This window comes from Bactrocera tryoni, chromosome 1, assembly GCF_016617805.1.
Source record: "Bactrocera tryoni isolate S06 chromosome 1, CSIRO_BtryS06_freeze2, whole genome shotgun sequence".
NCBI lineage: Eukaryota > Metazoa > Arthropoda > Insecta > Diptera > Tephritidae > Bactrocera > Bactrocera tryoni.
The window spans coordinates 45,751,078-46,025,131 of record NC_052499.1 but is presented as its reverse complement, the minus strand read 5'-3'; the positions used below and the strand labels follow the sequence as shown (position 1 = coordinate 46,025,131).

Sequence of the window (274,054 nt, the reverse complement as noted above, 5' to 3'; positions counted from 1 at the left end):
AAAGTTAAAGCATTTACAATTCTAAAAAGAGATGGATATATATTAATAGATATAAGTAAATAATTTTTGTAAAGTGTTGAGAAGGAGTGTTGGAAATATATATACGTGGCAACACTTCCCATCACTATTTTCCATTATCCTCATCTCTTTGCATACTAGTTTGTAATTCTTTCTCATACTCACTTAATTTTTAGTCTATCACAATAAATCAAACAAACAGTATCCCGAATAGGGCTCTTAAAATTGCAATCAGCTATGATCCAAAACCATTTTCGGCTTTGTATACACATTGCCTTCGTGAAGGAGTGTTTTCAAAAATTTGGAAAGTACAACGGTTAGTACTCCTACAGAAGCCAAACAAGCCGACAGGAGACCCAAGCTCCTATCGACTGCTCTGTTTGATTGATACGATGGGCAAATTGCTGGAGCGGATAGTCTGTACCCGTCTAGGTAATCATCTGGAAGGAGATGGTGGTCTCTCCGATAACCAATATGGCTTTTGTAGAAAGCGTTCAACTCTTGATGCAATCAAGAAAGTAACAGGTATAGCAGAAAATGCTATTGAAGGAGACAGGTGAATATATGGAAAAAAATAATATTGTGCGGTCGTCACATTTGATGTGAGAAACGCGTTTAACTCGGCTCATTGGCCCCATATAATGCGTGCATTAGTGCTAGGCCCACTCCTTTGGAATACATACAATGCAATATTGCGCCTCCCTCTACCGAAAGAAGTGCAATATATATATATATATAAAGAATTGGATACGCAGATGATATTGCGGTGACAATAGTAGCTAAAGAGCTCCATCAAATACAAAGTATCAGTATATGCAGTGATACTGTACTAAAGATAAAGCAGTGGCTAACGAGTTCAAAACTCGAACTTGCCGGTCACAAAACGGAAGCAGTTCTTATAACTAGCAGAAAAAAATGGAAATCATTTCACTTAACATAGACAGGCACAACATTACAACTCAATCTGCTGTGAAATACCTTGGTGTAATGATTGATGCGAGACTCAACTACAAAATGCATGTTCAAAAAGCGAGTGAAAAGCGGCGCGTCTAAACATGGCGTTATCAAGAATAATGGCAAACATAGGAGGGCCGAAACAGAGCAGGAGAGCTCTTCCGGCCAAGTCAGCCAGGCAATTGTAATGTATGCGGCGGCTGTATGGGACCAGCATTAATACATAAACCATGTGCTGGAGTGGCACAATCGTTGTTCCGGTTGAGCGTTATCAGAATAGCCAGTGCATTTCGCACGGTTTCTAATGAAGCTGTTGGGGTTCTAGCAGGAATTATGCCTCCAGACATAATGGCTCTTGAGCTGAAGCGAATATATGATAAAAGTAAAAGCGCAAGCCGAAAACTAAAGGCGGCAGAGCGTATATTGTAATTAGTACTTGCATAATTAAGGCCGCCGAGGGAGTAGTTTGCTCTTTCTGTGGAAGCAATAACGAAGTATCCGACCGATTAACACAGGGCTTCAGTAAAGCTACAGGAGACGGAGTTAGAGTTTAGTAAGTAGGCGTACCGTTTCGCAATTCCAGAACAGTAGGTAATACTGACTGAGCGTGGTTCCGAATGAGGGGCACCTATAGCGGGCAGTACGAATCGTGCATATTGCTACAGCAAAGTAGCAGTAACTATGTAAGATTCCCCCTTCTCCTAAAAAAAACGACATGTGTGCACACCTATCGTAAAAAATCAAACATTTTTGCGGACATGGATTGGTATGCACACAAGCCCATACACGAGTAAATCGCAATCGCACACATACCGATCGAACGCACATGTGTGTCTTGTATGGCCACCTTATGTCTTCTATACAAAATAAGCTAATAAGTCAAATAAAACACGACTGTAATAATGTATAATTTCATACGTGAATATGTTTGTATGTATGCTATATATGTATGTATATAAGATACTATCATAATACCCTAAAAACTTAATATGTATATCACAACAATATTATATGTAAATCACATTTTATGATTTAAATTTTCATACATACGTATCTACCAGCAAATAAGTGTATACATATGTAAATACAGTTTAAATTCAAATTAAGATATTATCAGTAATATAATGCGTGAGTTAACAAACGGTTGGCTTGTTTTAAGTAAAAGATAATATATATGATTTTTTTGGGCAGTGCACTTACTTTCGTGTTGCCTGTTTCATTAATATTTTATTTATGACTATTTTTCACAACCTTACAGCTATTTAAACTTATGAGAATGATTGCTTACTTGCTAAACTAATGTAGTTTTGTTACACTTATCTATCTCTTATCGTATTTTGTCTGCTGCACTTTGGGTTCGGGAATTTTCATGTTTGTTTAGCTTAAGTGCGATATTTATTTAGGCTATTTTTGGCGTCGCTAACTCGCGCATTGCTCTATCCATATGTATGTGTGTATGACATTGCCGAAAAAATAATGAATACACAAACCTACATCCACATATGCTCGTTTTATTAATAAAAACAAACACCATTACATCTCCTCAAGCATGCCTTTGCCTACAAGTTTCTTTTCGCGACGATTGCAAAAGCTAAAATTCATAATTTGAACAATTTCTGATATTCTTCTAGAAGGGAAAAATGTCAACCCCGCAAGCACAGAAAGTTCAGAAAAATGTGACAAAATTGGGAAAATAGATCTTGCCGATTTAAAACATTTTTCAATTCTAAAATATTTTCCGCGGCTAACAAAAGTCTGCATCGATATGTATGCGAGCTTATACATAAACATAAATATTTACGCTGATTTGTTGGCAAAGCTTTAAAGCGATGACAATCGGTGATCGTTCGTTTATGGCACAGCTCGGATTTTCTACCAACAGTATAATGTTGCGACGCTTTGTCGTCGCGTCAGTCTTTCGACACATTAGGGGTATTCGCTTGCAACCCTTGCGCGGTGCAAGAATTGCATATATTTCCTCTTGGTGCACCAGTACAACAACAAACACACGCAGAAAATTATTTGCAATGACTGGAAAATATGTCAGACCAAAACATTTTGCGTGCAATGTCACGCAAAAATATAATTGCAACCCTGTTTTAGCAGCCATTTTACATAAAGACATATTACGTCGTTAAATTTGAGGAAGATAAGTTTTACATGGATTTTATAATTTCTATTTAAATTATAAAGATTTGTTACAGTTCTTTTTTGTTAAAAATTTATGCAAAAGGTGCGTCAATTCACAATAGCCATGCATAATAGCCTTAACAATAAATTGACCGAATCAGCCGTTCATATATCACTAGATTCTGCAATGGGTGCTCTCGTGCTCTTGTATATTTCGGTAAAGTATTTTTGCAATCTGCAATCTTGCAAGAGCAAGAGAATACCCTTAATCTTTCTCATTTCTCTGGTTCTTCAAACAGTGAATATGTGTGACAAGCAAGCGGAGAATTGTTCGTCCGTGATCTTTCCCATTTCCTATGAAATTTTGTGTGTACACAGAGCCATACACGACATACATGTGTGCACACCGATCGTAAATTCGCCAACATGGGATTGGTATGCGCACAAGCCCAAACACGAGTAAATTGCAATCGAACACATATCGATCGAAAGCACATGTATGACTTGACAAGCCAACCTTGCTGCAGTTATGCGATCGAAGGTGAGCATGTCGATGTCGCCTCTTCAAGAATTTTTTTGATATGAAAAGTACTCTGTCAAACAACCAAAATGACAGTACATTGCTAGGAATGAAAGAAATGTAATATACAGGCATGTTCCAGAAATCGATTTAGCATGAAAATGATAATGAAATCGTGGGACGATGTTCTGAATACCACTTTGCGACTACGAATTTACATTTTTCGAACATGAAATCGGTGCGATATGGCATGTTCTAGAAATCGATTTCGCAAATTTTTGACGTTTTGATGTCGGTTAAAAAGAAGTGCGCGAAATGTTGAATTTGCTTTAATGTTAAAATGTAAGCATTTGAGACAGGTATTTGGATTTCTTCTCAAAAATTAATACTTTCCTTTTCTTATTTTAGGGGAAAACATAAAAGCCAAAGTCAAGAAGACAGTTTTTTAAATTTTATGGGCAAAAATCCAGACTTGGCGAAAAATTTCGTTAAAGGGGATCGCGTTGCTGCGGAGGCTTTGTGGGCAGACCTCGCTAAAATGCTTAATACCGAAGGTCCACCTCAAAAAGATGTTAATGGCTGGAAAGGCTGCATCCGGAAGAAAATCGCACACAACAAATGCGAAAACAGAGCTACTGGAGGAGGGCAATTCAACAAATTTTCCCTAAACCCCAGTGAGGAAGAAGTAGCTCAAATTTGTGGAATATGTGTGGCGACACCCACATTAAACATATCTTTAAAATATTTAATGCATGCAGTGATAGGTTAATACTAAGTTCATTTATATTAGTACAACTAAAGGTTAAGTTATCCTCCATTCTACTTTACATTGTTATCCTATGAGTTACAGTACTTCTTTCTCTCTTACATACATTAATTAAGCTATCATAATAATGCATTACATATTGACAGCAGCACCACCTGATGCTTGTCGATCAATGTTACCTAAATAAGCATATAAGAAATTAAACTCTAAGCTAAGTTGGATTTTGGTTATCACGTCGCCCCGACGTATCCTAATAAACCAGTACTCCACAATTGGTGACCCCGACGTAGACTTTAGCGATCATCGTGGATCAACGGTGGAATTTTACAGCAGCGGCCCGTTACCAATAGCGGACCATCCCACTAAAGGTGACACAAGGCTAAAGTCACACCACTCAACCATAATTTGGCAGCGTTGTGCGCAACATTTCGTAACTAGTATTTTATATTTTCTATATTTATTAATTAAATATTATCTGAAATGCCTGCCGAGGATGACATGACACGCCTACCGAAGCCTTCCATGTTCTTGGGAAACAATTCCAGCCCTGCGACAATACGTGTTCCAAGCTTCAACCAAGACAGACCAGCCCTCTGGTTCGCGCAATTCACACTTCCGCAATCACAACGTCACGAGCGAGGTGGACAAATTCCACCACACGATTTCGTTGATAGACACGCGCATAGCTACCGACGCTGAGGACATCATTTTAAATCCACCAGTCGACAAGCCCTATCAACGTTTAAAGACCACACTAATTGCTTGCTATGCTAAATCGAGAGAAGCGAAAATTCTACAACTTCTGGACGGTGAGAGATTGGGCGACAGAAATGTCTTCAGAAGCTTCTGGACACCCATCAAACTACTGGACGAAAACGTTTTCGTTCACAACGCATCAACAGAAGCAGATCGGTTTCTCCTGCCATGTCCACCAGTAACACCTTCTGGTATCACAAAAAGTTTGGCAGCCTAGCTCAAAAATGCACACCGGATTGCCAACAAGCGGGAAACGAACCAGAGAGACGTTAGCGGCGGAAAGCGCCTCTCTCCCACCATCGTACCGCCTCTTTATCACGGAACGCCACTTACACACACAGAATTTCTAGTGGACACAGGCTCCAAATTTTCAGTCTACCCTCACAAACGAGCAACTAACACGAAGATGGCGACCGGCTACCACCTCATCGCAGTTAACGGAACACCCGTTAATACTTACGGTGTCGTAACAATCGTCTTAAACATCGGCCTTCGCAGAGCGCTAACATGGCGTTTCATACTGGCAGATGTGTCCAATCCAATTATTGGCGCCGATTTGCTTTCACACTACGGCATCCTCGTAGATCTTAAAAACCAACGACTCATCGACGAAACCACACTACTGTGCACCTCAGGTACAACGAAAAGCGTGACTGTACAGTCGATCAAACTCCAAAGCCGAATCAATCATTAGGATTTTGGCAACTGCTTGCCGAATATCCTAAGATTACACTCCCGATGGTGAACCCAAACAAACTTCACATACAACGCAATATCACATCAAGACAACATCTGGCGTTCCAGTCAGCAGTCGTGCTCGGCGATTAGCTCCCGAACGACTAAAAATCGCGAAAGCTGAATTTCAAAAGATGATCAACCCGGTTAATGCATGACCATCAGATAGCCCTTGGTCATCACCACTACATTTGGCGCCCAAAAAGAGTGGCGAATGGCGCCCATGCGGCGATTACCGCCGTCTCAACGAACGTACCATACCAGATCGATACCCAGTTCGATGCTTAGAAGACTTCACCGCAAATTTACACGGTACATCTTACTATTCAACCATCGACCTAATTCGTGCCTTCAATCAAATTCCAGTAGCTGAGTAGGTCATGTTGTCCGGATGGATGAAAACACTCCAGCTCTGAAAGTATTCGACGCAGTACCCGCCGGGGGAAGCAGAGGAAGAGGAAGACCTCGACTCCGTTGGAAGGACCAAGTGGAGAAGGACCTGGCTTCGCTTCCAATTGGCGCCACGTAGCGAAAAAAAGAAACGACTGGCGCGCTGTCGTTAACTCGGCTATAATCGCGTAAGCGGTGTCAACGAAGCAGAGCATAAACAACATTTGCGTATAGTTTTTCAGCGCCTTGAACACTATGGCTTAGTCATCAATACAACAAAAATATGTCTAGGTCTCAAACAAATCGAGTTCCTAGGTCATACAATTTACGCCCATGGAATAAAACCACTTCCGGAACGAGTCAAAGTCATCATCCACAATCCTCGCCCTTCAACAATCACCAAACTACGCAACTTCATTGGTACAATCGACTTTTACCGCAAATTTATTAAGAACGCAGCAAACTTACTCGCACCACTCAACACCCTACTAGAAGGTCCTAAAACTATAATAAATTGGACAGCATCGCTTGAAAACGCATTTACAAACTTCAAGAAAGCTCTAGCTAATGCAACACTCTTGGCACATGCGGACAACAACTCCGAGTGGGCCATCTTTTCAGACGCATCTGAATTCGGAATTGGTGCCGCACTTCAGCAACGTATTGGCGAACATTGGTAACCGCTTGCATTCTTTAGTCGCAAACTTGCACCATCTATTCAAAAACGATCGACCTACGATCGTGAGCTCAACGCAGTCTACGAAGCAGTGAAATATTTTCGTCATTTTTTTGAAGGACGACACATCGCAATCTACACTGATCACAAACCTTTAATGCACGCATTCAAACAGAAGCCCGAACGCGCTTCACCATGGCAATTTCGACGACTTGATTATATCGGTCAGTTTACCACCGATATACGGCACATATCCGGTTCCAGCAATATCGTTGCGGACGCTTTATCTTGAGTCGATGCCATTCACATAGCAGTTACATCCGAAGAACTTGCATGCGCTCAAACCAACGATGCCGAACTTCAACAACTACTCAACAGCTCGAATACATCATTAGAGCTACGCAATAGACTTGGTGACACTACCGCTTTCAAAAGGACACACCAAATGTTTCACAATAATCGACCGATTCACACGCTATCCAGCAGCCGCACCACTAATAGCACATGCACTTATGCAAACTTGGATTTCCTACTTTGGAATCCCATTTCGAATAACAACCGACCTTGGAGGACAATTCGAGTCAGACCTTTTCAGGAAGCTCGCTGATCTTCTCGGTTTCAAACATCAACGAACAACGAGTTATCACCCACTATCAAACGGACTTATCGAACGCTTTCACCGACAACTCAAATCATCTCTTCTTTGCCACAACGATAGTTGGTACGATACACTCCCTGCAGTCCTCTTAGGACTAGGAGCTGCATTCAAAGAATACGTCCAAGCCACACCAGCAGAAATTGTTTTTGGTGAGCCAGTCCGACTCCCGGGTGAGTTTTTAACACCATCAAATAAAACAACAGCGTTTCAAAATCTAACGCCTACGTCTGCTTCTCGTCATAACCGAGAGAAAATCTTCATTTCAAAGGATCTCGCAAATTCAACGCACGTTTTTATTCGAAACGACAAAGTAAAATGGACCATTCCCAGTTATGGACAGATATGAAAAATACTACAAAGTGCTACTGTATGGAAAACCTGCACACATATCCATCGATCGCCTAAAACCAGCTTATCTTTGTAGTGACGATATCGAGCACATACAATCCAATCCGTCTGGATATAACCTATGCAACACAACTACCAGCGACACAAATCCTGATCTTTCTACAACAATACATAGAAGTTAAAAAAGAGTGCGCTTCAAAATGTCTTCATAATTCAAAAAATTTCTTGCTAATTTTCTTTTTTCCCGCAGGGGAGATATGTGGCAACACCCACATTAAACATATCTTTAAAATATTTAATTCATACATTGATAGGTTAATACTAAGTTCATTTATATAAGTACAACCAAAGGTTAAGTTATCCTACATTCTACTTTACATTGTTATCCTATGAGTTACAGTACTTCTTTCTATCTTACATACGTTAATTAAGCTATCATAATAATGCATTACATATTGACAGCAGCATCACCTGATGCTTGTCGATCACCGTTACCTAAATAAGCATATAAGAAATTAAACTCTAAGCTTAGCATGTCAGTTGGATTTTGGTTATCACGTCGCCCCGACGTATCCTAATAAACCAGTACTCCACATACATACATATGTATATACGGCCGTGGAAGGCATCGCAAATCGAAGAAATTCGAGTGCAAAGGGATATTTATTTCAAACCAAATACTAAAAATATCGAATAATTCATTTTACTAAACTTTACTTTTATTATTAAATGATCTCAAAAAATAGTCAAAAAGTTTAACTTAAATGTGATGTTTTTATTGAATAAAAAAATATGAAAATTACTATACGCGTTAAGTTATTTGCGATTTCATCTCGAATGGATACAGCGTTAGTTTGTAGATGGCTGCTATAATCAGTAACTTCTTCGTCCAGAAAATCGTCCACTGCATCTAAAGCACTTCCAGGTTATAATGGCGACAAATGTTGTGCAAAGCACTGCATAAATGTATAATTTTTACAACTTTCTCTGGGACATATGGCATAGTTGTTTGAAGACATTAAATTTTGGTGGGGCTTCGTAATTTTTATGTGTGTCCCGTCTACATAGCCGATTATTCCGGGAATACTAAAATTGTTGAAAAAATGTGCTTTCGACATTTTAATTTCTTCTTCGCTCATTTGTAGTTGAATCCATTTTGGACAGAGTGCTTTTTCCAAAGCATTTAGCATCTCCTGTAAGATTTTGCACACGGTACTTCTTGCAAGGCGACATATCCCTTCCCCCTCCCTCTGCAAGGTATCTCAAAGTAGTAGCAAGCTTTATTTCCACCATAATAGATGACGGTTTTATTAGTGGTTGGACATCGCGAACAATTCACTGAAACGCTTCTTTACTTATCCTGTAATAGGCAACAAAACTTTATTGGGACAAAATGCATCTCTTGTGTTCCAAACTTTGTTTTATATATACTTACACGGAATCTGGGATATCCAAAGGATTGGAATGATTCCTGAAAATTCGCCGCCGAATCTTTTCATTTCTTTCCCATTCATTTTTGGTCAATAAATACGCAGCAATTGAAAATAAACTCATTTTGTAAAATTATTTGAAACAAATTTTATTTGTCAATACTCAATCAGCTGTTTCGTAGTTGATTTCGAATTTAAGCCAATTCTCGCGAATTGTGGAACAAACCAAATTACCAAATTCACGCGATTTGCAAATTCGGTGCCGAATTTAAATCGTGCGATTTCCAGAACATGCCTGATACAGTCCTATTCGGCGGACCCACACCGATTTGCGAGGAAAAATTTGTGAGGTTTATTGTGAAGATTATTTTGTAAGGTTAAGGTTAAAATAAAATATATGAGGTGAAAACCATTTTGCTTTAAACCAGCTGTTTTACAAAAACAAACAAAACAAAATAGAGAAATGGGCAACCAAGAAAAGTAGTGTATGAAACCTAGCTTTGGCTCGGAACGGCAATCCTTGGGCATGCTTTCGTCCGACCATATTTATCAAAGGAGCTGAGACATGCCCCTTCTCAGTTCTTCGCCGTCGTGTTTAAATCCATCGGCCACCGCCGCCTTGTTTTTCTTAGAACTTTTTCATAGTCGGGCAATGAAACGTTTGCTATATCGTTGTCGATTGGGGAGTGAGATTCGCCTTCTCCTTGTGTTATGCTTTTACTGCCATTCATCAGACTGAAGAAGTGTTCCCTTTTTTGCTTGGCTGCAACAAGATAGTGGTCCGAGTCGATGTTAGGTCTTCGGAGCGTACGCACGTCTAAACTACTGGAGATGTGATTTCCGTCTATCACAACACGATTGATCTGGTTGGTGGCTTTTCGATTTGGAGACAGCCTGGTAGCTTGATGAATTAACTTATGCTGGAATCTACTACTACAGATATTCATATTCAGACCCCAAAGTCAAAGTCGATCAGCCTCAACCCATTTGGGAATGTTCCTCGTGGAAGCTAAATTTACCTACTGTTGTGCTTCTTTTCCCACCGTGACGTTAAAGACGCCAAGCACGATTTTGACATCGTGGCGGGTGCAACTCCCATAGGTGCGCTCCAAGCGCTCATAGAAGGAATCTTTGGTCACATTGTCCTTCTCTTCCGTCGGGGCGATATATTGAAGAACGTCGCTTTATTGCGGATTGTGGCTAGCGTTCATCCACTGGGGTAAGTAAATAAATAAATATTAAAAAATCCCACACCGAATGAGCGCTCCTTTATATGGCCACTATAGTAAATGCCACAAGGACGAGTGTCTCAGTCTTTGTCCCGTCCATCGCATTTCTTGGTCGGCGATATCAGCCTTTAATTTGAGGTAAATATAAAAAAAAATCGTTTCTGAATGGCAATCACTGGACTTTCCTCACTTGGGCGAACTACTACACATGACTCCATCTGCCTGTTATAGCCTCGGGGAAAAAAGTAACTATGTATTTCTCCTCTTTCACTACACATCGATGTTGCTTATTGATTTTTCACAAATGCTACATATATTTTCTTGTTCTAATGTGCGAACTATTTTGGAAAACGGGGGATGTTCGAGCAAGCAAATAACTGCGACGATATTGCAACCCTGATGTTTTTTTGCAGATACTCAGCTGATACTTAAACAAATATTTTGCGCAGCGTGCAGGTGCATTGAAGAAGCGAAGTTTAAGAAGTCTTAAAAATGAATTTTTTAATCAATTTAACAGTGGATAACTTGGTGAATACTGAGTGTAGTTTGTATCTTAATTACAAAAAAGCAAGGAAACAAAGTTTTGCGTAATAAAGTGGCTTATGACCGAAATTTTAAAGAAGAGGGCAATAGAAAAATCGCAAAACTTTAAAACAATTCGATTTTATCCTCCAGATATATATTTATCACTTTTCGCTTGCCTCAAAGTGTAAACACAATGGCTACGACAGACTGCAGCGGCACGACAGTGAACTGAAAACGTCGTTGTTTATCTTACTACATGTACATTTTGAGAAGCAACAACAACACAATGGCCGGCATGTACACAAAACAACGCAGTTGTCCATTTTGTATGTACACAATTTCGTTGTGGCCATACTAATACCTTTAACTTCAATGAAATTTTAATATTTTGTTCAAAGTGAAATTTTTTATGCAAAAAATAAGTAAATAGGTAAATATTTTTGTTTTAAATTATCACTTGTTATTACAAATGATATAATAGAGCTATAATATAGCTATTTTATGCTTTTATTTGTAAAATAGCATCAAGTTTGTTAGAGCTGTGAATAATTTTACATTTTACATATTAGTGGCATCACCACTCTACCTCCTCTTTCTATCTTCCATTCTACTGTCAACTCTACTGTCGTCGTACTGTCGTTGGCAAAAATAGGAGGATATTGAAGTTAGCGAGAACGACAACTGTCGGCCTGCAGTCGTGTAGTCGTGCAGCTGTCAAAATAACACTGCCCATAAGAACGTGTGTATTTTAATATTTGACAGATGTAGTTTGCAGTCTGTCGTAGCCATTGTGTTTACACTTTCATTTTTTCCATCATAAATTTTGTTGATGCCGATTTTGTCACTTTTGCGCGCAAGAAATGTCAAAATATGAGTTGCTCGAACGTTTGACATTTGCAAAAGTTGCTAAATTTTTGCGTCGAACATGATGCTTTGCAATATTGCCGCAGTGATTAAGACTCGAACAACCCCACGATCTTTTATTCTTCGGTTAACAGCGTCCATTTCATAGGCTGTTTCTTTGGTTAGACATCTTTTATTGAAAATAGTTTGTTTCGTTATTGTAATGGTCACCAAAGGGTTAAAGAAAACTAGTCGATAAGTTATGATTTTTGTTGTCTCTAAAATTGGGATTTTAAATTAGAGAATTTTTGTGACTTTGCGATTTTGCAATTCAGTAAGTGACTGTCACAAATATCTCTCAATTGAACACGAACAGCTCTAATTAGCTCTTATATTTCATTATTTAGAGATGTATTAACACTTGAATGAAAATAAATATGTCGATAACAAATATTAAATTTTCTATAACATAGCCAAAAGACATAATACTTCATTTTCTTTATTGGCTTAGACACTGCTTACGCGATTATAGCCGAGTTGACAACAGCGCGCCAGTCGTTTCTTCTTTTTGATACGTGGCGCAAATTGGTTATTCGAAGTGAAGTCAGGCCCTTCTCCACTTGGTCTTTCCAACGGAATGGAGGTCTTCGTCTTCCTCTGCTCCCCCCGGCGAGTACTGAGTCGAATAATTTTAGAGCTGGAGTGTTTTCGTCCATTCGGACAACATGACCTAGCCAGCGTAGCCGCTGTCTTTTAATTCGCTGAACTATGTCAATGTCGTCGTATGTCTCCTACAGCTTATCGTTCCATCGAATGCGATATCCGCCGTGGCCAACACGCGAAAACTCGCAACGTCGACTCACCTGTTGTTGTCATCGTCCATGCCTCTGCACCATACAGCAGGACGGGAATAATGAGTGACTTATAGAGTTTGGTTTTTGTTCGTCTAGAGAGGACTTTGCTTCTCGATTCCCTACTCAGTCCAAAGTAGAACCTGTTGGCAAGAGATATCCTGCGTTGGATTTCTAGGCTGACATTGCTGGTGGTGTTTATACTGGTTCCTAAATAGACGAAATTATCTACAACTTCAAAGTTATGATTGTCAATAGTGACTTTCCCTGCGGGTACGGGGACCTCTTGGGTTCGGGGGGGAAACCAAATATACCCGTGGCAAGGCATGCCTGTCGTAAGAGGCGACTAATATCCTTGCTGACAGTCCAGAGCCGTATGGTAGCTCAACTGGTAGTAGCTTTGGCTACGAGGTCTGACCGGAAACTTAATTCTGGTACCACGGGGAGCTTGTAGCCCTTCGTGAAATTCGTGGAGATTGTGGTTAAAACCCAAATGCGGGAAGAAATGACCTTGTCAGTTGAATGTGGAGTTGCATTGTCAATAGTGACGTGAGAGCCAAGTCACGAGTGCGACGACTGTCTGTTTGATGACAGGAGATATTTCGTTTTGCTCTCGTTCACTGCCAGACCTATTTGCTTTGCTTCCTTGTCCAATCTGGAAAAAGCAAAACTAACGGCGCGGGTGTTGAGGTATTGGTATCAATACCATCGGCATGCGCCAACAGCAGAAGTCGCACGATAGGGAGTCGTCTTGTCTTAAACCTCGTTTGGTATCGAACGACTCGGAGAGGTCTTTCCCGATCCTGACCGAGCTTTTGGTGTTGCTCAACGTCAGTTTACACAGCCAAATTAGTTTTGCCGACGAAGAGGTGGTGTGTGTCGATTCTTCTTTTACGGGTCTTTTCCAAGATTTGGCGCTTGGTGAATATCTGGTCAGTTGTTGATTTGCCAGGTCTAAAGCCACACTGGTCCAATCGGTTTGCTGACGGTGGGCTTTAATCTTTCACACAATACGCTTGATAGATCCTTATACGCGATGTTGAGGAAGCTTATCTCACGGTAGTTGGCGCAGATTGGGCATGTTTTAGTCCGATCATATTTTAAAAAGAAGCTGATGCATGCTCCTTATCAGTTCTTCGCCGCCGTGTTTGAATAGTTCGGCCGGTAATCCATCGGCTTCCGCCGCTTTTTAGTTGATCAGACGGGTAATCGGTATTCGAACTTCTCCATGGTCGGGCAATGGAACGTCTGCTCCATTGCAATCGATTGGAGAATCGGGTTCGCCTTCTCCTGGCGTTGTACATTCACTGCCATTTAGCAGACTGGAGAAGTGTTCCCTCCATAATTTTAGTGTGCACTAGGCATCGGTCACTAGATCAACTTTGGGGGTTCTACAAGAGTGTGCTCCGGTCATGAAACCTTTTGTAAGCCTCCGCATTTTTACGTAGACGTTTACGTTTTTTTCACTTTGCTTAGTTTTGGCTTTAAATCTCGCATTTTAAGCACAAGACAAACACAGCAATGAAAATAATTCGCAATAATTATAAATGGAGCGATACTAAAATTAATTGTTTTAATAAGAATTTGATAAAAACAAAATTTAAGGCATTTTTACTTTTTATATAAAAATGATACAATAGTAGTTTGCATACCATATTTGTGAATTCATATTATTTCTAACACAATTGATTATAAGAACGTCTACTTTAAAAATGCTTAATAAGTTTTAAGGATGGAACTACTTTGTTACGAGCCAATAATGAATTATTCAAAATATTTCGAAGCTCTTCAGGTAGATATACCGTCCCATTTTCAATCTGTAAATTAAATTTATTATAATTGTTTTTCCAAAACATAATCCATAAAAGGCATCACCTTATTTGACTCAATCAGAGCAATAAGCAGTCTTGGTATCGCAGCCGCTGTTCCATTTACAGTGTGAGTATATTTCAGTATTCCGTCTTTCGTCTTATACTTTATATTAAGACGTTTCGCTTGATAGTCTGTACAGTTACTGCAGCTTGATATTTCTCCCCACATTTGTCGACCGGGCAACCACGCCTCAATATCGTATTTTTGGAATGCTGAAGCTCCCAATTCGTTTGGTGGCATATCAAGTACTCGGAATTTTAAATTTAACTGTGTATATAAACACATTTCCGTATCCTTAAAACTTTCCAATACCATTTCTGACTGCTTTTCCGAACATACTGCAAACATTTCAACTTTAGTGAATTGATGTACCCTTGAAGAAAGTAAAAAATATAATCAGGGGTGTTGTGGAATCTGATAGTTGACCGAATCCGAATTGAAACCGATCAAAAAAAGTAGGTGTCATGAATGCAGATATTATTGGTTTGATATTCGTATTTGGTATCACGGAAACCAATTTTATCGGTTTTGCTATCAGAAACAAAGCAAGAAGATAGTTGAAATTTAAGTTAAGAAATCAAGTTATTTTATTATTTCGAATAAATTTAGCATTATTTCTATATTTTATCGGTTTTGCTATCAGAAACAAAGCAAGAAGATAGTTGAAATTTAAGTTAAGAAATCAAGTTATTTTATTATTTCGAATAAATTTAGCATTATTTCTATATTTTATCGGTTTTGCTATCAGAAACAAAGCAAGAAGATAGTTGAAATTTAAGTTAAGAAATCAAGTTATTTTATTATTTCGAATAAATTTAGCATTATTTCTATAGGTGAAAACATAAGTATAAAACACGAAATGTCTTCATTATTGAGTTTTTGGGGAAAAAATCGGATATTTAAAGATATTAGATTTACAAAACGTAATAAAAGTAATTTAACACCCTAATGTGTATTTATTCATTCGATAAATGTTATCTCTTAAAATCTTTCTTTAATTCGGAACTCATTAAAAACTTTTGCTTCCAAATGTATTAATTTGCAAGTTTTGTCACATTAGTAAACCGCTTTTTCGGATATTGGTTTTGCGTATGTTCTAAAAGACGAAAGTCCAAACAGATTCTGTGACACCATTGAAAATCAGAATTGGTTTGCAATTCTGACAGCTAAGCAATTCTGACTTAGATTCCACTGTATGCCGTACAAATATTTGGGCGTAACGGTGCCAACTCCCGTTAAATATTAGCTGATATATTCTTACAATTTATGTGCGTATTTAATTATTAACATTTAAAAATTTGTTTTTATATCTACATACATACTGCCACATTTAACTATGGTTTAAGTCCAAACAAATGTGTGTTTGTTTAAGGATTACTCAAAAGCTTTTCTATAACACTTGTAAACAAGAATGTAGTAATTTTTGAGAATATTACTTTAATTTTATTCTTTTATTACACTATTTCCAGAACAAGACGCTTTTTTATCCTAATCAATAACAAATAACCAGTTTTATAAGTAAAGCATTTGGCTCGATTAGCTGAAATCACTACGCTGAGGAGACCAGAACCTAATACTTGATATTACTAGAGAAATTTCATAAAGGCCACTAGAAATTGAAAAAGTTGCTTAGAATATGGTCCTTTAAAAGCATAACACTTAAAGAAAGTTAAATCCTCGCACTCGCAAACACGAACAGGACGCACACTCTTTACTCACAACACACATCGGATAATTGGTTTGTGAGATATAACATTTTTAAAGAAAAAAATTAAAACAAATTAAAAACAATTAGAATTCACATGACAATAGACTTTTCAAATCAAAGGATGTTTTCATTATATCCATTTAAGGAAAATTTTAAATCAAGTTGACTTTTAGGGTAAATTTTAGAATAGCATCCCCGGATTTCGGAGAAAAATGGGTATCAATGGAAAGGCTGCGCCGCGCTTCAAAAAAAAAATAACCCTGGCAACCCTTTTTTTATTGTGCAAATGCATAGAATTTAACTAAAAAAAATAGTTAAAATAAAGCTTTATTTACAACAAATATTAAAAAAATTAATATACAGAAACGTTATAGTGAAGTGTTACTAAGTGAAAAGTGCATAATATAAGTGAAAAAGCCATTCAGGCATGATTCCGATTACTTTGGCGGAGGGGTAAAAATACCGAATTTCCGTATAAATGGGGTAAGTGCGGATAGGGGAGCTTCTCCAGAGCAGAAATATCCAAAACTAATATAAAAATTACTTTTATTTTTTAAAATATTCACGATTAAAAGTTCAAAAAATTACCCTAATTACACATGGTATTTCTCTATGTTTCACTAAAATTTTTCACGTTTTTCACTCTGTATATTTGAATATACACTCTAAACATTGAAATAAGTTCACATTTCAATTTTATTTTGCTATATTTTACCTAAATTTGTTAATTTAAAAATCACTTAGCACACTCATCGTTGAAAAGGTTAGATTGTTTACAATTGAGGAAAACGAGCCTTGCCACATCTTAAACAGCAAATATGTAGATTTTTAACAATTTTTCTTTGTTTGCTTTTTCGCGTGATTCTTTTTTCTATATTAACTATAAAAAGAAATTTCTACATATGTACATGTGATTTATGTAACTGAAGTACGTTCGGGTAGTACTATTTTCTGCGTTGGCGGCCTTCGGTCGCGCTTTAAAAAAGTACTTTCGCATAGTACTCCTTTCTGCGTTAAAATAAAAAAAATATATTGAGTTTCGTTATAAAGTGGCTATATTTTTTGGTTATCTTGCACTGATATTAAAACAAAATTTGAGTTTTCGTTATAAAATGGTTAAATGTTGGTTATTATATCTGTCAGTGCTTTCCATTTATTTTTAATACGTTGTTTTGTATATTAGGTGACAAAAATAATATTAATAATATAATATAATATTACTTATTTGTTTATTAAATTAAATAAAGAACATATCCATATGAATGGATAGAGGAATTTTTTGGGGAAAAAGGAATTTCAGCGAATTTCCTTATTATCACATGGCAGCGCTCTACTTCGTCGTAATTTTTAGTACACACATGATGTTCACTACGAGAGCAAAATGTAATTTTTAAAATAAAGATTTCTTTGGTAAAAAAGAAACTGTTAAAAGTGTAAAATTTGGATTTATTTAAAAGTTTATAGTTTAATTTAATTAATTTGAAGTGAAAAATACATATTTTTTAATAAAGAGGACTTCCTCTTTCCAACGGTACCTTCAAATCGCGGCGCCAAAGAAATCGGAATTGTGCCGTCATTCACAATATACAAATTACCAAGTTAAAAGTTGTGATTTTTTTAACTTTAAAAGCAAATATCTTAAAAACTATAAGTCAGCGGCAACTATATATAATTATTTTCGTTATCTGGAGAACGTCACCTTTCCATTGATACCCATTTATCCCCGAAATCCGGGGATGCTATTCAAAATCGCAGCCGACTTTTATAACAAAATACGATATTGTAATGTTTTCTTTTAATAAATTTTAGTCGGTATGAGTTTTTTAATGTCAAAAACAAGTATTTTCGAAATATCTATCGGCAATGAGAAGAGTGTAAGCTAATCACTTCAAATTTTTATCGGAAAATGGTAGGAGTGTAGTGCTTCCATTTTTTTTATTAAACATTAGACGTCATTATACCTTAACTGATTCGAAACTATGAATATTTCAGAAATAATTTAGACCCAATTGGAAAATAACGTAAATATAGAAAAATAAATCAAACTGGAAGAATCTACTGTTCAATTATGCTTATAAAAGGCATAAATTAAGAATTCCAATTCCACACCGCTAAAACTAACAAATTTAAATAACTATATTAAAAATATTGTGGCAATGATGAGACAATTCTGAAAATAAATCCCAAAATGAATTAGAATATGCTTAAACGTCAATTTGTATACCTGTAAATTCCTTTTTCTTCATTCAATCCTGATGTTTCTGCACGGTAACATCTACTTACAGCAGCAATTTTTAGTGGTAAGCATTGTTCTTCAATAACTTGATCAGTAAAAAAACCTGCTAGTGCCATTTCGGATGTACCAGACAAACATTCTTCAGAGTCAATTTTATAAACTTGATTTCGGTTCCCTTCTGTTTGCATGCCGCACCCATTTATAATATTACTTGGTAAGATATCGGGGACTGATATAAGCTTGAATTCATTCTTCCTTAGATATGACATTGTGTACCGTACTAAAGACTGTTCTAAACTCGCTAGATCTCCCATCAAATAGTAGCTTTTATGGCCGGCGAAATGCCCTAAATGCTCCATTCTTAATACATTCAAATACTTACATACGTCAGAAAATTGTTCGCCTATGCCGGGCGCTAAGTTATTGTTATATACTTCATGCCCTTTTTCTCCATAATTAACCACTCGAGAATGTGTACTATTGGGAAGTTTTCCAAGCTCAATCTCAATCTGACGTTGTATCTCTTCATCATTGGGACATTTTCGCAGTTTTTGAAGCAGAGTTTTAATAACTGGTACATTATTTGTATGCTTCCTTAGTAAAATGTTCTTTTCAATATCACGCAGAAAAATTTCGTTCACATTATGGGTGGAGAATAATTTTATATGATTGTTTATGATCCACATAGCCTTATAGTTTCTAAATATCTCGGAAACTAAAGGCGGTGATAATTTATTTATACATATTTTCGTTCCCGCCATCAATAAACCAATCGCAATAAAAGTATATGAAAATCAAAATGAAATCACATAACATTCATAATAATACTAGCTACGATAAGTTTGCGATTACATGGGGCAACTTTAGTTGCTAATTCTCGGGCGATTCTCTTTTGCTGTCGCCCATTAGCTTCACACGAGCAACTTGTGTTGCGCAACTCTGCTCGAGTTTTTTTCTCATTCTCTTTCACTTTACTTTAACCCATTGTCCTCTCTTTACTTTAACCCATTGTCTCTTCTTTTTCCTTATAGGTATTTGGGCCACTCTATCACATATATTAATCAGCTCTGTCAATTAAGAAATACATTTTATTTATTAAAACAAAGATATATCACCCTTTTTACTATCGTCTGAATCAATTTGTATGGCTTCCTCCATACATTTCACAATATCTTTAATTAATTCGATTTTTCGTCATACTCCATTTTCTAAAATATTTATATTATATTATGTATATTTGTATACATATTTGCAAATTACTTACCAAAAGATTAAATTAAATTTTTTAAATATATTCAAAATATTAATTTCAAAAAAATATACGCAAATGCAACTATGTAATACGAAAGAAAGAACACGAATGCCGGAAAACGTCGCAGCGAACTGTTACGAATAAGAACACAAAGCGAGTTCAGAGATAAAGAGATCTTTAACTCCTCTCTCACTGGAAGTGAGAGAGCAACTGCTAAACGTCAAAACCTACTGAACTTTGACAGCTAATCGAGTTCAGTAGGTTTTGACGTTTAGCAATTGGAAACGAGCGATGGCCAGATTGAAATCTTACCAAAAAAATATGTAAACGAAGGGATTAGTTGCATCGTTCAAGACCACTTATAAAAAATGTAAAACAATGAAAATTAAATAAATTTGTGAAATCTAAAGATATTTGATGAAACGTTTTGTAATTTGAAGCATCATAGTTTTATTTTCAATGGAAAATTATTAAAAACATTTAATGATTAAGACCTAACAAGCTTAAATCCTATTATTGGGTATTGAAAGGACAAAAGTCAGTTGTTATAATATTCTTTAAAAAGATTTAAATAGTTTCTCCATATAATAAATAACCGCTATATAGTAATTTTTATTCATACTAAATGTTGGGTGTTTGAATTTAAATGCCCAAAAATTGTAATTTTGTTCAATCTGGCCATAATGGAAAATGTTATAAAAAACGCTAATTTTGAGGCGCTCTCACACTGGAATAAGTTTAACAACCCTTTATTCCTGGCGAGTTGCTGAACACTGGAAACTCGACGCGATTCTCCTCTCCTCGTCGGCCACTCGCCTATAAACTAAGAGTTGCCGAAACAAAAGTTGCCGTGTGTAATAAGGCTCTAAGCAACATCAGTTTTCCGATAAACACGCTAGTGGCAAGATAACTAATGGTTAATTCACATACATCTTTTGCTTCAGATTTTTCCTATGGCAAATAATTACAGAAAATACTGGGCAATTGTGATCTTTTTAAACCTTGCCAAAAAACAATCGAGAGAATCACGTTGAGCAAAGTAAGTTTTTGAGGTAAATTTTAAAATAGCATCCCCCCATTTCGGGGTTAACATGGGTATGTACGGATAGAGGAGGTCCAGATCAAGAAAATATCTGTATATAGTTGCCGATGGTTTTTGAAATTTTTTCATTTAAAGTTCAAAAATTCAAATATTTAAAACGCGTATTTCTTCGATTTAAAATGAATTTTACACTTAAATTTTTTACTTTTATATCCACTAACACTTCTCTAATTCGTTTGTAACTGTTTATTTTATATTAAATAGTGTAAAAATATCTTTAATTCCATATTAAACTTTACAGCCCAATTCTTAAAAAACCTCTCAACTGAGTTGAGAGGAAAAATTTGAGAGATTTCTTGTGAGGCATATTTTGTGAGGCTATTCTTGCTCACACCTCATAAAAAAAAGCGTAAAAAAGTCACCACGCGAGGTAAAAAGCTTTTTGCTGTTAAACAGCTGTTTTAATAAAAATAAACAAACAAATGAGGCTATTCGTGCTCAAACCTCATAAGAAAAAAGCTTAAAAAAGTCACCACGTGAGGTAAAAAGCTTTTTGCTGTCAAACAACTGTTTTAATAAAAATAAACAGACAAAAACACAAATGGATAATACAGATATGTATGCGTCTGTGCTTGAAAGTGAAACAATCCCAATATGGGTACAATCGATTGCGCCGATTGTGCCCTTGATCCCAAATTTCGTGTAAAATCTTTAAGAGAAAATTTATTTATTTATTTATATTTATTTTTATTTATTTATCTTTCCCCTTATTTGTATCTGAAACATCCTGCGCGCTTGAAGGAAAATTTAAATTTCACTGCCCTTAACATCCATAATTAATTTCGAAATAAAGAGCAGAGCTCTAGACACAGAGGACTGGCTCATAGAGGGCATATAACTATTACCAACGCATTTTTGGTAAGTGCCATGCCCGTAAAAATACAAACACGCAAGGAAACGCAGATCAAAAGATATACTCGATTTCTGCACATCATGCGGCACCAATTCACCTATAAGTACTTTACATGGCGATTTTGGGAATCGAAATGTATTCATAAATGTCGTGTCTTGCATAGTAAAAGGATCGCTTTTGCATCGTAAACCCTTCAAAATGTTCCTCCTACCCCCCGATTCCTCCTCCTCAACAATTGCTGCATACACAAGAACAGTTCCTCCATGCTAGGTATAACTTCTTCTTCTTAATTGGCGTAGAAACCGCTTACGCGATTATAGCCGAGTTAACAACAGCGCGCCAATCGTTTCTTCTTTTCGCTACGTGGCGCCAATTGGATATTCCAACCGAAGCCAGGTCCTTCTCTACTTGGTCCTTTCAACGGAGTGGAGGTCTTCCTCTTCCTCTGCTTCCTCCGGCGGATACTGCGTCGAATACTTTCAGAGCTGGAGTGTTTTCATCCATCCGGACGACATGACCTAGCCAGCGTAGCCGCTGTCTTTTAATTCGCTGAACTATGTCAATGTCGTTGTATATCTCGTACAGCTCATCGTTCCATCGAATGCGATATTGGCCGTGGCCAATGCGCAAAGGACCATAAATCTTTCGCAGAATTTTTCTCTCGAAAACTCGTAACGTCGACTCATCGGTTGCTGTCATCGCCCAAGCCTCTGCACCATATAGCAGGACGGGAATTATGAGCGACTTATAGAGTTTAGCTTTTGTTCGTCGAGAGAGGACTTAACTTTTCAATTACCTACTCAGTCTGAAGTAGCACCTGTTGGCAAGAGCAACCCTGCGTTGGATTTCCAGGCTGACATTGTTGGTGGTGTTAATGCTGGTTTCTAAATAGACGAAATTATCTACAACTTCAAAGTAATGACTGTCAACAGTGACGTGAGAGCCAAGTCGCGAGTGCGACGACTGTTTGTTTGAAGACAGGAAATACTTCGTTTTGCCCTCGTTCACTGCCAGACCCATTTTCTGTGCTTCCTTGTCCAGCTTGGAGAAAGCAGAACTAACGGCGCGGTTGTTGAGGCCGATGATATCAATATCACCGGCATACGCCAGCAGCTGTACACTCTTGTAGAAGATGGTACCTTCTATATTTAGTTCTGCAGCTCGAACTATTTTCTCCAGAAGCAGGTTGAAGAAGTCGCACGATAGGGAGTCGCCTTGTCTGAAACCTCGTTTGGTATCGAAAGGCTCGGAGAGGTCCTTCCCGATCCTGGCGGAGCTTTTCGTGTTGCTCAACGTCAGTTTACACAGCCGTATTAGTTTTGCGGGGATACCAAATTCAGACATCGCGGCATAAAGGCAGCTCCTTTTCGTGCTGTCGAAAGCAGCTTTGAAATCGACGAAGAGGTGGTGCGTGTCCATTCTCCTTTCACGGGTCTTTTCCACGATTTGGCGCATGGTGATTATCTGGTCGGTTGTTGATTTTCCAGGTCTGAAGCCACACTGATAAGGTCCAATCAGTTTGTTGATGGTGGGCTTTAATCTTTCACACAATACGCTCGATAGAACCTTATATGCGATGTGGAGGAGGCTAATCCCACGGTAGTTGGCGTCTCCTTTTTATGGATTGGGCATAGCACACTTAAATTCCAATCGTTGGGCATGCTTTCGCTCGACCATATTTTAAAAAGAAGCTGATGCATGCTACTTATCAGTCCTTCGCCGCAGTGTTTGAATAGCTCGGCCGGCAATCCATCGGCCCCCGCCGCTTTGCTGTTCTTCAGGCGTGTAATTGCTATTCGAACTTCTTCATGGTCGGGCAATGGAACGTCTGCTCCATCGTCATCGATTGGGGAATCGGGTTCTCCTTCTCCTGGCGTTGTGCGCATTTTTTCGTAGAATTTTCGAGCATTACCCCTTTCGGCCAGCTTATCAAGCTCTTCGTACTCACGCATTTCAGCTTCTTTCTTTTTCTGTCTACAAATGCATCTCACTTCCATTTTCAACTCTCGGTATCTATCCCATCCCTCACGTGTTGTGGTCGATCGTAACGTTGCGAGGTAGGCAGTCTGTTTTCTCTCCGTCGTACCAGCTGTTCTTTTGCACTTTCCGAAAACCAATGGTTTCGGTTGCAGCTGTACGTAAGGAATTTGAAATGCCGTCCCACAGTTCCCTTATACCGGGTTGTTGACGAGTGCACTCAGAGAGCAGGAGTGCAAGTCGAGTAGAAAATCGTTCGGCTGTCTGTTGTGATTGCAGCTTCTCGACGTCGAACCTTCCTTGTGTTTGTTGGCGTGTGTTTTTTGCTGCACAGAGGCGGGTGCGAATCTTGACTGCAACTAGATAGTGATCCGAGTCGATGTTAGGATCTCGGAGCGCACTCACATCTAAAACACTGGAGCTGTGTCTTCCGTCTATCACAACATGATCGATCTGGTTGGTAGTTTTTCGATCCGTAGACAGCCAGGTAGCTTGATGAATCTTCTTATACTGGAATCTAGAACTATAGATAACCATATTTCGGGCCCCGGCGAAGTTAATCCGTCCGACCGTCGTGCCAAAGATACCTTCTTTGCCCACCCTGGCGTTAAAGTCGCCAAGCACAATTTTGACATCGTGGCGGGGGCAGCTCTCATAAGCGCGCTCCAAGCGCTCATAGAAGGCATCTTTGGTCACATCGTCCTTCTGTTCCGTCGGCGCGTGGGCGCAAATCAGCGATATGTTGAAGAACCTCGCTTTGATGCGGATTGTGGCTAGACGTTCACTCACCGGAGTGAATGATAGTACTCGGCGACGGAGTCTCTCTCCCACCACGAATCCAACACCAAACTTGCGCTCCTTTATATGGCCACTGTAGTAAATGTCACAAGGACCTACTCGTCTCTGTCCTTGTCCCGTCCATCGCATTTCTTGGACGGCGGTGATGTCAGCCTTTATTTTTGCGAGGACATCAATCAGCTGGGCAGCGGCACCTTCCCAATTAAGGGTCCGGACTTTCCAGGTGCATGCCCTCAAATCGTTGTCCTTATTTCGTTTGCCATGGTCGTCTTCAAAAGGGGGGTCTCTTATCCGAGGCTGTGTTTTCTTTGTCATTGGTACTGATTTTTACGAGGCGGGTCCCAAACACAGCGCACAACCCTATGTAGGGGATGTTTCGCCTTCTCACATTAGCTCGCCTTCGAACGGATGTTCTTAGGCTACCCAGAGGATACTTGGTCAAAGACCGGAAGTAGTGAGCTCAGATAACTTTCCTCACTTGCGTGAACTTCTACACATGACTCCATCCTCCTAGTTATAACACTCAAATATTTTTTTAAAAAATGTCAAATATTGATGTAAAACAAAACAAACACAGATGTTTTGTATTATGATGGCTGCTTTCACACGTCACAGATATTTGTGATAATAGTGAGCATTTGAGCTTTTGAATTTTCGCCAGTGTGAGAAACATCACTGTAGTGAGGTTGGTGACATTTGTGAGGGTATGAGAATAGGGCTGTTAGTTGAAATCCATTTCATGGATAATATGATACGAGACTCTTTGATTCGAGAGAGAGCTGTCAAAACTCGCATTTTTTATAACATTTGTTAATGATGCCACTGCTGAAAAACATTATATTGAGTATGTAATAAATTATACAAAACACTAATAAAACACTTTGAAAATGCATACATATATAAAAGCTAAAATGCAAATTCATTAATAAATTTTCATAAACATTTATTTTGCCAAAATATGTTCGCACAGTTCAATGAAATTTCATTTCACACTAATATCGTCAAGTAATTATAGCGCTTTACTTCTGGCATCCCGCCTTTTCTGAAATCAGCTGTCAAAAATTCCCTGATCTCCTTGGCTGTCAAATAATCAGGGAACGCGTTTGAGGGAAAAATGAGAGCCAATACGAGAGTCTCGTATCATATTATCCATGTCCATTTATTCATACAATAAGAATATGGTTGCAAACAAGCAAAAAATTCGTGTTACCAGGCAGCCGAATAAAAACTTTTTCGGAAAAATGTTTTCGCTCATTATCATTATTTATTATGTACATATGCATTCATATATGCATATTACTTACAAAAAAGCAGGGAGCGTGTAGTTTTGACGCGGAAGAAGTGAAACTTTATGAAGTCTAATTATACGCATGAATGTATTGAAATCAATGTTATTGTAATGCAATATTTTTGGCAAACACAACCAATTCGATAATACCAGAGCTAACCCTACTTGTAACTAGTGCCTGGCCATCGACAAGCAAGGATGTTTCGGGGAGACTACGATACAAACTAATTCCTTGTACCAGAAGCAGATAAAGGCAGCTTGTTGGATTTTAAACAGCTCAATGCAGACTGCGGTGTCATCTACACAGATTAGGGTATTGTTCGATGGGTCAATGTTGCTTTTGTGACCATCTGAATAGCACCGCAATCGCTAGAAGAAGGAGTCAGGCAATCAGGAATAAAGGGTTGTTAAACTTATTCCAGTGTGAGAGCGCTTCAAAATTAGGGTTTTTTATAACATTTTCCATTATGGCCAGATTGAACAAAATTACAATTTTTGGGCATTTAAATTAAAACACCCAACATTTAGTATGAATAAAAATTACTATATAGCGGTTATTTATTATATGGAGAAACTATTTAAATCTTTTTAAAGAATATTATAACAACTGACTTGTCCTTTCAATACCCAATAATAGGATTTAAGCTTGTTAGCTCTCAATCATTAAATGTTTTTAATCATTTTCCATTGAAAATAAAACTATGATGCTTCAAATTACAAAACGTTTCATCAAATATCTTTAAATTTCACAAATTTATTTAATTTTCATTGTTTTACATTTTTTATAAGTGGTCTTGAACGATGCAACAAATCTCTCCGTTTACATTTTTTTTGGTAAGATTTCAATCTGGCCATCGCTCGTTTCCAATTGCTAAACGTCAAAACCTCCTGAACTCGATCAACTGTCAAAGTTTAGGTGGTTTTGACGTTTAGCAATTGCTCTCTCACTTCCAATGAGAGAGGAGTTAAACATCTCTTTATCTCTGCAGGCAATCGTGCAATTAAGTCCGGTGAAAAAACACACTAAAACCAAGAATGATAGAAACAAGATTGCGCAATGAGGTGTTCAAATTTTGTTCGTTCTGCGCATTCACGTCACGGTTGACCAACGTACAATCAGCTGATTTTCTGTTGCTTGTTTTTCTTTGCAATAAGAATCAATTTTGTATTGTAGGCATACAAAAACATGAATATCATTAAAAGTTGACATCAATATAAGTGAATATTAATAAAAGATATCAATATAAGTGAATATTTAATAGTGAACATTTACCTACATATTCATTTAATTGTGTTTTCATTGTATTATTTAAGTTTGTCTCTTTGCTGTGTTTGTTTCAACCATATATGTACATTTATGCAAATAAAAAGATTGAATATTTTGTGACCGAGTATCAATTTATTGTCTTATTTAATTTTCTTTTTTTGCTATACATGTGTTCGATAAAGTTTTTATTTAAGGAACGAATCCTAAAATACATTCTTGCTCTGAAAAACAATTATTTTTTTACTTTCGAGCTACAATTTACAAAATTACTTAAATCTAAGTGTTTCTGGTGGTAATTTGTACATATATGCAAATCAGTACCATTTACATCGTCAAATACTGCTTGCAAGGCTCTCATATGCTCCATCAACATATCTGTTGGTTTTGAGAGTCCTCCTTCAGAAAGGTGATCCACCCAGGTATAAGACGAACAATTTTCTGAATTGGCACAAATTTCGGGGTTGTCTTTACTAAGTTTGTGGCAGATGTACCCTGCCAAATTTTCAAGCCCGTCGTTGTTGAGAATCTTCAAGTCATCATTTTTTTCAATTGGGTCAGTGGAATTTAGATCAACTGACACACGTTGAAAATATCATTGCCTGCAAAAATATAATAAACATACATACATGCTTATAAATAAAGGGAATAAATTGTTAGTTAAGATTATTATTACAATTAGGATAAGAAACAGTGGTTTAAACGAGACTCCATCCTTTTCTGCCGTTCATTAGCCTCTGCAGGAGTTAATCTGGTTAACGTGAGAACAGCGCTAGGTAGCAACTTTGTTAGACTCCGCGAACTTAAACCTGTAAGAGTGTTTGGTTATAAAAGTAAAATTATTGTAATCAAAATCCTATAATTACCCATTTCAAACTGCAAATTTCTTTTCACATTCAAAGGCGCGCGCGAATAATAAGTCAACCGTGAAGGTCACCAAGAACAGCTGACTGAAAGCAAACATGCGCATTGCGCAATCTTATTTCTATCATTCTTGCACTAAAACCACTAACCTCGGATATTTAATATGCCTCTTTTAAATAACTGGGTTAACCCTTATGTGAGCATCCAGCTTTAGCCACGTTAATGAGCACCCAGGGTACCCGGGTACCCATCACTATAATAAAACACTTTCTAAGTTTGGAAGCGAACGAAATTATAAAAAAAAAAACAGTTTAATAATTCTTTTAAGAGAATATAACAAGTAATTTACCTGAGTTTGACTCTTGTCGCACATTTTATTTTTCTGGAAGAGAAATCGTGATAGCGAAATCTCGCGCTCTACGGGTGGGACATGGTCAGTTTTCACCTTTACACGTCGACAGTGACAGGGAGAAGTGAATAGTTGATGAGGAATGTCGTGTAAAGCACGGAAAGTCGACTGCGTCGATGTGCATAGAGCGGCTTTGCGTTAGAATCGACATTATTAACTATTAATCGAATAATTTCGAATACTTTCTGGACTCAATCGAGCATTTATGAGAGATAATAATTGGCAGTTCGTAATGGAAGATCATATATCACCTCATCAATTGAGATGGTGAGCAAAACTTTGTCCAATGATATTGCGACTTTCACCGTACGGGGAACATGATCAGTGAGTCAGAAGAGAGTGAAGCAAAAGGCACAGGCGCAGGCGCACTAGAGGGGAAGAAGCAGATATAGAAATTAGCGATGAACACATTGCAAAAAACCGAACTGCGTGGTGTAAGAAACCGCCTGAAATTTGACAAACTGCTTCTCACAATATTTTGCGACAGAAAAGTGGCCCTGCTAGATCTACAGAAACATTGCTAGGAGATAAATTTAGGACTATAATCTCAGTTGAAATAATTGATTTTATTGTTCGCTATACTAACCAGAAAGCTCTAATCGTCTATAAAGATCCTAACGCGCAAAATCCTAATTCGAATAGAGGGAGGCGTTCGGTTACTGTGTAAGAAATGTATCTGTTCATTGGGATTCTCATTTTCTCTGGCGCCAATAATACTATATGAGGAAGAGTAACTCGTATCCTCTTTATCTTTATCCAACACATGCCAAGCATGTACAGAAAATGATAAAGATAGTCCTATACGTGATTTATGGACAATGTTCAATGCAAATTTGGGTAAAGTTAAGTACGAAAAATTATACTTATTGTAGGCACACAAAATTCACCCAGTACATTCCTTCGAAACTCGCAAAATATGGCATGAAAATTTGGTGGATTTGCGATACTGAAAACGCTACCAATGTTCGAGAAAAAAAATTAGGGAAAGATAGTAATAAAAGAACTTGCAGCTCCGTTCAAAGGAAGTTTCCGAAATATAATAATGGAAACTTATTTTACGACTTTGCCTCTTGCTAAACACTTACTCCCATGGAAATTGACAAGCACTGGTACATTGAAGAAAAATAAACCTTATACGTGTATATCGAAAGTAATATGTCCTGATTGTGCTGAATAATTAATGAAGATTTTAATAAATTTATGTTACGAATTCATGTTATTAGTTATTTATTATCCCAAGTTATATAGTTAAAACATTTATCTATATTAATCTCATTTACAGATGATTGCATTGTTTTTCATATAGTGGGTACCCGGGTGCTCCCCACGAGTTACCTAATTTCATACATAATTTTCAACTTCATACAATTTTTTTTTCCATTTTGAATACTGAAATAGCTTTGTTGGAAGTTAAATCGCAAGGATCCGGAAGCTCAGTTCGATAAAAAATTATTTCACCGAATTGCTAGCAGAAAAGTGTGGTGGTGGGCACCCGGGTACCCGGGTGCTCATATAAGGGTTAAACGAAGTGTTGTAATATCAGGAGAGGGCATAATAGACCACGGCACAATTCCGATTTCTTTGGCGCCGCGATTGGAAGGTACCGTTGGAAAGAAAGAAAGTAGTCCTCCTGATTAAAAAATATATAAGGTTATAGGTACCGCAAACGCTTAGTTTGCGAGATATTCGACCTTAAAGATCAAAAATTCCCAAAATTCGAACATTTCAACAAGCTATTTTACCACATTAAACACACTTTACTCACATTTTTCTTTTCAAATTAAATAAATTAAACTATAAACTTTTAAATAAATCCAAATTTTACACTTTTAAAAGTCTTTTTACCGAAGAAATCCTTATTTTAAAAATTACATTGTACACTCGTAGTGTGTGCTAAAAATTACGACGAAATGGAGCGCTGCCATGTGATAATAAGGAAATTCGCAGAAATTCCTTTTTTCCCAAAAATTCCTCTATCCATTCATGTGGATATGTTCTTTATGTATTTAATTTAATAAAGTTAAAGTAAGTAATATTATATAATAATATTATATATATTGTCACCTAATATACAAAAAACGTATTATCAAAAATAAATGGATTTTTATAACGAAAACTCAAATTTTGTTTTAATATCAGTGCAAGATAACCAAAAAATATAACCACTTTATAACGAAACTCAATATATTTTTTTTATTTTAACGCAGAAAAGGAGTACGTGATCACCTTGGAGAAAGTAAAGCAACGGTTTTATTGGGTTGGTTGCAAGAATGATAGAAATAAGATTGCGCAATGCGCATGTTTGCTTTCAGTCAGCTGTTCTTGGTGACGTCACGGTTGACTTATTATTCGCGCGCGCCTTTGAATGTGAAAGAAATTTGCAGTTTGAAATGGGTAATTATAGGATTTTGATTACAATAATTTTACTTTTAAACCAAACACTCTTACAGGTTTAAGTTCGCGGAGTCTAACAAAGTTGCTACCTAGCGCTTTTCTCACGTTAACCAGATTAACTCCTGCAGAGGCTAATGAACGGCAGAAAAGAATGGAGTCTCGTTTAAACCACTGTTTCTTATCCTAATTGTAATAATAATCTTAACTAACAATTTATTCCCTTTATTTATAAGCATGTATGTATGTTTATTATATTTTTGCAGGCAATATTTTTCAACGTGTGTCAGTTGATCTAAATTCCACTGACCCAATTGAAAAAATGATGACTTGAAGATTCTCAACAACGACGGGCTTGAAAATTTGGCAGGGTACATCTCGCCACAAACTTAGTAAAGACAACCCCGAAATTTGTGCCAATTCAGAAAATTGTTCGTCTTATACCTGGGTGGATCACCTTTCTGAAGGAGGACTCCTCAAAACCAACAGATATGTTGATGGAGCATATGAGAGCCTTTGCAAGCAGTATTTGACGATGTAAATGGTACTGATTTGCATATATGTACAAATTACCACCAGAAACACTTAGATTTAAGTAATTTTGTAAATTGTAGCTCTGAAAGTAAAAAATAATTGTTTTTCAGAGCAAGAATGTATTTTGGATTCGTTCCTTAAATAAAAACTTTATCGAACACATGTATAGCAAAAAAAGAAAATTAAATAAGACAATAAATTGATACTCGGTCACAAAATATTCAATCTTTTTATTTGCATAATGTACATATATGGTTGAAACAAACACAGCAAAGAGACAAACTTAAATAATACAATGAAAACACAATTAAATGAATATGTAGGTAAATGTTCACTATTAAATATTCACTTATATTGATATCTTTTATTAATATTCACTTATATTGATGTTAAATTTGATGATATTCATGATTTTGTATGCCTGCAATACAAAATTGATTCTTATTGCAAAGAAAAACAAAGCAACAGAAAATCAGCTGATTGTAGGCCGTTGGTCAACCGTGACGTAGATGCGCAGAACGAACAAAATTTGAACACCTTCATTGCGCAATCTTGTTTCTATCATTCTTGGGTTGGTTGCAAGAATGATAGAATACAAGATTACGACACTAGTTTACAGTTAGTTTTTTTCGGTTTAGCTCTTGACAATTCTTACAAAAACAAATACATTGTTCAACAATTTCGTGACGTAACAGTTTTGCGTTGAGAAGAACAAGCATAGAAAAGCATACAAATTGTAAACCGAAAAGTAAACACTTTTTGAAATTCCCAAAATAATATTAATTCATTCGTCTTTGCAGGAAAAATTTCAGTGGAATGTTTAGAATATTGTTGCGAGAAAATATGTATATAATTAGTTTTAGGCACATCCACAATAAATAGAGTAGCATGAGTGCAAATTGTTCAAATGAAGAAAACCAGTGTAAGTGTACTGTTGTATTTATTTAAATTTCTAAGCATAAATATATTAATTTTTTAAAATGAAATGTGCAGTGGCTTGTTGTAATAATTATTATGCAATTAAAGGATTGAAAACGAGTTTTTTCAGTTTTCCGGCCGATTTAAAAGTTGCCAAAAAATGAGTGTTATTTTGCAAAAGAAATGATATATTTAATACTAAATTAATAATTTCACAATTCTTTTATCATATTTTCATACATCTGATACATCTGAACTTATAATATATGTATATATTTAAATACAACACAAGAAACGTCTTCTCCATTTGAATCACAACTTAATAGACAATTTTATTACCGGTAGGCCGATATATTTCTTTAGAAATGATTCAAATCTTTTCACTCAACAATATTCAATCGCTTCACTAAAACTTTTCATTAAAATCGAAAGAATTAATAATATTTTGCGAATTTACAAAAGTGTTTACTTTTCTGTTCACAATTTGCAAGTCATTTGACAGTTTTTCGCTCTTGTTCTTCTCAACACGGAACTATGACGTTTCGTAATGGCGGTCGTCGTAATCTTGTATTCTATCATTCTTGGTTGGTTGTCGTCAATTCATGACCGAGTAAATTGTCATGGGTGCTTAGCGTATTGGAACTAAATAACAGGAGTCATGATCAGATTAAGTGTACAATTTGGGCACACCATTTGAGTGAACTGACAGTTGTTGTTGTAGCTATCTAATTCCCGCTTTTGTGGTAAGGTTGAGGTTGGTTGTCATCAAAGTCATCTAACGGTATATCCAGGAAACGTGACTTTACGACGGGGTCGAATTGGATTGGACGCAGATTACATATTTGGTATATCGGAGCCAATACCGCATAAGTTAGAGTTTAACCTGCTATAGGATCCAGAACGAGCGCCACTCTAGATTCTCGTAGCAACTCAAGTTCTTTGTCCGTTACAGGTGGTACATTATTCACTGGGAAGAAGTCGATGAAGGCTTTAATAGCTCTACCGTGAATGTCGTTCGGTGCGTGCCTGAAGTTTCTTGCGCCCATTGATTGATTGATTGAATATGAGGAATGCACCGCGACCTTTGGTCTATTGTGCCCTCTCCTAACTCACATAGACTCACCTAGCCCCAGCGCATTGATGAAGTTCAATAGACTTCCGGGCGCTAATGAGGCTATGCGATCCCTATCATTGCTCCGAGGGCTTTAGTCCTGCGTCTACAGACTGCTGTGCAGTCGATCAGCAGGTGCTCCGGGGTTTCAGGCTCCAAGTCGCAGAACCGGCAGTTAACGCAAGAAGATAGGCCTATGTTGTACAGATGCCTATTCAACTTGCAGTGGCCGGTATACCATGCGACCAGTAGCCTGAGTTTGTTCCTGGGGAGGTTTATTACAATCTTGAATCTATTCAAGTTGTATCCTTCAATTAGCAACTTGGCATGTCTCATACCGCGCGTTTGCCGCCAATGCTTATCCCTGCCCACTGCTTCCTTGCTTGTAGCTTCTTTATGGTATGTGGACCTACCCCAATAAAGGGTTCTGGTCCCACCATCTTGGTGGAGGCTGCGGAGCGGGCTAGCTCGTCCGCCAGTTCATTACCGGCTATACCTCTGTGACCAGGCACCCAGATTAGGTGTACCTGGTTACGTTCTGCAAGGCTGTTCAGCCTTTTAGTTGCGATGGAGGTTTATTTCTATACACCGACTTATGGCAAAAACTTCTGCCTGGAAAATGCTTGAGAACTCTCACATGGGTATGTAGAGTTTAGTACATGGGCCGGCGATCTCTGCACCGATTCCCTCCGACATTTTCGAGCCATCGGTGTACCACCTCAGCGTACTATTCCTCAGCATCAGTTCGAGATTGGAATCATTCCACTCGTCTTTGCTGCCGAGGGTGATCTTAAACTTTTTCTTGAAGTTAACTGTTTTGGTAGTGCTGTCCCTCGGGAGGAGGGCTGATGGTACATCGCCACTTATCTTTTCCATCCTCTGGGACGAGATTACCCTACCTTTGCCCCACCCCTCTGCCGTTATTTGCAGAATTGTGTGCTTGGCTACCTGACCAATAACCAAATGAAGCGGAGTAAGTTCCAGTAGAACCTCGAGTGCTGCCGTTGGACAAGTGCGCATTGCGCCCGTCATGCAGACACAAGCTAGCCGCTGCAGTTTTGATAGTTTGGTCTTAACCGAAGTCTGCGACGCTATTGAGGCCCAGGCCACCGCCCCGTATGTGATTTTTGGTCGCACTATCATGGTGTACAACCACTTAGCGATCCTTTTCTTACAGCCCCAGGACTTGCCCGCCAGCCGATTGCACACCATTAAAGCGTTTGTTGCTTTGGCCAACAAGGTCAGGTTTATATGCTGCTTCCACCGCAGAGTAGAATCTAGCATTAAACCTAGGTATTTGACACAGCTGGTCATCCCTATCTCTCTGTCCCCAAGTGTGAGATTCCTGAGACCGGGTAAGGACCTGCGTCTTGTAGACGGGACTACGGTCGTCTTGGAGTGATTGATAATCAATTCAACCTCCCTACACCACATCTTCGCCAGGTTTGGACATTTTTGTATTAGGTCACAGAGAGTGTCTTCGTATTTACCTTTTCCTATAATTACAATGTCGTCCGCATACCCCTGGCAGTGGATCCCATTGTTCGTTAGCAATACCAAAAGGTCGTCTACGACCAGACTCCATAGCAGGGGTGATAACACACCTCCCTGTGGGCAGCCTCTTGTTGTGCCGAGATGAATCCTCTTATCACCTACTGTGGTCTCAGCAACTCTGGTGCGCAGTACGGCTTCAATCCATCTGCGCACCGGTGCTTCCACATTCCTTTTCTCCAGTGCCTTGGCTACACTTTTATGAGACGTGTTATCAAAGGCACCTTCGATGTCCAAGAACGCGCAAAGCATCACCTCTCCATGCTCCAGTGAACTCTCTATTGCAGAGGTATAGAGCAGTACTACTGTCGAAAATACCATCCACTCCCGGAGACTTGAATCTCTCAAACTAGGCCATTGCCCACCGGATCGAGTCCTCCATAAATAGCTGTTTGGAGATACTCCAATCCTCGCGGGATGGCCTGTGTTCGATCACGGGTAGACATTGGTCGTCCCTAACCGTCTCCGGGAAGTGCGCCCGAAGAAGCTGCGTCGCTCTGTCCTCTACGCTGGTCGTATATGTCCCATCTCCTCCTTTGATTGCTACTACTGCGTCGTTTGTACCTCTGGCCAGAGCTTTATGCAGCCCTGGTGTTGAGGTGGCATTCTCGCAAAATCTCCTGAAGCTAGCCTGCTTTGCAGACCTAATATCCTTACTGTATAAAGTGAGATAGCTCCTATATTCTTCCCAAACCCCCGTACGTTTCGCTTTGTTGAATAGGCTGTGTACTTTTTTCCGGAGGTCTGCTAGTTTCCTTGACCACTAGGGACAGTTTCGTCTGTCTGTGGTCACTTGTAGGGGGCAGCATGATAAGCGTTAATGACAGACTCGTTTTAGTTTTATTATCAGCCTTTGACAGCATCCGCATATCTACGCCGCCCCTCCTCCAACCGGTGGGGTGCCGATTAGGAAGGTTGGCCTCCGGCCGCCCTAGTGTTGCTGCCCCTAAGCCTTTTGGGGGCTCCTGCGGCGTGATTTGGCCACTATTTTGCTTTGCAGCTTGAGCATACGTGTCCGAGGGCGCTGCCCTTCCACCGCCACGCCTTGCGGACAATGTAGCACTGACCGGGGCACGGTTGCTGGCTCCGCCGCCTTGCGCGCGAGCTGACACCGTCCTGCCACGCACCTTATCTGGAGATGCGTTGCTCCCTTTGCTCCTGCTTCTGGCCATAGCCGCCGCTGCCTCGGGAGTCTTTCCTTCTCGGAGGTAGCGCAGGTAACACTTCATACTGGCACCACTCATACCTTTCCTGTGCGGGTCGTCACATCCGCCGGGTTTACCAGCTTCTGGGAGAGGGCGTTGCCCACCTTTTCTGCGCCTCCTCCTCCGTCCACTACGAGCGCCGTCGGGCTCTGCCCGATGTGACTCACTCGTGTCCGACTCGCTCCGCCTTCTGGCAGGTGTCTTGGCGGCGCTCGTTGCTGCTTCCGCGGCGTCAGGTCCTTCGCCGGGCGAGCGGCGCTGCATGAGGGCATGTCGTCATCATCCTCCCTGGCATGCTCCTCAAACAGCGCCCGCTCCTCTGGCGAGAGAGCGTCGAGGAAGCTAAACTTCCGCCTAGCTCCTTGACCTCCTTTGCTCGCTGCTGCACCGGTTTCCTTATCGTTGTCCGAGTCCGTTTTCCGTGTTTGTTGCCTTGTTTCCGGGTAGGTTTGCTTTGGATTATTTGTGCTTATCTTTTCCTTACGACCCTTGGCTCAACAAGGTGAGCTGTCGGGTCTATTATTTTGATGGGGAACTAGAAGATCCGCAACGCCAGAGCCTCTTGACGAGGTAAGGCCACAGTTACTCCCCAATTTGGCCCGGTGTTGGGGAGGCTCCGTTATAATACAGCCGAATTTAGCTCCTGGCTGCAAATCATCCAATGAGCACGGGAGTCGTATAACACCTTGGATTAGGAGGTGGTAGCTCTTGGTTGGCGCACGCATGCGGCACCCGACATCCTGCATCCACACCGGTTGGGAGATGCCGAGTATACCTTGCGCCTAAGCCCCTGCACCGCAGCAAGGTGCCTACCATTCGCAGAGGTTCTTGCGCCCATAGCATAATCGGCGTATTGTTCGATGTCGTCAACGTAATCAAGGTATGATGTCTTAATGCTCACAGGAGCCGACTCCATTTCAAATATCCGACTGCAGGGATGGTTTCCTTCTGTATCTACTTAGAGAAAGCGAACCTGGTTGTCTCCATGAAAGCATAGTTCTTTGCAGATCAAATCTTTTTGAAAAGTTTGCGACAGTTTCAACCAATGTTAGTTATTTTGATTTTGCTTACCCTAAAAATTGGTAACGATATTTTAACAAATTGCATTCGTCTATTCGAACAGTTTTAGAAAATGCTTTTGTTATATTAAAACGGTAGTATTATTCCTTGATTTCAATTTTATTTTCGTAATATCGTTCTTTTTACAGCACTGGTTGATGGTGCCAGAGAAGAAATCAGAAGAGGTACAAAACGGAAAGTGTTTATAATGTTACTAACGATTTATTGTTTCGTTCAAACAATTTGGTCTATGTGGGCTCCGTTATGCTTTTTTTAAACAGTCACTCAGGGTTTGGTATCTGATTGATAACAAGTGTGCTATGTCGGGATGGTGAAAGAGCTTGGCATTCCTAGAGGGAATGGAAAACTGTTTCCTTTAATTTTGTAGCTGACCACATGTTTTCCAAATGCTCCAGGACCCGTTATAGCACCTGTAAGTTTATACATCTTTTTGGATCTATTTAATGAGTCCTTAGTTTTTGCATTGTCATACTTACTCCATATCTGTTTCGTTATCTTAGATTTGCTTATAGATTTCCATCTGATCTGAGTTATATATTCAAATTGTTTATTGAGCTCCATCTTCATCGTTCTTGGCGGAAATTTGAATAAATCTTTGGTGAAGACCTCCACTCCGTTGAAAGGACCAGGTGGACAAGGACCTGGCTTCGCTTGGAATAGCCAATTGACGCCAAGTAGCAAAAAGGAGAAACGACTGGTGTGCTGTTGTTAACTCAGGTATAAACGCGTAAACAGTGTCTACGCCAATAAAGAAGAAAAAGACGGTAAGGCTAGCAATGCGGCCGGCTATCTTTGTATATATAATCTTTCTGAATACTCCCGTACTTTTCAATAGAACTCCACAGACTATGCCTAGTGATTCCGCTTGAAAAAGAGTAGAAGTTCCGTTCACATCTAGAGGGTGTCCTCATCTGGAAGTAGCTACTGAATTTAAACCTTAGGTTGTCCTTGTTGTTGTTTTCACCTGGTAGTTTTTGCTAAAAGTACGCCGCACAAAGATAGCGAGCAGAGAAACGACCAAACGAAAACAATAGGGGATTCTCTTGCTCTTGCAAGATTGCACGATAACACAAAAGGCAAACATCCTATACCGAAATATGCAAGGCCATGAGAGCACCCATTGCGGAATAGTGATATATGAACAGCTGATTCGATCAATTTATTATGAATGACTATTGCGCAAGACTATTGTGAATTTGCACACCTTCTTCCTTCTTTCTTGACAAAAAACTGTAAATAATCTTTTTATTTAAGTGGAAGTTATAAAATCTATGTGAAACATACCAACAATTTCCTCAACAACCTCAACAATTTAAAGCTTAGTATCCAGCTCTCAAGAAATGTAAAAAATTCATGTAAAAAACGCTTAAGAAACGGTCAAGAAACTTTCCTGCGATAAATTTACTTGTGCTAGTATGCAGCTCTAAAGTAATCTAGTACTAATTTTTAATACATTTTTTCAATAAAATGCAAATATGGCAAACCTGGTTTTGCGAAGAAACATGAAATCAATAATTGTTTCTTGAAGGAAGTTCAAAGTAATCGTTAAATTCATCCTAATAGCCCTGACAGATGGCAGCGTTAAACCGGATTAACTGCTTTTTTCCACACCACAGCTAACTCCGTTGCTGAATCCAAACATAACTCTCATAATTTTAGGGAGTTTGTGGGATTTTCGTAGGCAACATTGTTAATAATTGACAGCTGTATTCTGTTGTGAATGAAAAATAAGAACAGTGACAGCCGTTTTACGTTTAAATGTAAACAAAGTTATTTTGAAAAGCGACCATTAAAGATAAAAAGTAAGTAATTTTACTATTTTGCATTGCCTTCTAAACGAAAATTATTATCTTTGTTTTAATTTCAGATAGCTGGCAGAAAAAAGCGTTCAGGGTGGACTTTAAAGAATGAGTTGGAGCTGCTGGAAAAGTGGGAGGCACGTTCCCACGACCTCCGGCGTACAAAGCGAAATACTCATATACATATACAATGAGATTTCACAGGAAATGGCACAAAAATACACCGCCGAGGAAATTCACTGCAAAGTGAAAAACATGACAAAGAAATACAGGTGAGTTTTTTCAATAATTACATTTCTTCTTTTAACACATTAATAACTCTTCTTTGAGAGAGGAGAAAACCAAAATTGGCCCTTCTGGTGGTAGTCCCTCGTTTTTTCGTGAATACATATCGTTATTTGTTGTTTACCGAGTTCTTCAGAAAATAACATCATCCGCAAAAATGTCAAAATTTAATATTTATTTTATTTCATTTTTTAGAGAGGTATTAGCACTTCAATGAAAATACGTACATCGACACATCTTGTTTGCTATTTTGAATATACTAAATAGATATCAATCAATTGCCGTTTTTTTAGGTTCGTATCCAGCTCTCAAGTAATTGCTCAAGAAAAAAATACATTAGGGGTATTCTCTTGCTCTTGCAAGATTGCAGATTGCAAAAATACTATACCGAAATATACAAATTCTTCAAGTAATTTAGACAGCTGGTCACGCATTGTGAATGATCCACATTAGAAGAGCAAGAGAGAATAAACAAAGAAAATAAACTTTGTGTCTAATATGTATGTATGTATGTGTATAGTAACATAAATATTTTCATTGCGGTTTTAGGAATGTTGTTGATTGGTTAGTTTTATACAACATTTCAAAATGAAATATACTTCATAATAATGATTTTAACTAATTTAGGATGAACTTAACGATTACTTTGGATTTCCTTCAAGAAACAATTGTTGATTTCATGTTTCTTCGCAAACCCAGGTTTGCCATATTCGCATTTTATTAAAAAAATATATTAAAAATTAGTACTAGATTTCTTTAGAGTTGCATACTACCACAAGTAAATTTATCGCTGGAAAGTTTCTTGGCCGTTTCTTAAGCGTTTTTTTTATATGAAGCTTTTACATTTCTTAGAGTTGGATACTAAGCTTAACCTATAACTACTAATACTTAGCTATTTAAAGGTGGGTTTCCAGCTCTCAAGAAAAGCAAAAACTTCCTACAAAAAAACGCTTAAAAAATGATCAAGAAGTTTTCTAGTGTTAAATTTTCTTGTAGCAACATCCAGCTCTCAAGAAATTAAGTAAGTATATTTACTACTTTTATTGTATAATTTCTATATATTTCTGACGCAAATTGAGTGGGAAGAAGAAGTAAGTTGGGGGTTTTATTTGAATTTTGTATGTTATTTCGTTTAATCCTTGGAAATGGAAGACATAATATCTGTAGCAAAGCGGCAAAAGAGGATAAAAAATTTCACAGCGTTTGAAACACGACAACTAATTAAAGAAGTGGAGGAGTGGCTCCGAATATGGGACATAACAAACGTTATGCACTCGAATAAAAATGCTTTGGAGCAGGCTTCGGTCCACATAAGCAATTCGATGGATTAGCTTACGGGAGAGCTTACGGGAGAGCCCCCATAAATTGAGCGAATGTGGAGGTGTTAAGTGTTCCGCAATATGATTATGTAAGTGTATATAATGTGCATGTAAATGGATGTATATATTTAATGTGCATGTTTTATTTTTTCTTTGTGTATTTTGCAGAATCCAACACCCACCACAAGTATTCGGACGTTTAGCGGAAGCCAAAATGACGAGGCATGGAATCGGTTCAACAACATTTTAAAGAAGCAAGAAGATTTGGTAGCAGCTAAGAACAACTCACCATATGCACAAGTCCTTGCTAGTTTTGATTGGTTGTTGAATAAGTTTCCACGGTCAGTTGGTGATGATATGTGTACGGAATTTTACAAAAAGCAAAAAATTAAAATAAATATCTTTTTATACTCACTTATCTTCTGATTAGTTATGAAATAAATAAACACAAAATTTGGAAACATCAAACTTATTTTTATACAAAACATATATACATGGTATACATAAAATAAATAGTAATTATTGTTTTTATAAATAAACATAAATATTGAAAAATTCAAAGAAATGTTGCATTATTTTGCCATGGAACAGATCCAGATGTAGAATTTACATAATCTTTTAAGACATTGCGTACATATTTTCCATAATCTGATGCTCTTCCCGGTTAGGTACCTGAAAGTTTCGAATTCACATGAATTCAGTGATAGCAAATTATGCGTATTCGTAGCGGACATTGTATATAGTTTCCCATTCTCCTGATTCCCAAAATCCGTCGATGCCCTCGAATCCAGAGAAGATAGAGGGATTATAAGCTTGTCCACATTTATTGATGAGGAAGTTATGTAGCAGGCAGCATGCTGAAATAATCGATCGTGCCCGATCCGGGTGATACCTTTTTTAAGACAAAGCCATTTTGCACTCAAAATTCCAAACGAGTTTTCAATACACCGTTTTGCTCTACTTAAACGGTAATTGAAAATTTGTTCCTCTTTGGAAAGGTTTTTGCTGTTGTAAGGCTTTATAATACGTTTACACAGTGGAAATGCGTCGTCTCCTACAATGAAGTATGGTACTTTTTGGCCATCAAAAAAGGCGTCAAAAGACATAATTTTTCATTTTCTTTATTGGCTTAGACACTGCTTACGCAATTACGGCCGAGTTAACAACAACGCGCCAGTCGTTTCTTCTTTTCGCTACGTGGCGCCAATTGGATATTCTAAGCGTAGCCAGGTCCTTCTCCACCTGGTCGTTCCAACGGAGTGGAGGTCCTCCTCTGCTTCCCCCGGCGGGTACAGCGTCGAATACTGTCAGAGCTGGAGTGTTTTCGTCCATCCGGGCAACATGACCTAGCCAGCGTAGCCGCTGTCTTTTTATTCGCTGAACTATGTCAATGTCGTCGTATATCTCCTACAGCTCATCGTTCCATCGAGTTCGATATTCGCCGTGACAAACGCGCGAAAACTCGCAACGTCGACTCACCAGTTGTTGTCATCGTCCATGCCTCTGCACCATATAGCAGGACGGGAATAATGATAGAGTTTGGTTTTTGTTTGTCGAGAGAGGACTTTGCTTCTCAATTGCCTCCTCAGTCCGAAGTAGGAACTGTTGGCAAGAGTTATCCTGCGTTAGATTTCTAGGCTGACATTGTCGGTTGTTGATTTTTCAGGTCTAAAGCCACACTGATAAGGTCCAATCAGTTTGTTGACGGTGGGCTTTAATCTTTCACACAGTACGCTCAATAGAACCTTATTTATATATATTCGATGTTGAGGGCTTATCCCACGGAAGGTGGCACAGATTGTGGGGTCTCCCTTCTTGTGGATTGGGCAGAGCACACTTAAATTCCAATCGTTGGGCATGCTTTCGTCCGACCACATTTTGCAAAGAAGTTGATGCATGTTCCTTATCAGTTCTTCGTCGCCGTGTTTGAAAGCTCGGCCGGTAATCCATCGGCCCCCGCTGCTTTGTTGTTCTTCAAACGGGTGATTGCTATTCGAACTTCTTCATGGTCGGGCAATGGAACGTCTGCTCCATCGTCATCGATTGGGGAATCGGGTTCGCCTTCTCCTGGTGTTGTACGTTCACTGCCATTCAGCAGGCTGGAGAAGTATTCCCTTCATAATTTAGGTATGCTCTGGGCATCGGTGACTAGATCACCTTTGGGGGTTCTACAAGAGTATGCTCTGGCCTTGAAACCTTCAGTTAGCCGCCGCATCTTTTCAGCCTCTTTCTTTTTCTGTCTGAAAATCCGTCTCGCTTCCCTCTTCAACTCTCGGTATCTATCCCATTCCGCACGTGTTGTGATCGATCATAAGGTTACGAGGTAGGCAGTCTGTTTTCTCTCCGCTGCAACACGGCACTCCTCGTCGTACCAGCTGTTCTTTTGCATTTTCCGAAAGTCAATGGTTTCGGTTGCAGCTGTACGTGAGGAGCTTGAAATGCTGTCCCACAGTTCCCTTATACCGAGTTGTTGACGAGTGCTCTCAGAGAGCAAGAGTGCAAGTCGAGCAGAAAATCGTTCTGCCATCAGTTGTGATTGCAGCTTCACGACGTCGAACCTTCCTTGTGTTTGTTGGCGTGCGTTTTTTGCTGCACAGAGGCGGGTGCGAATCTTGGCTGCAACAAGATAGTGGTCCGAGTCGATGTTAGGACCTCGGAGCGCACGCACATCTAAAACACTGGAGACGTGTCTTCCGTCTATCACAACATGATCAATCTGGTTGGTGGTTTTTCGATCCGGAGACAGCCAGGTGGCTTGAATAATCCTCTTATGCTGGAATCTAGTACTACACATAACCATATTTCGGGCCCCAGCGAAGTCGATCAGCCTCAACCCATTTGGAGATGTTTCTTCATGGAGGCTGAATTTACCGACCATCGTGGCAAAGTACTTTCTTTGCCCATCCTAGCGTTAAAGTCGGCAATCACGATTTTGACATCGTGGCGGGATCAGTTCTAGTAGGTGCGCTCAGAGAAGGCATCTTTGGTCACATCGTCCTTTTCTTCCGTCTGGGCGTGGGCGCAAATCAGCGATATGATGAAGAACCTCGTTTTGATGCGGATTGTGGCTAGATGTTCATTCACCGGAGTGAATGATAGTACTCGGCGACGGAGTCTCTCTTCCACCACGAATTCCACACAAAACTTGCGCTCCTTTACATGGCCACTATAGTAAATGACACAAGAACCTACTCGTCTCAGTCCTTGTCCCGTCCATCGCATTTCTTGGACGGCGGTGATGTCAGCCTTCACTCTAACGAGGACATCAAGCAGCTGGGCAGCGGCACCTTCCCAATTAAGAGACCGGACCTGGCATTGGTCGCCATCAAAAGGGGGGTCACTCATCCGGGGTTTGTTGTATCCTTTCATTGGGGGTATTTTTATGTGGCGGGTCCCAAACCCAGCGCACAACTCTATGTAGGGGATGTTTCGTCTTCTCACTTTAGCTCGCCTTCAAACGGATGTTCTTAGGCTACCCAGAGGATACTTGGTCAAAGACTGGAAGTCGTGAGCTGCTTGAGCCTTATGTAAAAGAATCGTTTCTGGCCACTCCCAAGTGAAAGGCGATCAGAGAACTTTCCTCATTGCGTGAACTTCTACACATGATCCCATCATCCTTAACAAACAGAAATAAGTAAAACTATATGATAACATTATAGAATTTATATCATAACGAGGTGACTGAAGCACTTTCGCGTAGTACTCCTGTTTGCGTTGGCGGCCTTCGGTCGCGCTTTAATAAAATATCCCTCGTCGAGACAATACCCAGGGTGACTGAAGTACTTTTGCGTAGAATTCCTTTCTGTGTTGGCGGCTTTCGGGCGCGTTTTCAAAAAATAACCCTGGTCGAGCCAATACCCAGAGTGACTGAAGTACTTTGGCGTAGTATTCTTTTCTGCGTTGGCGGCCTAAAGCCTAAGTATTTTATTACGTTATATTATTATTTAATATTACTTATTTGTTTCTTATATTTAAATAAAAAAATATTCATATGAATGTTTAAAATAAGATCGATTATACTCATTTTAATTTGAAATATGACTTATAGACACTTGTTTTTATACTCTCGCAACAAAGTTGCAAAGGAGAGTATTATAGTTTTGTTCACATAAAGGTTGTTTGTAAGTCCTAAAACTAAAAGAGTCAGATATAGGGTTATATATAACAAAGTGATTAGGGTGACGAGTAGAGTTGAAATCCGGATGTCTGTCTGTCCGTCTGTCCGTCCGTCCGTGCAAGCTGTAACTTGAGTAAAAATTGAGATATCATGATGAAACTTGGTACACGTATTTCTTGGCTCCATAAGAAGGTTAAGTTCGAAGATGGGCAAAATCGGCCCACGCCTACAAAATGGCGAAAACCGAAAACATATAAAGTGTCATAACTAAGCCATAAATAAAGATATTAAAGTGAAATTTAGCACAAAGGATCGCATTAGGGAGGGGCATATTTGGACGTAATCTTTTTGGAAAAGTGGGCGTGGGCCCGCCCCCTACTAAGTTTTTTGTACATATCTCGGAAACTACTATAGCTATGTCAACCAAACTCTAAAGAGTCGTTTCCTTCAGGCATTTCCATATACAGTTCAAAAATGGAAGAAATCGGATAATAACCACGCCCACCTCCCATACAAAGGTTATGTTGAAAATCACTAAAAGTGCGTTAACCGACTAACAAAAAACGTCAGAAACACTAAATTTTACGGAAGAAATTGCAGAAGGAAGCTGCACCCAGGCTTTTTTTAAAAATTGAAAATGGGCGTGGCGTCGCCCACTTATGGACCAAAAACTATAATCTCAGGAACTACTATACCGATTTCAATGAAATTCGGCATATAATATTTTCTTAACACCCTGATGACGTGTATGAAATATAGGTGAAATCGGTTCACAACCACGGCTTCTTCCAATATAACGCTATTTTGAATTCCATCTGATGCCTTCTTTGTATAATATATACATTAGGAACCAATGATGATAGCGGAATAAAACTTTACACAAATACGGTATTTGAAAGATATGTAAATGACGGATAATGAAATCTCGATTATCACTTTATGATGCGAGAGTATAAAATGTTCGGTGACACCCGAACTTAGCCCTTCCTTACTTGTTATAAAACTGAGATTGCTAAAAAAAGAAAGAGAATTTGTAGCGAAAAAAAATTTCAGAGAATTGCTCATATTTGCTCATTATCATATAGCAGTGCTCCATTTCCTCATAATTGTTAGCACATTAATGATGATCACTCTGAGTGTAAAAAGTAATTTTTAAAATATAGATTTCTTGCTTATAAAACCTGCAAAAAGGTAAATTGTGAATTTGTTTAAATGTTTACAGTTTAGTTAAATGAATTTGAGATGAAAATTGTGTTAAATGTCGTGAAAAGCTTGTTGGAATGTTCGAATTTTGGGATTTTTTGAACTTTAAAGTCGAATATCTCGTAAACTAAGCGTTTTGCGGTACCTATAAACCTTTGTGCCGATCCGCGATTTTTAATAGCGCTATTAACTCCAACTTTAAGATTTTTCTTAGTGAACTAGCCTGTGAATCTGTTAGTGTTGGTAACAGATTTGTGTTAAGTTATCTGAAGGCCAGCCTGATGGAACCAGTTGTAGAAGGCAATTTCGCAATTATACAAACACTGCCAGTGAAAGTATTAGATTTACCGAGGAAATATGTATGTATGGCTGAATGAAATTTCAATAATATATTTAATGCTTTGACTTCCAATTATTACATCTTTCTTGTCCTGAAAAGATTATAATTAAATAAATATTATCAAAATAGTAGAAACTTAAATACGTTCTTCAAATTTTTCTTCGAATGTCAATTTTTAACAGATTCATTGTTAATATGTGCGTCTCATTTTTACATATTCAAAAATTATGTATGATGAATGTTACTACTCTTACAACTGAATTTACCATTTCAAAACAGAAATTAAGATATATGTAGATATGTAGTAGGATAAGAGGTCAAACTTACAAATGAAGTTGTGAATTGGTTATCGTATTCTTGTAGGGAAACAAACTGTTTTCATTAACAGATGGCTAACAAAACAAATAGCCAATGAAACAGACGCTCTTAGCCAAAGAGTTACAGATAGTTTTCCAAAATAGTTCCCAAATTAGAGGAAGAAAATATATGTAGCATTTGCGCAAAATCGATGAGAGAGAGTGAGTAAGCTAATCACGCCGACGCGTAGTGAAAGAAAATAAATAGTTACTATTTCCCCGAGGTTAAAAAAGAAGTAATCTATCGCATAACAAATGCATTATATCTGATAATCTCTCGGTGACCAGTTACCTTTCCCCGTCATGCAGGAATTTTTACTAATTATTAATATACTATTCTTTTGTTTGGAGGATGGAGTCGTGTGTAGAAGTTCACGCAAGTGAGGAAAGTTCTCTGATCGCCATTCACTTGGGAGTGGCCAGAAACGATTCTTTTACACATGGCTCAAGCAGCTCACAACTTCCGGTCTTTGACCAAGTATCCTCTGGGTAGCCTAAGAACATCCGTTCGAAGGCGAGCTAATGTGAGAAGGCGAAACATCCCCTGCTTAGGGTTGTGCGCTGGGTTTGGGACCCGCCACGTAAAAAACACCCCCAATGAAAAGAAAGCGACAGCCTCGGAAGAGAAACCCCCCTTTTGATGACGACCATGGCAACATCCCCTGCTTAGGGTTGTGCGCTGGGTTTGGGACCCGCCACGTAAAAAACACCCCCAATGAAAAGAAAGCGACAGCCTCGGAAGAGAAACCCCCCTTTTGATGACGACCATGGCAAACGAAATAAGGACTACGAGATAAGGGCATGCACCTGGAATGTCCGGACCCTTAATTGGGAAGGTGCCGCTGCCCAGCTGGTTGATGTCCTCGCGAAAATAAAGGCTGACATCACCGCCGTCCAAGAAATGCGATGGACGGGACAAGGACAGAGAAGAGTAGGTCCTTGTGACATTTACTACACTGGCCATATAAAGGAGCGCAGGTTTGGTGTTGGATTCGTGGTGGGAGAGAGACTCCGTCGCCGAGTACTATCATTCACTCCGGTGAATGAACGTCTAGCCACAATCCGCATCAAAACGAGATTCTTCAACATATCGCTGATTTGCGCCCACGCCCCGACGGAAGAGAAGGACGATGTGACCAAAGATGCCTTCTATGAGCGCTTGGAGCGCGCTTATGAGAGCTGCCCCGCCACGATGTCAAAATCGTGCTTGGCGACTTTAACGCCAGGGTGGGCAAAGAAGGTATATTTGGCACTACGGTCGGTAAATTCAGCCTCCACGACGAAACATCCCCAAATGGGCTGAGGCTGATCGACTTCGCCGGGGCCCGAAATATGGTTATCTGTGGTACTAGATTCCAGCACAAGAAGATACATCAAGCTACCTGGCAGTCTCCGGATCGAAAAGCCACCAACCAGATCGATCATGTTGTGATAGACGGAAGACACGTCTCCAGTGTTCTAGACGTGCGTGCGCTCCGAGGTCCTAACATCGACTCGGATCACTATCTTGTTGCAGCCAAGATACGCACCCGCCTCTGTGCAGCAAAAAACGCACGTCAACAAACACAAGGAAGGTTCGACGTCGAGAAGCTGCAATCACAACAGACAGCCGAACGATTTTCTACTCGGCTTGCACTCCTGCTCTCTGAGAGCACTCGTCAACAACTCGGTATAAGGGAACTGTGGGACGGCATTTCAAATTCCTTACGTACAGCTGCAACCGAAACCATTGGTTTTCGGAAAGAGCAAAAGAACAGCTGGTACGACGAGGAGTGCCGTGTCGCAGCGGAGAGAAAATAGGCTGCCTACCTCGCAACGTTACGATCGACCACTACACGTGCGGGATGGGATAGATACCGAGAGTTGAAGAGGGAAGCGAGACGCATTTGCAGACAGAAGAAGAAAGAGGCCGAAATGCGTGAGTACGAAGAGCTTGATAAGCTGGCCGACAGGGGTAATGCTCGAAAATTCTACGAAAAAATGCGGCGGTTTACAGAAGGTTTCAAGACCGGAGCATACTCTTGTAGAACCCCCAAAGGTGATCTAGTCACTGATGCCCAGAGCATACTTAAATTATGGAGGGAACACTTCTCCAGCCTGCTGAATGGCAGTGAACGCACAACACCAGGAGAAGAAGAACCCGATTCCCCAATCGATGACGATGGAGCAGACGTTCCATTACCCGACCATGGAGAAGTTCGAATAGCAATTGCCCGCCTCAAAAACAACAAAGCGGCAGGGGCCGACGGACTGCCGGCCGAGCTATTCAAACACGGCGGCGAAGAACTAATAGGGTGCATGCATCAGCTTCTTTGTAAAATATGGTCGGACGAAAGCATGCCCAACGATTGGAATTTAAGTGTGCTATGCCCAATCCATAAAAATGAGACCCCACAATCTGCGCCAACTACCGTGGGATTAGCCTCCTGAACATCGCATATAAGGTTCTATCGAGCGTATTGTGTGAAAGATTAAAGCCCACCGTCAACAAACTGATTGGACCTTATCAGTGTGGCTTCAGACCTGGAAAATCAACAACCGACCAGATATTCACCATGCGCCAAATCTTGGAAAAGACCCGTGAAAGGAGAATCGACACACACCACCTCTTTGTCGATTTCAAAGGTGCTTTCGACAGCACGAAAAGGAGCTGCCTTTATGCCGCGATGTCTGAATTTGGTATCTCCGCAAAACTAATACGGCTGTGTAAGTTGACGCTGAGCAACACGAAAAGCTCCGTCAGGATCGGGAAGGACCTCTGCGAGCCGTTCGATACCAAACGAGGTTTCAGACAAGGCGACTCCCTATCGTGTGACTTCTTCAACCTGCTTCTGGAAAAAATAGTTCGAGCTGCAGAACTAAACAGAGAAGGTACCATCTTCTATAAGAGTGTACAGCCAGCTGGCGTATGCCGACGATATTGATATCATCGGCTCAACACCCGCGCCGTTAGTTCTGCTTTCTCCAGGCTGGACAAGGAAGCACAGAAAATGGGTCTGGCAGTGAACGAGGGCAAAACGAAATATCTCCTGTCATCAAACAAACAGTCGTCGCACTCGCGACTTGGCTCTCACGTCACTGTTGACAGTCATAACTTTGAAGTTGTAGATAATTTCGTCTACTTAGGAACCAGTATTAACACCACGAACAATGTCAGCCTGGAAATCCAACGCAGGATTGCTCTTTGCCAACAGGTGCTACTTCGGACTGAGTAGGCAATTGAAAAGTAAAGTCCTCTCGACGAACAAAAACTAAACTCTATAAGTCCCTCATAATTCCCGTCCTGCTATATGGTGCAGAGGCTTGGGCGATGACAGCAACCGATGAGTCGACGTTACGAGTTTTCGAGAGAAAAATTCTGCGAAAGATTTATGGTCCTTTGCGCATTGGCCACGGCGAATATCGCATTCGATGGAACGATGAGCTGGACGAGATATACGACGACATTGACATAGTTCAGCGAATTAAAAGACAGCGGCTACGCTGGCTAGGTCATGTTGTCCGAATGGACAAAAACACTCGAGCTCTGAAAGTATTCGACGCAGTACCCGCCGGGGTAGCAGAGGAAGAGGAAGACCTCCACTCCGTTGGAAAGACCAAGTGGAGAAGGACTTGGCTTCGCTTGGAATATCCAATGGCGCCTCGTAGCGAAAAGAAGAAACGACTGGAGCGCTACTGTTAACTCGGCTATAATCGCGTAAGCGGTGTCTACGCCAGTAAAGAAGAAGAAGAGGTAATTTTTAGGGCTTCAAAGCAAGGTGTTATAGAAAAATGCTACATGAGATTACGTAGAAAAATCATTTTTAAATTTTTTCTTGTTAGGCCGCTTTCCTAACATTAAATTTTGTGAGTGATAGGTCTTAAACCGACATGGGGTATGCCTTTAATCTAAAATATCTTAACCTCTAACATATACATATTTTGAGTTAGAAAGGGTTAGAAAGTTATTCTCCACAACTTTTATTATCCATTAGTAATAAGAAACTCCGAGATAAACTTTAAGTTTAAATTTTTGTCTTACCCTCTGCACTTCGCGCATGCCCATAACCATATCCATAGCCACTCCAGTGGCCAGCACCCAACATGCCAGCGGCAAATATTAATATTTTTAGAAGAATTATGATAAGTAGGTTCGTTAGATTCAAGCTGAGTACCTACATTGGAAAAATAAATAAATGTGAATGAGAAGAAGTTTATATGACATATAAATTAGATGATGCACAGGCATATATACTCGTTGTATAATAAATTATCCTCCATTCTAAGCAGAATTAAAAGCCAATTCCATTAAAACTTGTTGCTATAGACTGTGATTTCGTCTTTCAGCAAGGGCTACTAGGTAAGTACAACTTGAATATACAATACTATGCAAACACAAGTTCACAAAATACTTGAGATGTTATTAAAGGGTGATCCATTTCCTCTACTTTTTTAAAGAAAAAATACTAAAACTTCAAATTTAATGGGGAATGTTCATTATCATTCGGCATTTGTTTTTTGAAGATTATCTCTTTAAAATCTTGGCCGCGGCTTCGTCTCAGATGGTTCATCCGTTGATTCCAAATTTCGATAACTCGTTCGAGCATTTCGGTTGGTAACTGGCGAATGACACGCATGATGTTTTGCTTCAGAAGACGTCGGATCTTCTTAGAACCTTTCAAGAGCCCATAGCTCTAGATTTAAAATATGCATTAAAAATTCGTAATCTGGGCAAAGTTATTGCCAACATATCCAGGCTATACTTTTTTTCTATTGCTTGACTTTGTAATGTTGATTCCAATGAGTTAAAAAATTTCTATCTAAGGTCGTCCTTGGTAATTAGACTACAAGAATTAAAACGAATAAGGAAGGACTAAGTTCGGGTGCAACCGAACATTTTACACACTTGGAACTTGCAATAGTCAAAGCCAGGGAAATACTTTAAGGGTAAAACGAATCATATAGAGTAAAGTCAGCCGGATGTTCGAAAATTTTTATATTAAGTATATGGAGGCTAAGGAAAATATTGGTCCGATTTAACCCATTTTTAACATAAACATATACCATTATAAGGGTATTGTCCCTTAATTTTAGTTATATATATATCACATTCACTGACATTTTCTATCAAAAGTCAACTATGGGTATCGGGGTCTAAATATACGCTACCGAAGGGCTTGAAAAGTTTTTATTGGATTTAAACAATTTTTGGTCATAAGGTGACACACACTAAAGACATTATTCGTGCAAAGTTTTATCCCGTTATATTAATTGCTTATATGGGAAGTAGGCGTGGTTATTGTCTGACTTCGAACATTTTCACAACGTGACATAGAAATATAAAAATAATGCCATCTACTCAATTTTGTCGAAATCGGTTGGTACCAAGATATTTCACCAAAAGTGGGCGGTGCTACGCCCGTCGTCCAATTTTCACACTGGCTCCCATAAAACTTTCTCTTACGATCTCGATTGTAAAATGAAATGTCTCTGGCATATTTAGTTATTGATTTATCCCGTTTTTAGTAGTTTTCAACAGTACCGTTATATGAAGAGTGAGCGGGGCTACCCTCCGATTTGATGGGCGTGGGCGTGGCAGTGGTCCGATTACGACCATCTACTAACTCGAAATGTTTTTTTTTTACTAAGGGAGAGATATCTCAATTTTTACACAAGGTACAGCTTGCACGGACGGACGGACTGACAGACAGTCAAGCTAATTTCAACTTTTCTCGTCATCCTGATTATTTATATATACAAGTATATAACCCTAAATCTATCTCGATTAATTTTAGATGATACATAAAACGTTAGGTGAACAGAACTATAATACTCTGTATCAACGGGTTGTTAGAGTATAAATATTTTCTGTACAAGAAAACCCTACCATTTCAATTACATATTCATTCAATATCCCATATCTTTGCTCTTTCTATGTTTGGTGAGTAGGGTTAATGCGTAAGAGTATTAAGGGTTTACATGGGTTGCCTTTCCAAAAAATCATTGGTTTTATTGTCTTGTTAAATTGTACATCAACTCTAGAATATTGTCCTAAATTTTCAAGTTGATCCGAGAAATAGTTAGATACAGCCTTGAGAACTCGTTTTTCTCGAAAATGTGTTTTTGAATTCGGTTGGCAAGATTTCTCGAGAACTACTCAACCGATCTTCATGAAATTTTACAAAGGTCTTTGAATACAATTCTTAGACTTCGACAAAGGAGGTTTTTTGATTACAACTATTTGAAAAAAAAAATGTCGCGAAATATTCACTGAATTTTAATTTTTTTGTAAAAATGTTTGCCAAAAATCCAGTTTTCAGTTTTTTCCTTCATACAAGTTCTAAGTTAAGGTTGTATCTAAAACACGTACTTTTATACCCTGAACAGGGTATATTAAGTTTGTCATGATGTTAGTAACACCCAGAAAGAAGCGTCGGAGACCATATAAAGCATATATATATATATAAATGATCAGTATGTTGAGCTGAGTTGAGCCATGTCCGTCTGTCTGTCTCTCTGTCCGTCTGTATATATACGAACTAGTCCCTCAGTTTTTAAGATATCGTTTTGAAATTTTGCAAACGTCATTTTCTTTTCAAGAAGCTGCTCATTTGTCGGAACTGATCGGACCATTATAACATATAGCTGCCATACAAACTAAACGATTGGAATCAAGTTCTTGTATGGAAAGCTTTCATATTTGACAATGTATCTTCACCAAATTTGGTATAGATTATTTTCTAAGGCAACAATGTAATCTCCGAAAAAATTGTTCAGATCGGATTACTATAGCATATAGCTGTCATACAAACTGAACACATAGTTACTAAAAGAAATGCACCTGTGAAGGGTATATTAGCTTCGGTGCAGCCGAAGTTAACGTTTTTTCTTGTTTCAGCTTAGGTGATCCTGTAAGGAGTTATCCTGCTAACGCGGACGCATTTTTTCCGAGGGGTCACCGGAAAAGACGTCGCAATGGGCGAGTTTGAATTTTTTTTCCCAAAAATTTCAGATTTTTTTGTTTATAGGTAATTCTAAAAAGGCTGGTAATCCGGTTTAAATATTTAAATCGAGAAGTTTACCAGTTCTCCGGTAATATTTCGAGAGTTTGGAAACACGTATAAGTACTATTGAAACGATGTTGAAAGTGGTCCTTCGCTATGTCCAGTAATTCTGTAATTTATTCATTATTAATTTTATAATTCGAATTGCCATGTTTTGGAGCCAATGGTGCCTATGTGAGAAAGTTCAGGATTATATCCTCTCTGGTCAACACCGACAACAACAGACCAGGCTCCACGATAATTAGTCTAAATAGACGCATTGAGTCAGTAACATCGTTCTATTGGTCTCCGACAGGTATTTTCGGCAACTACTTGCCAAGAGAGCAAAGTGTACCGGTAACTTTGGGAAACTGACCTCCGTTCGGAATTTAGAAGATTAATTTAAAAATTATTCACTCTCACTTAAAGTTCTTGTACGAAAACATTCATTATTATGCAAGATAATGTTTATACCAAAGAAGGTTGCTAGAAATAACTGCATATAATTGCCATATGAAATACCCATGTGAAGGATATTATACTTTTATTCGACCTTTTTAAAACACGGTTAGAAAAGCACATACAATCCGTCTAAGGTATTTGAACACATCAAATCAACATGTTCTTAACTATAAGTAGTAATCTTTGCAAAATTTTCACACAAACTCTAGTATCAGGGTTCAGTCCCATTAATCGTTTACAATTGCTTTCAGACTCGTTTTCACATCTTAGTTTTTATGCACCACTTTTCTCCTTCACATACTTGACTATTGCCTGTGGAGCGATTGATCAGCTCCTTGGCCACCTGCGTCACCACATGCCCCGCTGGACTGGCGATCATATCCTGTGCCGCCTGCAGCCAACCTGTCGGACGCTCGATCACTTCATTGAAATTATTCGTGCTCGTATTACGATCCACATCGTAAGCGAAGATTGCACAACGAATTTGTGGTAGCGCCACAAGCGCGCAATATAAAAGAAGGTGCCAACTTTTCACTGACATTGCCAAAGAAAAATTAATTTTATAACCAAATCTAATGAAAACGCGCAACGCAACTTGCTTCCGAATTGCGTGTGTGTCGCTCGGCAACGAAACGTGACTAAAATTTGGCGTCACTGCACGCCTGGTTTTATCAAGGTATTTTCAAGAGCAAAGCCAAAGAAGCGCGAAATGCTTTGGTAGTTTCCGCATTTAATAGCGTCGCTGGCAAGTGCAGTGACGAAGACACTGCTACAGGTATTTGCACAGGTGCAAAATGTGCGCTGTCGCCGTACCTGCGCATGCGCGCCGATAATTTGTGCTGATTTAGCAGGCATCGCTGCGCACGAAAGTGAGTTTTCCCAACAAATTTTGAAGCAAGTAAGCAAGTAAATAAATGTAATCTGATAATGAAACATTGAAGCCGCAAGTCAGTAATGAAGAAGAAAGATGTTGAGTTTATAGTTTTAGCCCAACAGTTGTACCGACCGCATACATATTTGTGAATGCGTCAATACAGCAACAGGTAGTTAGGTAATTTGGCGTAAAGACATAAATACCCAAAACTGCAAGTGCACTTGCTCTAGCGCATGTCATTAGCCCAGTCGGCGCCGTTTGTTTACAGGCGTTTGCTTGCTAGCGAAGCGTCGCTCCGATGTGTAATAAATAACGTAATAACTAAATTATGTTTACAAGATTATCGAGAACACCCACATAACATATGTATGTATGTGGTTGTTTACATACCTTATATACGGTGGTTGCGGCAGTCATCAATGCGATAGACATATCAGTTTCGACTGAAGCTGAGCAATTGCTAGTTGTTTTAACGACTGCCCAGATTTTTGTAAGCGAATTAAAATCGGCCGGAAACCACCATACCTCAAAATACCGGGAATATTTCATGCCGTTAGAACAGCATAAACACAAATGTTCGAGAAGAGCTAAGTTCCAGTGAACCGAAAATTTGGTACTCTCGAACAATGTCTCCTTTAATTTGCAAGCACCAGAGGTGAGGAAATATTTTTGGGTGTTCAGAAATATTGCAAGTGTTAACAGAAGAAGTGCGAATCGATATCCATAAATGTACTAAAGAAAGGGTCTAATTGGTTCACACGTAGTACGGCTAAATATTTTGCAGGACGCTCTTTGCGGAAGGCGAGCTAGAATATCTTTTTCCCTTTCTCCTCTATTGTCCAGCTTTTGCCAGACTGAGATTGAAATGTCTCGGTAGATACGCCCACAAAGAACCTAGCGAAGTAGCTTGGATTGATATTAAGCGCCTAAATAAACTTGTAGTAAGCTCAAAACGTTTCGCCGATCTATAAGGATATGGTGATATACTTATAGGAGTTTTTGGGTAACACAAAGGACGAGCATCTGTCCAAGTGAGATCAAGCAATTAAGGTCTTCCCTACGACCTAACCTAACCCTAACCTAACTACGCAATGAGTCATTTTCTATTGAGACTTTTCATATGTGACTTGGTCTACGAAAAGGGAGCTAACGTGCGAAAACTAGTTTTCTGGGAAAAGCTGTTAAAAATAATCGTCAGTTTCTCGTTATCTCATTAATTGTTCTCCTTTTTTTTGACACCTAAGCCCCCTTTTTGTAGACCAGGTCACACATATACATACATATATGACCATAAAGTCAAGCGAAGTTGCGAAAATCATTTATCAGGGGATATGAAGCCCAATAAACTAAACTAACAACAAACAATCATTATAATATTCCACGTGTTGGCATATGTCATCACATATTAAACCAAGGATTTAAGGTCAACTGTAAAGTGGTAAATTGTGCCTAGGTCAAGCTCTGAGCTAGTTGTAAAGGGTATTTTTTATGTTCTTTACATTGACATTAAACTAAAGTAGATTCAAGAACAGATTCCTATGAAATTTTTTTACGAAAACTTAAACTTCATTCATACATTCGGCGTAAATACGTGGATCGATTTCAGCCATTTTCACCGCCAAATTATATATATACTCCTATAAGCAAAAATGGTAAGACTTTGTTCATAATTTTAAAATACTTAATTTATTCTTCATAATCTATGTCGTCTCCCTCAAAGTAGTCCCTCTTGGCCCAAATACCCTTGTGCATACGTTTGTTTTCAATCCTCGGAACAGTTGTTAAAGGCAGTTTCCGGAATAGCCTTCAATGTGCGTAGCGGTTCATGTTTAATGTTTTCAATTGACTCAAAATAGTTTTCCCAAAGCGGTCGTTTGAGTTTTCTGAATAGCCCGAAGTCACACGGAGCTTAATCAGGTGAAAACGGTGGTTTCGGCACGAAATTAGTTGAAAATTTATCGAAAAACGCATAAAGAAACAACACGACGTATGCTACGGTGTACATATTATGCAAAAACCCCAAAAGTCGTCGGGGGCAGTAAGAACTCTGACGTTAAACGTCGATTCTCATGCACCGATTCCTATATTCCCATTGACGTGTTGATCATCAATTGATTTTGATGGCCGTCCTGGACGTTGTTCGTCATTAACGAAATTATATTAACTAGGCACATATAGAGAACTCCATAAGTATCGAGAACTCCATAAGTATAAGATCATATCCGGTAACGTAAGGTCACATTATTATCAGGAAATGAATATCAGAATTCTCTTTGAATTTCTTTAATATATCTTACAGAGTGAGCGATATTTTGGGCACCGAGGTATACATATTTGACATCGCTGGCATGAAGAAATGTTCGACCAATTTAAGATACAAAAAAGCAAACTTTGGAAACGCAATATCCCAAATTAGTTGTTCCAATATCTTCAGGCGGGCTTGATTGAGTATTTTATTATGAGTTTGTTTGTAGTTTCTAGGTTTTATTACTCACATGTATTTCAAAATTAAGAATAAAATAATTGTGATTATTTTGAAAAAAAATTTTGTAATGATTAAAAATTATTAAAATATAGATTAATTGTATACCAAGTATTTTTAATAATTTAGTGGTCTATAGGAATACGAGTAATAAACAAAATGTTAAATTGGTTCGACTACAGTGTCCACACATCCTAGAAGGCCAAATGTCAGTGAATTTAGCATAAGTCCTTCTGTGAATCTTCATTTTCGGAACCATAACTATCCGAAAATATTCTGATTTACAGTGAGAACTAAGAACTTCCTTGAAAACAGAGACATCTAGCGGTCCAATTTTGGAAAATAATATGCGTTCCAGTTTCAAAACAAAACGTACTATTCAAATATGATTTTGAGAAATGCAATACAGAACTGCGCCACCTACTGGTTATATAATCGAAGATATAAAATTCGAGATGAACAAGTATTTGCTAAGCAACTAACTTAGATTTGCATTCAATATATGTAGTACCAAAATATTTTAAAAGTTAATAAAATCAGTTTTTCCAATTAGAGTTTCTTGCAGAACTGGTGCCACGAAAGAATAACATTTGCAGGGGTGATTTTTGAAACATGTTTACCCATACATATATATGTTCTTGTACTAGTTTTGTTCTTGTCGAAAAACGTTTGACCACGTTGTTTCGCATTGTGAATAAGCAGCAGAGTGGCGCAGTGGAAGCGTGCTGGGCCCATAACCCAGAGGTCCGAGGATCGAAACCTTGTTCTGCTATTAACTGATTCAACAGTCTGTGATTTCGTTTTTTTTATTATGAAACATAACTCAAGCAATTATATTATTTATTTATATCTATGTGTAACTCAGTAAAAATAAGTTATTAAAGAATAAATTGAGCATACAAACACCAAATAAAAATTATTTGAAGAAGTTTTTAATTATAATACAAATTTAATTGAATAAGCCAAACTCACTTAATGGTGTACTTATTTAGCATAATTTAGGTTTTCGTTCCGGTAGAAGCACTTTCAAATAATAATGCTGGTAACAAATAAAGATGTGCCAAGTGCGGAAACTATATACATTTAGTATTGAGTATTTGAGAGAAGGAGAACAAATCGAGAGAGTCCCTGACCTATGTATAGATCAGCAAGAACGTCAAAATCAGTAAATTAGACTATTTTATCGGTTTTTAAAACTAATTCACATATGGATTTCATTACGGACACGGAATCTATGGTTATAATCGAAATTAAGAGACTTGATTAGGTATCATACTTTTAAAAGGTGAAAAAACGCATAGTAGTTTGAAACGCATCGGAAATGGAAGATAAAATAACAAAAAGTTCCCCCCAAAAGTTAAAAGTTATACTTTATTTCCAACATAAGTGGCACTCCGCGAAGAAAAGGACTTTGAGTTGCAAGAACAAAACTATATATAATAGTTCTCCTCCCAAAACTCTACTCTGGATCTGCCCCTGATTGACAGATCACGTGTGAGTTGTGTCAAGCTGTCATGCTTTTTTGTTCAGTATTGTCTGGCGAAGTTTTCCAGGCAAATTTTAATCAGCGATGAGGCCAATTTCTGGCTCAAGGGGTATGTAAACAAGCAATATTCCCGCATTTAGGACAAAGAGCAGCCTGAAGAGATTCAAGAGCTGCCATTTCATCCAGAAAAAAACAACGGCTTGGTATGGCTTGCGGGCCGGTGAAATCATCGGTCAATATTTCTTTAAAAATAATGCCGGTGACAACGTAACTGTCAATGCGACCGTTATCGCGCCATGATAACCGATGTCTGAAATTGAAGCTCATGATCTCGGCTGCATTTAGTTTCAACAAGAGAAAGCCATTTCCCACACATCGCATCATAAAATTGATTTATTGAGAGAACACTTCGGTGAGCAGATAATTTTGGGCCGGTCGAATGGCCACCAAAATCGAGTGATATCACAAGTTTAGACGATTCAGGCCTTCGGACAAAAGATCAAGCGTATCATTCGCCAGTTACCAGACGAAATGTTCGAACGAGTCATCGAAAATTAGACAACAGAAGCCGCGTCCAACACTTGGAAAGGATAATCTTCAAAAAGGAAATGCCAAGGATGTTTTTTCGAATAATAATAAACATTCCTCATTAAATTTGGAGTTTCTGTGTTTTTTTATTTAAAAAACTAGGGATCCTCGAAATATATCACCTTAAATAATGTCCTGTTTATCCTGTTGTTTTTTATTAATATTACAAATTATTGTCTTAGCTGCTAGCATATAATATTTTGAAATAATTTAAAGGATATATAAGTCATTATCGGAAACTTACTTTTAATTTATCAAGCTTGTTAGCTGGAAGCTAAATAGCCAATCAACATCTACATTCCATATGTTATCATTATATCGAATTAAATTATAATTTTTAAACTGCATTTCACAAAATTGTTTTAATTGTGAAAATTGTTTGCATGAACCCTTGCGTTTTGAACCTTAACGCATTATGTCAATCAACTTAGCTCTTAGCATTTGATGTCAATATTTGAAATTTTTGCAATTTCATAAATGTCAGCGATCTGTGAATTGGTATGGCATATACATATACATATACCATACATGCTTATGGATATTCATGTAATGTAATGTATGTACCTATGTATATGAAGTGATACGTTCCAGCTGTTGGTCTTTATTGGAAGTTAAGTGCGGCAATCTCACAATCAAAGACATGTTGCACGCTTTCTGAACTAAAATACATAATTTGATTTGAATAAAATTGCATTTCACAAATTAATTCCGGGGTTAAGGACACATTTTTTTAAATGAAAAAAAGACAACAAAAATAAGAAAGCATAATATATAGTAAGTAACCCAAATTATGTAAAATAAATCCATATAAGGTTTTCCTTTTTGTCGCTATGGAGTTTTTACAGTTGATCAAATCGTACTTTATACGGAACTACATGTCTTAAAACATGATAAGGAGCATGCATCAGCTTTTTTGTAAAATATGGTTGGACGACTGCATCCCCAACGATTGGAATTTAAGTGTGCTTTGCCCAATACACAAAATGGGAGACCCCACAATCTGCGGCAACTACCGTGGGAAAAGCCTCCTCAACATCGCGTATAAGGTTCTATCGAGCGTATTGTGTGAAAGATTAAAGCCCATCGTCAACAAACTCATTAGACCTTATTAGTGCGGCTTTAGGCCTAGGAAATCAACAACTGACCAGATATTCACCATGCGCCAAATCCTGGAAAAGACCCGTGGAAAGAAAATTGACATACACCACTCTTCGTCGATTTCAAAGCTGCTTTCAACAGCATGAAAAGTAGCTGTCTTTATGCCACGATATCTGAATTTGGTATCCCCGCAAAACTAATACGGCTGTGTAAGCTGACGTTGAACAATACCAAAAGCTTCATCAGGATCGGGAAGGACCTCTCCGAGCCGTTCGATACCAAATGAGGTTTCAGACAAGGGGACTCTCTTTCTCTTTCTTGCGATTTCTTCAATCTGCTCTTGGAGAAAATAATTCCAGCTGCAGACCTTAATCGAGAGGGTACAATCTTCTATAAGAGTATACAGTTGCTGTTGTATGCCGATGATATTGCTTTCATTGGCCTCAACACCCGCGCCGTTAATTCTGCTTTCTCCAAACTGGATAAGGAATCGAAGCTGATGGGTGTGGCAGTGAACGAGAGCAAGACGAAATACCTCCTGTCATCAAATAAAGAGTCGTCGCACTCGCGACTAGCCTCCCACGTCACTATTGAGAGTCATAACTTCGAAGTTGTAGATAATTTCGTCTATCTTAGAACCAGCATTAACAGCAAAAACAACAATGTCAGCCTAGATATACAACGCAGAATAAGTCTTGGACTGGGTAGACAATTGAGAAGTAAAGTCCTTTGTCGACGAACAAAAACCAAACTCTATAAGTCACCCATTATTCCAGTCCTGCTATACGGTGCAGAGGCATAGACGATGACAGCATCTGGTGAGTCGGACTTTTTGAGAGAAAAGTTCTGCGAAAGATTTATGGTCCTTGAATTTGACATAGTTCAACGAATCAAGAGTATTCGACGCAGTACCCGCCGGGGGAATCAGAGGAAGAGGAAAATCTCCGCTCCGTTCGAAAGACCAGGTGGAGCAGGACCTGACTTTGCTTGGCATTTCCAATTGGCGCCACGTTGTGAAAAGAAGAATGACTGGCATGCTGTTGTTAACACGGCCATAAACGCGTAAGCGTATTTTTTATGTGAGTTCCGTTCTATATTAATATTTAATCAATCTGTAATCAAGACAATTTGAAATAAATAAATAAAATTTCATTTTGTTCAAACTTAAAAAAGTTATACAAAGGCATAGGGGACTAAAGGGATAATAAGTAGATTTTCGCACTGAATATTGCCTATTACTTTATGGTCACAAAAGTTTTTGCAGTTTGAATGGGATGTGCTACCGCACTCAACATATACCCCAGACATGGCACCATCTAACTATTACTTGTTCTGGTCCATGTAGATTTTTTGGGTGGAATAACCTTCAAATCAATCAGTCAAGATGGCAGAAGCCATTCGGACCAGTTCAAAAGTTTTATGAGCGTGGAATCAATATCTTTCTCGGCAGTTGGCAACGTATTGGATCAAAAAATAAAAGAAAAATTAAATTGCTTAGCGAACTGCCCAATAGGCCTTTCATGCCGAATTTAATGTTAAAACGATGCTATTTTGAGATTTCAATTTTCTTAGGTCATATGATCATTCAAAATGTTTTTCTCTGATCCTTCCGATATTCCAACGATACCAGTAAGATCTTTGACTGTTAATTGTGGATTCGCAAGCACCAATTCCTCCATTTTATTGACGTATTGACCATAAGTTGATGTTGATGGCCGTATTGATCCTATTTGAATAATTTTTACCAATAAAAAACACTTGCTCGCGACAAAAAATTATCGTCGAAAGCCTTTTCCAATATTCTGAACATTTAAGCACCAGAAAGTTGGTTCCGCCTACAAAATGCAAAGGAACTTCTTCGTTGAATAATTTCTAATCTTGAAAGTCCGCGAATGCCCTTTGTGTACTTCAGAAAAACAACAGTATTCTAAAATTAATGATTATTTTGATGTGATATTTGGTACAGATGTCAATGTAGTCATACCTACCTAAAAAAAAAAATATTTCAACGAATGGTTTGAAATAAAAAGGTTTTAACATATATACCAAATTGATCAGGATGACGAGATGATCTGATGCCTGTCAGTCTATTCATTAAGCGATACTTGAGCAATAATTAAGATATCGCAATAAAACTACACTTGCGCCTAGGCATCCCCAGCTATTCATTTTTTATCGTGTGTTAAATGTAAATTTCGTTAAGGGATTCCATACGAAAATATGTTTCTACAAGAAAAAGACTATGTTGAATATATTACTCTCTCTCTTTTTGTTCGAAAAATTTCCAACAGTGCCTTAATTTTATTTTTACTGTTTCCCCATTTGTAGCTTACCTTGAGATTTTTCTCTACAAGCTCAACAAGTTGTTTGCGTTTATAAGTGTTTGTACAAAATAATTGATTAAAATAGTTTAAAGTTATAAATAAAATATTTTTTTATAACCCATTTTCTAATAATACTTTTCGTAAATAATCGCAGCAATGGCAGCAGTTGTAGTTTTTTGATATTCTGGTAAATCCCACTGGCACGGGGTTGAAGATCGTAACACCACAAAAAATTTGAAGTTTGTCAATACATCAACTGATTTTGTTTTTGATGGATTGAGTGTATGGTGTGTATTAGCAACACCAGTGTTGCACTCTCATAATTTTATCATAGACATGTCGTCGCCACTTTGCCTCTGGAACAACGCCGTGCAGTAAATGTTGAGAATAGTACGAGGGCTGCTATATATATTCTGGCCTAGGGCAACACTAAGTGTTGCCAGGTGCAATCTGACATTTCCATTGGAAAGTTTGACATTTTTATACTCTTGCAACAAAGTTGCTAAGGAGAGTATTATAGTTTTGTTCACATAACGGTTGTTTGTAAGTCCTAAAACTAAAAGAGTCAGATATAGGGTTATATATACCAAAGTGATCAGGGTGACGAGTAGAGTTGAAATCCGGATGTCTGTCTGTCCGTCTGTCCATCTGTCCATCTGTCCGTCCATCGGTCCGTCCGTGCAAGCTGTAACTTGAGTAAAAATTGAGATATCATGATGAAACTTGGTACACGTATTTCTTGGCTCCATAACAAGGTTTAGTTCGAAGATGGGCAAAATCGGCCCACTGCCACGCCCACAAAATGGCGGAAACCGAAAACCTATAAAGTGTCATAACTAAGCCATAAATTAAGATATTAAAGTGAAATTTGACACAAAGGATCGCATTAGGGAGAGGCATATTTGGACGTAATTTTTTTGGAAAAGTGGGCGTGGCCCCGCCCCCTACTAAGTTTTGTACATATCTCGGAAACTACTATAGCTATGTCAACCAAACTTTACCGAGTCGTTTCCTTCAGGCATTTCCATATACAGTTCAAAACTGGAAGAAATTGGATAATAACCACGCCCACCTCCCATACAAAGGTTATGTTGCAAATCACTAAAATTGCGACTAAAAAAAAACGTTAGAAACACTAAATTTTGTCGGAACAAACTACAGAAGGAAGCTGCACCCAGACTTTTTTAAAAATAGAAAATGGGCGTGGCGTCGCCCACTTATGGACCAAAAACCATATCTCAGGAACTACTCAACCGATTTCAATGAAATTCGGTATATAATATTTTTTTAACACTCTGATGACATGTACGAAATATGGGTGAAATCGGTTCACAACCACGCCTTCTCCCAATATAAAGCTATTTTGAATTCCATCTGATGCCTTCTCTATATAATATATACATTAGGAAATGAGAATACAATTCAATACTCAAAGTACACAAATTGATCTAATCTAATTCATTTTAGAGCAAAATAAAAAAATATGTAAATGTCGGATAATGAAATCTCGATTATCACTTTATCATGCGAGAGTATAAAATGTTCGGTGACACCCGAACTTAGCCCTTCCTTACTTGTTTAGCATAACATCATTCAGAACGTTTCGTCATTTAATCGTGAATTGTTTTATTTAAAGGGAATTAAAAAAATCATCTCGGCCAAAAAATGGAATTAACTCGTGAACATTTTCGTGCGATCATTTTTCACAACTTTCGACGTGGATTATCACGACAAGAGTGCATCGATGAACTAAAATCTTTGTATGGCTATGAAGCACCATCCTATAGCACTGTGAAAAACTGATACAACGAATTCAATCGTGGCCGACGCTCGCTCGAAGACGAATTCCGTGAAGGTCGTCCAAAAACAGCCGTTGTGCCAGAAAACATCGATGCCGTACGTGAACAGATAATGCAAGACCGTCATGTAACATACCTTCAGATAGAAGCATGCCTATACATTTCTCCCACCAGCATACATTCGATATTGCATGAACACCTGGCCGTAAAAAAGGTTTGATCTCGTTGGATCCCGCACAATTTGACAATCGCTCAAAAAACGGCTCGTGTGGATTGGTGTAAAGAAATGCTGAAAAAATTCGATCGCGGTGCTTCAAAAGACGTTTAAAAGATCGTCACAGGTGACGAATCATGGATCTATGCGTATGAGCCCAACAAAACAGCAATCGACAAAAAAATTTAAAAAAAAAAACATTTTCGTTTATAAATATGCCTAATTACATTATTAGGCCAGAAATATATATAGCAACCTACGTATAAACATTTCTTTGACAGTTTCAAGAAATCAGCGAAACCAACCGCCGGAGACGAATCACTCTTTACCACGACAATGCAAACTCTCTGTCGACGAATATTCAGTTGTCAATATTTGAACACTCAAAACATCAATTTGATGAGTCATCCACCATAAAGTCTTAACTTGGCACCGAATGACTTCTTTTTATGTTCAAATTTTAGTGGGCTCGGTCCAAGATTTTTTGTAGGAGGAGATTACAATGCTAAGCATCCCTGGTGGGGCTCACGTATTCTAAACCCAAAGGGTAGAGAGCTTTACAAATGCATTATTAAGAATATTTTAAGAACTCTGTCAAGTGGTGAGCCAACCTATTGGCCAAGTGATCCATTGAAAATTCCTGACCTCTTAGATTTTGCCGTTTATAAAGGTATCCCAACTCAGCTTTTAGATGCGGTTAGCTCAGAAGAATTAAGCTCTGATCACTCGCCAATTATTGTCAGCTACAACACATTAATCAATGTTAAACCACGAAAATATTCTGCTTTAAGCAACAAAAGTAATATTTGCATATTTTAAAACTGGTTAACTCAAAATATAGTACTTAACACCTCTATTAAAACTTCAGCTGAACTGGATGATACAGTTGAAGATTTTACAAACTTTATTCATGAAGCTGCTTTTGCTGCTACTCCCCAAAAGAGGAATGAATTCTCGCCTCACAACTCATTTCATGTGTCTACAGAAATTAGAGCATTAATACAGAATAAAAGACGTTTACGAAAAAAATAGCAAAGCAGCAGAAATCCAACTGACAAAACTATTCTAAACAAAGCCACAAAGGAGCTGAAAGAAAAATTAGCTGATTTCAAAAATAAATCGATATCCGAATATATTGCGAGTTTAAATTATAGAAATAATGAAGACCATAGGATATGGAATGCTACAAAATACATAAAACGGCCTAAAAAAATAAATGTACCTATCAAAGACAGTAACAACGTTTGGTGTAGAACAGATAAAAGTAAAGCAAATGCATTTAGTAAATAACTTGAAACAACTTTCTCTCCTTTTGATAACAGTGGCAGGAACAATGATGCTGAAATATTAAAATTCCTTGACATAGCATGTCAAATGTCTTTACCACTAAAGCATATTACACCCGCTGAAATACGTATTGAAATAGAGAAATTGTCTAACAAGAAAGCTCCAGGATATGACAAAATTGATGCCAAAGTAGCTAAATGCTTACCTAAAAAAGGAATTATGTTGCTAACACTTATATTTAATTCTATTTTAAGGCTTAACCATTTCCCTACCCAGTGGAAATGTGCTGAAATTGTGATGGTGCCTAAACCAGCTAAATCTGAGAACGAAATCACTTCATATAGACCAATCAGTTTGTTGTCTTTATTCTCCAAAATATTTGAAAAAATATTTTTGCGCAGATTATTGCCAATACTAAAAGAGAATAAGGTGATACCTGAACACCAATTTGGGTTTCGTCGATATCATGGTACTCCCGAACAATGCCATCGTGTAATTAATCACATTATTGATGCTTTAGAACGTAAAGAATATTGTTCAGCTGCGTTTTTAGACATACAAGAAGCATTTGATAAAGTTTGGCATCATGGTCTACTATACAAATTAAAAAAAAGTATTTTCCTCTCAAGTATATCTAATTCTCAAGTCCTATTTAACAAGCAAGTCGTTTTATGTAAAGATAAATGACGATACGTCTGACATAAAATACATTCATGCAGGAGTACCACAGGGAAGCGTTCTTGGCCCTGTACTATACACCATCTTTACATCTGACATTCCAGAAACTGAAAATGTATTAATTGCTACTTATGCTGATGACACTGCTCCTATTGTCGTCAAGCCAGTCGCCAATTGAAGCAACTAATTTAGTGCAAAGAGAATTGAACAAGATTCAGACTTGGTTAGATTGCTGGAAAATGAAAGCAAACGTGAGTAAATCCGTACACGTTTTATTTACATTAAGGCGAAGCGACTGCCCTCCTTTGCTTTTAAATGGTAATACTATTCCTAAAAGTGATTGCGTTAAATACCTCGGCATGCACATGGACAAACGATTAACTTGGAAACAGCACATACAAGCCAAAAATAAACAATTAAAAATAAAAACCAAACAACTTTATTGGCTACTTGGGCATACATTGCAGTTATATCTTGAAAATAAATTACTATTATATAAATCTATACTAAAACCTATATGGACATACGGTGTGCAACTTTGGGGCACTGCTTGTAATTCAAATATTGAAATTCTACAAAGATACCAATCGAAAACTCTAAGATTAATTAAGGATAAGTTATCATGACAATCCTTTGGCAGTCATGTTATTAGATGATAGTAATGAAACTATTAGACTTAAAAGACAACATGTTCTAGATCTCCCATTTAGGAATTAAGTAAATGTTTAATTATATATGTTACTACGAAATTAAATGTATAATTAAAATTCTTTATATAAACATTTGTATTTAGAACATATTGTTATATTGTATATTATTTTTGATCTCATGGGAGACCAAAAATATAAGTCAAATTATGGTTTTGTTATCAAATTTGCTTATTATTTACTAAAATAGATTGCAAATAAAATGTATTTAACAAAAAAAAAAATAAGAATTTGAGTAAAAAAATGGTATGTGTGGATTTTGTTCTACATGAATCAAATGAAGACCAATAAAGTGAACAACATCTTGCCGGAACCACCGTATTCGCGAGATTTACCTCCGTGTGACTTCTATTCAACAAACTCAAACGACCGCTTCGGGGAAACCGTTTTGAGTCAATTAAAGACATTAAGAGTGAATCGCTAAGTCTGTTCCGGAAATTGACCGTAACAACTGTTTCGAGGATTGGAAAAAACATTGGTACAAGTGTATTGGGGCAGAGGGGGATTACTTTGAGGAAGACGATATAAAGTCTTACTACTTTTTGCTCACAGTAGTACACAAAATGATCGATTCTTTGAAATGGCCAAATAAAGCGAGCTCCTTAAACAGTTTCGTCTGTCGGCAGCAAATAAAAAGACACATATTTTTGTTTTTCATTTTAAAAATGTAATATTTTTATTTATCAACTCATTATTGTATCCATTATATCCCATTATGCTCATAGTCAATCATCATATTTAATAATTGTAATAATCATATTCATAGTTGTATGTATGTATGTATGTATAATGCTTTTCATTTTTGTATTTATATTTGTATTTGTAATTTGTGTCAAGTATACATGCATTTTGTATAATATTTATTTATGTAGTCACATCCAACACATACATGTTTAATAGTACATAATAGTATATATAATTTTTTCATAAATAATTTTTTTTTTTTTGTTTTGCGGTTTTTCTTAACTTGCTTTTATAGTAAATATTTGCTTTTGGGAACAACTGCTCGGGAGTGTCGCATGATTTTGTGAAATTGTATGAGTTTTTCTTGCAAACTGCGAGTTTTTCTTCAGGAAATGTATGATAAGGGGAGTGGTTGTGTGGGTGTCCTACAGGAGTATGTATGGCTGTGTTATATCTTTCGAATAATATATGAGCAAATATTTGTATATATGTATGTATGTTTGTTTCTTCTGATATATGCACGTCGGTGTAATAGGATGTTATATATGTATGTATATGTACGCTTGTATATGCATGTATATATGATTACATAACGGTAAATGCAGCTTTTTTTCGGGTCAACTTCTTTAATTATGTCTCTTGTGGGCTTCTTATTTTTATTTAGTGCATTTGTTTTTGTATTTGCGTTAGCTTGTTGGTGCGTTTTTGTCACAATTGCCTATAAACTTTCATATTGATTAACTACAGTTAATTATTTAATGCTAAATATTTTAAGTTTCTTTTTATTTCGTAAATAAGTGTAATTGTGCTAATAACTTTGCTTGCTTGTTGTTGTTTTTGTTCCAATATCTAAATTTATATGTTTGTTTGTTTGTATGTATATTTAAGTTAATGATGTGTTGTTGTATGATAATGCTTTGTTGCCTAACGTTTCGTGGAGTATACAAGAACAACATGAATATGTCTGATGAATGTACGTAAGTAAGTATGTATCCTATACAGCGGTGTGCATTAATATGCGGTTAGTTTTTTCTGGAATTTTCAGCGACTGGATAGCGTGCAAACACATTTGAAAATTTTTTATATTTTCCTGGCTTGTACTAGATAATATAATATATTTGTTTAATATTAATAAAAAATTTTTCATAAACATTTCCATCAAAACATGTCACATTTAAAGGGAAAAAGTGGGGTTAGAGTCGATTTGAGGAAGAAAACATTTAATTAGGGTATTTTGAATTTTTTCTATAACTGGATTGTAAGTTAAATGGTTAAATTTGTAACAACACAATTTTTTTTTTGCTATTTTTATATTATGCTTAAGCTATATTAAGAACTATCCATGTATTTTTGGCTAACTGTACTTAGGGTTCTTATATGTAAATATTTATTTAATAAAATTTCTGCTATTAGCTTTAAACACAACCAAATAATATATGTATGTGTGTATTTGTGTGAGTGCTTGCATAACAAACATTGCATAACATTAAACACATTTAGTTCCTAATTTATTAATTATAATATACTTATTGTATTTTTTTTATTTTTTTGTATTTTTGAGAAAAAACTCTTACAGTAAAAATTTAAAAAAAAATAATAGAAAATCGAAAAGCTTATGAAAGCACAAACAAGAAGACGACGTGAAGACCTAAAGTTTTGAAATATTGTGAAAGCATTAGGTTGTGTTCTTTTTATTAGTAAGACTCTCTTATATGTCGCCTTACCATAATCATTGATTAATTTTTGAATTCTTTAGAGCTTACATTCTTTAAGTACCTGGCTAGTAAAGCTTCCATTTTCGCTCCAAACCTATTTAAAATATTTCATGTTCATAATTTTTAACCTAAAAACGCTTTCTCATAATAAAACGAAGGTCTTGACTTTCACTAAAGCAGGCGAAAGCTTTATTTTCAAAAAAAAAAAAAAAAAATTATTTTAAAGCACAACGTATATACGTAAGCACGTACGTATATACTTATATTTCACCTTACTACAATTACCAATTAACTTTTGAATTCTTTAGAGCTTTCACACTTTAAATACTTTTTGAAAGCTTGCTAGTAAAGCTTCCATTCTCGCTCCAAAATGTATTCAAAATATTTTGTATGCATTAATTTTTCTTTCTTATCATATTACCAAGACCATGACTTTCACTAAAGCAGGCGAAAGCTTTATCTTCAAAAAATAAAATAAATAAATTATTTGAGAGCACAAAGTGCAGACGTGAAATTTTTCCGGTTGAGTTCTTTCTATGAGTAATAATACACTTAAAAAATTTCCTTACACCAACCATCGATTAATTTTTGAATTCTGTAGAGCTTTCATTCTTTAAGTAGTTTGTAAAAGCTTACTAAAGCTTCCACTTTCGCTCCGATATGTGTTTAAAAGCTGTTTTGAGCATCAATTTTCTACTTATAAAAGCTTTCTCTTCATAATACGAAAGCCTTAAGGGATCGTCTCAGTGTGAAATTTTCGAGAGATCGATTTTTTTTTTGTTACATTATCGGATAGTATACACTTTAATAAACATTCTCTCTAATTCTGAAATCGAAATTCAAATCCGCTAAAGCGTTTCTTGTAGCAAAAGAACAGAGCGGGGAACAGTGCAACTCCACTTATAAACGCGTTTTTCTCAGAATGGTGTTTTTCAAACGGTTTCCACTCTCAAAGGAAGAGTTTTGAAGATACATATCTAGTTCCAATTTAGAAGCTTTTATTTTTTTTTTGTTTGAAGTCTTCCCATTTTTTTCTACGGAAACAAACCGCCGCCATTTTGTCAAATTAGCATTTTTATTCAAGAATTTTTGGAAGTAAGTGCACTAAGCCGTTATAAATGACTTGCATTCTCAGAGCGTTCGCTTACTAATAATGCTTTTCGACATAGTGAGTAAACTATTTCGGGAACTTTTAAAAAAGTTTATTTAAAACGCTTGTACATTATTTTAAGAGCTTTTATGAAAATTGTTCAAAATCGTTCGTAAACTATTTTAGAAGCTTTTATGAAAGCTTATATATAATGTGTTAGAGTGCTTACATATAATTCCAAAATCTGGATTAAGCCATTTCAGGAGATTTTATACTTTATGCAAGCTTACTTATTTGATTACGTATGATTTACGAAATCAACCATTTTGGGAGCTTTTATGTTAGCTTACTTATAATGCTTTCCAAACTCATTTGAAAACTGCTTTGGAGCTTTTATAAAAGCTTTAAAATCATGCAAACAAAGAAAAATAAAATTCTTTGTGCCTCCACTTTTCAAACAATGATTTTCAGTAAAAAATAGCTGTATAAGCTTTTCAAGTTCAGTATTTTTTTCCAACTTTGTTTAGTATGGATTTTTTATTATGCTTTTAAATGTTTTTCAAGTTCGTTGTGGCTTATTGCGGTTTTTATTTTTTCATTTTATTGTTTGAATCTTTTGAAAAAAAAGAGTGTCTGCATGCAAAGCAATGTTCTACGAATTTTACTTGTATATCTGTATATGTAAGTGCGGTGTTCACAGAATTAATGATATCAAACACATTTTTTATATACTTTATACGGCATTTCGTCAACTCATATTTTTATGTGCTTATATATATTATATTTTAATTTTTTGCTTTACTTCACATCAAATAGTTTCTGTATCATTGAGTATTAGAGTTAACAGTAATTTATAATGTATTTTTCAATAGGAAATAAATTTATATAATTTACTACCCCTTTTATAATGAGTGTTTGTTTTTTTGATATTTTTAATTTTAATTTTTTTTTTGTTTTTCTTTCATAATTATTTTTTGCATATATATTGTCTTGTGTACTTATACAAATAATCAGCGTCATTTGTGTTGTTGTTGTTTAGTGTCTCATGTTGGAATAACAAATTTTTATTTTTTATATTATATGTTTGTTTATCTTTTATAATGTTTTTTTTTTACCTTTTATAGTGTTTTTTTGAGTTTCGGTTAGCTTGTTTGTTCCATAGTATGTAAGTTAGTTCTTTATTATGAGTGTTAATAATTTTTCAGCATTAAATAGATTTCAATGATCTTCAGCGAATTGCCGCTTAACATCTCATAGTTGCATAATTTTCTCAATTTTTAATATTTTCTCAGTTTTTTGTTTTATGTTCTCATATTAGGTTTCCTTAGTATATATGTATATATATATATATGTATATGTTAAGTAGTAATGCAATACAATATTTTTCCAAAAATTACAATACCAACACATACGCCTCACATTTGTATAATTTATAAATTGCTTTACTTTGAATTAATGTTTCTTGCAGATTTCGGCTAGTTTAACCTCACTTTATGCTTTCTGCGTTAATTTTTTTTCTTTAGCAACACTTTAGCTTTCATTTCTTTCACATACACCTAATAATGTGTTTGTATTTGTATATAGTACTTGTATAGTGATTTGTATGTATTTTTGTTTTTGTTGTTTTAAGTATTTATGTTGAGTAGATAGGTGGTAGTTGTACGTGTTATTTAAGTAACTACTTTTGAAATATGATTTTCGAAATTTATGTTTAGATGAAGTATGCTACTTTTAATGGCTGTTAATGAAGCAATTAAATATTAGAGATAAATAGTTTGTAAGTAAAAGTATTTGAACGTTAAATATTTTCAATATTTTTCTAATATAATTTGGTTTAGTAGACGAGTTGGTTTTTGAGTCAAGGCGTCACTACGAAAATCGTCACTAATGTCTGTAAATGTTTAAAACTAAAATATAAGTTATCAACAAAATAATTTCTAAATTTATATCAAAAATTTTAAGAATGATGCTTTGATTGCAATAAAATTGTTTTTTGTAAGTTTTTATGCTTGGAAAATTTAAATATTTGTAAAATAAAAAAATAGTATTTATTCATGGTTAGAGCAACAAGCTTTATATATTTATGTGTGTGTTGCATTGTTATAAAAAATTCGTTAACAGAAATGATATACATACATATGTACTTATAAAAAAGTAATAACATAATAATCTCAAACCAAACGACAATCTGCGATAAAACATACTGGACTTGATAACGGTTGATCAAAGTTCGAGGGGAAAGTTTGAGGGTGAGTACTCTGCCGGGAGTCCTCAATTAACTGCTGTTTCAATGCATCTACTTCGAAAACAAAACTGCAATACAAGCCTTGAGCTAGCTAACAGTAAGCCGAAAGCTAGTCAAGGAGTGCATGACGTCACCAGCAGTAAAATGCCGAGGTGGCTGACCACAACGGAATCGTCAGAAATTGTACAGTCGATGCGTTTGCAAGAAAAGACAGCCCCATAGAAAATCCGTCGGGATGGGAATGAGAAGGAGTTCGCTTGCTTTTGTGCACGCGGGCGTTGGTTCCATGGACTTCGAGCGAGCTCAGCAAGCGTTGATCAGTAACCAGCGGTTCCGTAAACCTGCTGGCCCAGAGTGGAACTTAGCAGGTCCATTGAAGTATTAGCTCATAGCTGGGCTCACATCACCGTACTGATGAGTGTCCTAACTGGACACTATCCAGTATTGGCATTCACGCGGTGAGCCTAACGCTTTTGTGGGACGCAGCCTGTTAAAGTTGCAATGAAGAAGATGAGGTGGCAGTATCTACACACTTTCTACTATACTGTTCAGCTTTCGCCAGACTAAGATTGAAGCATCTAGATTGTCATACTTTTTATGAACCCGGCGAATGGGCTGGAATTGATATTAGCCATTTTCATTAAATTTCTGCCCGACTATAGGCGTTTTGTCGATATGCAAAGGTCATTTTGATTCAGGAGTAGTTCTGAGCATTACAACGGACAAACGCCTCTAGCTGTCCTAGTAGGATTATTGATGGCCTCAAGAGAAATCAGTCTATTAACCTAATATAAACCGATTACTCTAACTAATGTATAATATACATATATCCGAACTCTTGAAGTTCCATCTTGAAAATTTTGGTTCCCCAAACTAAATAATGCTTCTTATTCCTCTTTGAAGGATGGGGCCGAGTATTCACGCAAGCGAGGAAAGTTAGCTAAGCGCCATTTACTTGGGAGTGACCACAAACAATTATTTTACATATGGCTCAAGCAGCTCACGACTTCCGGTTTTTGACCAAGTATCCTCTGGATAGCCAAACAACATCCCTTTGAAAGCGAGCTAAAGAGAGAAGGCGAATAATGTCTCTCCAAGATTGTACGCTGGGTTTAAGAGCCGCCACGTGAAAAAACACTTACAATGAAAAAAAAAACACAACAGCCTCGGTTGAGAGACCCCCTATTGACGAGAACTAGTTTGCTTACTTGGTAAAAATGTGGTGGAAAATTAAGAATGGCTTTTAAAAACGAATCTGTTTCAGAAATATGTGAAATTATTCCAAAAATTTTAAGCGCAAGTTTTGAGTCTCATTTGTTGGCCTTAAAGTGTCTACCTGTGGATTAAGGTTTTACTACTTCATTTGGTCCATGAAATCTCATTCTAGTCTCGTGAGAAACAAAGCATAACACGAAAGGCAGAAGCATATTTTGTTGTTGTAGAGTTACATAAAATACTTTTGTATTCGCGTAATTGTATCTGGAACCCAACGCCGAATGTAAGAATGGAAGTAAACTTGCTTACTTTTATTTTACAAAGCCTTATTAGGCTCTTTAAACTTTGAAGTTGTCTGTGCGTTTCAGACACCTCGTAAGCTTTTAATGTGTCTTGAGAGCTTTATAAAGCTCTGTAAGCCTTGCTGTACTCTGTAAGCTACCTACTTCTCTCAGCACAAACGCTTTCTCACGCTCGCATGCTCTAACACAAACTCTTTTCACTACCGCACAGATAAAGCTTTCAAATTTAATTCCACTATGTGCGTAGCCAAAGTTTATATTATTTTCCATAATTAGGCAATAATGTAATATGGTAAAAAATTTAAGACCTTTGACACAGATTGTGTGATTTGTTGGCATAATATTTCAATTCCCATATTAATATCAATTGTTGCCCTCCATCACAGCTTTTTTCCATAGGTTCGGTACTTTTTCGAAACATTTCCTGTTCATGCTACGAATAGGAGAGTTATTCACAAAATATTTGATGTTAATTTCATCTTATTTTATTCACTTTTAAGTTCCGTTGTTAGTTCATTTTCTAAAAAATAAATCTATTTTCTCCAAAAATTTTAGGAATACTTTAAACTGGTCCAGTATGTTTTGATGTAAAACTACTTTGACAAAAAAATTTAAACTAAGTAATAAAAAATTAAAGAAACCTAAAATGAAATTCAACTTTTCATCTACGCTTGCTTCTATGAAGAATTCTTTCCACTATGAAACCAGGAAACTTCAGAGGCGATAGATGCGCATGTGTATGTATTGTTTACTTTTCATATATATTTTTGCTCCATTTATTCACTTCTTCTGACTTTTCTAAGTTCAAATTTGTATTTTCAAATAACTGGCGTTCGTACATACCCATATACATATATATAATTTATATACCATATAAGTATATATACACCAGCCATTTAACGAACTTTAATTTTGCTGCGATTCATTACCCTGTCCTACTTCAAATCCAATTCGTCATCCTCTTCGACAGTCGGCTTATTCCAACGATTCGTATTGCCAAACGAGTTAATGCTGCTAACACTGCCCGTCTTCGGCGAGTCACTAAAATCGCTAAATGCCGCATTTTGTATACCCTCGTAGTTGCGGTACGCATTGTAGCTGTCATTGCCGTCGTTGCTGCGCTCGGATGTGACGCTCATGCTCTTGGAGGCGCCAAAGCGATCGGCCTTGTAATTGGTCGGTGGACCGCCGAAGATGAGTTCGGCATCGGAGAGTGAACCGCTGGCGCGTGTGTACTTGCCATTACCATGGCTGGACTTGGTGTTGTTGGTGTCGCCGAAGATTATGTCCAAGTCGGATTGTTTGTTGGAAGCTGTAAGTAGTGGATAACTTATTAAACTTTACTCATTATGTGATTATGAAATTTATATTATGATTACAAGTTCTTTATGCGGTGCGTTTACAAAAATACTGTTGCTGAATTTTACGAAAATTTCAAATTAGCAATACTTGAGCGCCAAATTGGAAAATCAATGCATAGACACTGAGTAATGTATGAGTGATGGGGATGAGTTATCAAAATATTGTGATGACTGTGCAATATTTTTTCAGCCAATAGCTTTGAATATGATCAATAATGAAATGTAAGTGATTTGAAACTTTGATAATGAAATGAAAGCAATGCTGATGAGTCCGACTCCTGCCATTTGTTCTAAAAGCGTTGAAATAAACTGTTTTTAACGGGTGCTAAAATAACGGTACTTTATCCTTGTACCAATTTGTAGGATATACAATTTAAATTCAGAGAGAATCTTTCCCAGAGTATAGTATGCTATAAATTGGTTGAATCGGTTCAATACTTCCCTTAGCCCACATATACCTAATATAAAGATTTTCGAACTTCCAGGTGACTTTATACCTCATATATCGACCAACATATAAGTTATCTTAAGGTGCTTTACAAAAATTGATTTTTTTTGCTTTTCGATTTTATATATTTTCAAAAATATCTTGTGAAACCGTAAAGGTCGTATCTTGTATAGTTTTTGAATGGTAGCGTTCTATAGAAAGACCGCTCGCAGGTATAAATCGGATTCTTGAAACTTTAAATGCGTTTTTCTCGAAACGGCATTTTTCAAAATTTCTGAGATCATAACTCAGCTAAAATTTTAACCGATCGACTTCAAATTTAAACTGAGTATTTTTATACTCTCGCAACAATGTTGCTAAGGAGAGTATTATAGTTTTGTTCACATAACGGTTGTTTGTAAGTCCTAAAACTAAAAGAGTCAGATATAGGGTTATATATACCAAAGTGATTAGGGTGACGAGTAGAGTCGAAATCCGTATGTCTGTCTGTCCGTCCGTCCGTCTGTCCGTCCGTCTGTCCGTCCGTCCGTGCAAGCTGTAACTTGAGTAAAAATTGAGATATCATGATGAAACTTGGTACACGTATTCCTTGGCTCCATAAGAAGGTTAAGTTCGAAGATGGGCAAAATCGGCCCACTGCCACGCCCACAAAATGGCGGAAAACGAAAACCTATAAAGTGTCATAACTTAGCCATAAATAAAGATATTAAAGTAAAATTTGGCACAAGGGATCGCATTAGGGAGGGGCATATTTGGACGCAATTGTTTTGGAAAAGTGGGCGTGGCCCTGCCCCCTACTAAGTTTTTTGTACATATCTCGGAAACTGCTATATGTAGCTATGTCAACCAAAGTCTACAAAGTCGTTTTCTTCAGGCATTTCCATATACAGTTCGAAAATGGAAGAAATCGGATAATAACCACGCCCACCTCCCAAAGGTTATGTTGAAAATCACTAAAAGTGCGTTAACCGACTAACAAAAAACGTCAGAAACACTAAATTTTGCGGAAGAAATTGCTGAAGGAAGCTGCACCCAAGCTTTTTTTTAAAAATTGAAAATGGGCGTGGCCTCGCCCACTTATGGACCAAAAACCATATCTCAGGAACTACTAGACCGATTTCAATGAAATTCGGTATATAATATTTTCTTAACACCCTGATGACATGTACGAAATATGGGTGAAATCAGTTCACAACAACGCCTACTTCCAATATAACGCTATTTTGAATTCCATCTGATGTCTTCTCTGTATAATATATACATTAGGAACCAATGATGATAGCGGAATAAAACTTTACAAAAATACGGTATTTGAAAAATATGTAAATGACGTATAATGAAATCTCGATTATCACTTTATCATGCGAGAGTATAAAATGTTCGGTGACACCCGAACTTAGCCCTTCCTTACTTGTTGAATATATTTACTATACAATGACCTGACCTACGATCGTTTTGAGTGATTAAAAATGGTCAATTTGGCATTAAAACAACGACCATTTATTACCTAAAAAAATAAATTTTTTCAGAACTACTTCATTTTGTTAATTTTTCATATTTTTCAAAAATCGTAGGTAATTGTATAGTAAATACTTTCAGCTTTAATAGCCCTTTTGAAGTTTTTTGTTTCAGTTACTCATTCGGCCGGAATCATATCAGCAGTTGGGGAATTTTTCGGTTTGGCACCTCCGAAGGCAACACAAAACTCTGTTACTTTTCAATATTTTTGTAAAAAATATTCTTCAAACATAAATGAAAATATACCGTATTATGTCAAAAGACAAAGAAGAAATTCACGAAAATAACCTAATTTTTCATGGGTTACACTAGTATAGCCCCTTAATACAGTTGAGAGCATGTGTTTTTCTTATAACGGTGCAAATTTGTGCTTGGAATGAATAAAATTGGGTGAAAACTCGCTATAGACCCCATATAACAAACAAGCCTTATGTAATTGAAGGTACTTCCCCGGCTTTAATCATTGCTTGTTGCAAGAGTATAAAATGTTCGCTTTTACCCGAACTTAGCTCCTCCTTACTTTTTCATTATTGTTTGTTCTCACAAACCACTTCTTCAGATTTAAATAATAAATTGAATTATAGTGGAAATATATGTATGTAGTATTACAAAAAATACTTAAAATTATCTTTCCGGTGAAAATCTCTATGAAATTTGCTATATAAATCATGGTCTCGAATTCTCTGTACTGATTGCATAATCAATTAGACGCAAACATATTTGCAGAGACTACTGATATGAGCACACTAAATTCGAATTAGAAATCAACCAGCTCCACACACATATGAACACCCTCTGAATATTGATATAATCAATATTGCTGGTTGATTACCAATACCATTTATTATCTCTATAGATTTAATTGAATTTAAGTGATTTCAGTGAAGGTCGTAAAGTAATCGAAATTTTGCCTTTTGCGTGTTTACTCCTATTAATGAATCGAACTGTCCAATAATTTAACGAATAATGCTCCAAAAATAAATCGTAACCGATCATAAATCAAGATGATGCTCTTAGTTTTCCTTGACTACTGTGGTGTAGTTCAGCATGAATTCGCTCGACTGATGTTAATAAGGAGTTCTGATATGATTGTTACTGACTTTTTAACCAAACATAAAAAAAGAGTGCGCGCGCAGCTCCCGCAAGACTGTTTTCTGTTTTCAAAACTGAAAAATTCTTTTCGAAGAACGTGCCATGAAGTCGTTGAAGCAATTATATTCCAGCCGAGGCTCTGGACAAGTAACGGGTAATCTAAACGGAGGTGCTTTTTCCATTAGCCTTGTACTAACAGATCACGCGTGAGTCGTGTCAAGCTGTCATGCCATTTTTATTTAGTATTGTTTGGTATTTCATTATAGAAAGACATGCGCTTGACCCACTCTTACAAATCCGTCAATTTTATAACGAAAATTCACGTTCTGTAAAGAATGAGTTTCGCGCGCTTCGCTTAATTTATGGTCAATATAATCGGCCTACTGAGCGTACTATTGGCAATACCATTATCCATCGTGAGGCCCAGCATTCGTTATTGGACAATATTTGACCGAATAGATCAAGTCCAGCACGTAGTGAAGAAAATATAGCAGCCGTCGCTGAGGGTGTACGCGAATACTCGTACCATGACGAGTTGATTCGGCGACGTCCGCGGACTGATGTAACGACTTGACGCATTTTACGTCGAGATCTTAAATTTAAAGCGTACAAAACACAGTTTGTGAAAGAACTGAAGCCGTTCGATCTTCCCAAGCGTCAACGTTTCGCTCTATGTTTCTTAAAAGGTTCCAAGAGTATCCCCAATGGGCCTTGGAGAAAAACATAACGGGTATCATACACTAGTTACTTGTCGAAATGATCGAACGAGTCAACGAAAATTGCACTCAACGGATGGACCATCTGCGACGTAACCGCGGCCAACATTTGAAAGGGATAGTCTTCAAAAAATAAATACCAAAGAATATTTTTTCGAATAAACGTACACATTCACCATTAAACTGAACTTTATGGGTTTTTTTCTTTAAAAAATTAGGGAACCTCGAAATAGATTATTTATTTGTAACACAGTGTTTTCGAAATGGTTTGCAGCCAAGTAATAGTTTATTACAGATTTTATTTTTTCCAACCGACTTGCTATAAGCTTGTAGTGTGTAAAAAAAAAGTTCTCTTTCTTTAATTACAAGTTTTGGAACTGAAGAGTGCGTAATTACTAAAAATATACAGAATTAATGACCTTATCAAGCATATACCCACTAGTTTGGACTAGATATAATGACGAATGCTATATATTTGGTTCCGGTATCCAATTTATTAATTTCTTAAATAATGCAGATTATTTCAAATAATCAGAAAGTGGAATCAGAGAGAAGGTGTTTAAGTGACCATTTATAATTTGCTAAATTAACTGAAAATTCTATAATCAACTTTACGAAATAATTAAAAAAATTGAAAAACATTTCATATTCTCTTTCCATACTCTACAAACTCACATAATGGATTGTTAGGTTGCTCCTTTAAATTTAATATTACTACTAAAATTTATCATATCCACTTTGATAACCCATCCGCGCCTATTCGAAAGCAAAAGATACCGTACAGTTCATACATAAAATACATTTTGTCAATTTTTTCTAATGCAAAGTTCGCCAATAACAGTTATGTAGAAATGAAAAATTGCATTAATAAATAGACAAAAAGACATACATAGAAGCCAGCAATTTGTGCCGTCGTGTTTCAAATTACGCTTACGAAGCCTTCTTTATATTTCATAAAGCAACTGAAGACAGAAGCACTCCTTACTTTTGCAGTACTTGTACATACATACATATATACTATATATTATGCAATGTGTGTGTAGTAGTTAAGTGGGTGAAAGTGCCGCGTGTAGAGTGCCCAAAGCCAAAGAAAACAATTATTGCGGTGTTTATGCATTAAGAAGTGTTGCTCTCATACTTGGAGTAATACGAAATCGAATAATTAAGAGTTCGAACTGCGAACTTAGACGAATTTACTTTACTTAAAGTGGTGGAGAATTTCACGGTTGCCTTTGAAATAGTAAAGTTTGTAATTAATTTGAAAAAAAGTATTTATATTTGAAATATTTTATATTTTCATTGCAAAGTTCCAACGTCAATTTTTAAGTTTACAGCTACTTTTACGGTTGAGGAATGCACCATTTCACTCAGCATACCGTGAAAAACCCTAGGCTAAGCACATAGGGCGTGAGGAGTAAACCATCACTTCTGAGAAAGACAAAAACACTATTTTTTGTTGCAATATTACAGCAAATACTTTTGTCTTCGCTTGCTTATGCCTTGTTCCCCACGCTGAGTTGCTCTTCACACCACTATGCGTTTAGCCTTAGCTCGTATTATTTTCGATTAATAATTAGACATTCAACGAATATAGTGGATGCAAGAATGTCGTTTACTTTTAAGAAAAATAAAAATATATAAAAATATAAAAAGATATCTTTGCATATTATATATTACTTTAGTGTTTGTCAAGTTGCAGGGTTGCATTTATTCAGACAATTATGAACTTACGAAACATTGGCTTTGTTGCTTTGCTGCGACATGCTTCAGTGCGGCATGACGATTGAATACAACAATAACAAACGTATAATATATTGTAGTGTGAATCGAGTTTAGTTCGTTAGAGAGGAGGACGGAAAAGCAGTTATGGGCGTGTTGGCGTAGGCGTTTAACGTTGATTAGCATAAAGTAGAGTATAGTAGAATAGAAATATTGTTGTTTTTGTCTAGATATAACTAAGTTGCCTATATGTATGTATGTAAGTATGTGTCGAGGAAGGATCTTGTGGGTGGCACATAATTTTAGAATTTTCTTTAGGGCTTGTTTCTTATAACTAAAAGTTCTTAGGACTATGAGTTAATGGGATATTAATGAGTAGGGCTGATTTTCTTGGTAAGCGGGCGCGTAGAAAAGTGGAAAAGTTTTGGCTATATTTGATGTTGTCTTAATTGTATGCACTCATATTTGTGGTATGTATCAGAAATAAGTTTACGTTTTGAGTATGTTTTTTAAACTGTTAATATGTTTATGAAAATATTTTTTTTTTTGCTCGTAGAAAATGTATATGGTTTTGGCTTACTCTTTAGCATTTCACTGCTCTAAAAATACATCTTAGTAGTGTAGGCTAGATTTAGGCGCTGAAGTAGTAACCTTTACTTATAGTCAATTGGTCATGGGTTCGCTTATAAGCACTTTCCCTAGTTTGTTCTCGCTTATGAAAATATTATTGTTAGTATGCCTTACTCTTTTCAATTCCTGCTCTTAATTTGAGGTGAAAAAATATTTTCTCTCCTAATTAGTTTTGCGCTTATTTGAGGTTATGTAATGATGCATATGTGAACTGAACTATGAGTATGAGTATAGTGATGTATTATGAGCTGATAGAAAATATACGTTATTTTTTCTTTGAATAATGGGTTAGTATGACTGATATGTTTTTTTAAGCAGTGACTGAGCCCTTGAGAATTATATTGGCACTGCAGCGCTGCACGATCGCCTCTATATATTATTTGCACTTTGCTTTTCCCTTAAGACTTTCGTAGTGTTAGACTAACGAGCAGTACGCCCACGGCCAGATAATTACCATTGCTCTCGGAGCGCGAATAAGATGGTCGTGTGTACGATGGCAGATCGGCTGTGGTGTTATAGGCGTTCGAAGCAGGGCTTGAGTTGGATGCATAGCCGGAGGTATCACCAGCTGCTGGCAAATTGGCGGGCGCGCTGTAGACGCTTGCCGAACGTATGCCCATCTTCGACTTCCAATCTGGGCCACCGCTCGTGGAGGAAGTAGCGCCACCAGCAACGCCTGTTGCATTGTTATCATCGGCAAGTGCACCGGCAACAGGGGCGGCATCACTGCTCGGGCCAGCTGTTGTCGTGTTTGTTGTGTTAGTATCCATGCGTGTAATGGTCTCAATGGAAGTTGAGCTGCCGTAATTGAAAGTACGGTTGTCTTTGCCGGCGCTTGGTGGCGTGGTCGAGGTTGAATTGCGGTAGCTGCTGCTAGCGATAGCGCCAGTTGGTGGTGGTGGTGGTGGTCCAGTCGGCGGTGGTGGCGATTTAATGCCCACATTACCGTTACGATTGATGCGCGATGAAATCGAAGAGGATGAGATCGATGAAGATGATGTGGTGGATACGGCGCTACCGATAGTTTGATTGGTTGCGGAAGTTTTTAGTGCGCCCTTATCGAAGGGATTAACGCGCTCTTGTGGCTCAAAATTGGTGACTGGCTTGTATTTGTTCTCCTCTTGGAATGTATCTAAAACGCTGGAAGATGGCTTGCTGCTGTAGCTAGCAGCTGAGCTGGCGCTAACGCTCATACTGCCCGCTGTCAATGTGGAGTTCGTTGAGGTGTCTGAGCGTGCATCGTATGGCTTCTCTGCGGTCAATTTGGGTGATGGCTGTGCTGAGATCACGTCTGAGGCGACGCTTGAAGTGCTGCCGCTCACCGACTTGCCACCGGCGCTTGCAAACGAGAATTGCTTGCCTAGAAATGAACCGGTACTGATGCCGCTTATGCCACTGCCGCCTGCACTGCCAGGTCCACCGCCACCGCTGCTTGTCTCGCTAGCTGTTCTTCCGCGTTTCTTGTTCGCTAATTCCTACATGTCACCAAATATCCCCGCAAAGGTCTTACGCAAATTCTTCATTGTATCCTCCGCATCTTCAACAACGGAACTCTGAGTTTGCGGAGGACGTGTCGAGACCCTCGAGGCCGACGATACGCTCGATGCCTGCGATGTTTGTGAATCACGACGGACCACACCGCCCGCACTGCCAGGCACACTGGTCGGAGCCGGTGCAGTTGGCTCCTCAGGTACCTCGGAAATGCTGCTGCGACTGCTGAGACGTCCTATTGAGCCGACTGCTGGTGAAGTGCGCTCGGGTATTGGTGGTGGACCGCCCATTGGAGCTGGGCGTGGACCGGCGGGTGCCGGTGGTGTTGGTGCCATATCCTCGGTAGGACTCTCACCGCGCGAGGAAATGGATGAACGTGATGGTTGACGTATACCATGTGGTGGTCCACCGGTCTGTGCCATGCTTGGCCGGCAGACGTTCTGAAATGATTGGAATGTTTGAGTTGTAATTCCAGCTCAGCTTTCCATTAATTTTCCATTAATATCATTGTAGTATACTCACTTGCATTCGTGCCGAGACTAAGTCGGCGATCTGGCGCCGATCTTCTTCCTGACTATCGCCAATTAGAGCGAATGTACAATCACAAGCACTTATTATGTGCTCGCGGCCGTCTTTGCCGACCACCACAGAAATGCCGCATACCTCCATGCCGCCAAAGAGCTCGGAAATCTGCAAATGTTTAAAAATTTAGTCAATCAAGTTGCTAATGCACTATGCTGTGGACAAACATGCGGTTGCTGTGGTATACATGTGTTTGCAATTTGCAATTCGACCGACTTCTGTTATGCATTAATCAATTCGGGATTGCGGGCACGACTGGCCTAAAGTCTCCCTCTAATAACAACTAATGATACTGTGTTTGCCCAAATCGCAACACATTACGATTTATCGTTAGTGAGCTTAGATTGTTTATTTGTAGCTTGTATACTCATATGTACATAAGTATTTAATCGAATGACTGCGGTTCGCATTACACTAACCTCACAGCTCTCCTGCTGACAAATAATACGTATGTACATCGCTGGCTAATTCATTATTCAAAATACGCAGTTGATCGTTGTTGATATGTGGCCACAACAAACACCCCTGTTGGGCAACGTATATACATATTTGAGCTCATCAATTCAGTAGTTCTAGCTAGAGATGTATGACGTATACAAAATTAGGATTGTTATTGGTTGAATGACTCACACTGATAACACTGTTCAACGAACCTGAAGCAAACATTTGGGACTGATGTGCCAAAAGGTGTCTTGCCTATGAATTTGAGTTCACTTTAGTAAATGGTGGCGGCATGACCACTACACACCTTGACTACAATAAAAACCTTACGTTTTAGGAAATGTTTGCAAAACTAGTAAGAAACAGCCTCTAACAGCACAGTCGCAAAATGATGGTAAACTAGTGCAATGGAACCATCCCAGAGATGATATACAGAGCTTTCCAATAAAATTGATACGATTTCTTAAAAAAAAAAAACACAACTATTATGTAACTGTTAAGGAAATTAAATTTTTTTCGATTTAATATGAAGTAAAATCGGTACAATTAAGTTCTGAATATAACATCATGCAAATTGCCTCCACGACTTCTTTAACAACAGCGAATTCGTTGAACCCAATTTTGTAACACTTTTTACCTTCAAGCTTGAAGTGAACCTGGTTTATTGCTAAAGACCAATGACTTCAAATGACTCCAGAATAAGTAATCTAATGAACTACTTGTAGGCCATTCAATGTAACAATTTCGTGAAATAATCGCAATAATTCGGTTGTTGCAAGTGCTGTGTGGCACGTAGCCCCGTCTTGTTGGAACCAGATGTTGTCAAAATAAACTTCATCCAATTGCGGCTATAAAAAGTGAGCTATCATCGATCTAAATGTACCGCTCTCTACTGACAGTAATGGTGTCACCAGCTTCATTTCCAAAGAAGTACGGACCTATGATACACCAGACCAAAAACACCACACCAAACTGTCAATTTAAGTGAATAAAATGGTTGTTCATGTATAATTTGTGGATTTGCTTCGCACCTGAAATGACAGTGTGCGCACCACTCAGATTGAAGGAAGCCCCACGGAAAAGAAATTTCTTTTTAAAATCAGCAAATTCACGACATTTACGATGGTCTAATGATTTCAGTTCTTGAGTCAGAACAATTTTATACAGATGCAAGCCGAAATCCTTTCTCCGCCAGGTTGTGGCTTGAAACAGTCCCAATTTTTGAGAAAGTCTTGGAATCGACAACTTGCCGTCTTCAGCAACACTTGCCTGAACGTCAGCAATATTTTCATTTATTCTAGCGGTTCTTTGCCTTATCGCCACTTGAACATTATGTAAAGAAAAGAATTACAGATCACGACATATTAAAAATGGCCGCAACGACACTTAAAAATAATATCATCCGTATTGTCAAACCAGTTATTTTTTACTAGAATATAGATTATGTATCATTATAATGTACTTAAAGCTCAAAAGAAATTATTCCAACTGAGCAAGAGCTTTAAAACGTCCAGAAAAAGAAATCTGAGCTTTGCTATTAGAACTAAATCGATATGATTTCTAGTAAGCCGTAGGCTTCAGAAGTTTGACTGCTGTCGGATCATTAGTATGGGAATGATATCATTTGGAGTGAAACAACTTTGTTAAGTTCCACAAAATAATTTTGGATGACCGTAAAGTGAAGTTGTTCGAGAGAGCAGGCACTTTAGAGATATAAAATGAATGTATATATCATATCATTCACGAATATTTGGGTATGAGAAAGTTCTGTGCAAATTGGATGCTGCGCGAGCTCACCTTTGGCCAAAAACAGCCACATGTTGATGATTCGGAGCAGAGTTTGGAGATCTTCGAGCGTAATAAGCCTGAGTTTTTGCATCGATATTTGACAATGGATGAAACATGGCTCCCCCATTACACTGCCAAATCCAATTAATAGTCACCTGAGTGAACTGCACACGATTGGTAAGATTTCTCGAAAACCACTTAACCAATCTTCATGAAATTTTGCACAGGTTTTTATACTCTCGCAACAAATTGCTAAGGAGAGTATTATAGTTTTGTTCACATAACGGTTGTTTGTAAGTCCTAAAACTAAAAGAGTCAGATATGGGGTTATATACATATACCAAAGTGATCAGGGTGACGAGTAGAGTTGAAATCCGGATGTCTGTCTGTCCGTCCATCCGTCCGTGCAAGCTGTAACTTGAGTAAAAATTGAGATATCATGATGAAACTTTGTACACGTATTTCTTGGCTCCATAAGAAGGAAAAGTGGGGGCGTAGCCCCACCCCCAACTAAGTTTTTTGTATATATCTCGGAAACTACTATAGTTATGTCAACCAAACTGTACAGAGTCGTTTCCTTTAAGCATTTCCATATACAGTTCAAAAATGGAGGAAATCGGATAATAACCACGCCCACCTCCCATACAAAGATTATGTTGAAAATCACTAAAAGTGCGTTAACCGACTAACAAAAAACGTCAGAAACACTAAATTTTACGGAAGAAGTGGCAGAAGAAAGTTGCATCCAGGCTTTTTTTAAAAATTGAAAATGGGCGTGGCGCCGCCCACTAATGGACCAAAAACCATATCTCAGGAACTACTCCACCGATTACAATGAAATTCGGTATATACTATTTTCTTAACACCCTGATAACATGTACGAAATATGGGTGAAATCGGTTTACAACCACGCCTTCTTCCAATATAACGCTATTTCAAATTCCATCTGATGCCTTCTCTGTATAATACGAGTATATACAGGAATAAAACTTTACACAAATACGGTATTTGAGCTGAGGTATCCCTTGTGGAAAAATTGTCGTGATCGGACTTTAACTTTTCAAGGTTCTTGTTATCGAACACGAAGAATTCAGTGCCTAACCTAACCCAATTTTTCACCGAAAATATCGGTAAATCTCTCAGATATTTTCATGTAATTCAGAGGGCATCATTTTTATATTCTCGCAATAAAGTTGCTAATAACGGTATCTCGATTATCACTTTATCATGCGAGAGTATGAAATGTTCGGTGACACCCGAACTTAGCCCTTCCTTACTTGTTTTAGTTACAATTCTTAAAGAATGCCGAGATATGTCATAGAGAATTAAACTACTAGTAAAGACGAATCAGTTATTTATGTTGTAGGCTTTCAGTTGTAAGACAACTTAACCTAAAATTTCAAAAAAGATTAAGTTGTTAAGGAGAAATCTAAATTGGTGACATTTCAACTGAAGTTGTGTTGGGTTGTAAAAAGTTCGATAATTTACAACACCACTCCTCGGAATATATCTCAATTCTTACGAAAGTTATCACTTGCATGCAGACACTGAGGGAAGAACGGATGATCGGAGAGGCAGACATTCCAAAATCCATGTTTTCATCAGGCTTGTCAATTTTACTATATAAAGGGGTACAAGTAGAGGTACTTTTTTCAATAGCATTTTTTTGACAAATCACGTGTGAGTCGTGGGTAGTGTCAAGTTGTCATGCTGTTTTTGTTCAGTAATGCTTAGCATTTCAAAGAATTTGCAAAGACTTATGCCAGAATAACGTTTACAAATCGTTCAACTTCGTTCTGTAAAGAATATTTTTCGTGCACTTCGTTCAACTTAGAGTTAACACAATCGGCCTTCTGAGCGTACTATTCGCAACACCATCGCTCATCTTGAGATCCAGCGTCCATTATTGGGAAATATTCGACCGAATAGACTACGTCCGGCAAGCACTGAAGAAAATATAGCAGCGTAACTGCTATTTTGTGCACACGAAAACCATGCAGAGTCGCTTCGGCGCCGTTTGCAGCAAATCGGGCTGACTATGGAACGACTTGGCGCATTTTCCAGTCCAGATCTTTTATTAAAAGCATACAAAATACAGTTTATGGAAAACTAAAGTCGGTCGACCTTCCCAAGCGACATCGCATTTCGACGTTTTCTAGCAAAATTTTATTCAGCGATGCGGCCAAATTCAGGTTCAATGGGTATATAAACAAGCAATACTGCCACATTTGGGATGAAGAGCTGCATCCAGGAAAAACAATGGTGTTTTGTGGTTCGTGGGCCGGTCGAATCATAGGTACATATTTCTTAAAAAATGATGACAGTGTGAATAATCGTCAATGGCGACCGTATCGCGTCATGAAAACCCACTATTTGATGCCTGAAATTGAAGCTTGTGATCTCGGCGGCATTCGGTTTCAACAAGACTTCCCACACACTCCATCAATTAATGAATTTATTGAAAGAATACTTCGGTGAGCAGATAATTTCACGTTCTGGGCCGGTTTATTGGCCAGCAAGATCGTGCAATATCACACCGTTAGCCTTTTTCCTGTGGGGATGTGTAAAATCCAAACTCTATTTGGGCAATCCCGCTTCAATTCCTTGCCTTGCCTTGCAGCAAAACATAACGCGGGTCATTCGTCAGTTACCAGTCGACATGCTTGAACGAGTCATCGAAAATTGTACTCAACGTAAAGACCATCTGAGACGTGACCGCGGTCAACATTTGAAAGAGATAATCTGCAAAACAGAAATGCCAAAGAATGTTATTTCGTATGATAACAAATATTGCCCATTAAATTTGAAGTTTCTGTGTTCATTTTTTAAAAAAGTAATAGCGAAATGGACCGCCCTTTATATGCCAAAGTGCTTACGCCAAAGACGAGGTTTATGTAATCTGTATCTAAAACTTTGAATTCTCAATGTGAATTATTAACATAAACCTATAAAATTTTCAGAGCTGAATCACGATTGTTATTTCGCAGTTATGTTTGATGCATATGCATAACAGAGCAGGTATTTACATTTACTGATGCTTGTTTCAATTTCTGTATAAATTGGCATTTACTTGTGTACGTATGGAATACATACATACATATGTATATATGCTGTTCGTGCATAATCCGGACAACATCGGCATTCATATTTAATGTATTTTACATGTAAATTAAGTAGTAAATACACAAATATACAAGAACATAGTTGCATGACGCAAGCAAGCCAAATCACTTTATGCCAAAGGTAAAACGAATCCTCACAGCGAAATGCCGATGCCAAGTAATGAAATGAGTCATTTGACAGACATTACATTTAGTGCAATATATTCTAAATATTATTAAACTATCAATAACACATACATACAAACAGACATTTTTATACATACATATTTATAGTATACATGTGAGCAGTGCAACTGGAATTGTTTTAGGCAAAGCGCCAAATCACGTGCTTTTACATGGTTTTATTAGGAAAATGTCAGTTTTGCCGCCTTTGAATTGAAGGCAATGAGATCCAGAGGCAGTGCAACGGCTATTAAGTGCAGTGGGTGTGGTGTAGATTACGTGCAAATGCCTTGTTTTTGGCAACAACTACATGGCATGTGGAAGTTTGTATGAGAAACTGTTGCACTTGACTGCAAACGAGCGATTTTAGTCGCAAATTTTCAGGTTTCCTAGGGTTTCTTTTGCCCGAACGCCTTGATATTAATAGAGTTAAAGCTATTTTAATGGGTGTTGTAAATTTATTATTATTAATTTTGTTAAGAACACTCACGCTTAAGTGCATTTTGATATATTGTGTGTGCGATTGGTTATGACAACCTTAAGTGGCACTTGAAAATGTTTTTCGGCAAGCAGTGGTTCGTGACATAAAGTGGCTGGCGCTTTACGCCTTTTCTTGTATTAGCTCAAATTAATAAATCCTTTTTTTTATTAGTTACTAGTTCAAGAAATTATGCTGATATAACTTTTCAAAATATTTTTAACGACGGATGTTTTCACGCAAATGCCTCAATACGGCCAAATAGAAATCCTTGTTGACAGTCTGTCCATTCTGAACAAATTCCTGATGTACGAAAAGAGAAATATTGAAAAAACAATGAGCATCTCCTTGATTTTGGAGCGGTTTTGGCGTGGTGTTTTAGACTTTGGCTCGTTTTTTCTCTCCATTCCGATGTTTGTAGACTTGTTTGCTTTTGAACCTCATAAGCCCATGTCACATTGGCATATGTTGCATGTTGCATATATTATATGATTGTCAAAAAAAAAAAAAACGTTACAATCTCCGTATAAATTGTTAAGATCTGTTCACTACCGGTGTCAAATTTGAACGATGGGCGTGGTACCGTCAGCATTTAGGTAAAAACTCATATCGCAGGATCTACTTCTTCGCTTTCAACCAAATTCGAAAAGTAATATTTTCCTATTCGTACTATTACTTCCCATATAAGATAATTATATCGTTTTCTGCTCATTTGTCGGAACGGCCGATATCGGACCACTATAACATATAGCTGCCATACATACTGAACGATCGGAATCAAATGCTTGTATGGAAAACTTTCACATTTGAAAAGATATATTCACGAAATTTGGTATATGTTATTTTTTAAGGCAACAAAGTAATCTCTAAAAAACTTGTTTAGAACGGATTACTATAGCATATAGCTCCCATACAAACTGAACACATAGTTACTAACAGAAATGCACCTGTGAAGGGTATTTAGCTTCGGTGCAACCGAAGTTAACGTTTCTTCTTGTTTTAAATTCAATTTGATTCTCTTCATTTCCAGTACATAAGTCATGAACAAATCAAAGTATCCGGATAAGACTTTCCAAGGATAGTACCGTAAAATTATTTTTCGTTCAAAAATTCTCGAAATCTGATTGTAACTTTTCAAGAACCCAGACGCCAAATATGTGGAACTCATTTGGCAAATTTTTTGCCGAAAATATCGGTCAATCTCTGAGATATATTATTGAATTTCGGAGAAAATGTTTCTTTCATACTAATATAGCCTTATGTCAAAAATAGGTTGACTTAGATCAATACTTCCCTTAGTCCATATGTACCTAATATAAAGATTTTCGAATTTTCAGTTGAATTTGTATCACATATGTAAGTTTTGCCAACATCGGAGGCAATATAAAGTATATGGCGATCAACGTACGTTGATTTACTTATGTCCATCTGCCTGTCCGTCCATCCGTCTGTCTGTATATACGCGAATTAGTGCCTCAGTTTTTTCTTTTACCTCCAAGAAGCTAGTCATTTTTGGAATCGCGGATGGTGGACCCCTATAGAATATATTTGACTTACATATAAATACTTTATAGGACCTCCGTCGTTTATACCCTGTTCACAATGTAATGAAAGAACTAAAATTCTCTAATAATTATTTCGGGTATATTAGCAAATCCTCGAAAGAATGATAATTTAATGTATCTTTTCGACATGTAAACGGCAGATTAACACATTCTTCAATTAAACAGGGTTTGTATGGAAAGTAATATGACTGAGTCGATTTTAAAAAAAATTGTGGAAATCGTTACAATTCTTTAAAAACTTTCAAAATAGGCTCCTTCTGCGTCGATGCAGCGCTGCAAGCGAGATTTCCAAGTCTGTCGTCTCAAAATTCTTGACTTTCATCAGCCTTTTCAGGCAAGGAAACAAAAAAAGTCCGGGGAGCCGCATCTGAGCTGTAGGGCAGCTGCGGACGCATGGGGATGCCGGCCTTGGTTAGGGAGCCGTTCACAAGAAATGCGGTGTGAGCCGGCGCGTTGACGTGGGGCAACTTCCAATTGGCTGTGATGTCTTGTCAGACCCGATTGACTCTTCGATTGAGTCTCTTGAGGACTTCCACGTAACACTTGGCGTTGACGGTTTGTCCAGGAGGAACAAATTCATGGTGGACATTACCTTTGATGTCAAAAAAGACTATAAGCATCATTTTCATTTTGGATTTGCTTATTCATCAGCGATTTCAGCTCGGTTTTCCAAAAAGACCTCGTGCCACCGAAACACATCACTTCTTGCTAAAGTAACGTCTGGGTAAACCAGATTGATCATACTCTTATCAAATGTCCCTGTCGCAAATTTACCGAGTTTCACACAGAATTTAGTAGCGTACCTCTGCTCTAACGAACCCAGCATTTTCGGCTTGCATCACTCACAGAAACATGTCGGACGAAAATGTTTGTCCTGACTCTCTAGGTGCTCGGACAACTGACCAGCCGAACAAATCCGTTAGCTGGGAAAGCCCTCTACCGGACAAACCCTGTAATTGCTTAAAATCTTCGCATATCTTACATTTATTCTAAATATTACAAAAATAAGTTAATTCTCGCTTGGTTTTTCGAATTTCTATAGTTAAGCCGATAAGCCCAGTGTTAACTAAGAGTAGACTTTAAAACTTAAAGTTATAAACAAACCTTAGAACTTTCGAAAAATTTGTTCATATGATTATAAAGTACACTCAAGATCAAAGCTGACTCAGACTGGTTTATATAAAATGTTTGGTTGGATTGGTACAACCTTCTTTAATTCGTGTGAAGATTGATCTTCAGATGTTTGTTTACGTCGTCAAAAGTTTGTCTGTTCATTTTTATATATTCGGTCAAGGTACTCATGGTGCGTTCCCTCTAGCAGATTTTTCAGTTTTGAAAAAAGTTACAGGTCAGAAAGGTTAGTGTCATTTCATTTTTGGTCAAAATGTCAATCACAATTTCGCTCTAATGTTGGACTGTTTCTAAGTCGTATACGTAAACGTACATTCATATGTGTCGTCACCATTAGTAATACGCTTGATGAATATAGGGTAATTAACTATGTTGTCAAGCCTCTACCACACAAATATTTTGCAAAAAGTTGAGTATAACCAAACTGAAGGCAGACATTATGGAGATGTTGATTCCGTCTGCTATCGCTCTGAAACCAACACGACGATTTTCAAGATGATCTTGAGTGTACATTAACTGTGACAGAAAATGCTTTTATCCAGTTTACACACTAATTGCGTCTCATATGTCACAATTCATTCCCAAAATAATATGTTATTTTTGCGTTTTTCGCTACTGGAAACGTAAGATCTTTGTTGCGAACCTAGAACCTACGAAGGGGTAGCTCGGCACGCACTGGATAACATCTAAACACATTATTATACGATATTTCGAAAAATTAGTATATACATAATTCATCCTGACATAATTTTGGCAATATAATACATACATACGTTTTTTTACAATAAGAGAACATTAAATTTGAGACTCACAGCCATAATATGCCGTTAACATTCACATTCTCGTAGTAATATTTGTAAACTTGTATTAGAATGTACGCGGCACTGTTTGTCGAATAAATCAATGGAACTATTAGCGCGCCGGCGGGGTATACAAGTCAAAACTGTAAATTACAGTAAATTTATGAGCATCGCCTAAGCGGTTGCGACTAAACGAGCTTTGATACGCGAAACAACGCTTGAGTGAGTGCACTCGAGCTATGCGACAGCGAGAGAGCGTGAAGCCGTCATCGAACCGGATTTGATTGATGCAGACAATTTGCAAATTGCAATTCGATGAGATGATAGCGACACAAAGCCATTCGTTGGCGGCTGCAATTCAACCGCACACCGCCGTGTCTGGGAAGTGTCTCACTTTTTCCGACAATTTTTGCTTAACAGTATATATTTTTTCTGTGTTGGTGCTTTTGTGGTTTATGCTACTCACCTCATCCACCCAGGACTTGTACTTCTCCGTTAACGTGATTTGCTCGAGCATCGCTGAGCCTTGATTAGTTTTCCAATGGCCTGAGATCGATTTGCGCCTGCAAAGGAGATAGAGAGTAAATCGGTGAGGGGAAAATCTCAAAATATGATTAACAACAAAAACAAAATAAATTCATTTAACAAAATTGTAGCATAAATCACGAAATAATAAGCGGCACTTTGTGCTGACTTAAATGCTTAAATGGTATTATTATTAAATTACGCGACTATCGAGTTATTGGCTGGTCGGGCGTACCGTTGCAGCAGTCGGCTTCGGTGGCGGCACTTGATTGGCGGCAAAAGAGGTCTTTGACTGCCGTAATTTCATAAGCGGCTTTTGTTTTCATTGCGCTCATAACGCCTTTGTTGTTATTGTGAATTTATGTTGTTGTTATTATTATTGTGGTGGCATATCAATGCGCACTAAATGCTGTAAATGCTATATAAGTGCCGAGTACAACTGCATAAACGACCTGCACGTTCGCGCGCTTTTTTAGGAACCTTTGTGGTGAAGTGATTTCTCAAGTGCTGCGTGCGCGCCCTCGCGTAATGAACTTCCATTCTTTCATCGCACTCCTATTTACTACACAAAATTCCCCGAGTGCTGGGCATCGATGCAAATGCAACACTACTTGCTGTTGATAAGTTATTTGTAACTTATGCGGCGAACGCGTTGCCAACGTGTACCTGTGCTGGTGTAACTTCTGCTGAACAGTGGTTCAGGTTGGGTAAAAATGTGGTTAAAAAAAAGGCAAGAAGAACTCATGCAAGAAAGCTTAGCTTCATGCATAGGGTGCTTCGGAAACGAGACTGACGAATATAAGACTGATGGATTTACTTACTTTCCTAGTGCTTATGGAATTCTAAGTAAATTAATAAAGCTATACATTTTTTATTGTGTATTTCTCTCATTGGTCGAGTAGTTATAATAAAGAAATATCAAAAAAGCCTCTGAACGCACACGGCCACAGTAAGTCAATTTCCGCTCTTCGACAATTCTTTGGATGTTATTATTAGATGTTCTTCTAATATTCAGGATATCAACCAATAGTCGAAGAAGATGAACTGAAGAGTACAGTTTATAGTGGCGTCAACGGCGTCACGGTACCTCTGGCAATAAAATACAATACCAACACAACCACTTTATAAAAAATTGTATTATGTCAGAAGAATATACGCAGAATTAAAGCTTACGTTAGGTAAATAGGCTGTTTTTCGTGAGACCACAAGTAATCCCACTTGAACAGCTGGATACACCTAAGTATGGATCAAAAAGACCGACGCATATCCATGAAGCGCTTAGAGCCTGCCACAAATTTATTGAGCTGGCCAATGGATGAATGAAGATATGTGTAGAAGTTCACCCAAGAAAGGAAAATTCTCTAAGCGCCATTCACTTGGGAGAAGTTAAAAACATTTTAGCTTTTTTACATACTGCTCAACCAGCTCACGACTTCCGTTCTTAGAACAAGTATAATCTGGATAGCCAAGAAACATCCATTTTAAGACGAGCTTAAGTGAAAAGGCGAATCATCGTCCGCAGGGTTGTGCGCTAGGTTTGGGATGCGCCACGTAAAAAAACAACAACAGATTGGGATGAAAGACCCCCTTTTGATGACCACCACTGCAAACGTATTAAGTATTAGGATTTAAGGACATGCATCGGGAATGTCCCGTCCCTTAGTTGGGAAGGTGCCGCTCCCCAGCTGGTTGATGCACTCATAAGAAGCCTCGAAATCCAACGCAAAATAATTCTTACCAACAGGTGCTACTTCGGACTGAGTAGGTAATTGAGAAGTAAAGTCTTCTTTCGACAAACAAAAGACCACATTTTACAAGTCGCTCATTATCCTCGTTCTGCTATGTCGTGCATAGGCGTGGACGATGACACCATCTGATGAGTCGGCATTTCGAGTTTGCGAGAAAAGGGTTTTGCCGAAGATTTATGGTTCTTTGCGTATTGGCAAAAGCCGAATACCGCGATGAGCTGAACGAGATATACGACAATATTAACATAGTTCAGCGAATTAAGAGACAGCGGTAACGCTGGCTAGGTCTTGTCGTCCGAATAGATGAAAGCACCCCAACTCTGGGAGTGTTCAAAGCAGTACGCGCCGTACCGGAAGCAGAGGAAGAGGAAGACCTCCACTCCTTTAGAAATACCAGGTGGAGAAAGACCTAGTTGAACTTGGAATCCTCAATTGGCGCCCAATGGTGAAAAGGAAGAACGACTGGCGCGTTGTCGTTAACTCATAAACAAGAATATCTACTCCGCCGGGTTCGTTGAAAGTGTAGCAACCAAGATACTTCAGCCTTTGTCTGGCGAAAGCTAGATAGCAAAGAAGAAAGTGCCTAGAAGTTTCCACCTTATCTTCCTCCAAGCAACAATAAAAAAATCATTGTTATGTGGTTCTAAAAAATTGAAGCCTTCTTCCTTTTGTTGTCGTCTGTTCCGTTGTTCAGAATTGTCAGATCTATCGGGATGTGTAAAAGTATACATCCTCCAGAGCTGAAACAGAAACTTTTACGGATTTTTATTTACTAAATAAATTTCCAAGTACTCGACTCTCATGGAACTACTATTTCTGTATAGGTGACCTTTATTGAGGAACAGGAGAATTAAAAAAGAAATTTGAGGCTGCTGGAGATCTATTTTAAACGAAGTTTTAGCCAACATTCCACTTTTTAAAAGTTTTATTGAAGGTTTTCATAAAAGAATTGGAACTGCATGACACTCAAAAGTTAGTTAGGCCTGACTTTACCCTGTCATTGCTGGCGAAATTTTAACTACGTAAGAGTGACTATTATCGAAAATGTTTGCTGAATATGAACCCAATTTTAATCACCCTGTTATAACGTTACCTAATATCATTAAAACAATGTTCGTGTGTGAAAATCTTTTTTATTTAAAAATATGTCATCTCGAAATTAGCCAAAATTATTGTCCAAAGCAATAGTACAATCTCCAAAGAATTTGCTCAGATCAAACCACCACAGCATTTAGCTGCCATACAAACTGCCCGCTCGAAGTCAAGCTGTTGTATGAAATTTTTTGTGTTTGGTGCACCCGAAGCTAACTGAGGCACATACTAAAGCATCAAATGTGAACCGCTATTCTTTTTATATATCTATTTGATTATTGTAAAATATTTGTGACTAAAAATTTTTAATCGTTTTAAGAATTCCGACATTTTCGCCACCGTACCATAAGCACCAACAACAAACACCACAAGCCGCCGCTCACCACTCTCTGCACAAACACTTACACCAACCAAAAAACCGTCTGATGGTGCGCATTTCAATTACTTTACACAATTGTATTGCAACGCCAGCGAGCGGCAGTTGATTTCATCTTGTGCCCTGTTGCTTTGCACTTTTTAACTAGCAGACCGACCGCTCAACCACTTAGGCAGCCGCTGATGAGTGGCACACAGAGTAAAATCAAGGTCAGCGAGTCAGCGGACAACTTAATCCATGTCTTTAACGGTGGCCATTGACAGTGTTGATGCAATGCATTCGTGATTCGTTAATAGCATAAAACGCTTGCGCTCCTACATACATTTACATACATACATACATACATATAGGCGAGTACGGCTAGTTACTATTTTGATTGAAGATTTCTCATTTCATCAAAAGCAAAATAAAAGGAAAGCGAGTAATCGATGCTTTGCATTAATTACGCGCCTGCACGAAGTAATGCCACACGAAATATGGATTATATACATATACATATGTATGTATATACGTCGATATTTTGCTTTCAAAGCGATCTTCATGTGTCTGGCTGACGTCTGCGTGCCTACAACTCAATACAGTTCTGATTGTCTGCGCCACGCTCTTGCATATAATATACATATATGCACTTAATATATATATACATATGTATATATGATATATATATGCTTATAATATTGATGTACATGCACACACATTTAGGCTTGCAATACTTACATGAAGGCCTTGTAATTATTTCCGATCTTCTGAATGTGCACATCGAACTTAGCATCGATGTACGGCTCAATGGTGCAGTAGCAGTGCGCATCGTTGCCCGAACCGGTGACAAGGCCGGCTGCATCTTGCAGAGCGCTCTGATTCTCCAGACGTGCGGTGGCCACACCACCGTGGCAATGACCTGCCTTCAAAACACACGGGAACTTGGTCCAACTGAACTGTAAGCAGAAAGCAAAAAGATTCGAAAAATAATTCACTATATTGATTGCATTCTCAAAAGTAAACCGCAAAATTAATATTTCAGGAAATACCAAATTGTAGTTATTGGATGTTACAAAACAAATGTGAAATATAAACTAAAAATAAAAAAATACAAAATTAAATAAATTTGTGGCTTTATTACCAATATGAGTACTTTAGTATGTTCTGCTTCTTCTTTTCATGTATTTTTTTATATATTCACATGTATGTAAAGTATATTCACAAACAAAAAAAAACTGTTCGGTTGCACTGAAGCTATAATACCCTTTACAGTTGCATTTCTTATAGCAAAAATGTATATAAAAAGATCTTAGTCTTAATTTTTATCTGTCAGGCTGTACGGTAGCTATATGCTATATATGTATGTATGTTCGAACTGAACAATTTGTTCAGATATTAGAACACTGCTTTGGATTATAAGCTTTGTCAAATTTCGTGAAGATATCTCGTCAAATGAGAACGTTTTGTATAGAAGAACTGAATTTTGTTCAGTAAGTTTATATGAGAGCTATATCCTATATACGTAGCGGTCCAATCTGAACAATATATTCGGAGATTGTTGCATTGGCATGGAAAATAAATCGTGCCATATTTCGCGAACTTATCATGACAAATAATCCGTTGTATAGTACGAGGGCTGATATATGTATATATTCTGGCCTAGGGCAACACTAAGTGTTGCCAGGTGCAATCTGACATTTCCATTGGAAAGTTTGACATTTTTTAGCATAACATCACTCAGAACGTTTTGTTATTTAATCGTGAATTGTTTTATTTACAGGGAATTAAGAAATTCATCTCTGCCAAAAAATGGAATTAACTCGTGAACATTTTCGTGCGATCATTTTTCACAACTTTCGACGTGGATTATCACGACAAGAGTGCATCGATGAACTAAAATCTTTATATGGCTATGAAGCACCATCTTATAGCACTGTGAAAAACTGGTACAACGAATTCAATCGTGGCCGACGCTCGCTCAAAGACGAATTCCGTGAAGGTCGTCCAAAAACAGCCGTTGTGCCAGAAAATATCGATGCCGTACGTGAACTGATAATGCAAGACCGTCATGAAACATACCTTCAGATATAGGCATGGCTATGCATTTCTCTCACCAGCATACATTCGATATTGCATGAACTCCTGGCCGTAAAAAAGGTTTGTTCTCGTTGGATCCCTCAAAAAAAGGCTCGTGTGGATTGGTGTAAAGAAATGCTGAAAAAATACGATCGCGATGCTTCAAAAGACGTTTATAAGATCGTCACAGGTGACGAATCATAGATCTATGCGTATCAGCCCGAAACAAAATAGCAATCGACAAAAAAAAAAAAAAATAAAAAAAAAACCATTTTCGTTGATAAATATGCCTATTTACATTATTAGGCCAGAAATATATATAGCAACCTACGTATAAGCTGCCATATGCTACAGTGGGCTGATCAAAAAAAGTCTTCGGAACTTGTATCTTTACTTTTCACAATAATCCATGTAAAATGTCGTTCAGATAAGTGTCAAATATGACACTGTTATATGCTATAGTTGTCCAGTATCGGCAATCCCGATAGATGAGTGCTCTTGAGAGGAGAGAAGGACGAGTATAAAATTTTAGATCGATATCTCAAAAGCTAAGGGACTAGTTCGCGTATACACGAGCAGGCGGTCATGGTTTCATCGATTCAACTCGTTTGGTTCATCATTTATATATATACCCTTTATATGATCTCGACGTTTCCTTCTGCGTGTTACAAACTTTGCAGTAAAATAAATATACCCTATCCAGGGTATAAAAAAAATGTTTGATTTAATGTAGTTTTATTTTCTGGCTTGCAGCCAGCAATGTAAGTGGTCAAAGGCGACGCGTAGCGAGTATCAGCGCATTATATTCCCACTGACGGTGAGTGCCTGCTCTTCATTTGTTTCACCAAATTTCCACGAATATATAATGGATTTTTTCATAAAATGCCAATTAGCCACTTATCCACACATTTCACATTTGGCGCCCGGTGTCTTTATGTACGAGGGTGGATTAAAATATTTGTGAACTTTAGAATTTACAAAAAAAAAAAAATTCAGTGTAAATGCAGCTCTGCTTTCGAAAATTTATAAATATTTCTGTATATAACACGCACATTGTAGCTTCAGATCAAAATTAATAAAATGTATTCTTACGCATTATATAATTACTTTTTGCTTAAAACTGGAATGATGTATATCTTGACGCCAGATGTGAAGACTGCAGCTAGAAGATTTCGAAAATCAAACAATAGGTAAACCAGCTATTCAAACACGGTGCCGAAAAACTGTCAAGGTGCATGCATCAGCTTCTTTTCAAGATATAGTCGGATGAAAGCATGCTCGACGATTGGACCTAATCCAGGTCGCTTTACATCTGGAAAATCTACTAATGAGCAGAGTTTTTGACCATGCGCTAAATATTGGAAAAGACTAGTGAAATGAAGATCGACACACACCACCTCTTCGTTGATTTTAAAGTCATCAGCAGCACTAAAAGAAACTGCTTTTTTGCTGCTATGTCTGAACTTGGTACTCCCGCAAAACTAATAAGGCTGTGTAAAGTGACGTTGAGCAATACCAAAAGCTTTGTAAAGATCGGTAAGCACCTCTCAAAGTTGTTCGTAGCAATCATGTGACTTCTTCAGTCTATTGCTGGGAAAAATAATATGAGCTGCAGAACTTCATCGAGCAGGTACAATCTTTTATAAGAGTGTACAGCTGCTGGCGTATGTCGATGATATTGTTATAATTGGCCTCAACCATCTTACTGTTAGTTCTGCATTCTCCAGACTCAATAAGAAAGCGAAGTAAATGGGTCTGGTAGTGAACGAGAGCAAGACGTAATATCTCCTGTCATCAAACAAACAGTCATCGCATTCCACGATGGGAATATCACTGTTGGCAGTCATAACTTTAAATTCGTAGATAACTTCGTCCATCTTGGAACCAGCATTAGCACTAACAACAATGTCAGCCTTGAAATTCTACGCAGAATCACTCATGACAATAGGTTCTACTTTGGACTTAGTAGGCAATTAACAAGTAAAGTTCTTTCTTGACGGACAGAGACAAAACTCTACGAGTCCTTCATCTTTCCCGCCCTGCTTTACGGTGCGGAAGCATGGACGCTGACAACATCTGATGAGTCGGCATTACGAGTTTTCGAGAGAAAGTTTTTGCGGAAGATTTACGGTCCTTTATAGATATATGACGACATTTACAAGTTACAGTTCAAGGGATTATGAAGCAGAAGCTGCGCTGGCTAGGTCATGTTATCCAGATGGAAGAGAACCTCCAGCTTTGAACATTTCCAACTCAGTACCCGCCTGAGAGGAGAGAAGACCTCTACTTTGTTGGAGAGATCAAGTCGAGTAGGTTTCAGCTACTCTTGGTATCTCGAATTGACGCCAAATAGCAAAAAGAAGAAAGGACTGGCGGGGTGTTGTTAACTCGGCTATAACCGCGTAAGCAGTATCTACGCCAGTAAAAAGGAAGAGGTATATATGAGGAACATCCAGGCATACATCAAAAAAACGTCAAAAGCTCCAATAACGATGTAAGATGTATAAATTATGCAGTTAAAACAAAGCTAAAAACTTTAAGGCTCGACTGATCATCACAACATTTTCTAAAATAATAAATAATCTAATCTAATAAAAAGGCACCTGCTTTTAAAAATTTTCGCTGAAACATATATATTTGTGAAACAACATAAGATCAATACAGATATAGGCCCAAATGGAACATGAAGTAAGCCACTTTTTCATTAGCTAATTTTCTTTCAGTTAATTTTCCCAGATTTATCGAACTGCCTCTCATGCGAAATTTCTTAATTTTACTTGTCCATGCCAGCTAGTTTCATAATTTCACTTATTTTCGTCATATACAAATTTTTCTTAAATAACCTTCACATTGAAAATGAGTTTGATCAATACAAGCATTAATTTCATTTAGAAATTGTGAGCGCACTTGCGAGTACTTTGTTTTAAAAATTCATAATTTTGTTTCTTTTATTTTCCACTTTTCTTCGCTAATAATAAACAAGTGTGTAATGAGCAATATTTTTAGTTCGGCCAGTACACCGGGAAAAGTGTGCAATTTCACTAGAATTTTTGATGCAAAACCAAAAATATTTCTTCCGCTTGTTATTGAAATATTATTTATAGCACATTTTATAATCGGTTCATAGGTTTCTTAGAACTGTGACTGGCAAATTATTGCCCATATTTAAATTATTCATCTTCTTCCGGTGGGATCGGATGTTATCTATAGTTTAAATTTATTTTCACAATGTGAATAGTTTGAAACTTAGTTTTCTTAGTAATCTATTATAGTAAAAACTGATTTGTCCGGAACCGAAAGCGAGTTTTTTGGCGAGCTAATTTGATGTGAATTTCGAAGTAATCACAAACTCAAAGTTTTGCATTAAAATTAGGTCTTGCTCACAATTTCTGTCGACCCAAAGCTCTTTATTCCCATTAATCTATATTTAGGTTAGGTGAATAAGCTGATTTCTTGTGAGACTAGGAATAATCACACTTAGATAGCTAGAGAAGCCTGTCTGCTGTTATACCCAGAACTCCTAGGTATCCATTTATATAAACAAGACATTATTTAGGAGACACCGCCAAATATTTTTGTAGTCAAGGTTCGTAATTGGGTCCTTCGGAGTAAAGACTAACTTTTTCTTAAGATAATTTCCTTACAGCCCTCAATGATAACATTATCGTCAACTGGTATTTACACAAATCTGGCAGCCATATAAAAAGCTCTTTGTATAATCCTATTGCCTAAGGTTAGGACTTTCTTCTGTATGACTTTTTTTTACGATATGCCGTCTTTATAGTTATGCATTGTTTATTTGAAGTGCGTTCCTAAGAAGAATTGATAGAGTTAAGTCCTTTCTTCTAGAGCCCGGCCATATAAATTATGATACATGTTTAATTTTTACGGCGATATTTACTCATAATAAATGAAGGAAGCAATCATTACACTACCGACAACAAGACATTTAAGTAATCCAATTGTAAAACAATAAAAATTAATTTGCTTAAAGCTCACACGGAAACTGATTCTCAATCTACTCCAATAAAACATTTAATGAACCACATAAATCTCCATTGCTGTAGCTATTCATTCATAGAGTAGATTTATACGATGCTTGTATCATTGATAAATCTATACGCTGAGTCATGCAGTCTTGCCAAAGATTACCGCCCGCCTTTGCTCACCAGCGCGCTCAGAAGAGACGAGCATAAATTAAAGCACTCAACAGTCTTTAAATGATATTTTGCCGATACATAATAAATCTTCACATGAAGTGTAATGCGAAGCACGTGTTCGCCGCGCTTACGAATCGGCGAAGGAATGACGCGATGACAGTATCAATTGCTGTCGCAATGAGATCGAGTTGGAAGAGGCGTTCTTATGACGAACTGGTGCAATTGAAGCGTTCTAAAATCTAAAACAAACAAACGTTTTTTAAGGCAGCCACGTCATGAGTAATTAGTGGAATTTCAGAGATGGGCACGGCTTAAATTGCAATGGGTTGTCGACAAGTTTTGATCGAGTTTGCTTTTGAAATATAGAAACACCCGATTGGAAAATTTTTACTTTATTACTTTTCTGAATATACAAGGTCTGTCGCAAAAGAAACTGGATTGGTAAAAAAACAACAACAAATTAATATTTTTCAAAAGTTATATTTTTTTATTCAAAGTAGTTTCCTTGTGCTTCGATACAGCGTTTAGCCCGGTCAATTAGCATTTCAAATGAGTGTTTAAGGTCTTTTTTCGGAATGCTCTTGAGAATATCGGTCGTCGCCTTTTGGATAGCTGAAATGTCCTGAAACCAGTGACCTTTCATGGGCAAATGAAGTTTTCCAAATAGGTAAAAATCACAGGGTGCCAGATCAGGTGAGTAGGGTGAGCAGGGTGAGTGAATAATGGTTAATATGGAGTTTTTTGTCAAAAAATCAGTGACAAACGTCGACCGATGACACGGCGCATTATCGTGCAACAGGCGCCAGGACCCTGCCTCACGGTATTGTGGTCGAGCACGACGAATGCGTGACAAAAGACGCTTCATAACACCAAGGTAAAACACAGCATTAATCGTTTGGCCAGGTAGGATGAACTCTCGGTGTACAAAACCCTCGGAATCGTAAAAACAAATCAGCATTGTCTTTATTTTTGACTTCTAAAGACAACCGACTTCTGATCGTCACAGAGGTCCTCTCGACCTTCTTGGAATCGCTTAAACCACTCATGCACATTACTACGGGAGAGGCACTGATCACCATAAGCTTTTTTCATCATTTGAAATGTTTCAGTAAATGTTTTTCCAAGTTTAAAACAAAATTTAATATTTGCTCTTTGTTCAAAATGCATTTTACGACCTTGGTTATCGGTCATCAAGCTGCTGTCACTTTTTGATCGATAACATCGATTGTAGTTATCCAATTGTGTTAAAATTTTTACGAAATGTCAACAAGAGATCAACTTTTTATTTCATATACCCACCAATAGGTGCGCCACCAGAAACAGTTATATTTAAAAAGTTCTGTTTCTTTTGCGACAGACCTTGGATGTATATGTATACACTTGTATATAGAGCTGTGGTTTGTGGGCTGGACTCAACGGATGGACCTTCTGAGAAGTAGCCGCGGCCAACATTTGAAAGAGTTAATCTCTCATTAAATTTTATGTTTCTGTATTTATTTTTTAAGTAGGGAACCTCGAAATGGATCATCTTTATAATGAATGATTCAGTGAGATCAAATCTGTATAAATTTCGACAGTTCATTTTTAGCGCTGCCACTCGGTTTGCATGATTAGAATAATGTGTTCGATACGCTACTCTCTAACGCTTGGTGAATAGAAGACAATTCATTTGCCAACTGGGTATCTTCACAAAACCAAACTGAGTGATGTCGGTGTAGACTTCGTATCACATATCAATTAATTACAAACAGCTGTGTGTTTGTGTGTATATCCATGTACATTTATTTGTCAGTTCGGTATGTAAGCGCAGACAAATGTACGTATGTACATATGTACTAAGTGTCTACCACGCGCTGCGTCAATTGGATATTTTAAGCGCGCTGAGATAATTCCGCGGCCGTAAAAAAAATGAAAATAATTTAAGGCGAGCGATAAAAGGAAATCAGTGTGGCGCGCTGCAAAATCTACTCATAAATTCTTCAATGTAAATGCTCAGCGTAATTCTGCGAACTGTGCGCCTGCTACGTGGCGCCCACCCGCACACACCGCGCACACCGTTCACCCGCTTAGCCCAGCTTGGAGCAGCTTACAACTCATCTGTGTGTATTTGCAGCGAGTTGCCGCTGTCGCATTATGCCAATTAGGGCAAATGTATTTGCTTTGGACACACTCATTCCTTTATCAATCACACTAATATTATAGTATGTAGACTCCTCCGCCCTCCTGTTGCCCGCCCGCTTGTCGGCCTGTCGTCTCTTACCATCTCTAGCACATTCTAGCGGCCAATTATAATTTGCATTCGCACTTGTCAGCTGCGTGGGCGTGCGAATAACTGCCCGCTGCCGCGATGGCAAGCGCGCTCGTTCGCACAGCTGCCACAAATAGCAGGCTGCAACTGCAACAATTGCACTTAGTTGTCCTCAATGCACGTCGTTTGTGGTGTTCGAGCTGTTGGTATGCTTGTTGTTTTTGTGACTTTCGTTCGCCGCGCTGTTGTCATTCGTAGATATTCCGTGTTATGTAAACGACTGAGGCTGTGACTGATATTGTTGTTGATGTTGTTGTTGTTGTGTTTGTTTATGCGTGGGCTCGCTGATAAGCTGGTGGTTTGCGGTTAGTAGTGTGACATTTTTGCTCATGACACCACATTGCGTCACCACTTTCGCGTCGTCTGTACAACAACAGTAATAATAACATATTGTAGTACTACGTTTATATATGTGTGGGTGTACATACTTATATATGCACATATGTATATAGTACTACAACCTTTTCTCAGAAATCAAAGAGTATAAAATTTTTATTGTGGGCGTTTTTGCGAAATTGTTGCTTTTTCCACCGATTTGTTAACCTTGAAGCTCTTATTACGATAATATTCATAAGTGAATAGTATGGTACATTTATATTTTTATTCATACGTAAAATTAAAGAATTTCGCATAACATACTTACATACATACTTCCATACTTTTAGTGACAAAATATTATTCATTTGCAAAAAATATAAAAGACCAAATATGTGAAAACTGCAGCGCTGCATACTACTGTGGGCAAAAAATAGTAAGACTTTTTAATGAAAATTTATTCGTCGAAATATTTTATTTCAAGTTTGGTATGACATCTGTGCCAAATCATCTTTCTGAAGTACATAAAGTGCATTCGACGATTTTGACGATGAGTGAAATTATTCAACAATGAAGTTCCATTAAATTTGCTGTACGGAATCAAGTTTCTGTTGCCGAAACATTCAAGATGTTAGAAAAGGCCTCCGTGATAACACTGGTAAACACTGTTTTTGTCACATGAACTTTGTAATGATTTTTATTTATGTTGGTGTACCCTCATTGAATAATTATATATAACAGTTTTGTTTCTATCACATCCAGTTTTCTTTGTTTACATAACTGCATTTAGTCGAAATCCTGGGTTCCACATAAATGGTGTGTAATGAGTGTGAGGCTCTTTTTAGGTTATGCTAAACAAGAACCTAGACATTTGTCATTTGCTATACCAATGATTTGGACGGAACCAAAGGATCATGTAAGTGATTGTTATTTTTGTTTAACTCAAACAAATCCAAACACACTATCCAGTATCCAAACTTGTCTTTGGCCAAGAGACCCATCCTACATAGTGCCGAACTGCCTGTGCCGATACCTCCAAATCGATCAGAAAGTGAGAATTCTAGTCCGATAGATGGAGATGGATTTTTATATCTAAAAGAGAAATTCCCTAAACTCAGCGAGGCGAAAATCAAAGAGGGAATATTTGTAGGCCCACAAATACGGCAATTGATGAAGGAAAAGAGCTTTGAAGAAAAACTGAATAATCAGGAAAAACTCGCCTGGAAATGTTTTGTGAATGTTGTTCAAAATTTTCTAGGTAACCATAAAGGGGAAAATTACAAAGATTTTATAAATGAACTTATGATAACATTTAAAGCTTTGAGGTGTGATACTCGTATGTCCTTGAATATAGATTTACTGGACTCTGGGTGCTGTGAGTGACGAGCAAGGTGAGAGGTTCCATCAAGACATTTCCTTAATGGAGAAGCGTTATCAAAGGAAATGTAGTCCAGGAATGCTAGCAGACTATTGTTGAAGACTTAAAAGGGACCTACCGGAAGCCAAATATTCAAGAAAATCATAAGTATCTATTAGATATTAGGAAATAATTCTGTAAGTGTGGCTGAATTTTGTACTTTTTACGAAAATTTATGTTTTGATGTCACAAGAAAACATTATTATTTGGTCGTCCAAGTATGTATATTCAAACTTTGATATAAATTTTCGAGTAAGTGTTTTTGATTGGTCGAAATTAATCAAAGAGGGTCGGAAACGTGTTGACGACGAACCACGTTCAGAACGGCCATCAATATACTTAACTGATGACACGTAAATAAAATAAAGAAATTGGTGCTTGGCGATTAATAATCAGAGATCTTACTTTCATCATTGGAATTTCAAAAGAATCAGTGAAACGCATTTTGAAATTTCATTTGTGATTAGTTCCCAAAGCATTAAATTTTTTTTAAACAGCGTCACGTTAACGTCTCTGAAACAATGCTTTTCGACTACCAGAATGTCATGAAATGTATTACTACTTGCGATGAGTCTTGAGTTTATGTTTACGACCCAGAAACAGACGATCAATCGGCCGAATATCGCTATGAAGGTAAAGCGAAGCCGAGAAAAATACGTCAAAGCAGGTCAAAAATCAAGATTATGTCGACAGTTTTATTCGGTGCACCCCAAATTCCTTCCAACCGGCTAAACAAAGAATACTATTAGAGGGTTAAGCGTCGTTTGCGCGAAGCTATTCGTTAAAAGCGGTCGGCATTATGGGCTGACAACTCTTGGTTGTTGCACCACGATAATGCACCATCGATGCATTGATTCTTCGTGAGTTTTTCGCCAAATTTTCAACCAATATCGCGCCGCAATCACCGTGTTTGCCTGATTTAGCTCCGTGTGACTTCTGGCTATTCAGTAAACTAAAGCGACCACTCCGGGGAAACCGTTTCAGTCACTCGCTTCAACTTGTTGAGTTGTTGTCGGTAGTGTTCCTTATCAATAGTATCTTCCGATGTTAGAAGCTCATAATACAACAGAACCCTTCCATACCAACAACTGCAGACAATTACCTTGGCGTCATGGATATTCGGGTCTGCCGTGGATTTGGCTGGTTCCACATTTAATTATTTACGTTTAGAGTTGCAATGAATCTTATTTTCATCACCGGTTATAATCTGATGCAAAAGCGAACCTTGGAAGCAGTATTTTTGAAAAGCAAAATCTTCTTTTAACGCATTCTGGCTCCAATTCATATGGCAACCAATTTATTTATATTTGAATGTATCCGACTGCTTTTAAATGGTGACTCATCTTCAAGCTCTTTTGGCCACCCAGAACGTTCTTCGTTTGCCAAGCCAAAATCAGTACTTTTAAACGCAAAGTATTATAGTAGTGAAATAGAACTGCGTCCAAAAGCACTTTCGCACTTATTTTTCTTATCAAAAACACTTTATTTCCTGATTCGGTTTAAGAGAAAAATTTGAAAGATAGTCCTCTACTACGTCCGTACATACTTAATTTCATCTCATGCGTTTAGTCTACAGCTGAATGTTCCTGAAGATTGAATATTGAAACATTCCGTCCAATACTCGGAGGTTGAGCAGTTCATGGACATGAGAACATTAACATTCTTAAAGAATGAATAACTAAAGAAGGATTCATTTAGGTTGCAACCGAATATTACATACTCTCGCAACTTGCCAGAATCAAATCCAAGGAAATACCGTCAGTTGCATAAGTTATTAGTTACAAGGGGTCTAGAGCATGTTTTCGCTTAATTTTATTCACAAGGGTGAATCACTATTCGAAAAACACGCTCTCTTAATTTTATTAAGATAAATCATAGATTTGCCGATATAAGTATACGATATAAAGTGAACCGAAAGTACGAAAATCTTTCAATTAGGTATATGGGGCCTAAAGAACTTACTGATCAGATATTACCCGTTGTCTACATACAGGCACACTATTCTTAACAAAAGATTCTCTCCGAACTTCTATAATACATATATCTCATAGATGGGCCAATATTTTCGATAAAAAGTAGGGAATTGGAACTTTGTTCTACATATTCTATATCTGGGCTTCAGTTTTGGCCCGGTTTGGAAAACTTTGGTCAATATTTACGCAAACTTTCATCCCGATACAATTTGCATTCTGGAAAGTCAAAGAATAAGATGAAATTTCAAAATGTGTTATATGGGAAGTAGGTGTGGTTTTAATCCGAGTTTTGAGATACAACTTTGCTTCCGTCGTTTTCCAATAGATGTCTCTATGGTCCAGCACTGGTCGATTAAATCGATTTAATCGTTTTATATCGATGTTGGTCATTTGTGTCAACATTAACCCAACAAAATATTTGTAGAGGTCTGTTTGCATCCCAAACTAATTCTCAACTGAAAATGTCACTTTTTGAGCCGAATTCTCGACATTTGCGGTAAATTTTGCTTTTCTTTTTTAATTCCAAGAAAAGTGCGGCTGAGGACCTGTCCACGCTTCACAGAGGCTGACACATACATAGATAATACTATTACTCTACTACTACCTTCTATGTATATGATTTCTATTAGGTATTAAAAAATATAGAATTTTTGTAAAGCAACTTCTGTTAATTTACAAAAAAAATAGATCATAAAGCATTTCGTGTGTTAATTAAGCATTGCGTTTTGAGGGAATAAGGGAAAACACGTTCGGACCGTTTTTATACAATAAAGCCTTAAATTTATAAAAAAAACGGCGGGAGCAAATTTGTAGACCTAATATTTAGATCACAAAACAAGATTATGGATTGCTTCTTGGATATCTGAGTTGTTTACGCTAGACGCCCTTAGAATATTGTCTCTATTGCCCTTAGGTAATATCAAAGAGCTCTGAAAGTTGTGCTATACAAGAGTGGAAGTAGAAATCAACGACAAAAACCGATCTATCTGCCAACAAGATCGTGTTACCGTTTTTTTTACAACATTGATATTGCAGTTTGGCGAAATCGAACAATCGGTGTCGGAAGTGTAATATATATCCATAATTTACATTAAAGCAGATAAATCATAACCCGTCCGAAAATTGTAAAAAAGTTTTCATATTATTTTACATCATTGAAAATATGCAATTATTTCAAATAAAAAATCAAAGGAACTATGGTATGCAATAGTAATTTTAAAAGCTTTTCTTTCGATCTCTCATTACCTGTTAATATTTAACAAAACCCTAACCACCAATAAATACGTGCGTACGTGTTAGTTTCTAAAGTTATTTCGATTGTTCATGTTGCCTAATCGCATAAAAATGTGAACTCCTATAAATAAGCGCCAGCAAGTGCAATTATCCATAAATGGATAAAAGATTACAACTTCATAAAGTAGACAAGATTAAATTGAATTGTTGATTTATAAGCGCAACAATAGCAAACGTATTAATCGATCACCGAATAAGGTAAAACAAATGTTCGAGTAATTATATAACAACGTGCATTCAATGAAATGTTGTGCCCCGCACACATCCATAGATCACTATGCGCTTAAAGTGGCGAGAAAAATATTAGTACTGTTTAATATAGCGTCAAATACTTAGTTGCTTAATAACCAAGTCTTTCATTCAATTTGTGATTTTTAAACAAATACAAATACTAGTATTCGGAGTATTTGGAGAATGGAGTCATGTATAGAAGTTCACGCAAGTGAGGAAAGTTCTCTGAGTGCCATTCACTTCGTACTGGCCAGAAACGACTATTTTACATATGGCTCAAGCCTCAAAAACATCAGAATAACGATACTGCCCAAAACTACCCGTCTGAAGAAATGGAGGTCGATGAGCTAACTATCTTGCAGGAGCCTATTTTGGAATGAAATATTCAAGGATTGTATTTATTCTCTTCCTTCTCGGGTATTTTCTTTAGGTCAGGTCTACTTCTAATAGGCTGTGAGACGGTGGTTTTCTCGTCTGGTTGGCGGAGCTAGAGGGGAGGACAAGATCAAGACCAGCACTATGTTCCAAGAGGACGGTAGAAACACCGCCAACTCATAAAATTACAAGTTTAAACATCTCCGCCTAGAGAGTTATTAACAGCATTGACGAAGATGCAAGTTTAAGGCTGAACATTGGCATTGACGATCAGTCTTTCAGTAAAATCCGCCAATAGGTATATCGAATATCGAATTTTAGGTTCAGTGCGTTTATAGTGAGACTCTGAAATAAAAAGGCGGATGAGGACAAAGATCGGATAGGTACGTAAAATGCTGTTGAAGTGATCACTTAATGGTAAGTCGTCTTGCTCAATGAGCGTTGCTACCATGGTAGCTGTGGAGCAGCCCGAAGATCCGCTGCCATCAATTCAAGTCTTCTTGGACGGACTATCCACGACTGATGGGACCTACGATGATGCAGGACCACTGTAACGAGTCCCCACATAACTCTAACCACCTATTTGCAAGCCTGGCTAACCCTACAGATCTGGCACCCCTCCACCTATGGTCCGACCAAGTCGAAACAGCACGTTGAATAACCTCGATGAGAACTGAACTTTACCACCTTAACGGGGGCTAGATAACCGTTATAACAACAACAAAAAGCCGGTTCTGTAACAGATACCCACATAGCTGTAGTCCAGATGAACCTACATAGAGCAATGCCAACCAGGCTGTTGTTTTAAAGAGGATCATTATGGGTAACCCAGTGAAGATGGTTCCAAAAGTGCTCACTGACGACCAGAAATTGCGGCTAGTGGAAGTGTGCCCCAGCTTTTGAATCACGTAATCACAGGTCTTTGAGTATGAAGATGAGAGGCAAGTAATTCGAGGCGACAGTGGGGATCCAAGCAGCATGCACGTCGGCTCTCAAGGCTATTTCGGAGAGTGCCTTCCGCTGTTAGCGCTGCATCGACGCAGAAGGAGTCTATTTTGAAAGTTGTTAAAGATTTGTAACGATTGGTTTAATAATTTTTTTAAATCGACTCAGTCCTTTTATTTATAGTTGAAAGTATTTTTGAAGATTATAAATTATTTTCAATCCTTAAACATTTCAGTATTTTTTCGAGTTGCATATTTCAAACTTTTTAATCGACAGTGTTCGAGATCAAGATGTATGAACCTACGCGCGCACTCTACAAATCCGCAGACGTCAAGCGCTCAGATGCACAAATCAAAATAGACACACCTGCATACACACACAAACAAATATCATATAACAAATCAACATTGTCAACGGCTCTATTGCAAAGCGCCAGCGCCAGCGTCAGCGTCCATAAGTAGTATTTATTTATGAGCGTCAATCGTTGAGGAGCGCGCTCCACGTCGCGTCTCCCCAACGCGTAAATAATTGTAATCGGAATTTATTACTCACGCGCAAATTAGAGCGCGCAGTAGTTTTTGGTGTTGCACAAATGTATATGTATGTAAATGTGTTTATTTTTATGAAACTATCGACTCGCTTTCGCGGCCAGCGCAGCTTCACCCACATTTAGTGCCTAAGCGGTTCGCGCGATTTATATTACTTAGTTGCTACAACAAATTGCTTAGCTTTTAGCTTTTCCTTTGATTTCCATTGTTAAAAAAGGTAGACACCTAGTTGGTGGCCAGCTGTCGGCTTGTCCCACCCACTAACTGCTCTATCGTGAAGATGCTGCCAGCGGCAATGCATTGTCGATCAACGCGCTGCGCTAACTCACCGCCAATGCGCGGCGTGCGCGACCACGATAATTTATGCACTTGCGGCGCGAATTTGCTCCAGTTAAGAGCGCTACAAAACGAAATCACAAAAACGAGCGCAAATTGGTGGCGCTGTTTGATTTTGAGTGTGAGTTGATTGTGCGAAGGCACATAATTTGGGCGCGATCGCTCGTCAGCGCTCACCAACAAAAGTACTCACACTCAGCAACTCATGCCTGCGCGCTCAATTGATAAAAGCGCTGAGAGCGTAAGTCTATCTGTAAACTCACTCAAATTTTACGATCTGTGATAACAACGCGCCGCGATCGCTTGTGTTATGCTCGGCATGTCGTCTATTTTTCTCAATTTTTTTTTTTGAAAAATTGAGCGCTTTTTCGCCGGTTACTCAACTCATATGCCTATTTTGATTGAGTGCGTTGAGCGCACACGGTGTTTACTGAGTTTTGTTTGTCGCTTTCTTGATTGGATTTTTAAGCAACGAAACGGTACGTTTTCGGTTTTAGTTCAAATTGGCAGACAAAACCCAAAGCAACGTTCCGATTTGGAAGCGCTCGAAGTTATAGTCAACCGAACATAGACAACTAGGCAGAAAGTGTGGCAAAATATTTGCCGTGTGATTTATTAGAGTAAAAATAAAAATCATAGCAACAACAACATAATTAGCGAAGTGCCGGAGAGAGTGTTTCTCATTGCGTTGTAACGAAAGTGTTGTTTCTGTGAAATATCGCAAATTTGCAATAAAGTGCAAGGTGTGCAAAACCAAGCCAAATAGTCGAAGTTAGCCCAGATTCGTCATTAACAGTAATCTATGAAATTTTCCGTCAGCGTAGACCGTGTTCGAGTAGTTTCAAAGTGTTGTGCAGTTTTTCATAAATAACTGTTGTTTTTCGTGCAACATTGTGCGTAATATTGACACTTTTGGCATTCAAAACAAAAAGTCCAAAACAGTGCGAGCAGTCTATAAGAGAAGGTGAGTAAGCCGTTTAAGTGTGTTTGTGCGTGTGTTTTCGTTTAAACGCGTTGAAAAGTTGATTTACTTATAATATTCAGTTTTTTTTTATGGTTTCGATGCGTCACTTTCAATGTTGGTTTAATGAGGCCTTAATTTGAAATATTTGATTTTTTCTTTTTTTGAATATTTTATTTTTTATCTTTTACTTTTTCTTTAATTTAAATTTTTCTTATTTTTTAAATTAATTTTTTTTACTTTCCTTTGGTTTTGTTACGTCTTTTTCAACGTTGCAATAATTTTGAATATTTTTTCCATTTTTTTATTTATCTTATTTTGTTTTCAGTAAATCTTTTCTTATTTTTTAATTCTTCTTATGTTTTAATTGATTTTAGTATAATTTTACTTATTTTTTTAATTAAATTTTTTTGAATTTTTCTTTTCTGTAAATTTTTTTTTTTTACTTTTTTTTTTGGTTACGATGCCTCACTTTTAACATTATTTTAATGAGGAAATAATTTTGAATATTATTTAGTTTTAATTTTTTTTATTTTAAATTATTTTGTTTTGTAATTTTTCTTATTTAAAAAAAATTTTTTTTAATTTTTTAGTTTTTTTTTAATTTTTTTTTGTAAAAGTTTTTCTTTATTTATTACTTAATTTAATGCGCGTCGCTTTTATTTCGGCCACCAAATAATTTTGTTGAACAATTTTGTTCCGGCATCGCCTCAGCCACCAGCCATACTAGTAGCAGCTCTACGCTATTTTTAGGCAACTTTTGCTTGCTTTTTGCTGGCAGTGTCCCTCTGTGGCCCAAACGGCGCGAGTTATGTGCGGTCACTTTTATTTTTTCGGTTTTTTCGAATTTATTTATTTACATTTTTTTTCTTAAATTTTAATTTTCTCTTTAAAGCCAACCACCGCCGTTTGCATTGCGGCCTACATAGTACATATTTACGTTTTTTTCTACATTTTATTATAAATTTTAATATTTTATTTTGATCGCTGTTTGCATACTTTTTATTTATGCTCGAGTTTTGTGCCGTGTTTGGCTAGTATTCACCGCAGGGAGTTCATATAAAATGGTTTATAGGCCTGTGTGCTTGTGTGTGTGCGCCTACATTTTAAAAGACAATTTGTCTTCGCATTTTATACAACTTTTTCATGTGCTCATATTATTTGTTTTTCCTCCTTTTCTGTGGTTTGCATTGTATTTCTTCAGTTGGTGTTGGCCTGCGGTTGCGTCACTGATTTTATTGTCCGCAATTTGTAAACAAAAGTCTTTTTGTTGTCTCCTTCGGTTTTCTCTTTCAAATTGTGGGCGGTTCAGCATTATGCTTTCATCGTGTCTGCAGATTTGTTTCAGCATTTGACTAATTCTTTTGTGTATTTGCTTATAGCTTTGGTGATTTGTGTGATTTTTTAGGGCCTAACACCAGTTGCTCTCTGCGCGTCGTTTTTTCGAGCTTTGCTGGTTGACTTTGGCGCTTGTTCTTGCTAGTAATAGATTATTACATTTAAAGTTTGTTTCACAAATATATCTATTTGAATTATTGAGCATTGACTCATATAAATATATGCACACGTATATACTCGTACAAGTAAATACAAACGTATGTACATGCCTGGCATTTTAATTCGAATTTCACTCCTTTTATTTACAACACATTTTCATTCACGGCAAACAACAAGTGTCGCGCTTGACTACGAGCTCATATACTACACACAAACATATATAAATAAGTACTCAAACAAATATACATATGTAAGCAAGTATAATACATATACCAGTACAATAAATATCTAAGCATGTGTGTACATATAAGCACTCTACATGTTGCTCATACGCTCCGGTCTGCCCGTTGGCTGATTTGTTGTTGCTGTACGTTGTATTTACACATAATAACCTTGAATGTGTCAATATTTGCATAGCAAATAGCTATTTGTTAGACGAGCTTGTATCAATTAAAAAATACCAAGTTGCAAGTGCAGGCATGCCAGGAAGGCTGGGGTGTGCAGGAGTGGCCGCGTATAGGCTCATGCACTTACCGCACAATTTACTGCATTTATAAAAATAAAAAATAAAAACAAAACAGTAATAAAAATAATGAAAAAATATTTGCATCAGTAAAAAATAATAATATTATTAAAATTATGGAAAAAATGCATTATAACAGGGTTTTATTTCTTTAGAGAAAAGTACAGCAATGAAGAAATTTCTGTAAGTAAACGAACCGTTTCTGCTGACGACGCTGCACGAGTTAAAGGTTTTTTGAGACTCTCCACATTTCTGTAGTGTGTTCAACAGGCCATAATCTTTATCTCTCGCTAGAAACTATATTCCAATGGATTCAAATCCGGATTTCCATACGGCCAATCATTTGCAGCTATGAAAACCGGAAACGACTGCTGGGTGGTTTTTACCTTGTTCTTGCTGGATGATACATTGCTTCCCATCGAAGAGGGTATTGCTTAATTGCTTTACCACGCTTTTTAAAATATGCTCCTAGTACAATTTTTCCCCAGTTTCCCTAGTGAAAAGGTGTGACGCTACTACAGGAGACTACCCACCAAACCATTTGCTGCAGCTGAATGGTGTCCACGTTTTGAAATAACATTGTTATACTTATTGAAAACTTCTGCAACAGAGAAAATATTTTCAACTGCAAAAAGGAGACTTTCATCGCCATTGACTGCATGCCACTGAATAAGCCACTTGTATTTGTTGGGCTTAATTGGCTTTAAAAACGTTGACCTGTTGATCGACGCGTCGGTAGTATGACTTCATCGCGAATGAATCTTGTAATTGGTCTGGTTGATATACATATACGCTACTACAGTAGACTACCCACCAAACCATTTGCCGCAGCTGAATAGTCAGAAGATGGCCAGTTGACCGACGGCAGGAAGTCATAAGGAGTTCATCTCGAATGAATCTTGAAATTAGTCTGGTCGATATATACATTTTCATACAAATTATTTTCTGTATTCGTTAACAGTTTTCATGGCTGAGTTCGTTAATATGTATAGCATATTGTTGCCTTACAAACTGAACAATCGAAATCAGGAGCTCGGGTAGAAAACGAGATACTCGTATCTTCACCAAATTTAGAATGGATTATTACTTAAGACAGTGGTGCAATTTTCTAAGAAATACAAGACAGAAAGTATAGATTGAATCACTAGAGCATATATCTGACAAACCAAGATCAAAATCAAGTTCTTGTAAGGAATACTTTGTATTTGTGAAAGGTATTTTAGGTGCGACCGAAGGTATCGTATTTTCTGATTTTTGTCTGTTTTTAATTGTGGATGTTACACTTTTTAGGATAGAAATAAATATGTCAAACACAATACTATGCTATGAGGTACGGTTATGCATATTGTGAAGTTCTCAACGCTTCTTATATTTAATTCTAATGCTCACGAAATTAAAAAATAAAAATAAATAAATTACAAAATATTCAGAAGTTTGACTGATAAAAGCACCAAATCCAGTGTCAAAGTTATAAGGTTATAAGAGTGATAGCAGAACATATAAAAACTTACAAAATTAAGAGTTTTGTATATTATATTTTTTTTTGAATCATACATAGGTATATATGCATGCTTATTGCATATTTTCAGAACTAAAAAGCCATGCTTTAAGTTTTGCGATTGGACAGCCTGGACTGAACAAACCCATTAAATTTGATTTATTTTCTTTATTTTTGATATCAATAAACACATACTGATATCTTCCATACTTTTCATGAAAAGTAAAGTTTTGAATTTAGAAAAAAATTATTTTTTATAACTTAACATAACTTAATATAATCGACACCCAAAACTTTAAACACGTCTCTCTCGAAATGCTGTTTTCAGAGTTGGTAAGGAAACATTCCCCGAAACGACTGTACTGTTTGACTTGATGTTTTCACACAATCTTCTTGGATTCATTTTTCAAGTAATGATCGAAGGCATAATGTTTTCGGATTAATTTCGATTTTTTAAGCAACTCAGAAATGTACAATTTTCCAAAAAAAAAATTTATTTTCATGCCAATGTAATTTTTTTCACAATTTTCTTTTGGGAAACCAATGAAAACTTTTTCATAAAACAAAAAAATTCTTTGGAAGCCAGCATTTTGTCAGAAATTCTAATTTCGATTAGCCTTTCGATCATTACCTGAATTCATTTACAGTAATAATAACATTGTTTTTTTTTTATTGTTTTTGAATTAGTGGCAATTTTAAGCTGAAAAATCTTCCTCGCCGCCAGACATCTCTTTTCAGAGCTCCTCCAGAAGAGTGTTTACGATAGAATCTTAAAATTTTAGAATTTTAGAATTACTCACTGATTATTAAAGTACATTAAATGCTTTAAATGCGTATTATTTTTATTATTTTCTTGAATAAAATGCCACTTCAAGAAAAAAAACGAAAATTACATTTTTTCTGACTTGCCATTGTATATAACCTTTAAAAAAATTCAAATCAAAGCATAATTTTCAAGCTTTGTATGAGATGTTTTTGGTCACAAATCGCAATATTTTTTTTAATAACTGAGTCATGTGTTTGTGCTTCGATCTTCAAACACCAACTCGTTCTCATTATCACAGAAGGTTAAATGTGTAAATTTAAATTTTAAATTTTTTTTGCTCCTAAATACGCTATGACACACGCTGATAAAGCTTGTAACTCAGTTGAGAATTGCACAGAAAAAGTGAGAAGTAAGCTTAAAATAATAAATTTAATCATAAATATATAAACTTGAAAAAAAAATTGATATAAATACTATTCACATTATTTAAAGCCATAAAAGTCAAATAACAATCAGTAATTAAGACTAACGTTCACTCATTGAAAAAAAAAGCTATTTCCTTTTTGTAATTGATGTCTTGACGAGAGTGTTTAGGCGTCATACCATAGAATGCAGATTGTTTGATGTTCTCTGGTCATACCTTCATAATAAACGCTCCGACAGCATTGAAAACATTAAAAATATTAGTAAATGAGTCACTTCTTGTGGGTAACATTTAAAATGTTTTGTTTACTTCTAGCATTTTAGCTGATTGATCCTCAACAGAAGTTATAGGTTTTTAATAAAGATTTTTTTCTGAAACCGCAGGTGGAATGGCGAATTACTACGAGTATTGGGGCTATTTTTATATGTCAGCAAGAAACTATTTTTTTGTTCTTAATTTCTGAGTTATATAGTATGTATATATCACCCAAATCACCACTTTTGCAATTTCATAAAATTTTATACCATATTTATTTGTGTAAATTTAAACAGTAATACAAAATTGATTTCCAACTAAAGTGAGTTTCTTAAGGCTTAAAACCAAAACTCATTGTTGAAGAGTACACTTAGTGAGATAAGTGAGAAATTGAAGTGTGTGCAACAAATTAAATCAGTTTATCAACAAATACTGTGTTTGTTTGTTTTACAGAAGGATTACGCTCTACTTGAGAAGCTTGGTATAATTGTATTTTTACCTAGAAAACACATTAAATCCGATTGCACTGTAGCTATAATAACCTTGAACTTCTTATAGCATAAAAGGATATAAAAAAATCGTGTTTTATTTTAATCGATCGATTTGTATCGAGCTGTGTGCTTTAGTAGACTGATATCAACATTTCATTTGTAGTTTATAGCACTACTTTGAAGAATGTTCTATGGCAAATTTCGTGAATATATCTTCACAAATAAAACAAAGTTGTCCGTACAAAAACATCATTTCGACTCGTCAGTTTGTATGACAGCTATATGATATAAGGACTCGCTCTGAACAATTTCTAGAAAGATTATATCAGGTACTTGGACAATAATCCATGGTAAATTTAGTGATGATATCTCGTCAAGTGAAAAAGCTGTCCACACAAGGACTTAAATTTGATTATTCAGTTTGAATGGCAGCTGTGTATATGTTATGGTGGTCTCAGGTCGGTGCCTACGCCAAAAGCACGTGGGCAAAACTTCTGATTGATATCTCAAAAACTCATCTACTAGTTTGCGTATATACAGATGAACAGACGGACAGACAAGGCTATAACGACACAGCTCGCCAAGCTGATCACCTAAATAGTATATACCATACATTTTATAGGGTCTCCGACGTTTCCTTTGAGATGTTATAAACTTCATAGCACACTTAATAATATATATGTATGTATGTACGCTGTTCAGAGTAAAAAAGATCAGCAGACCATGCAATCACATCATTTGGTATTTGGTTGCAATTAAAGAATAGATTTCCGAAGTTTTCCACATTTGTCAATGCTCTCTCTATCGAAACATAACAATCATTATTCATTACTTAATAAAAATTTTTGGACCAGTGAGTTTAATTCAAAAATTGTAGCAAAATTGGTGCATGTATCAAGAGAAATTTGACTTTGCCGGAAATCTCGCAACAGAATCACTTTTACTATCTTACTTATGAAGCGTTAAACTATAGCAGACCATACTAGATTAACAGCACGTGTGTAGCTAAGAGTTTTAGCGTAATCTGTTTTCATATAGTACATATGTATGTATGTTAGACAATTGGAATTTCATTACCATTCTTGACTCTCTCGTATGTACATATGTATATTCTCGGGAATTTTAGATTCTTTATCTCTATTATCTTTGCCAGCGCGAATTTTTCCACTTTTTATTCCGTATTTATTGTCTAAGATAGCGGACAAAAAACATTTATATACCTGTATATGTACATATGTATATATGCACATATTGTATAAATAGTGTCTTCTTCATTCTGTCTTATATACCTAAGTAATTTTGCATGTCTGTAGTAATATAGTTATAGTCTCTCTAATAGCCACCGCAGTTGAGTAAACAAACAGCACACAATTTACATTGGACATGTGTCTGATTATGTAAATATTAATGCAAGTGAGCAATAGTTTTTCTTTGGTGTGTTAGAACAGTTGTAGAGCTTCCGTACGAGTTAATTTCTAAGAAAAAGTTAAAGTGTTTATATGTGTGTATGTCATTTTACTAGTAATGATATCATAATTAAATGTATCCCATACATATCAATTTCATTTGTTTGCAAGTATGAAAGTACTTATGTATGTATGTATATTTATAAGAAATTTCGAGGTAAAAATATTATTCTTTAGTTGAGTAGAGTTGTTTATTGGGGGTACAAACGGAGACGGTTCCACCAGAAAGCTTTACGGGTATATACTACTGATGGTGTGTTATATAATAGGTTGTCAAAAAAGTCTTGCGGCATTTTCGCTAGTTGGCGCTGAAAGCGCGTAGCTCTAGTTTTATTCGTCGCATCGAGTCATGCTATACCTTTTTGGAAAGCTCATTTCACGCGCTAACATGTGTTTGATTGATTGTCGTTTCTTTTAAGTCGTTCGCAAACATGGAGCAAAATAAAGAGAAAATACGGCATATTTTACAGTACTACTACGATAAAGGCAAAAATGCATCTCAAGCCGCCAATAAAATTTGTGCAGTTTATGGACCCGATACAGTTTCCATTTCCACCGCACAACGATGGTTTCAACATTTTCGTTCTGGTGTAGAGGTGGTCGAAGATGCGCCACGCTCCGGAAGGCCTGTCGTCGAAAATTGCGATAAAATCGCTGAATTGGTCAAAAGAGACCGGCATTGTAGCAGCCGTAGCATTGGTCAAGAGCTGGACGTGAGTAATCAAAAATTCATTTCAATTTCAATAAAAAAAAAAAATTATATTAAAATACCGCAAGACTTTTTTGACAACCCATTATATGTATGTACTTACATTTATTTCCATTCGAATTTATTATTACTTCAAAATGCATTTTTTTTGCTGTTGAGTTTTTTGATAATCTAATATAATATATGTATGTAATATGCGCGTTTACCTATATTTCGCTATGGGCATTAGGGTGGGTCAAAATAATCGGTAGTACTCTGAAAAATTGGTTGGTAGACACCTGTAATATGCGCCCTCCAAGTATGAGCTCTTAGTTGTAAAGGGAAGATTCTCCATCTTACGATTTTCTAATTTGTTCTTTCAGCGGAAGCTGAAAATTTTTTCTTCTACATACGAGTACATACATACATATGTACATATGTACTTGTATGTGTAATATAATATAGTGAATCGTAAGCAATAACTCAATTTCAATTTTTTTGATGATACATACTTTGTTTGGCATTGTAGGTAACGACATAAGTAATGTAAATTGCTTTTCCATAAATCAAAAGAACTCCAATCCTATTTAATACATTAAGTATTTAATAAATCATGAATCTTAAAGCTATGTAAGAATAGTGAACAATATTGCTTTCTCTTTTCTATTTGTTTTTTTTTCTTTTTCTATTTCAATACGTTATATAGTAGTCTTCTTGCTGCTACTAGCATCCAAAAAGAATGTAAACATAAATTATTTAAAATTAAGTCACCTTAATTACAACAATAAACACATGAAGATATTTCCTTTGCATTGCCAGATTTCTGCTGTTACAAAATTACAAAAACATTAAAGCATTTCGAAAGTATTTCGGCAAAGATTTATTGCTGCCACTCACTTAAGCAATAAATCATTTGGATTTATAAATGAAATGCATAGAACAACAACCACTGGAAGGCTGTGACAACTACAAAATTATTTACTATTGAATATTTCCATTAATTAACACATTTAAAACATGCAAAATATGTTGTCACTTGTTGGTGTTGTTTGGAAATTTTCAACATTTACATAAAAAATATGTACATTGTGACACAAAAGCACACGGAAATTGTAATTGAAAATTGTCAGGCAAGCGCGCTCGACATCTCTCGAGAGTCCGTTCGAACAGTGGCGTAGCTACAACTTCCGGCGCCAAGGGCCAAGGATGTTCTGCCGCCCCCCTTTAGCTACCTACCTACAAGTTTCATGAGGTGGTTCGAACAAAAGTGAATTTTTACAAAATATTTTCGATATTAAGTAAGTATTGAAAATTTAGGAACTAGAAACCACGCATATTCTGAAGTTCAAAAATTCTCACAATACGGTTTTTTGAGGAAATTGATGGTAAATTTACAAGACATCTTATTAAAAGCCATAGAAAAAGCCCATTTTCGCCCTATATATTGTACACTTTTGACACAATTTGCAGAAATTTTTGCCCGAATTGGAGTTTTTAAATACAATTTTTGAAAATTTGGAGAAATAAAAGTATTTGTTACATTCAAAGCATAGGGTAACTGTGAGAGTGACACGTCGCTAGACGAAGCTAGAAAAGTGCATCTTTAAGTTCTATCACTGTTTTTAAGAAAGATATAAGCCAAAATATATAAAACAAATTCAAAGACTGAAGAGTATTCGAGTAAAAATTAATATTTTTCATTGTTATTCAGATTATTGCATTGTGAGTGTACAACTCTTTATCTTTTATAATAAATTTTGTAAAAAAATTTGTTGAAGTATTTTTTTGAATATTAAAAATTAGCGAAGATCATTTTGCCGCCCCCAAGACGATGCGCCCGTGGCGACGGCCCCCTTCGCCCCCCCCCCTAGCTACGCCACTGCGTTTGAATAATTTTGGTGGATATTTTGGGTATGAAAGCGTTCTTGCTCGACTCGTCCCGATTAAGCTGATTTTTTTTCAAAATGAATACCATAAACAGGTCTCTTTGGACATACTTGATCGTGCGAATTCTGATCCCATATTCATGTAAATTGTTGTATTTAAATAAAATTGTAAATATTTGACCAATGCGTTCGATTTTCGAATAACAAAACTTAACTGTCAATTCAAGCTTAAAAAATCGTTTTAGATTGCTTAGATCATTCAAAAGTTAAGAAAACAAGCAATATTTCAAATTTTTCGAAACATATCCACACCAAAGACATCTAGGAAATATTTAATTCTTCCACATCTCATTGTTTATAATATTAAATAATACATTTTTGAGTTTTTGGTTTCGTTATACGGTAGTTTCTTGTTTGACTTTTATACTTATGTAGTCATTTATTAGTAATTAGTTGTAGTAGTAATATCATCTAAGAAATGTATTTGTTAAAATTTTCCGTCCAAAACTGTCGACGATTATAAATATAATACTATTTCATCAATTGTCGAACGGATATTTCAGTTGATAAGCGACAGTTTTTATTGGCTTGAATAAGTGCCACTTCATTTAAAATAGTCACTTTTAAAGTACAACAATTTAAAGTTAAGCCCATTTGAAAAGTCTTCAATGACTTCATTGCAATGATTAATCAATAGGCGTTAATAACGGTATACACATAGATTTTACGATATCATTTCTTTATTGTTAATGATACTGAAGTATGCGAGTTGCTAGAAAACACTTTTCAGCACTTAACAAAGAACCCGATTTCCCGGACGACTATAACGAGGATTACATTCAATCTGACACATCAATGAAATCACTGAAGTCTTTCATAAAAATTTGTGAAAGAATACTTTGATCTCTTGGTGGATTAGCATCTTATTTCACGTTAAGACTGCAATGGGTATCAGGACATAGCGATATTTCTGGTCACTGTGAGGCATATGAGCTAGCCAGAGCAGGTACCATCTTACAATTGTCTTGTGAAAAAGAGTGAATTTTTGTGAATGCGGCTACGTGTAAATATGTATTTAATTGACAAAAATGTTGCAAATATAGTTGCGTCTCGGTGGAGCAACAAGCAGACAAACGTGGCATGAATGGAATACGAGTTGCTCATGCCATCTATTCAAATTCAAAGGGTATGATATAAGAACACTAGCAGGAGTGCTAACAGGTCACTGTCTAAACAGCAAACTGGGAACACCATATAATGATTATCTTAGAAAATGTCGGAAGGTAGAGAAAGAAGAGACTTGAAAACATCTTCTATGGGAATGTAAAGCTTTGTATATGAAAATAATCGTAACAATCGGTTGAGGGCTTTCAGATGATGCTTCGGAGGTTGCACACTTACAACTTTTTGTAGTGATGAACTTCATCAGAAGCATTGGGTTGTTTAGAGAAGACATAATAGAGTGAGGCGACTTTATTCACGGTAATTTCACAATGAGCCTCCTAAAAGCCTAGGTGTGTCGTCAGACAGCCACTCTACCTACCTACACCTTGATGAACATATAAATGTACAATTTAGGCATTATCAGAGAAATGGAGTAGAGCAGAGCGTTAGTAAAAAGTTCAATTTATTCATCTGTGTGCTTACTTTTTCGACAATAATTGAAAATAAAATAGACTTGGGGCACCAAATATGTATATTTTATCGAAGACAGTCACCTATTATACGATTTGAACTCGGATATAGCAAAAACTAATAATATTTTATGAGTACATAAAGTATAATTATTTCTACAATATTTTTTATTTATTCCGGCAACATCCACTTCGACCTAAGCAATAGAGCTCTGTTTATTATTTATAAACCGAGGTCATTCACTTCTCCTTTTCTTATCGAAAAAAACTCAAATCCGCCTTTTCTTTAAGTTTAATTAAAGGCAGCTTGCTTGTAGGGAATCTAACCATAATACGGTGAGGAGAAGAGAAAAAACTTATTAATTCTATACGCGCAACTTCTAATAAAAAGATCTAAAAAGTAATATGCACAGAAATTCCAAAACACTTATGACTCATCACCGCTAAATCCTGCACAGACCAAATTTCGCTCGCACTCGCCCCTGCCGCCGCGCTCAATGAATACTTCAACTTCAATTAAATTGCCAAGACTATCAAACTCCAGATGCTTTCACACTTGGGTATTCCCATTATTGTGCAATAACACGGTAGAATATCCGTGAACTCAGTGTAGAGCGAAGCGGTATGTCTGTCTGTCTATCTGTCTGTCTGTCTGTCTGTCTGTCTGTTTGGTGCTTGTGTGTAGTGGCCGCACAAAAGTACAATAGAAGAATTAAAGTGGAATTCAATAGAGGAGACGCTACAAATGCGTATGATTGCAGGTTAATGAATAAGCACTGAAATGCGAGCATATTGAATTACTTGTACACGGCGGTGAAGTGGGGAGGAGCGCGGGTATCGAAGCGGAAAATAAATGCAGATGTTTTACAAACACACATGTGTGCTTATGTGCATATAATGTAATATAAATCATGAATGTGCTATTGAGCGGGTATATACTTATGGATATATATACATATATGTAAGTATTGTAGTATGTATGTATGTGTGCCACTCTTTGATAAATTCTCACTTAAATATCGTACATATTTGCTTAATAATCATTATAGGAATAGAAGTATCAGTAATGAATACCAAATTCGAGCACATCAGTAGACATTCATAGCGTCTTCTAAAATTTCTTGAATGAGTAATACCCACACATACATACATACTTGTATATGGGTATGTTCCTCATATAATTATTATTTCTAAGCACGTTCTGATCGCTTTTGGACTTTTCTATTGCGTAAAAACAACTTGAAATGGGTTTTTTGTACTTTGGCCATAACCGTAGAATTTTGGCAAAACTGTATCACGGCGTTAAAAATAGTTAAGGTCAGTTTTGTTTATGTTCCAAAAATGCTAATTCCAGTGAAAAAGTATATGAAAATTGTAAAATCAAAAAAAAAAAACAAAGCAATTCAGTTTAATGTACATAAGTATGTACATACATATGTATGTATTGTGCCCGAAGGAGAGCTGACATTTCTGGTTGTTCATTGTCAGTCCAACTGTGATCAAGTCATTAAAAGCAAGTATGTAGGCCGTTTGCGGTTTTAGCTTTGTTTGTCTGTTTACTTTTTATTTTTAGCACCGTAAACTTTTGACATGAATTTCGTCACGACCGGCTGTTTGTGCCGTAGTTTTATACTTTTAAGTGATTGATTGGGATTCTAGGTTCGATTTTTTGCATATTTTGACTCTTCTGCTTCAAACTATTTTTTGTTTACATTTGTGCTAGCTAATAGCCTTGCCGCACATGCAAATTAATTTAGTACATTAAGAATATAATTGTGAAAACAGTTTTTGCCTTTCGCACAGCCAGCTACTCGATTAACATTCGGGTCGATTAGCGACCAGCTGTTAAGCTTGCTTGTTTTCTGCATTTTGAATTTTTTTTTGCTTATTAAAAGTCATCAGCTGATTGAACAACAATCGACAGAGTCAAACACAGACCAATTTACAGTTTTCAAAATAACCCGTAGAGTATCTTTTCAGTTTTAGCTCATTTCAATTCGATTAAGAATTAATGTAGTAAAATAACATTTTTATTTTGTTTGATGAATAAATCTAAAATTTCTATAGATGTCTAATATATGTACATATGCATGTATATATTGATTTGTGGCTAAAAACAATCCCCACTGATAAGAAGAAAACAGCCTCGGACCTCAGAGAGACCCACCTATTGATGAAAACCACTGCAAACGTGTTAAGGGCTACGATAAAAGGTCATGGACCAGGAATGTCCGGTCCCTTAATTAGGACGGTCCCGCTGCTCAGCTGGTTGATGTCCTCGTTAGCGTGAAAGCCGTCACCGCCGTCTAAAAAGAGCGATGAACGGGACAAGGACTGTTGTGAATATTTCCTTGTAACATTTACTACAGTGGCCATATAAAGGAGCACAAATTTGATGTGGGAGAGACTCCGTCGCCCAGTCCTGGCATTCACCCCGGTGGATTAACGTCTAACTACAATCCGCATCATCGAAGAAAAGGCCTATGTGACCAAAGATGTCGTCTTTGAGCATTAGGAGCCCACTTATGAGAACTGTCATAATGCCAAAATCGTGCTTGGCGACTTTAACGTCTGAGTAAGCAAAGAAAATATCTTTGCCACAACGATCGGTAAATTGAGCATCCATGATGAAATATCCCGAAATAGGTTGAGGCTCCGAGGTTCTAGCATTGACTCGAATCATAAGAATGAATGTCACGTACTAACTTCCATTTTCGTTTTCAAAAATTTTCAAATTTTGACCTCGACTCCAATAAATCTTAAATTCCTCACATTCCATCTCGCGGGTAAAATTCAATATTTCTAGCGTATTTAGTTACTGATTTTATGCGCTTCAAGTAGTAGAGTACCGTTATATGGGAAATGAGCGGGGTTATCTTAAATAAATCCGAAATATTAAAATAAATTTATACATCTGAGAAAATTTCTTCTATTTCAGAAATCCGTTCATATGGAAGAACCTATTGTATTTGTATTCGTATATACATTCATACATATATATGTATATTTAATATTGGAATAGTCTAACATTTCATTCAAAGTTATTTTTCAATTGCCAGAATGTACATACATACTATATATATATATACATAGGTAAATATGATGGTTTCGGCGGCAAAAACGTAAGCCACCCAAATTAAAAACTGACTAATCGCCTGTGAGACCAAACTACAAAACAAGCGACACATGTGTAATCACATACAAACACACATCTAGTGTATGCATCAAAGTTCTTGTAAGCACACATGTCCATATGTATGCACGTACGTTCTAAAAGTAAGTATATGTATATGTCCATATGTACTATACGCCTGTATGCCTTGAAAACGCAGACAGCCGTATAAATCATAATTGCCGTCGACATTCTTCGTATTTGTAGTTTTACTATACGCTCTCCAACATCTAAGCATCACAATATCATAAATGTTATTGATTTTCGCCTCTTTCCATTCATTTTTTCATGCTGCCGTTGAGTGTAGTGGTCGTAATGATGGTATAGCTTTTAATTAAATGACTAGGGCGGCAGCGCAGCTACTGACGGTAAACGGCGGCAGTGATTCAGTTTCCTTTTCCAATTAATTATTGGCTTTTCACAAACTACATATACAAACATACGCACATATAGAAAGATTTCTGCATATTTATACAGAGTAGAGGGTGCTAGAGGCGAGTCCACCGCTCCATTTCAATCAATAATTGGCGCGCTCCCCAATAATTCTCAACAATTTACAAGTATTAGTACGCCGCCTGCACCCCTCTGATCCGGTTGTCATCGTTTTAATGTTTTGAATTCTATTTTCGTGTGTGACAACGCTGACAGTTCGATGTTATTGATGTGTATTTACATTTTGTATTGCGTCGCATGCCCATATGCGTAAGCCAATGCCCACAACGAATCCAAATAAAATCAAAGTCTTTCAATTAAAGCAATGCCAATAACTCAGTATGTATTTATAGACAGCGGAATTTGTCTATTGTAAGCGCTTTTAATATGGATTCCCCGCGATGGTGGATTTCTATATACATGCATGTATGCATACACGCATACATATGTAGTCAACATTTTTCCTAAGTTATTAATAAAATGTTTGACTATGAAATGTCTTTTATTTATTTTTCGTGTTTGTATCTTTTTTATTAAATATTTATTGTTTGCACATCAATTTTTATTTTCTTTGTTATGCCTTTCGCATATTGCCGCCTTTTATGACCGCTAAGCCCATAATTAAAACCAAATGTTTTTAAAATTGGTTAATTTTATTTCAATTGAAGTTTACTATTTGGTTTTGAGTGCTTTTTAAATGTTGCGGCTATCTTTTGTACGCCCATTTGAGATTTGGAGATTTCGATTTCGATGCAAACATCTACGAGAGAATCTTTCGGGAAATAAGATTTAAATCTCATTTTGAGAGTTCCTCCTTTTTAAAGAAAAATCACAGAAACTTCAAATGTAATGGGGAATGTTTATTATCAATCGAAAGAACATTTTTGCGTTTAGCATTTGAAGATTATCTCTTTCTCTTTCTTTGGCGACGGCTACGTCTCAGATGCACTGTCCATTGAGTCCAATTTTCTATGACTTATTCGAGCATTTCGACTTTTAACTGGCGAAAGACAGTCGTGATGTTTTGCTCTAAGGCCTGTATCGAAGCGAGATTGTCGGCATAGACTTTAAACTTTACATATCCCCATAGGAAAAAGTCTAAGGCTGTGATCTCGCACGATCTTGGTGGCCAATCGATCGACCCAAAACATCTTATCACCGAAGTGTTCTCTCAATAAATGAAATGATTCCATCGGCCCTCAAACCACACCAAACCGTTGTTTTTTCTAAATGAAAAGGAGTTTTTTTAACTCTTCAGGTTGTTCTTTGTCCACAATGCTGCATTTTTGCTTATCCATTGATACAGAAATTAGCCTCATCGATGTACAAAATTTGGCTCGAAAACATCGGATCTTCTTGCAACATTTCAAGAACCCACAGTGCGAAACGATGTCGCTTGGGGAGATCGAGCGGCACAAGTCGTATTTTGCAAGCTTTCAATTTAAGATCTCGACGGAAAATGCGCCAAATCGTTGCACACGTTAGTCCGAGTTGCTGCGAACGGCGCCAAATCGACCCTACACGGTCTTCGTGTACATTCACCGCTACGGCTACTATATTTTCTTCACTGCGTGCTCGACATGGTCTATTCGGTCGAACATTATCCAATAATGAATGCTGGGTCTCAAGATAGGCGAATAGTACCCTCAGTTGGCCGATTATATTGACCATTAGTTGAGCGAAGCGCGCGAAATATATTCTTTACAGAACGTGAATTTTCGTAATAAAGTTGAACAATTTGTAAACATTCTTTAGGTGTAAGCCTTTCCACGATGAAATGCAATACTAAATATAAATAACATGACAGCTTGACGCGACTCATGAGTGATTTATCAAAAAAGGCTATTAAAAGGCTGGAAGAAGAAATAGCTGAAAGACCACTTATGACTTCTAAATAATCATTAGATAGTTTAAAATGTAAAAAGCAACAGGTTTTGCAAATTTTTGACTAGGACAAATGGAAGTTTAACGGTTAAAAAAAATCTACAAAGTTTAACGTCGTTTTTAAAATCAACATATTTAAAATCAAGGGGTTTCTGCCAGATTCCAAAATTAAAAAACAAGTCTCCGGTTTGAATAAGCTTGGCACTAACCAACACTTAAAAGGTCACACAGGATTGTTCTTGGCATCTCTCAAATACTATATATATATATGAAGCTACAACAGAAAAATATATGAGTTATTATATGAAGATTTCCATCGCTATTTTTATCATTAACTGTAAGTGTCGGACCGAATCCTAAAACTGGTTATAGCGTTCTCTCTTCTGACAGTTTCTTCAACTTGAATTTGATATAAGTATATAGTAATATGCTCGTCGACAAACTTGGCTAGCTACGCTCTCTTATCTCGTTTTTCTCTATGCAAAATTAGATAACTCAATAGCTGAGATTGGTTTAAGTGGAATAGGTTTTGCATTGCATTACATTGTGCGTATTTTAGTATAAGTGAAGCCTATAACTTGAGGGATTGCATCCACTTGCAAGTCCGAAAATACTTGTTGTTTTGAAGCTTTTTGTTTCGAAGAGCCATTATTTAAGAAATAAATAAAAATATACACAAACAAGATTTAACGAACTTTAATAATTGATGACTCATTTTTGGGAAGACTTCAGAAAAACGATATCTGACGGTGATAAAATTTTCCCTGTTTAAAATTATTGCAAATTCAAGAAACAAACAAATATAATAGGTTGTCAAAAAAGTTTTGCGGTATTTTCGCTAGTTGGCGCTGAAAGCGCGTAGTTCTAGTTTTATCGGGTCATGCTATACCTTTTTGGAAAGCTCATTTCACGCGCTAACATCTGGTTGATTGATTGTCGTTTCTTTTAAGTCGTTCGTGAGTTATAGCGTCGCAAACATGGAGCAAAATAAAGAGAAAATACGGCATATTTTACAGTATTACTACGATAAAGGCAATAATGCATCTCAAGCCGCCAATAAAATTTGTGCAGTTTATGGACCCGATACAGTTTCCATTTCCACCGCACAACGATGGTTTCAACGTTTTCGTTCTGGTGTAGAGGTGGTCGAAGATGCGCCACGCTCCGGAAGGCCTGTCGTCGAAAATCGCGATAAAATCGCTGAATTGGTCGAAAGAGACCGGCATAGTAGCAGCCGTAGCATCGGTGAAGAGCTGGGCAGGAGTCATCAAAAATTCATTTCAATTTCAAACAATAAAAAAAAATTCAATAAAAATACCGCAAGACTTTTTTGACAACCCATTATATTATTACAATAGGTACATATTTAATGATCGAAGGTCTAGTCAACAATTTCCAAAATTGTTAGCAAAAATAAAATTGTATAATATTGTAGGTAAAAATTTCAAGTCGACTGGTCTATCCGTTTCGGAGAAAAATTCCTATTCAAAAAAATTCGAAAATTCAGAAGTGAAGAAGAGAAGAGTATCTTATCTCTTTTCCGTTTCAGAAAAGTGGTACTTCTCTAGTCAAAATAATGAAGTATCGTATGAAATAGAAAGAGACGTAGTTTTTGTAAGCAGTCCTTCGTCAATCTTAGCTTTAGGCTGCCGAACCGCTTGCGTTTTCAGGCAGAAGCTGCTGCTATTAAGAAAGAAGGTCTGTCTTCACTAAAAATACCATTAAGCCACTTCATCAACAGACTCTTTTGGGTGCCTAGTCAGAGCGGAATCGCAGGCAACTGCAAAAAACAATGAAATTATAGTCAGATCTCTAAATTTTTACGCATTGAGCTGCTGGTTCCCACCAACTATCAATTTATCTATTTTTTGAATAGAAATAAGGTGATATTTCCAATTCTTAAGCTAAGCCTACAATTACCAAAAATATTTATTCTCTATTTTTACGCAATCCCTAAACATAAAGATTAAATTTCATTCAGATTTCATTTATCACTTTTTACATTTTCCTCTAAAGCATTTGGTTTATCACTTAAAGACCGCAAATATCAAATGAAGCCGCCATTTGTGCATGCCCACTGTTTGTTTGTTTTCCATTCACAAAAATCTTTCAATTATGGCATTTTTAAAAGTCACGCTCTAACTGGCAAACGCAACACTTTGTTAAAAATTGGTAATTAAAAAAAGTAACGATTTCCGCCTAACCTCCGCAGCCGCTGTCAAAACGCGTCATTTAAAATGCAAAATATTTTCAGTTTCGACAAATATGCCGGCAACGAAAACTTTTCGAGCCCTTAATTGCGGACTACAGAGCCAAAAACAAATTTAATACATTCCTATACAAACGCACAGACATACAAATACACCAAAAAAATTTTGGCATTTGTGTCTTCAAAGCATCAACAAACAGCAAACTTTGAGTGAGGATGCAAAAATTGCCATATTTGTCACGTCTGTGTGGCCTATTCGCGGACGCACACAGATCTGACATAAATAGTATATATATACATACATACATACATACAAATATTTCATATTGTTTGTGAATGGCACATTCAAGTGGCAGCATGAAATTATGACACCGAAAGAAGTGCAGCGCAGTGCGATTTATGAAAAGTGCAAACACAAACAAACACATACATACTTTTAAAACATACATATATACATACAAATATTCATAAATAATATGTTTGCATACAAAATTGCTGAGCAGTCGAGCTGTTGAAAGGATCATAAAACAGTTTCAATTAAAAATGCTAATTAAATTGCCTTACAAGCGAGCCACTCGGACAGTCGGCTAGTCGGCCAGTCGCACAGGCACGTTCGACGTCTCCAAAAATGACCTCCAACAATCATAATTGCCGGCATAAACTTTTATTGCCAATGAGACTCTGAAGGCGACAATACGAAGCAAACAGCTAGTAAAATCGAAAATATTCAAAATTTTTGTCAATAATTTAGCTTATGTCAATAAACACTGACACATACAAGCCGCTTTACAAAAACAATGAAATTTTTTATTTTGCGAAAATCGCAATGTAGCGCTTTGAAAAGCACTGTTCCCCAACTCTAGTGTTTTGTTATGAGCGAACGCGGCTTTCTGTTTCAGAATAATGCATACACATTTTTTGATTAATATTGCACATGAATATATTTAATAAAAGGCTTAATAATGAAATTCAATGTCATATGTACTTCTTACTGCCCACACAGTTTCAGCTTATCGAAAACGTGAAACACAGCCGGCACAAAAAAATCGGGCTTTTAGGCGATGCATTATGAACAAGCGAAATTGGAGTTATTTGTTTAATAACTTTTTTTGTTTTATACTTGTTCTTTGCTGACAGCCATCCCCAAATCCAACAGCATTGCTGTACACTTGAGTCATTTAAACCACTTGAGCAGGCAATAATTTGAATAATATTTTGCATTTTTAGCTCTCTGCAAGCACTTTCTGGATCAATCAAATACAAGTTCTGAGAAAAAATAAATAAAAATAATTTTCTTCAATTTGTTCATCAAATTTCATATTTTTATATATTTTTCATATTGCTAAAGCCGTTTTCGGAGCGCCAGTGCTCTGCTCTCTTAGCTTTTCGTCAAAAATTAACAACAAAGTTACTAAGTGGTATTAAATTCGAAAAAGTAAAGAAAGAGGAAGTGAAAGAGAGAATAAAATTAGAAAAGCAGCTTACTGTTCTAACTCTATTTCACACTGTTCCGCTTATATCAGTTGTTTGTTCGATTCGCCACAATACAAAACTAGCCAAAACTCAAAGAAAGCTTATATTGATATAATTTGTCTATGATATTCTGCTCAGAAAGTTTGTGTGGCCATACTTTTTTTATTAAGCGAAAACGAAAAAAAAGAAAATACTACGATTTGAATCCAATCAATTTCTTTCCACGAATAAGGAAAAAATATATAATTGAAAAGCTGGGGGAAATATTTGGGAAAAAGTTTTCAGAGTTGTCTACCAAACAATCTTTCTGAGCATAAAGTAAAAATATATCAATTTTTTTATGCACTCGTTGAGTTATAATTTGTCTCTAAGCGAATAATTTTTACTTCGATGATACTTATTGGTTTACGCCACCAAAAAATTTGTCAACTTTTGGATCCATTTTCAAGCTTCAGTTTCTCAAATAATGATATATGTATGCTTATCAGAAGAATTCTTTATTTTCAACAAAAACTAGCCGCTTTGATGAGTTTCGTACAGAACAAATATACCCAGGATATGGATCTTTTTACTATATACCTAGAGCTTGATTACCTATGTATGTTCATAAGTTCAAGAGCAACGATGAATATAAAATATATTGTCACACAATTATTGCAATTTATTGTACATATAGATCAAAATATTTTTTTTATAATGAACTAGCAGAAAGAAAAAAATGGAAAACCATGAAATCAATTTTTTATTTTCTTGAAAATTGCTATTTCGGTTTTATAATTCGTATAAGATTACAGAGTACTACAGACACCACTCTAAAAATGGTGCTAATATAACAAAACTTGAATTCAATATTTTTTAATCTGGAAGAGATCCCTTCATATTGGCTGACCTTTCATGATTTTGTGCTTCGATAAGCTAAATCGCAAACTACCATGTAGGCAAAACCTGCTATCTTTAATAAGTATGTATTAAAATAAAAGTTGTGAGTAAATAAAAGCACATGGAATAATTATTAAACTAATTTATTAATTAAATAGATATTTAACATGAATACAGAGACTATTTGGTTAATTAAATTGATGTTACTGAATCAATTGGCAGTTTGACTTTCCTAAAAGAGATATATATAAAATTACTCAATCTCTTTTTTAATCCACAATGACTTTTCATTTATTTCAATATCAGAATATTGGTTTATGTAACAGGTGATCCAAGTAGAAGTATTTTTTCTATAGATTTTTTTTGACATAACACGCGCGAGTCGTATGAAGGTGTCATGCAATTTTTATCCAGTATTGTTTGACATTTCATCATAGAAAGGCTTACGCCTGAACAACGCTTACCAACCGTTTAAGTTTATTTCGAAAATTCACGTTCTGTGAAGAATATGTTTCGCGCTTCGCTCAACTTATGGTTAACATAATTGGCATACTGAGCATACTATTCGCAACACCATCACTCATCTTGAGACCCAGCATTCATTATTGGATAGTATTCAACCGAACAGACCAGGTCTTCGAGATGTTAAAGAGAAATCGTACAAAATATAGCTTGTGCAAGAATTGAAGCCGCTCGACCTTCTCAAGCGACATCGCTTCGCTCTATATATTTTTTTTCAGCGATGAGACCCATTTCTGGCTCAATTGGTATGTAAACAAGCAAAATTGCCACATTTGGGACGACGAGCAACTTGAAGAGATTCAAGAGCTGCCATTTCATCCAGAAAAAACAAGAGTTTTGTGTGGTTTGTGGGCCGGTGAAATTATCGGTCCGTCGGTATCACTTGACTTAATGTATGGACGTATTTCTTTACAATTTTTAATAAGTCAGAGTACTAAAACCCTAAGAATTATTTTGAAGCAAACAAAATTTATTTTTCTTTTAGAGGCCACTGATTTTAATTTTTTTTTTTAAATAATTGGTCCTTGTACTGAATTCGAAAAGAGGAAAATAATAATTTCATATCTATTTTCAATTTGTTCATAATTCTTTTTAAAGATTCAAGACTTGTTGAGTTTGAGGTATATGCTATTGTTTTACGGTTGACATAAAATCGAATGGTTTTAACTTGTAGTTCTGTTAAAATTTTAGCTTTAGATGCTCGAAATACATATACTATGTCTCTATCGTAACTAAATTGATATTTAATTTCGAAGTCAAGGCGCTATGAATAATAATTCGGAAAAGGAGGCATGGCTATTATTTAAATCAAGTAAAGAAGGGCTAAGTTCGGGTGTCACCGAACATTTTATACTCTCGCACGATAAAGTGATAATCGAGATTTCATTATCCGTCATTTACATATTTTTCAAATACCGTATTTTTGTAAAGTTTTATTCCGCTATCATCATTGGTTCCTAATGTTTATAATCGTATTATACAGAGAAGGCATCAGATGGAATTCAAAATAGCTTTATATTGGAAGAAGGCGTGGTTGTCAACCGATTTCACCCATATTTCGTACATATTAAGAAAATATTATATAACGAATTTCATTGAAATCGGTCTAGTAGTTCCTGAGATATGGTTTTTGATCCATAAGTGGGCGACGTCACGCCCATTTTCAATTTTTAAAAAAAGCCTGAGTGCAGCTTCTTTCTGCCATTTTTTCTGTAAAATTTAGTGTTGCTGACGTTTTTTGTTAGTCGGTTAACGCACTTTTAGTGATTTTCAACATAACCTTTGTATGGGAGGTAGGCGTGGTTATTATCCGATTTCTTCCATTTTTGAACTGTATATGGAAATGCCTGAAGGAAACAACTCTATAGAGTTTGGCTGACATAGCTATAGTAGTTTCCGAGATATGTACAAAAAACTTAGTAGGGGGAGGGGCCACGCCCACTTTTCCAAAAAAATTACGTCCAAATATGCCCCTTCTTGTGCCAAATTTCACTTTAATATCTCTATTTGTGGCTTAGTTATGACACTTTATAAGTTTGCGGTTTTCGCCATTTTGTGGGCGTGGCAGTGGGCCGATTTTGCCCATCTTCGAACTTAACTTTCTTATGGAGCCAAGAAATACGTGTACCAAGTTTTATCATGATATCTTTTACTCAAGTTACAGCTTGCACGAACAGACGGACGGAAGGACATCCGGATTTCGACTCTACTCGTCACCCTGATCACTTTGGTATATATAACCCCATATCTAACTCTTTTAGTTTTAGGACTTACAAACAACCGTTATGTGAACAAAACTATAATACTCTCCTTAGCAACTTTGTTGCGAGAGTATAAAAAACTGAATGATATAGTGATTGAAAATCGTCAGGCAAGTCTGAGAGAGCCCGATATCTCTCGCGAGTCCATTCGTGATTTTGCTGGATATTTGGGATATGAAACGCGTTTTTGATCGACTCGTCCCGATAAAGTTGATTTTTTTTTTCAAAAAGACTACCGTAAACAGGTCTCTTTGGACATGCTGGATCGTGCGAATTGCGATTCCACATTTATGGAGAACATTATAGCTACCGATGAGACATGGGCTTATGAGTTTTACATGCAAACAAGTCAAAAATCACCGGATTGAAATCAGTTTAGAATCAGAAGAGGTATGCAAAAAATCGCTGGAGGCCATCCTAAATAGTGCTTACGAGAAATATTTTGAGGAAAAGTTTATAATCTTTTCAGCGCAGATTGTTTTCTCATATAACTTTTTCGGTAGCTTTGACCTTCAGTCCTTCATTATTCAGCTCTTTTTCTTTTTGTCTATTTCACTCTCTTTCCGACTTTAGCTGAATAAGCACAGTTATCAATCAGTTAGTGCTTTACAAAATATATTTAGTGACTTTTGAAAAAAAAAATGGTTAAGTGCTTAGTGCACATTTTTGTGTTTAATGGACTCATAGACATTTAATAATATTAAATAGTATTATTAAACGATAATAAATAAATAAATAAGGAAAACCATTTTTCTGGGATTGGTCAATAAAGGGTTAGTTCGAAATGTTAAAAGCCATGGCTTTAGTGTATTATTATAAAAAGCTGGACAATCAAATAATTTTGAAATGTTTGCTTAAATAATAATTATCTGTACTTGAAACGTATTAACACAATTGAAAAGTTATATCGATATCGATTTCTCGTGCCTGATTTAAACACTAAACACTAATTTTATTCAATGACATCATACCGAATTCTCTTCAGATGCGTACAAAGACTTAGTTGGTCCGAATCCTTTTGAAAATTGGCAAATTCTACCATTAGGACATAATCAACAATGTACAACTTTTTAGTTCGAATTAACTGTTAGATAATACAATATAAAAATGAAGCTGTTATCGATTTCAGCGTTCAAAACATTTTTTTTAAATTTAATTCTTTTAAATTTCAATTGCAACCAAAAAAATAATTTTATAAAAACAAAAATAAATTAATGTAATTTTCAACCAAATTTCATTGCAGTTTGACTGAACCAACTCTGAACTTTTTTGTGGAACTCCAAGTAAGTATATTATATAATTTTTTTATACTCTCGCAACAAAGTTGCTAAGGAGATTATTATAGCTTTGTTCACATAACGGTTGTTTGTAAGTCCTAAAACTAAAAGAGTCAGATAAAGGGTTATATATACCAAAGTGATCAGGGTGACGAGTAGAGTCGAAATCCGGATGTCTGTCTGTCCGTCCGTCTGTCCGTCCGTCCGTCCGTCCGTGCAAGCTGTAACTTGAGTAAAAATTGAGATATCATGATGAAACTTGGTACACGTATTTCTTGGCTCCATAAAAAGGTTAAGTTCGAAGATGGGCAAAATCGGCCCATTGTCACGCCCACAAAATGGCGGAAACCGAAAACATATAAAGTGTCATAACTAAGCCATAAATGAAGATATTAAAGTGAAATTTGGCACAAAGGATCGCATTAGAGAGGGGCATATTTGGACGCTATTTTTTTGGAAAAGTGGATCTCGGAAACTAATATAGCTATGTCAACCAAACTCTACAGAGTCGTTTTCTTCAGGCATTTCCATATACAGTTCAAAAATGGAAGAAATCGGATAATAACCACGCCCACCTCCCATACAAAGGTTATGTTGAAAATCACTAAAAGTGCGTTAACCGACTAACAAAAAACGTCAGAAACACTAAATTTTACGGAAGAAATGGCAGAAGGAATCTGCATCAGGCTTTTTTTAAAAATTGAAAATGGGCGTAGCGTCGCCTACTTATGGACCAAAAACATATCTCGGGAACTACTCCCCCGATTTCAATGAAATTCGGTATATAGTATTTTCTTAACACCTTGATGACATGTACGAAATATGGGTGAAATCGGTTCACAACCACGCCTTCTACCAATATAAAGCTATTTTGAATTCCATCTGATGCCTTCTCTGTATTATATATACATTAGGAACCAGTGATGATAGCGGAATAAAACTTTACACAAATACGGTATTTGAAAAATATGGAAATGACTGATAATGAAATCTCGATTATCACTTTATCGTGCGAGAGTATAAAATGTTCGGTGACACCCGAACTTAGCCCTTCCTTACTTGTTTGATATATATTTTCTTATTAATATACAAATAATATTTGAATCGAATATTTATTGATTTATTTTTCAAGAAATCCCTTAAATATTCAGCAAATTTATTATCTATGATTGTGTACTGCTGAAATACTTTCTTTCAGATGCTATTCGATTTTTTATATATAAAATAATAATGATTTTGTTACGGAAGTCAAACAAAAACTATATATTAAGACTATCTAAACACACCACACCGAACAAAAGCAGTTAAAATGAAGATTAAATCAGTTCATGTCATATAAAATCAAGAAATTTGTGTGTAATGAAAAAGCCAAAAGCCAGCGTCTTGTAAATGACTTAATCTGAAGTGAAAACACAGACTTGTGACCGGATGACTCGTGCGCACTAAGTAGTGTCAAATGTCAGTAGTGACATAAGTAACAATTAGACACTCAAACGCTTGCCGGCTGCCAAAGTGCGAATACACGAGCACACTCGAATGCACTTGCACCCACATAACTAGATTAAAACAAAAACAAAAAATTATTAATTTATGTTTAGAATATTTTGTTGTTGTTAGTATGTGCTGTAATGCAGGGTCCTGTTGTTAATGAGCGCACAAGTCTTTCCAATGGCTTGCGCTTTGAAAACCAGAAAAAATTATAGAAAAAACAAATTGCAAAAAAAGATAAATATACAAAATTAAATCACCCACAAATTAACAAATTTATACCTATTTTCATAAATCTTTGCATTGGCCATTTCATTAGCATGCAAAGCCGCGCTGTGGTCACCCGGTTATTCGTGCTACAACAACTAATAATTTGCATCTTGTTGCATGAAGAAACGTGATTTCGTTCGGCAGTCGGCCGCTACTAAGTTTTTCAAAGCGATTTGAATCAATTTGAAATTTATCGCGTACCAACGACGATCCATGACAATTAATTGACACCTAACATGGCGTTTGATTGTCATTTGCATACAACTGTCAGTTGACTAAATGCAGACCGTAGCCGCAGTCACGTTTAAATATTTAATAGCCTTTTATGGATACATATCAGAGCCTAATGGCTTGTATTATTTGTATAAAGTGTTTTTAAAATTTTGTGGCGTAATAATTTATATCTTTCAACTAACTAATTGGCGGCCGGCGCGAAAGAGCAAAATTTATTTTTCTATTTATACAAAATAATCGGCCACATGTGGCAATGCGAACTTATTAATACCTTCAATAAAGTAAATAAGTTTGCCACGAAGTATGTTACAGGCAGAAGGAAACGTCGTAGACGACATAAAGCAACGGTGTTTTCAATAGGCACGTTACAAAAGTAGATCGATAGGGACGGCAAACGACGCCATATTTTTCCCGATCTTTTGACATTTCTTTTCAGTAAGATTTGCCATTTAATCATGTAAAGATATACGATCCAAACCGTTGTTTGTTGTTGTCGAAATTATTAAAATTTACTACAGAAATTTGGAGGCAGTGGAATCAACTTTAAGAGCGCTACGTCCAATTTATGATTCAGATCAACAATTGAGCGTCTAGTGGAAAAATTTGTACTCACAGTGAGACAAAGAAGTGCCTGTAGTGTCGAAAGTATTGCTGCCGCTAGCGAATCAATTGGGGAAGACGGTTTAGTGCGGTTTATGGACCGTCGGCGTCCGTGATGATCAAGACCGACACGTTACTGTGAATGGGAAACGCGACCGCTCAATGATAGTCTCATATTTCTAACCTGAATTGGATGATATGGACTTGGACAATATGTGGTTCCACCAGGACGACGCCACAAGCCACACAGCGTATGTCACAATCGATTTACTGAAAACCAAGTTTGGTGAATGTGTTAACTCACGAAATGGCCCAGTCATTTGGCCGCCTCGGTCGTGCGATTTGACGCCGTTAGGCTATTTCCTGTCAAGTCTATTGTCTACGCCATCAAGCCAGCGACGATTTATGAACTTCGTACGAATTTCGAACGTGTAATTGCAGCAGTATCGCAGTGGTTTATACTTGAAAACCGTCGAAAATTGGGTTCAGGGTATGGACTTATACAAGCGTGCCCGTGGTGGCCATGCAAAAGAAAACGAGTTTCATACATAATGGCATCAAATGTACTTTCACAGGAATAAAGCGCTCTTATTGGAAAACCCATTAAATGATTTGCGTGATGAGCTGAGTCAATTTAGTCATGTCCGTCCGTATAATCCTAAAGTTTTTGAAATTTGTCGGAACCACCGTTATCAGACCACTGTATCATATAGCTCCCATACAAACCGAACGAAAAACACCCAGTCCTTGTAAGGAAAACTTTTTTATTTCACAAGATATCTACCCGAAATTAAATTTGGATTATTCTCCAAAGCAACGATATAACCACCGAAGAAATTGTTCAGATTGCGCCACTTTAGCAAATAGCTGCCATACAAACTTATCAATCAAATTCTACTCAATGTATGATAAGCTGTTTTATTTGACTTTATATTCCCGAAATTTGAAACGGCTCATATTCCAAACCAACGATATAAACTCTCTACATATTAGTCATATCGGACCACTATAACGTATATCTATCAAAAAAAAGTTCTTGTACAGAAGGCTTTTTATTTGTGAAGCGTATTCTAGCCTAGGTGAAACCGTAGTCAATTTTTTTTTTTGTTTTACATAAATTTGCTTTGTATGGCTTTTGGCGAGAATTTTTTAAAAGCCTTATTTCTTAAAATATATGTTTGCAATTCGCTAACATATGTATTTTTTCAACTCAAAAGCGTTGATATTTGCATTTAAGTAATTTGTGTGTGTTGGTTTTTTAACCGCAGTGTTATCTGCATACTTGTACTGTAAACTTTTTGTATTTTTGAACACTGATTCTTATGTAAAATTGAACGAGGAATCGAATGAAAAAGTCAATTTTGAAAAAAAAAAATTGGGAGAAAAGCACAAAAAACGGGATTTTTGGGGAAAAATGTTTTTTTTTGGATTTTGAAATTTTTTTGGGATTATGAAAATATTTTTATCAGAAAGCTGAGATTTTTTTACATAAAATTGGATAACTGCAAAATTTTTTCACTCAATTTTGAGGTCGCTAAAAAATAAAAGAAATAGTCTTTTTTTGTTTGATCTCAATTTGAATTGCGCGCCAAAAAACAATGGAGCAACTTTGATCACTTAAAAGTTTACAGATATTCTTATTTTGGTCTATATTATGATATTCTAAAGTTTCGTTAAAATCGGAGAACCACGGGTACAAAACCATGTCGCCAATTGATGGAATGGCCCATATATGACTTGAATAACTTGGATTATGTTTTCTGTGATATCATATTTTTGAAATTTGATACCGTTAGTATTTAAGTATTGCTGCTTTTACACATAATTGACTGCTTACCCAATTAGTAAAATATGAGAAGAACAACCGAATAATCACCTTTTTGACAATTATATGTGTTTGACACCTGAATTTTGTTTTTCCAGTTTTTCAACAGAGTATTTATTGACAAGTAAATGTAATTGATATATGTAAGTGTTAAAAGATCTTTAACCCACTTAAGCTGAGGTGCGTAGGTATTTTGACTGCCAATGAGAATTCGTGTATTTTGTTTTTCCATATTTAATCAGATTATTAAAGTTACAGTTTCTAGGGTGTTTCTAAAGATAAAATTAGAAAGCACGCCTGGAACAGGTTTATCAAAATAATGAAAATGTTTATCATTAGCTTAAGTGAAATTAAACTTTTCTAATTTAGAAAAAGAAAAATATATGACTGCAAACAAAAAATAGTAAGACTTTGCTCATAATTTCAAAATTCTTAATTTATTCTGCAAAAGCTATGTCGTCGTAGTAATACCTCGAAGTAATACCACTTGGCCCCATTACACTTATGCCAACGTTTTTTCCAATCCTCGAAACAGTTGTTAAAATCAGTTTCCAGAATAGCCTTCAATGCCTGTAGCGATTCACGGTTTCCTCAAAGCGGTTGCTTGAGTTTGCTGAATAGCCAGAAAACACATGGGGCTAAATCGGACGAGTACGGTGGCGAAAAACTCACGAAGAATCTATGAAGTATACGACGGTGCATTATTGTGGTGCAAAAATCAAGAATTGTCGGCCCATAAATTCGGGGCTAAACGGACAAATAGTATTCTTTGTTTACAGTTTGGAAGGTCGGAAAGTATTCGGAGTGCACCACATCTCAATAATCGAAGAAAACTCTTAACATAAGCTTGATATTTGACCTGATTTCACGTGGTTTTTTTGGCTTAGGCTCACCTTTGCCACGACATTTGTCTGTTTCCGCGTCGTAGGCATAGATCCAAGACAGTTCGCTAGTAATAACACGTTTCATGACATCCTGGTAGTCGAAAATCATTGTTTCACAGACGTTAACGCGACGTTGTTTTTCGAAAAATTTTAGTGATTTAGGATTAGGAATTAATCGTACTTTCACGTTTCTTGGCCCAAATGATCTTTCAAAATGATTTTAACTGATTCTTCTGATATTCCAATGATGCCAGTAGGAGCTCTGACTGTTAATCGTCGATTCTCAAGCACTAATTACTTTATTTTATTGACGTGTTGATCGTCAGTGGTTCATCGTCAACGCTTTCTCAAGCCTCTTTGAATAATTTGTACAAAACAAAAACACTTGCTCGCAACAAAAAATTATTCACAACATTCTGAACGTTTCGACACCAGAAATTTGATTCCGCACACAAAATTTAATGGAACTTTTTTGTTGAGTAATTTCACTCATCGTCAAAATCACCGAATGCAATTTATGTACTTCTGAAAGACAAGCGTAGTGATTATTTTGATGTGCCATTGGGCGCAGATGTCACTGACAGTCATATCAACAAAAAATACATTTCGACGAATGGGGTTTCATGTGAAATTGAAATTAGGAAATCTTACTACTTTTTTTCCACCGCATAAGAACATCTCCGTGCCTATCGTTGTGTTTATAACGAAAATATCGGTCAGCCTGAGAGATAACTTAGCAAATTAAGTAAAGGTATAATTTTCCGTATACTGAAGCTTAATAAATGTGTACCATAAACCAAATAATATATAATGATTTTCGCTATCTATTTAACTGTATACCTAATGCATTAGTCAATGTATGAATTATTTTACTAAAATTGGAAAAAAATATATTCTAAAGCACAAAGCATAGTATAATGCCAAAATGTACTCAAATCAGTCGAGATCTTCTCCTAAAATCAATATATTAATAATTATGAATTTCTTGCTTTCGGTTGACTTTATAAAGTATACCATATTTGTATCAACATGAAAGAATTTGAGCTTAATGAATTTAAGTGAATAAGTTATTTTGATCCGCCTTACTTTAGCGGCAGAAATTACGGATATAAGTTTTGCTCCATCAGTCATATGCTTAATATACTGATTTTCAGAATCAATGATATGATTGTTTGATTTATTTTTTCTTAATATACGTAACGTAAAAGGAACGAAATAAAAGATTTCCAATCAGTTATTAGCAGAACAAGGTTTCGATCCTCGGACCTCTTGGTTATGGGCCCAGCACGCTTCCACTGCGCCACTCTGCTGCTTAGCAACTATGTATGCATGTATGAGTAACATATTTCTAAAATCATCCCTGCAAATACACCCATTTTATTGCACTGGTTTTGCAAGTGATTGGTGACTTTGTCGTTGAAAGCCTCGATTTTTTTAACTTGATCTAGATTTTTTTTACAAAGTTGGAAAAATAAATCTAAAATATTTCTTCATATGTGACCTGGTCTGGACCGTGCGAAAACTAGTTTTCTGGGAAAAGCTGTTAAAAATAATCGTCAGTTTCTCGTTATCTCATTAATTGTTCTCCTTTTTTTTGACACCTAAGCCCCCTTTCCGTAGACCAGGTCACATATATGTATATATTTTGAAATTCCATTAGAGGTATGTATTACGAAATGAAGCAAATCTGGAAGAATGATTGCTGTTGTCTTAATGCTTGAAGTTGTCGCATCAAATTCAGTTAAAATTTCGAGAAGGTAGATGGCTTTATTAAACAAAACACTTACATTTTTTCAATTTACTTCAATTCATTCAAGGTTCAATTTCATATCTACCAGACTCCATCGTTGAGGATTCTGATTCTCAAATTAAGCAGTAGATGGCGCCGAAATATTTTTAAACATTTTATTTGAATAGTTGGCTTATGTTTTGAAACTTGGAGGCAAAAGATTTTCTAAAATTGTATCTATAGATATCGCCGTGTTTGAAGTACTTCTCAGTTTAAACTATGTATATAATAAAAAAAAATTATTTTCTTGATAATAATGTGGCCTGCTGTCAAAAATTAATAAACTCATGTCAATAATTCGCCTATGTCGACATAGATAGATATATAGTAGAATTGAGGCTTTGCACTGCGACCTATGGACTATTGTGCCCTACCTTATAACACATATGATCACAAAGGCCTAGCATCCTGAATAATTCTAATTTATTGAATATACCATAGTTTAATAGTGAAAAAGGGGCAATTGATCAATTACTAATAAAAAATTGTATTTCAATCATTTTTTTGTGTCCATTTGTTTATAGAACACTTTACATTATTTTGACATTATTTCATTTATTTGGATAATATTTAGGCTCCAATCAAATCAACTTCAATCAGCTTTAAACTCACAGAGTTAATATCAATTTACTGATTGCAAGCAATCTGTGCGTTACATACTCTACATATTTTCAAATCTGCCCCCTTACCCTCCACCGCTTCCTCCAACATTTTAGTATCATATTTGCGTCGTGCTTCGCAAGAAAAGTAGTTCAGCTGCATCTAATAGCAAATGTTTCACATGCAATTAATGTTAATGTGCCGTGCGGCAAACAAACGATATCGCACACACACACACACCAGTTGAAAGTGACTACGCCGCCTCGGGCCTACTCCACTCCATTCACTCCCAGCTGCAATCACATTTTATTTATGCCTTGCCATATTCTGCGGTTTATTTGGCAGCAAACTTTTGTTGTTCTTCTTCTTCTGCTTCGACTCGCTAATAATCACTTTTGACTCTTTGTCACTTTTCGGCACTCAAAATGCCGTTTGGCGGCGTGTAGCGTAGTTCTCCACTCTACATCTTTATTAGTGGAGAAAATGTCAACAGCATTTAATGTCTAAGCCTTGGCTTGTTTGTGCAATTTTGCGGTTATTTACAATAGCGCTTGTTGTTGTTGTTATTGTTTATTGTTTGAAATGTTTTGTTTGACATTTGTGGTGGCAAAATGATTGCCGACTGCACACTCACATGCATAGTTTCACTACAACTTAAGAGCACAAGCATGCATGTGAGCTTTTGTTTGTGTATGTGTGTGTGCATATACGTGCGTGTGAGCACTGGTATTTTCTTTCACAAGAAGCCGAAAGTAATTTCTCAATCTCACACTATTTTCTTGCACTTTCTGCTTTTGCCTATATACGAGTATAGATGTACATACATAAGTATGCATATACATATATAAACTTGTGTATATAAAATTCGCAGTGGTAAAATTTTCGAATCTTCATAAGTAGGTGATCTTAATTTGCGCAAATATTTGCCAACTTATATGTATCTATATATGCAAATATGCATTTGTTCATACATATAGTATATGTTGTATGTATGTATTTTCAGTTATGTATGAACATCTGTGCATCTGTGCAATTTTAGTGTGAAATATTTGCAACAGTTTGCGATTTGCCATTTAAATTCGTTTTATTTCCACACATTCTTTCATCTAAGCTCATAACAACATTTACGATGTGCACTCATACAAATCGACATTGATAAACATACATGAATACTTATATATAAATATAGTATAATGAATAGTTTCTTGCTGGCGCTGGAAAAGTGAAATTCCTGGAAAGCGCATTTTGGAGGTGACTGGTAGTACATTAGGATGAGCCAAAAAAAAATATTATTTTCCTTACATATCAACGTTCCCTCATATGTGAAATCAAAATCACAATGCACCACCTGTTAATATTAATATATTAAGAGTTCAAACTTTATCAGACTGTTTTTTCTATCATTTCGGACAATATTTTTGTGTTATCTAAGGATAAGAAGAAAATAAAAGATTTTTTTGACCCACTCCAATCTACATGTAACCATAAGTAAACGATTATTTATTTAGCACAATAAACTCACATATTTATTGATTTGCTTACCATTACCATTACCAGATTCTTTTGACTGTTTCCAAATAGGGGTGTTGAGTAATCAAGAAAGTAATCAAATTCAATACATACATATGTATTAACAATATAGATGTATATGTACAATATAGATGTATATGTAAGTATGTATATATGGCAGTTTTCCGTTATACTTTAAAAATGTTTGTGCTACGTAATAGTTTTTGTACTTGTAACCTGCAAGCCAACTATTGGTTAAATAACCGGTTAGCTACCCTACAGAGCTGCCAGAGAGTTCTGTTAAAGCTTCTATCAGTTTCTACAGGCCCAACTTACAATTTATAACTGAAATTTTTGTCTCAGTGTAATCTATAATCCCTTTTCTACACAAAGGCCTTATTTGTTACACGGTGTGTAAACGTTTGCTTCCGCGCTAATTCCTTCAATATATTAGAGCTTAACTTGCTGAGTTGTAATTTCAAAAATATCGATAAGAAAAAGGTGTCAAGATATCAAATACAATATACATATATATTTACCTCTTGAGATGTTTGCACTAAGTTCAGAGTTAAAATTTCTCTCGAATGTCGTGGCAGGGTGGTTAGAAGAGTTCGCTACCGCTATTTAAAGGGGACCTTGATTTTATCTCTGCATCAACTGAAACTTGGTTAGACCTGTTCGTTACCGCGCTATCCAAAAAGGACGTGGATTTCATCTCTTCATCAACTAGCGTTATTTTCTAAAAACTGTCCGAAGGATTTTCGAAAGTTTTCGTGAAACATTAAAAATATGCAAATTTGAAACTCAACCTCAAGATTAATCTCACCTAAGTGCTAACTGACAAGTCTTCATTTAAAGTAAGGAAAGTCTATTCAATTCATGTTAGATTAGAAAAAATAATTTTGTGGAAGCTTTCGCCCGGGTTTATAAGTTTTCTAAACAAAGCATAGGAAGGGATACATGATATTTCTTCGGTAAAGCAGTAAATAAAGAGAACTTTAACGAATTTGAGTTCATCAGACATGTTTGAGAAATATCAATACACAATATTAAAACCCCGATTAATTTTAAACCAAACCATGCTCACGAAATGGTGATGTATTGAAAAATGTCGTTCATATTTTAAATTATCAGACAGTATTTAGAGAATTCATATTCCATTCAGGATCTATGAATCTGGATTCAGAATCTATGATCTACGTTTGTACCAATATCTCTGAGAAACACTTTTCGGGAACAAACATGAAATAGTAATTTTTTATCGACATCCGTAGCTGCTGGCGCACTTCATCTGCCCAATCGTACAAGAAAAATATCTTGACGGTTAATTGTTTTAACAAAAGAGCTACCAATCGAAATTTTCAATTTCTACGGTTCAAAGTTCTTGTGGGTTGTCAGAGCAAGGTAACATCCGAATCTTTAGATTTTACAGTAATTCTAAAACCATTGGTGAGCAACATTCGGGTCATTTTACCACGCAAGATGCTTGAAATTTTTTTGGGTTAAATGAAAAATGTAGCAAAAGTAACTCATATCGACGTTGAAAAAAGAAAGAAATAAGAAAGCCAACACCTTGCTTCGTGCCAACCGCGATGAAAGTGTTATTTTGCTGGAAAGTGCAAAATTGACCTTGGATAATACTTATTTGTATCGAACGACAAGACCATTGTTGCGTTGCGTCCTTTAGTGATCTGTGTTCCGGTTCCATTTAATATATAATAAATAATTAGTTTTAGAGGTCTTCTGTAGAGCTGTGTTTTCCTCTCCTTACATAATAACTTTGGATTTACCATGAACACTAAGCCTAAATTTAATCCTCATGTCAATACAGTGACTTAGAAAGTTAAAGATGCACTTAGTTTTGTTCGAGGATGGTCTAAAGAATTGAGAGATCCGACTGTTATCATGTTAAAACTATTTTTAGAAATTTTGTTAGAACTACATATATTGGTATCGAATCTTAGTTTTCAAATCGATTCTGACAAGATATTTTCCCTTACAAAAAAATTTTTCACATTCTATGTTAGAGCATTTCCAATAAAATTGTAGGATGTGTGTTTCTCGCAGCAAGTAAACGAACCATTCCGCCGTATATGCTATGCTTTTAACACTCAATCCTGCACTTTTAATACACCCGACTCTCTTTTCAACGTTAAAAAAAATATGTATTATTTTCTCTTAATAATCTTATAACTCTTGCAAACAGGTGCTACTTTGAACCGAGTAAGCAAATGAGAAGCAAAGTCCTCTATCGATGAACAAAAACCAAACTCTATAAGTCACTCATTATTCTCGTCCTGCTGTATGGTGCAAAGGTATGGACGATGACAACATCTGATGAGTCGGACTTTTCGAGAGAAAGGTTCTGCGAAAGATTTATGGTCCTTTGCGCGTTGGCCACAGCGAATATCGCATTCGATGAAACGATGAGCTGTATGAGATATATGACGACATTGACATCCAGTTCTGAAATTATTAGACGCAATACCCGCCGGGGAAAGAAGAAGAAGATCTCCGCTCCGTTGCAAAGACCAGGTGGAGAAGGACCTGGCTTCGCTTGGTATCTCCAATTGGCGCCACCTTGCGAAAAGAAAAAACGACTGGCGCGCTGTTGTTAAATCGGCTATAATCGTGTCCGCATAATGAGTGTGAAACTCTATCATTTTTAGTTGTAAAAAAAAACTGAAAACTACTTTCGGTGATAGTTTTACGGTGGAAAATTTGACGACACTCATGTCAGTCCACTAAAAACTGCAAGGATGTCAGCGAAGCGACTGCCTCAATCATGACAAAACTGATGTCAGTCCGTACCATAAAAGAGACTTTTATGGCTTATCACCCGCACGAAGTAATACTTAATCAGGTGGTTTCATGGGGAGTCTGTAGTTTGGAGTAAGTTTGGATTAGCGTATTGAAGTTTCGTACTCCGGCTTTAGATGTTTTTCACTACTTAAAAAACAAAAAAATGGAAAAGGGCTACTTTTGAATAATGGCGAATCGAACAAGTAACTAGCTAATTTATTGTCACTTTCTCATGTATGAAGGCAGCGCTGAAGCTTGGCGCGCAGATAAAGCACAAATCAATATACTACGTACTCGTACATATGTATAGTATATGTTTACTTCGAAATAATATTTTTGTTAGTTTTGAAATTTTAGTCACTGAAAGCTCACTCACCGCTGCTGTCTTTATAACTTGCTCTACATTTGCTTCATTATTTCAAAATCATATGGAGAGTGTTTTGAATATTTTCCATGTCTTTCTGTGTTGTTCACCAAGTAACGGTAAATGCATTTAACCAAATGTGTTGTACGAGCGATTGCGATTGTTTATTGGCAGTTGCACTGAATTGACTTTTCAAGTGTGTTTTCCATGTAAAAATTACCACTTTTTAATTCATATTTCTCCAGGCAGCAGGAGGAAGAGGAAAAATCACTTTTTCACAGTAATTGAAAAATTCTAAATTTACAGTAAATTGCAGCTGGCTTTTGTGAAAGTGTGCTATGAAGGCCCGCACACGCCTCCATGTGCAGGAGTCTATATATACAATAAACATAGAAAAATAAAGGCGAGTGCATCAATAAGGCAATCGAATGTGTGCGCGTATGTGCACATATCTATTTTGCTGTTGATTTATTCCGTTTCAATTAAACTAATTGACTTGCAGCGATCGATTGGTGAATGCATATCTATTGGGCTCACTCGATATGCTTGTGATGTCTAGCACAGACCCTTCTGCTTGTGTATGAAACTGGTGCTGAGTTATGTTCGAACGATTAGCTGGGCGAGTCGAAACAAATGTGGGGCTTTTTGGCGCGTATGCAACAACAAAAATCGAAATAGAAAAATTTATATCAATTTTAAAACAGTGCGCACTAGGTCTGTATGTCAATCGAACGCGCTGGCAGGCAATGCCGTGCTATGTACTCATGAAAATCTTCACTTTAATTTCTTTACTTCTTATTTCAATTCTTTGCACTTGTTGTTGCAGCAAGAAACATTTAAACGGTAGTGCACCTTTCTGCTAACTGCAACTGCACTTTAATTTTCAATTAAACATCACTTTTAGTTACTTATTCCGGCTGTCTTCTGTGCGCTTTGTGCACTTAGTGCGGCTTTTGCTGTTGTTATTGTGTTCTCAGTTTGCCACCACTTTAAGACTTCGGAAATGCCAAAGAAATCTTTGGAGTTCCGTTATTGCAATTTGCTGAGAGAACTTTCGATATTTCCAGGCATTTTTCTTTTGCCTTTATTGGACCAGCCATCTTTCACTTTACTGTTGACCGCAACTAAGTTGTAGTTTTTGTCTTTTGAGCTAAGCAATGTGGGTTTCGCACAGGCATACTTATACAGGGTGAGACATGTTTGACACTGTTGGCTAAGTGTATGAACGCATTGTAAGGGACCGCTGGAGTTAGCAATTCAGAAAACCGGTGGAATATCCAGGAGACAATATGGCTTTGATACAGAGCTCCACCATTGACAACACTGAACAATGTCGACACTGCGAAATGCGCAGTAAATGGCAAACGATGGCAAGGCGAGGCTAAAAAATATTAGAGTGTGAGATTCTTTCTCAGCCACAAATAGCTGGGTGTAATACTAGACTAAGATTCAAATTTAAGAATGCACTTCTGGTAAAGCGAATAAAACCCTCAACGCCTTATCAAGAATGAGGACAAAAAAAAGCTGCATGTATGGAACACCGACGGCTTTTACTCGCAAAGGTAATCGCAGACTAATGCCGAATATCCATTCGTTAGTAAACAGACTACATGGGAACCCGAATTTCCACCTGTCCCAAATACTGAGGACATGTACATGGGTGCCCAAGAAGCTACCTAAACAAATTCCATCTTGACACTAATCCGAACTGTCCGATGCGTACAGAGTGCTGAGAAAGAAGACTGAACATCTATCCTTTATCCGACGTCTATTGAAATTTCGTATACATCCTTCATGTACATGGTAGATCACTCGCGATTGCAAGTTTTACGGATATTTGGAACATTTTTAGCTATCAGACTCCAGAAGGGAACCTAACAAGACCGAAATATCCCATTCAATACAATTATTGATTCACTTTTGGTGAGATCCTTAGTCAATAACAACACAAAATAACTGGTATTGTTTTGAATTTCGTACTTAAGACATAGCTTTCAATCAAGAGAAATGTATAGTGTTTAATCTAAAAAGTTTAAAGATAAAAAATTAATACATCTTCAGACTTCGAAGATCATAAAAAAGCAGCATCCGAAACAATTATTTAAAACCTGGTAAAGGAAGAACTTTTATATACTTGAGTCTGCCATTATCGAATGACCACTATAGGGCATTCCAGTTATTCTGAACTACAAAACATGTGCCATTACATACATATAAATGCCTCGCATCGATCCCTAATGTACTTCCATTTGAGCGCCCATATAAAATATATGTATATATTACACACCTAAAACCACCCTGTAACCCTTAACACCCACACCTACCACACCACAGTAACCGCGCACAGCTAGAACTTGCATCCGGCTACCCGCAGCTTCCACTCGTACAAAAGCAACAAATAGAAGCAAACAAAGTGGTGGTGGCTTTAATTAAAAAAGTGTTCGTCCAACCACCGGACTAAGGTCGGCTCCGAAATTCGGCGCACTTGGTCAAACCAGCAACAGCAAAAGTGTGGAAAAAAACAATAACATTTGGTCGCGCAGCAAAAACACGCGCACTAAATCATCGCCAGCGGTGAAATGCCGGAAGTGCATGGTCGCTTGACTCGAAAACGCGCTGAAACGGATGGATAAGAGTTCGGTAACTGTTGATAGCGCTTGGCTGTTGTGGCGTAATAGTTTAAGTGCGGGTTTACGTGAGTTTTGGAGGCATTCGTCTGCTGTCTTTGCCTATCTTTCACTTTTCGTTCGTCGCCGCTTAATTGCAAACGAAGTTAAGACGGCTTTTGCTAGCATAATACACAAGAAAAGCGAAAATAAAAAACAAAAACGTACAATAAGGTAGCGCTATTGTTAAAAAGTTTTTCTGAAGTTTCCGCAAAACTGCGGGCTATGAGCTTTCAGCGTACGGATAGACGAGACAGTTTTAATGGGCTTTTGTAAAGTTGGTTATAATAAAGGAAGAAATATATTTTTAGGTTATGAAAATGAATTAATAACTCTTGTATTGTGTACAATTGGCAGTAGTTTTCTTAACTTTTTTTAGTTATTGTGAAGGGATGACACTTTCCGTTTATAAATTTATCTTTCAAAATCATCGTCGTATCGCGTCTGAAAAAAACATTACCCTAAAACTTTTTTAACTTTTTACTTAACTCGTTGACCGCTAAAGACGTGCTTTGCTAAAGCCTCTCAGATATGTTTGTGACAAATTCTAAATTGTATAGAGAAAAGAGTCCCCGGCAATTAATATAAAATTTCGGATTGTGTTACTGGCATTCCACTGGCGGGTAGGTGGTAGAATTCGCCAGCGGTAATTTGCCTCGAAATTTTGGCATAGTCAGAAATAGTGCTATAACACTCAGTTATAGACTCAGTTGTAGACTTTAAATGAGATTCCTTCCAATGAAAAAACATTTTAAGTTCAAGCGACAAATATCATCAGTCATTGAGTTTGATGGGTGCTCAACTGGTAGTAGCAAAAGCTACAAGGTCTGACCGGTGTCTTAAATCTGGTACCACGGGATGCAGTTACCCCTTTTTATTACATATCATCTATGATAATTCAATACAGCCTTACTTAAAAACCCGAACATCTCGAGAAGTATTAATGATAGCGATTTTGATCTCTTCTTTTTTGTAGCAAATAAAATTTCCTACAATTTTGGCATGAACATTTGTTCTATAACTCTTGTCATTTACGAGATATATACAAAAAAATGCGAATATCGTAGAAAGATCAGGTTTAGAGCCCCGTACTACCTCGCCGGTGTGAGTTACGACTTTGTTGCACTGGGCACTTTTGTAGAGTGAACAACTCTGAGAAATATTCGTTTAAAGTCAAAGGGCCATAAAACATCTCTGATCTGTAGGAATTTAAAGATAAAAAATCACGATTGTGGTGTATTTTCTATGGAAAATTTTTCCAAGGCAGTTCCTAATGTTAATATTAAGGGTTAAAATTTTCAGGGAATTTTTTATAGAGTATTTCCAAGGAAATTTCGTGACGGGATTTAAAAAATTTTAATAGTTCAAAAAAAACACCCTAATGTGATATGCTTCGAACCTTTTGAAACATGAAATTTAAAGCAAACCGCTCCGTTAGCTTTGCTTTCTCCTACCTAGATAAGGAAGCGAAGCAAATGGGCCTGGTAGGGAACGAGGGTAAGACGAAATATTTCCTGTCACCAAACAAATAACAGTCGCACTCGCGACTTAGCTGCCACGTCACTGTTGACATATAAGTCATAACTTTGAAGTTGTAGATAATTTCGTCTATTCCGGAACCAGCATCAACACCAAAAACAACAGCCTCGAAATCCAACGCAGAATAACCCTTGCCAACAGGCGCTACTTCGGACTAAGTAGGCAATTGAGAAGTAAAGTCCTTTCTCGACTTCGAGTGACTCATTATTCCCGACCCTGCCATGCTCCAAAGGCATGGGCGATGACAGCATCTGATGAGTTAGCGTTACGAGTTTGCGATAGAACGGTTCTGCGGAAGATTTATGGTCTTTTGTTATTCACAACGGCGAATACAGCAGCCGATGTAACGATGAGCTGTAGGAGATATATGTAACTACGACGGAATTGACATAGACCGCGGTTACGCTACCTGGGTCATGTCGTCCGAGTGGATGCAAACACTCTAGCTCTGAGATATTTGACGCAGTACCAACCGGGGGAAGCAGCTGAAGAGGAAGACCCCCACTACGTTGGAAGGACCAAGTGGAAAAGGACCTGGCTTCGATTGGAATCTCCAATTGGCGCCACCCTGGGAAAAGAAGAAACGACTTGCGCGCTGTTGTTAACTCTACTATAATCGCGTAAGTGGTGCCGACGCCAATAAAGAAGAAGAAGAACGCACATGTTGGCCGATATGTAAAGTACCAATATTTACACCAACAACAATACCATCATCGAAATTCAACGCAGAATAACTCTTGCAAAAAGATGCTACTTTCGACTGACAATCGAGAAGCAAAGTCCTCTCTCGACGAACAAAAACCAAACTCTATAAGTCACTCATTATTTTCGACCCTGCCATGCTGCAAAGGCATGGGCGATGACAATATCTGATGAGTTAGCGTTACGAGTTTTCGAGAGAAAGGTTCTGCGGAAGATTCCCACTACATTGGAAAGACCAGAACATTTGAAATCTCCGTTTGTCGTCAAACAGCGAAAAGTAAGAACGACTGGCGTTATTATAATCGACAAGCATCTTGTAAATAATATCGATTATTATACTATGGTGAATCTACTAATTTCATGCGATCTTAATTCTTGTCAAAGCACTCACGCTTTTTATCAGAAACTTTGTTCTTAAACAAATATTACAAACACCACTCAAGAAGCCAAAAGCCAGAAGCGTCATAAAACGCAATATTATTGCAAAATAAATAATTTTTCGTAGAAATTAATCTCAATTATATTTCAGCTCCTCAAAATGACTTGCAAAGTTCTTTAATCATAAAATTTGTTAAGTTTGCCCAAATCAATTTCATTTACGCATATGTACATATATATTTTTTTCATGTTTGTTAACCAAGCAGATACTTGCGCATATTCATACAACAATGAAGCCGCCATAATTAATGAAACAACTTGATTAACGAAATTTTACGATTCATGCCACTGACGAATCCTTTTCGAAGCTGTCAAAGTCATAATAAAGAAGACTTGACATGCTTCCATTTAAACGAATTCGAAAGCAATTTAAGAAGAGATTATGAGTTGTGACACGACGATAAAAGAAAACAAAAGTAAATGAGTGCGTCAATAAATTACATAAAAAAAAAAAACAAAAAACAAAACAATATAAAAAAGAACAAAAACAACACAAGTACCGACAACATAATCAAAAACCAATTTTGAAGCCGCACACCCCGCAGTTCGATGCAGGAAAATGCCTAAACCATTTCGCTCTTAGCCGCCAAGGTGCTTAGCTAATTTTAGTAGCTCATTAAGTGCTGTGATGTGATGTTATTCACTCAACGGTGTTGGCTCATAAAATGAAGTGCTCAACGCGTTCGCCCGCAAATGCTCGGGGCCATAAACAAATTACAAAAAGCAGCGCAAGAAGTGGTTGCGGTTGGAAGGGAGCGGGAAGTAGGAAGGCGGCCTTTTCATTCAACCAATTATTTGTGATATTCATGACCTTTAATAAAGGACTTATTTAAGTATGCCTGTACAAGAAAATACCATTTTCCTGATGCTGAAACGTGGCAGGGCACTGGTCGAAGCTAATTGCACATTTTGTCGGTTTCCTGAAATGTTAACATAATTTTTAAGGCTTCAAAATGCTAGTAAAAAGTTATTTGATTACTTGAAGAATGTCGTTTGCGGTTCATTTGACATTTCTAAATTCAAAGTTTTCAATTCCTGAGTTGCGAAAATATGGTTTTGATGAAGCAATATTCGTCTTAAAAAGTGCAAAGAGCTTTACTGAAATCTACGATTTGAAGGATCTGGCGGCATTTCCCTTATATACAATGTAGAAGAAGTTCCATCACGCTTAAAAGTCAGCATCATAGCCAAATGAAAAATATTTTATGGGCATTCCTCCTTTTCCTCCTCCGTAAGCAATTATTATTCCTCACTCCGAGAGTAAACCTTGTAAGACCATGTTTTTTGTGACTTCAGGGTTAAGCTAAATAACAAAAAATAGCATGAGGTTGACGAAATTTGTATGAACTTCAAAGAGGTTTGTCAGTGTGGTGTATTGAGTATTGAGGGATTCCCACAGCTTGATTTTGGTGTACTGAGGTCTTATTGTAAGTCAAATGTATATGTATGTCAGCAAAGAAATAATCAACGAACGATTTTCAGATTGAAAAAGGACTGATTCAACAATTTGCTGTTTTCCAGCATTACTTGGGTTGACTTGTCAGAAACAGCCACATTACATAAATCAGTTTTAAAGACCGTAAACCATCACATTTATGTCTCAGTTTATAAGTTTTTTTTATTCAGGAAAAATTATCTACTCACTGATCTGTAGTACTCATATAACATTTTCTTTAAATTTTAATAATCTATGAGCTATCGTAAAAAATTTTCTTAGGAGCACTTCACTTTTTTTTGGAATATTTTCCTACTGGTATGCTATGAGGTTGTTGGTTCTAGGTTTTCTTACTATTTTATTGTTGTTTTTGTTTTTTGTTTGCTTAAAAATCAATTTTGCCATGCTTGATCATAAACAGACCACTAACTATTCGCGGCAACAAAGTTGCTTTTTCCCACTCACTGCCAATAACAACAGAACAGTCTAGAACGGAACGATAATTTGTGGCATTAGAAGAACTAATGGCCTCTGCAGCTCGTCTGTATTAAGTTGCTACAAATGTGTGCACTTTGTGAGCAAATAAATTCTATATGAATGCTTAATGTAGATTTGTGTTTAGAATTGCTTAGTCGCACTCTTATTTCCTTTTCCACAGCTCACTGTTTGCATCTCCACACACTGTGCTACTTTCAGCCTATTTTATGTTCACAATAAATAATTTAATTGCTTATAAAATTTAACAGGAATGGTTACGGATTTAATGGAACGGGGTTTATTGAGACATTAGAAAATTCCAGCTTTTATTATTTGATTTCTATGGAAAATGCATGTTTGAAAATTTTTCAATTATTTTTAGAATTGCACTCAGCTACTGCCACATAAATGTATTGTGGAGAATCTCAAAAAATTATTATTTGGAAAACATAAATGTAGATAAAGGATGTCCTAAAATCTCATCGTGGTTTTTAAGTACTCTTAGAATCTTGAAAAATCTATATATAAAGCAAGAAATATATAAATATATTCGGCGCTGCTAAACTACCGTCCAGTTGGAGGTCATACAAGACTTATGCCATCTCGGAGAACAAATTGATTTTTATCTGCTGATAATACACTCGGAAAAAATAAGCTTGTATTATGTGGAAAAAGCTTGCACTACACCATTAAATTCTCCTTCAACCAATCAGCTATCATTCTATTGACATTAACTGACTAAGTGACGCGGTTATGGTGAATGCAATAGCCGTTGGATAGATACATGCGATAAGGCTTTTTAAAAGATATGTGTGTGAATATTTCGAAGAAGATTTTAATGTGGTAAATATACTTTATAAAAAAACTTAAATAAAAGCTATGTGCAGAAGCTTGTAATTACTTCTTTAAAAGTATGGCTCTTTTTACTTTAAGTACATGAAAATACCCAAAATCAAGCTTAGTAGCAAATTTGATGCTTCTCGAGGTGATATTTATTGGCGCTAATGATCGAATACCTATTTTGGTCACATATCTTTTATAGTTGTATGTTTTTCTTACAACTACAAAATAATAAATTCTTTTTGACAGAAATTCGAGAAATATTAACAAATATGTACCACAGCAATCAAACTTGTAAAAATAATTGCGTCGTTTTTTTCGAATTTCACTAGCATCTGTATATCACCACTCAAGAACCATTGAACCACCGCAAATGTGAAGAATTTGCTGATTTTTCCATGGAACAACTTGATAACGATAACGATTGTTTTAATGATTCTTTCTTCTCTAAGGAGGCTCACTTTCATCTGAGTATGAGTATGGATTCGATTCTGATGCGAAGAAAATCCACAAATTACATTCACCTAAATTGATAGCCTGTTGTGGTGTTTGGTCTGGTAGAATAATTGGTCTGTTCGTCTTTCGAACTGAAGTTAATGACATGGTTACTGTCAATGGAGAGCGGTATAGTTTCGTGAAAACAAAATTTTTATGGCCGCAATTGGAAGCAGTTGGTTTTGCCTACGATTATTTCCAGAAATTGTGGCATTGACTGGCCTCCAAGAAGTTGTGACTTAAAACCATTAGACTACTTCTTGAGAGGTTATTTGGAGTCCTTACAAGATTAAATTGACGCAAGAACTAAAGCCGCTGGACCACCACAATCGTCGTAAGTTTGAGAATTGGGCTGAGAAACAACTTGAAAATGATCCGGAGTTTCATCGAAAAATCACCTTCAGCGATGGGGCTCATTTTTGGCTAAATAACTTCGTCAATATGCGTAATTGGTCAGGCGGATAGCTGCACATGGAGTACGTAGCCACCATTCCATCCGGAAAAATGACGGTTTAGTGCGCTTTATTGTACGTCGGCGTCATTGAGCCGTACTTCTTCCGTAATGATCAAAACCGGCACTTTGCTGTGTATGGGAATTGCTACCGCTCAATGATAAAGAATATTTTTGGCTCGAATTGGATGATATGGACTTGGACAACATGTGGTTCCAACAGGACGGCACCACAAGCAACACGGAGATTGTCACAATCGATTTATTTGGTGAACGTTTTCTATCACGAAATGGCTCAGTCAAATGGCCGACTCAATGGTGCGATTTGACGCCCTTGGACTATTTTCTGATAGGCTATGTCAAGTCTATGGTCGATGCCAACAAGCCAGCCACGATTGATGAGCTTCGTACTAATATCGAACGAGAAAGTGGTATCGGCCGATTTATGCTTGAAAACCTTAGAAAATTGGGTTCAGTGCCTGGACTTCTGCAAGCGTGCCCGTGGTAGTCCTGCGAAGGTATCCATACAAAATGGCACCGAATGCACTCTCACAAGAATAAAGATTTTCAGAGTTTTGGATATCAAACCGGTTTTGTGCCGCTCGTTATATATGTACATTTATAGTGAATCCGTGCTTCATGTAGGTAACACTCAGCCTAAAACACATGTTCCGCAACTCAAGGCCAGAACAATAATATGGATTCAGGAAGGTCATTAAAAAGTCGATGGACGATATGAAAATATATTTCATGGAATAAGAATACCTATTATCATATATAGTACAATTTTACAAAAACCAAAATTAATGCAAGTTTATTGCAACCAATCCGCATAAATTCATTTTCAGCAAAATCCAAAAGCTGCAAAATAAATGTTAATTGCTCACAAAAATATGTTATTGAACATATTTTACTCAAAATATTTTGCATTCAATTTTGTTATATTATCATTACAGCTCTACTATTATAAAGTTAGACATGTATACATATGCATATATGTATGCTTGTTATTTCGCTATTTAGTAGTCAGTCAAGGCCCAATGGTTCCTAACTAAATTTTATTGCTTCAAATCCTTGCATAAATTTTTGCAGAAGCCATTTCAACAAATGCAAATCATTTAATATTTAATTACCGATGAGCATAATAGTATTAATTTCCGTACATTAAACAAAGCAGCGCAGTCACGCAAAGCAGCGGCGACTAATCAAAATGACGACTGCCCGGGCGATGAGTGACGAGTAATGACGAATGAATGCTGGCGCATAATCTGCCAACACACCCACTCACCTCAACGAAGTGGCTTCTGGGAAAGGCTATCGTTATTGGCAGCGCAGAAAAACAATAATTAAAACAACAACAATAAACAATAAGCAAAATAAACACACAAAAGCGCCAATAAGTTGCATATACATATGTACATGCATAAGTCAAGTAAACAAGCGAGCAACAAAAATAAACAGCGAAACATTGTCGCTGAAGTGGGCAGGAGAGTGTGTATATGTGTGTGTGTGCGGCCGTGTGCTTGTTTAAATATAGCATTTTAATATTTTAAATCTCCGCGACATGACAGCGTATTATTTGTAGTTTCTCATAAGGCAACTGCTGAAAATCGCGCCTAAGTTAATATTAAATATTTATTTTATTTATTGCGCTTAGTAAAGCGCTCGCAGCGGTCATGATGCGCTGCATGGAGGTGTTGCGCTGTTTGTTTTGCCATTAAAAAAATATTATTTCTATTTTTATAATTTTTTTTTGTCTCACAATAAATGCTTCATTAAACAAATCGCTGCCACGAGAACGCCGCGAAGATGCTGCGGCATATTTTGTATTTGTAATATGCCTGCTATTTGGTTGCAGACACGCGGTGGCGCAAGCGTTGGGAATGGTTAGACGTGACTGGGAATTGTTCGGGCGTTAAAGCATGAACACGAAACTGTTAACCAAATGACATTGTTGACATTTCGTGTCATGCCTGACAGCTCGTGATTTAGGTGCACAAGTAGGCGGCCGCTAATGCCTGCAAAGCGAGTGTAATATTTTTTTAGGTGAGATTATGAATTAGTGTAATCTGTAAGTTCGATCCGAAATAAATTGCCTTTCGAAATATTATGGCTACTTACATATGACAAAGTGCACTTTTCGCATTTGCCACCAATAATTCTCGCATAAGTAAAACGCAATTTATTAGCCAAAGCACTTACAGCTCATTAGTGGCGCTATTAAAACTGTGCGATATGCATAGCACAGCGCGGCTGTTATAGCCATACATATAAATTACTAATGCAATAGCGTGTTGAAAATATTTATTTGCATAAGTGCAAAATACTGCAATTTAACAACACACACTAAAATTAATTAAAACAAAACCAATTAGTTTTACAAAACAGCCAGTAATTATCAACTTGGCAGTTCACTGGAAATTATGAGCACGAAAAAAATAATAAACATTTTTCACTTGGACTAACTATCAGATTGTTTCTAGTTATACCCTGAATAGAGTATATTAAGTTTGCCACGATGTTTGTAAAGCGCTAAACGAAACGTCGGAGAACCTATACAACATATACATAAACGATCAGCGTGACAAGCTGAGTCGATTTAGCCATGTCCGTCTGGCCATACGTCTGGCAGTCTATACATAAGTATATACGCGCACTAGTCTGTTAGTTGTAGAGATATCGACCTGAAAATTTGCACACGTCTTGTGGTCACCAAGCAGCAGCTCATTTGATAGAACCGCCAATAACGAACAAGTAAAGCATATGTCTGTCATACAAATTGAGCGATCAAAATCAAGTCTTTGTATGGAAAACTTTTTTAATTGATAAATTATCTTCAAGAAATTCGGCATAAATTATGATCTAAAGAAATTGTTTAGATAGGACAACTATATATACCGTAGTAGCCAAACAAATTCAAGGTTCGGAATCAAGTTGTTGTACGGCAAACTTTTTTATTTGACGAGATCTCTTCACTAAATTTCGCATGGGTTATTGTCCAAAGTATCGCTACAATATAGGAGTAAAAAAAAGACTGATCAAACTCAAGTCCTGGTATGGAAAACTGTTTTATTTGACAATGTATCATCGGGAAATTCGGCACAGCTTATTATCTTAAGTATCTCTGTAATCTTAGAAAACAATGTTCAGATCGGACGACTATAGCATATGGCTGCCATACAAACTGACTGATCAAACTCAATTTCTTTTATGGAAAAATTATCTATTTGGTAAATTTATCGTCACAAAATTTGGCACGGATCATTATCTCAGGTGTCGCTACAATCTCCGAAAATATTGTTCAGATCGGACCACTATAGCATACAGCTACCATGTAAACTGACCTATCAAAATCAAGTTAATATCTTTTCATAACTATTTACTATATAAATAAAAACTGCACTTGTAAAGGGTATTATATTTTTAACTTTTTTTCGTTTTGTTTGCATTTAGTGTTGCGTTATATAGCATTCGCCACACACAAGGGCGCAGCTAAATAGCGCTGATTGCGGGTTAGAGATCAGCGACCAGATCAACGCGATCAGTAAATGCTTAGTGCATATATATATGTATATACATTAGCCGCAGCACACTTGGCTACATACATACCCACGTATCATCTACGTATATTTACATTTGCAGTTATGCACTTGGAAATTCTCACATTGCACATTCGCATTCACCTTGCGCGCCTTTCAGCGGCTCTTTCATTATGCTTTACGGTTTTATTTGCAAAATAATGCACCGCAATCAATTCACTAATCTCGCAGTAATCACACCATTGTAAGTTAGTCGCTGCTTGTTCATTTAGGCGATTGTTTATTTATGTGCAATTTACAGTTCTGCTTTGAGTTTGCTCATTGATATATTGATACCCGCTGGAAATGTGCTCAGTGATCGGGAGGCGCTCATGACTTTGTTGATGATTTCTCCTTAGTTATTGATTTATTTTAGTTTATTTTTGGAAAGCTGGAAATTTTTAATATTTCTGGAAATTGTTGCGCCACGAATGTTTTAAAATCTCAAAAAAATAACTATTTGTATACTATATTTGTAAAAGTTCTCAGATCTGATGTTATTTTCAGGTATTATATTAGCGTCAAAGTGATGAACTGTTTAATTTTTTAAAATTTTTTAATGGATCAAACTTTTTTGCAGTGTTGAACATGAAGCTTTTCGCACAAAAGTCGATTTAGCAATCTTCCTCTGTCTGTATGTAGGCGTCCCTCAGTTTTTTATATAACGATCTGAATTTTGTAAAAGTCCTTTTCGTCACAATAAACTGCTTATTTCCCCTAACTGTCGATATTAGACCAGTATTTATTTATAGATCAAAATAAAATTTTTGTATGGAAAACTTATATAACAAGACATTCATGTTAAAAAAATTTGGCAAAGAATATCTATTAGTATTCCGCAAATCATTCATATCGAGTCAATCGCACCATGCAAACTGGCTAAGTAGGTGTCGACATAGCTTCCGCTTAATAAAAGTTTATGCCTCTATAATACCCTACTGTCGAGAGCTCTCCATAAATTCCTGTTTCAGACTTCCCGACTACTACAGTGTATTCCAGGCTGAGGTCGCAGCCATCAAGGTAGATTTGCTACCACGGAGTGCATCCACCTTCTGAGAGGTGACCATTCACTCAGATAGCAGAGCGGCAATATTAGCCTTGAACTCATTCACAGTGCGTTCAGGGTTGGTCGAAGAATGTCTAACGTCGCTATCTGTAGCAGCTAGAGTTTTTGTGATTAGACTGGTATTAGTGCCGGGCCTCAGCGGATGAGTTAGCAAGGAAGGGCACCCTAGAATCATTATCGGTAGAATGGGAACGGATCGGTGCTCCTGTATCCTCTTGTGTTCTACTATTAGATTGCTGGGCCACGCGGATGCTTGTCCAACGCTGGGCCAGCATCGGTACTTGTGCGGTTGCAAAAGCCTTTTGGCCCAGTGATCGCAGGAGATCGTAGGAAATCTAGTGATCTCTTAGCCCTCAGTAAGGCTAACCACTCATTAATAGCGGGACTCTTGACAGGCCACTGTCCTATTGGCATACATGCAGTAAGAATGGGTATCTTACCGAATGCCGACTGTAGAAGCTGTTTGGAAGAAGATGCGGTAGACACAAGCCAGCACTTCCTGCTTGACTGTCCCCCGTTTGGGTAGGTCAAGACATAGACACTTGGGGACGCATACCTTCGGACTTCCCACCGAACTGGCGGGTGTTGAAATTAAGTGTCTGTGTAATTATGTATTGGCTACAAAGCGCTTCGCCAATCTGTAAGTCCGAACACGGGAGTTCTTTTTCTATGGCATCACAAAGGACTACATTATTAGTCTACGTGTGATCTTTGATCAGCCATCTAACCTAACCTCAATAATACTCGGAGACTATCGGTTGCTCACAACAAGTTCTACTTACAAGAAAAAATTTGTGAAAGTAACCTTTGTGTATTGTATTTTAATAGAAGACACGATAAAAATAGTTATAAATAACTCGATATATTTTACTGAATAATGACCAAATCGCTTTGAGACTAATCCTGAGGAAGTGGAAACATTGCAGATTCTCTTGATTCCATAGTGACGAATATTCTCAAAACAAAAAAATGTTACTATAGATAGAGACAAGTAATGATCCAAGTGCTACTTGGAAAACCAAAGTTTTTTTTTTTGTGAAAATTTTGCCCTTTGCCCTCTATTGAATATAAAATTTCGTGAAGATATCTCGTCAAATAAAAACAGTTTTTCATTAAAGGACTTGATTCTGATGAATCAGTTTGTATGTTAGCTAAATGCTAAAGTGGTTCGATATCGGCAGTTCCGACAATTGAGAGGCTTCTTCGAAAGAAAAGCGCGAATGCTAAATTCCAGACCGAGATCTCAGTAATTAAGGTAGTAGTTTCGTATATACAAACATAAGAAAAAAACCTAAAATATATATACGAGAAGATTAAAGCAAAATCTGTTTTACTGGTTTACTGGTCCGAAAAAAAATTCCAAGAAAACTTATGGCGACAGACATATACCCAAGTGTATTATATGTGTGAACCAGCCAGCTCGTGTAAACAATTATATTTGCTTCTAACGAAATTTATATTGCACCAAAGACATTATCATTAATTTAGCCACACATTAATGTTGAAATGCAGAAAACCGTTAAACAATTAGGCAATTATTAAAGGACAAAGAGCACAGCATACATTTGAATACATATGAACATATCTATGTGTGTGTGCGTGTGTTTGGAAAAATGTATCCATTTATTTCAGCGGCAGCTCATTAGTTTAGGCAATTAGACACTTCCACAGACAGCTTTCATCAGCCACAATTGGCCGCTGAAAGACACAGTGGCAACATCTTGCAAGTAAATATGACGCACATACATATGTAAATATGTGCTACACATGTACAACATATCTGGGAGTCGGCAAATGAACGCTGGTGCCAAAGTGTCAGTCGACATAACATCTCTTTATGAATCTGACGCTTTGGTGCCTGTTTATGTAGCCACAAGCACAGCAGAAAGCCGTTAAAATAAACATATAATATATTTGCATGTGTGTGGGTGTCTGCATATCAATTTATATTCTCGTTTATTTGCCACACGGTTATTATTTAACTGCAGAGATGCTTCTACTAGTTACCGCATAACTTTTTATGGCCACATAACGGCATTTATGGTTAATACCGACAGTATGACTTTAAATAGACTATAATTAAATTTAAATTACATTTGCGGTTATAACCTTATTTTGATTACCAGTACACTCTCTACTATTATATTATTTCAGGTTTGATTGTTCAATTAATTGCGATTTTCACTTTTCATATGGGGAATATATACTATGAATTTAATTTTGTAGAAAGGGAAGGGGGTATATATATAGTATAAATACATACGTGATGAGTTTTTTCCACGAAATTTTTTTTCTGAATATTTGAAAATATACCGTTTCATCAAATTTGATCCGAAGCTTACATTTCATCTTCTTTTCACAACAGGTATTAAATTTCACCTTCAATTCCGTCAAAATAATCAATCACAATCCCATTTTCCAAATATTTGTATAAGCCACTGCTGCGATGTTCTTCACTGCCTTCTCTAGTCTTTTCGGCAAAATCAATTTATTTTATTCAAAATAGTCTCCTTCTGCTTCAATACAGCTTTTTGCACGGTCCAAAAGCATGTCGAACGAGTGTTTTAGCTCGTTGGCCGGTATGGCCGCCAGTATGCCGGTGCAAGCACTTTTTAATGGCCTTTACGTCTGCATAACGCTTTCCTTTCATGGGCAAATGCATTTTTCCGAAAAGGAAAAAGGCGCATGATGCCAAATCAGGTGAATACGGGGAGTGGTTAATCGTTATAATGTGATTTTGGTCAAATAATCGGTCACAAGCGTCGTTCGTTCCGAGCAATTTTTGTTCGTCAGTCAATTTGTGCGGAACAAACCCTTCACACACCTTTCGTAAGCCCAAAAGTTCGGTGAAAATGCGATAAATCGATATTTTGGAGATGTTCAATTCCATTTTCATGAATTTCAATGATGCTTTCGACTGATGTTTGATGAACTCACGCACAGTTTCTATGGAATTTCTGGTGATCACGGATTTTGATTTGCCCACATGTTGATCGCCATTTATGTCCTCACGACCACTTTAATAACGTTGAAACCACTCGTGCACTCTGCTACGGCATGGGCAATCATCGCCATTAACTTGGTTCATCAATTGAAACATTTCCGTAAAAGTTTTAGCAATTTTAAAACTAAAAAATTTTTATTAATGTTGGCTTTTTTTCGAAGCTCATTTTCGCACCGATAACACAAATTTACTGACACTTAAACTCAATAACTTCACTTCCAATCAATGAAATGTCATGAAAATCACTGGACAATCGCTAAAGATAACAGATTCTAACGCACCAGTCGACATATATATCGCGCCACCAGGGGCCGCTAGATTCAAAAAGTCCTGTTTACTTTGGAAAGCCCCTTGTACATATATCTAATTTACATGTATTTGGGAATATTTTCCGAAAATTGGATGGTGATCTGACAAATATAATAGTTTCGGAGATAGAAGCGTATTTGTAAAAACTTAGTGTGATCGGCTCCCAAAACCTTAAAAGCATTTTTTTCGATACACAGCTCTCAAATTCACTGAGGAAAATTTTCCCCGAAATAGCTGGACCGATCAACTTGAAATTTTAAAACGAACTTCTCAATTACATTTGTCAGGTAATAATGAAAAGACCAAGATTTTTAAAATTATACGAACAAGTATTAGAGATCAAACGCATTACTTAAGAAATTTACGAGATACTCCATTTCTGTTGAGTGATAATACGTTTATTCAAAACAATATTTTGACGCGCATCTCAGTGATGAACTGATCTTTCTGGCAGTTTTAAACTACTTTCGGCACGGCTCATACCAAGTATGTCAACGATACAACGAGAAACAAATAGAAATTAGCAAACTTACGAGAATTTACAAAGTTCTTAAACTAATACCGAACTTTTGCTGAAATACCATATTAACTAGAATTTGTGATGGTTAAATTATTATTCCCGTTAACAAAAGTTGAAAGCGTTAAGCTCTTGGCAAACACAATATAAAGCACCATATCATCTGAGAATTGTTATTGCGTTATTATTAAAGATAGTAACTAGATTCACAAACTTGTACATATTATGTGTTTGAATATGTATGTGTGCACAAGTACTTTTATAGTCCCCGAGCAGAATAGTCTAACTGAGCATAAACTCAATACGACTTACGTAACTTTGTAAGTACTTATAGTGCGTATACGAAAATGATTGATGAGCAATTGTGTTTACAGCAGGAGAGCCAACATCTCAAGGATAACAACTTATTTGGGTTGCATATTTATATTTGTAATTCAAGTTGCTCAAAATATTGTAGTCATTTGTAACGATACTCAATTTATGTGATTAAATTTAGTAAGAGCTGGCTACGACGTTTAGAAGTGCAGATTTATTTGAGGATATACATATGTATAGTAGTTGATGGAAAAACGAACAAAAAACTATTATTTACGGCTTAAATCAAATCTTAAGAAAGCTGCAATTAGTCTATTAGAAGTAATAGCTTTACTTCAATTTTACTAATTTCCCATTATATAAGGACTTCATTGCTGAAGATTTATTGCTAAAATTTTCTAATTTTAACTCTTAAAGTAGAGGCCACTACCTCCGAATTTCGGTGGTAAATTTTAATAATTTGGACTCGTTCTTGGATCGTATGTCTTTTTATGAAATGGCTAAACCTTACTGAAGAGAAATGTCAAAAGAGCGGGAAAAAATATGGCGTCCTTTGCGGTCTCTATCGATCTACTTTTGTGACGTCCTTATTGGAAAACTCGTTATAATCCAAAGTGTCAAAAATTGGCTTAAAGCAAACATACCAGGAACAGTTTTATAAACACAAAATATAAAAGTAACAAAATCGATAAAAAAATATACATATGTATGTCTGCAGCAGCGCCACCTATCTTTTCACTAGTACACTCGACAATGTGTTTACTTTAATAGAATATCGAACTTTGAAAGTAGCCGATCGCTTGATCTCTTATGAATGCTTCTCAATGAAATTAACAATATTTTCCACAAAAGTAGGTATTACATAACAATGTGTTTTAGTTAATATGAGCCACAATTTGTAGGAAGACTTATAAATACGCCAGTTTTTTGGTTTGAGATCAAAATATTTCAGTAAGTCTTGGTAATTTTTCCAAAAAGTATTACTTAAACTATAACTTCATTTAAATAGTTTCGAAATTTAGTATTTTTTTTTATTCCATGTACTTTTTCTTGTTCGTAGCATATTAATATTGCTGCTTTGAAATATTAGCCGATTTGTAGGAAAACTTATAAGCTTCGTAATCAATTTTGCTTGAACAAGCTTGCTTAAACAGATATTATTAATATTTATTTGGTTAAGCTCAAACGTATTTGCTCAAGACTAAACAAACAAATTTTGGAAACACAAATACAACCCTGTGCGAAGGTGTCGCCTGAAGCCTTTTTGAAATCACTTGTTCTTGTTTCGTAATATTTTGCGGTTTGCGCTTGACATGATGACATTCAAAACATATACATAAGTAAATAAATATGTACGTATGTAAATGACTACCGACTCAAAATTTTGTGCGGCGGTGGCAAACATTTACATAAGTGATAAGGACACACTTAGAAAATGGTAAATGGAACAATTGATTTGACATGCTCCAGCTGATGGAGAGTGTTACATAAGTGCTGGAAAGCAAATAATAAAATTCAAAATAAAATTAGTTTCAGTGGATTATACAGTTATAAAAGCATTTTTATTCGCCAGCATAAATGTTTCTGACAGCTGATAAGGGACTAGAAATGACACAACTTTTTTGCTGCAATTCGAATTAAGTTAATTAAAATAGCTTAGCAAACATTTTACAACAACACACTCAACAGAATACGGTACTATATTTATTCGTTTATTTATTCGTTTCAGCAAAAGCTTCAAAACTAATCGGTGACAGTTACACACTCAACTCAAAGCAATAGAAAATAGCCCACCCGTCCACCGCTCGAAGGCATAGCGACACCAGAAAAGGCTAAGCAAATAAAGCAAATAGAAATCAAGCGCAAAATCAATAGCTGTCAAGTATGGATGTTGGAAAATATTTGGGATTACTGGCGTTGATGCTGCTCTCGCTGTTGGCGCTCTACAGCAGTCCGGTGGAGGCGTGCAGTTGCATGCCCAGCCATCCGCAGACACACTTCTGCAATGCTGACTATGGTAAGTGGTGAGGAGAGTGAGTTTGGTATGCGTGTATACACAGCCACTGTGACTGATGGACAGCACGGAAGGATACAGGACTCGTAACCTCCTTTAGGCAGGAAGCCGCTGTGTAAATATTACTGTAGCAAAATGTAGAGTATAGTAAATATAGGAAGGAAGCTGCTTCTGGCTTCGTTGTGCAGAAATAATACATTAAAGTGTGCCCGTACAAATTATATTATCTCATCATAGTCGCTTTAGAGTAGAAGCATAGCGCTCTAAGTGCGAAAAGGTGTCAAGATAGCTGAATGTTTTGTTTGTACGAGTGAAATTGGATATGCCTAGGTTTTTTTATATTTTAGAATTAAAATTAAATGGTGTCTCACTCAAGCTTGATTAATATTTTGTTTTTATTAATTTTACGTCCAAGAAGATATTCACATTCAAGAAATCAATTAAGGAAATAATCGATAAATATCGATAAAAATAAGCCAAATATTTATATATCTTTTTCATATAATTCAATCTAAGGAATATTTGTAGAAAATATAAACGAGTAGTCGATAGATTTCGATTATAATCGATAAATGTCGATAAAAGTAAATAAAATTTTTATTTATATTTTTCTTATGATTAAGTCGGAAGAATATTTCTTAGAAAATTTAAACGGATAATCGACAAATGCCGAATAAAATCGATAAATTTCGATAAAAAGTCGAAATATTTACTTTTTTATAATTTGTTTTACAGTAAAATTTTCATAGTTCAAGAATCATTCGAAAAAGTAAACGATAATTATCGATAAAAATTAGGCGATATTTGTCTTCTTATTTAATATTTGCAGAAAAGAATACTTTAAATTGCTATATTAATGGAATAAGAATGGAATGGAAATGGAAAATAAGCTACACCTGTCTTTAGGATTTGAACGAAGGAATACTTAAAATCGATACTTTAATGGAATTAGTCAAATAAATGATAAATATCGAAAAAAAACTAAATCATTATCGCCACAAATTAATCGCTTTTTTTTTTGTTTTTTAACAAGAACTAGCAGCAAGTATCTAGGATATAAATACGAAACTTTATTGGGTTCATGTGAATTTTAGAATTTACAGCTGTTAAACGGCACTACTTAATTTTAGAATTAATTTAGTGAGCTATCCGTTACTGGAATACACTAAAAGAAGATCCGTATCAACGCCATATGATATGAAATCATTTTCCAAAAATTTTTTGAGGAGCCCTAAGAAAATTAGATCCAAGGCTCTACATGAATTAGGTCCTGAAACTTGGAAAAGAATTTCCCAACTTCACAGTCTTTATATACTCGGTATAATTATCTTACTCGCATCTCGGTACAGAGGTTTCTTAACTCTAACACGTATTTCAAGGAATATCCAACAAAAAAATTATTAACTCTATTTACAAGAGAATACTATGTACAAGTATATCGAGATTTTGTAAATACCTTAAAATGTGTTTCATTCAGACAGTCATCGACTCTTCGAGCAGTCCTCGTATATTAAAAATACTTGCACGAGCCAATGCTTAGCAGCATTAAGACATTTTGCCTGCAGATTCGTTACAGGAAAATAATTTTCCCTATTTCCTTAAGCGTTTATAACCATTTGCAAAGGATTCTGAAGAAAAATTATATGAGCTGCGCTTGGATGCGCAAGCAAAGTTGAAGCTTCGAAGCGCTGTCTATGTTGGCGGCTTCTACAAGGAATCAACAGCTAACACTGGATTGACTGATTGTAGATATGTATTGAAGATTATTGCGTTACTCTAGACACTGCTTGTTGTTACAGCTATTAGTTTCTTTTGTGCTTGCAGTTAATTCCGAGTTCTCCGGAACTCCCGAGACTAGTTAATCTGTATCGTTGCAGTTCGCAGTATTTTATTTGAATGAGAACATGCAACTAAATAAACATTAATATTTCTCTATTCTGTTGCTCTTACGCTGGGGAAATTTGTTGCTTAGCTTTGTTCGTTTTATGTAGTTTCTTACACATTTTAATCGGAAAGGTAGTGCAGGTGTACGTGGCGTATACTTGATCTGCGATGAAAATTGGAGAATGTTCGTAACGAGAGGTGAAAGCGTAATTGTAATACTATAATTTGTGAAACGAAAAGTATTAGCTTTAATTGATTGTGATTGTAAAACTGGTTGCCAAAAAAATAACTAGTGAATTTTTAACCAGATCTAAACTAGTTATAGATAATACACGCTTAATTCGAACCAAAGTAATACATTAAAATTAGTTACTAATGATAAAAAAATTCTAACTAGTTGATAAATTGGGTTCTTTAGAACTTGCTAGACTCTAGTGACAAATAACACACAAATTCTAACTATTTGACAAAAAATACAAACTTTTTTCGAACTAAATTGAGTTCGTTAGAACTAGTTTGAAACTAATTACAAATGTCATGAAATTTCTAACTAGTTGATAAATAATACATACTTTTTTCCAACCAAATTGAATTCGTTAGAACTAGTTTGAAACTAGTTACAAATGCCATGGAAATTATAACTAGTTGACTTTTAATAACTTCAGAAATATAAATGGATAATGATAAAGGCTTAAATCGAGTGCAAAGAGGTAGAAGAAACTTGTTCATTTTTAACTAGTTCATAACGAAAAATCGATAATGTCAGCTTTATTTCATCTCAAAGTCAACAAGTTTTATAGCATCTTTATTCAACGTAAATAAGGTTTCTTCAAACTAAAAGTGCAGCTAGTTCATTCTAGACTACTTCGTATATATAAACTAGTTGCATATAAGATTAATGTATATCGTAAAGAGTTAATTTTTATTTTTAAGTGCCGTGGAAACGTCGTTGAAGAGGATATTAACAATCAATAAATCAATTGAAATAGTAATCGATATGTATCGATAAAAGTAAGTGAAATATTTATATAACTTCTATTTATGATTCGAACCAAAGAATATCTACAATTGCTATTTTAATCGATAAATGTCGGCCAAGAATCGAAAATTTTAATTTTTTTTAATTTTTTGACAATGAAAGGTTATCAATTCAAAAGTCAGTTGAAATATTAATCGATAAATATCGATAACACTAAAGCGATATTTGGCTTATTCTTTAATATTTGCAGGAAAGAGTACTTAAAATAGCTAATTTAAAAGAATAAGTAATCGATAAATCCAGATTACAATTGAAATAGTAATCGATAAATGTCAATAAAAATAAATTCGAAATTCGTCTTACTTTAATTTAAAATATTAAGTATTCGATTAATCCCTATACCAATTGAAATAGTTATCGATAAATTTCTCGAAAAAAGAAGCCATTTTCTCTTCTTCTTTAAAATTCGAAAGAGTACCTAAAATCGCTATTTTAATCGAATATGTAAGTAATCGATAAAAGTTGATAAAAAATCTAAATGGTAATCGATTATTATTTTTTATTATTTAGTTGTTAGAAATATTTTCCTGATTCAAATTAGAATGGTTCGAAACTAGTTTTGTATGAAATGCATTGCTTTAGGGGCATTAAACGATGTGATATTATGAATAAGGAGGCTAACTTGTAGCGAGAGCGACTGCTTAACTCATCCATATCATATTATCATAACTCACAAACCTTCTTTCACAAATTATTCAAAACTTCATTTGTTATTTTAAAATTTTCAGTTGTCATAATACGCGTAATGCGTAAGTCCCTCCGTTTAGTGCAAGACAACGTCGCATACAAAGTGGAAGTCAAGAAGTCATATAAGGTAAGTGAGCACTTCGAAAATGTATAAACCGCGAAAAGCAAGATAAAAATTTTAAATTGTGTACGCAGATGAACGAAGCCGGTCACAAGCTGCTCAAGCACGGTCGCATAGTAACACCAAACTCTGATGCTATGTGTGGCATTAATCTGGACATAGGCAAGCTCTACGTGATTGCTGGTCGTGGTCCGTATTTGAACAGTTGCAGCTATGTTAAGGAGTACCTGAAAATGTCGGTGGTTGAGAGGCGTGGTTTTGCCGGCGCATATCGCAAGGGTTGCAAATGCTCGGTGAGTATTACAAAATATTTGCATAGACTTACAATTTACTACAAAAAGATTTGCATGGCTGGAAAGGTACGAAAGAAACAATAGGTTAGGTTAGCTGAAATCCTGATCGTGAAGAAACGGTTATAGGTATATAAAAAAATGCTGAAAATGGACTAAGCACTCATGTATCGGCAAAGTGTTTGAATCCAATCACTTTAACATTTTACTTATAGCTTGTGAAAAACCAAAAACAATTTTGAAGTGCTACTATTTTCATTTTTCCCATGAGAACAAAAAATATAGTAATTAAAATTTTCTTCTTCTTACAGGTGCAACCCTGTTTCGGCCAAAGCTGTTTAAGTGAACACCAATCGGCAACCTCGTGCAAATGGTCGCCCTTCGCTAAGTGTGAGACCGATTACAGCGCCTGCATTCCCTCACACTACCGCACGCCCGAAGGCATAATCTCCAAGTGCCACTGGCGAAGAACGCCGGCATACAAGAAATGCATGTCCGATCCATAAATTGCATAACACATATGTACTAGTTATGTATGTATATATAAATCGAGGCAGTAAAAGAATTGAGCAAAATCGGCAAGAAATAGTTTTACACGAAAATTTGCTGCTTATTCTTCGTAGTTTAGCTGTATTTTACGAAATAATACTTATTTAATTTTAACATGTTACACACATACATACATACATGTACACTAAAATTGATATGTATGTATTGGTTGTAGTTGTACACGCGCAGCATTTCCATTTTGACATTTACAAATTTCATTGTTTCATTTAATTATTAAAATTTATTATTAATTTCAAATAATCTATCTAAATAATCTTTTTTTATTTACTTTAATTTAAAAAGGTTTAAATAATTTTTGTTGTTTTGAGATTATCTTTTAATTTCTTAGAACTGTTTTTTATTTTATATTTAATTTAATTTAAAAAATTTCAAATAATTTTTGTTTTATTTTGTAATTCTTTAATTTTAAAATTAATTTTTTTAAATTATTTTTTTTCGGTATTCTATTAAAAAAAAAAAATTGTTTAAAAATATTTTAATTAATTTTTCACTAATTAGGACCACTTACGTAGGTTGCCTTTTATATTTCGGGATTAGGCAACCCTAGTGTTGCAATCTAGCAACTCACAACTTCGTCGTAAAGCTTGGCATTTTTAATGTTATACATACTAAGAACATTTTGACGTACGACCGCTATTTGTGTTGCTTACAGTAACTTGAAATATGCATTCCGGCCGGACAAAAAATAGAATCAAACCACATTTCGAGCGATTATTTGTTACAACTTGGAACGTTGATTAACTTATTAAGATTTGGCCAGTGTTTATCGATTGTATGGTGAATTCAGTCGAGACTCCAAGACGGATTTCGTGAAGGTCTTCCAAAATCGGTTGTTGTTTCGAAAAGTATTGATGCTGTGAACAAACTAATATTAAAAGATCGTCATGTAATCTATTGTGAGATGGAGGCAACTAAAAGCATTAGTGGGACCAGCATACTGGTATAAAGCAATTGCGTGGGCTTTTGACTGTGAAAAAAATGTTCACGTTGAATCCCGCACAATTTGTCGATCGCTCAAAAAAGGCTCGTTTCTATTGGTCGTAAGAAATGTTAACAAAATAAGATAGCTGTGCTTCGAAATTGATCTATGACATCGTGACAGGAGATGAATCGTGGACTTAAGTCTATGAGCCTGAAAGTAAAATGCAGTCGACCGTATGGGTGTTTAAAGATGAGCCGAATCCAACAAAAGTGGTTTGCGCATGAAACTCATCCAAGCAAACAGTTGCCTGTTTTTTGGAAATACATACTGGACATGTCGCAACCATCTAACTCGAAAAACAAAGAACAGTAAATTCTGAGTGATATGCAAACATTCTAAGAAATCAGAAAAACCAACTAGAATTACTCTTTACTATCACACAAAGCAAACTCTCACACATCGACCGAAACAACCGCAATTTTGATCACTCAAAACATCGATTTGATGAGTCATCCTCCGAATAGTTCCGACTTTGGACCGAATGACTTCTTTTTATTTCCTTATGTAAAAGATAAACTAATAGGTAAACTTGTAAAAACACCAAAAGAGGCGGTTTTTGAGATACTTTAATCAAAGTGGCAAAAGCGCTTCGATAATTGGTTCAAACGCATGCGAAAGTTTATAGATCTTAATTGAGAATATTTTAGAACACGATAAAGCGTTTTTCGATTATTAAATTTTGTTTTCTTTACTCTAATCCCGAAATATAAAAGGCAACCCACGTACTATAGCACATTTTAGGTTCACATTTCCGCACGAGTAGTTTTATTTTTTTCCACATCTTCTCACTTATTCTTTTACCCTGTATTTCTTCACCTAATTAGAGCTTTAATTGTATGTACATAAATATATTATTAACTGTTATTTGTATTTATTGTAATAAAGCCACAAATAATACTTGTTTATATGTGTAAAAAAAAATTTACGAAAAAGTCGAATTTTATTGCAAATAAATTTTTAGAGAAGTGAAAATGCACTTACCAAATCCCTAGCATTGGGGAAGAAGGTCTGCTCGATCAGTGGAAAAGCGTCGCGACCCAAGCGACGTTGCAATTGCAGCAAGTGAGCAAATACCCAAGGTTTGTCCTGAAAAAATATTATTTTCATAAAAAAATATTGAAAAATAAGTAAGGTAAGCAGTAAGTACACTCATAAAAAAAAATTCAAAACCAATCTTCATCATATGCTACACACCTGAAATTGATAAATCGAGTGCAACGAATTAATGCTGGGCACGCCGCCATACTTGAGCCCGATAATGGTCGAGCGATAGTCGTTGGAACCGTCGCGTGGTGGTTGGCGTATCAGCACAAAGTCCGGTCGGAATGAGCGTGCCACCTGTTGAGAGAGAAAGAGTGTGTGAGTTTCAGCAAAAAGGCTTGCAAATAAATAATTATAGTTGTTGTTAAAACCGTCGTGAAGTTTGCTTTCATGTGCGTGAGTACCTAATGTGTCCCTGCTGAAATCCTTGAAATCATTTATGCAATGTAAATGTTCAATTTGTAGATAAAAATACAATTAAGCCTGCTGGCAACGCACGTGAGAGCAATTAAATGTGATATTTCTCCCAAAAGGATTACTGTGGGAGCTAAAATAAAAATAATTAATGTTCATGCAAGCGGATTTTACTTAACATTTACAGTGTTGGAAAGTTTAGGTCTAGGAAAAAGAAATCTATTATTTTTACATCAAATTGTGGGTTTTATTTAGCATAGTTCGTGGGTCTGATTTAAGCCAAAAGTGCTTTGATTTCTTCGGTAACTTGTTGCCATTTTGAAGGTATCATATAAACACTCATCCTTATTTGTAAAAACACTGGCGACAATCGATATTCAGATGTTCTCCTGAGGAGAATTTTTCATCTGCAAAGACCTCAACCATAGACCAGAATAGATAGTTTATATATATAGATCGCTTTAGTGAGCTTTTACCGATTTACTATATGAGTGTGCTCTTTTTCTCTTGGAACGAATGCCTCTCCTATAAGCAAAGGCTGTCATCTTATGGAAGATTTATTCTTTTTAGCCCTATATAATGTAACCTAATCGCTCTTCTACATCAAGGTATACGCACTACTAAAGACCAATCTATTGGAAAAAATAGTTCATTATTTTTATCTTTATCTCGATTGGAAAAGAAGTTGGAAAGGTTTTGAGCTACGTATATACTAAAACAGTCTCTAAGGTTAAGTTTCATTCTCTCGTCCATTCTTGACTGAGATTTTATCAATTTATGGTAATACCATAGTAGTCTCTAATCTCCAACTGAGTTATTGTGCTTCTTCTTATTCTCCTTTACTGGCATTTTCTGCTTTTTTAAATATTTTGTAATACCATAGTAGTCTCTAATCTCCGACTTTGACGGCCATCAACATCAACTGATGATCAAGATGTCAATAAAATAAAAGAATTGGTGCTGGATAATCGACTATTAATAGTCAGAGGTCTTAAGGTATCGTTGGAATATGGGAAGGATCAGTGAAAACCATTTTGAAAGAACAATTTCGCCTAAGAAAAGTAAAAGCATGCTTGGTTCCAAAATCACTCAATGTTTTCGAAAAACAGCGTCGCGTTACAATTGTGTAACAATGCTTTCTGACTACTAAAATTTCAATCCGACCTGCCAAACGGTTAACAAAGAATACTATTTGACTTTTATGTTCCGTTTGGCGGAGCCATTCGTAGAAAGAGTCGGGCCGACAACTGTTGGTTTTTGCACCAGGATAATGCGCTGCCGCATGCTGCGTTGCTTCTCAAACGACCGCTTCGAGGAAACCGTTTTGAGTCAATTACCGACATTAAATGTGAATCGCTACACGCATTGACTTTGGCAACTGTTTCGAGGATTGGAAAAAAGGTTGGAATAAATGTATTGGGACCAATGTGGATAACTTTAAGGAGTCGACATACATTTTTTAAAATAAATTAAGAACTTAAAAATTTTGAAGATAGTCTTACTTTTGGCCATAGTAGTATTACACAAAAAAATCTAAAGTTGAAATACCTGGGAACTGAAATTACTTTTCTTGTAGATCTTGTCGAGCAAAACGAGAATCCAATTTTGTAATTTCTATCTTCAATATCTCGACTTTAGTTTAAAAGTTGTTTTTACCCAATATTAGCCCCTATCTTAGCTAATTATCAACCGATTCTTAGTTTAGAAATGTTTTAAGGAAGAAGTAACTTACTTTCGAATGATATGTAGACGCCGTGTTAAAGTTTAAGGGGTTACATTGGCTCACAGGTTTCAAAAATGTATTATTATTATTTATTTATTGTTTTATTAAATTTTACAACACTTCTAGAATATTATCCCAAATTTTCAAGCTAATCGGAGTAATAGTTTCGGAGATACAGCCTTGAGAACTTGTGCGCTCGAGGCTAGCTAGACTAAGTGCCGTCTTTCAACGCATTTTTCTCGAAAATGTGTTTTGGAAGTCGGTTGGCTTTGAATCGACTACCGATTTTCATGAAATTTTACAAAGGTCTTCGAGATACAATTCTTAAAACTTAAGGTAGTAGTCTGGTAACGTATGCATATTTTCATGACTTCTTTGGAGGGTGGTTTTTTATAGGAAAATAAAAGTGAATTATCTTGAATATTTGGAGTGTTTTTATTTACATATTGAAAATATAAAAAAAAATGTATTTGAAAAAATTTAATACTTTATTACTATTATTATTGTCACTCGAATTTGGAACCTCAAAAAAAAATGCACGTGGCTGGCCAGGGTGATGGCTCGTGATGTTATCTGAAGTCAAATACTTATTCTTGATTACTCTTAATCTATAGACATGTCAATCTGGTCGGAACTACTGAAGTTACATAAATTTCAAGGGTAAATAACAAAATGGCGGATTTTGAAAAATGTCCTTTTATTTTAGCAAAGAAAGGGTTGTAAAATAAAAAGTTAGGGGTTAGTACCGACGAGAACTATGAGTGTGTAGAACAGCCTGTTAAAAATTAAAAGCGATCGGTTCAGTAGAATAAAAGTTAGGACCCGGACCGACCAGAAAAACAATGTTTTAGAGAAATGCGTTTAAAATTCAACAACTCCGAGAGAGAGGACTCATAGACGCTCTAGGAAACTCGTTTTAACTCCCGAAATATTTCGGATTTCAGTCTGAAATTTTCACAGTATATTCTCGAGACATTTTACTTTCAAATTAAGCAAAAAAAATTTTCGATTTATTGTACCCAAGTTACCAGACTTCTACCTAAAATGAAGAACTTTTTTCGATCACAACTATTGAAAAAAAAAAATGTCACGAAATTTTCATTGAAATTTTCTGTTTTTTTTTTTAATGTCTCCCAAAAATCCAATTTTCAGTTTTCTTTCCTTCGTCCAAGTTCTAGGATAAGGTTTTAACTAACTATATTTTCGTTTTACATGATTATATAAGGAATTATCCTGTCAACGCGTTCGCATCTTTTTCCGAAGGGTTTTATTTTTTAGCCAAATTTTACGTCTTTAAAACTCATATAATGTTTTATAAAAAATTGTAATTGTTTAACAACTTCGAGCATTAAAATTAAATTAGTCGTTTTTGAAGAAAAAAGTCTTGAAATCGGGTGATTTTTCCATGTTCAGAAGAAGTGCTACTTAATTTCAATAAATTTTCTTTGGATGATGATCGAATTGGATGATCTTTATACTTATATTGTATGTCTTTTATTAATTTGTTTAAATGAAATTTTTCAAAAATCTGGTAACCTTCTTTCAAAAATAAAACTAAAAAACAAATTTCTTAGAACTGACTAGTTTAATTTCCACATTGTAGCATTTTAATTTCTAATTTTAGTAAAAATTGTAAAGAGCTGTCAACTCCTTTTGAAAATATTCGAAACTGTAAATCTTCGTAAAGCAATTTTTTATGCTACCCATACTACAAATATATATTCGTCTAGACTCTAGAAATATGCTGAAGAAAACAATTTAAAGAGGCGGTAACTACGCGCAAAAATATTTTTCATTTTAGATTAAAAAATTGTTGCAGGCGACGAGTTTGCTTAGCTGTTTTAACAATTTAAAAATTAAATATTTATTTAAAATGCTCTCTAAGTTTATCATAGTTATTTCTAATACCGAACTTTTTGATTACACAAGCACTAATACAAAGACATTCTAGATAGAAATGTGTACGCATTTTGTCATCAAATAAGTGTGAAGTACCAATTAGTGCGCCAAGAGTCCACAAACAGATTTATATGCATTTGCTTATCATAATAAGCACGCATGTTTATAAACAAATGATTTTATGTCGCAGAACACTTGTTTCCGCGCAGCTCGCCAGGGGCCCATTATGCAAACACGCATACATTTCTGAGTAAATCATTAATGGCGGTGACCTTCACAGTCGACGTGGCAGCGAGTGTTCAGAGAAAAACAAACTTGCCAGCCTAATTGCCGATAAGACTTGGTATGCATACGGTTGCATGAGCACAAAGCTTGGTTGCTAAAAAGAAGTAATAAGGTTTTTATAAAATGAAAATATATTACATAATATATGTATTTGAAGGAGGATGGAGCTATGTGTAGAATTTCACACATGTGAGGAAAGTTCTCTGAGCGCCATTCACTTAGGAGTGACCAGAAACGATTCTTTTACAATGGCTCAAGTAGCTCACCTCTTCGAGTCTTAGACCAAGTATTCTCAGGGTAGCCAAAAACACCCGTTTAAAGGCGAACTTAAGTGAGAAAGCGAACCGAATCATCGCTCTACAGGATTGAGACATGGGTTTGCGACCCGCTACGTAAAAAGCACTACTAATAAAAAGAAGAAAAAAGAGGATCGACACATCCCAACTCTTTGTCGATTTTAAAGCCGCTTTTGACAGGACGAAAAGGAATTTTATATCGCCGCAAAACTAAAACGGCTGTGTAAAATGATTTGGAGAAATACCAAAAGCTCCGTCAGTATCGGGAAGGACCTTTCCGAGCCGTTCGATACCAAATGAAGTGTCAGACATGGCGACTCTCGATTTTTTAATCCACTCCGGGAGAAAATAAGAGGCATGGACTATGACAAAATCTTAAGAGTCCGCGTAACGAGTTTCTAGAGAAAAGTTCTGCGAAAGATTTATGGTCCTTTACGCATTGGCGACGGCGAATACCGCAGTCGATGAAACAATGAGCTGTACGAGATATACGACGATATTGACATAGTTCCGCGAATTAAGAGACAGTGACTAGGTCATGTCGTCCGAATGGTTGAAAGCACTCCAGCTCTGCGAGTATTCGACGCAGTACCCGCCGGGGGAAGCAGAAGAAGAGGAAGACTTCTACTCCGTTGGAAAGCCCAGCTGGAGAAAGCGCCAAACAGCGAAAAAGAAGAAGGACAGGCGAGCTGTCGTATACGAAAAACGAAATTGATGATCATATGCAAATTTAATCGAGATGCACAAAAGAGTCATAGGTTTTAAATGGATAGAAGTCCAATCATTCCGCAAGGCCTGCATTCAGTCACTTTTTCCTACTAAGAAATTATCACTTGGCAGTCACTAAAAAAGTAACTGACAGAAGAACCCTTATCTTAAACTACTTTAGAAAATATGTTTATATATTTTCTTTCTCTCAGCAGTCAGTTCATGGGTAACAACAACGCATACCATAAATAGTGAAGCAGCTCGAGCAAGCATCACGGACCGATGTGCTGGACGACTCGGAATTGTATGAACTCCAAACCACCAAAACTTGTGTGAATATGGGATCCAACTAGTCTAGAGTGTAACTCATGCACACAACTGAGCTACATGCTTTCATCAGGGCTTCCTCCGGTTGTAGTAGTTTTTTGAGCAGACGTTATTCGAAATTAGTACAGGTAATAATGCTCCACTTTTAGCCGGCTCCAAAGGCTAGTCAAAGAATAATATCGACAATATCTCCTCGACAGTCCAGTTATTGCTCAGCTATTTGAGAAACATCTTGAATGCCATACCTTTAGTCAACGGAACGGGAGTTTATTCCAACTATTCCATAAGATTTTGTAAACTCTCTCGCACTTGTCAACTCAGACACTTGATCTATGTAGTAGTAAAATAGTAGCTATTCAATTCTACTATTTGACCTAGCGGTTCTGAACAACAACCAATAAAACTCCCAACGAGTCTACAGGTATTGTGTAACCATTGTTTTATTCTATTATATATGTATATTGACTACAAAGTCTCGGAGTTCGTAGACATACTTGTATTTACACTTAGTTTTATGACACATAGTTCTATAGAAAAAAATCGAATTTAACTTAAGCGAGCGGTACTTCTACAGTCAACGTATTTGACTACTGCAATCCGTACTTCATTAGTTGTCATATATTAAATTTCCGACCTATAATGATCCGGTTGTATGATATAAAAAAAATGCTCATGGAAAGAGGTATGCCCTATATCCAATCTCTTGGTTTCCTTTCGTTGGTCAGATTCGGACCCGTCTTAATGTAGACATATGTATATAATTTATAACGGAAAATGGAAATAAATGCGCTTGAGTGGCTTCGCTGCAACTGCGAGCATCATAATGAAACTAAAGTCAAAGTGCAAACAAAGTTCACAAAGGCCCAGACTAGGCTGAGTGGTGGAGCTTTACGAACATAACGGACATATGTATGTATGTATGTGGGCCTAACGTATATACCTGTGCATAACATGAATGATGGGGCAATATTTACTCAACTTGGTCAACAGGGAGCAATTAAAATGCGAGCACGCATTCACATACTCCATACATACCTATATACGGTACTTTCACGCATGCCAGCTCATATGTTGCATGCGTGGATAAGAGGCATAACGGTTTAAATCAAAGTTTATAGTTCAGTTACTCACCCTGGTGCCGCCACGGTAGACAGCCATGGAAATAATGGGTCCAGTTTCGGCGCTGGCAGTAAGCGAAATGTCCTGCAAATAAACACACACACACACCCATACAAAAACGTTACATTTTATAATATGTGAGGCAGCAAGCGGCAAACGGAGGTTGGAATGTCGTTGCAAGTGGCAAACGCGTGGAGAATCGAGGTGTGAAAGCGCAATTAGTCCGGCGCACACATACTCACAACTGCTCATTAAATATTTAGCGCGCAAGGTCAAAGGTGAAAGTGCCATCAAAGCAAAATTTGTAAAACAAAAACAAAAAATGGAATTTAAGTGAGAGAAAAACTAAACAATTGTCCACCAGTGGGCGCATGTTTGCTGTAGGCCAGCTAGGCTGCAGCATGACGCACGAGCCACACACTTTCGGTTGCAACAGACATTTTAAAAATCTCTCGGTCGCCACGCGCTTGTTACAACTACTCACCCGGAACTCAGCTTGCTCCACGCGTATATCGAAATCGCCATGTAGCCGCTTGCCGCGGAAGTACTTCGACCAGTCGGTGTTTTGGTCGTCGAGTACGAGCAACGTGAAGTACTTGTCCTTGTTGAAGGTTGGCGCCCGTGTGGCACTCTGCACCGCAGCACCTATATTTACATATGCATTTTTAATGAGACTTCATTAGTAGTGATTAAGCTAGTGGTTGGTTGTTGGTTAATACCGGTGTTCTCAAATTTACGCAAAAAATTTGTGAGCGTTTTATAGGATTACGAACTTTTAATGAGCGCAAAAGTTTTGACAATTTAATGTCGGCAAAACAACAAGTAAGTGAGTGCGGTTATGCGCGAAAAGTAGCTAATTTTATTAACAGTTAGGAAACTGTTTAATTGCGTTGAGTAAGAGTGGTTGCCGGTTAATATGAGAATATAAGAGAGCAAGCTATTAAAGAGCTTACAATGAATTAGTTATGGATAATATAGATTAAGAAGATCAGTCTGTGAATAAATATAATTTACCGACTTTATTTTGCATATATAGTCATCTGTTTGAACTGTTGTGGTATTTAATTATATTTTTTTTTAAAATTGTAGTCTTTGAATGGTAGAATACTAAATCCATTGCACAACCTAATAATTGTGATTAATACTTGGTATACTCTAGTGGATAAAATGCATCCTCAGATATGTCTCACAGAGCGCACCGAGGGCTACTGCTGCGTTCATATTTCTTCAAAAATGAATTCGACATAATTGTGCAGTCAATAGATCTGGCTATAGAGCAATGGTTAATTACTTTTACGTGCTTGAATTAGAGGATGGGAATGTGGACCACCTTTTGTTCCAACAAGACTTGCGAGGCGCTACATGCCATATAACCAAGGAAACAATCAATTGGCTAGCGAATTACCTCGGGTCTGTGCCGTGGCCTCCAATATCGTGAGATTTAACGATACCATAATCAAGCAATTAAGCCAGGAACGTCCATAGACACGAAAATAGCTATAAGACTCAGAAAAATCTGAAATCACTTGGAAATTCTCGCACACGTTGACTTTTGATCGTATCTTTTGGTGGCTTGGAGTCGCCAAACCAAACCTCATACATACATATGTATATGTGAGAGAGATGTGGGAGGGCGCAGAAAGGCATTGAGCTTCTTTATCGGCTGGTCATAGTTTGAGAATGTTGGTGGAAGGGTATATTGTCAGAATCTATATATCAAGAACAATTTCAGGCTTTCTGACTATAGCAACTGTATTAAATCGTGGTTGTTGCCTTTAAGGTAACGACGTATCTACTACTCCGGTTTGCAACCTCCTTCAGAGAAGTCACTATTCAGGTGTAGGTATAGTAGGGCGGCGATTGTTCTTACTAACTGTGTGGTCAAGATTAGTTAAATGGTTAACCTAGCTAACAATTAACCCGGATACTTTGTGATAAGACTAATACGACTGATATACGTCTGGAAGTACAGCCTAAATCGCTATAAGTAGAATAGGAACCGGTCGGTGCCCGTTCTATTCATACATTCCACTCTTGAGTGGGCTCTTCGCTCCAGTAAGACTAACATTTCCTTAGTTGCAGATCTTTATCTGATAACTATCCTATTGCTGTACACGCGGTAAGGTTGAGAATCTTACCAGATGACAGTGGTTAGATTTATTTGGAAGAAGGCGGTGCAGAAAAATCTCAACACTTCCTCATTGACTGTCTCGCCTTTACGAAATCAAGGCTTAAACACTTCATTGTCAATCACTTAAAAATCCACGGAAGTGTCGTTGATATAGTAGTTCGTATTGTGTCCAGAATATGTTGTCTGGTTAGAATTAACATTCAAAATACAGTGTCCTTACTTCACAGCTGTCGAACAATTTGTTCGTTCGATATTACATCTTGGTTGATACAAGTTTTGATTTGAGAAAAAATGGCGTAAAAACGAGCACAAATTAATGAAAACGTTAGAAAAATTTAATGAATTGCTTTCACATATATACACCGTATTTTCTAGTTAGGCTCACATTTCACTATATTCAGAATCTTATACGTAGAATGGTCACTGAAAGTATTTTCCGAGACAAAACATCTCCAATTCCTTTAATGAAAAACAGGATTTTCAGATAGAGATACACACTATAATCCAAAAAGTGGAACCAAAGTATTCAAGTACCATTTCATCTAATTGAATAAGCAATAGGTGTGGAATAAGGGCAAAACGGATCAGTTCCTGTCATCAAATAAAAAGTCAGCTATGGTATATCCACCTTAAAACGAGCATCTGACAGCTCAGAATATCATCAAAGATGAATGGAAACGGAACAAAAACAATAATTTGCCGATTAACTGCTGCGCTCATCAATCACATAAGCCATCTATATATTTAATATAATATGTGTGTTATTAAAGTAATATAAAAATGAATTTACCCAAAATGGAAGCGCCTTGATCACGCGCTGCTCCTGTCAAACTCTGCACACGTTGCAGCAAACTCTCGCGCGACTTCGCTGGGCTGGTTGGAGCGCTGACGCCGCGCGGCGGTGCTGGTGCCGCTGCCTTGCCACCACCGAAACTCAGCGACAACTCCGGACCGCCAGGGGCACCAGCAGTGCCACCGGCAGGCGGAACACCTGGTGCTGGCGGCGGTGGCATGACCGGTGGACCACCACTGCTGATTGGCGGCTTCGTGGGCTGATCCTGAATTGGCCGCGCAGCAGGCGGCAGTTGACTGGGATCGACATCATCGTGCTCGGAAGAGAGGTCTCCCGAGCTAAATCTGTTTTTGTTGTTGTTTGTTTTTGGAAAAATATTTTCGGTTTTTCGTGTGTGTGTGTGTACGAGTTTGTGTTTGTATATGTGTATGTGTTGGTGGTAGCGGTGGTTGGTGGAGTTGCATGTATTTACATAGCGTTGGTTGAGTTTTTTTTTTTTTTTTGATTTTATGTTTTCAAATATCGTTTTTGATTATTTAATAAAGAAAACAGTTATAAAAACGGCATGAAAGAAGAAAATGGAGAGAACATATGAAATTTTAAATTAGTGCTAATCGCTGCTGTGGCAGACGGCCTGAGCACGTCTGCTTGGATTTTTAAGGCTTTTACCTTCTCTTCAGGAAATTAACATTAGAAGTAAAGCTTGATTTGAACGATGAGAAATTCAGGGTGCTGGTTTTAGGCTCCTGCAGCGCATTAACGCCAAAAGAGGAACGCATGGAAAGCAGAAAAAATAATTTTTCAATTTACTCTGGTATTCTTAGTGGTGCTTCTTCTGTAATTCTACGACTATAACTCGTATAAATTGTTTATGATATCTGCTTTTTACATATTACACATTCGAGCTGGTTAAATTTTATACTAAATGCACTTAATTTTCTCAACATAAAAAGCTTTTTTGACAAAAAGTGTAAGCAAGACACGGCAAATTCGTTTACAAAAAGCACATAAAGCTCTGTTTCCTTGCATTTTTTATATGAAAATAAAGTAAATGATAGTCTTTTGCACAAAACACAAACAGTTGGCAGACACAGAATTGAAAATTATTAACTAATTTTATTTAGGTGCAATAAATTTATTCATTATTTGTAGTTGTGTTAACGGTTATATATTTGGTATATATTCGGTATGCATACCTTATATGCCTACCCAGTAATTTAATTGCGCTAATCTGAACATAAACCGAAATTAACTGTATCAAAAATATTTTAACTTTACTGTATGTCACTGTTCTACTACATATACTACCTAGCTATAGCTATACTATATATTTTGGTGATGTTGCCTGGTCTAATAAACGGAAGTTAACGCTCTATGTACTGTTATGTTACATTGCATTGCCTGTTGTGGGATTATATGCCGCTCAATAGTACATACAAAGCTCGTAAGCTGACTATTTGCGGCTTTAATGCAGTTGACTGAGTTTTTTTTTTAACTACGCACGTTAAAGTTAACGAGTAAATATTAACCGCTTTCCAAAAACATGTCTAAAATTTGACGTCACTTTACTCAAAAATTACAAAAAGTAATCCGAAAGTGCAACACCGTAACTTCAAGTAGATATTAACGACAAGACAGAAGTACAAGTTATTGACAGAAATTTATTTTGGGACTTCATGTAAATATCTGAACACTCGGAATTCTCTCAAAATTCTTATATAGAATCATTTGGAACATGGAGTCGCCAAACCAATCTCTGATGGTACTAGTCGCTCTCCCACAGGGAGAGGGAGGCATTTAGCTTCTTTACAGATGGGTCAAATCTTAGGAAGGTTAGTGGAGGTGTATATTTTCAAGACCTATCTATCAACATCAGTTTTACGATTAGGCTATCTATCAATGGGATCAAGTCAACATATCATAAAACTTGTATGAGTGATGTATGGCAATAAAATACACCGATATCACTAGGATGGGAACTTCAACATCCATTATCACTTCATAGCTAAGACTGACTTATACGACTTTATAAAAATATGGACTTTATTTCGAGAACCCAAAGCAAGCATAGGTAACGCAAAGACTCTCCTGTGTCTGCGTTCCAGGCACGATGCGCACTTGCCCAGCCGCAGCACTTGAAGTTCCCTTTTTCCAAGTGACGACGTTACGTAGAGGGTTAACTATATAAAGAAGTTCAGAGTTACTCTCGGCAGTAATGCGAAGTGGAATGATTCCACTGTCGACATACTACTGAGGGGCAGCACTATACAGTGGTACACTATCCATACCAATAGGAAGTTTTTCGAGCATCTTTTAGACAGAAGTCTTTGCTATTAGTCAATGTGTATAAATTGAAATTGCCACCACAACTATCGCAACCAGCGACTGTCGACACAAATTACGTCTCCTTGTTGCGTTCTATACAGCGCACTGCAGGCTCATGTCCAACATAGGCATAGACTCTGGTACAAACTGCCGGTTCTGCGACATGGAACAGGAAACTCCAGAACACCTGATTCTGGATTGCAAAGTAATTTGCAGAAGCAGGCTCAAGGCCCTAGGTTCCATCTGCAGGGGGCAGGGGGCAGGAGGCAGAGATCACATCACCTCAGTCGCGCACAGTAGGCTCCTGGAATTATTTAGGATGCTGAACCTTTGTGACAATATTTGATATAGAAGAGGGCACAATAGATATATGGCTATATCTACTATCTATCTTTCTATCAGAAGCATCATAATATTGACGAAAATATTGTTACTTTGTTATTTTAGAAAAATTAATCAGTAAAAGTTGTTAAAAGGCAAAAAGAGCAGTGTGACACTGCGTATGATGAACATTCAACATATGTATGTAGTTCACGGAATGAGAAAAAAATCCGCTATGCGGATGTTCGAGGAAGCAAATGACTGTTAGCCCTGTTTAGTTTGTTTTTCTTCGGGTACTCAGCTGATAATTATACTGCAACACTTTCGCCTGCAATGTCATGCTTTGCTATACTGCTGCAGTGCTTGAGGCTCGAACAGCCTCTATTTCATAAATATTAAACACTTCTTTTGGCAAAAAAAATTATTTTATATAGACATATGAGTGAAACCCGTTATATTTAGCCTACTTCTAAGTTAGCAAGGTTTATAGCATAATTTTCGCTAACACTGGCGCACAATTAATCAGCTTACATAAACTTCCGTAAATAAACTTTTGTAGGCACCCACACTGCTTTTAGTATTTCTTAAATTTCATATTTGTATAAATTTTCAAACTGTTTAAACGCATATCTAATTATCCAGCTAGTCTAAAAATACTAAAAACCTTTCACTTCAAATGAAATCTTCACGCTGAAAGATGGTAAAAATCGTAAAAAGCTGGTTGCTTATGGCAGCTATTTTGAAGCAACGCTTTCATTTTAGCCTTCTAAAATTTCATATGCCTTCAAAGTTGGATTAGTAAATTTCTTGGTAAAATTTTAATTACATAATAATTATATTTATATATAAATAGGACAGCATACGAAAATGAACGTTACATATATAATACGAAGAGAATGAGTGTGGAAAAGAGAGAGAGAAACAGAGATGTACTTGAGATTGAAGTGAAAGTGAAAGTGAGGGATTTTCATGAAACTGATGGGTATGAAAATTGACGCAATCTACCTTTTCAATATACTTTGTTTTTGTTTTTAATTAATTTTACCTTTTCTGTGACGTTGTTATCGAAATTTGCTTGCATCACTGCTACTTTGCATAAAAGTAAATAAGTAAACAGAAATGTGCATGCTCACAAAGTGCAGCAAATTAATGTAATTATAACAAAAGTTAATGCTCTCAGACATTAAAATAATGTTTTTACACCATAATAAATGACGAAGAGTTCTTAATGAGCGCATGCAAAGAAAACATGTGAAAGAAAAAAGCAAAACGCACGATTTGTAGGCAACACACGTACATAAGTAAGCAAAAGTTGGAGAAATCAGTAGAAAAATTATCGATATAAAACATTATAAGTAATAATAAATAATTGCACATTTAACTTTGGCGCGTGCGAACGCGCAGCATTCTGAAACTATTGCTAGGATTTTCCCATACAAGACAGACAAGAAAACTGTCTGCCTGCGACATTTCCACAAATCTAATACCATACGCCATCATCACACAATTGAGCCAATGGCGCGTGCGACGATTGAGCAACAGCATCAATACTCCGCAAGAAGATTCAACATTTTTATTGTTGTAAAGATATAGAAAAAGTGTTTTCGCCAGTTCAGTTTTGCCTTTTACGCTTACAGACATTGGGTAGAGGTCACTGATGGCGCTTAAACACGGCTAGGCTGACAGCAGCGCATCAATTACAGTCTCAACGACAAGCCCGCCACAAATACGCGTACATATGTATATACTTGCATACAAATGTGCTTCTCACATTTATAATGTTTCACAAGTATAAAGCATTTTTGTGGTTGTTACCTGCCTTTCGTTAGCGGCAGGCGGTCGACCTTGTTAGTCAGGTGGCAGTGTTGTTGACGTGACTGAAATGCGCAAATGTTTCTTGGCATCGTAATAAATTACTGTATATACGTGTATGCATGTATATTGTTTGTACTTTTGCTGCATGAAATGGAAAATCAATTTTCTTTGAGTATACATTTAGGCGGAAAACTTATTACCGCAGCAGAAACTGGCGACATTTTCAATTCATAAAATATGCGCTTTGTAGCGAATGCAGCTCATAAAAGTACTTGTTAGAACATAATAAATGAAATGAAATTTTATGGCAGATTTTCGAAATTTGTATATGCTTTGTAAATAAAATATTTCTGCAAAATTGCATTCAATCGGAAGAAGTAACATGAAAATATATCCAGAAAACTTTGGCAGATCGTTGCGTTTGAATAATATTGCAATATAAACCATTTTCAGCGTCAAAAATATAAAATTATTTTTGTACTCTGGTCAATGAGTTTTTCAGTCACGACATGCCTTAGAAAAGAGGAATTATTATCTGAGTTTTATAGAACTCATTCCAGATTTGCTCAAACCATAGCAAGTCAAGTTTAAGTGGTCCAACGAGCTCTAAGAAAATTGCGTCGATTTTATACGGCTCGGAGAAGAACATGAAATATTTTCTAGAGCCATATTTAATCCTATGAACTGGAGCAAGAAGAAGTATTTGTTATTTGGCATAGGTTAGATTTGGTTATACTGGCTGTCTGTCATGCCATAGCTAGAGCTACAGGTCCCCTGTAATGCCAAATGGGGGTTTAGTTTAATATGAGCTATTGTTTACGTCAACGCTTTTTGTGAGGTTTAACAGAGGATTAATGTCAAATTCTGATACTTCATATCCTAGATATCTAGTTCTAGATAAGGCCCTTAGAAGCGGAGGAGCTGTTCCAGCATCTCATGCTAGCGCCTCATTCAACAGCTTATAATGTGTTGTTACCCCCTGAGCTATACCGAAGGTTTTTGTCGAAAACCATCCAACTTTGCCAATCTTACAACTGATTTTGAGCTACAGAGCTTTTCACTGCTATGATGGTTGGTTGAGTAACCTTTCTAGTTCAGCTGTTGGAGTAGGTTCTTAATGCATTGTTGTATGCTGCTGTTTTCGCACTAAAGATTTTCTGTATAAGATTATGCTGATATCGGTGTACCACAACAAAGCACCGTAAAGTAGTGGAGGAACCACGGGTGACAGGCGAACGATTTTTTACTCGACTTCAACTCGTGCTCTCTGAGAGCACTCGTCAGCAACTCAGTATAAGGGAACTGTGGAGCGACATCTCAAGCTACTTACATACAACTACAAAAGAAACCGCTATTTTTCGGTTAATGCAAAAGAACAGCTGGTATGATGAGGAGTGTCGTGGCACAGTGGAGAGAAATCAGACTGTATACCTCGCAACGTTACAATCAAACACAATACGTGCGGGATGGAATAGGTACCGATAATTGAAAAAGGAAGGGAGACGCATTTGCAGACAAAAAAAGATAGAGGCCGAAATGTGTAAGTACGAAGAGCTTGGCAAGCTGGCCGACAAAGGTAATGTTCGAAACGTTTCAACAAAAGGATGTGGTGTCTAAGCAGAAGGTTTCCAGCCCGGAGCATACCCTCTTAGAACCCCCTAGGTTTTCTAGTGACTGATGACCAGAGCATACTAAAATTATGGAGGGAGCACTTCTCCAGTCTGCTGAATAGCAGTGAAATTTTAACACCAGGAGATGGTGTACCCGATTTTCCAATCGATGACGATGGATATGGTCGGATACCAAAAGCTCCGTTAGGATCGGGAAGGACCTCTCCGAGCCGTTCGATATCAAACGAGGTTTCAGATAAGGTCACTCCCTATCATGCGACTTCTTCAATCTTCTGCTAGAAAAAATAATTCGAGCTGAATCGAGAAGATACAAACTTTGATAAGTGTACAGCTGCTGGCATACGCCGATGATAATTATAACATTGGCCTCAACATCCGCCGCGTTAGTTCTGCTTTCTCCAGACTAGATAAGGAAGCGAAGCAAATTGGTCTGGTAGTGAACGAGGACAAAACGAAATATCTCCTGTCCTTAAATAAATAGTCGTCGCACTCACGACTTGGCTTCGACGCCATTGTTGACCGTCATAACTTCGAAGTCCAAATAATCTTGGAACCATTATTAACAGCAACAACAATGTGAGCCTCGAAATCCAACGCAGAGCAACTTATGCCAACAGATGCTACTTCGTTCTTTCTCGACGAACAAAAACCAAACTCTCTCACTCATTATTTTCGTCCTGCTATATGGTGCAGAGGCATGATGAGTCGACGCTACGAGATTTCGAGAGAAAGGTTCTGCAGAGGATTCATAGTCCTTAGCGCATTGGCAGCGATCAGTATCGTATTCGATGGAACGATGAGCTGCACAAGATATACCACGACATTGACATAGATCAGCGAATTAAGAGACAGCGGCTGCGCTGGCTAGGTCATGTCGTGCGAATAGACGAAAACGCGCCAGCTCTGAAAGTAATCGACGCAATACCCGCCGGGAGAAGCAGAGGAAGAACCAGGTGAAAAGCCTGGACCTGGCTACACTTTGAACCTCCAATTTGCGCCAAAGTGTGAGAACGACTGGCATGTTGTTGTAAACTCGACCATAACCTCATAAGCGCTGTCTACGACAATAAAGAAGAAGAATATAGCTTATTTAGTTGTTCAGATCGGCTAACTGGACCCTCCTGTGTTTTCATGAAAAACATGTGATCTCGTTTTGTGAAAAAGAATCAGATTCCAGAGACCTTTTTAAATTGAGACTATCTGTAGCCGACGTGTGTTGGAGGTGCGCATTACCACTTTCCAAGACCTGGTTTCGATCTCAGTTACGGCTAGCAGCAAAAAAAATTCTAATACGGCAGAGAGTAGCATTCAATACGTAAGGCCCTCGACTCTTACTGTTACCGTTACTTAAAAATAATATTTTACTTTTTACGAATATTAACTCAAAGTTAATTACATAAATAATACAAATTATAAAACCGAAAAAATCAACAACAAAAAAGTAAATGAATAAAAAAATTCACGTACAAAAGCCACAAAGCCAACAAAAAATTAAAAAAAGAACTCTGCAGCTGATGGTTGACCTCGTGCAAGCATTGATGTGCAAGTGCAAATGGTCGGTGAAAGGTGAAAAGGTGATTGTGCAAGTGCGTATAAATATATGAATTTACATACACATAGAAATATATGCAGATGTACAGTTGTGTGTGAATGTGTGCGTGTGTGAATAAATATTAGTTTAGGGCTTACCGGTGGCGGGGCGCAGTATCGCCCACACCCAGCAGTTGCTATAGCGCTAATATTGACAGAAAACTGCGAGTTAACCGAACAGTGCTGCGCTGTTCAGTTCGAGACGCTTTGCACACGTGCGCTCAACTGTCTCGCGGTCCGCAGGTGTTCAACTCTACGCTTACCAGAGCCAAGTGCCTTAATAGGCGCGAGCGTTTATACCGTTGTTCAACGCTTCGGATATACAGGAAGTTGGCAAATTGAGCACACAAAAGTGTTTTATTAAATAGGATTTCCACACGCGGCAATCCTCGCTGTCAGTTGCGGCCCTTACTTGTCTGTCGTGCTGAGTGCTGAGACGTTGAAATGTCTGCGATTCACGCCCAAAAGCTGCAAGAAATTAAATTAGAATGTTGAAGTTATTTGCGTTGTCTTGAGAATAATAAACTGCAGTTTCTTCTATATAAATGCCATCCTTTGAAGGCTAATGATGAAAGAAATAGAATTAAATTTATGTTACAAAGACGTTTATGGGATTTCGTACGCATGAAAGCTGAATTTACCACAGTCGGGACACCAAGACTCTAAGATCTCTTCTTAACTTATTATAATATAGCATTATTATTAATTTTCCATCCTTGTATCCAATTTGACTTATACAGGGGGAGCCAAAGGCTTTCTAAGTTCACTAACACTGATAAAAATAGGACAAATAAAATAAAACATAGGTATTATAATGCCACCCTCATATAAACCCTTGTCCACATTAGCAAACAGTTGATTTTCACAAGCTTCTCTTGGGACTTTGATAGTCATTCATCGTAAACAGTAACAGTTAGTAATTACTTGGTGCCAGGTCCGGACAATCAGCTGGTCTTATAAAAATATCCAACACAGCTCTTAGAGCTTCTGCCGAGTCACAATCGATGTGAGTGGCAACACGTTGCTCTGATGGAACAGAATTCCTCTCTTCCAGACCGAAGCTGGCCATTTCTGGGCAGTTGCTTCTTTCAGACGGTTCAATTATTGACAGTGAAAAATCCGAATTAAGAATTTGGCCGTAGACAAGGAGCTCATAGCAGACGATTGCCTGCCAATCCCATCAAGGACACACTAAACCCAATCTGGCTTTTCCAATGATTGAATCGGCGGCTCACCGCCATTCGAAAACGTTGTCGTAAGTGATCCACTTTAAATTAGTAGTAAGCATTAGGGTAAGAAATGTATTGAGTTTGGTGCAATTCAGCAGCGAGTCGCAGATGGAGATATCAACCTATAAGAAACTTCGACGAATGAGTTTTCGCGCGAGAATTTCATTAAAGGGTCTTACTACTTTTTGCCCACAGTAGTTCATATGGTTTGGCAGGCCCAAAGCCAACAAAACTTTGAAAACAAACACTTTCCTGTATACAAGTATTATTTAAAAGTGTATAAATACGAGTATCAACTTAAACATTTAAAACAATTGACCATGTAGCTGTGTATGCCTAATTATAATGGATTCATTATTAAACAAGTTTCTTCGATACTTCAAAGCTATTGAACAAAGTTTACCTGCATTTTACTAGTTTCTTTTTTTGAAGTTGCCAAGGGTGCAGTTCACCTTTCCTTAGCTTTATAATGCAGCAAATAATCAATTCATTATCACAAGCATTCTTATTCGTATTGATATTTCAATATTAAGGCGCTTGTTTGAATCTACGTAAAATATCCGACAGCTCGTGTCTTCTTTAAATTTTCTATACTGCACTGGTTCTGTGCCTCTAAAGCGTCATAATTTCGCTTTGCTTCGTCCATTACTTTATCTTCTTCCTTACTGGCGTAGACACTGCTTACCCGATTATATCCGAGTTAACAACAGCGCACCACTCGTTTCTTCTTTACGCTACTTGGCTCCATTGCTAAAATTAAATATTTCTATACTTTCCTCAAATGTATGTTTATTCATAATGAGCACCATATCTTTGCCGTTTCTACCAAAGATCGGTTTATCGCCAATACTGTAAAAAAATAAATTCAAAACCCACGATCCAAATTAAAACAAAAAATCAAGTAATCTCCGAAAACATACAAACAACAAAATATCGAACGTTTAATCACATCCATAAAACGAACTTATCGATCTGAACATCGCGTACTGAATATTTAAAATTGGCCGAAACTACGCGTTTTTTTAGCCAAACGTATAATTAATTATGTTTTCTCTGTAGATATACCATATGAAACCGATGGCTATGACTGTTAGTATTCCAATATTCCACCTTCCCCACAACAGTCTGGTCGAAGTAACCGCAACGGACGCGGATTTTTATCCAGTCAAGGACCATCAACTCGGCACCATGCCTCAAAATTACCTCGGAAATGTTTTCTACCGCTACAACAACAACAGTGTTATTTCCACAAAGAAACAGGTGACTCGCCTTCTCGGTTTCATTAGATTTGTAAAAGAAAGCTGCATTAAAATTTGTTGTTTTGTTCTTTGAAAAAAAAAACACTTTTGTTATGCAAGAACTTTTTCCAAGATATATGTACATAAGATTCTGAACTTATTTCGGGCCTCATTGCTAGCATTTTTTTTTTTGCTAAAAAATCTACTGCACACATCTCTTACTCATCTTTATCAGAAAGCATGACGTCCTTAGAGAGTATGTCGCTTGGACTAAACGCTAGCAACGAACCTTAACTGAGAACGATACCCAGAAAATATAAGTCGGAAAATTATTTCGGGTCTTAAAGAAACTTGAGGGTGCTGAGTTTCCAATATTAAAAGCTTTATTAAATTTGACTCATTAGTGCCTTTAGAGTTTGGTCCAAGCTCGTTATAAGACACAATTAAAAAGCACTTTAAAATAAACTCAAAATACTTTTCGCATCAAAATATTACGCATACGCAGCGGTCAACCTAAAAAGCAGTTCATTTTCTTTACGTAAAAATAAATGTTTACTTATCAAAAAAGAATTTTATATTCGGTTAACTTATCGCATAAAGCCCATTATGTTATTTTTCACACATATTCGGGTGAAATATAAACACGCTAATTTTATTACCTTAAACGCCAAACAAAATGTTACATTCAGCTCGGAACTGAAGGTTCGTTGTAATACCTAAATAAATAACTCTACGTACTCACACAAACAACAACTATGTTTTCACACACATACATACATAAAGGCGCCATGATTTATGCGCCTACAGCAAGTTGTAACATTTCACACATGTGTACATATACTATATGTATGTGTGTGTGTTTGGACACACGAAATATTTGTTTCCTCTGTTGAAAATACACAAACCGTCCCTTTTGGTGTAGCAGCAGCGTTGTTTTGCTTGCATGTAACACAGCTTTTATGACATAAAAGCCAAAGCACACACTCGTGAGTATAAATATTTTCAAAATCAGTCGAAAGGATACATAAAGGGCGACAGCAAAAACGCCACTCAGAGAAGACTGTCTACAATATGTACAAACTGTTGCAACATGTGTATTGTCACCGCGCACCTCATAACGAGGCTAACGCCCCACGGTCGCTGGCGTTTAAAAAATTTAAAAAATTATCAGATAAACTCTTGTCATATTGAGGTAGTTGGCTAGTCGTTTTTTTAGTTTTTTTAGTATTTGAAAGCAAATAAATATTTATGTTTTGTACGCGAGAGGGTTTGCGGCCATTTTTATTTCCGTACCAGTCACGGAAACACGAATACTGGGAGCTGTTTACATGATTAACGTTAACTGTTGTTAATTGCATTGGGGCGGGTAGCGAGAAGGTGTGATTAATTTGCAATTTAATGATGCGGATTGCGGTGCATGAAGTTTTTTTTTATATAAGGGACTCTAAAAATTTTAAAAAAGTAAATATTTTGACCAAACCTTTATAAGCCTATTCGACAAACCGATCGTAACGACAACTTATTTCAGGCATTCGTCAGTTATCAATAGTGCCACTGTGGTCCACGCAAACGACCTTTCAAAATGTTCTGGATTTTTTCAACTAAACTTCTTCTATAGTGGAAATTTGAGCATCGTGGAAGATATTCTATCTCAATAGACAGATAGAAAGCTAAACATTCGTGAACTAATGATCTCTTGATTTATCAGGAAATACATCAGATCTCAGAGTAAATTCTGTGCCAGATCCCCACCGTAATTCGGCACCAGTTTTCATGAAGTGACGCCACAAAAATTTTAAAAATTTTCTGTCTCTCGTATCCCAAATAGCAGTAAAATTTTATCATTTTGCAGAGTTTTTTTTTCAAAATCGAAGTAGTCAAAATTTTCCCGGAAATTGTGAGTCATCCAGCCACATTTGTTAACGACTTTAACTACGATTCAAACGAAGAAATTAATGCTCGAAAATTGTTCTGATAGCGTGAGAGATAAGCAGAGACTCTCAACACTTTTTATGACTTACTGAAGCCTTTAATTCTGCTGAGAGCTCTTATATTAAGGGAGCTGAGACTTTTCTATGGAAATTCTTCAATTTCAAAATGCAACTAATGTTAAGAACCATTACAATAAGTAAAGACCGTAAATACTAGTTAAGTGCCACACGATTTTCAAACCTTTATTTCTCAAAACCGTTACAATAGAATTAAGGCTCAAATTTAGCCATATGTATTTTCCTAAAGTAGATTTCTTTTCAAATCCTATCATCATATACTCAATAAATTGCTGGAAAGGTCTATAGTTAATAAATTTTCAAGCAGACAAAAAATTAACTTTTAAATAATCAAAATTTCCGTTTTAAAATCAAATAAGTAAATTCCAATTAATAGCAGGCCCCTCCTACGACTGGTTGTACCTAATTTAATTCTCGCCTTAAGCGCCTCAAGATTGGCGCCACAAACAAAATATACCGAAAAAATTAATTTATGCGCAGCCGAAGATAATTATCTCCCACGAGCAGTAGAATGCCAGCGACACACAGTTACCTGCCTTCGAGCAAAGTAAGCCAGTAAGCCAATCAACTACTTCGGATATGCCTTTAAGCTGATTTACCTTAAATATTATTTACCTTCACCTTATCGCTCAGTTGCCATCTGCTAGTATCAGAGAGAATTCATAAATGAAATTATGCGGAAGTGAAGCGATTCATACATACTATGAACATTCTTACAGCACCTTGCGCTGCTGGCAACCTTCAACTTGACAATCTGACTATCTGGCTGTTCATTAGCCGTGTATGCGCATCGACGAAGGGATTTCTGCCATTAGTACCCATAATGTCGCTGTCATTAAGATGGCGGAAGGGCGTATCGGTTGATTCAAAGGAATTTAGCTTTTACTTAGTATCCTTAACTGCACACACGAAGTAGACAAGGCAACACAATGTTATCAAGTTTTAACGCCACAGTGTGAGACGACACTTGCTGTACAGTGGGTGTAAAGTGGATAACAATTAAGTACATTATTTCAGATAAAAAATACCATCACGTTTTTTCCTAAGTGTAGCCACTTATTGAGGTAAATTGTTGCCTACATTTTGGCGACCTTATAATAGTTTAGTCGAGTCACAAACCTCAATAACCTATAATTGAATAAACTTTAAAGGTATGTAAAACATGTATATTTTTGTTCAAAGTTTAAAGCGCCACAGAGAAATAAATTTCGGAGAACGTATTCAAGATTTGAAGCAATTGGAGTAAATGATAGAAGTTGATTCAGTGAAGCATAAGTAAAATGGATATTTAGCTTTTGGAATATTTAAGTATACTAAAAGCTCTTCAACGAAAAGAAAAGCTATTTATTATACTCAAAACATTTACATATATAACCACTAGCCATTAGCTGCCAAAATCAGTAAAAGAAGTAACCGAGATCAACTCCAAGCAAAATAAGCGCTTTAGAATTATATTCTTTATATAACTGAAGTGAAAATACATATATATTTTCAAACATATCGAAACAGACCGTAGTCATTATAAGCCAATCTCAAGAGACAACATCATTTCAGTTTTCCTGTTATGCAGCGTTTCTTAATGTTCCAAATTTTCTTGAAAAAATTTAAGACACAAATTTAATCAAAATTGATATTTTGTTACACTGTAGCACATTTTCATATACGAGTTTTGCTTGTAACCTTTCTAACCTTTTATCTACCCCCTTTCTCCGCCGACAAACATTGTTATTTGTTATTGCTTGCTTTTGTCGGCAAAAAATGAAAGTGAAACTGTCGTCTAGCACTTTTATAAAAGCCTCGAGCTAAGTCTACGCAACCATATATACTATATAGTACATGTAATACATATTCGCGTGCCTCAACAGTTCTTCGTATTTACACCTGCTTTTGTGCTTTGAAATTTTTCCTTTTCATTTTCAACCTTTTCCTTAGCCAATTTCGTATGAATGTGTTTATTAGCGTTATCGCTCGTCTTATCGTTTGCTGCTCAAGCTTTGATATAGCCTAAGTCATTTAAGGACTGCTTGTGTAAGCTCCATTTCACCAATTCGATGCCATTTCCTAAAACTGCTTACCTTGCTTTATGCACAATTCCTTATAAATATTACTTTAAATTCTGTAAATTGCATTTTTTCACTCATTTGCTGGAGCACGTGGCATTTTAACATAAACGTTGCTTTGTATAGCCATTGAATTTGATTCTTGCTAAATAAATAAATTCGTTTGCATTTTTATTTGCGTTTTGTTTTGGTTTAGGGTCTGGTTTTTGCATAATTTTCTTGTAAGAAAAGTGTAAAGTATTCACAGCTTTTCTTCAATTTTTTTCATTTTTTCAATTTGCTACTTTGTTTCCGAAGATACAAATGTATTTTTTAGATGATAATGAGTGGTTTGTATATGAAAGAGGGTATCTCTTCGATTATTTAGATGAGTAAATTCACATTTCGCTTGAATTGCCATTCGAAAAGAAAGACGCTCTGATAAAATTTCTCATTTTTCTCTATGAAGAGATTTGATTTTGATATCAATTCTAGTATTTAGAACTATAAATGACGTGATGGACAAATAATATAAATATTTCAGATATAAAATATGAATTTCTGCTGTGTGTTTAAGAAAAGTTTCTAAGGCATTTGATGTTGTAAGTCTTTTCGGTGCTTATTTTCTTATATAATACTTATATGGTGCTAAGTAAAATTAATTTATCATTATTCATTTCAATGGTCCATCAAGGTACTCAGCCCATTTTCGGATATTCATCTTAAATGAGGCAAATTTTTACTTATAATCAGACAAAGCTTTGAACTAAGCGGCATTAATCCTCTTCAAAAAAACAGGACCCCATAATCTGCGCCAACTACTATGAGATAAGCCCTCTGAACATCGCATATAAGGTTCTATCGAGCGTACTGTGTGAAATACTGAAACCACGTTCAACAAACCTTATCAGTGTGGTTCTAGACCTGAAAAATCCACAATCAACCAGATTTTTATCATGCGCCAAATCTTGGAAAACACACGTGAAAAGAAAATTGACACACACCGCCTCTTCGTTGATTTTTAAGGCGCCTTCGAAAGCATGAATAGGAACTGCCTCCATGCCGTTATGTCTGAACTTGGTATCCACGCAAAACTAATATGAAACTCCGTCAGGATCGGGAAGAACCTCTCCCAGCCGTTCGATATCAAACGAGGTTTCAGACAAGGCGACTCCCTATCGTGCGACTTCTTCAATCTGCTCTTGGAGAAAATAATTCGAGCTTCAGATATAAATAGAGAGGGTACTATATTCTATAAGAGTTTACAGCTGCTGGCATACGCTGATGATATTGACATCATGTCTCAACAATATTTCTATTTTTTATGTTAATTTATAAAAATCTTTAAGATCTTTAGATTTGAGCTAACAAAGTAACATAATATTATATCTAAATATCAAGTGATTGTCTGCGACTGCTCTGAATACATTTAATTGTTCTTCAGCGAACTTTTTTTGAAGCAATAAACATATTACAAGAGAATAAACGTTTTACAGGTGTTTTGGGGAAATTTAAAGGGTCACAGATAGTCAATTTATGGCAGAAGTAGATTGAGCAATTAGAGGTATACCCAGAATTTCTTTATATTCCCAGTAAAAACCTGAAAATATAAAATACTAATTACTGGACCAATTCCTCCATTCCTTATGGTCCGTGTGGTACCCAAAACTTTTATTAAATTGATCATAAAGACCCTAATAAATCGACGAAGCATTTTGAGCCGATTACAAATTTGTTAGGACGACTAATGTCAGTTACGGCTATGTCTCCTGGTTCGCCGAAAATATGACTTGCAAAATCCTGATAGTGGAGGAGAAAGTCCCTGAATGTTTCCACCTCACCTTCTTTCATATAATTTTGACACTTTGCACCTGACTGGATTGCTAGTCTTACAACATTATGCCTATTGGAAAATGTCCAGTAGGAAATTCTACCAATACGCAAGTTGACCTAAGGGCAAGTAGTTTAGTATATCTCTTACGTTTTACTCTAGACCAGAAGGATCTCGCAGTCGCAGGGGCTGGTCATCGACCAACCAGACCAGAGCACCCAAACGAGCCTGATAATGAAGTAGCTTTATGCTACATATAGTGGGGTTGGGTAGTCCCTGACTTACTTTGAACGCACATTTTGCGATCTTAACGCTATTATTGCCGTATTGCTGTCGGAGTAAATACTCACCCGCCTGAACAAGGCTAAATAGAGAACACCATTAAGAAGACTCCCCAACATCCTTCAACTTTCTCTATTAGCTTCGATTCATCCATGAAAAAGCTCACTAATCATTTTCTCTCCTACATATCTCTAGTCGGTATGTGAGCGGAAAACAGCCAGCAGGAGTAGCCTCTGCGACGCAGTGGTCCAAGTGTTCAAGAATGCAATTGAAAGAGAAGAGAATTTCCAGCGACCTTGAGCCTCAGACTCTTATCTGAGACTTAGAGCGACCTTTGCAGCAATGCACCTGTCGGCAATAATTACGGGTGCTATGTGTAGAATGGGTTTATGTGCTATTGTTGGTGTAGTCCACAGTGCACTGCTTCTTAATGAGTCTAGCCTTTTCGAGCGCCATCCACCAGACACATACGCCATAGAACATTATTGGCTAGAATAAGGTTTCATAGAGCCAAACCACCACCTTTGGGGAGAGTTCCCACCAATTTCCTATATCTGTTCTATAAGGCAACCGAGGTTTTATTTACCCTCTCCTCAACACTTGGCATTCCCTGAAATCTTTCGTCAAGGATAAGCCTCTGGTATTTCATCATCAACAGGTTACGTGAGCGATTATCCGAATAAGAAAAGATGGATTTTATGCCTCCTGGTAAATAAAGCCATTTACATTTTACTTGGATCGACAGCTAAGCCGCTTCTCTTCATGAAACGAATATTTGTATTACATAATGTCAGCTTTTGGAGCACACACCGTCTAGGTATCACAATTCTCTGAATAGAACTTAATTAAATGGAAACCAAATTGACAGAAACGGATACGCCAAATGGGAATTCGAAAAAAATCAAACTCTAAGAATCAAGTCTCTCGCAAAGCTTGTGAAAGGGAATGCAATGAATACAAGAAAAAAAATCCAAAAAAGAATTGGAGCAAAGCAATCTGATACGACTCATTTGGCAGTTAATGTCGGTGCCAAATTCAAAGTCACTAATACACATGCACACATTTGCACTGAAACAAAAAAATAAAAAGGATACGAAAAAGCAATATAGAAAAAGCAAAACACACATACATAAGGACTAATGTGACTATAGCATGTGTTGTTAGGATATACTCAGGTGCTAGTGCGAAGCACCAGAGAGAGGAGAAGACCGTTTCAATTGGAAAAGGAAACGGAAACAACAACCGAATCTGTTGGCGGCGACAGCAAAAACTAACAAAACAGCTACAAATAACGGAAATCAGTGCGCTGTACGGCGCTTTTAATATAGACAAAACGGGAAGAAAAAAGAAAGAGATAGAAGACACAAAAAAGCAAGAAGAAAATCATTTTCGCTGCCTTCGTCATTTCCGAAATGAAAGAAATAGTCGACATAATGTCTGCCAAAAACCGAATGCCTTAGTGATTTCACGTAAGTTTTCAGGCACAGCTGTGCACTGGCACGACAACAGGCGAGAATCAATGTGAGCTCACGCTACATTTGTACACATAACAGTTGCTTACATACCCCACACATACAGTTGTGTCATGTATATGCAATTGTGTATGTTTGTATGTGCTCACTAATTTCAGTGCTTTGATTTGGCGCTTGTTTTTCGCCAAGTGTTTGTTGGCAGCGACTCGTGGATTGGCTGTTGGCAGCAGTTGGTAAAAATGGAAAATCAATAAGCTTGGATAACTAACAAAAGCTGTATTGTATAAATGGCGTGTTATAGTGCTTGCTATGTGTTGATACGAATGCTGCTGTAAGAAATTGGGTATTTTTCCAAAAAGACCTCGAGTTGAAAATTATTTTTAGGAAAATAAAATGTAAAAAAATTTTAAAAGTATACAATTTATCGGAAGTACAGATGATTATATCGCAAAATCATCTGTACCTATTTTTCTCAAAGTCTTTAACTGCAATTGATAAATTTAATACAAATTTAGATATCTCAATGAAACTTGGTTATTTAAAATCACATAAAATGTTCAAAAACTGAATACCAAAATGTATTTTACGAAAGGATATTCATATACTTCCCTAAAATTGCGTCACAATGGACATTTTGTACATAATATCGATTATTATCAGCCTTTATGGCCGCAGAAGTGTCAAATAAATATATAAATCAGCTCAAAAATAGACTTTCAGTCAAAAATATTTTTCAGTTTAAACCGGAATATATAAATAAAGGACTTGACAGTTAATAAGAATACAGAAACATCTCATTGAAACATTTATTTGTCGATCTAATGATTTTAATGAGAAGAATTATTATTTTGAAATCTGTTGACTATCATAATTAAGTTTTTAAAAAAGCAGTTTAAAATACTCAAATTGTCAATTATTTGGAACTTAGAAGTGCGTTTCAAACTTTGGTGTCAGCATATGCGTCGACAACAGTTCGGGAATTCATTTTTTTTCTAATTCTACTTCTAGGCACAGTGTAGCTAGTCCTTAACGAGCCCTGTTACGAGCAAGAACGATGAAAATATTTTTTTTTTTGAATCTTGCTAAAGCCCTAAAATACCGTTCATCACTTGAAACACAAATGTGGAAAGCAGAAAATTTTCTCAAAGGATGCAAATATTTGGAAAAAGCCTTGCTAATTTTCGAGCTTTAATAACATTCAATAAGTTCTATGGATTAAGATGGATTTCAAAATTTTGTATTGCAAACGTGTCTGAGGTGAACAGCTTCATTGGACAACTTATCAGTTACATGAACGGAATACCTTTTTTGCAAAACTTTTTCCGATTGACTGCCTGCTCATCCATTTAAACTGATGAAAATATTATAAAAGTGGAAGATATGGTGCTTGAAAAACGTCAGGCAAGTGTTAAAGAGATGGCAACAGAGCTCGACATCTGTCGCGAATCCCTTCGAATGATTTTGGTGGATATTTTGGCTATGAAACGACTCGTCCCAAAAAAGCTAATTTTTTTCAGAAAAAGTACCGTAAACGGGTCTCTTTGGATATGTTTGATCGTGCGATTTCCTTATAAGGTTCAAAAACAAAAAAGTCTACAAACAACGGAATGGAGAGAAAAAAGCTAGCCAAAGCCTAAAAACTCAAGCCAAAGCCGCTCCAAAAACAAGGAGATTTTCATTGTTTTTTTCAATATTTCTCTTTTAGTACATCAGGAATTTTTACCGGAGGGACAGGTGATCAATAAGGAATTCTGTTTGGCTGTATTGAGGGCTTTGCGTGAGAACATCCTTCGAATACGGCCGGAATTGTGGAAGAACAATTCATTGATTTTACAATACACCCTGGCATCGAGTCACAGGTGTGACCGAATTCAAAGCCAATTCGATTAACTATCGTATTCACCAGATTTGGCTCCATCTGATTTTTTCTTGTTCCCCAAACTGAAATAACCGCTACGTGGAACCCGTTTTATGTCGATCGAAGAAAAAAAACAAAATTTGCTGACGGAGCTGAAGGCCAGCCCAAAAAGTGCTTTTGAGAAGTATTTCGAGGACTGGAAAAATCGTCGGCATAATTGTATTACATCTTGTGGTTATTACTTTGCAGGAGACAAAATAAATATGGATGCATAATTAAATATTTTTCTACTGAGCATAACTATTTTAAATTTTAATCGAGGAATATTTCACTTTACATTTTATGTCAAAAATTATAGAAATGCTTCTAAATACTTTGAACAGTGCTTCTTAAAATTTTAAAGTTAGGGTTGTTATCTAAGTTTTCAAATACGCCAACTTCAGTAGCCCACCGCAAAGTAAAGTCCTATAAACGTATTCAACCCAGATATACTGGCTAGTATACTTCAATAGCTTTCTGTAATATGAGTGCACATACAGCTTATTAATAAAAACCGTTCAAAATATTACCATACTAATAATGTACAAATACAACAATTTTTGGTGCCCCAGTTTTATTTAGATATAATGATATTGAGTCGGTATGTAATTTTTTTCTCTGTGGAAAATCTATGCTAGTGTGACACTTCTCCCTGATGCTTCGATGAGAATGATTTTGCTGCAATTTCACAGCTGAACAAAGGGGAAAATATATTTTTCTAAGTATGATATCCTAGAAATATTCACTAAAAGTAAATCTGATAAATAATTTTAGAGTTAATCGATAATTGTATTAATAAAAAAAGCTTCCATCAGGGCACTTGAATCTTTTTTGTTGAATTGATTTTATATGAACCTCTAAGGATCAGTAATGGCCACCGCAAAACGCTTCAGATTGAGCTGGATCAACACAAATAGCCATTATATTTCAAATTACTATTTTTTTTGAATTTCTGGCAAGTCAAATCTTTTTTACTTTTATAAAATGAAATAATTTACAAGCAAAAAAAAAAAAAATAAAATTATAATTTTTTCATGTCACTAACTACACTTAACCCCTTAATATTAACATTACATTAGCGATTAATCAGAATATTTAGTTAGTTCAACAATTTCACAATATTTTATATTTTCGTTCGTTTCCTTGAAAAGGTGCAAGCATTCATATTTTATGGTACACAAAAGCAATTTGTTATTAACACATATTATTACCAGAAATTCCATAAACCTGATATGCATTTATATACGAGTACAATACATATTTATGTATGTATGCATATCTTCCACTTTTGTATGCGACCACATGCACACCTTTTCATTTTGTAAATTAATCCAAGTGAATGTGCATTTTCTTCTTGATGTCAGGCAGTGTTGGCAGCAGCCAACAATCATCTCATGCCAGGACAGCAGCCCATTTATCATACACACACACATACACTCATACACCCACAGCCATATTCACACAGGTCTATTGTGAGCCTTTGCACACTTTTCTTAATGCCGCTGCAATGTGTCTGAGGCAAGCAAAAGCGCGTTTTCACCAGTTAAGGATTTCTTTATGCAAAAAAGCGCGAGCGCATGTGTGTGCCACGGCATATAATGCACACGAGTGTAGATACGAAAAGCAGAAGCATACTTTAAAACACAATTGCCAAGTCTGCATAGGTTCTCATAGCGCTGAGCCAGCAGGTGTAACACTTGCGGACTGCGCGAGAGCTAACCCATTTTCCCTGAAGCATTCACTTTTTCTTTTCAGCGGAAATTCCTCCACAAAGCGATTCAAGCTGTGCAGCTTGGAATGTTTGCGCGTACAAATTCACATCCGCTTCCCGCACACCACACACTTTCACAAGCATTTGCAGCTTCTTTAACGCCTTCATGCAAATAATACTTAGACGATGGCAAAATGTAAATCAACGCCAAGCATGCTTGCAATGAGGTTGGCAAGATTAAAGCGCATGTGGAAGGATGTGCATGGCGTATGAGTAACATCGATTGAAGTTACTTTAATTTTCTGTTATACTCACAGGGTTGTAGAGTAAAAAGTATTGAGATGTATTTTTACATTCTTGAATAACTGAAATATTTAAAAAGGATTTGGAAGTATTAAAATTGCATTTGTGTTAATTAGAAGTTTGTATATAGGCAAGATAGAGAAAAAGTTGGGGTATTTAAGGATTTTTAATAAATCTTAAAAAAAATTGTAGGCTTAAAGTACAGTTTATTTTCTAAAGATATTATTCATTTAGTATAGTCTTGGAATTTTTGTTTAATTTTGAAAATCGTGTACTGAACCTTACAAATTTTTTAATTAAAAAATTTGGAATTAAAAATTAGATTTTAAATATTTTTTTTCCAATTTTGGAATTAATAAAAATCTCAAATAAAATTTCTAAAATTGAGAAAGTATTTTTTTTTTATTTAAAATTTAAGAAACAAAAAAAAAATATTTAGGGTTTTCACAAGTCTCATAAAGTTATAAGTTACAACGATTCGAAAACATAGCATTGAGAATTGTAAATGTGTAAACTCATTTTTGTATGAAATCCAACAACAATTTTTTTAAAAAAGGGTAAAAATTTATCATTTTACGATTTTACGATGCTTTACGACGGGTTGTGAGTACCCCAATTGTTCAAATTTAAACTTGGAAAGTAACGGTACAAAAAAGAAAAAATGGAAATTATTTTGTTTATTTTTGCTTTATTTCTCAATTTTTTTTTTTTGAATTTTTTTTAACTTTTTATGTTAAAATTTTTTAACTTTTCATTCCAGTATTTGGAACTAAAACAATTTTTAATTTTTTCAATCCCTTATTTAAAGTTAAAAGTTTCAAAAATTATATATAATTAAGATATTCCACATTACAAATTGAATTAAAAAAAATATATATTAAAAAATTGGTTATTTGCAACCCTGGTTATACCTTTTAAAATAATATTTTAAATTGATATCCAAAGTTTTTGAGTAACGACCTTCAATAGGCTCCTTCAGTTTGTCTTTTACCCCGTGTTTCTCAAAAGTACATTTTCCAAACAAGCTTGAGGGATTGCTTGAAGACCATTGAACCAATCAATATCATTTTTTTCTCATGTTCTTTATATAGTTCCTTCATACAATAAACTAACAGTTTTTTGATCTGATCAAAAATCGAATTTTGCCAGGCCAAAAAATGCTAAAGGTTTGTCAATTTTTTTTAACCGCTTTCGGGTAATATCTTCAAACCTTCGTAGGCATGAACGCTAGGTGCGCTCCTTAAAATATTGTATAAGATTTTTTATACACTTTGGTATATGGGCAAGAAAGAAATTCGATTCCTTAAACCGAAAATAAAACGTAAAATTTGGGCCGTTTTAGTACCGTAGAATAATTTAAACCCTTCTTCGTTTCTTCTTTTGCTACCTTTAATTTAACGCTTTAGCATTCCATCATCGTCATCAACAGAGAGAGAGAGAGAGATGGAGAAAGCGAGAAAATGAGACGGGACGTGGAAATAATAATCAATCATTTAATGCCATAAAAACATAAAAAGCATGTCAAACACACTGCTGACTAGCATCTTCAACTATATAGCCTATAATATAAGCTGCTGTGCTCAACAAATCCTTAATGATGGATTGAACTATAATCATGCAATTCAATAGCTTTATGCCCATGCGTCTTCAACTTAATGCTCCCATCTCATGAAAGTGTATACTACACCCTAAACTATACACACAAACACATATATATGAATTACATAATTATCTTGGCGCATTGCGCTACAGACACACACAGACATTGGTAAACCTCCCTCAAGTATTAGTGCGCAAAAAGTTTTCATGCATCACCGGGGGAAATCGACAAGTTCGACACACGCAAATGCCCGCTTCAATTGCCAAAACTAAAAGTTTATGTGGCATCTCTGCTGTCAAGCAGAATATTCAGATTTTTACGACACTTTCTGATAACCCAAAAGTTTTGCGGTACCAAATATCTTTGCACCGCTGATTTAGTAGCTGCTCGCAGTAAAGAGGAAAACTATATCACATTAACATATATACATTGAGCAAGCGGATAATTTTATGTTATTTAATGAAGAGACTCTATTCCGAAGGTGAAATATGGGTAGTGTATACGTACGTACTAAAAATAAGGGGGAACAACAACAACAAGGTGAAATAAAGTTTGACCTCTGGGATCTTATAATTTTATATCCATAAAGTTTTTACAGAACGTTCAGCTAAGGAAGTGAATTTTTTAGCGCATACAATCGAACTTCTGGAATGAAGTTGGCTTAGTAACGGGTTAGTTTCCAGAACATCGCAATTTTTTCAATGTTAATTATATTTGAGAAGAGTTAACAGCGAATTGTTCAATACTACGGTAGATTTCTTCGCCCAACGCTCGAGTTTCCATGTGTTTTCAATATTCCTACAACAAATTTACTTAAATTTTTGTCTCTTACCGAAAAAAGGGAACATGTATTAAAGGAAAGTCCTGAATGCGAAATTTCATAATAAAAATAAATAAATAGAATGTCCTCATTACAACTATTGTGGTGGTGCTTTAATTTTTGGCGAAGAAGTTCTGTCAATGAACAGAGTTTATCTATGCTATGGTGAATTCAATCGAAGGTCACTTCGAGACAAATTTCGTGGAGGTTGTTCAAAATCAGTTGTTTTTCCGGAAACTATTACTGCTGAGCGAAAACCGATATTGCCACATCGTCATGTGACCTATCGTGAGATTGAGAAAACTAGAGTGACCAGCGTATACTGTGACCCGGAAATTGTAAATAAAACGAAAAATATTTCATTATTAATCAATATTTATTTTTTCGCCCTCAAGGCAATCCCCACCAGTTGTAGTACACTTATGTCAAGGATCTCAGTTCTCGAAACATTTTTCATAAGCACTTTTTGGGATCGCCTTCAGCTCCATAAGCAAATTTTGTTTTATCTCTTCGATCGACTAAAAACGGGTTCAATGGAGCGGCAATTTGGGAAACACGAAAAAAATCACATGGAGCCAAATCTGGTGAAAACTTTGAAATTTGCTCACAATCGTACTATTTTTGAAAAAAATCTCGAACAATAACGCATTTCATACCCAAAATATTCACCAAAAGTATTCGAAAAGACTCGCGAAAGATGTCAAGCTCTTTTGCCATCTCTCTAACACTTACTACCCTTCACTTTTTAAGATTTTCATTAGTTGAAGAAGTCGAAGGTCGTTCAGAACAAGGCATGCCTTCAACGATCTCTCGACCATCTTTGTAGGCTTTGTATCACTCGTGGGCTTGTATTTTTGTGAAAACCGAAACACCGTAAGCCGATTCCAACATTCGCAACGATTCCGAACACAAAATTTGTTTAGAAATACAAAATTTTAGACAAATACTTTGTCTGATATTTTTATACATTTTAAAAATCGCATGGCACTACTGAGGTGTACCCGGCGAATTCAATTACAATTTCCCGGTTCCTTTTTTGTCACAATGTACATATATTCAATATTGCATGAACATTTGATAGTTGAATTTTTTTTCCACGTTGGATGCCACACAATCGAGAGAAATGTTAAAAAAAAAATACTTGTATTATAGCAATGCTTCGGAACACATCTTTGACATCATGATGACTTCTCTTTATTCTCGCAAGTAAAAAATAAATTGAGAGGCATTTGATTCAATCTCATGTAACAGTGTTCAGATCTTATCTAATCTTCGCTTATTAAGGTTGGTTTTCATCGCAGTCAGCTAAAGGCATGCCCAAGAAACGTGCTGTATCGACGGCGTCGGACCATAAAAAGCGTGATGCTGGATGAATGGAATTCATTAATAGGGAAGGTCATCCGAAAACTCAGTGCGCGCAGGACATATATTTGGTATTATGGAGTGAATTTTGGATAAGTAAGTAGGAGCTCCGTCAGGATCGGGAAGGACCTCTCCTAACCGTTCGAGACCAAACGAAGTTTTAAACAAGGCGACTCTCTCTCTCGTGTGAGTTCTTCAACCTTCTTCTGCAGAAAATAATTCGAGCTGCAGAACTAAACCGAGAAGGTACAATCTTCTATAAGAGTGTTCAGCTACTGGCGTATGCTGATGGTATCATTGGCCTTAACAACCGCGCCGTTAGTTCTTCGGACTAAGTAGGCAATTGAAAAGTAAAGTCCTCTCTCGGCGAACAAAAATAAAACTCTTTAAGTCACCCATTATTCCCGTCCTACTATATGGTGCAAATGTATGGGCGATGACAACATGTGATGAGTCAACGTTGCAAGTTTTCGAGAGAAAAGTTCTGCGAAAGATTTATGGCCCTTTGCGCGTTCGATGGAACGATGAGCTGTACGAGATATACGACGACATTGACATAGTTCACCGCATTAAAAGACAGCGGCTACGCTGGCTAGGTCATGTCATCCGAATGGACGAAACAGTCCAGCTCTGAAGGTATTCGACGCAGTACCCGCCGGAGGAAGCAGAGGAAGAGGAAGACCTCCACTTCGTTGCAAGGACCAGGTGGACAAGGACCTGGCTTCACTTGAAATCTCCAATTGGCGCCACCTTCTCAAAGGAAGAAACGACTGGCACGCTGTTGTTAACTCGACTATAAACGCATAAGCGGTTTCCACGCCAGTAAAGAAGAAGAAGAAGTAGGATTTAACCTGACTCAGTATCCAGAGCGAAGTTGAGCATGGTTCACTATAGATTTTTGGGCGGAACTCGGTGAAGGTGTTTATGGGTACACTCTAAATAACAGTCAGTGGATGCTTGAAGTTATTGCATCCGTATTCTGGTCGGCGTTCAATGCCGTCGACGTAATTATGGAAATACCTTTTAAAATTCCTAGGAGGCGGCTCCGCATCAAGCAGAAACTGCTTGGAGAGAAATGCCTTGTGTTCCTTAAGCGTTAGTATGAAAGCCTCAATGTGTAGACCGACAGAAGACATTGAGACTGCAGAGTTCTTACAAATCTGAAGCTTCTTCCTCTGCGTTTTACCATATTCAGGCAAGCATTTTGGTTCTGCGTAGTTGATGACCTGCTTACCAATGTTGGCATCAACTTTTTTTTGTCTTTTCCCCAAGAGCTGTCGGCTAGCGATTTGAGGATTTTCTTTCGGCTATGTGGAGTAAAGCAGCACAGGCTATCAAGTAAAGTTTAAAATCTAAGTCGTAATATAAAAGCCATTGACTCTGATATTACGATCAAGTCTGTACTCCTTCGATCAGTTCGTGAATATGGTCGCTGTGGACCTAGCGAGGGAGGAATCAGTCTCCTTGCAGAGCAGAAGCGTGAAAGTTTGGTGAGATAGTTGTATACTTTTGAACATATGCCATGAACTCCCGCCCATAGAAGTCGGATACCGCAAATTAGATGTATATCCGTACTATTGTGGGCAAAAGTAATAAGACTTTTTAATATAGTGCTTAGTACATGCTTCTCTTTCTGAAGTAATAAAGTGCATGCGGCGATTTATGCGATGAGTGAAATTATTCAACAAAGAAGTTCTGAAGAATCAAATCTCTGGTGCCGAAACATTCAGAATGTTGGAAAAGGCCTTCGGTGATGTTTGTTTGTCGCAAGCAAGTGTATTTGATTGGTACAAATTATTCAAAGAGGGTCAAGAACGCGTTGGCGATGAACCACGTTCAGAACAGCCATCAACATCAACTGACGATCAACATGTCAATAAAATAAAGGAATTGGTGCATGAGAATCGACGATTAACAGTCAGAGACCTTACTGGCATCGTTGGAGTATCGGACGGATCAGTGAAAACCATTTTGGAAGATAATTTCGCCTAAATATAAGTGAAAGTACGATTGGTTCCAACATTACTCAATTTTTTCGAAAAACAGCGTCGCGTTAACGTCTGTGAAACAATGCTTTCCGACTACCAGGATGTCAGGAAACATATTATTACTGGCGATGAGCGGTTGATCTATGCTACCGATCCGGAAACAGACAATCAATCGGCCGCATATCGTAGCAAAAAAAAACACGTCAAAAATTAAGGTTCTGTTGACAGTTTTCCTCAATTTTCAAGGTGTGTTGCACTCCGAGTTACTTCCGACCAGCAAAAGTGCTAATAAGGAATAATATTTGAGTGTTATGCGTCGAAGCTATTTGTAAAAGGAGACCGGAATTATGGACCGAAAACTATTGGCTTTTGCACCTCGAGTTTTTGAGATATCCTAATGAAATTTAACACAACTATATCACATATTTCCCATAAAACCGATTATTTTTATTTAAGCTTCGCCTTAAAAATGGCTTCCTCGAAAATATGAAAGTTTGTGGTGATAAATTTATGGCATTTGTAATTGCTTTTGAAAAGCAGCTGTTTGAAATCTTTTTAGAAAATATTTCACTAGCTTTAAATTTACTTCATTTTCGGCTAGAGATCTCTCAACATAGTAATTTCAAAAATATTTAAATCAAACACGTATTTATTTGTTGTTGTCTAACGATTATTTATGTATTTGTTGGATTGGTTGCTGTGCTTTATTTTGTCGTTTGCTAAAAATTATGTGCGATAAATTTCGCGCAGAAAGCATTGAAAAATCCGTCAGCTGCAGTTTATCTGATGCCACAAAAAGTTGAGCTTTAAACCGCTGAAAAGCCCACGCATTAACGCACACATACCCATATGTATATAATGTATATACAAACACAGATTCACGCCTCACGGGGTTTGTATGCATTTTCTTACGATTGTTTGCATTCGCAATTATTCGAGCGAAAGCGACACACTAACTCATATACGAATGCAAATAAACATACATACATACACGTGTGTATAAATGCAACCACTAATGCATGCCACCGACATATGCACACATATAGTATTTCGTGCATATTTATGCCTGTTGGTTTATGTGTAATATTTCGCACACAAGTGCAGCTCGCTTGTTGGCAAAATAAATCACGGCGAATTGAAAAATAGCAAGCAGCGTCGTAACTGAGAAATGATACAAGCACTTTCCCAGCAGTGGCTGGTGTAATAAAAAAGGATTACCACTTCAGTGCCACTATATAAGCGCAAATATGTCTTTGCAGATATGTACAAAGGTACATATATATAGTAATATATGAATATACATATGTATTTTAGTATACATACATATGTAATATGCATTTCATGTGTAGACACTTGACTTGAGGTCGAAGACATTTATGACATCCTTTTTGTCCTACATAACGAAAATGCAAACGCATGCACGCCCAACCAATACTTATACATACATTAGGGTATGCGTTACTTCCCAAGTTGATTTTTATTACCCTGAAAGGCGTATATTAAGTTGGCCCCGAAGTTTGTAACAACCAGTAGGAAACGCTGGTGGCTCCTTACGATATGAGACGATTTAGCCAAGTCCGTCTGTTGGTCCATCTGTCTGTATATACGCAAACCAGTGCCTGAGTTTTTGAGATATCATGCTGAAATTTTGCATGTGTTCTTCTCTGCCCAAGAAGTTGTTCACTTGTCGGAACCGCTGATATCGGACCACTATAGCACATAGTTGCCATACAAACTGAACGATCAAAATCAAGTCCTTGTATGGAAAACTTTTTTATTTGACAAGATATCTTCAACAAAACTATACTCGGATTATTATCCAAGACAAATATGTTATCTCTTAAGAAATAGTTCAGTTCGGACTACTATAGCATATAGCTGCCATACAAACTGACTGATCAGAATCAAATTCTTGTATGGAAACTTTTTTATTTGACGATATATCTTCACGAAATTTTACATGAATTATTATTGAAGGCAAATATATAATCTCTGAAGAAATTATTCAGATCGGACTACTATAGCATATAGCTGCCATACAAACTCAACGATCAAAATTAAGTACTTATATGGAAAACATTTTTATTTGACAAGTTATCTTCAACAAAAATATACTCGGATAATTATCTAAAGCTAGGATGTAATTTCTAAAGAAATTGTTCAGATTGGACAACTCTTGCATATAGCTGCCATACTAGCTGAACGATCAAATCAAATTCTTGTATGGAAACTTTTTCATTTGACGAGATATCTTCATAAAATTTTACATGGAATATTATCCAAGGCAAAGATATAATCTATGAAGAAATTATTCAGATCGGTCTACTATAACATATACATAGCTGCCATACATACTGAGCGATAAAAATCAAATTTTTGTATGGAAGTTTTTGATCGTCTGCAATAAAAGTTTGAAATCCAAACAAAGCAAACCCATAACTTTATAAGAAAATCCTAATAAAACACTTTTCGCCCTACAAAAAAGTCTTAATAATATTTTTCATAAATATATTGCTTTAAAAGTTATGCGCAGTTAAAGTAATGCATCAAATGCACGATATTCATACAGTACACCATGTCGTATGAGCAACATAGCATGCATGAATTACTTCTATGAAATATCACTGAGTTTGATGTATAACTTTGACTGCGTATAACTTTAAAAGAAATGTTTTAAGGGAAAAAATCATTGAAATCTTTTTTGTAGACAGACATTTTTTGTACAATATCTCTTTTTCAAAGCTGTAGAATTTGTTGCTTAATGCAAAATATTAAAAATATTATAAGTTATATACATACATATGTATGTATGTGCGTGGGAAAAAATATAATTTAGACAGAGTTTAAATTTTAAACTCAGGGTGAGTTGAAAAAAAGATTGCAAAAAGTGCACATAAAAATTTTGAAAAAAAATGGTAAAAAAATTATCATAACATTGTTGGATTCAAAATAATTTAAAACGTTTTTTTCCCTACCCTAATACACCTATTTGCATGTTTGTATATGCGTTACCATGTAATTAATGCAACTGCATAGCGTCAAAATGTTCAGCATTAAAAAGCGTTCCTCAAAATGCCACAAGTTTTGAGTGAAACTCAAGCAGACGACAGCGCCAGCAGCTGCAGAGGCTTCAACATGTGTCTAGCACGCTATGTGACATACTGTATATGTATGTATCTAACATTATATAATGGCGATTAAAACGCATTTCTTATGCAAACGCAAGTCGAGTTTGTCTAATGCCACATACATACACGCCAACCACACCCAAATGCCAGCAGAACTGCGTTACACGAACTACTACATTAAACACGCTTACTCTCAAACACACTTAACAGCAAGATTGGCAGCATTTCCTGCTGGGATAGTCAGAATGCGATATTTCAAACTTAGCATAGCATACTTTTAGGCGAAAACGACGTTAAGCTCTGCAATATGCGCTTTCAAAATGATAAACGTGCTGCAATGCCTACAACGAGCATGTCCGTGTCATCGCGATTCGCTTATGACTCCTTCACGTTGTCTGCACGGTCTTGCCGAAAACACTAAACTGAGCTAGATACCAAAGAACGCATTCGCACCATATAAAAACCACTAAAAATAATAGCTATTACAGCCATTTCACGCTCATGAAATAGACACACTATTTTATTTATCATTTTAAGTACTATTGTAATTATGGTCAAATGCTTCCCATGTTCGTCGTGGCTCAGATAGCATTTATTTGTAAATATTTGCGATTAGAATACGCCTTAAATAACCACACGCAGTAACCATTAGGGAATTTATTTAATGTCATATTAAAAATTTGTCACATAATTTTATTTTTATATATACATACAGTAATTATGTTAAAATTTCTACTTTGCAATAAAAATTACAACATTAATTTTAATTTTTTACTTAAGTACAAACTTAAACTAAGCTTATATCTAAACCTACAAATACAAGTCAACTGGTTCTAGTAGTCTGAATCCATGTTGTCGTCCTCAGGACCGCTCGACAGTGGATTTCTTGTCGTTTTATTCAATTTGTTTGATGCGCACTTTTTTCTAAAATGTTTTTTCTTGCCAAATTGAAAACCTCGGCGCAAATCATCTAAAAACAATTTATAGGACCAGCCGGGTCGATCAGTGGCGCCTGTTTGGAGGAGAAAAGTATTCAGTGCTGTTTTTAAACTATTAAAAATATTTACACTTGAACACTAATGATTTGTCTTTGTTTATAAAACTTTTTCGTGTTGTATTTGGAGTTGAAAATTACAAAATTTAATTTGGAATTAATCAAAGTTCAATTAAAAAAATACTATTTTTTTAATTATGGTTTAATCATGAATTATGAATTTAAAAAATGTCTGTCTTTACACTTTATTTTTAATAACACTCTTTATCACTTATACTTACTGTATAACACACTTAAAAGTTTTGGGTAAAGCAGCATGCGCTTTTTGCCATGGGTACCCTCGAGGTTATAACTCAAAATAATCTCTTCAGATAGCACGTACACAAGCTTTTGCTTGAGACCAATCGGCATCAATAATGGCTTAAGAAATCGTGTCTGTAATAAGAAAAAGTTATGAAGAAACAAAAATTATGTCAAAAATATGAACGTAAGGTAAATGTGTGTGTGAATTTAAAACATTTTAAAAGATTGAATGGTTTTATATACAAATAAGAAATATTATTGTTCATTTCTCCCAAAAATCTAAAAAAAAACCGGAAGAATGACAACAAATGTATATTTTTAGAATAATAAACAACCGACTTTAATTTTATATAATTATTTTGTCGTACTAAATAAATATTTGAATAATATATTTTTTGACTGGTCTAACTAGTTTTTATATTCCAAATTCACACACGACCCTTCAACAATTTGTTTCATATTTTCATAAATATTTACCATTTCTTCTTTCTTTCGTTCGTCCATTCCAATAAAAGCTTCGGCATTGTCTAAATCTTCCTGCGTCATTAGTGGAAAAACAGGTCTTTGGATGTTCTTTTCTTCTTCCGCCTCTTCTTCTTGTTTCACCAATCGTTTCATCATTTCCTGATGTCCTTTCATTAACTCATCTATTACCTCATTCTGCCGCTCCATAAAACCTTTCGGAATCCAATACATTATGAACAACTAATGTAAACATGCATTATAACATAAATATAAAATGTTAAAGACCCATTGAATATTTCTTAAAATATATCTGTGAGAAAGTAAATAATTTTGTGGTTTCAATTCTTCTCATTATATAAAAATTGAACTTTCAAAATTGTATGATCTTAATTTAGCAGATGATTTTAAAAATTGTGGCTTATATAAATTTTAATATTTTTTTCAAATTAAAATTATTTCAAACACGCTTCAATGGTTCTTTAGCTGTTGTCTATGTTATGCATAATAATGATATTTATATTTACCTTTTATTTGTTGTATGTCGGCTCGCATCTCCATCATCTCTTTAGACAAATCTTGCATTTGAGATGTTAAATCCATGTTTTCTGAAATCGGAGTTTTTATTGTGGAATCACTTAAAAAGATTAAACGATATCTAGCAAGAAAAAGTTTAGGTAATATTTTTTTATCAAAATTATCCCCGCATAATTAATAAATCTTGTTACTGTTAAAGTAAGAGGCGGTCAATATAAATCAAAATGTTTTCCTTATACCCACGACATCCTGACAGTTTGTCCGTCAACATAACGCGCGTTTTTTAAACGGACAAGGACTTGTCAATTTCGAAACATTCATCAAAATTCTTTGGAGGATGTTCCTGCGGCTACACATTAACCACAACAAAACTATTTCATACAGTATATATTTCAGTATAACTCCATAAAAAATTTTGTGTTCTAAAATTACTAATGTATTTCCACGTTATATATCATGAATAATTTTTCCAAGATGTAAATCACCAACTAAGAAAAGCTCTGCATTTGTTTGGATGAATTTTGTTTTCACAACTCCCTCCGCAAAGTAAATTGTACAAAGTGTGGTAGATTATGTTGTGGGGGCAGTTGTTTCTTGAGACACAGATGTGCATAATTCAGCTACACAGCCCTACATATATTTTTTTCTACATACTTAATTAAAACCATAACTATTCCGAGCGCACAATTGTCGTCCAAATTGAATAAAAAAACACAATATTACCAGTAGTTTCGTACATATATGCAAATTCAGGGCCGCGTATTTCGCGTGCCTCGACAAATTTTATCTTTGATATTCAGTAACCAAAACAAAGTATGATTATATATGGCGAAATATTTCAACACTGTATTTCTGGTTTAAAACGTGTATTTACAAATTCTCGCATTACAATATGCAAATCTAAAATATATAAAAACACATAAATTTTATCAAACACTCGCCCGGCGAACCAATATTTGACAGCAACAAATTGAGTGAGGTGAAAAAATGTCAGCTAATGTTTTGGTGTTGCCACAAAACATTTACGCAAAGGTAATTACACTTATGCCGTCTAAAGACTATGCAATCTGGAATGCATGGAATAGCAACCGATATATCAGAATAAATCCATTATCTCCACTATTTTGTAAAACTGTAATTAAACTTTTTTGTTCCTTATCCAGTTGAATTATTAGAAATAAAAAAAATTACAGATTTCATTCAAGCAGGACTTTTTATTCATTATCAAATGGTATTAAAACTTCTTCGATTTTAATTGATGGCTGTTCAGAATATTTTCTACGTTGAGCCCAATTAAATTTGAAATGTTTATTTTTGGCGCACTTAAAACCATTCCTAAGGTCGTCCAGAAAGTACTTATAATTCCATCCCTCTCTTGTTGTGGCTTCTGCAGTTTAGAAATGGATTAAAATTATTGTATAATTAATGGATAAAATATTTTTTTTATTTTGTTACTTACGAAAAAGCACATCCAATATTTTCGGATAATCTTGTATACGTTTTTTATTGTGTCTACCATCAACGTTGTAATCCAGAATGACATCACAACCCAATATCTTATTCAAATTCTTTTTAAAACTTCCGGGCATTAACAGTGCTCTGGCAAGCGCAATCTATATTTTTGTGCGTATATAAAATTACTACGGGCTTATTTATTTGTTTCATGCATTTATAACTCACACATTCCCCTTTATTTTCGTCATTTATGCTCTCTTCAGCCTTTTCCAAATCGTCTTGCGAATTTATCGGAAATATGTTTAGAAATTGTTTCGCTTTCTGCGTACAAAAGTTTCTATCCTGCTTTTTCTCCTCATATTTTCTCAGAAGATGACATTGTTCTTTGATGAGCCTTATTATGGTTTGATTTTGCTTTGTCAACGATTCTACAAGAAAAATCAGAAATTGAGAATCGTAATTGTAATGAAATAAATATATTACCTTTGAGTTGTGTAACTTCATTCCGCAGTTCTGCTGTTTCATTGGTAAGTTGTTCCACTTTTTCATTTAAATCCATATTTTCTGAAATTTAACGTTACACTCGTTGTATATAAACCAAAAAATTTATATTGCAATATAAATGGTAAGATATTCCTAAAGTTTTGTCTTGTATCACAATGCAACCATGTAAAAGCCACACACACTTAATTTAACATATCAATAAAAGGTGGTAGGTTTTTCATGTGTTCTGCATATACATTTTGTTTGCAAACAGATTTATAAATAATAACTTTTTAGGCTTTGGAATGCTCAAAACAGGCAATAAAATGCAATAATACACAACTAGTTGCAACAATTAGACACTATATACAGAGGCATATTGGAAAACTTGTTTAAATATCACAAATTATTAATGCTGCAACCAAGGCGTCTAGTTGCCTTAGACGCTGGCACAAGGTTTAATACTGATTCTGTTCACCGCACCTGTTCACGTTTATCACAAATTATTTACGAGCTTAGTAGCACTACTTATATTTCGTAATGCTTATTTATAAATTAAAATTAATATCACTTTAGAACTGTTTATTGATTTGTGTAGTGTAAACAATGGTCTCAATTGTAAATTCTCTTGAGATTACTCTTTTGTTTGCTCGTGGTGTAATGTGGCAATACATATTATTATGTGGTGAATATTTTTCCACCTCGATATTAACTCTGCTGTTGCCACAAAGAAAATTTTTGTTCAATTATTTTTTAAATTCATGTTATAAAAACTTAAAAAATTAATTAAATAATAATAATTCCAATGTACATATACATTGTGAGTACCCGAAAATTGTAATTTAAATTTCCCGGGTAAAAAATATTTCAAAGAAATGTAATTTGCTAAGTTCGTTTGGCTGTCCTTAATTAATTTTAAGAGCGCTATCTGTCAACCAATTAAACATTTTGTGTTTTATTTACAGTTTCCGGGTACACACGCACTTATAATCTATGTATATGCAACCAAAACACATCTGCCGAAATTAGCACGACATTTATATGGTTTCTATTAAGCTATTTAAAGTTAAGAATATTTAAATATTTGTTATTTTTGGGTAATGTATAAAACACAACTGCATATAATAGTTGACGAATTCTTTATTAACAGTTTGTTGTCATACGATTAGGTAATTATATAAATTGTTTCATACAACAAAATAAAATAAGTTCGGGTTTGCCTTTAATTAGTGTCTGAACGGAAGGACCAAAATATAAAAAAAAATACGAATATGAGAGAGTAAGTACGGATGTATGTAGGTTTATCGGAAAGATAAGAACAGGCAACTTGCCAGCAATTTCCAAGAAAATTTGGAAAATATTTTATAAAGTCGCAATTATAAAATCATAAATCTTGCTAAGATTTTCCAAAACGCAAAGCCATTGATAACGTTATCAAGAATCTAAAGTGATTCTTGTGCAACTTCTTTCTGGATACTGTAGCGGGTTAAACAATCCTGAATCGACCTCGACATACAACGTCCAGTGTGCAATATCTCCCCGCTTGACCCTAACTACCTCTTTGCAAGTCCAGCGAACCCCACTCCCTTTGATTCGACCCCGTCGAAAGAGTACATTTGCTGCGACTATGCTAAGATTATTTCGAAGACAACCAAACCGAACATTACCACACAAGCGGATATTAGCTAGCCGCTTCATCAACAACAACATTGGCTTGTCGATTTATAAAGACTCGTCATCAAACATTGCAAATCGCGCCCGTTTCTGCGAATAAATTTTTGAATACCGCCCACCAACCAAACTTGCTAATGTTCATATCTGTTATTTGAATGTTATGGAACAATTAAAATCATATACATACATATATAATTGGGGTACTCACAACCCGACGTAAAGCATCGTAAAATCGTAAAATTATAAATTTTTACACTTGTTTAAAAAAATTGTTGTTGGATGCTATGTTTTCGAATCGTTGTAACTTATAACTTTATGAGACTTGTGAAAACCCTAAATAATGTTAGTTATTTTTATACTAGAGTATATTGTGTTTGTATTAACTAGAAGAAAACGTCTAAGAGCCTATAAAGTATACATATACATATGCAATTTATTGCATATGGCGGCTATATAAACTGTCTGATCTAACCAAGTTCTTGTAGGGCAAACTTTTTTTATTTTACAAAACTTAGCACAGATTATTATTCAAGCCATACAAACTGGATTTTTCTTATCTCATTTTTATAGCCCCAGACTGACCGATCAAAATCAAGATAAAGATCGTTTCTTGTTTTTTCACGAAATGAAGCCAAACATCCAATATCGATCTGATCCCAGCCCCAGAGAAAACTCGATTTTGTAGTATAATTCGAAATTTCTAACACCAACTTTGTTTGTCAAATTTAACTCTAAAACAAGTAAGGAAGGGCTAAGTTCGGGTGTCACCGAACATTTTATACTCTCGCATGATAAAGTGATAATCAAATTTCATTATACGTCATTTACATATTTTTCAAATACCGTATTTTTGTAAAGTTTTATTCCGCTATCATCATTGGTTCCTAATGTACTATATATTATACAGAGAAGGCATCACATGGAATTCAAAATAGCGTTATATTGGAAGAAGGCGTGGTTGTGAACCGATTTCACCCATATTTCGTACATGTCATCAGGGTGTTAAGAAAATATTATATACCGAATTTCATTCAAATCGGTTAAGTAATTCCTGAGATATGGTTTTTGGTCCATAAGTGGGCGAGGCCACGCCCATTTTCAATTTTTAAAAAAAGCCTGGGTGCAGCTTCCTTCTGCAATTTCTTCCGTAAAATTTAGTGTTTCTGACGTTTTTTGTTAGTCGGTTAACGCACTTTTAGTGATTTTCAACATAACCTTTGTATGGGAAGTGGGCGAGGTTATTATCCGATTTCTTCCATTTTTGAACAGTATATGGAAATGCCTGAGGGAAATGACTCTATAGAATTTGGTTGACATAGCTATAGTAGTTTCCGAGATATGTACAAAAAATTTTGTAGAGGGCGGGGCCACGCCCACTTTTCCAAAAAAATTACGTCCAACTATGCCCCTCCCTAATGCGATCCTTTGTGCCAAATTTCACTTTAATATCTTTATTTATGGCTTAGTTATGACACTTTATAGGTTTTCGGTTTTCGCCATTTTGTGGGCGTGGCAGTGGGCCGATTTTGCCCATCTTCGAACTTAACCTTCTTATGGAGCCAAGGAATACGTGTACCAAGTTTCATCATGATATCTCAATTTTTACTCAAGTTACAGCTTGCACGGACGGACGGACAGACAGACGGACGGACGGACAGACAGACATCCGGATTTCGACTCTACTCGTCACCCTGATCACTTTGGTATATATAACCCTATATCTGACTCTTTTAGTTTTAGGACTTACAAACAACCGTTATGTGAACAAAACTATAATACTCTCCTTAGCAACATTGTTGCGAGAGTATAAAAATAGGAATGATTTCTCCGCAACAAGCAGGTGGTTCCAGGCTAATAACGCAGGAAACAACACAAAGAAGATCAATATACATATGTATACCATATCAGTAAGCAGGCAGCAGTTAAGTCAATAATCTCACAACGCATTAGGTCAGAGAATGTTTTAAAGGCAGGGAGGCACTAGATGTAGTGGCTGCCGGAAAGCGACTGCTTACAAGGTTTGTCAGGAAAAGTAATAGGACTGAGTCAATTAAAAAGCAAATTATTGAACCAATTTGTTACAATTCTTTAAAAACTTTCAAAATAGGCTTCTTCTGCGTCGAAGGGACGCTGCCAGCGGGATTTCCAAGCTTTGAAGGCGTCACGAAGGCATTCTCCGGAATAGCCTTGAGAGCTCAGGTGCGTGCTGCTTGGACCCCTTATGTGGTCTCAAAATGTTTGTCTTTCAACTTTTCAGGCAAGGAAACAAAAAAAGTCAGCCTGTCACCGGTGATTACGTTATTCAAAAATTTAGGGGTCACTTTCACACTTGTTCAAATTTTCTTGTCACATTTCCTCTCGCCGCAATTCCTGGTCATCAGTGAGCACTTTTGGGACCATCTTTGCGCACATTTTGCGCATATTCACATCTAGGCAATTAAACGAATATTTAGTCGACGGTCTGACTTCAAAACTTTGCGCACACGAGTCACATTGTCGCTGTTTGTCGAAGTCACAGGTCTCCTCTCACGGTCTTCATCGGCGCCCTCTTCCCGGCCCTCCAAAAAGGCCAGGGGCCACCGAAACATACCACTTCTGGCTAAAGCAACAGCTGGGTAAGCCTGTTTGATCATATCAAACGTCACTGTCACAGATTTACCGAGTTTCACACAATATTCAATCGTGTACTTCTGCTCTAACGAACGCTACATTTTCGGCAAAATGTTTGTCCTGACTCTCCAGGTGCTCGGAGACAACTGACCAGCCGCTCGTTCGTTAGCTAGGAACACCCTCTATCGAATCCAGTCGGTGCGCGCACGCTCCAAAGTACAGTCGCGGCGAAAAAAAATCAGTCCTATTACTTTCCGGACAAACCTTGTACATAGCCATTTTCTGGCCACAAGAGAATTCCGGGAAACGTCTGGCTACTAAACCAGTACAGGATATGCGGAAGTCACTAAAAATTATGTACAATTAAATTTCCGAAAACGCAACAGATCCGAAGGAAAGCAAACCTACTTTTCACTCACACGATCTCGGCGGATACCGTGTGAGTAGTGTCAACCTGTCATGGTATTATTGTTCAGTATTGTTTGGCATTTCATCATGGAAAGATTTACGCCTGAACTGCGTTTACAAATCGTTCAACTACTATAAAGATTGTGTTTCGACCGTTTCACTCAACTTATGGTCAACATAATCGGTCTACTGCGCGTACTATTCCCAACACCATCACCGATATTGTGACCCAGCATTCAATATTCGATAATATTCGACCGCATAGACCACATCCAGCACGCAGTGAAGAAAATAGAGCAGCCGTAGCTGAGAATGTGCACGAAGGACGTGAAAATTCGATTCAGCGCCATTCGCATCAACTCGGACTGACGTATGGACCGACTTGGCGCATTTTACGTTGAGATCTCAAATTGAAAGCGTAAAAAATATTGATTGTGCAAGAACTGAAGAGGGTCGACTTTCCTAAGAGACATCGCTTCGCTCTATGGGCGCTTAAAAAGTTCCAAATATATCCGTTTACGAGCCAAATTTTGTTCAGCGATGAGGCCCATTTCTGGCTCAATGGGTATGTAAATAAGCAAAAATGTCACATTTTGGACAAAGAGCAAGCTGAAGAGTTTCAAAAAAAAAAAAAATTGGCATTTCTTTTATGCGGTGAAATCATCGGTCCACATTTCCTCAAAAAAGATTCCGGTGAGAACATAATTGTAAATCGCGACCGTTATAGTGCCATGATAACCGACGATTTGATTTTCAACAACACAGCGTCACTTCCCACACATCGCTTCAATCAATGGATTTATTGAGAGAACACTTCAGCGTAAAGATAATTTCACGCTTTAGGTCGGTCGATTGTCCTCCATGTTTGTGTGATATCACACAGTTAGACTTTTTCCTGTGAGGATATGTGAAGTCTTAAGTCTATGCGGATAATCCCGCTTCGATTCAGGCCTTGGAGCAAAACATCACTCATGTGATGTCATTCGCCAGTTATCCGACGAAATGCTCGAGACATAGCCGTGGACAAAATTTGAAAGAGATAATCTTCAAAAAATAAATGCCAATGAATGTTCTTTCGAATGATAACAAACAATCCCCATTGAATTTGCTGTTTCTACGTTTTTTTCTTTGGGAACCTCTAAACGAATCACTCTTTGTATGTATTTAATTCTAATTGCACTCGCTTATTTGTCATCATCATATCAGCATATCAAGAAATCACTTATCTTTACACCCACACATACTCACACTTGCTTCTGTCTTGCAATAAAAAATATATTGAATTTTTTTAAGCATCAAATCGGAGATGATGCCATCGAGGTGACAACTCGCACATCCATACATAATATACGAATAGCTTGTGATGCTTATGTAAGTCATCTACGAGCATATCACACCCCCCCCACCACTCCACAAGCTAGTTATGTAACAAGATGTAAGAGAAACACCAACAATGAGTGAAATAGATCAATGACCCCCTATACCCCAGAAAGTCAAAAGACAAACGAAGAAAATGTGAAATAATCAAAAGGACACTAAAGCGCTTAGTCCCCCGAACTGCCAGCGTATTGCTCATACTTCATTAAAATTAGATGAATGAATGGCATTTAATCGTGACTGCCTTCGATTTACAATTAACACTCACCTTTACTGGCCGAATGCGACGGTGCGCTCGTATGTGCGTGTTTGTTGGTATGTATGTATGCTGTGGGCGCTGTGTGCGACCGAAAGTAGGTGAGTAGGTTTTTCGGCTCTTCTTGCAACGGTTTAATGCGTTAATCGCTTGTACTTGCTGTTGCTGGTGTTGGTGCGTTTCGCCTTGACTTAGCGTACTTATGCTGAAAACGTAAACGAAATAATTCGATTTTTTCACTTAACAAAACATTTTTGCTTATCTTTTAATTATTATTATTTTTTACTTTTTTTTAATTTTTTTTTGTTTTGTGTTAAATTTTTTTTATTTTTGTAAGTACACGCTTTGCTCTCGTTTATAGACCGCTTTTAGGGGTTGCGCTTATCACTCACTCGCTCTGCGGCGTGCACTTGCTCTGTGCACATTATACTCGTACTATGAGTAGTACGAATCGTAGATATATGTATATGTATATATCTATGTATGTATGTATATTTGTATGGCTGTATTGCTGATACAGAATTTTTCGTCGTTCTTTCGATTTTTCGACAGTCGAATATTTTTCGCTTCAGGATAATCAAAACTATGCGTTTATGTGTATGTATTGGCACACACACACATACATATATTTCACTAAATTTGCTTGCAATACACACTTGACTTACTTTCGTACTTATATATATATATTTTATTGATTATTTAACGGTTTTGAAATAATTTTATAATTTTTGCTAAACTCTACAATATTTTTTTTTTTTTTGAAAATTTTCTTCTATTTGTGAACCAAAACTTGAACCAAATTGTGTTTTAAAATATTTGAGATCTCAAATATATCCGCGTCCTTTCGAAAATGAACTGTCTACAACGGTGATGAAATTTTCACTGAGTGCAAAGGGTTTTACGATTAGCCGTCGTGGCCAAGTAAAAATTTGCTCGTATTAGTAGTAAAATAGCGTTACATGCGAAAGAGCTTGCGGCGGCTACGACGAGAGTGCATTGTGCTCCGCGCTCTCACAAGCGCCCGCTACCACCCACATTTTGAAAGGTTAGTGTCTGTCGAGAGAACCGATTACTTGTGTCTTTATAACGGTTAAATCGTGCGTGACTTGCTTATGCGACTGCAATGGACTGAAAAATAAAAAATATAACAAAAATATTGAAAAGTGTTGAGCCCTTGCCTGGTCATCTGATGTAGTCAAAACATACAATCACTTTTCTGACCCCAAAGAGTCGGGGCTATTTCGAAACGTCATTTTCTTTTATACCAACCACCAACCTCCACTGCCAATTGCCCCTCGCAACTAATTTAAACACCTCTGCTACTAAGTTTCTTTCCAAAATTCTCCTTATCTGCGCACCTTAAACATGTCCTTTCGCCACCCACTTTACGCTCATTTGCTCATATCGATTCAATGCTGTTTTCGCGCTCTCACCTTCTCCCCCAACTATTTTACTGTTGTAAGTAATATTCTCACCGTTTGTCAAGTTATTTCAAAGTTCTTGAATTCCCCACAGCCAAAGAGCACGTATTACGCGTGTCAACATAAAAAGTAACGGTGAGAGCAGTGTGTAGCTATGCGGCACTCGGTACAGCGTGCTTAAGTCACGAACCCCTTTCACGTGTTTGGTTTTTCGAGCGCTCTACCTACACAAAAAGGTGGTTGGGTGGTTTGGCGAGTGTAGGTGGGTGGGCTGTTGGTATATTTTTACGCTGCTCAATTATGTCCGCGAGCTTGTGGCACGTAAGCATCGAATGGAGTTCGAAGTTTTTGTTTTGTGTGTATGTGTGTGTCTGTGCGTGCGAGTATGTCGGTTAACCCTAGTGGTATGCTCTTTTGTTTAACGATTTTATCTGTTATTGGTGTTCGATAAAATTGGGGCGGAAAACGAATTCCTCTGCTGTTTATACTCGCTTTCCCGTACACAAATATTTCGAAAAACACCCTGTTGGAAAAAAATAACTTTGAAAAAAGGAGTATGAATTATTTTGGGAATGTTATGATATTATATTATAACACGTAAGGAAGGACTAAGTTTGGCTGCAACCGAATAGAACTTTAATGAACCAAATATGTACCATTTTGGTGGACTAATTTTTTGCCATTTTTCCGCTAGAGACATTATTTCAAACGTTTCTGGTTTCTCGACGCAAAACTGCGACAAGTAATTTTCGCAGCCTTCTTTTGAAGCCAACTTTACTCCATTAAGGGAGTTCTGCATTGACCGAAACAAATAGTAGTCGGATGGTGCAAGGTCAGGGCTATATGGTGGATGCATCAAAACTTCCCAGCCAAGCTATCCCAGTTTTTGCCGAGTAATGAAAGATGTGTGTGGTCTAGCGTTGTCCTGATGGAAGACGAAGCCCTTTCAGTTGATCAGTTTTGGCCGTTTTTTTCGATTGCTTGCTTCAATCTCATCAGTTGTTGACAGTAAAATGTAGGATCAATCGTTCGACCAGGCTGGAGCAACTCATAGTAGATGATTCCTTTCCAGTACCACCAAACACTCAGCATAACCTTTCGATGCGTGAGTCTTGGCTTTGCGACCATTTGTTGAGCTCCGCCACGCTTGGAACATGATCTTTTTTGTACATTATTGTCGTATTTGATCCACTTTTCGTCTCCTGTTGTCATTCGCTTCAGAAATGGTTCGATTTCATTTCGTTTCAGCAAAGATTCGCAGATGTTAATTCGGTCAGTTAAATATTTCACAGAAAATTCATGTTATACCCAAACATCCAGCTTCTTTTTGTAGCCAGCCTTTTTAAATGTTCAAAACCCTTTGATGATGAATGTTAAGGGCCTTAACGATTTCATGGCTGTTTATGTGACGATACTGATCAATCTTTTCCATAATTTCATCGACTTTTTCAACGATAGGTGGACTAGAGCGTGGTGCATCTTTCACATCGAAATTTCCAGAATGGAAGCGAGCGAACCATTGTTGTGCTACACGAACTGATACATTGATGGCTTGCGTGGCATTCCACTCTTTTTATACAAAAATTTTTAGATATAGCGAATTTCTTCATTATTTTCACTCATTTTTGATCAGCTGTAACTTTTTTTCAACTTCACCGACCTTTTTGTTTTGGTTAAATGAAGCTCTTACCTTTCCAACAATATATAGTATGACACTATGTGATTGGTTGCACTGTGGACATACGACTTCACGACATCTGTTGACAAAATACGAACTTTTTTGACTACCCAATATTTTATACTCTCGTAATTTACAATTTAGAAACCTCACACTTAAAGTCATGAAATCATGTATAAGGTATGATCTAGCGAATGTTTGAAAATATTAGGTATACAGTGACTACACAAAAAAGGATACAATGTTATTAGAAAGAGACTATTTTTTGTAATATCGACCGATTGACGCGGTATAAAGTCAGCCGGAATTTTGGAAATCCTTATATTAGATAATTGAGGAGGGAGAATTGACAAGCTATTACCCATTTTTGGAATAAGAACATGCTGTCATCACAAAAATATTCTCCCCAAATTTCAGAGTTTATGTCGCCAAACTGGTTCGGTAAAAACTGATCCCTTAAAAATTTATTTCGATGATTTTTGAGCATAAGATGAAATACCTTGGGCGCATTTTTATTTGTATAAAGTAAAGCGAAAGAATCAGATTGGAATTTAAAAAATTCTCATAAGGCAAGTAGGCGTGGTTGTCATCAGATTTTCGGAATGTTTAATATAAATATTTCATCAAGAAATCTCAATTTTTACTCAAGTTATCGTTCAAACAGACAGACATTTCATATATCCTCCTAAACCTGTGAAAATGGACAAAATCGGATGGTAACCCCGCTCAGTACATATCTATATAACGTTACCGGAAAAAATAATAAAAGAGAGATAAATCAATAACCAAACACCCCAGAAACATTAAATTTTAACTCTTAATGGAGTCGGGGTCAAAATTGGACGAAGGGCGTGGCACCGCACACTTTTAGGTGAAAACACATATCTCGACTCCCGCCCGTTACCAATTTCAAACAAATTCAGAGTGACTAAAAATTGCGTAAATCGAATAAAAATTGTTCGAGCCCCTAGGTATTGAAGTATGTGGACCCAGTGCTTATATTTGACTTTTTACCGAAAATATGGGTCGGTGTATGAAATATATAATTGAAATTTAGAGAGAATCCTTTCCTGATTGATTTATATGGTAGTAGTATGTCTGTGTGCTACAAATGGCTTGAATTGGGTCTATACTTCTCTTAGCCCTTGAGATTTTCGAACTTTCGGCTGACTTTATACCGCATATATCTGTCAATATGAGAGTTATTTAATAAAATAGAGAGAGTGTGCTGTGGCTTTCTTATAACGGTGCACATTGGTGCTTAAAATGAATAAAATCGAGTGAAAAATCGAGTGAAAAATCGCCCTCATACTTTCCTGGCTTGAATCCTTGCAAAGCAAGAAAGTGAAATTATGAAATTTTCGGTTACATCCGAACATATGTAGCTCTTCCTTACTTGTTAATTCCTACTATGATCTAAGGAAACACAACAATTTCTTGAAGAATGAAAATCTTGACGATACCGAATAATTTTTTCAAACCTTACACACTCAAAACCAAAGTTTTATAGAAAAATGTTCTTAATTCGTAGAACTCTCTCTAATTGCTACTAAATTCTTAACTAGACGAACTAATTTTTTTTTAGAAAGATTTGTGGTGTACATAATTCTCAATGGTTTGCCAATTTGATATAGCAAATGTTAATTTTGCAGAGGCGGAGTTGCTGGAGAAGAGGCGCGAAAGATTTTTCATGTATAGATCGAAGCTCGAGGGAAAGTTGGAGGAGAAGTACTCCATCGGCAGCCCTCAATCAACTCCTGTTTCATACTGCCAGACCACTGTAGTACTTTTCAAGCAGAAGTGACAGCCATCAAGGTAGCAGGCAGTGTATTTCTTGGATGTTTAGCATCTTTTGTGAAACTGTACAGACCTTGAGCTCGCTGGCAGTGATGCCGCCGGCCCATAAACCGTACCAAACCGTATGCAATGGTGGCTCCGAGAATCGTTTTGTAACATGCCTGTGGATTCAAATTTTTCCACTAGACGCTCAATTGTTGCTCTGACGATTATGACGACCATAAATTGGGCGTAGCGCTCTTAAAATTGAAGTCACTGGCTCCGAATTTCGGTAATAAATTTTAATAATTTCAACTCTTTGTTTGGATCGTATATCTTTCCATGATAATTTGGCAAATCTTACTGCCAAAAGAACGGGAAAATATGGCGTCGGTTGCTGTCCCTATCGTTCTACTTTTGTAGCGTTCCTATAGCAAAAACCGTTATAGAGGAGTTGGAGTAGTATCGACCCGATTTTATTTATTAAATTAATTATCATTCCACATACCAAAAAATTTTCCTTGGGTTTCCTTACATGCAATCACCGTTAACATGAAGTATCGTCAGCCGGATGTTCGAAAATTCTGATATTAGTTATATGGGGGTTAGGTCAAATTTTCACCTAATTTTTTCAAGTTTAGTCACAAAGATATACTGTTTTGAGTAAAACACGCTCTGAAATTTTCATTTAGGTAATTGAAATATTTCCCGATATAGATATGTATGCAGTATAAAGTCACCCGAAAGTTTGAATTTATAATAGGTATATGGAGCCCACGGAAGACACAAAGGGACCATTTTTGATACACAGAGTTACTATTGTCAAGAAAGGATTCTCTCTTAATTTCAACTACATATCTCATAAACTAACCGATATTTTCGGTAAAAAATAAACTGTAAGTACTGTGGTCCACTTCAGTACCTAGGGGCTTTAGCAGTTTTTGTTGGACTTGAACAAGTTTTGGTCATAAGGTGGCACACCTCAAAGGCATTATTCGTGCAAAGTTTTAACTTGATATATTAAATTATTCCTGATTTGTACTCTAGAAAGTAAAATCTTCAAAACGATTTTAAAATTGTGCTAAATGGGAAGTAGGCGGGGTCTTAGTCTGATTTCGCCCTGTGATAATAAGAATGTTACGTAAAAAATTTAGTCGAATTTTCACACTATCGGCAGAAGTTCTTATAATAATTTGTTTATTGTAGTGGTTTAAGAAATATGTACAAAACTATTACTTTACCATTATTATACTGTTATAGAAACAACCGTTAGATAGATAAAACTTTTGTGTTTGACTTGTAAGGCAAACCACTCAACAAGCTTTCAAGCCAAAAATAATTTAATGTCGTTATACAACACTGAAAATGCAATTCAGCTTTTCAGCCAAGTTGCAATGGGAAGACACCTTCCCCCTTTCAAACCACGAATGAGCCACAAAGCAAATAACGGATTGGTAAAAAGGTGAGTAGTAATAACAACAATACACACAGTGCAAAGAGTGCACTGCGAGCAATAAACACAGCAACAACAACAATAATAATAACAACTGAGCTACGCCAACTGGAAACGACTGAAATACGTAAACACACACATATACACACATATAGTAGAAAAACAAAGTAGAAATGTTGTGGAAGCAACAGGCCAAAAGCAACTAGCAATAAGCCAAATATTACCGCTCGGGCGAGATCAGTTTAAGCGAGACTGTCGAGTGGAAAAGTTAACAAGCGCGGATAAAACGAGCCAAACACTACAGCGACGAATCGTTGTTGGAAACGTGAAAAGTAAAAAAAATTGTTACTGAACAACAAGTGTTGACTGAGATTTAATTGTAGTGAATATTGTTGGTGTCTAATAAAGTGTGGGTTAATATTCAAGCTAATTACGGTTGTGTTGTGCCTTTGTGTTTTCATTGTTGTTGTTGTGGTGTTTTTTGTTAAATTTTTTAACTTACTAAGTTTTCAAAAACAGCAGAGTTGCGTGTAGCCACAAGAACGAGCTTATAGCGAACAGTTAACAACAGCAGCAACGTTTTATTGCCAAATAGAGGGGTAGAGCCGAGCTTTGTATGAATAAAAAACGTAAAATGTTTTTGCTAAACAACAAAATCGTTAAATAACTTTAGTCATCAGCGATTTTAAGGCAAATAATCACTTCAGGCATTTCGTGGGTGTCTCCATCAATAATCTGTTGCCGTGAGTGTGAGCTAAGCGCTTGGTGTTGTGTGAGTGAACTTGAGCTGCTAAGCTGCCTTAGCTTCTACACAGTTGCCTTGTCTCGCCCAAATCGCGCCGCGCTATTCAGCCAAGTTGTGTATAGGCGTAAAGAGCATGCTTGCAATTGTAGGCTGTCGCTCTTAAGCGTGTCTTCGCCTGACTCTTAGAAATGAGTCTCGCTTGTGCTGGGAATTTCAGCAAACTGTTTTTTGTTTATTTCAATGCACATTTGTGCAAGTGGATTTGCATTTTTTCACACACTTAATTAAAGGCGGTGTTTGGTCATTAACTTCGGAAGGCTTTTGCATTTTAAGCGAACTCGTTGCTTAGCTAGCGTCTAAACTTGACTGCATTATTAAAAAATTATTTAATTAAAAAATGTTTCGTTTTGTTGGCTCATTTCTGCAGCGCTTTTGTTTACTGCGCCAATGCCGAAAGTGCCAGAAAAGTTTATTGGCGCGTGAAACCTGATGTCAAGGCAAATCAAGCCAATTATCCAAATCACGCGGCCCATTGTGGGTACAGAGCGTATTTACGTTCGAAAATTGCGTTTTGTTTTTTAGCCGGTTTTTTGCGTGTTTATTCACAAAAATTTCGGTATATCATTTAAAAAAAAATTTTAATTCATTCAGAATTTGTTGTAAACCACTTTTTTATGCTTTATTTATTTGGTGATTTCTAAAAAGTGTTAAAACAATAACATTAAAATTAAATGCGCATATAAAATTTTGTTATTGCGAGCCTAGAAATTATCGCCAATCGATCGAATATATAAATTAATATCTAATAGAAAATGTTAGAAAAAAATGTTAAGGCGAAATCACGAGGAAATGTTTATATTTACGCTTTACTTTAAAAATTTATTATGTACAGCGAAATTATTTAGCACACAAATTTAAATAAATTTTGCTTAAGCATAATAAAATGTAATATATTGTCAGTTTGCTTTGAAATAGATGGAAATAAAAAAAATTATATAAAGTAAAAAAAGTTAAAAAAAATTTTAAAATCAAATTTTTAACAATTTAAAAAAAATCAAAAAATTAAAAAAAATTCTAAATTTTAAAATTTAAAAAAATTTAAAAAATTTAAAAATTTCAAAAAATTCAAAAGGTTTAAAAAAAATCCTAAGCCTCCAAAAACAGTTACACGCGCTGAATTTATGCTATAAAAATATATTTCGAAGAATTTCTTTTCTTCATGGAAGTTAATGTTTTTTATACTCGAAATTTCATGTATACCTGATTTTTCTCAAAATTTATTTTATAACATTTTCTGCAATATTTAATTGAAATTATTTTTAAGAAAATAAATTTTACAAAACTAAGACCACTTTTACAAAAATAACTGTATTAAAATAATATTATACAATCCATACGCATTGAGGCACCCTTTACTTTATTTACAATATACATTTTCAGATGCATATTTATTAAGCATTTATTTTTTTAGCCCACACATTTTAATAAAAAATAATAATATAAAAGAGAATTATGGACAGTTATTGAGTCACCCTATACTTTTTACAAAAATGTTTTTTCTTATTTAAATTATTTTTAATAAAAATCTTGCAAAAAATATGCACAAATTATAATTTAAAAAATCATATAAGCTTAAATTGTTTACATACTGAAACACCCTATATCTTTTTTAATAAAATGCTAGAAAATGTTACAAAAATATGAACAGCTATTAATAAAACAATCAACTTCATCAAAAAAAAATTTTATTTAAAAAATCATATACACTTAATTTATTTAAACATACTGAAACACCCTATCCTTTTTTTTAAACAAAATACTAGAAAGTCTTACAAAAATATAGACAGCTTTTAATAAAACAATCAACTTTACCTAACAATCAACTATATCTACACATATTCAGGCACCCTATATTTTTTTATGTACATAATTTGTCACATGCAATTTAAATTGTATTTTATTACAAATTCTAACAAAACTATACACACATTTCAAAAAAAATAGTTAAGTGAATAAAACTGAGTTATCTACACTTGCTGAGCCACCCTATATTTTAGTCATTATGTCACTTTTCATTTAGTTTTGTTGAAAAATTTGCATAATCGTTATTTGTTATTATTGCTTATTGCTATTTTAGATGTTACATATATTTAACAACAATTATCTATATTCATCGCTTAGCTTGTACGCACACATATGTATTTATACATATGTATATTTATTATTGGCTCTGCCATTTATGCAGCTTTCATTGCATGGTTGACTGATGAAAAGCGGATGAAATATTGCTTTGTTATGGCATTGGGCGATATAATTACAAATACAATTATAGTCAGATATATTTGCTTGTATACATATATATATATATATGCATATATGCTTGCGTTTATGTGTTGTATGCTTGTATATATATACTTTTTGCACGTTGATTTTAATTAATTAACAGAAAATATTTGTTTTTGTTGTTGTTAAAATTTTTTTTTGGAGGGCAAAAATATTTAAAAGGCTTTTGGCTGAAAATAATTGAAATAAAAAGCTGGCTATTTCTCCACAACTAGAGCGTATTTATGATGAAACACCTGAATCGGGATAGCTAACCATGCTCTGGTTAGATTATCGCCAATGAAAAGTGGCATTTTTATGGAATAAGTAAGGATTATTCCATCCAGAAGTATCATATATAGTAAATAGGGCTACTGGGAAGAGTTTCATTGAGTCTTTCACTTCAATATTTAACTTAAGTCTTAGAAACTACTAATTGTAGGATCATATTAAGCATAGTAGAGGTATGAGACAATTTTCATGGTAAATCGTGAGTTCAAAAACTGATCGTACTCCATTAAGGGGTTACATGGGTTTCCTTGGGTAAAAAATAGGTTTTTTTCAACAATTTTTCCCTCATATAAAAAATTAAATATTTTATTAGAATTTTCTATTGTTGCAAACATACACTATTAACAAAGAAATTGGGAAATTTTTGGATAAATATATTTTAAACTCGGCCATTGCGGCGCCATTAAAATCTATAATGTAAATTTTCCCGATGCACACATTTAAAAACTAATCAGCTTACTACATACATACATATCAACAGCGCATAGCATTGGAGACACTACATCAAAGGCGAACGCGACATTTATCTGTCGTATTTGTAGTATTTTTATGACCATAGAAGCTTTTATGGAGCTTTAAAAATGTCACTTGAAGAAAACGTATTCAAAAATCAAAGCATAAAAACATAATGGACAATTGATGTGTTGTTAATATACATACAAGCGTAGACATATGCACAATTACATATAGATGCAACGTATATACATATGTTTTCAATCCCATAATTTATGTGTAATTGGAAGCGTTTTAAATAAGAACCAATTTGCTGGAGGCGAAAGAATGCTATGCATTTTTTCCATTCGGAGCATAATTTATGCTTAAATATAATTAGCTGTCGCTTGATAAATTGGAAATTAAAGGTTTCTGGACTTAGCTTGATTGTCATAAAATGATAATAAATTCATTAAATCGAAATGAAGTCTGCGTTGAGTGAAATATTTTTATTTTTTTTAAATTTTTTGTTCTTAAAATATTATAACTCAAAATTGTAATTTTTCACCTCTAGACTCTAAAACACACCGCAAAATTCTGCTATTGAGTAGCTTAAAGAGGTTTTTAGCAGAAAACATTCGCTGGGAATGAGAAAAATTAACCAAACTTTGTATCCGTAAACTATTCTTGTCTATGTTGTACTGTCTGTTTTGGTGTAATGTCAGTGACAGATCTTTGCTTCTTGGTCTTTATGCTGGTCTATACGCTTACCTTGTAAGACAAACGTTTTCGAAGAGTTTACAATTGATCCCGAATTCATTATATGAAATTATTCTATTAAACTTGGATATCATTCACGGTTTTTGTGAGAATATCGCATATTATGAATCATCATCACGTTTAAGGACCGTTTTTATGAAAGACGAGCATTGGTAATCTAAATGGATTCGAATTTTTATTCGGTCAAACGAAATTCGGAGCCGTTTATATATTACTTGTTTTTTTTTTTTTTTTTTTTTTTTTTTGTAAATTACATATATTACTGCAATTGCAAAATTGATGAGCTAGACATAGAGGGCAACATTGCCTCGCTTACATCGATATGCGACCAACTCGGATCCCCATTGACATCTTCCGTTCTAGCACTGAACCAATGGACCCCGCTTGCGCTTTGCAGGCGCTGGTCGAAGACTGCTTGCCAAAGTTGTATGTAGGAGGGAGAAGTACAAATATCCAAACACTTTCTTTTCCATTGTCCATTCTTTGCAAAAATGAGGCTGAAACATCTTGGCAGTCTTACATTCGTCGAACCAAGAGACATAGCCGATGCTGTCATTAGCCGTCTCAACACATTTGTGATTGACTCAAAGTGCGTTGTTGATCTGTAAGGATATTATAATCCAGTATTGAGAAATTTTAGGTACTAAAACGCAGCAGCATTCTAAGCTGTTCAAGTGAGGCAGCTTAGCAGACTTCTTAATCTAACTAACGCTGATTCCATGATTTTTCGAACCACAAAAGCGCAAAGCCACCTACGAGTCTTGAACCTCTTAACCTGACCTAATCTGATTTCTTTTCGAACTATTAGATATGCATACTCTTGGGTTAGGCATAGTGTTGATAGGTTCAAAGAAACATGCTTTAATGTTCTTTTAGATTTTTCTAATGGATCGAAATTCATTTTACGATTCCTCGAGTTACTTGCAGGTACTGAAAATATTTTATATTGCTACCAAATGTTCAGAAGATAGTTCTATGATACCGTTAGAAAAATACTTCTACGATACCGTTCCCGCTTTACTGGGGAAACGTGCATCATGATAGAAGGTGTGAGTCATTCTCTAAAGATTCTGTTCCGAAGCTTTAAAAGGGCAGCAGGAAAAAAACAAATATACAACTATAAAATGCGCACATGTATGTGTTTATGTGTATATATGTATGTGTTTCAAGTATGCATACATATATGTGTGCAAATAAATTGTCATCCACTGTCATAAATACGCTGATACAAAGCGGTTGATTGTTTGCTCAGTTAAGTGAAATGACGCATCCACAGCTAATGTGCGCCATTTTGCAAAATAAAAACAACAATAACAAAAAGTTCATAAGAATAATGCATATGCGCTTTCAAATTTTCAAATATTTTTATTTTAATTCTTAGCTGTGTTTTATTGACTTAACACATTTAAATGCATAAGTAGCTATATACATATATACAAATATATATGGCGTGTGCATAAGGAAGCAGCAGATGTGCTTTGAATTACTTCAAATGAAATATGGGATTGTCAATGCCTGACGCAAGCTACAATGCGCCATATGCATGAAAGTCTGTATGTAGAGATGTCTGTATGTATATGTATATATATACTTATATTTATGTGGTATGCGGTGAATTCTAGGAAGCGCTGTCTCAAATTTGTGGCGAGTATATCACTGGCGTCAAATCGCAAAAACCACAAAGATAATGAGAAACTTGTATATTATCATAGAGTTCAATTTACACACACACACACACAAATATTTATATGTTAGACAGTTCATAAGCATCTTTAAAGACACAACTAAATAATTTATGCAAAACTCGCATTCGCCGCTCTATGAAATTCAATGTAAGCGTCGAAAGCAATTATAAAACCACATAATAATAAGAAAATATTTTAATTTTTTTTTCTCGCGCTGCCTCCACACTAGCAGCCTCTGAATTTAGAAGACTATACAATGCTAAGTGTCTACAAAACAAAAGCAGCTGAGCAAAATATTTAATAACGGCCGCTGTGACTCGCATAAAAATCAGTTAGATTGAAGGTAAAAAACAACAACAATGCACACATAGGCACGCACGCAAAAGTGTTTTTTGCTTGTTTTGCTTTACATGTTGGTTTCGGTTTTATTTATGTACACGCATTCTAATAACGCAGGCAAATTAATTTTCAGCCGAAACTATTTTTTTCGTGTGCGACAACATTCAAAATCAAACGGTAGCGGTAATTGCAAGCGACAGCAAGTGGGCAGCGCTTCTTGCAATAGTGAAAAAAAAAAATATTTTTAAATACAAAAAGCAAAAAACGATAACATAAAATAAAATTTCGCAAGTGAAGTGCCGCACAAGTGTGGAGTGTAAATTCTAGCAGATTTCCAGCCAGCAAAGGCACAGTGAAAGCAAACCTCTTTGTAAACAAAAGACTTAAGCGCCGAACGCGATGGCCACACAAGCGCACACAACGCCGAAGATGAGCGCGGCAAGGAGCCAGCTGCTCGCGGCCTTGCTAATATTCGCCAGTCTGCTGGTCAGCCAGGTAAGTCACGCTGTGGGAATTTTTATGCGTTTCGCAATTATATTTAAGTTGTGTACTTTGCGGCGAAAATTAACTTGGCATGCAGATTTTTACTTTGAATACCATGAAAATGGCTTTCTAATTATTTAAATGCGCTTTTAGTCGTAAAGAAGAAATAATTGTGCGTGTATATTAGTAACTTTAGTACTATTTTTATTATATTATTGGAGAAAATTTTAGCAATTACAGCCAGAAATTAAAATAATTAAATTCTAATACTTTCAATCAAATTATTGATTGAGGTTCACACTGTGGGAGGAAGTGGTTTTAAAAATTAATTTCAGTTTATAAGCATTAAATTTTTGTTTTAAATAATTGTACTAATAATTTAAATATGTACACTAAATACTTTTTTTTTTTTTATTTTGTTGAGGAAACGTAAATTCGAATTAGTTTCCTCTTGAAAAATACGATTGCAATATATACAGTCAGGTTTCTCTGTTATACACATTCAACAGTCGCTGTTAACACTAATTTACAGTCGTTTTGCGACTGTGACGTTAGAGACTGTTTCTTGCAAATTTTGCGTTGCTAAAACTGAAAATGATATTAATTTATTTCTAACTCGTAAAATTTTTTGTGTTGTAGTCAAGGGGTGTAGGGATCAAACCACCACCATTTACTAAAATAACATAAATAGCTGTAAGTGATTGAAAATTGTTGAACTCAAATTCGTATCAAGAAATTTTAATGTCTCTGGCCTGTGGGATCTCTTCTCATTAGACAGGAACAGGTAGTACATGAATTATATTTTACCAGATAAGAACTATGTTAATATATATATGGTGGATGCATAAAAACCGCCCAAACAAGCTTCCGAAGCTTCGGGCAAGTTTCTGATGGAACACAGTTTCTCTTCTCTTCAACAGTGGTTGTTTCTAAGTGATTTCTTTCTTCAGTCGGTCCAATTGTTGATAGGTATAAGTGGCAAATTTTTTCTTTAGATCTGTTGAGTAGTGTATCGCTTCAAAATCATTAAATATGTGATGCTTTTAGCGATACGTCGGACCATTTTGTATAATTTTGCAAAATATCCGCTGAAATTTTGTTTTTATTATAAAATCAGTTATTTAATGTAAATTAAAAATTATAATTTTTGTTACGGTATTTATTTAATTTACTTTAGCGCAATACTTTTTCATAATTATTCAAAATTTTTATTTGCTTAATAACATAAATACATTTTTATCGATATTTATAGATTATATATTTATAGAATTAAGTAATATAATTACGAGTTTATTTTTATCAACTATTAATTCGATTAATTTATCGATATTTCTTTAAAGATTATTATTCTATCAGTTTTTCTTTGTAAATATTCTCTTGATAAAAGTTAATTAATATAAATATTTCCGTTATTTGCATCGTTATTTATCTGTTATTAATTCGATTAATTTATTAATACCTATTTTTTATCATATATTATTAATATTAATAAATTATTATAAATATTTCAATTATTTTTTAAATATAAAATACCGTTTAACATTGCTATTGATTTCTCGTTTGCTAATACTCTCCTTATCAAAATAATATCTTAAATATTTTTATCGTTAGTTATCGATTATTTATTCGATTTATTCGTAGATATTTATATATGTTATAGATTTTTTTCTATCACTTCTTTATGGTGAATATTCTCTGGCTTAAAGTTAATTAATATAAATATTTCCGTTTTTTAAATCGTTATTTATTGATTATTAATTCGATTAATTTATCGATAATTTTATTAAATAATTATTAATTTGAATAAATTTTTCAATTTATTTGTGAGATATTTACTGTTGCTGATATTGATTTCTCGTTTGCTAATATTCTCTTTATAAAAATAATCTTTCAAATGTTTTTATCGATATCTAAGATTATTATTTCTGCCATTTCTTCATTGTAAATATTCGCTTGATATAAATTGATTCACATTAATTTTTCCGTTATTTTTGTCGATATTTATCGATTATTAATTCGATTAATGTATCGAAATTTTTTTATAAAATAAATATTTAAAATCAATATTTCAACAAATTTTTGATATACACTTACCGTTTAACATTGCTATTGGTTGCTCGTTTGCTAATAATCTCAATGCTCAAAATATTATTTCTAAATTTCTTTCTATATACACATACTTTTGATAATAAATAAAACTGTGAAAATTAAAAAATATTTCAATAGTTTTTGTTATTGTCAGTGAAATCTCTTAATATTTGCTTGAAAAAAAAACACCATTTTTTTTATTTATTATTTTTTCTTTTGCGGATATTAATCACAACTTTTTAGTTTCCTTTTGAAGAGCTCATATTTATTAAGGAAAATGTTGTCTTTTGACACTGTTCAAATGTCAAATCTGCGATTGACAATTTAACGCAGCCAATTTCATGTATCTTTCACTGAGTCACTCTATATGGCCCTAAAATTTATTAATGTTTCGTAAAAATAAAATCTTGACTTTTCACTTTTTGCGTAAATAGGCTCAAACGGCAGGCTGCCAGCATATACTCCTATACACTTATTGTATCTAATATTTAAATTTACATATACGTATGTATGTTTGTGCATCGTTTTGAGTTAAATGTTTACTGGGCGCGTGTCGTCTTTACCTCAATATTTGACTGCACAATACCCTTAGGGCAAGTAATTAAAATTTAATGGGATTAAGCACCATGACTTTGTTGAGTAGTAGTATGTAGTAGCATGTACATTAGGGTGCCCGTCATTCACAAGTTAATTTTTTTTTGCAATTACATGCTGAAGTTTCATTTCAAAAAAAGATAAAACTTGAGCTTCAGTTGCAACGAAGCATACAAGAACTTGGTTTTGATCGTTCAATTTGTATGGCAAGCATATTATATAATGATTCGATCTGAAAAAAACTTTTTTTAAGTGTTTTTGTGATGTTTTCGGCAATCATCTTTGTTAAATTTCGAGAAGATACCTGCTAAAAGAAAAATATTTTGAATGATATTTGGTTATCACGAGCTCTTCCTCTTCTTTAATGGCATAAACACCGCTTACGCAGTTATAGCCGAGTTAACAACAGCGCGTCAATCGTTTCTTCTTTTAGCAATTTGGCGCCTATTCGAGACACCTAATGCAGCCAGGTCCTTCTCCACCTGATCTTTCCAACGGAGTGGAGGTCTTCCTCTTCCTCTGCCGGCGGATATTGCGTCAAATACTTTCAGAGCTGGAGTGTTTTCATCCATACGAACGACATGACCTAGCCACAAGCTCATATTGAAACAAAATAAGTCTTTTGGTTATAAAATGATTATATATTGGTTATATCTGACAGCGGAAGCAATTTCGAATTTTTTGATGATACGTTCTTTTGCTTTCTATATCTTTTCAAAACTTATAAAGCATTTGTTTAAGTATGTGCCTTTACTATTAAATAATAAAAGAAATTTGATTACTGCCATTTGCTAAGACCTAACTACTTGAAAATGCATACATACATTAAACGTAAATACATAATTCCATACTTTTCGACATACATACATATATACTACCATATATATGGATGAACAGGATATATTAAGTTTGTCACGAAGTTTGTAACACCCAGAAGGAAACGTCGGAGACCCTATAAAGTCTATACATATATAAATGATCAGTATGTTGAGCTGAGTCGATTTAGCCATGTCCGTCTGTCTGTATATATTCGAACTAGTCCCTCAGTTTTTAAGATATCGTTTTGAAATTTTGCCAACGTCATTTTCTCCTCAAGAAGCTGCTTATTTGTCGGAACTGCCGATATCGGACCACTATAACATATAGCTGCCATACAAACTGAACGATCGGAATCAAGTTCTTGTATGGAAAATTTTCACATTTGACAATGTATCTTCACGAAATTTGGCATATGTTATTTTCTAAGGCTACAATGTAACCTCCGAAGAAATCGTTCATATCGGTTAACTATAGCATATAGCTGCCATACAAACTGAACGATCGGAAAAAATTTCATGTATGGAAAACTTTTGCATTTGACAAGATATATTCACGAAATTTGGTATAGATTATTTTCTAAAGCAACAATGTAATCTCCGAAAAAATTGTTCAGATCGGATTACTATAGCATATAGCTTCCATATAAACTGAACACAAAGTTACTAAAAGAAATGCACCTGTGAAGGGTATATTAGCTTCGGTGCAGCCGAAGTTAACGTTTTTTCTTGTTTTTATATATACGTACATACATACATACAGACATACATACATACGTACCTCCATTCATACATCCAACCAATTTCACTTTGAAGCTCACATTAGTTTTTAATACCAATTGTAATGTTAGTAATTTTTCGGCATTACACTACCCATTACTTCCATGTACCACACGGCAGTTATGTTTCTAATGGCCATTTCTTCCAGCGAAAAGCGAAATATTAAGTTTCACTAGAAATTATGTTGTTTTCACTGTCCGCGCTCATCTGCCATTGGACTTCGGCTGAAGTTCGTGCGCTTTTAATTTTGATAGAGCCATTAAATGCACAATATTTACGATTGTTTGACACATAGCTGTCAGTCGACTGCTAAGATTTGCTTAGTCTCCTTAAGTTTCTTCAAAAAATATGACTTTGAAGTGGCAAAAGGCACGAAAGCGGTAAGCAGCTGCTCAAAACGTTCGAGCGTGATGCGCAATAAAAGATTTTGAAAAAACGGAGAAACCAATAAAACTACACGAATGTCAAAGACGAAGCGGTAAATGAGGAAAAAATTATTAATAAAAAATTAAATAAAAGTCTTAAGCACGTAAGTGTATTTAAGCATACATATGCACGCCACAATAAGCCGCGTTGCATGAAAACTGAAACTGAAACTCGATTCGTGAGCAATTATGTGTGCAGCGTGTCTTCTTCGGCGGCGAGTCTCAATGGCATGGGTAAAAGTGGCGCTCGAACAACGGCGAGCATAAAAGCCCAAATGATGACGAGCCTGTTATTCAAGCTGCTGATGTTGGCTAGGCTGTCGCCGGTACTATCAATTATAGCGATGATAATCACATTGCACCGGCTCTGACGCGTAGAGAGCGCAGCCGCTTTTCTCTTCAAGCTTTCCAAACGCTGATAGGTGATGAGAATGCAATCGGTTCTACGATGAGGTGGTCACAGGAAGGGAAAAATACGGAAAACAACAACAACAACAACAAAGCAAATGCAATGGTGTAAAAGACCAAAAACAGCAATAACAACACTGATAACAACAACAACAACAAAGTGCAATGGTACAAAACCAGAATAGTAACAACAACAAAGAAAATGCAGTGGCGTTAAAGAACAAAAACAGCACTGACAACAACAACAACACCAACAATAATAATAACAACAACAACAATGACAACACCAACAAATATAATAACAACAACAATACCAACAATAACACTAACAATGAAAACCGCAGCATCAACAACAAAAAAATACCAGCAACAACAACATGCTGCACCTTCTATGCGCCGACAAGTCGATCTAATATCTCGTGGTCAATTGTCAATAACAGGCGAATCAAGCGCAGCAACACTTGCCGCCACTGACCGTGGTGGTTGTTGTTGCCACTGCTGCACACTTTGTTGCGTTCGGCCGGCTCATTGTTGCCGGTCATTTCAATTGTTGCTTTTGTGTCAGTTTTTTCTGCTGAGTTCAGCTTTTCTTTTCTTTTCTGAACTAAATCCACACACATACAAACAATAACATTTTGTTGGCGTTGTTGTTGCCGCTGTAGAGTTCCACTGACCGATATTTGGTTGCTCAAATCGTTTTTATGATTTTTTTCTTGTAACAATTACATTGCCGTCGTCACGTCACAGCAGCCGCTTGTCGTTTTAGCCACAATTGCTTGTTATTTGTAGCGTTTTGTTCCAATTTTGTTGTTGCTTATTTATTATTATTTTATTAATGCTACTTATGCTTGTGAAATTGTTGTTTGGCTTCAACGCGGCGTCTATTATTTGTGTACACACACACACACATACACACTTCTATAAATTCATGTAATTTGCTGCACGTAGAAGCAGCCGCTTTTCATTTTCATCTCGTTTTGGGACTGACCCCAAAAACTTACGCTTCTTATTGGCTTACTGTGTCAATTGCTGTCGCCGCAATACTTTTACCCTTTAGTAGCTTAGGTAAACACTAATGATGCTCTTATCAGCCCAGCGTGTACAAGATTCTTTGCTTTTCAGTTTAAGCTCGGATTAAGTGCAATAAAATGTGATTTCTTGTGATTAGGGAGAAAACCAATAGTGAAACTGCAGTTTCTCCCGCTTGGATATTTTTAGAAATTTCCTATATATTTGTTGCTATAAATTAAAAAATATGTCGATTCATCAAATTGTGGCCAATCATGAGTTGAGGATTGCGCTTTGCATGCATGTGCTGTTGTTGGTTGCACTCGCCGCTGTTGGCCAGCGATATGGGAAAGAGTTCCTCGCTTTGGCGTGTGAACGGTGTCATTAGTCTTGACTGACGTTAAGTGGGACTTAAAGCATTCTATTACGAGGATTGTGCATGATTTGTTGGAATTATTGCTTTTTACAATGCAAAAAAATATTAACAATAATAGTGCGATTAAGGTTATGGCTTTTTTGTTAAGTCAATATTAATTTAATATTTACTCTTGGGTACATATATTTAATCAGATTTAAGACTTTTTGATACTACTACAATTTTTAATGAGTTCTAAATACTTTGGCTCTCTTAATTCGTTCACGACACAGTTTTCAATCATCTCACCAAATATACAATTTTGAAGAATTTTTAATACCTAGTAGAAACTCGAGTTTTGACCACAAATTTATTAATACTATTTTTCGCAATAAAAAATTTACTTTTATTGTTATAAAACTTTAATAGTATATGAAAGAATTTAATTTACTATAAAGACAAGTAAAGAAGGGCTAAGTTCGGGTGCAACCAAACATTCTATACTCCTGCAACTTGCAAAAATCAAAGCCCGGGAAATACTTTAACCAATCATATAAAGTGAAGTCAGCCGGAAATTCGAAAATCCTGATTTAGTTATATAGGGGCTATGCCAAGTTTTCGCTCGAATTTATCTATTTTAAGCACAAAGATACACTGTTATGAGCAAAACACGCTCTCTTATTTTCATTGAGATAACTCACATATTGGCCGATATACAAATTGCCACCTGGTGGCGCCATCTATTTGTCAACTAGTGCGTTAGAATCTGCTATCTTTATCGATTGTCCATTGTGTGAGAATTTCATGACATTTCATCGATTGGAAATTAAGTTATTGCGTTTTAAGTGTCAGTATGTTTGTATTATTCGAACAAAAAGCCAACATTAAATTTTGTTTTAAAATTGGTAAAACTTTTACCGAAATGTTTCAATTGATGAATCACGTTTGTGACGTTGATTGCCTATCCCGTAGCGGAGTGCATGAGTGGTTTCAACGTTTTCAAAGTGGTCGTGAGGACATACATGACGATCAACATGTCAGCCAATCAAAATCACTGATCACCGGAAATTCCATCGAAACTGTGCGTGAATTCATCAAATATCAGCCGAAATCTTCATTAAAATTCATGGAAATAGAATTGAACATCTCCAAAACATCGATTTATCGCATTTTGGACGGTTTGTTCCGCACAAATTGACTGACGAACAAAAATTGCTCAAAATCCATCTCATCGATCGACGCTTGTGACCAATTATAACCATTAACCACTCCCCGTATTCATCTGATATGGCACCATCCAACTTCTTCCCTTTCGGAAAAATGCGTTTGCCCATGAAAGGAAAGCTTTATGCAGACGTAGAGGCCATTACAAAGGCTTGCACCGGCATACTGGCGGTCATACCGGCCAACGAGCTAAAACACTCGTTCGACATGCTTTTGGACCGTGCAAAAAGCTGCATTGAAGCAGAACGAGACTGTTTTGAATAAGATACATTTATTTTGCCGAAAACACATTTGTTCTTTTTTTTAAGTCCTGTTTACTTTGGAATACACCTTGTAAGTGTATGAAACAATGTGATTGGGAGCACTGGAGATATACAACTTCAACTTCAACAAAATACGAAAATACTTTTTCGACTCCACCATATTTAGATTCAATATCCTTCTTACAGGAAAACTTACTTTCAGCTTCATGCAATCAAAACTTTATACAAATTTTTCGATATAGTATGTAGCAATTATTAATTTATTAATTTTGGCCTAGAAAGTGATAATTACCAAAGCTTCAATGCTTACGTCCATTCTTTAAATTTTAAAATGCGAAATTATTATTATCTCCACGAGTTAATGTGGTTATAATTCATTAAGGGGTCGGTAGGGTAATCTGTCCTGTTTTTTGTAACTTTTTTTTTCATAGAAATTTTTATTCTACAATAGCACTTTTTTCACATATCATGAAGTGTATCGTGGAGTGTATAAACAAATTTTTTCGGAATTTTTTGATGACATCTGTCGGAGAATGGCTGGGTGAATGAGATGCGTTTTTTTCTGGATCATCTGAAAGACAAAATCCCAATTTATTCTTAAAAAGTACGTGAATGGTTATCGTTCCTACTAGAATCATGAAAAAATGTTGATAAATAAAAAAGTAATTAACGTTTTTTTTAAATTTTTCCCCATGTTTTTTTTACATAAATTTTGTCATAACATTGTCAATTAATTATAAAAAATTATGTCCGCCAGTTTAAAAAAGTGTATTTTGAGGTGTGCACTCCGAGCGCTCCGAACGAGCGGTATTATTATGTTGGGCCTTTTTCGAAACCTTCCAATGGTAAAGTGGGTTTCTACATTAATTCTAAGGGTATAGGAGAACAGAAAATGCAAAAAAAAATTAAAAAATATTTCCCTACTGACCCCTTAATTACTTCTTCTTCCCTTTAATAGTAGATAAAATTAGTAGATGCACTTTAGTAGTAATATAAAAAATTTTAATCTACATAAATTATATGTAATAAAATATATACGAGCTGTTCAAAAAATTACGGAAATTTTCGTGTTTTGGAGAAAAGACTTAATCATTCACTTTACCAGCGCTTCCAATGTTCCAAGCTCGATTTATAGGATTAGCATTTGCAGCTATTTTCATATGCCTTGTTAACCAAATCTGAAACTAAAAATCTCTGTATTTCTGAAAATAAGAAAAAGCCACACGGAGCTCTGTAATTTTGTTAGGTTTTTTTTGCTAACTCTCCATTGTCTATACCGAACCAGCTTTAAGCATTGTGATCGTCAAGTGTTTTAGTTCTGTTTCTATTTTTGCTATATTTATCTTGCTTCTTCTTGTATTATTAACTTATTCTCACTTTTCCGACTTCTAAGCAACAGCTGGCCACTTCAGAACGTTAAATAATTAAATATGCATGCTTGAGCGTGTGTGTGTTCTCATACGTGCATGTGTGCGAGTGTTGATTTTTGTGTGAATGCCTTCTAGGGAAGTGACAATCAGCTATCGCACCAAACATATTTCATTCTTTAAAACACACATCGTAAAGCTAATGATATGTTCGTGTCACTTCAACGCTGGAACAATGTTGTTGTTGTTATAATTTTTTTTATACCTGTCGTTGCCACTTTTGCAGCGTACGCTTAAGTGCTCGCTGATCTGGTGTTAAAGCATCCAATATGTTGTGGGGCAAAAAATGACGTAATACCGTAGCGCCGCTAATGGTAATGATGACGAAGTCGATCGGTTGAATGCGCGACAAACGACAAACATGTGGCCGAGTGGATTCGTGTATGTGTGTGTGTGTGTGGACAGGTTTGCCAACGGCTAAAACCGCCGGTTGATTAGCACATGGGTGGCACGCACCTAAAATAACGTCTATATGTCTTTGTTGTTGTGTGTATGGTAACCTTGAAAATTACGATTCACATTATGTAACACACTCAATGCACTTTGGCGTTGTCCGCAGCAATTTTTCGCAAAGTTGAGTTGTTAATTTGGGTTTGCACATTTCTATGTTCATCAAGACTTCTGTGTAAGCTGCCAAGGTTTTGTTTTAGAAATGAAGCAGTTATTTATTATTATCTCTTTTGCTTGCATTCATCTAAGCGTCTTTTTGTGTCTCTTTCCATTCGCAACATTTACCGCTAAATTTCGCACAACAAAACTGGTGAAAAGTTAAACAAAGGCGAAGCAAGTCGCCGTATGAGCTTTATAAATCGTTGCAACAGCGCGTGAAATCGGAAACCTTAGTTGAGAAAACCTTGTAGTAAGCGCTGCATGCAGCCGGTATTGTTTGAGACTTATACAGTAACGTACAAAACTATTTGTATATTATACCTAGCAACAATCATCTACTTGAGCTACATAAGAGATGTGACTTTTTTGTACTTTAATGAAAATGGTACCAAGTTAACAGAATATAGGAAAAAAAAATTCCCTGATCCAATTCGTTGTAGAAGTTAAACTTTAAACAAGAAAACACTTTATCGTCGCCTGTACCGAGGTATAATACCCTTACGAATAAACAATGTTTCACATAAGCACTTGTTTTTGATCAGTCAGTTTGTATGACAGCTTTAAGCTATAAGGGCTCGACCGGAAAAATGTCTTCGGTGGTATGGCAGTGAACGAGGGCAAGACGAAATATCTCCTGTCATCAAACAAACAGTCGTCTCACTCGCGACTTATTTTATCAAATAAAAAAGTACAGGTACATTCAGGTCTGCATGCTGCCAGTAAGGAACCATAAAAAACTCCTCTCCAAACATTTTCTGCTGGTGTGCTTTCATTGAGTAGGCAATTGAATCTAAAGTCCTCTCTCGACGAACGGAACCGCCACCTATAAGTCGCTCATAATTCCCGTCCTGCTATATGGTGCAGAGGCTTGGACGATGACAGCAACCGATGAGTCGACGTTACGAGTTTTCGAGAGAAAAGTTCCGCGAAAGATTTATGGTCCTTTGCGCATTGGCGACGGTGAATATAGCATTCGATGGAACGATGAGCTGTACGAGATATACGACGACATTGACATAGTTCAGCGAATTAAAAGACAGCGGCTACGCTGGCTAGGTCATGTTGTCCGGATGGACGAAAACGCTCCAGCTCTGAAAGTATTCGACGCAGTACCCGCCGGGGGAAGCAGAGGAAGAGGAAGACCTCCACTCCGTTGGAAGGATCAGGTGGAGAAGGACCTGGCTACGCTTGGAATATCCAATCGGCGCCTCGTAGCGGAAAGAAAAAACGACTGGCGCGCTGTTGTTAACTCGGCTATAATCGCGTAAGCGGTGTCTACGCCAATTAAGAAAAAGAAGAAGGTTGTAGCCTTACTTAGTATAATAATCTTTGCCAAATTTCTGCGACATATTTTATCAAATAAAAAAGTACAGGTACATTCAGGTCTGCATGCTGCCAGTAAGGAACCATAACAAACTCCTCTCCAAAAATTTTCTGCTGGTGTGCTTTCATAGAAATAATATCTGCAGTCACCTGCTTGTAGCGGAACCGCCACCTAGGAGCACCAAGAAGTCTGGCTTCAACTACGTCGACGACATAAAAAAACACCCCGACCAGGCTTCGGACGCAACAAACTTCAGACATGTACTGACCACCATTCACAGTGGAGCAATAAACACCTTCACCGACTCCCTCTCAGTGAATAGCGTACCACCACCCGTTGCAGACAAAGAGCTCAACTTGCGGCGAGAATCAAGAGTGACCCTTACGCATCTTCATTCTGAATCCTGTAGCAAGTTACTAACCACCTCTTTGCACGCCAAGCTAACCCTACACATCTGACGCCCCTCTCCCTAAATAGGGTTTTTTTTTTCAAAGTAAGACCTGTTTTGGGGTTGTGTGGCTGACCAAACTCCAGCATATTGCTATTAAGTCAATATATAAATCAAATTATGGCTATGGCTGATCTGTCATATCATAAAGAAAAAAGGCTATAAGTACCAAGTCAACAACTATTCAACTTCCATGAACTAAGTTTTTGTCGGTTCAACCTCTTACTGCTTCAATAGGTAAGACACAACCTCTGCATATTACCATTTCTTCAATATTTTGGGTGATAATTCATTAGTTTGTGTCCACAAGCTAAATTTCAATAACTCATATATACAGTTTTAAAGGTAATGATTGCAAAATAGTTTGCAAATTTCTTTTTGGCGGAAAGTGGTAATTTATGGTGGCGACAATGTCTCCTCCATCTCGCTATACAAATCCATTTGAATATTGGCAACGGTCATTATGTAAAACTGATTCGCACCAAAATCGGCTGTGCGAAAAATCAAAAAAAAAAAAAACAGCTAGTGTAACAACAACAAAAGCTATTAAAAAGAAATGAACGTGCAACTGTTAGTTTTAAGATTCAAAACAGCAATGGAGTGTAGTTGAACGTACGCAGTAGAGGGTATAAGAGCATAAAGCAAACATTTAAGCGAAAGCCAAATGGGTGCACTTGTACTGCTTTTGTAGGCGTATGCATGTATGTAGATGCTTGTGTGAGTGTGGTAAACGAGTATGTTGCATGATATAACTGTGTAATGTTGAATAATCAACAAACTGGTACGGCGAGCGCACGCGTGCAACGGTTGATAAGAGACGGCTAAGCGCGTGATATTTGAAAATTAACAAAAAGTTGAGAAAAATTTCAAATCATAAATATGTTTGAAGGCTTACGAGTATAAATTTTAGTATTAAAATAGTTAGTTTCATGTTGAAGTGGAATTTGGATTAAGTAAAATATATTTTTTCTTGGAAGTATTAACTAATTTCTAGGCCTAATCGCTTACTAACGCGACAATACTGATGCAAGGCTATAGCTAACGGGTAATCCAAGTACAGGCACTTTTATCAATAGACTTTTTTCACAGATCACTCGTGAGCCATGTTATTTTTGTTCAGTATTGTTTGGAATTTCATCATGGAACGAATCGTTCAACTTTATTACGAAAATTCACGTTCTGTAAAGAATGTGTTTCGCCCGCTTCGTTCAACTGAGCTTACTATTATTGAATAATATCCGACCGAATAGACCACGTTCATTACGCAGTGAAGAAAATCTAGTTTTCGAGCTAAATTTTGTTCGGCGATGAGGTCCATTTCTGGCTCAATGGGGATGCAAACAATCAAAACTGCTGCATTTGGGACGAAGAGCAAGCTAATGAGATGCAAGAGCTGCCATTCCATTCAGAAAAAACAACAGTTTGGTGTGGTTTGGGGACTGGTGGAATCAACGTGCCAAATTTCTTTAAAAATTATGTCAGTGAAAACGTAAACGTTATCCAGCAATGGTAACCGACTATATGATGACCGATGACAAGACGGCGCCACTTCCCACACATCGCATTAATCAATGGCTTTATGGTGGAATGGCAACCAAGATCATATGATATCACACTGCTAGACTTTTTTCTGTAGGGACATGTAAAGTTTAAAGTCTATGCGGACAATCCCGCTTCGATTCAGGCCTTAGAGCAAAACATTACGCGTGCCATTCTCTAGTTACCAGTCGAAATGCTCCAACCTGTCATGAAAATTGTAATCTACGGATGGACCATCTGAGACGTAGCCACCGCCAACATTTGAAAGAGATATTCTTCAAAAAATAGATCCCCAAGAATGTTATTGAATTATAATGTATAATGTTATTAATTATAAAAAACATTCTCCATTAAATTCGAAGTTTCTGTGTTTTTTCTTTAAAAAAGTACTGAACCTCAATATGAATCACATTTATAAATGTAATTAGCAAGAATAAAGAAATTGAACTTATAATAAGCGTAACAACTATTAAGTAGGAGCTAAATGATAAGAAATAAGCACCGCATTAAATCAAAAGCTCAGTAATTCAACATTTTGTTCATTCGAAAATATTTAAAATCTTTAGTTCAAAGTACTAAATTTCATATTATAATAAAATAAATATAATTTTTGGGTGTGACATGCAACGAAATAATTCTAAGAAGTATTTTTATGAGCTTCTATGAAGAAAAAAAATAATTTTTCGTTCTAATGTTTTTTTTAAGCCATAATCGGTTGATTTATGACTGAGCTATGCTAATAAATTTTACAACCTTACAGCTGGTAGCTTCTTGCATTACTTTTACTCTTATGTCGGTCCATATGCATTCATGTGCACTAACAGTACATTTAGTGCCATTTACAGTGCTTCGTTATAGCAACTGAGTTCGCTACTCAACAAGTGCACTGTTGCCTGTGGAGAAATAAAACTTCAGTTTTGAATTTTAAAAATTTGTAAAATGGAAATGTTACTATAATAAGGCTATAAAACACGTTTCTATGAAATTAGTGTAGATATTGCGATGAGAGCAGGGTTTTTATCTCCCTTCCGGTTTTTTGCTCTTTATTCAATGCTTTATAAAAAGTGTTACATAATCTGTTTCCATCTAGACGGCAACTACATAATACCCTCCTCCTAGAAGCCCCCTTTCTTATTTGCAAAGAACTCGGACAGCCACTTTTCACAAGCCTCTTTTGAGTTCAACTTTATACCAACAAATGCGTTCGCCATGCACAGGAACAAGTGGTAATCACTTGGCGCTATGACCGGGCTATATGGTGGATGCGATGAAGCCTAATATCCGAGCTCCCCTAGCTTCTGACGAGTCACCAACAAAGTGTGTGGTCTGGTGTTGACCTGGTGAAACACTACACCCTTCCTGTAGGCCAATTCTGGACGCTTCTGGTCGATCGCCTGCTTCAAGCGGTCCAGTTGTACGCAGTAGATGGTAGAATTCAGCGTCTGGCCATATGGGAGCAGCTCATAGTGGATGATTCCCTTCCAATTCCACCAAACACACAGCAAAACCTACCTGGTCGTCACTCTCGGCTTGACCACTGTTTGGGACAATTCACCGGCCTTCGACCACGACCGTTTTCACGTAATATTGCCGCATGTGATCCATTTTTCGTCGCCAGTCACCAACCGCTTCAAAAATGGGTCGAGTTCGTTCCGTTTCAGCACCATGTCGCAGGCGCTGATTCGGTCCAGAAGTTTTTTTGAGTCAAATTATGCGACACCCAAACATCAAGCCTTTTTGTGTATCCAGCCTTCTGCAGATGATTTGGTGACTAACTCTCATCTTCTGGGCGATGTCACGAGATGCCACATGCCGGTCTAACTCGATGTTTTCCATGATTTGATCGGTATTCGTCGTCACAGGTCTTCCGCCGGCTGGCTTATCCATGGTGTCGTTTTCACCCGCTCTGAATCGTCGAAACCATTCCTCCGCAGTTCGAAATGATAGAGTACCATCCCCCAAAACACCATTAATCTCACGGAACGTTTCTCTAGCGGATTTGCCTTTAACGAAGGAAAACTTTAAAATAGCGCGAATTTCGGCGTTAGTGAACTCCATGTTTACACGTCTATAACTGTTGAACGCAATATCCAAACTAATCATGAATAGCGTCGTTTTGTAGGTTATGTCAAGACCTTTCAAAGTTGTATAGTATCGCCAGATACGAGGTTTGTAGCGCTTTATACATAGCCGCGAAATTCAAAAGACAAAAAGGCGGAAGGGTGATATTTGTCAACATAATATTTAAACAGAAACATGACTTTCATTGACCAAAAGTATATAATTCAGAACTTTTTCCCACAAAACTAATTTATTTTATTTTTTAGGTATTTAACAAAGTTAATTTAGACCAGTGTTCCGTTTATTTAAAAAGTATTCTTATTAGAGTATTTCAAATCAATATTTCAATTCCTAATAACTATTGTCCATTGCGTTTAATTAGAATGAGTTTTTAACTGAGCGACCGAATTTATTAATAATAAAATATATTAATAAAAATATTTCCCAATCGAGTGACCAAATATTTCAGAAAGAGGTAGTGTACATACTATATTGAATTAAATTGTAAGTTAGATAAAGTAAAAATACAGTATTTGATTGACAAACTTTGTATTTTTGAGTAGTGTTCTACCAACTTGGTTGCTGCTCAAAAGATTTCATATTACTCAATTGTTCAATTCACAACCTGTCGTAAAGCATCGTAAAATCGTAAAATTATAAAAAAAACAAGTGTAAAAATTTATAATTTTACGATTTTACGATGCTTTACGACAGGTTGTGAATTGCTCAAAAGTCTAAGCTTATCTAAAAAGTTTTAGTATTTATTCTATATGTATGGTTGCTCTGAAGATCACAATATTTATTTAATCATCTGAACTTACTATGCTATGCTACATTAATTTTGTCGTAGTTAATCGTTACTATTCTAATCGCGTGCTTTATTGCGTCTCAAATGTATGCATGTGTACTCACAGCCACCTATAAGTACAGTGTATGTAAGTATGTATGAATTTTCTTTATTGTTTAGTTAGTCATTAGCATATTTTTTCAGGGCGTTATGGTGTTGTGCTTTTGAGGCACAAACAAATAAACAAGCCGAAATTTCAATGTCAAATATTTGATGTGTAAAAATAGTTGGCATTTTTTTGGGTGTTAATCCACAATGCAAAAATAGTACGTAATTTTTGTGGTTAATAAACAATTATAAAATTGAAAGTGAAAACATGAACGCATACGGCTAAGTAAGGCTTTGCTTATGGCGCGCTGAAGTCACTCGCGCCGACGTAATCGGCCGTTTATAGGTGAGACCAAATTTGGAAATGGAGAAATAAATATGTGCATTGGGTTTAATGAGAAATTACAAGTATACACGGAGTTATGTGCCTCATATGCATGTATGTGTGTATTTGTTTTATAGGGTGCCTCTGCTTTTACGTCGGTATGTAAATACTGAAAAATAAACATCTTTTTATATTTGTGATATCATTATCCCAAAATCCAATATTTCCATCTAGCAATGACGCTTCAGGGTTCCGTAAATGATTATATTACGCTCAAAGGGTTTAACTCAAGAAACGCTTAACACTAACGTAGCTCGCCCAAACAGTAAAATATTGAGTTATTTTAGTGTTAAGCGTTTCTCGGTTAGAATGGTATTGAGTGAAAGGTTTCAGTAGGTGTCTAACCAATACCTTACTCAGCGACATAAAAGTTGACGTACCCTGTATGTTAGTATACATCATGTATATGTGAGCTAATTGCACTCCCTTTTATGTTTTTCATTCTCAATTTGTCTACTTACAAATTAAAATCCATGAACTTATTCAAAGACCTATAATTTCTTTTAGAGCATATAGAAATAAGACATCAATAAAAATTAGCTCACCTTAACATGATATTAAATAATTTTAGAGCAAACATGACATGGCGTGGATCCACTATTATTATGTTTGACATTGCTAGACACCTGGATGCATGTGATATTTGCCATTTGTTGGGTGTTGACCGGCAAAATTGTCACACCGCCCCACAGCCAAACCCATTTCGTTTGGTATTTCTATGTCACGTTATGCATACTTAAGTGGGCGTGTGTCTGCAAGTACATACTTATTATATTATTTTGCATTTATTTTATATTAAATTCATATGCATATGCGCCATTTTACTTTGCTCGTGGATAACTTAGGTAATTACTATGTGATTGAATTTTTTATCAATTTTTACGTTTTATTACACTTTTTTGAATGTTAATTGTTATGGTAGCAGAAAAACAAAACATTTTCAATTAACCTTTTGACTGTCTTTTAAGTAATTTGACTTTGTTTCTGTTGTGTTTTTGCACCCAAACACTTATATGTACTTGTTATTAGTACGTGCTCATGTTCCAGCAGCTATTGGTTTGGTGTTTATAGTACCAGTTCTTACATAATATACTGTTTTTAGGCAATATCCCATTAATTACTAGGCTTTTTTGCCATGTTGCCAAGTTTCCATATTTAAGTGTTGCCATGTTGCCAATTTTCTGTATTTATTTGCTTTTGTTATGACAGTCTTAAGGTAAAACGAAAAGGATGCGATGAGCAGCAGCAATACAGGTGTAAAAAATGATGGAAATAGATTTTTAGAATAATTTTTAAGGTGACGTGTAAAATATTTTAACCATAAAAATTACACAAAAGGTCTGAGCGCGGACTTCACTGTGTTATTTTAGATTTTCTCTAACTTTTTTCGTAGCAGTATGAATCCTGCAAAAGATAACAGATATTGCACATTATAGCATTTAGAATACTTGTAGCATATACAAATACAAAGTATGCAACTAACAGTACAAAGTATGCTTCAAATCATGCTTAAGTGGAATCTACATTAGGGTGGTTAAAAACGAATTTTATTTAGCATTTACAATATTATACACAAATAAAAAATATACGACTATATTTTCTTAAAATCATGTTTAAGTAGAATATACATTAGGGTGGGTAAAATAAAATTTAAATTTTTATCGCTTCGTACTCTGAAAAATTGGTTGAAAGACACCTATAAGAAAGGCTCTTCAAATATGAGCTCCTAATTATAACGAGAAGGTTATAGGTTTTTTATTTTTGCCTTTATTATAAGTTAGAAAAATTTTGTAGCTCGCTTCTGATAACTTCAAAACTGCTTTTTTTGGATCTTGAGGGAAATTTAATGTTCTCAAAAAAAAAACAACAAGATATATAACGATTTTTTCTTAAACCCAATCATTTAAAAGATTTTGACGGTTAACATTTTATTATATTAACGGAAAAAATTTTATTAATTGTATAACTTACCGAAAAATTATTATAAATCACTACTACATTTGTCAATTATTTTTCTCAGGTATCCTAAAAATTTTAATTTCATCCGTATATAAAATCCTCTATGAATTCGATTAAGAGCTCGAAGGAAATGAAATCGAAAAATCATTTGCTTGTTCATGATTTTGTAGACCATTCTTTTCCTTTATTACTCTCTGAAATCATCTACTTTAGTATCATCATCATTCATAACAAGTTGGTTATTCCAGAGTTTCATTTATATTATTCGCTGCCACCTTTCTTTAATAAACGGTTAGTCTTTTAAACCCATTAAAATAAATTTATGCCAGCAACTCAGTAATTACATATATACATACACAGTGTTTTGTTTATTGGAGGAAATTCACTGGACTGATGATCGCGTTCGATTTTCATACCATCATCCTACTTCCACAATAGTGCGGTCCTCATAACCTGAACGGACTCAGATTTTTTCCAAGGCGTGTCAGTTAGCTTTTGTCGCAGTTAGGTCAAAAGTGCGCTCATCCAAAAGCACTCTATGTTCAAACTGGTATATTTTCTATTTCGGGTCTAAAATTTCTGTTTTCATTTGTAAACGAGTTTGTTACTTGAGTCTTTTGTTTACTACAAAGTGTAGTCTTTAGATTTAAGTTGTTTACTTTCGCGTTAAAACTGAAAATTAACACGTGAAAGCAATAAAATGTATAAAAAAGCATAATAACAATAAACAAGGTTTGTGGTAATTTCGAGGGGAAAGCTGAAGAAAAAGTTAACTGCCCCAAGCGGCACAAGAACTCGATTATGAAACGTTGCTATAAGTGCATAATACTAGAAACTAGCCATCATTTCTGAATATCTAATAACACGAAGCAGAACGAAAAAAAAAATTACAAAAATTCAGAAGAAAAAAAAATAATTCTTTAATAAATTATGTAATACGATTACAGCGGGAAATTATATGGATATGTAAGAATGTCTAGACGCTGAAAGCAAGCAAAAATGTAAAAGTAACATTTCATATTGTAGAAAAATACAAGTTTATGATGCAACCCGAGCATTTCCGGCAAACGTTTGTCACTACATTATGCACCCATTAACTGCGGGCCATCGGCTATGAGTCATTAATTATTGCTTTAAATGATACCAGCATTACAATAATGCTTAAGAATATTTTAATTAGATAGCTAGTAAACTGAATTGCTTAGAGGGCAATCATAATTTTTAATTTGTATAAGACTTTGAATGCTGAAATATAACTTTTAACAGCGAGAGAGAACGCTAAGCAAGCCCAATGGCTCAGCTAACACCTGCAAGCATTTTTGACTCATACATACATAACTATGTAATACGAAGTGCCAGTGATAAAACTGCGGATACTGCCGAGCAGTGCTACCACCACGGCTGCTACACAGATATGCGCACGCAATGTCATATTTCCAACTTTGCATTCTTCCTACTTTTCCTGTAGCGCCTGCTTTGCGCTGTTGCCAACTTGTTGCACTAGCTTGGCTGCTTAGTTGCAATTAGAGTGCATTAATGTTACTTGCTCTGCGCCATCAACAAATCAATTGCATTCATGCGATTGCAGACGCGCGGCCGTCAACGTTCCGATAGGCCGCCGAACGAGTTAGGCAAGCTGGAGCATGAACTGCGCGCTGCTCATTAGTTCCGTTGAATGGGAAAATAGCCGTTGGCTGAGTTTATGATGATTGTCAAGCGGCTTGTTGACGTCATAATCATGCTTATTGACTGGGTCAGTAGTGTCAGTGGCGAATTAACCGACTAGCAGCGCAGCGCTAAAGGCGTATTTATGGTGCCGGTAGTACTACAAGCTACTTTTTATTGGTATTCTTATCGCTGTACGTCGCGAAATATTCAATTACCATAGTAGAAATGAAAAACAGTTGGTGTAAGACTATAATAAACTCATTAAATAAAATAGTTAATCGGTTGCAGCTTTCAAAATATTATTGGCGGCAGAAATTGTTAATTTTCCATTAAAAAAAATTAAAATAAAAAAATATTTTTGAGGCCTTCAAGCGCAATTTGTTGCTATATAAATAGACTAATTAATTTTTAATATTTTACTATAAATTTTCAGCTTTCAATACTTTTACACGCACTTGAAGTCAACAATCTAACATGATAAGCCACCTTTGATCAACAAAGCTTTCAAATACTGAATTGATATTTGATTGCCTATTTATTTATTTTATTTCTAGCTGCTGCTGCTTGTGCAACTAGCTAAACAATTTGAGATTTGTCACACTAAATTATAGCTTCAACTAAATTTTGCAAATATTACTTTGAAAGCTATTTGCAAAACAAGCGCAAAGCGTGGAATTTTCGTAAACACAATGTTGTATAATTATAATTTTGTAAGCAGCAAGCACGCAGACATTACAGGGTTGTTAATATTTATTTAAGAAGTAAAAAAAGAGTACACCATTGAAGGAAATTAATGGTGTAATCGAGGTCTTTAAAAGAGTTTATCATCTATAACTACATTTTTAAAATTTGCTTGAGGTATTAAATACTCGTAGGCAACACATCCGATCACTATCAAATCTTTCTGCATATTCTGTACATACGCACTGCTCCATAGAATGACCTACTACTTTTTTATCTGATCAAACATTTATTTTGAATTGATTAAGTCGTGCCAAATAACAATAAAGAAATACTATGTGTGTCCTAACCCCAAAGTTAGTACTGTTACAATGTTTTTTTTTTATCAATATCGAATAGCTCAAATCCCATGTTAGGAAATCATTATACATTTTTAGCCTATCAGTGTATCGGAATCTCTTGGAGTCTCTGTGGGAAGTAATTCTTCTTCTTTCATTCTTGTGATTTACTGTTGACTCAAAAAGATTTTGTTTTTGAACGCCATACGCTCAGATGGAAGGCAAGATCTTGAGACATAAAACCACTTGAGGGCAATTTTTGTGCTTGAGGGTATATACTACTTGTATGGAATTTTCGGTGTTGATGGCAATGTTCCATTTATTTAGTCACGGTTCTAGAGCATTCAATTGCATCTACAGTTTCCTTGAAATAGTATTAGGCTTGCCATTTAATGCTTGCTGTGCACTATCATCAGCATAGGTTGCCGTCATTGTGGAGTCAGAGTTGATCACTGGAAGGTCTTCTGTTCAAGAATGTAGTGCACAGGGGCGAGAGCACTGCCGTGAGACACAGCAGCACAAATAGGTCTCAAATCCTACTCAGCATAACTGCATCTTTAAGACATTTTTCCTTTAATTTGAATAACAGACCTAGATGCCAGACTTTTTCAAATGCTGGGCGGTTATCAAGGTACATAGCAGAGCAGCATTTATTGTTTTCCATAGCATCAGTTATAGAAAGTTATATCCTATTACATTTTTCAATTGTGCCATGGAATTTTCTGAAACGAAACTGATGATTCGAAATAAGCTGTTTGTCTTACAACACCGGCAAAATCCTGCATAAAAATATTCTGTATATATTGAACGAAAATTGAGCTATCATCTGCTTTATCATTTGCTGAATAAGCACTTCCACTTTTTTCAATATTGATTCCTCATTAACGACTGAAGAGGATATAGGTTGAGAAGGGTTAAATGCCGGGACCTAAGGCCGTTTCGCAACAACCTGACAAAGCAAGGCTACTGTTTCTTTCGATTTAGTGCAATCAGATGTTAGATGGTTTTGTGCATATTTGACATACCTAAAAGGTTTGTTGCAGAATCTCTCCTGAGACCTCTTGGTATCTTTGACACTGGATTAGGTTATCAAATTTTCTGGGTAGCTCGAAACATACAACTGCACCACAGATCCTTTTGACATCAAAATTTTGTTTGTTCTTGACGCTGGTAAATAAAAAATAATGCTATTGGTGTTGTTGTTATATAATTTTTGGCATTAGTGAGGTGACGAACTATGTGTCCTTGCTTGGCAAGCTCACTTTTGACATATTCCAGAGGAGTTGTTTAATGAAGACCCTTCCGCACTGTTTTATACCCAGGCCCCTGTTTCATTTGATATGTGCGGAAGTCTACTTTAACATCGGGGAGCGCTCTTACTACTTTTTTATAGCCATCACTATCATTGAACATAAGCCTTATGTTGCCATCTCTGTCCGACTTTTAGTTAAAGGTGTCCTTAATCGCAGGCACATCTATAAGTGGTCGTTTTCGCATTATTGATATTGTCTGGTAAAGAACTTTCAGCTAGCAATGCATAGCGATTTGAGCTCCTAGTTACTTGAAAAGTGTAATTTTTCGAAGTACTTTTTATTTTTGACGCATTGTTCTCAGTTTTTCTGATGTATCAGGGTCGAAGATATCCTTTTGCGTTTAGATGGTGCTGTCAGCCATTTTGTTGCCAAATGAAAACGAAGACCTTATTAGGAATATATATATTAGTGATTGGCGTAACGATTTAGCCATGTCCATCTTTCTGCTCCAGCTGCTCATTTGTCGTAACGATGTTGGTTCACTATAGCATACTTATAGCTGTCATACAAACTAACCGATAAATATAGACCTTTTTTATTTAACCACGTATCTTCACAAAATTTGGCACTAACAATTATTCAGGGCACCGCTATAATCTCTGATGAAATTGTTCAGAACGGAGCGCTATAGCATATAGTTGCCATTTAAACTCATCGATCAAAATCGATGTAAACATACTTTTATAACCTTTTGTGCTACTATTAAGGATATTGTAGTTTTGGTTCAACGGAAGAACCCTGTTTTCTTGTTATTATATTAATACAGCAAAACATACCTTTACCTTTACTTACAGTTTTCATACATACTTTATGTTTTATAGTAAAAAGCACCCACAAGCAACCGGTGAAATCAAATGATACTTGGGCTTTTTGCTGATTTTAATACCTTACCAATAATATTTTATACAAAAAATACTGTTTTTGCTAAACACTGGTCACACATTAACCCATTTCCAGCTTATTCCGACATACCTCTTCACCTCTTCCACTCTTGCGATTGGAAGCTCTTGTTTGGTGAGCAAAAAGCCCAAGTATCAGGTTGGATAAAGCGTTTGTGTTTCAGTGTTGTGGAAAATTTATTAACAATTTGATGAAATGAAGCAAGATTTTTTATAATTAGTGTAGCAAGTAAATTATGGTCGTTTCGGGTGAAAGTTCTTTGGCTAAAACAGACATGGCGGACCACCGTAGCGACGTACGCCCAGCACCAGCTGTTTGGCTTCAGTTTTCGCCTGACCCGTTGATGCCACAAGTGATTTTCACACAATTTTATGTATGTGTTTATGTATTGTATTGTATGTATATATATATATATATTTATATATTTAGGTTTGTATGTATGCGGATGTAAATCGTTTGGTTTTGTTGCGTTCGCTGCAGTTGGTTATGTTATTGTTGTGTTCTTTTTTACTTTCTTCTATTGTTTTCATTCACTTTGTTATTGTTTTCAGTTTACTCTTCTCATTTGCATTCTATGCTATTCAATTTGGCGTAACATTTGCGTTACACTTAGCACATTCATTCAAATGATCGGTTGCATTGTTTCGTTCCGGCGTTGTCGTGTGAATACAAATTCGCCATAGTCGGTGGGGAAGTGGGGGTCGAATAGAAAAACAGCTGTTGTCATCAAAATGTAATTGAAACTGTAGAAGTTTGTACTAAATTTAGTGCGATTATATGCAAAAAATACTTCAGAGAAAACTGATTTTGTCAAATTCAAATCCAGAATTTGAGGAAAAATCGATGAAAATATCAGAAACAATCCACTCATACATGTACATATGTATGTGAATATGTAGGTGTGTTGATAAAATGGCAACTTTTACTTAGTGCCAGATTGCACTAAAAGAATCAGCCATGCGGCAGTTGTCGGTGGTCTGTTTTTCATTGCTGTCATGGAATTCTACATTTTTATTCAAGCACTTTCTCTTTTGCCAGTCTGTTTTGCTTTCGTTTATATTTAAAAAATTAACATACGTACTATATATTTGTACTATATAAAATGTTAGTTTATTCACGGTTTATCTGTAATTACACCAATGTGTGTTTGTTATTGTACTTGTATTTGTAAAACAACTGTATTAAAATCGCCTGCCTAGGCTGCTCGGAAGTTTATTTTAAAGCTGTTTAGTTTAAAAATTAGTCAAGCCTCTGTGAAAAACAACAACAATGCTGGCGTACTTAATTGTTCTGCGACACTTACGACAGATTAAAAAAATAGTTTGTCTGCTAAGAATTTCATGGGGGAATAAGACGTCTTTCTGTTGTCGATTGTTGTTGTTGTAGTAAACTCAAGCTATTTTTTCTCAGCTGATATTGCAGATTTCACGCACCAATGTACTGCATGTTTTAAATAAAACTTTCACTAAATTTTATTAAGAAATCCCCACCTGTATTATAGGTATTATTATCAACGATTTTTTCGGTCCTCGAAACACTTTTTATAAGCTCTTTTTAACGGCCTTCAGCTCGTTCAGCGAATTTTGTTGTATCTCTTCGGTCGACTGAAAACAAGTTCCACAAAGAGGCAATTGCAGTTTGAGGAAGAAGAAAAAATCACACGGAGCCATGTCTGGTGAATACGGTGGTTTATCGATAGTATTCATTATCATTATTATTATTTTTCCACAATTCCGGCCGTTTTCGACAGATGTTCTCACGCAAACGCCTCAATATGGCCAAATAAAACTTCTTATTGACTGTCTGCTCCTATAAAATAAATTCGTGATGCACCAAACCACAAAGAATTTTTTTTGGTTTCGGCTCATTTTTTCCCCTTCATTGCGATCATTATTGAAATGTTTGCATTTCAAACTTATAAAGCCATGTCTCATCGACAGGTCCTTAAAACCATTGTACCACTCGTAGGCTTGTGTTTTGATAAAACTGAATCACCGCAAGCCTTTTCCAATATTCGCAACGATTACGCACACGAAATTTAGTTAGAAATACAAACTTTGAGCTAAACTCTTTTTTCGATATTAATATCTATTGTAAAAATCGCATTACTGAGGTGTTCTGACTTAAATAGCTGCTGTAAACAAGCTGGTTGGCAGATATTTAAAATATTATCACATATACCCGTTTCTACTATTATCTTTTGCCACAACTTAAAGTAAATTTTGGACATGGTTTTTGTGATTCTTTTGGAAATTACCTAATTTTGGCCATATACATATGTATATCGACCACTTTTGAACCCGACCCCTTTAGATTTTGCTGAAACTTATCCATCCTTTTCTACCCTTTGAAAAACATTTTTGAGAATTTTTTCAACATTTTTTGTCCAACTTCAAAATAGTTATGAATTTTTCAAATACCCATAACTTTTGTAGAAATTGACTTTTGGGGACCTTTTTGTAAATTTTTGTTTTTGAATGAACTTTTCGAAAAAATACGCGAAAACAATTTAACACGATCAATTATATAAAATAATTAGTTTTTTTGAGTTAAATCGTCATTTTTTTTGGAAGTTCGGAATTTTTGTTTTTTTTTTCCTCAAAAAAAACTTCTATCCCTGCTAATCCCGGAGTGGGCCGATTTTTTTTATTTTTTTTCATTTTTGAAAATTTGAAAATTTGACAATTTTTTTTAAATAAATTTTTTTGGTAGTTTGCCATTTTTTTATTATTTTTTTCCCCACAAAAAAAAACTTTAATTAATTTGACAACTATCTCTGCTAATTCCGGAGTGGGCCGATTTTTTATATTTAAAAAAAAAAAAATTGATTTTTTTGTCCATATTTTTTTTTATGCACCATCAACCAAAATTACCAGCAATGCTATTTGAATTATGACCGTCAAATAGAAAAGTTTATTTAAAAAATATTTCATAATGTCGTTTTTATGCAAAAATTCAGGATGTAGCTTTGACACATTTCATACCCAAGCATTAAGCAAAATGTGTTGAGTCCATCCAAAAGAGATGTTGAGATGCTCTGCTATCTCTTTGATGCCAACACGACGCTTTCCAAGTACTGTTCCTTCAACTTTTTTGATTTTATCGTCATTAATAGAGGTGTATGTAAGACGCGTGTGAGAATAGTTTTCAATGACTTCACGATCTTCCCTGTATGCTCTGTTCTACTCAAATACTCGCGTTCGTGATAAGGTTGACTTCTCAAACCACTTCTGCAATATTTTCAAGGATTTCGTGTTTGTAATTCCATTGGAAAAAATTAAAATTTCAAACAAATTAGTTATTTAATTTTTTCTCTGGTAAAAATCGCTAATTGACGTAAGGAGAACAAAATTCATACGATTATAAAATAGTTTTTATCAATCTAGGAATTTTTTTATCGCCGCGGCTTGCGCGGCCAGTTTATATGCAAAAGTTTGGGAAAGTTTGATCGGATGGTGGCATATACTATATATTTGTATAATGTATGCTTTCCAAATATTATTATTTGGCGATTTTCCACCACTTTGTGCTGCTTCGGAACGTTTAATAAATACGGAGAGATTGTCGTTAAGTGGATTTACTTTGCGCGAAAAAGTTTTTTTTGGTGAAAGACTGAAAAATATTCCAAAAATTTCTTACTGAGTTGTTTTATAGGTAGGTTGCTATATATATTTCTGGCCTAATAATGTAAATAGGCAAATTTATCAACGAAAATATTTTTTTTTTTCTTTTTTCTTTTTCCTTTTATTTTTTTATTTTTGTTTTTCTTTTTATTTTTTTTTTTTTGTCGATTGCTGTTTTGTTTCGGGCTCATACACATAGATCCATGATTCGTCACCTGTGACGATCTTATGAACGTCTTTTGAAGCACCGCGATCGTATTTTTTCAGCATTTCTTTACACCAATCCACACGAGTCTTTTTTTGAGCAATTGTCAAATTGTGCCGGATCCAACGAGAACAAACATTTTTTACGGCCAGGCGCTCTTGCAATATCGAATGTAGGCTGATGGGAGAAATGTATAGGCATGCCTCTATCTAAAGATATGTTACATGACGGTCTTGCATTATCAATTCACGTACGGCATCGATGTTTTCTGGCACAACGGCTGTTTTTGGACGACCTTCACGGAATTCGTCTTTGAGCGAGCGTCGGCCACGATTGAATTCGTTGTACCAGTTTTTCACAGTGCTATAGGATGGTGCTTCATAGCCATACAAAGATTTTAGTTCATCGATGCACTCTTGTCGTGATAATCCACGTCGAAAGTTGTGAAAAATGATCGCACGGAAATGTTCACGAGTTAATTCCACTTTTCGGCCGAGATGAATTTTTTACTTCCCTGTAAATAAAACAATTCACGATTAAATGACAAAACGTTCTGAGTGATGTTATGCTAAAAAATGTCAAACTTTCCAATGGAAATGTCAGATTGCACCTGGCAACACTTAGTGTTGCCCTAGGACAGAATATATATAGCAGTCTTCGTACTATAGTTGTTTACTCTTAGCCTAGGCGCACTAAGTTGAGTTTTGCCTAATTTTTTTAACCAGCTTAATTATAGCTGGATATATATATAATCACAATTTTTTAAGAAATTGTATTTACTTTTTAGTTAGAGCCGCGTTTAAAATCAGTTGGGCTTAAATCTGCACACAACTATCGCGTACTAAGTCCATCTTGCTTCACTTAAGAGCATCCAAAAGACTGATAACTTCTATTAAGAAAATACATACAGTGGCTCCAAGCCAAAGTCGGACACCGTGGAGAAAAATGTTGCTTCCTAAAAATATTTAAACCAAAGCAGTTAGGAAAAAAGGTAAAATATTTTTTCAATTACTTATTTATTTCAGTTCCAAAATATATAAACAAAACATATAAATTAATTCAGTATTATAGAATATTCTACTAAAACATCAAATAAGAGCAAATTCAATGCACAAGCCAAACTCGGACAGTGGCAACTATCCTCTAAATAAATGCAACTCTGTCAAAGAATTGCAACCAACTTCAAGTAGAGTGTTTGGCTGACTAACGGGAATTCCCTGATAGTTTTTTTAATATATATATAGTTGGAATTACGATTTGTGATTTGAAAATGTCTAGGCAAAGAGGCCAAACCAGTATTCAATTCAGAAAGTTGGTTATTAAGCATTCCAACGATGGAAACTCCGTGCGTGAAAATGCGGAAATTGTTGACAGATGTCGTTCTACTGTCCACGATATAATTAAGCGCTTTAAAACCAACAAACAAGTGGAAAACAAGCTTAAAGCTGCACACAACAAGATTTTTACCGATGCAGATAAGCGATAACTGTTGCGAAAGGTTAAAGATAATCCTTTCCTTAGCGCACCAAAGTTAGCTGTTATAGCTGAAAATGAGTTGGGGAAGAAATCTAGTGCATCTACTATTAGAAATCTACTTCATGAAGCTGATCTAAATGGTAGAAAGGCCCGACAAAAGCCGTTGATCAGCAAACGAAATCAGTCCATCCGATTAAAATTTGCAAACGAACATGAAAACAAGGATTTTTCGTTCTGGAAAAATGTTATGTTTATTGACGAAAGTAAATTTAATATTTTTGGCTCCGATGGAAAACCATATGTTTGGCGGAAACCAAATGAGGAGCTGCAACTGCGCAATCTGAGACCAACTGTTAAACATGGTGGCGGATCGGTAATGGTTTGGGGTTCATTTTCGGCTTCTGGACCAGGGTCTTTGCGTTTTATTGAAGGAATAATGAATCAGAATGACTATCTTAACATTTTAAGAGAAAATTTACCAAAAAGTCTTGAAAAATTGGATCTCAGTGATAATTGGAATTTCTATCAAGACAATGATCCAAAGCACAAGGCCTACAAAGTGCATTCTTGGTTACTTTATAATTGCCCCCATGTTCTGGAAACGCCACCCCAAAGTCCAGATATTAATCCGATCGAAAATTTATGGGACTATCTTAACACAAAAATTCGACAGCATTCCGTATCAAGCAAAAACGATTTGAAATCTATCTTATTACAAGAACGGGAAAAAATCGAACCTAGTTTTTGCGAAAAATTAGTTAAATCAATGCCTAACCGGCTCAAAATGGTTATTAAAAATAAAGGTCTTCATACAAAATATTAGTTTTTAAAATATATATCGAAATTTCAAAAAACTTGTTGACTGTCCGAGTTTGGCTTGTGCATTGAATTTGCTCTTATTTGATGTTTTAGTAGAATATTTTATAATACTGAATTAATTTATATGTTTTGCTTTTATATTTTGGAACTGAAATAAATAAGTAATTGAAAAAATTGTTTACCTTTTTTTCGAACTGCTTTGGTTCAAATATTTTTAGGAAAGAACATTTTTCTCTACGGTGTCCGACTTTTGCTTGGAGCCACTGTACATCTTTTTGCTGTAGTTGATGACAACTTCAAAGAATATCGTATGGTTTATTATTTCCATTTTGTTCAATTCTTTTACCGCTGAAGCTACGGGTATTCTCAAAAGCTGTCCAGTATGCCCAAGCAACAAAAACCCTTTGCAATTCATCATCTGTACAGATAGTCTATCGTGTTTTCAAGCTTTAAAAACCGCAGTAACTACAATGACGTCAGATATTTGCATTAGATCGCTGTTGTTTTCGTTAGCACATAGACTAAAAATAATGTGGATACCCGGTCACTCTGGAATCATTGGAAATACTTTTGCGGACTCGGTGGCTAAGGAGGTGTGCATCACTCCAACAACTACATCTGCCTTGTTTGTTAAGAGTGATATAAAACGGCTTATTATTCAACAAAGATCCACTAAATTGGCGCTTGATTGGATGAATTACAGACACCACTACTCTAGAATAAATTCAAATCGTATCAAACCATCCTTTCCGTCATCGCTTTCATCTAATTATATCATTCCATATATCAGACTTCGCATTGGCCACTCCATTATCACACACGCTCACATACTAAATGGCACTCAGATCAACCAATGCCCATTTTGTGATTCAGATTTAAATCTATTGCATCTTCTGCAACATTGTCCATCAAACTCATAGACTGTCAAATCCCAATAATACTGGATCCAATAATGTTTGATGGATCCCCAAGCAACAACATTTCGAAAATCTACAACTTTTGAAAGACAGCGACCTTCTTCGACGCATATAACATAACCAGTCGGCCGATAGCCCATACAGGGCGTGATGCTTAAGTTTGTATAATAATTGTATTATTATGTAAGCTGAAAAAATAAATTTTTCACTTTCCAATAAAATCAAAATAAACACGGCCAATTAGGAGGGCTTGAGGTCAATTATTGTGGCCAGGTGTGTACATTGCCAATACAGTACATGAAGTGCTCCAGGAGGTCAATAGAAACTACTGAAGGGGGTGGGTTCGTCCTGTCAATATTACACGCGAAGAGGAACGATTCTACAAAACTTGCATCAAGCAACTTCAGGAAAAGGATGAGGTGCATTTTTTTAAAAGCTAAAAGAATGAGCGTTGATAACTATAATTTATTGTTGCCGCTATTAAAGCTTAACAGCTTGTGACTGGTTTTTCAAATAGAAAATCAATTCAGCCTGAGACTTGTTTGGCGGTAACATTAATGTAAGTCAATGTAAAATAAGTATTACAGTGGTATACTTAACAATTTCATTTTCTTGGCACAAGGATGTGATTTCAATGTGCTATCGTGGTCTTTCAAACTTGGAGTTTCGACAGTCCGAAAAATAATATATGAAACATTTGACGCTGATTTGATTTGAGATAAATTACATGATGTATATTTGTCAACACCAAACACACACGAACTTCGAGGTATTGCAAGCAAGTTCTATATAAAGGCTGGAATGGCGAATTGCTTGGGAGCTATAGATGGGAAGCACATTCGTATAACAAGCCCAAGAAATAGCGGATCGTTGTACTACAATTATAATAAAACGTTTGGCATTGTACTAATGACAGTGAGTGAAGCTAATTACGTGTTCACATACTAGGCCATCCAGGAAAGTGACTACAACCAGTGTTTCGAAGATTGGAAAATCCGTTGGCTTTTTTTTTTTTTTGTACTTTGAAGGGGATGAAATTGATTTGGAAGAATAAATAAAGA

At 36.2% G+C, this 274,054-nt stretch overlaps 6 protein-coding genes, 1 long non-coding RNA gene, 1 other non-coding gene and 2 pseudogenes across 12 annotated transcripts; 5 read left to right on the top strand and 5 right to left on the bottom strand.

The window, feature by feature from the left end:
• Positions 1-14,428: 14,428 nt before the first annotated feature.
• Positions 14,429-19,482, bottom strand: LOC120782410 (serine--tRNA ligase, mitochondrial). The gene is made up of 3 exons (XM_040114658.1): positions 18,634-19,482; positions 14,705-15,074; positions 14,429-14,646 (listed from the first exon to the last, which is right to left on the bottom strand). The coding sequence occupies exons 1-3, from the start codon at positions 19,404-19,406 to the stop codon at positions 14,536-14,538; spliced, it is 1,254 nt and encodes a 417-aa protein (XP_039970592.1). The 5' UTR covers positions 19,407-19,482; the 3' UTR covers positions 14,429-14,535.
• An 11,249-nt stretch (positions 19,483-30,731) lies between these two features.
• Positions 30,732-31,286, top strand: LOC120766716. Its single transcript, XR_005704616.1, has 3 exons — positions 30,732-30,846; positions 30,903-31,035; positions 31,110-31,286. It is a non-coding gene; the product is annotated as an uncharacterized LOC120766716 (long non-coding RNA).
• An 8,591-nt stretch (positions 31,287-39,877) lies between these two features.
• LOC120769669 lies at positions 39,878-41,072 on the top strand (annotated as a pseudogene).
• A 9,593-nt stretch (positions 41,073-50,665) lies between these two features.
• On the bottom strand, positions 50,666-54,686 carry LOC120769599. The gene is made up of 2 exons (XM_040096712.1): positions 54,447-54,686; positions 50,666-50,815 (listed from the first exon to the last, which is right to left on the bottom strand). Exons 1-2 carry the CDS (start codon positions 54,684-54,686, stop codon positions 50,666-50,668), a joined length of 390 nt encoding a protein of 129 aa, XP_039952646.1.
• A 3,515-nt stretch (positions 54,687-58,201) lies between these two features.
• On the top strand, positions 58,202-58,273 carry Trnam-cau. Its single transcript has one exon. It is a non-coding gene; the product is annotated as a tRNA-Met (tRNA).
• Positions 58,274-74,520: 16,247 nt separating this feature from the next.
• On the bottom strand, positions 74,521-229,742 carry LOC120766771 (synapsin). Its single transcript, XM_040092451.1, is given in 15 exon segments — positions 74,521-76,245; positions 82,872-84,348; positions 84,431-84,598; positions 94,444-94,540; positions 98,436-98,653; positions 178,137-178,241; positions 178,350-178,493; positions 184,980-185,051; positions 185,452-185,612; positions 187,889-188,235; positions 188,561-188,637; positions 191,583-191,623; positions 195,673-196,041; positions 229,054-229,246; positions 229,707-229,742. Coding segments are annotated over 12 exon segments (3,279 nt in total). The 5' UTR covers positions 191,619-191,623; positions 195,673-196,041; positions 229,054-229,246; positions 229,707-229,742; the 3' UTR covers positions 74,521-75,868.
• Positions 114,163-176,394, top strand: LOC120766772 (tissue inhibitor of metalloproteinase). 4 transcript variants are annotated; one of them, XM_040092454.1, is made up of 7 exons: positions 114,163-114,638; positions 138,693-138,695; positions 139,338-139,377; positions 171,298-171,585; positions 175,234-175,319; positions 175,388-175,606; positions 175,915-176,394. In XM_040092454.1, the coding sequence occupies exons 4-7, from the start codon at positions 171,453-171,455 to the stop codon at positions 176,107-176,109; spliced, it is 633 nt and encodes a 210-aa protein (XP_039948388.1). In that variant the 5' UTR covers positions 114,163-114,638; positions 138,693-138,695; positions 139,338-139,377; positions 171,298-171,452; the 3' UTR covers positions 176,110-176,394. The 4 variants fall into 4 exon arrangements, with proteins under 4 accessions (XP_039948388.1, XP_039948389.1, XP_039948386.1 ...); XM_040092455.1 differs by lacking the exon at positions 138,693-138,695 and adding an exon at positions 134,169-134,171; XM_040092452.1 differs by lacking the exon at positions 138,693-138,695.
• LOC120766773 lies at positions 219,250-221,889 on the bottom strand. 2 transcript variants are annotated; one of them, XM_040092457.1, is made up of 5 exons: positions 221,502-221,889; positions 220,769-220,849; positions 220,257-220,456; positions 219,758-219,911; positions 219,250-219,494 (listed from the first exon to the last, which is right to left on the bottom strand). In XM_040092457.1, exons 1-5 carry the CDS (start codon positions 221,515-221,517, stop codon positions 219,316-219,318), a joined length of 630 nt encoding a protein of 209 aa, XP_039948391.1. In that variant the 5' UTR covers positions 221,518-221,889; the 3' UTR covers positions 219,250-219,315. The 2 variants fall into 2 exon arrangements, with proteins under 2 accessions (XP_039948391.1, XP_039948392.1); XM_040092458.1 differs by having other exon boundaries at positions 221,516-221,889.
• LOC120766774 lies at positions 221,966-223,367 on the bottom strand. The gene is made up of 5 exons (XM_040092459.1): positions 223,200-223,367; positions 222,717-222,797; positions 222,459-222,661; positions 222,238-222,391; positions 221,966-222,165 (listed from the first exon to the last, which is right to left on the bottom strand). Exons 2-5 carry the CDS (start codon positions 222,790-222,792, stop codon positions 221,993-221,995), a joined length of 606 nt encoding a protein of 201 aa, XP_039948393.1. The 5' UTR covers positions 222,793-222,797; positions 223,200-223,367; the 3' UTR covers positions 221,966-221,992.
• Positions 229,743-273,437: 43,695 nt separating the features above from the next.
• The window catches only part of LOC120769516, a 944-nt pseudogene continuing 327 nt past the window's right edge, over positions 273,438-274,054 (top strand).

Bases quoted from the DNA above. Each gene is read 5' to 3' on its own strand.
- LOC120782410 (XM_040114658.1), bottom strand. From the start codon at position 19,406: ATGGCGGGAACGAAAATATGTATAAATAAATTATCACCGCCTTTAGTT. The intron at 15,075-18,633 runs GTATACAAATTG...ACTTTCTTCAAG, and splicing joins GAAGAAAAAGGAATTTACAG to GGTACATCAATTCACTAAAG. The intron at 14,647-14,704 runs GTGATGCCTTTT...TTTAATTTACAG, and splicing joins CTCTGATTGAGTCAAATAAG to ATTGAAAATGGGACGGTATA.
- LOC120769599 (XM_040096712.1), bottom strand. From the start codon at position 54,686: ATGTCAGTGAAAAGTTGGCACCTTCTTTTATATTGCGCGCTTGTGGCG. The intron at 50,816-54,446 runs GTATGTGAAGGA...TTTCCAATGTAG, and splicing joins GCTCCACAGGCAATAGTCAA to GTACTCAGCTTGAATCTAAC.
- LOC120766772 (XM_040092456.1), top strand. From the start codon at position 171,453: ATGGATGTTGGAAAATATTTGGGATTACTGGCGTTGATGCTGCTCTCG. The intron at 171,586-175,233 runs GTAAGTGGTGAG...TAAAATTTTCAG, and splicing joins CTTCTGCAATGCTGACTATG to TTGTCATAATACGCGTAATG. The intron at 175,320-175,387 runs GTAAGTGAGCAC...TTGTGTACGCAG, and splicing joins AAGTCAAGAAGTCATATAAG to ATGAACGAAGCCGGTCACAA.
- LOC120766773 (XM_040092457.1), bottom strand. The intron at 219,912-220,256 runs GTAAATATTTAT...TTCTTATTACAG, and splicing joins AACGAAAGAAAGAAGAAATG to ACACGATTTCTTAAGCCATT. The intron at 219,495-219,757 runs GTAAGTATAAGT...TCCTCCAAACAG, and splicing joins ACTTTTAAGTGTGTTATACA to GCGCCACTGATCGACCCGGC.
- LOC120766774 (XM_040092459.1), bottom strand. From the start codon at position 222,792: ATGGATTTAAATGAAAAAGTGGAACAACTTACCAATGAAACAGCAGAA. The intron at 222,392-222,458 runs GTGAGTTATAAA...ACAAAAATATAG, and splicing joins ACGAAAATAAAGGGGAATGT to ATTGCGCTTGCCAGAGCACT. The intron at 222,166-222,237 runs GTAAGTAACAAA...TCTAAACTGCAG, and splicing joins AATATTGGATGTGCTTTTTC to AAGCCACAACAAGAGAGGGA.